Source organism: Peromyscus maniculatus, chromosome 9 (assembly GCF_049852395.1).
Source record: "Peromyscus maniculatus bairdii isolate BWxNUB_F1_BW_parent chromosome 9, HU_Pman_BW_mat_3.1, whole genome shotgun sequence".
Classification (NCBI taxonomy): Eukaryota; Metazoa; Chordata; class Mammalia; order Rodentia; family Cricetidae; genus Peromyscus; species Peromyscus maniculatus.
Window position 1 is genome coordinate 73,004,433 of NC_134860.1, and position 223,532 is coordinate 73,227,964.

Sequence of the window (223,532 nt, forward strand, 5' to 3'; positions counted from 1 at the left end):
TACCAGGCACTGGGGATGTTTCAGAGATGCTAGACAAAGAATCCAGAATTGCATTGCATTTGCTCCATGACCTGGAAATGATAACGGACAAAAAGCCAAAGAACCATCTGGAGTGATGGAGGTCGGTTTTGCAAAGAAACCAAGAAGCAAGCCTTGGGATGCTGGGTCAGTCTTCAGGATTAATGGTCCCAATCCTTTCCCCCAGAGAGCACCCAGCGCCACCTAGAGGGGCTGAGGGTGGTTGCACGTGAAGCTGAGCCAAGAGGACTTAAGTTTCTATTGGTGAAAACTTTCTGTATGCGTTGGCAGCTTCTCTCTGCACCATCAGAACCTCGGAGCTGTTGGCCGCACACCGACGAGGTGATCCGGACCTACCGCGGCCACATGGCAAGGTGGCTATTAGGTGGATATGACGGCCAGGAGGCGCGGGTAAGCCACGGCCCCCACGGGAGGCTCGCTGACTTCAGCGCTGACACATCAGAGTGGGGAAGCTGCTGCTTGGGAGTTGGGGGCTGGGAGCTCATTTGTGCCAGTTTGGTTTCGCGCTTATTTCAGACGGGTGTGGCGGGTCGGTGGCGTCCGAGGGCAGAATGAAGCTCGAGGCACGGGTCCAGGGCGCCCACTCGGTGGCACGTCCCAGTGTCCCCGCGTTCACGCGTGCAGCCGTAGGCTTCGCTTCCCCGGGGCTTTTCACATCGTGGGCGTCACAGGCAGCGGGAAGCGAAGATGACCCGCGTCCCAGCAGCGTCCCGGCTCCATCTCAGACTTCTTTGCGTGTCCCCAAGGTTCCGCAACGCAGTGACCCCTTGAAGGCGGCCAGGAGCCTTGGGGGCCAGCCACGGGAGGCGGGGCACTATGAGGATGAGAGAGGAGTGCAGGAGGCCGACGATGTAGATAACCCGTGGTCCTGGAGGTGGTCAGGACAGTGTCATGGCTACTTGGGGGCTGTGGTAATGTGTTTCTCGGGGGAGAAGGGGACTTTTGCGGTGTGATTTTTGCAAAACGAGTGCTCTTTTGAGAAAGGGAAGGGCCAGGAGAGGAGGTACTGTTGGCCAGGCGTAGTCCCTGGAGGCCATAGAGAGCCTGAACCCAGGTGGCCCCCTGGGTCTTCTCAGTTCTCTATAGGCCCTTACATGAACTGTGAGAACCCCATCCTCACACTCAACAGCCCTGGACTTCTCGAGGTGGCAGAAAAACATTTTTTTTTGCCACATAAGCAAGCACACTCCACCTGAAGTCCATCCACCTGCTGACCTGGAACTAGGGCGATTCTGACCCGGCCCACCTGGTGACACCAGTGCAGAATTGCAGAGGATTCCCTGTGGGACTGAGAATGCATGAGAAAGGGTTATTACCCTAAACGAGAGCTTAGGATCAAAAGAAACACGTACTCTGGAGCTGCCCCTACCGAGAGTCCCAGTGGCAAGGGCGAGATCCTTCAGCTGAAGTTGGGGTGTGAGAGAGCAAAGGACTGGGAACCAGTTAGCAAACTTGGGGTTCCTTAGACCATCTCAAGGCCAAATATTTGTCAAGGCACTTCCTTGGTGAGGTGAGAGAGCCTGGGTTTCACTTCCCGGAGAGTTTGAAAGGTAAATGAGCCGCAGGGAGTGAGGTATCCTAGCAAAGCGCAAAGCGTTCAGGGTGGCCTTTGCAGTGAGTGACTACAGCTCCTGCCCACAGCGGCCAGCGAAGTTTTATGCAAACTTGATGTTTTTGTAACTCCCTGTGGCAAGGGTCAAAGCATGCCTGTTTCTGCATCTCCGCAGCACTCAGTTCCTCTTTGGCTGCCTTACCACCTGACATTGCTCCTCACAGCCCTTGGTTATCAGATAATAGGAACTATGTCTTCTCATTCAGTTCCTTAGGGTCTACATAGAGTCGGGAGGGGGGGTGTGTGAGGAAATTTGAGGGTCATGGAACCTGAGTCCTAGAGGTGGGCAGTTTTTATTCCACACTCTTTTTTTTTAAATTAGTTTATGTTTTAGTGTTTTGTCTGCATGTTTATCTGTGAGTCATGTGTGTCCCTGGTGCCTAAGGAGATCACTAGAAGGCCTCAGACCCCACAGCTATGGATGGCTGTGAGCCACCATGTGGGTGGCTGGGACTTGAACCTGGGTCCTCTGCAAGAGCAATAAGTGCTCTTAACTACTGAGCCATTTCTCCAGCCCCCTTGTTTGTTTGTTTTTACATAGGAAAGAGTCTGTGGGAGCCATGGGCCAATATTCAAGTAGACACAACTTTATTTGATAGTGAGAAGTAAGTCACGTGCTGAAAAGAGTGACCGCCTCCTGGTCCATGACCCGGCTCATCTCAATGCACACACAGAATACAAATGACAGATTTGAATAGTTTCCCTCGTCACTAACAATAGATTCATATTGCTGATGCAGAGAGATTGGTGTAGTATCCTGTGTGACTGTTAACATCTGAGCAGTTCTTCTTAAATAAGCATGCCCGGGCTTCCAGAGGGAATAATCCCAGTGACGCTGGTGCCTGTCGATCCTATTACATCTTTCCATTGTGCCCCCGAAAGATCTCTGGTTGCTTTGTACATTTAGTACTAACCCAAGGAGGGACCTGAAGGAAGAATCGGAGGATGGGGAATAGAAGAAGGGCTCCCTAGCCATCCGTCTTCTGGGGAACTTGGAATTGCTCTTGCAATTGCTCTGCAATTGGTCTCCAAGGGAGACCAGTGATAGCAAAGTTAACTTAGAGAACACAATGTGCCAGACTGAGGCTCACACGCTACAACTCAGTTAGTTCTCACAGTAAACTGGAAATGGAAATGGAGCGCAGAGAGATTCTGTGCCTTGGTCAAGGTCATGGAGCTCATAAGTGTCTTAAAATCACCTTACTGCCTGGGAGGTGTGTGAGTGCGCGTGTGAGTGTGCATGTGAGTGCGTGTATGCTCTCTGCCCTGGGTTTTATTCCATACTAGAGGGGAGCTGTGGCTTGAGAATGGAGGCCCTGGAGCAGGATTCCAGGCTGCAGTTCTCCCAAGAGCCATTGGATGGCTTTGTGGTTATCACTTTCAGTTTTCTGATCCATTAAATAATAATACTAGTATTCTCATATTGAGTAGATGCTCTATGTCTATCAGAACATGAAGTACAAATTGAGAAGGAAAAAATACGTCTTAGGGGGAAAAGGAGGTTTTAGATTTGGGTGTTTTTGTCAATCTGGCAGCTGGGTAATGGTAAATGAATAGAACATGAAACCACACACCCAGCATGATTTACCCTTAGGGTAAAAATCTTCTTCTCTTTAAAAAAAAAAATGATTGCATCTTTGGCTTTATATTATTAAAAGAGGGAAGCGTACATTAGCCCTCCAAGGTGGTGTAGTGTGATGTGTGTATGAGTGTGTGTGTGTGTGTGTGTGTGTGTGTGTGTGTGTGTGTGGTGTGGGGAACTGGAAGAACACAGAGGGCTGAGGTGTGAGCGGGTGCTTTTCTCTGATTGATGTCAAGTTATGAAAACTGTAGTCAGGCTATTTTTCCTTATGTTCTTTGGCTTTTTTTATTGCAACACATTCTAGTGGATCTGAGAACATCTGAGCTCTGAAAATTGATGTGGTATCCTTCTCTTCTCTTTCTTCATTTGGAAATTAGTTTTTAAAAAATAGCTTTTGGGATGGCTAAGGAGACATGGACTGTTATTTAAAAACATATAAATATGGCTGAATTGCCAAATGATCTGAATTGTCACGTGACCTGTATAAAACCAGGAGCCTTTGGTTGCTCACCCTCACTTTAAAGTCTTGTAGAGATTTAGTGCCAGAGAAGTAAATGCATACACTATCACGTGGCTGAGGTAGCACATGATAAGTACTATTCTTCTGGAGGGAGTTTGGGTTATGAGGTTTAAACTTCTTCCCTTCACCTGTGGGTCTGAGATATTAAGGGCTACATTAGTTTGGCCTGGGTCTCCGGGGTCTACCCATCTGAAAACAGCTTTTTGGGCTGTGTGTGCCTCTCCAAGAGATAGCCCTGTTAACATCTTCTAGTGGACAGTGAGGCTAAAAAGGTGGGTTTCTGTTTGTTTGGAGGTCTGGGCTGGTTCCCCACTCTCCTTCCCCCTTTCTTCCCCCTCCTTTCCCTCTTCTTCTTTTCTTTGGAATTCGAGTTAATTTTATGTCAAGTGTCCACATTTCTGGAGCATCTCCCCATTAAAGGACTTCCAGGTTTGTTCCCACACCAAATGTTTCTTAGTCATCTTGACTTTTTAATAGTCTTCATCTTGCTCTCAGCCTCTGGCCCCTTGGCTGCTATTTGGAAAGCAAGAGAGTTTCTTTTTATTGTGGATTGGCTGGGTTGGTAATAATCTGAAATATCTTGACAGATTATGCCCTAATCAAAGTGTGTGTGTGTGTGTGTGTGTGTGTGTGTGTGTGTGTGTGTGTGTGTGTGTGTATAGAAAATTTAGAACAGTTCAAGGCACAAACTGAATGCTGTACTATGAACTCATGAGGGAGAAGATGTCAGAAGAAAACTGCTGTAGAGAAAAAGTGGGTGGGAAAAGGGGACAGCACACACCTAGGTGATTAAAAGGTCCATGGGTAGCATTTGCATAAAGACCCAGATGCTGAGGTGATAGAGGAGTGGAGCATTCCAGATAGGATAGGGGTGTCACAGAGGTCATAGGACATAGATGTAGCAAGTGTTGAGATTCTTTTTCAAATTTCTTTACTTGTAAGATTTTCTTACAGAAAATTTCCACTTGAAAGTAGAGTAGTGTAATGAATAATGTTCTCTTCTGCCAATTCCAGCAGTTATCAGTGTGCCTAATAATATCTTTCTTCCACATCCATCTTTTCTGGTAGTATTTTAAAGCAATACAAGAAATCCTGTTACTTCTGAGTCTTTCTGTATGTACTTCTAAATTATAAGCACCTAACCAAATACATCACAGTGCTTAACACTGGGGCCTTGTTGCCTCTTTGTTAACCAGGTCACAGACTCAGCCTCTGGGGTGCTGTTTGAAAGACAGGGTACATGTCTAAGCATGTAGGGTACTCAAGAGATAGGGTCTGTGACAACTGTCCAGAAGCCATCTATGGATGATGTTTTCCTCACCATCCTTTTTTTTTTTTAATTTCTTTCTTTTCTAGACAGTGCTGCTGTGGTGAGTTCACTTTTACTTCCCCCCCTCTGCACACTATTTTAGGCTCACTTGTTCATCCTTCCCTTTAGATGTTCTGCTTCTCTTTCCTGCTGTCTTCTACCACATCAGTACCTCTGCAGCCTTGCAGTTGGTGTTCCTCAGACGCCACTTTGATCCACCAGCTCCCTAGTATCCCCAGGTCTTCTTGAAGGGAGAAGGACACTTATAAATATATAAAAATAGCATTGCTGAGACCAATATAAAATTCAGCTGCCACATGACTCTTGTTTCCCGTATAAGTCAACGAACTTTAGTGGATGTCATTACTGTGGCTGCTTTTGGAACACGTTCCTTACCTCACAAGTAAGCCTGTTACTCTTCAGACAGCCTCTTTCCCCTTTCCTCCACTGTAAGAGCTGCTGATCCACTCTGTCTGTGTAGATTCACCTGTCCGGGACATTGTCTATAAACACTTAGAAATGGGAAATGCCTATTGTGTCTGGCTTCCTTTACTTGGCTTACTCACGACAGTTTTAATTTTTATGACTAAGAACTATTTCACAATATGGTTATAAGACCCTTTGCCTATGTATTCATTGGTTGGCAGGCATTTGGGGTGTTTCCTCTTTTTGTCTTCGATGAGTAAGTGTTGCTCTTACGTTCAAGTGTGAATCTTGTTGACCACCCTTTTCTATTCTCCATAGGTATGTGCCTGTCATGGAGTTCCTCCATCAAATGGTAGGTTTGTGTTGACTTTGATGATGTGCCAAATATTTTCCAACATGGCTCCTCTTTTATTTTGCTCATGTGTGACAATCCAGACATCTTTCAAGTACAAATATCAACTCAAATGTTTCTGGGCTAATACATATTTTTCAATGTCTTACTTAGTTTTTAATTTATGTTCATGTGTATTTCTGGTTTCATGTTGGTTGGTTTGTATGTTTGTTTGTTTAGTTGGTTTTTTTTTTGTTTTTTTTTTTTTTTTTGAGATGGGCTCTTGCTACATAGCACATATCTCAGGCTGGCCTAAGACTCAGGGTTCCCCTTCTGCCTCTGCCACTTGGAAGGTGGCATTACAGGTAGGTTCTATTGAATATAGAATATACATTGAATATATATTGAATATAGAATAGTACTTGAACAGTAGTATCCTAAATGAAGGATATTTTCAGGGCACAAGAAGATTCATTGAAAAACAAAAATAATGTGTTATTTTTACATATCCTTTATAATTATGTAGAAAATTAGAGAATGTATGAGCATATAAATGAAAGCATGTGGAGAATGAAGTGTGCCCTGTGTGTTTGCTGGGCAAGTGCTATACCACTGAGCTACACGCACAGTCCTTTGAAATTTTATTTTGAGGCAGAATCTTGACACGTCGCCCAGGCTGTCAGTCAGCTTAGAATCATCAGCCTCTTGAGTAGCTGGGATTACAAGCATCCACCAAGCCCAGGGAGTGCTTCAGTTCTTAATCGTCCTTTTTTTGGTTGCTGTTTGAGACAGCATTTCACTGTGTAGCCCTCACTGGCCTTGAGCCTGTTAGTAGCTCAACTGATGCCGTAATCCTCCTGCAGTAGCCTCCCAAATACTGAAATCCTAGGCACGAGCCACCGCGCCCAGTTTCCTAATCCTGCACTTTAAAATAAATTGATGGGAAAGTCTTTAAGGTCACATTGCCAAGGGAACTGAGAGTTTCCTGTTGACGTCAGCCAGTGTGCCATGTGAATCCTCACGGAAGGACCTTCGGCTCAGGTGTCTTCAGACTTTCATTTTGTCCAACTTCTGCTGATTACCAAAGTAAAACTTGGGGCAAGTCCCCTCACCATCCCGTTTCATTTCTCCAATTGATACATTGGCACCTGAGCTCACGTGAGTTTTCACTTGAGGAAACCAAGAGTGGGAAGTGAGAACCATGTAACGGCCGTAGGAAGTGGGTCACTTGTGACTCTGAGGTAACTCTGTGGTCCTTCAGGTGCACATCCAGTGTCCTCTGATCCTTGCCTCAGGGCTGTCCCCTCATAGTGCCACCACACCTATTACTGTTAAGGGCTGTCTGTCCTTCTTCCCTCGTGCTTCTGACAGCAAGACTACAGAACTATTGGCAAATCTCTTTTCAGTAAAGAGAGGACCGGAGGGGAGCCCCTGTGACGTCACCCAGCAGCCACTGCAATAAGACGCTGTGCCCTTCCTGCTGACCTTGCTATAAGAGAAGGTTCACTGTTACAGTAAAGCTTTGACCTTTGAAAACCTCCCTTTACTCTGATCCTAGATGCTGTCTAGAAGCTTGGGGCCATATTGCTGAGCATCTTAATGTTTTCCGTTTGATATGATGGATCCAGAGTCTGTTAGCATACTTGGGGCTGTGAATCTTTGTTTGCAGTCAGTGTCTGAAGGGAAGTAGACACGGAGAGAGCCTGGAGGGAAATGTTCATGAATTTGGTCACATGGCATGGTTGAAGATTTTCTTATTTTCAACCACATTTGCTTACTACTGCATGTGTTTAGTAACACAGAAGGAAATGTGTCATAATGAATTTTATTTGTGAGGATGTGGAGAAAGAGGAACTTGTATACTGTTGGTGGTAATGGAACTGTGTAGTCGGTGCTATTATGGGAACACAATGGAGTGTCAGCCAATGGTGTAAACAGATCTGCCAAATGGTATAGGAGTCTCACTTCTGGATAAATATCCAAAAGAAGTGAAATTATCACACCAGAGACATATGTAGTCCTATCTTTATCGTGGCTATTCACTATAGCCAACATACATAATCAATTTAAATGTCCATCAATAGATAACTACATTTAAAAATGCAATACACACACACACACACACACACACACACACACACACACACAAAAAAAAAAACAGAATACTAGTCAACCTTAAAGAGAATGAAAATCTTGTCATTTGTGACAACATGCATACAAAATACATGGAGGGTACTGTACTAAGTGAAATAAACCAGCCAACAAGATAAATACCACATAGCTCACTTGCTCACTTGTATGTGGAATAGTCAAACACATAAAAGCAGAGAGGAGAATGGTGGTTAGCAGGGGCTCAAAGATGGAGAGGAAGGAATTGGGGAGATGTCCAGTTTTGCTTAGACAGGAAGAATAAGTTCAAGAGATTTGCTCTACAACTTTGTGACTATCATTAATGGCTATATGTTTCAAGTGTCCTTATTTACTTTATATTGCTGTGATAAATACCATGACCATGGCAACTTATGGAAAGTTAGCATTTAATTTGTCTTGTGGTTTCGGAGGGTGAGAACATGATGGCAAAATAAAGGAACAGCTGGGAGCTCACATACTGATCTACAATCACAGGCAGAGAGTGAACAGTGGAAAGCATAGGAAATCTAACAGCCTCACTGACGGACTTCTCCAACAAGACCCCACCTCCCAATCCTTCCCAAAGAGTTCTGTCCACTGGGAACTGAGTGTTAAAATATATAAACCCAGAGGGGTCATTCTCATTCAAACCACCATACTATGCACACACAAAATAGGTGAGAACATGCGCTGGTTGGTTTTTCTTCAATTTGACATGAGAGCCATCTAAGAAGAAATGTCACTTGAGAAGATTCTCTCCATCAGATTAGCCCATAAGCAGATCTGTGAGGACATTTTCTCAATTAAGGACTGATGTGGGAGGGCCTGACTCACTGTGGATGGTGCAACCCGTGCAAAGGTGGTTCTGGGTTGTGTAAGAAAGAAAAGCAAGCCATGGAGAGCAAGCCAGTAAGTCGCATATCTCCATGGCCTCTTGTTTCAGTTTCTGCCTCCAAGTTCCTGCCTTGAGTTCCTGCTCTGACATTTTTTCATGATGTGCTGTAAGTTGTAAGCTGAAACAAACTCTTTCCTTCCTGTGTTATTCAGGGTTCTCTAGAGGAACAGAACCGATGTGTGTGTGTGTGTGTGTGTGTGTGTGTGTGTGTGTGTGTGTATGTGTGTGTTTAAGCCTACATAAGTAGATCACAGGGTATGCAGCTGGGTTGGTGCTTACCTTTCTAGTGCAGAGTGCCTTCCAGTACCTCCAACGCTGGACAGTAGGGCTGAAGGCTATAGGTAGGCACCAGCTCGACTTCTCTGTGTTCAATGAGTTATATGGATGTTGTCTACAGCAGTATGCCTTACTCTCAGTTTGTGGAGAACAACCAACAGCCTTGGCAACAGCCTGGGTTATTTGAGGGTTTCCATGGGGCTCCTTTGGCCAACAACTCATTTAGATGTCACCCACACCAGGCCCTGGAGGTTTCACCTGGTGGTGGGAGATGATTAGGTGGGGGCTTTGTCCCCCCAGTTATTTGGTGATTCCATTTAGGTTTCTTCCATGTTTGTATGTGCATCACTTCCTGTCTGTCCCAGTCTTCCATTTCACAGAGGCTGCTCCCCTCTTGTGAGTGTCTGGTCGGCTTTTTGCTTTTCTGCTGCTTGCCTGTGACTTTAGGTATAGTGAGGTTCTGTGGGTCTTCTCAGTTCTGTTATGATCTAACCCAGGAAAGGCAGCACTCACGGGCCATTTGTGTGAAGTGAAACATGTAAAGCAAGCACTGGTTCCGAACATCTCTGGAGAGGAAGTCTAGTTTTGCTCAGTGAATCAGGGTCATTTCTCTGTACAGACTCCTTGCAAGTAAGGCTTAACTTCCAACTTGTATCTGCTTATAGAACACACTATGAGTTGGTGATGGTGCACACACCTGTAAACCCAGTTCTGGGAAGGCCGAGGAAGGAGTATCAAAAGTTCAAGGTCAATGTTGGGCTTACTTAGTGAGACCCTGGTTAAAATTAAACAAACAACAAACGATTGGGTAGCTTTACCATTGGAAACTGTTCATTTCCACGTATTTTTCACTTCCATAATTATCTCTTCCCTAATTACATAAACAAATATAATGTATAGAGAATTAAGGGAGGGGGCTGGAGAGATGGCTCAGCCGTTAAAGGCTAGGCTCACAACCAAAAATATAAGGGAATTAAGGGAGGAAATCATGACCTACTTACATAGTTCTATCCTCTAGGGAATAATGGGGCCATTTTGAATGTGACTCAAAGTAAGATTGGAGCTAGTAAGAGACACGGAGAAGTAAAGGGGAGCCGGCAAAAATCTTATGCACAAAGTTGCTCACTGATGTATATTGCATAGTAATAAAAAACTGGAAATAAATATTTATCTGTCATGTCTAGCAATGTAAACTGAGCACATGTACACTGTAAGAAGTGATAAGAAGTTAAGACAGGGGGCTGGAGAGATGGCTCAGCAGGTCAGAGCACTGGCTGCTCTTACAGAGGGCAGAGGTTCAGTTCCCAGCTCCCATACAGTGGAACACAGCCGCCTGTAACTCCTGTTCCAGGGGACCTGATGCCCTCTTCTGACCTCCACAGGGACCAGACGTACACATGGTAAACAGACACACGTGCAGACAAAACATTCATACACACACACAAAAAAAAGATATAAAATTAAAAAAGAAGTTAAGAAGTATGTGAAATAACCTTTAAGTTACACTGTTGAAAGAGAATAAGATAAATTATGGAGCATGCCCACTAAGAAACTGTGGTGGTTTGAATGAGAACGGCCCCCAGAGGCTCCTGTCTTTGAATGCTTGGTCCTCAGTTGGTGAACTGTTTGAGAAGGATTAGGAGGTGTGGCCTTATTGGAGGAGGTGTGTCACTGGGAGTGGGCTTTGAGTTTTAAAACCCCACACCAGGCCCAATCTCAGCCCCCACCCCCTGCATACTGTCTTTTGGATCACGATAGAAAGCTCTCAGCTGCTGCTTTAGCACCATGCCTGTCTGCTTCCCGCCATGATGATCATGGACTCACCCTCTAGAACTATAAACAGGACCCCAGTTAAATGATTTCTTTGATAAGAGTTGCCTTGATCATGGTGTCTCTTCACAGCAATGGAGCAATAATTAAGACAGATCCAATGTATGTGCTTGAGAAAGGACACAAAACAAATCTTTGGATCTGACCTGGGTGGGATCATCCATTGCAAAGGGCATGGGAGGAACGGAATAGCCAGCAGTCATCTGTGGGATGGAAGAAGGGTTCATGGAGCATTGAGTGACGGGAACTCTTCACTCTTTATTTTGGGGTTCTATGTTTAGGGCCTTTATAGAAACCTAGTTATTGTTTCCTTTTGTAAAATCCAAAGTTACTGAGCAAGAAAGGTGTGTGACAAAGAGACACTGGAACACAGGGTGGGGTTCGAGGTAAGAAAAAGGAAGATGGGACGACACTTTGGAGGGGGTAAGCTCTGGCAGTTATCATGTGTGCTTTTATCCTGTGACAGTCTCTCAATGGTGGTTTGGGACTCCTGCAAATTTTTCAGGAGATCTACACAGGCAGATATAGGCACGTGAGCGTGCATGCGTGCACACATATACATACATAAACACAATGTATCCTTCATCCGCATTACTCCAAAATACGTGACCTAGAATACAGGGCTTTCAAATCAAGGAAATCTAAAGACTTTTTAGAAAAACTTTCGTATGTAGTTTCTTTTGGTGCACTTGAATTTGTGTCTTTTCAATGTCCATGATGAGCAAGAAAAGTTTCATATCTTTAGGAGGCATGTGTTCATTTCTATTCTTGTTAAAGTAATTATGTCCCAGTAATTGATCAACCATATCTACCAAAGAAGGCGTTTATCTGGACTTTATTTCCAATTTGCTGGTTATATTCATCTATTCCATAAGCATTTATTAAGCTCTTACATGCAACTGAAGACACAGGGGATTTGATGTGGCCGAGAACAGACAAAGCCCTTGCTGTCATGAAGCTTATAGTTGGGGGCAGAGGAAGATTCATTGGAAGGAGCTGGAAAAGAATCAGGAAGTGATGTTTCTGTGACAAAAACTGAACAGAGTGACAGAGTAGGGGGAGACCAGGGAACTGCCTTTAGTTAGGAAAGACTTCCTTGAGGAAGTAATTCAAAACGAAGGCATTCATGACATGAGAGAGCCAGGCTGTATTCACTTGGAGGAAGAGACTTTCAAGCAGAAGGTGAACTGCACCCTTAGGGAGGTGAAAATTCAGGGTCCAAGAGCTTCTTGTGTTGTTGGGGCTAACAGAGGCTGAGAAAAAGATAAATGAGAGGTCTTCAGGGACAGAGCCTATGTCAAGCCTTAAGGACAAGGTAAGGAGTGTGGATTTTACTCTTGATTTGATGGGAAGCTGTTAGGGTTTGATTGGGGGAATGAGATGCAGTTTAGGTCTATAAAGGGTCTCTCTGCATGCCTGGAGTTGTGGATAAGGGCAGAAGGAGGGGAGCCACTCTCCACTCTGAAGTCATAGGTGGGTGTCCATGTGGGAGAAGACAGTGGCTTAGACGAACACGCTGGCTCTAAATTTGCTGAGTGATTAAAAATGGAGAGTTAGGACAGCATAGAGTCACACATGGCTCCTAAATCTTAGGCTCAGGTGACTGGGAAATGTACTTCCCGGGACAGGGAAAGTAGGAGAGGAACAGATTCGGGACAGGGGGGCTTTAGAGTCTGATTTGGGCATATTAAGTGGAGGTCACTGGGAAAATGTCAAGTAGGTAACATGATAAACTTGCCTGGAGTTGAGGGAATGTGAAATAGCAATGTGCATGTGAGAGTGAGCTCCACACAGCATGGTGATGTCTAACACTCTGGAATCAACTCTAAACCTCACATTCAGTCACACTCTTATGTGATAGTCTTGCCTGTCGACTGGATTGAGCAGGACAAACCTCCAGTGTGTCTGTGACAGAGTCTTCAGAGAGGATTCAGTTCTGACCTAATCCATGGGTTAATCCCCTGATGGATTAAGAATTTGAGTAGACTATGGGAAGGTGGGGGCGGTTGGAAGAAGCAAGACATTGAAGGTATGCTGTGAAGGGCATGTCTTAGTCAGGCCCCTTCTTGTTTCTGACTTTACCACACACTCCCACAGCCGTGATATACTGGGTCACCACACCCAGTAACATGAGTTCTGTGACCAAGGACTGGACCTTCTGAAGACCTGAACCGAGTAAATCCTTAAGCTGCTTTTCTCTCCGGTATTTGGGCACAAAAACATAAAGCTAATCCCAAGCACTGTGGCACTCTTCATTTGAGCTGAACTTGCCCAGATGGACCGCGTCTGTGTGAAGGCTGACCTGGATGGACTTTCTCCTACCTTGCTCTTAAAGGTGGACAGGAAAAAGAAATGTTTGCTGAGCCTGGGGAGATCTTCTCGCTGTGCAGATCAACATTTAACCATCATCACATTCACTACAGCCAAACTCAGAACCATTTTAAAGATGGATTCTAGAATCACACATCATTTAAAAATATTAGAAACTAATACTGAATTTCTACAGATGTCATGAATATTCAAGTTGACGCAAGCCGCACGGCATCAGGGTCTTAGTGGTTGTCTTCTTTCGTTTGAATGCTTCCTTACTTTGCTGTAAGGCTAGAATGAACTCCAAATAAAGTGGTATAAAAGTGTCTTTACTTTTATGTGGCATTCCCATTTTTGATTTGATGGTAATTTTATCGTAATACCTTTGGTATATTGCTATTTTGCATTATTAGTTGGTCTTTGTATCTTCTTCAATTAAGTTCACACTTGAAAAAAGGTTTCTTATCCCCACATCAAACTCTCTAGGCTTACCGCTGTTTTTTTGTTATTTGTTTGTTTTTGTTTGTCTGGTTTAGTCATTTATTTTTGGCTTAAAAATACAAGGAGAAGTTAATGTGAGCTATAAAGGAAAATGATATTTTTTTTTGCTTATTGACAATAATATATAACCAAAAATACAACTGGACTCTCATTTATCTGGAATGATTCTTGTTCATTGCAGATAAACTCTTCAGACCTCCAGCTGACCATGTGATGAATTTAAGGACCATGCCAGATGGCACAGCAGCCACTGGAGAGCTATGTTTTGAGCCCGTTCACTCCACACCTGGAAGGATGGTGTCCCTGTCCACAGGCCAGCAAGATTCTCCTGTGGATCCCTGTGAAGGAACCAGCTGTGCCTTTGAGGACACTGACGGTCTGCCTAGGCTCCTGGACACTGACCACCCTCCTTGCCAATTAGACATGAGGCTCAGGAGGCACAAAGCCTCCTGGATCAACCCAGCGTGTGTGGAGCAGCCGCTACAAGACTTACGCCCCCAGAGACCAACAGTGCAGAACAGTGGGAAACACTTGGTGGTGGACACTCTCTCTCCCGTGGGCCTTTCACGGCTGTCCCACGGGGACTCCCTCACTGAAACGCCGTTGTCTGAGAATACCGCTGGTGCCCTCTGCAGCACCACTGCTCGTGGCTCCGGGGGCAAGAATGATGCCCTCTCCCTGGTTACAGAAGAGCGAAAGGTTCATCCTCAGCATAAATCTCTGCTCAAAAACCCCCAGACTGTGGCCACTTCCCCATCCCCTAAGGAGGACAGTGCCCGTTTTGAGTCTCCCCGTTTGACAGCTTCTGCAGATGACGGTAACTCTATCTGGTGACTTCCTTCATTCTCCTCCATCCTGTGTCTGTCTGGGCTGGCTCAAAAGTCTGCCTGTTGTCTTGGCCGTGAGAAATGAAGTTCATGGCCTTCTACTTTGATTAGGAGTCAATGCATGAGCTCATTTGAATGTTACCACAGCCCATGCTCTGGGATGGTCCCCACAGGTGGATCAGATATCATCTCCTCCTTCCACGGAGGGCCAGGTCATCATTTTAGCTCAGCATAGTTAGAGTGCTGGGCCCAGACCTTGGCACGGAGAGCCAGTGGTGAAGCAGGGGTCACTCCTAGCTGACAGACAAGCCTTTGTTTGCAGGTGTGCAGTTCCAGAAGCAGTCTTTGGGCTTATTAGTTTGTCTGCAGGAAAGACAGTAGGAACACTCAACCCACTGCGGGTGGGGAAGGCATTTGCACACTTGAAAGGAATTCTCTGTCATAGTGCTCCTGCAGGTGACGGCCATGCCTCCCCTGTTATAGTTCCGGCAGAGGCAACTGAGAAAATAGCAAATCTGAAGACAGTAGCCACAAGCCCTCCCCCAAAGGCTGTGTAAAGCCTATTGGTGCAAAAACAAGGGCTACCCTTGCTTGTACATGTTCTTAAATAGAAAACTCCTGAGTGAAATAGTCCGCATAAAGTAACAGTCGAGACTCAGCTAGTTGACTTTACTTGATTTTGAAGGATTCATTATGTTCTATCCATGCTGTCAGTTTAGAGCCCTGCTTCAAATAGCCTGGGAAGCATTCTGTTGTTGTTGTTTGCTGCAAAATAATTTTAAAAGCTGTCACTTGCCTGTTCTCAGCCTGTGTGTATTTATTTCTTCCTGTCTTTCAAAGGCAAATTTTGAGACAACCAAATTTGAGCAAAATGCCTCTCAGAACAGGCCGCCTCTTTCTTTCTCTTGTCCACCCAGGTGGTTAGTTCTCAGAATAAAGAGCGGCTTGCAGATTTCAAGGTTGCTAAGTGAGAGATGAGTTTGCTGTTAGATTGCCTCCTGGAAGAAGTCTTTCTCCACATAAACCATCATGGTAACACGTCATAAGCAGCCCCTGACTGGTGATGACCTTTGAGGCTCAAACCCATCTGTCATAGCCTTGTACAAGAAGTAGTTCTGCAACTAAGCATTACTTTTGTATCTTTGTCTTTCTCCTAGAAAAACAATGGGACAAAATAAACCCCAAAGCAAAGACAAGTGCTGCGGCCCCTTTTGTCCAAAGGCAGGATTTCCCAGCAATCCTTATCAGTACCTTTAAAAGCCACTCAGTGTTTTCAGGTGTTCTGTTTTATTTTTGACAAAGGCTCTCTATGGCCCAGGTTGGTCTTAGACTCATGGCAGTCCTCTCATTTCTATTTCCTGAGTGCTGAGATCACAGATGTGAGCCATCATACCTGACAAGACTCTCTTGAGCTTGGTGAAGAGATTTATTCTACGTAATTAAGAAACAGAAGCTCGGGCCGGGTGGTGGTGGCGGATCTCTGTGAGTTCGAGGCCAGTCTGGTTTAAATAGCAAGTTCCAGTATAGGCTCCAAAGCTACACAGAGAAACCCTGTCTTGAAAAGAGAGAGAGAGAGAGAGAGAGAGAGAGAGAGAGAGAGAGAGAGAGAGAGAGAGAGAGAGAGAGAAGCTCAGAAGTGACTGGGTTCTCTCCTCCTTTAGTGTGGAGCAGCAGAAAGGACATTGGCCACTAAGACATGGGCTTTTCTAAGACCCCCACATCTCTAATGGCAGCTGAGGGAAGCATTTCCTGAGGCTGGAGAAACAATCCTCTGGGCCCAATTGTTTGAATGGGACCTACATGTTTACAAAATATCTTATAGTCTCTATCTCCTTATGTCGTAACAAGTAATAATCCCAACTCAAGGCATGGGAGAATTTGTGACCAAGGCATAACGGGCTGGGCACCGCTCTGCTGGATGTTGCTTTTTCCTGTATACTCAGGTCTGCACCTATGACCTAGGGACAAAGCCTGCCAGCTTCCTGTTTTTGTTTAAAAAAGACAATGCAGCAATTTAGTCTCTTTCATCAAAAGTGACCTTTTAGTTACATGGCAGAGATGGTAAATGGCCCTCATAGCCTACCCCTCAAATGTTTACCAACCCCAGCCAGGACGTCCTCGGTTTTCCGTGTCCGACTTACTTTGTTCAGCATGAGGCATCAGGATAACACTGCCTGCATGTGTCTGGCATCTGAGGACCCACAGCTGCCAGGACGCTTGCAGAATCTTGTTTTAATTCAGCAGGGCAGGAAACCTCAGCTCCTCTGGCAGTCACGAAGTTTCACTTCCTTCCAAGGCTGCAGTTAGCAGTTACGTGATCGGAAGTACTCTCTTAGGTGCTCCTTGCCAGTAAGGAGTGGGTGAGGATGCAAGAACGGTTGATCCAGTGCCGTCGACGCTGGCTTGACTGGAGGACTGTCTGTTGTCAGATGACTTTGTGTGTGTAACAGGAAGTTTGGGGCCACTTGCCGTGAGCTGGGGAAGCGATCCTATAATTCAGGCCACCTTCCCATCTCTCTGGGTACTTCCCATGACCATTTGTCTTCCCGCCGTCTCTGTTCCACTGCTCCCTCTTTTCTGGTGGTTTTCAGCAGATACCTCTCAGTGACTACGTTAGTTTCCTGTAGAAACGATTGACAGTAGGGCCTTGGCATCAGAAGGCTTTTTCCTCTTCTGTCACCCACATCTTTCTAGAACTGTACTCCCACCCCCCCCCCTTAACGGTGTTGAAGACTTGTACTCTACAGTTGGCTTTGTTTGCTTAGATAATCTTTGAATTTGTTTTCCCCATTTTTCCCCTGTATATGCACTCATGCAAATGTGTGTGTGTGTGTATGTGTGTGTTGTGTGTGTGTATGTGTGTGTGTGTGTGTGTGTGTGTGTGTGTGTGTGTGTGTGTGTGTGTGTGTTCACCTGTGTATGTGGAGACCAGAGGTTAATGTCAGGTGGCCTCGATCACTCTCCACACCCCCTTCTTTTGGAGACAGAGTGTCTCACTGAACCTGGAGCTCACTGAGTTGTCTAAACTGGCTGGCTGCCAAGCCTAGGGATACTCCTGCCTCCACTTCTCCAGGCCTGAGATTACAAGTGCCTGATGCAAAAGGAGACTGAACACGGGTCCTCAAGCCTGCATAGCAAGCACTTTATTGACTGAGCCATGTCCCCAGGCCCCCACTCTCCATTTTTAATGACTCACTGTGTTGACAGGTGCTGCTCAGGGCAGCAGAAGAAGCCATTCTTGGAATTTCTTCCCACTAGAGACATTCATGATGCCCATTGATGTGGAAAAGGTGAGTGGATCTTCTCAACCACTGAGAGTCTGAGTCTTTTGGTTGCATCTCTTGGATATGAGTATGGAAACCTGTAATCCAAAGTTTCTCTGTCCTGCTGTATCCTGCAGCCATTTCCAAATATCACTCAGAGGCTTATAATAATTATAAATGTTTAGCTGATGGCCCAGGCTTATTACTAACTGGCGCTTACAACTTAAATTAACCTATTTCTATTATTTATTTATTTATTTATTTATTTATTTATTTATTTATTTATTTATTTGGTTTTTTGAGACAGAGTTTCTCTGTGTAGCTTTGTGCCTTTCCTGGAACTCTCTTTGGAGACCAGGCTGGCCTTGAACTCACAGAGATCCGCCTGCCTCTGCCACCCGAGTGCTGGGATCAAAGGCGTGCACCACCATCCATACCCGGCCTCTATTAATCTTATTGTTGCGTGGCCATGTCATTATGGTGAGGTACAGTCAGGATTTTCAGGATTTGATGGAGAATTTTTTGCAGGTACTGTGTACTCAGTTGTCCATGACTAACAAACTATGTCAGATGTTGGGCCCTACCTACTGAAGGTATTCTAGCATAAGACATTCAACTTGATGGCTGGAATGGGTTCAGTAGTAGAGTGCTTACCTAGCATATGCCATGTTAAGTTCAATCTCCAGTCCTGAAAATGAATTCCATTTGGTGTATCTGTGTCTCTGGATGTGTGTTATGTCATAGTTATGTTAAATCAACAGTTATGTTTATCTGCATTCGTGGCATCTAAGTGGCACTTCTCCACTTTTGAAACCTGATCCATACTCCAAAGGAAAGTTGATTGTGATCCTATTTGAACTGACTTTTTTTTTCCTTGCAGGAAAATGTCCACTTTTATGCTGCAGACATGATAATCTCCACAATGGAGAACATGAAATGCAACCTCCTGAGTCAACAGCAACCAGAAATCTGGGGCACAGAGGAAGCCAGTGGGTCTCGTGGGAATGGTCAGACCAAAGCTGAAGTGACCTTGTATACCCCCACCAAGCAGGAGCCAGGGTCCTCCACTTCTTCAGACAGTGGCTATGAAGGCAAGTTGGGCAAGTGCTTGAATGCTGAGTGTTGTGATCTCCATATATGCTGTCTGTCCTCTGTCCAGTCCTGAAGGAGGGACATTGTTTAGTCCTTTGAAGATGTGTTCAGTCCATGGCCCATTGGCCACATGCACTCCAGGTTAGCCATGAATGTGACAATTCAAAATCTGAAACTAACTTAGAACATTTTGAGAGGTGTGTGTGTGTGTGTGTGTGTGTGTGTGTGTGTGTGTGTGTTTGTGTGTGTGTTATTTTCAGTGACTTGGTTTTGAGGGTCTTTAGTGTGTATGTTGTTGGTGATGTCACTTTTCACATGTGGATGATCTCCCCCAAGGCTGCTGTTTTGCCTTGTGATTGATGCTCATGCTCCACCTTTTGGCCAATGATGCATTTCTTGGGTTTTTTTTTTTTTCCTCCTTGGATTTCATTCTGCCTTTTCCTGGTCGCTGCTGTCATCTGTCTCCCTTCATTTTCTAGCACATAGCATTCTCCTAGCTTTCCTTCCACATTTTTTCCCTTGCTTAGTGGTCCTCTTTCATTTAGCAAACAATGAACCTGCCATGTACTCGGTGATGGGGCTCAGTGGTGGCAGGATACTCTTTTAGTTAGGGTTTCTATTGCTGTGAAGAGACACCGTGACCATAGCAACTTTTATAAGGAGAACATTTAATTGAGATGGTGGCTTACAGTTTCAGAGGTTCAGTCCATTATCATCATGGCAGGGAACATGGCAGCATGCAGGCAGACATGGTGCTGGCTACATCTTGATCAGAGGGCAACAGAAAATGGACTGTGACACTGCGTGGTGTCTTGAGCCTAGGAGACCTCAAAGCCCACCCCCACAGTGACACACTTCCTCCAATAAGGCCACACCTACTTCAACAAGGCCACACCTCCTAATAGTGCCACTCTCTGTGAGAATATGGGGGCCAATTACATTCAAACTACCATACACTCTTGCCCCAGAGGAGAAATGCAGAGCTGTGGCCAAGGAAGCAAGAGGGCTAGCACCTTGCAGAGGTGAGAGTCCAGCCCAGTCACTAGTCAAGGGCAGCTGGGAACCCAGAAAGTTCCTTCTAGAGGAAAGGGCACCAAAGTTTATCACTAACTGGGACTGGAGGGCCAGCCTCCAGGTGGCACCAGGTTATGCAAAACAAAACAAAAAAACCCAAAACAAAACAAAAACAACAACAACAAAAAAAAAACAAATGCAGTGAGGGCTATCTTTTTCTATCTCAGGGGTAAATAAGGAAACACACACTTTCTAATGGCAACTTTCTCTTTTACTTCATCTTGATGAAGTAAAATCCTCTCTGAAAATCTCTCTTGATCTCTCTCCTGCCTAGCTACTCATCCTCTCTCCCCATCTCTCTCTGCACACCCACACCCACACTCACATACTCGTTCACTTTTCAACAGCTATCAGAGACTATGGGGGTCCAGCCCCTCTATAGTCCCCTCCCAGGGTCCAGGAAGAATCTGCAACCAGCTGATAATTAATCTTTGATAAAAAGAAATGAATCTATGTACACAAAACTCCTTAGTCCTTACACTTTATTATTCTGTGTCAGTTTTTTCTCTACATAGTTTCTATTCTGCTCTCATGCCTAGCTCCTTTCTTGATTGATTTCTCCCTACATTAATCTGCTGTCCTCTAAGTTCTATCTTAATTCTCTCATCTTAGTTCTGTCCCATCTAGGTTCTCATCTATCTAGTTCTTTCCCATCTCAGCTCCTCTCCCATCTCCTCCTTTCTCATCTTGTTCTTCTTCATCTTGTTCTTCTCCATCTGGCTCTTCCTCATCTTCCATCTCGTTCCTCTAGTACTCTCTTCTCGTCCTTCAATCTAGTTCTTCCCCATCTCAGTTTGTTCCTCTCCAGTTCTTACTCATCTATTCTTCTATTCTCTTTTCTCTTCTCCGTATCCTTATTCTCTCAGCTCTCCCTGAGTTTCTCAGGAATCCAGTTATAAACCCAAGCAATAGAAAATCTCTGGCCTAGCAAGGTCACCAGGCTTGAATTCTATGGGGTCATAAAGGCAGGTAAGAATTTTCCTCAGGTAGTGATTGTCAGGATTTCTTTTACAACCCAAAATGGGAGAGGTGAAAGAGGAGGTCAGCTGAGTGCTAATGACCTGGTAGTATATCAAAAAGGGATCTGTGTGCTCAGTCTACATTCCTAGCAGTAGTTAGGTAAGAAGTTAGGGGTCTATTAGTAAGGTTGTATAAGAAAGGAGGGTCTCACCCTAAATTGCACAAGAAATAAAGCTATCCGCCTGACCTAGGAGACAGGTGTTGTTTCGTATGGCCTTGGATGCTTGATAGGCATTTTAGATAAATACACTGTTAGGAGTTCTTGGAAGCATGCAAGAAAATTATTTCAGGAACCAGCTAATATATATAAATATATATATATATAAAAGCTAAAATATCACCAAGACTTCTTAAGCCAAGGCTTGACCTTTGGAGAAGTCCTTGACTTTTCCAAGTAGTAGCTTTTGTGATAGTAGCTGAATTCCATTATGTTTTCCTGCGGCTTGCAGCAAACAGCCAAACTCTGGACAATTATGTGCTACATTTTCAGGGTCTGACCCATTCTCATAACACATGATAAGTCACACAGTTTTTCTTAGACTAGGGAGGTCACATTGACTGGCCAGTGAGTAATACTTGACTGTGCACATAGCTCTTTCCCAGACAGAAAGTGACATTAATAACATTCAGGACTTAACAATAATAGTTAGTTGGCTGAACCCTGAGTCTCATAACATAAACTGAGGCTGGGATTACATGCAGAAAGTCAATTACTGCAGAGAGTTATTTCTACCAAAGTTGCTTCAAGTCTGACCTTGATTCAGCAACAAACACCTGGGAATTTGTCCTTGTGTATTCTCTGCAGGGGCAGCTAGTCTGTTTTGAATTTGTTCTGAAGTCTAACATTAGCTGTCTTTGTGACTGAGAATACTGTTACTTTCCTATGTCAGTTATGAAAAATATTCTAGTAGTATTTCTAGTCATCAGAATTATACAGCTTAAGCAGAAAATCATCTTCCTGACCATCCACAGCTATTTGTATACCCTATAGATGGAATACATACATGAGATAAACATACAAGCAGTGGGAAAACACCCATAGCAGTTCTTAGGGAAGAAATGTAGTAGCACATGAGATAAATTACAGACAGGAGCAACTGGTCATTTACAGTCAGTGACCCCACAGTCCTTGCCAGTGGGGCTTCCCATCAGAAAGTTATTCGTCTGGTGTGTTGATCTGTTGAACACTAGTTGTCACCTGCTGTATACTCCAACAGCCTCTGGTAAAGCCATTGCTGCCAGCAGCTCTCAGCAAAAGCTGGTCATGAATGTTAGCATTCACACTTTGCATCCATTTCTTAAAGAAAACCTTGTCTTCAGCCCCATCCCCCATATTTACTTTCTGGCAGATTTTGTCTCCATCAGTCACTTCCTCTAGGTGGCTGCCTCTGAGAGACCTGTGTTTTCAGTCCTGAGCTCTCTTTCAAGTGTCTTTCTGTACCTGTCAAACTTGCCCCAGATCCTCTGATTTAACACTCTTCCTGGATGGCTCAAAGGCACTCCATTTTTCTCTGTTTCCTGTGCATCGTATCTCCAGCTTTGAGGTGGGCATAGTAAACCTCTAACTTAACACGTCTACACATCTAATAATTCATCACAACCCCTTCTGCTGTGGGGGAGGCTGTGGCTTGACTCTGCTTTCTGTCTGTAAAGATTCTATTGCCAAATGAGGCCACATTCACACGCTCTAGGTGGACACGAACCTAGAGTGGAGGGGCTTGACTCAACCCAGCATGATTCTATGGCCTGTACTATGTATTTCATGGCCAGGTTGGCTTTTAATTTTTATTATTTTTATTTTTCCTTCACTAGTTTTATTTTAAACTTTGTATTATAATGGGAAATTTTCAAACCTATCTAAAAATGGACAGATTGCATCAGCCTGTTTCACCTAATTACAGTGAATTAGGTCCTAAATTAACTTCCTACAGCTTTTAGTCCTTGAAGCTGCGGCTTTAGCCCTGCTCACCCCCAAACTTCTGTTAGTTAGGTGCTACTCTGTTCTTTCCCCTTTCCTCTTCTTCTTCTTCTTCATCCTCTTCCTTTTTCTTTCCTCCCTCCTCTTCCTCACAGTCCTCCTCTTCTTCTTTTCAAAAGTGTCTTAACTATATACCAGACTGGTTTAAATGGAATGCGCAATTCTCCAGCCTTTACCTCCCAAGTGCTGATATACTGTAGGTGGGTATCCTCACACCCGATGTCATTTTTTCCCTTGCAATACTGTGATTGAGCCCAGGGCTTTGTGCATGCCTGGAGGTGGGGTGGGGTTCTACTCTTAGTTTTATTTGTTTGTTTTGTTTTTGTTTTTCAAGATAAGATTTCTCTGCATATCCCTGGGTGTCATGGAACTCTCTCTGTAGACCAGGCTGGCCTTGAACTCAGATAGTCACCTGCCTCTGCCTCCCAAGCACTGGGATTTAAGGCGTGTGCCACCACCACCACCACCACCACCACCACCACCACCACCAGTACCCTGCGGGTGTCCTGCTCTTCAGCTATTTGTTTGTTATGGTATTCATGCATATGTGTTTAAACGTGTGTGTGTGTGTGTGTGTGTGTGTGTGTGTGTGTGTGTGTGTGTGTAACTGTCCTCTTGGTTTTGGTTTTGGTTTTTTTTTTTTTTTTCAGAACAGCTCTCTCACTTGGCCTGGAACTCTCTGATTAGCTCACTGACTCCAATGAGCTCCCAAGATCCACCTGCTCCCCACTTCCCCTCAGTGTTAGGATGACAGGCTCAAGCTATCACGATCAGCTTTTTCTGTCAGTTCTGGGAGCTGAACTTGGGTCCTTGTGCTTTGCCAACTGACCCATCTCTCCAGCCTCCACTCTCACTTCCCGATGACCAAGTGCTTCTTGCTTTTTTTTTTTTTTTTTTTTTTTTTTTGGTCAGGCTGTGCTGTGCTCCAGGTCAGCCCAGTGGCTGAGACACTTTCTCCCTCTCCTGTGCCGAGAGAGGCCTGCAAACGAGACTTGGATGAATTGGTTATGTTAGGTGAGATTTAGAACTTCCTTGCTTCCAGCTCCCTCACATCACACACCTACCAGCAAACAGCACATACAAGGCCATGTCTGGGATGTTTGGGAAGACCTCTGCCAGGATGCAGAGAAGGAGAAGCTGTTTCCCAGTCCCTAGCATCTTGATAATTGTTCATCTCGCTGGTACGCACTGAACAAAAAGGCGGATGTTCATTACATCTGCTGTGTGGTGTTGATGAAGTTCATATAAAAATCCCATCCCTGGTGCTTAACTGGAGCCTCACACTGTTGTCTGTGGGTAATCAGCCACTGCAGGGTCCCTAAATGCAGGGACCTATGTTTTGTAGACTGATAAAATTAACTGAGTGAGACAGGCTGAATGACCCTGTTGCCCTTTCTTTTCATTTTCCCACAGAACTTGGGGAATGTAATGACGTCACAGAAGGCAGCAGACGCCCCAGCAGCTCTTTAAAGAGGTACATGTCTTCTTGTGCTTACACACATGGACCCCTGGGGGGTTCTTTGGAGCCACCATGTATGTACACTCTGCCACTGATACCTGATATTGTGGCCACGTTAGCCACAGGCGGGGTTCATGATGTTTAGAGTTAATTGTCAGCTTGGAAGAATCCAGAATCACCCGAGAGTAGGGCCCCTTAGCCAGCCTATGGGGATTATCTTGACTATGATAATTGATGTGGGAAGGCCCATGTTAATTATGGGTGGGAGCATCCTCTGGGCAGGTAACCTGGACCACATAAATGGAAAAAGAGCTGAGCTAGCATGCATGTATTCATTGCTCTCTTCTAATTGCTTGTGTGGTGTGACGAGCCACTTCAAAGTCTCAGTGTCTTGACTTCGCTGCCATGGTGGACTGCCCCTTGAAGAGTGAGCTAAATAAGTCCTTTCTGACATTCCTAGGAGATAGAGTCTCACAGCAAACTCCCCAGTCCTGTGGCTCTAATGATTTTCCCACCCCCTCTTCTGCAAAGTTCCTGGAGCCTTGGGTGTGGGAAGTTTGTAGGTGTGTCCATTGAGATTGGGCTCCACAACTCTGCATTCTGATTGGTTGTGGTTTTCTGTAGCCTCCGTCTGCTGCAAAGAGAAGTTCCCCTGATGAGAGGCAAAGACTACATGCCTAAGGACAAATGTTAATAGATTGTTGTTGGGGTTTAGTAAGTTAGTGGTGGGGGGGTGGAAAGGGAAGGAGGAAGTGTTATAATATCAAGAATTTTAGCCAGGCGATGGTGCTGCACATCTTCAATTCCAGCACTCGGGAGGCAGAGGCAGGTGGATCTTTGTGAGTTCAAGGCCAGCATACTCTACAAAGTGAGATCCAGGACAGCCAGGGCCACACAGAGAAATCCTGTCTCAAAAAAAACAAAACAAAACAAACAAAACAAAAACAAAAACAAAAGCAAAACAAAACAAAAAACAAAAAAAAAACCAAAAAGATTTAAAATTAGAAAAAGTAAAATAAATCCTTTGTCCCCTAAGTTAATTTTTCTGCAGCTTACTTATTTGTATTTTTTTATGTGCATGGGTGTTGGGACCCTTCAGTTACTTTTGTCAATTTTGTCACAGTAACAGGAGAAGAACTAGGATTAGACAGGACAGTCACCTAGAGTTCAGCCAGTCATCTCCATAGCAGCAGCTTTGGTTACTATGAGAAGATACCGGAGATGACGAACTTACAGAGAGAAAAGGTTTACTTGCCTTTGGAAACTCAAAGACGTGATAGTGTCATTGACAGTGAGGGCAGTGTGTCTTGGGAATACCATGGCAGGATCATGGGGAAGAGGGAATGGTCCCACCATCCTTTGTAGTTACTGCCCCCAAGGACCTAAAGACCCCTGCTACGTTCCACCTCCCCAAGCTTCAATCATCTCCCTGGGAGCCAATCTGTTAACATCCGGACCTTTGGAGGACACTGCCCATATTCGAGGCACAGCACCCCCAAATCACTGTGTGTTATAGTGTGTGAAAGACTATTGTCTATGGGTAGTAAGCTTTCTTGTTGGGACTGCCAGCCCACAGAGACTTATTAATTATGAAAGCTTGGCCTTAGCTTAAGCTTTTTTCTAACTAGCTCTTAGAACTTAAATTAACCTGCTTTTATTAATCTATGTTCTGCCACATGGCTTGGTTATCTCTACTCTGTACTATTTGTCCAACCTCTCCAGTGTCTTCCTTGCGTCTCCTGCAAGCATAGATTCATTCCTCTGACTTCCTCTCTCTGCCTCGGAAGTCCTGCCTATCCTCTCCTGCCTAGCTATTGGTCATTCAGCTTTTTATTACATCAATCACAGCAACACATCTTCATACAATGTATAGGTATTCTGCTACGTATATATCTTCATTTTACCTCACAGTGAGGCCAGACAAGTTTTACATATTATATATATTTGTGCATTTATTTAAAACAAACTTAGGTTTATTTTATTTTGTGAGTGTTTTGCCTGCATGTATGTATGTGTACCATGTGCATGCTGCATGCCCATGGAGGTCAGAAGAGGGGATTTGACCCCCTAGAACTGGAGTTATGGATGGTTGTGAGCTACCATGTAGGTGATGGAACCAAATCCTGGTTCTCTTCAAGAGCAACAAGTGCCCTTAACTGCTGAGCCATCTCTCCAGACCGGGGTATTTATTTGTAACCCTGTTGTAGAGACATGGAAGCTGAGGCTTATAAAGGATGCCACAGTGTCCCCAACCCCGTTGACAGGGTCTCACTATGTAGCTCTAGCTGTCTTGGATAGACATATAGTTGCTAGGTAGATTAGACTGGCCTTAAACTCACAGAGATCCCCCTGCCTCTGTCACCCCAGTGCTGAGATTAAAGGATGGGTCAGCCTCACGATGCTGCTGAACATCAGAAGAAGGGTTTGAACTCCGGTTTTCTGACTTTAAATCCAGCGCTCTTTTCACCCTACCCCAGGTCTCAGTCCCCTGACTAAATGAGAGACTCTGTCTGCTGATCACGGGTGAACTGTGATTGCTTTGGATGCCCAGCTAATACCTGACTGTCTCATACAGTTTCCTCAACACACAGTCGAAACCCCAAAGACCCTGACTCTACTCCCCATGCACAGCTGTCCAGCGCTTTGTTTCTTTCTCTCATGTTTCAGTGCAACGTGTGAGTCAGACGTCAGTCCTGCTGGGCTGCTAGCCAGAGAGTTGCTTCGAGGGTTCTGGAAGTGGCAGATGCTGTCGGAAGTCAACTCTCCGATGCCCGGCTCCCTGACAGCAGCCAGCTCAGGAGTAAGTATGGAAGCCAGCTGATGTAGAATGAAACAGTCTTCATTTCTCACTCGGCCTGCTCGATTCAAATATTTATGTTTCCTTGTATGGTTCTCAGGTGTCTTGGAGGTCTCAAAATGAACGTGAGCACCCATTAAACATCAGGGAATACACCCAACAATTCACACAATGTTGTTATTGTTTTGAGAAAAGGTCTTGCTATGTAGCCCAGGGGAGTCTCTAACTTACAGAATCCTCTTACTCCAACCTCCCTAGTGCTGGGATTACAGGCTTGCTAACATGTTGGGATCCTCCCAAGTATCCTGGGGTGGTGTTCTCATTTTCCCCTCCTTCTTACTTTTATTTTAACATGTTAGGCTGAGACCCTAGCAAGGCAGTGGGCAGGGCAGGGCAGTGGGCAGGGCAGGTCAGTGGTGAAGCAGGTGCCACTCCTGACTGACAGATGTGAAAACACACAAGACTCTGCTTGCCGGATATCCTGTCCTCAGAGAACATGGAACCCCCTGGTGGTAGTAAATGCTAAAGGAAGGGCTGGGAAAACCCCACTCTGGAAGGGCCAGGGTGGCCAGGCGTCTAATTCTACCAGAGGAACTTAGGAAAGCTGGCTGGAGAGCTTAGATCCTGAGCCAGGTGTTAGCCAGACAGTGCTGGGGCAGCCAGACCCTGTGGGGAAGTGTTCTTAGCAAGGGCCACTGGAACACAAATGGAGGGGGTCTGGAGCCCAGATGAGCAGAGACTCAGGTGGGGTGGACAGTGCGAGTGGGGGTGGGGTGGGGGTCCTGGGGGCCCTGGGGACCCTGGGAACAGGCTTGAATGATAATGGCCAAACTGTGGAGGTTTCAGAAGGCTGATTGGAGGAGTCTGGATTTTTAATGACGACGGGAAAATGTAAGATTTTACAGTAAGCTGTTCAGCTTTGTAAGCTAGGGTTCTGCAGCAAGACCATGGCGAAGCTCTGATTGGCTGCTGCTTTAGTCCCTGGGGGCTGCTTCTGTCATGAAGAATCCCAGGTTGAGGAACTCTTCTCACCACATGGGAAGTCAGGAGACAAAGGAGCTAAAATCCTAAAACAGGCCGGCTCAGGCTCAGTGGGAAGAGCGCTGCTGTCTTGAAGTGTGAGTTCTCAGCACCTACACCGGGTTGCTCACAACTGCAGGGAACTCCAGCTCCAGGGCATCTGGCATGCTCTTCTGGCCTGCACAGGCGCCACACACACAATCATTAAAAAAAATAGAGGGGGGCAGGGGCTCAGTTGGAAAGTAGAGGACATGGGCCAAGTCCTTTAGATCAGCTGTAACCAGTTCCAATTTCTGGTGGTAAATTTTAATGGGAAACACACTTGAGAGTTCTTTTCAATTAAACTCCCGAAATGTGCTTTCTGCGGTCATCCCCGAACCCTCTCCTGTGTCATGTAGGCTGGGAATGAAGAGAAGGCTGGGGAAGACTTTGACTCCAGTGTGGACGCAACACAGGAAATCACGCTGAAGTCTAAGGTCCCAGGAGCTGAAGACTGGGTACCCTCTCGATTTCAAATCATACTTACTGTTCACACACCAATCAAGTAAGTGTGAGGTGCTGCCGGAAATCTTAGGTTCTACTTGGAACATGTGATGGGTCCCACCTGATACGTATGGAAGCAGAAGAAGAAAAAAACAGTGCCCTGAGGGACAAAGGAGAATGTGTGTCTGGCTTAGTTTTGGCACTCTATCGTGAAATTTGGGGGGAGGATACATAAGTATTCACATACATTAAAAGTGTAACTCTTCCTCCCCAATTATGAACATTATATAGCCCTTATAGATTAAATAGGCCTAAAGAAGACTTTTTAAGGGGCTATTTCTGAAACAAAACCCGAATACAATGATTTAAAATAATGAGATCATTCTATTTTCCAGACCAGCTAGTATGCAATTAAAAGAACAATGAATGCATAGTAGTTTTAAAAGAAGAATTTAATCTCAAGGAGATTGGCCGTAACTGAGAAATGTAACAGAACATAAGTAGAATCTTTATTCTGTAAAATCACAGAAGCTCCGAGACAGCTAAGATTATACAAGAAGGGACTAAACCTATGTAGCATGTGTCTTTGTGACCATACATATGGTGTGTACATAGTAGTTTAATTGTGATTTGTTCTGAGAGTATGGAATGGATTACAGATAAAGGTTACAGGCAACATATTTTAGCCACCTGCAGTTTTTCTGTTTTCTCGGTCTCTCATGCAAGCTTCAGGGCTATGGAGCAATGTTCGCTGCTCCATGGAGGTCTCTCATGAACCTTATCCCTGCTCACCGTCTTTGCTCTCAGACTTAGTGGATCCCAGAAAGGGTGCTTCGACTGCTGGGGCAGAACTTGCCCTCAAGGCACTGGGACAGGTCACTTTCATTGCACAGGCTATCTTTTCTCTCAAATTTCCCAGAATCCTCCGTAAGACATATGGATGGAGATTTAACACATTTTTTTTTAACCTTGGCAATTTTTGTTGACCTTAGACTACAATAAATATTTAAATTTACCACTTTGCCCATAATTCTAGGTCACTGTTGAAACTGGGGCACAGCTGCTCCCAGAACCCTCTCTGCAGGAGCATTTGATAAATGTGTCTTGCCTCATCTCTTATTCCAGTGTGTATTGTATTTATTTACCCATGACCTTTCCAAGCATGTCAGACTGTGTTGTGTTTCCTTGGCTGTCTTTAGTGTACCTCTGGCTTCTGTTCATGGGCAGTGGGAAGCCCCAAGGACTCTATAATAGAGGAGTTCTTTGTGATACTGACTTCTAATTTGGGGACAACTGAGATTTTTAGGGTCCTAGCTTCATAAAGCCCAGGGGTTTCAATTAGAAGACCATATTAGATAAGTATAAAATTTTCACAAAAAGGAAAAAAAATGACAAAATTAAGGACCCCAACCCAAGGAACACACCATGATGTCAACTGCTTTTCTATCAATGAGAAATGCTGCCCTGACCAGCTTTGAAATGTGTAACCGCTGCCATTTTCTGTCCTCAGGAGGGACATAGCGGTAGTGGCCCAGAATTTCTTCTGTGCTGGATGTGGGACTCCAATACAGCCCAGTAAGTATGGGTCCTGCAACTGTTTGCTTATTACCTGATGACAGAGTGAAGATCAGCAGAGCCAGACTGTGTATTGTTTTGGTGTGAGACAGATGTTTTGGTGTGGGCATATTGTGAAGGACTCATGGAGGCCATCATGACCTACAAAGCTGCATGACTAGCCAGGAGCTAGGAGGACCAGCATCCTGGCTGCTTCTCCAGTGGGCACTTGGAGAACCCAACCATTCCCGACAGGCATTTGAATCTGTTGTTTCCTCTCCCTAGAATGCTCTCCCTGTAAACGTCCCTATGAGTCTTGGCTCCTTCACATCTTTACCTTCTCCCCATTCCTTTTCTTCCTCTCCGTGTGTGTGTGTGTGCTTCATGCAATCATCCTCCACACTGTTTACTCTCAGCATGGCATCCATCCCTAGACCACTCTGTTTTATTTACAGATTATTATTTGCCTCCATCACCAGAAGTAAGTTCCATGAAGGCAGAGGCATTGTTGGTTTTGTTCATTCTTCATCTTCACCCCCTAGGGCTGTGCTTTCATAGACAGTCCTCCAGACACACCCACAGAGTCAACAAATGGCTCCTGGCCAGACTGCTCGGACAGAGGACATGGTGACTCATTTCTGAGCTGGCCAAGATCCTGCAAACTAGTCTTCCCCATGCAGGATTTTTAGCTGGGCATTGCTTGCTCTCCAGCAAGGATGTCTATTTCAAGAGATTGCAACTGAAAGCAGAAGCAGGCAGGGCTTCTTCTATCTCACTTCATGTTACTGTACCATAGTCACAGCGATCTTCCTTAAATGACTTAGTGTCCCAGCTAGTCTAGCAAGAAGCAGGTCTGTTAGTTAATCTGTACAGCCTAACGTCATACACAACGTCAAATGCATGAGTCAGAAACTACATAGACACGACGGACTCCCCCAATCCTTGAGTACCTTCCTTAGTTCATTGACATGCTGTCAGTCCAGCAGGGAATTTTGCAGAACCTGCCCTCACAAAATCTGCTTCCCAGCTTGGAGGACAAGATAGGGAATGGGGAAGGCGAGACCGCTGTGGAATTTACAGTGGAGAGACTTCATCTGAGATGGAGGTGGAGGGGGAATGAGAGGTTTCCTAAAGAAGAGATTGTCTCAGGATGTGGGGTGCTCGGCACAGGCAAAGGGACAGTGGCAACCGGAAAGAAGACAGAGGAGAGGAGAACACTGCAGTGTAGGTACAGCACAGGTTTGGCTGATGTCAGCTGTGGAAGCGATTTAGCGCTTTTCCTGAAAGCTTCGTCTAATTCTGACTATTTTCACTTGGAATTCTGAGCTCATTTAGACTCACAGAAAAGTTTGAGAAATAGTGTGAAGGGCTCCCAAGCGTCTTCCCCAGCTTCTGTCAATGTCAATCACAGGGCAATCATTACATCGGAGATGTTAATGTTGGCTCAATCCTGTCAGCTTAACTTCAGACTTTACCAGATTTTAGAAGATTGTTGCTGCCCATAGCCTTTATCTGTTTCAGAGTTCAGTCCAAAAGCCCACATTATGTTTACATTCTTCCTCAGCCCCCTCCAGTCTCACATACGGGCCATTTTACCCTCTATCCCTGTCCTGGCTAGTCTTATGTCAACTTGGCACTCAAACTAGAGTCATCTGAAAGGAGGGAACCTTAACTGAGAAAATATCTCCGTAAGTTCTGGCTGTATGGCATTTTCTTAATTAGTTATTGATGGGGGAAGACCCAACCCATTGTGGGTGGTGCCACCCCTGGGCTAATGGTCCTGGCTTCTATAAGAGATCAAGCTGAGCAAGCCACGAGGAGCAAGCCAGTAAGCAGCTCCCTTCCATGACCTCTGCATGAGCTCCTGCCTCCAAGTTCTAGCCCTGCTTGAATTCCTGTCCTGGCTTCCTTCAATGATGGACTGCAATGTGGAAGTGTAAGCCAAATGAACTCTTCCCACCACCCCCCGCCCCCAACTTTCTTTTTGGCCATGGTGTTTCATCACAGCAAAGGAAACCCCAACTGAGAGAACCCCTTACTCATATTCTAAAAGTAAGGATTATAAGCAGTTATCACAACAAAATGGCAACAGCAATTCTCACTATTCTCTCCCCGGGTCCACTCTCCTCCCTACTGCCTGCAAGGCATCACCATGTATGGCTCACTTTCCAATTTGATTTTGCACAGCGCATCTAGTCTCTATTTCTCTCTAGTCAGCCTTATTCAAGAACTGCACTGCGTGCCCACGTGGCATCATGAAATCACAGTTAATTACAATTTAAACTCAGTTTCTTAGTCACACTTGGCCCATGTCATGGCAGCTGTGTTGGACGGCAATCCATTTCCACGTCTTCAGAAGGTTTGGTTGGACAACCCAATTCTAGAATTATTTTCCATGTCATTGACTCCAGGAGACAGAAAACAGCTGTTGGAGGGGGGTTTCTGAACTCCAGTTCTAATGACTTGCGGGGGGGGGGCATGGATTTGAGAGTTTGGGGCAGAATTATATGATCCCCTGCAACCCCTCAAACAGGACAAGTAAAATGGCTCCAGATACTTGCAAATGTCCCCAGAGGGTAAAAGTCACCCTGGCTGAGTGCCACTGGTTTAGGAACCTTCCATTTTTTTCTGTCTGAATGGTCTTAGGAAGAGCGATGACATCATTCATGCTGTACTGATGGTAGCACAGTGGGCATTCAATGAAGCTTGGTGAATGAGTGAATGGATACTGAGCTGCTGGGGGCTTAGATGTTAGGGAAAGGCAGGTTACATTAGGAGGAAATTATGGGCCCCTTGTGTCCTGTCTCTTCCCATCATGGCAAGTCTGATCAGGCATGCAGGTTCCCAGGTCAGGTGCTGCGCTGAGTACTCTGCTTTTTATATAGTATAGTATACTACACCTGTCCTTCAGGTGGCATGCTAAGTACTACAATTTTTATACAGTATAGTATAGTATAGTATAGTATAGTATAGTATAGTATAGTATAGTACACCTGTCCTTCAGGTGGCATGCTGAGTACTATAGTTTTTGTATAGTATAGTATAGTATAGTATAGTATATTACACCTGTCTTTCAGGTGGCATGCCGAGTACTATAGTTTTTGCATAGTATAGTATAGTATATTACACCTGTCCCTCAGGTGGCGTGCCGAGTACTATGGTTTTTGTTCTTTTGGTTTGTTGGAGATTTAGCATACCTCTCCCCTCAGGATAACCCAGCAAGTGCAGAGACATTTGTCCTTCCCCGTCAGCACCTGAACCCAAGGAGAAGCAGGATATGCTGGCTACACTGGATTTCAACTGAGCTTGCCTGCTCACTGCCAGGGTGTCCCGACTGTAACGCTTGTCTTCACGATCCTGTGTTCTCCTTAATGAAAGAGGGATCATAAATTCCTAAGTCACGGAATTACAAGCATAGAATGACATATATTAACCCATAGCCAGCTTGGGGAACAGGCTAAGTGCCCAGTGAAGACTGATCCCTGCCTATTCTTCGAGGCATTGTTTGGAAAACGGTCACCATTATCTACAGTGTGCTAGGGAGTGCAGTCACTCCCTTCCCATCCATTACGTTGTTCTTTCTCACCACGAGTCTGACAGACATAGGAACTGGAATTACACCTTGTGTTATCTCATTGACAAAGAGACACAAGTCAAAACAGGATTGATAAATGCCAGACTTGGTTCATGTCGGACGCTAACGCTGAGGGATGGCCGCACGGGAGACTTCCGCTGTGTTATTTTCCTTCTTAGCCCAGGTAGTGAGGGTGCAGTATTGTTACCTTCATCCCTACATTTTTTGTGCCTCAAAATATTTTATCAGAGAGATTTCAGAAGCACCATGTGTTTGTTTTAGCAGATTCAAAAGTGCAAGAAACAAATAGTTTTCTCCACACTGCAGAGATGTGCATTGTTAGCATTCTGGGGGTCTAGGTACTCTCTATCTCTCTCTGTCCCCTTCCCGATTTATACGGAAATTCTTTTGAAGGCTACATCCTCACACTGTGCACACGCTGCTTTAGAATGTGCTTTTTGTCTGTGGGCTATCCCTGAACCCTCTGTGCCACATTTGTTAGCCAAAGAGACTCTGAGCTGCCGCTGGAGTTCTGTCAGTAGCAGGTGGCATCTGTGCACTCCGCCAGATTCCCAGACCCTACACAGAATGCTCTCACTGCACTGCAGTTTGCTGCACCCATTTTCCAAGTCCGAGAGTGTTTGAGATGTTTCTCCAGCATCTATCTTACCACAGCAAACTCACGAATGGCCATAAGTGAAATCCCCACATCAATGTCACAGCTAGGCTCCCTGACAGCTGAATCTGGCTCTGCCCCTGCGAACAGTGATCTGAGACTGCATAGGAATAGGGAGCTGGCCTAGGGCGGACCCCCAGCATCACGAACGTGGTCTCACCCTCCTGCCTTCTACAGAGTTTGTGAAACGGCTCCGGTATTGTGAGTATACGGGGAAGTACTTCTGTGACAGCTGCCACTCATCTGCAGAGTCCTGCATCCCTGCGAGGATCCTGATGATGTGGGACTTCAGGAGGTACCAAGTCAGCAATTTCTCTAAATGGCTACTGGACAGCATATGGCACCAACCTGTCTTCAACCTGCTAGGTGGGCACCACGAGCTCTATGCGAAAGCCAAGGAACTGGACAGAGTGAAGGTGAGCTGATGTCTCCACAGAGGAGGAAGCAAGTGTAGGAAGAGAGATGTCCCATGGTAGGAAATGCATGTCACTATCGTTGTTTCTTTCTGCTCTTTTGGGGGGCCCTGCCACCCAACTCCCAAATAAATCACACACACGGAGGCTTATTCTTAATTATGAATGCTCGGCCTTAGCTTGGCTTGTTTCTAGCCAGCTTTTCTTAACTTTAAATTATCCCGTGAACCTTTTGCCACCAAGCTTTTCCTTTTCTATTCTTGTATATCTTTCTTTGTTTCCTACTCCGTGGCTTGCTGTGTAGCTGGGTAGCTGAGTGGCTAGCCCCTGGAGTCTTCCTCCTTCTCTGGCGCCTAGATCTCTCCCTTCTCCCAAATTTCTCCTTCTATATATTCTCTCTACCTGTCAGTCCCGCCTATCCTTTCTCTTGCCTCACTATTGGCTGTTCAGCTCTTTATTAGACCATCAGGTGTTTTAGACAGGCACAGTAACACAGCTTCACAGAGTTAAACAAATTCGACATAAAAGAACACACCTTAAAATAATATTCTACATGTCTCTCTAGTTTCAGAGTGTCTCCAGACCCTTCAGAAAGCAAATAGACTGTGGAGTGAATGGTCTCTCACTTATGTGGGCTCTTCCAAGGCTCCACAAAACCTGTGTCCATTCAGGACTTGTGGATCCAAGGATTCAGTTTAAGCCCTTGCTGAAGGGGCCATTTGCTTGAAAGCTGATTCTGCTTGCCAGCATATTATTTCAAATAACTGTAAGATTTGCCATGCACATCGCCAGTGGCCACGCATCTCATTCCCTCTGGTTGGCTTCTTGCCTTAGGACATCCAGGAGCAACTGTTTCATATCAAGAAGCTGCTGAAGACTTGCAGGTTTGCTGACAGGTATGATTCCCAGTGGGAACACTCTATGCTCCTGCCTCACGCGTGCTTCCTGGTCCTCGCTCCCCCAGTAACGCCACCTTCTTAGGACCTTTTATTCTTGACCCCCAGCACTGAAGGAAATAAACTAAAGTGAATTAAAAAAATAACAACAACAACAAAAAAAAAAACAAGGATAAAGGTAAATACCTCAGCCAGTGGCTAGGGTATAAATACAATGTGAATATAGTAAACACAATAGATTGTGATGAATGCATGTAACGGAATGTAAAATCCCACCCATTTTAAATGCATAGTTCATGGACATTGAGGGCATTTCCACTGTGTTGCCACCACCACTGTCCATCTGCAGAACTCTGCCTCTTGCAAAATCCAATCTCCATAACCAGTCTTCTGTCCCCTTCCTTCCTCTTGTATCCCAGCCCCTAGCAATCCACTGAATCTGACCACCCTGGGTATCTCATGTATGTGGATCATAGAACATGTGTCTTTTTATCACTGGATTATTTCACTTAAAATGTTCTCCAGGTCCATCCACAAAGCAGCATGTGTCAGGATTCCCTTCCTTTTGAAGACTGAATAACATTTGGTTCTGTGTATATATTGACTTTTGAATCTGCCCACCTAGGGATGGGGCTGCTCCCGTCTCTTGTGAGTAGTGCTGCTGTGAGGATTCCCATGGCCTACTAAATCCCCCTCCTGTAGATACAGGATGCTTGTCACTCTGAGTGAGATCATGGCTTCCAGAAACTACTTCTCAAAGCTTACCCTAGGGATGTTCTTAAAGAGAAGGGAAGAAATTTAGTTAAGATATAAATTTAAAATAAGGAATAACATAGAAACCTACTAGGTGTTCGGTAATAGGATAGTAGTTAAATTTACATCACAGACACATTATCTAAAGGAAATGGCCAGGAAAGGTTGAGACAGGAATTCACGGATGGAGATTTTTGTGTGTGTTCGTGTGCATGCGTGTGCACATGTGTTTGCGCTCATGTGGAGCCCAGAGGCTGATGGTGGGTGTCTTGTCAATACCTCTCCCCCTTATTTTGTGAGACATAGTCTTTCCCTTGGCCTGGAGCTCACTCACCAATTGGCAAGCGCCAGTGAGCTCTGGGGATCCCCTCACCTCTGCCTCCCCATCACTGGGATTACAGGCATGCACTACAGTGCCCAGTTTTCTGTGTAGGTGCTGGAGATCTGGACTCTGGTCCTCTCCTTGCAAAGCAAGCATTTTAGTGGCTGAGCGATCGCTCCCAGCCCCAAGAGAGCTGTTTAGTAGGAAAAAGGTGTAGGTGACTCAGGGAACTGTTTGCTCTCCTGCAGTGTCCTGAAGGAGTTCGAGCAAGTTCCCAGCCATGTGACGGACGAATGCCATCTGTTCTCCATGGAAGACCTCCTCAGGACCAAGAAAGGACTGTTGGCACCCTTGCTTAAGGACATCCTGAAGTCTTCTCTTGCCCATGTAGCCAGCTGTGAGGTGAGGGATCACCTGGGACAGGTTCCCTTCCCAGTGCCAGGATCTGGGGAGGGAGATGTTTCTCACTTGACTCTTAATCACTTTTCACTTTCACAGCCCTGACCAGGGAGAGCATTGAATCACAGCCCTGCATGAGCTAACCAAAGTCACCCTGCTGGGACGCAAGATGGGACCCTGTAGCTTCTTCCTTTGAATGTCCATCCTCTGTCAGAGCCCATTCTGCCCGGAAACAGCCATTATGGAATGTGTTTTTTGTTGTTGTTGTTATTATGATTCTGTTCTTCTAGGGGCTAAAATCCTAGACATTGAAAAGACGATGATGCCTCTGTGGTTCTGTGTAAATGGTACCCAGTTTCCCCAGCGTACATGGCACCCAGTTTCCCCCGCACCAGAAGCGGTGTCACCTGTGACCTTAGGTACCTTCTTTTGCAGCTCTGCCAGGGGAAGGGCTTCATCTGTGAGTTTTGCCAGAGCGCGACCGTCATCTTCCCGTTTCAGACCACGACTTGCACAAGATGTTCAGGTACGTTAATTGCATTCGTAACGTCAGCTTCATAATCGCTTAATTGCCAAGTAGCTAAATCACAATGCCAACTTCCACTGGAAGACACCTCAGTCACTTAAGCACAGTTTTCTCTGTAAAGTGCAGTGATGCCGTGTGTCCTTGGGGGTAGCCTGGAGGCAGTAGAGTTTGGGGCCCACAGCGAGGCATATTTTGCAGGACAGGGATAAAGAATGCTATTTCTTGGGGTGTTGGATGGAGAGGATGGTCCCAGTTTGACCTGTTGTCGCCACCGGTTTTAACTAGGTTACAGTTCCACCCAGCACTGACCGGTTATCTCTGGGTTTAAGCTACAGTGGTGGAGTGGACCTGCTGTTACCGAGACTGTCTTAGTTTGGGTTCCTACTGCTGTGAAGAGACACCATGACCACAGCAACTCTTACAAAGGAAGACATTTCACTGGGGCTGGCTTACGGGTTAAGAGGTTTAGTCCATTGTCATCATGGAGGGAAGCATGGCAGCGTGTGGGCAGACCTGGTGCTGGAGAAGGAGCTGAGAGTTCTATATCTTGATCCACAGGCAGGAGAAGGAGTCTGTGTGCCATACTAGGCATAGCTTGAGTACAGGAGACCTCAAAGCCCACCCCCACAGTGACACACTTCCTCCAGCAAGCCTACTATTCTGATAAGCCTACGCCTCCTATGGGCCAAGCATTCAGACTCATGAGTCTATGGGAGCCATACCTATTCAAACCAGCACAGAGACCAAATGGCTCTCAAGGCCTAAAACATTTACTACTGGCTTTTGTGTGACTGTGTGTGTGTGTGTGTGTGTGTGTGTGTGTGCATGCATGTGTGTATATGTGCATTCATGTATGTGGACCAGTGTATGTGCATGTGTGTGGAGGCCAGAAGTCAGCCTTGGGTGTCATTTTTCAGGCACAATCCATCTTTATTTTTGAGACAGGGCCTACCACTAGCCTAGAACTCCCCAATTATGCTAGGCTGGCCCATAGTCCCTGCAATCCTCCTGTCTCTGTTCTCTCAACACTGAGTTTCAGGCATGTGACACCACATGCAACTTTGTAGGTGGGCTCTGGGGGATTGAACTCAGGTCCTCACGTTTATGTAGCAAATACTTGACCTGAGCTACAAACTAGGTCCAATCATTTGTCTCTTTACAGATGGGCTGTTCAGGTAACCCATGCTCTCTAAATTCTGTTGCATGGGAGGGGTTTTGGTGGGGAACCCTGCCTTCATCTTTTATGTAAACATGGTCTCTTTTTGGGGTTCTCTAGTCTTGTAAGACAGGGTCCCCAGAAAAGAGAACCGAACCTGGGATTTCCAGGCCCATGGGGCTGTGAAAGCAGCAGACCTGGACATGGGCAATATTGAATAGTGTTGGGCTACAAGAAGCCCTGGGCCATCTCACGGAACTCTGGGTAGCAGAGGAGGTAGCATCTCAGCATTGTTCCAACTCACAGAGGTGACCGGGTCTTCAAACTCCACAGCAACTCGTCACTCAATACAGGCCGCTGCTAAGAAAAGAGCTTGACTTTGAATGAGGCAGCTCTGTCCCTTTAGAGACATTTCAAGAGAATCAATGTCACCTCGCAAGAGCCATCAGCCACCAAGTTAAGACTTGGGGAGCTGCCCCTAGTGCCCGGGCTGATCTGGAGGTGTGTGGCATCAACCACATCCACCAGGCTTCTGAGCCTCATGGTCAAGAGCAGTTGAGTAACTGGTAGTTCTGAGAGTTTGGGCGTGGTTGTTTTTTGTTTTGTTTTGTTTTGTTTTGTTTTGTTTTCTATAAGATCCTGTGTTTGGGACCCCCCTTCTTCCCCCCACCCCCACCCCATGGGAATAAGCATCCATATGTATGTATGTGAGAAATTAAGAAGCCCATTTGCTGATGACTGGTCCTCTTGCTTGCAGGGTGCAGGGCTTGCTTTCACAAAGAGTGTTTCCAGTCTTCGAGATGCCCCCGCTGTGCCAGGATCACAGCCCGGAGACAACATTTGGAGAGGTTGCCCTCTGCAGGGACGTGATGGCCCCGGAACTTTTGTTGGTTCAAAGCACTTTACGATGATACCAAATTGTGTCAATTATGTCTGCTCCTGGTAACATTGTTTCAGATACTAAGTATTTTTATAGTAAGAAAAAGATGACTCAAATTTCCCTCTCTTGTATATATTTAATGTTCTCAAGGAGTATGGAAGTTTTGTTAATAGGCGTTAAGTTTGTGGCTAAGATTTTGTTTACAAATGTTTGACTTTTTTTTTTTTCTTTTTGCTGCTACTGGTTGTCTTTAAAGAATTCTTTTTACATTTAAGTTGTAGTGGGACAGCTGTTTTTAGCTAAACCCAGTACCTATTTTTTTAGGAACTGTAACTGACAAGGCAAAGCACTGGTTCCTCTTCCTTCAAAGTTGCTTGTGGAATGGATTGGCGCAGTTAAGGGAACAGAGTGTAATGAGAATTCTGTTTGGCCAAGCTTTTGTTCCTTCAAGAAAAAGACTCCTCCGGAATGTTAGTTCATGACTGTGTCAGTCTCCTGTTTTATTTATTCCACGGTTTGTGTGGAATGCACGCCCACTCTGCCCTCCTGTTCATTTCTAGATGACTGTTTCAGCCACCCACCTAGGTCCCGGTGTGCGGTCATTTGGAGAAGTTGCCTCTAGGTGGCCCTGTTTCAGGCGTGTACATTCAGCCCCTTTGCAGGCTCTGTTCCTGCTTGAAAGTCCATGCTACATCAAGGGAGCCAAAGGGGATAACTCCATTCTAGCCCTTCATGGTCAAACTTCATGGGTATAAAAAGAACAGAACACGCCGGGCGGTGGTGGCGCACGCCTTTAATCCCAGCACTCGGGAGGCAGAGGCAGGCGGATCTTTGTGAGTTCGAGGCCAGCCTGGGCTACCAAGTGAGTTCCAGGAAAGGCGCAAAGCTACACAGAGAAACCCTGTCTCAAAAAAACCAAAAAAAAAAAAAAAAAAAAAAAAAAAAAAAAAAAAAAAAAGAACAGAACACAGAGAATCTGAAAGCTGAACATGGTGGCATGCACCTGTAATCCCAGCATTTAGGGAACAGAGGCAAAGAGTAGGACTTTCTATGCTAACAAAAAATCAGAGGCCAGCCTAGGTCACATGCACCTGTACTTTTTTTTTTTTTTTTTAATCTGAAAGAGAATGAATTTTTTTTTTTTTGAGACAGGGTTTCTCTGTGTAGTTTTGAAGCCTGTCCTGGATCTCTCTGTAGACTAGGCTGGCCTCGAACTCACAAAGATCCACCTGGCTCTGCCTCCCAAGTGCTGGGATTAAAGGCGTGCACCACCACCACCACCCAGCGAGAATGAAATTTTATTTTATTTTATTTTATTTTTTTTTTCTGGTTTTTCGAGACAGGGTTTCTCTGTGTAGTTTTGCGCCTTTCCTGGAGCTCACTCGGTAGCCCAGGCTGGCCTCGAACTCACAGAGATCCGCCTGGCTCTGCCTCCCGAGTGCTGGGATTAAAGGCGTGCGCCACCAACGCCTGGCGCGAGAATGAAATTTTAAAAGCAAGTAAATTTGGATAAAATATTCTTTTTCATTTGTTTGGTTTTTGTTTTGTGAGACAGGGTCTTCCTATGAAGTCCTGGCAGCCTTTGAACTTGCCTCCCATCTCTATGTTCTGAGTGCTGGGACTAGAGGTATATGCCACTACACCTAGCAAAAAAAGCATTCTTAGCGCACAGACTGCTCTCAGTCACAACCTTAAAATCGTGACATCACTAAGATGCAGGGGAGTGACTTTTCTCCACCTGTGAAAAAATACCTGCAGAGCCAATGGAAGGGAGGAAACCATCGTACCTAGTGGTTTCAGTCTCTTAGGGCAGGCAAGGGACAGCAGACGTCACAGAGGAGCGCATGGCACAGACTCCATCACATGAAGCAGGCAGGCAGCAGAGAGCTAGCCTAGAGCCACGACAAGAGTAGACCCCCAGAGGCTCACCCCAGTGACACACTGTCTCCAAAGGTCCCAACCCTCCAAGGTAAGGACCAAGTGTTCCAACACATGAGCCTGGGGTGAGGGTGGGGGCACTTTGCACGCACACACTAATGACCAAGTTCCGTGGGTCAAGAAACCGGTGAGATTCCTTTCCTAATACTTCTCAGAGTCACACACTTTCCTGGAATGGGCAAGCCTGGTTTTCCCTCTCTCTCCCGCATACCTTCTCCTACTTGAGGAGACTGAGTGCCAGGTCCCTTCCTAGAGTATCTATCTTCAGGCTGGTTCTCAATAGTCCTTGGGTATCATATTGCCTAGCACTCATGTGCTGGACACTGAGCTTCTCAAACAGCCAAGGCGGGCAGCAAAGTGCCACAGGTGTCCCCAGCCCCACCCACCAGTGCCCCCCACCGTCTATGTCAGGCGTAGGGAAAGGAGATTGACTTTCAGTGAGATGATACTGAGCAGACTGAAACACAGTGTCCCCCCATGTCTGGACATTCTGCCAGCTGTTTTCTCTTTTATGGTTCTGGGAGGGCTCTGCTCACACTTGTATTTAAGCAAGGTCCCCTTTAAGTAGAAATATGGGTGCACAGGAGACATAAGATTAAACTCCAAGCTTGTCCGTAGCTTACATTCTCTCCTTGTAATCAAGGGTGAGAGAGGCATGTGTGGTTTCCTCACTCAACAGTGTTTTAAGGTGAATGCTGAGACCCCCCATTTTACAGGTAAGGAGACTGAGGCTCAGAGGAGAGAAATAACTTGCCTGGACTCTCAAAGGCAATGGGTGGTAGAGATGGGGTTGGTATTTGTGGCATGGGGTAAAGTGTTCCTTCATTATTCCCCTGTGTTGAGCTGAGGAACCTACTGGGTCTCAGCCATTACATGTAGGTTCTGGGCTCAGAGTCACTGTGTTTGTAAGACTGGCATGTATGGGTATTTACACAGCTTTAAATTTTTAAATTACATTTATTTACACTTGGGTGCATGTGTGTGTGTGTGTGTGTGTGTGTGTGTGTGTGTGTGTATTCATGTGTGTTCATGGGTATGTGAGCACAAGTGTGTGTCAGTGGATAGTTTGCAAGAGTGAGCTCCCTCCCTCTGTCAAATGGATCCGAGAGATCAAACTCAGGTCCTCAGGCTTGTCAGCAAGAGCCTTAACTTGTTGAGACACCTTACTGTCCCACACATTTTCTTAGTGTGTCTGTGTGTGAGTATGTGTGTGCGCACATGCATGCAGATGTATGTGCCTTTATGTGAAGGTGCTTGTGGAGGCCAGAGAACAGCATGGGTGTAATCTCACAAGCACCATCCACCTCCTTTGAGACAGAGTCTCTCATTGGCTTGGAAGCAAGTTCCGAGGACCCTCTTGTCTCTGCCTTCCCAGAGCTGGAATTACAACCGCTCACCACCAACCTGGCATTTCCATGTGGGGATGGACTCTGGGCCCCTGTGCTGGCCAGGGGAGTGCCTTACTGTCTGAGCCGTCTCCCCATGTGATGTCATGGTTGATATTGAGGAGGAACATTATTCCCAGGAAATGTTCCCTTTCATTTCTCACTTTGAAGAAGAATGAGATCATTTCAATCACTCATCTGTAGCAATTCCAAGCTCTTGGTTCCTCCTCAGCATGCTAGCGTAGGGTCTCGCCCAGTGAGGCAGCAATCAGAATGGAGAAGTGATCCTAGTCTCCTGGCACCCCCTGCAGGGATGTCATGAACTGTGGCTTGGATGTTTAATGGGGTTTACTCACTGGGTGCTTCTTCCTCAGCTTGGCTTGCTGGAAAGAAGAGAAACACTTACGTTTCCCATCAGACCATCACCCACCGAGAGGCATCCAGTTTGTACTGACTTCTGGCACTTGGACAATTCCAGTAACAATTCTAGGCACTTACAGTCATGATTCTCACATGCAGGCAGAGAACGGTGCCACCTTGAGGCAACAGATGTGGAGTGAGGAGGGTGGGCCTTCCCCGAGACATTCTGCTGTGTGACCTGGCCAGGACTTTACATGGAGTCCCACACCTGCTGCTTCTAGCTGAGTGACCTGGGTAGGCATGAAGATTACATGAACATTAGGCTTGAGAAGGAAGCACCCAGCAGGGGTCCTATCACAGGCAAGGCACAGTAAGTAATAATTAGATGTAAGCCGATAATTAGGTACCTTGTATGTTATTAATCTCTGGGTAAGTTACCTTGAATCTCAGTTTACGATTTACAGTAGAAGGATTGGAACAATATCTACCACTGTGGGTTGCTTTGGGTCCCCCAAATATGAAGGAGTCTAAACTCTAGACACTGATGATGTATTTGGAACTAAGGTCTTTGCAGATGTAATCAGTCAGGTAAGAGCAGGGTGAAGATGAACTTTGACCCTATGCCTGATATCCTTAGAAGAGGGAGGAAATGTCGACAGAGCTGTGTAGACACAAAAGGGCAAAGACAGCGGTTGAAAGGATGCACCTGCAAGCCGAGGGTCGTGAGCAGTCACCAGAAGCTGGAAGAGACATGGGATGAAGCCCCCAAGCCATTGGAAGGACCAGCAGTGGGCAGCACAGCTCACTACTACTTTCTGGAATCCAGAATTATGAGAGAATAACATCCTATTGTTTTAAACTACCAAGTTTGTGGCTGTCACGGCAGCATTGGCAAGTGGATACATCTGCTATTTGAGGTGGTCCTGAGGGTTCAGTGATGGGCAAGTGGCATCTGTGGAAAAATAGCCACACTTCCAGGCATGGGAGAGGCCCTGTCTGGTGGTGTACACCCGACACTCAGCTGTCAAGTCCCAGCAAAAAAACTCTGAAAGGAAAAGATGGCCAAAGACTCACACTAGCCACAGACAAGACCCAAAGCACAGAGCAGTGGAACACTGCTTCTCTCATTTTCTCTCCTCTTAAGCACTGGGGCCAGGTGCTTGCCCTCCAGCTATCAGGGCTAGCCTTGAATTTGGAAAAGAGTGGTTTGAAGCATGGTGAAACTATATTACCTTACGTTGAAGATCTATGGGTCCATATTAATTTTCAGATGGAAGAAATCACATCTAACATTCAAACAAGTCTTCCCTTCTCTGTGGTCCACACAGGGCTGAGGTCAGACTGGTATGGGACCATGAGGCCACCTCCTCCTGAATGTGTTAGCTCGCTTTCTGTCGCTGTGAGAGAATACCAGTGGCTGCATACTTTGTACATACAATACGTTTAGTTGGTTCATGATTCTTGAGCCCGGAAGTCCACGAGCATGGTGCCAGCATCTGATGAGACACTTCTCCAGCATCAAGCACATTGGAAGGACGAGTGGACACATGCGTGAGAGAGGAAGCGAGGCCAGATTCACACTTTTACCAGGAATGCACTCCTGGGATGACCAATCCACTCCTGGGAGAATTGTCATCCAGTCTAGAAATGATGCAGTCAAGGGTTCCTGGTTGGGTTCATTGTCTCTGCCAGTTAAAGAGTTAAAAGGTAGGAGAATTCTGAAATGCAACAGCAGAGAAATCCGGAGCACTTGCCAACAGAATCAACAGTTACAGGAAGGCGTTTCTTGGGGTTAGAAAACATGCACTCAGCAGACACACAGAGAAAGACCCTCTGCACTGGACTCGGAAGCAGAAAACCCAGTCTCCTCTCAAGGTCTGGGGGTTTTGAAGTATCTGAAGAGTCTCCCTCCCTACTTTAGGGTTGTTCAGTTTGAAAATAGGATGGTTGATCTGTCCACGCTGTTGTTGACATGTCCTGACTAGGCCTTGAACTTGTTGGGCCAGTCCATCAGCTGGGGCCTGCTGGTGGGAAGCAGAAGCTTCCAGGCTTTTGTCTCAAGTCAGGAGGGTGAGGAAGAAGCTGGTCATCTTGGAAATGTGCCACCTTTATCACCGAACCATGGCCCCTCTCCCTATCTGTTTACCTACCAATGAGTCTGTCTGCCTCCTGGTCTCTCAGTAACATATGTCCCTTCATGAAGCAGAGCCCTCAGGACCTAAGTAACCTCTCGGAGCTCCCTCCTCTCAGCTCCGTCCACAATGGTAGCTAAAGTTCCACATGAGTTCTGGAGAGGACATTAAAAGCCCAGGACTTCCCCAGGCTGCCCCAGAGTGAACTCTGGAGTGCAGTCTGAGAGGCTGGCCGGAATTCTAACCACACTTCCCCTCCTAGCCTCACAAGGAAGGTGGGGGATGGGATAGAAGAGAAGAAGGCAGAATGCCATGCTTGGGCATCATCATCTACCTACAGCACTGAGCGAGGTCACTCTGTAGATGCAGGTTAGAGAGATTGACGAGGAGTTTGTTCTGTGTGGCCCTGGGAAATAAGCCAGTCTAGAAGAGAACGCTGTTTCCAGTCAAGTCTGAGGCATCCCTGGGATAGCCAACAAATGGAGAGAGAGAGAGAGAGAGAGAGAGAGAGAGAGAGAGAGAGAGAGAGAGAGAGAGAGAGAATTCCCTGTGAGGACAGATCTGAGGCCGAGGCTGCGGAGTGAACCAGATGTCTATGGGGGACTAGGGGATGGCTGGAGAGGCCGGCGCTGGCGTTAAGCTGCTGTCCAATCCTGGTGACAGTAGAGTTGCAGGCTCTGCCATAGAGCACTTGGGGTTTTCTGGTGAGCTGACGGGGGGAGGACAGGGCTGAGAGATCTGCAGACAGGTCTAACACTGAGGCGCTGTCAAAAATGATGCTGGAGCGACGGCTCCCACTTGTAAGTGGAGGGTGATCCCCGGAGGCTAATCAGACTCCATATTGGAGAGGTGTGAAGAGAGGAGGCCCCATGAGAGGGCCGACAGCCCAGATGCCTTGAGGTGGGAACAGCAGCCTGCTTTGCCAAAAGACACGGGGGCGGGGGATGGGGTGGGGTGGGGGGAGTGGAAGGAATTAGTGGGGCTGCCAAGGGGAGCCCACGCAGGCAGGGCGGTGGCAGAGAGGTGTTCGCATGCCACACAGAACGATGACGTGATGGGCGTGTTTGCACTCCACACGGCACAATGAGATGACGGCCTCTGAGGGACACAGCTTGGCCTTTGCTCCGGGAAGACAGAGAAGGGACTGCGTGCCGGGCGGACTGAGGACACCAGCTGACATGAGGAAGGCCTACATACAGTAGAGCTAAGAAAGGGAGAGGAGGGGACCCTTGGAGAGGCAGGAAGAACCAGGGCCGGGTAAATGAGACATTTCATTTTAGTGTAAAGCTGAAGGGACTCTCTAAAACTCAGCAAAAAGACAAATCACAGGTCAACAGTGTTTTTAAAAGTGATGTTAGGGGCTGGGGAGACGGCGCAGTCGCAGTTGCTAAACTGCTTACAATCTCATCACTGGGAAGGTGGAGGCAGGCCACCTTGCTTGCATGTATGTATGTACCGTGTGTATGTCTGGTGCATCAAATCCTCTGGAATTGAAGTTAAAGGATGGTTGTGAGTCACTATATGGGTGCTGGGAACTGAACCCAGGCTCTTTAAGATCAGCAAGCGTTCCTAAGTGCTGAGCCATCTCTCCAGCCCCCATAAATATATTTCTTTAAATAAATAAATAAATAAAAAGAACAAACATGGCCGACAGACTGTAGGTCTAAATTTGAAGTATTCTCCTCCTACTTTATGAACATACCTTCATTGGCACCCGGGAGAGCGGCTTTGGGTCTCAAACTCCCCTGCTCTGCTCCGGAATGATGGCCCAGGCACAGCTTGCCCTGGGCCGACACTAGCTCCCTCTCCTTGCACACTGGCTCTATCTCACAGTCCCCCTTGGGACTCAGGGAGGCAGCACAGCTTGCCTTGAGGAGACTAGACCAGGGGGGATGTCTTGAACAGCTTTAGAGGGAGGCTTGGAACCATATTCCAGGGAATTCTGGGTTCCCAGGTACCCATAGCATCTTTCTAAAGAGGAGTGGAGCTGTGGGTGAACGTGGCCCCATACCCTTTGTCTCTCACCTGTGAGGAGGGGGTTAGCAGGAGAAAGGCCATAGCAAAGGCCTCAGCTTTCTGGATCCCAGGAAAAGCCTGATCGCTGGCTCACAAGGCCAGACCTGCAGGCCACAGCAGAAGGAAACGCGTGGGATGAGGTAGGATGGGGAGACCTAGGGATGAGAGGAGACGGGAGGCACACAGGGAGGCATGACGAAGTGCAGGAGCCAGGGCATCCTGCACCCCTCCCCAGCTAGGAGAGCTGCCCACACTTGAGGACGCAGGACCACTGTCTCCTCTGCATGCCGAGTTCCCATTTCTGTTTGTGTCTGCCTGCCACAGCACCATTCAGAAAAGAACTCTGTTGGTTGCTAGTGGAATAAGAAAAGGGAACTATGATTTCCCCTTTCAAACCAGTTGAGAAATTACTTGTTAACACAGGTCCTCAATTTTCTTTTCTTTTCTTTTCTTTTTTTTCTTTTTCTTTTTCTTTTTTTTTTTTTTTTTGACAATAAAACAGCGATTCTCTGCCTTCTCCCACTCTGGCGATGACCTCAATAAGGCTGGTGAATGAGCAGCAGTCCGTGGGCAGTGTCCGGCTGACTGATGTTAAGCAGGCACACAGTCGTAGACCTAAGGGCAGGGACTAACATCCTAAACGCCTGTGGATGTGTCTACAATGTTCCCTCCAGCCGGAACAGGAAGCTGGGGCCCAGAGATGCTAAAACAATGGGGGAGCGGGGGGGAAGGTGCGGCGATCACCAACCTTACCAAACAGTCTTCCACCCTGTAATTTCCCTGCCCTCTTCCGGGACCTCGGAGAGCTTCCAGCCGTTCACTGAGGACAGTGTCCCTTTTGTCACCCTGTCCCTATTTATCACTTTCTGGTCCCCAGTCCCACTCACCTGAAGTACATTTTAACACGAAGAAGGAATTAATGAAGTTTATTGAGCAAGTACTATTGCCAGGCACCTAAAGAGGCCTTTGGGGGGAAGGTTGACAGCAGCCGCCAGTTACTGGATCTGAGCCCTTTTCCTGTTCTCTTTGCCCGTTACGGACTCCAGGACTGTGACACTAGGGTGCATCTCCTGACCTCTGAAGGCCCTGGGCAAATCACCTCTGTTACGGTTTGGAAGTGAAGCGCTCCTGTAGGCACAGAGCTTGACCACTTGGTAGCCAGCCAGCTGGTGGTGCCGATAGACAGCCACTGCACCTGCAAGAGGCGAGCTCTAGATGGAAGAAGCGGGTCACTGGGGACAGGCGCTTAGCATGTCAGCATCCCCGGCTTCTTCTGCCGTGGTCCCTGGTCCCCACTTCTGACACTGGTCATACGAGGATACATGGGTACACACAGTGGGACCACACTCACTCTCCCATGTCTCCTCTTACTGGTCACAATTAATTTGTGTGTGTCTCTACATGTAGTCTACGCCTGTGTGTCTCTGTGTGTGTAATGTATGCCTGTGTATGCAGTTGTGTTTCGACACACATGTGTGTGCATGTAGAGGCCAGAGGTTGACATCGGGTATCTTCCTATATTCTTTCTATCTTGTTTTTGGAGACGGGTTCTGCCATAGAGCCTGGAGATTGATAATTAACTAGACTGGCTGGCCAGCAAGACCAAGGGATCCTTTCCAGTGCTGGGATTAGAGGTACACACTTTTGTGCACACCTCATACGTGTGTGTGCTGGGGATCTGTAGTTGGATCCTCACGCTAATGCAGCAGGCATTGTACCGCGGTGTCTAAATTGATAACTGGTGACTCAGGAGAAAATACCATTCCTGTAATTGGGGCTGGGGGTCCTCTAATAGTAATTTTGGGGTCTTTTTCTAGTATGATGCTGAGAAGGAGTATGAAGCCTTTGAACTCGCTGAGTGCCTGACTTCTGATGGCCACTGCTTCTTTGCACAGCTGCCCAGGAGCCTATGAAGTGTACAAGAGAGAAGCAAGCAGACTCAGAGAGGAAGCTTGGGATGGTTGTGGGGGGCTCAGGTACCCACCTTTTCCCCAGTGGCAAGTTCCTTTCGTGGCTGCCTCTGTGCACGGGACAGGTGTGCTGGTGGTTACCATTCTGAGGTACGTCCACACAGCCTGTGAAAATCATTCCCGTCAGCCCCTCTTCCTGGAACCCTCCGACACTCCAACGACAGTGGCCGGTGCCATCTTTTCTTCTTTGTTTGGGGCCGTTCTGTACAGGTTATATATTTGACCATTACTTTTCAGTGTGGAGAATGGGGCCAGAAACATTCAGCCCCCACTTTCCTACCAGAGAGCCACGAGTCCCTGCATGTTATAAAGATCTGAGGCACAGAGAAAAGCACCCCAAATATGACCTTTAAACCTCCTCTTTCCAAAATTTGAAGGCCTGCTATTAAAGGCTAGTTAGTATCAGCAGAAAGTTAACATTCTACAAATATCGTTGTATGTGGTTTTTCTGTAATCAACTGCTCGCTCTGAAAGCAATTCGAAACCCTTGGGAGAGTGTCATGATTTGGATCTTAAATGTCTTCCAAAGCCTATGTGCTAAAGGCTTGATTGCCAGCCTGTGGTACTGCTGAGGGGCGGTAGAGAGTCGCCAGGCAGCAGGCACTTATAAAAGGGAATTGTATCATTAGGAGCTCTCCCTTGAAGGCAGTCAACTCTCTCTCTCTCTCTCTCTCTCTCTCTCTCTCTCTCTCTCTCTCTCTCTCTCTCTCCCTCTCCCTCTCCCTCTCCCTCTCCCTCTCCCTCTCCCTCTCCTTCCCCCTCCTCCTCCCCCTCTCTCTCTCCTATCTGTCTCTCCCTCCCTCTTTGCTTCCTGACTACTGGGACCATATGCCTCTGTCACCATGATGTATTGCTTCTCTCCAAGTCCCCAAATGACTGATGAATTGTGGGGTGAAGTCACAAGCTATGACCCAAAGCCACCTTCTCTCTCTCTCTCTTCTGGTTTTCCAAGACAGGGTATCTCTGTGTAGTTTTGGTGCCTTTCCTGGATCTCGTTCTGTAGACCAGGCTGGCCTTGAACTCACTAAATGCCTGGCTGTGCCTCCTGAGTGCTGGGATTAAAGACGTGTGCCACCACTGCCCGGTTGCAACCTCTCTCTTTTACAGTGACTTAACCCAGGTGTTTTTGTTTGTTTTAAACAGTGATAGAAAGTTAACTAACAGAGAGACCAAGAGAAATGGGATGTCTTAAAAGTTGCCCATTGTGTCTTCGAAGTGCGAGCATTTGGGAAAGAGTCTCTATAGTAGTTGCTTTTTCTCCTGCCTTGATGGCCCCATCCTCCTCACCTCAGTCTCAATCTCCCCTGACAGCCAAAGAGAGAGCGCCAATCCCAATGACTTCAGTATGACCTCTAAGGCCCCCCATGCTAGGAGAGATTGAACTCCCACGGGCTGTCCTCTGAGCTCCCCGCATGTGCCAGTGTCTTTAATGGGTGCCAAGGAGTCTTCAGTGGGAGTGGCGGAGAGACAGAGAAAGAAAGGATGCGTCTATCTGTGAAGAACGTCGATGACTAAGGACAGGCTTTGTGGAGCTGACTGTCTGCAGAGCTATTCCCACCTCCAGCCTCCATGTTGCAAAAGCAGCTAGGGCAGGGCCAAAGGTCGAAGGCCAGAGGTGATTTGGAAAGCATGGCTTGCGTCACTCAGGGCTGTTGTGTCATGGGACTATTTCCTCACCTAGAGGAGGAAGGCACAATCAGTCTGTGCAGATGTGAGTCCCCTGTGACATACATCTGCCTGTCAGTTGGCCCACGAAGAGCTGAGCTCCATGGTGTAAGGCAGGGTTTTCAACCACGGAGGCTGCTGCTGGTATCTAGCAAGTGGAGAACAGGGGTGCTGTCCAATGCTCCCACAGCAGATGCTCTGATTCGAAATACTAGTGTGCTAAACAGCAGGTGCAGGGAGAAGCCCTCGGCTTTGGGCAATACAGGTCCATTAAACCTTCTAGGAGAATAAACGTGTCCAGCAGTTCATGCCTCAGGCAGCCCTCGGAGCCTGAACTGGTTCAGCGTGCCACTGGGCAGCATGAGCAGCCAGCCTCAAAGGCGACAAATGGCCTGGTTGGATGTGACTCCATGCTTGCCTGATTTAAGCATGGTTTCATCTGGGGACTTTCTGTGATTGGCTGAAGCTTGCAGTTTCTGATCGGCTGACCTACTAATTATATATAATACATAATTTACATTTAGGATGTTTACATATTGAGGCTGCAGATTGTTATGTAGAACTCAAAATATGAAGACAGCCTCAGGTCAATGGCTTCCTGCTTATTTCCATACTCTTCTTTTCTTTTTTTTTTTTTCTTTTTTCTTTCTTTCTTTTCTTTTCTTTTTTTTTTTTTTTTTTTTTTTTTTTTTTTTTTGGTGTTTTGAGATAGGGTTTCTCTGTGTAGTTTTGATGCCTGTCCTGGATCTCACTCTGTAGCCCAGGCTGGCCTCGAACTCACAGAGATCCACCTGCCTCTGCCTCCTGAGTGCTGGGATTAAAGGTGTGAGTCATCACAGCCCAGCTTAGTAAATTATTTTTAGTCGAGCATCTCTCAAACTTCTTGCATCCCAGAACCCCTCCCTGGCACATACTTATAATCTTGACATCATGTGGAGCTACACTGAGTGTGTGTGTGTGTGTGTGTGTGTGTGTTAGCACATGTGTGTGCATGGAGGCCAGAGGATGACATGACTTCAGGAGTCATTCTGTATCACTTTTCACTTTATATTTTGTGACAGGGTCTCTCACTGAATCTGGTCCTCACTGGTTTGGTTAGGCTGACTGGTGAGCAAGCTTCAGGGATCCTCCTCCTGGTGCCTCCCGAGGGCTGGGATCACAGACATGTGGCTTTGTAAGTGGGTGTCTGGGGACCTGAACTCAGGTCCTCTTTATCAAGTGAGCCAGCTCCCAGTCTCTGAAGCTGTCTCTTGATGGTGAACCATTATCGGGACATGCTAGTCAGATAATTTCACTTTTAACATCTTTTAAAAAGTATTACCCTTAATAAAAACAGCAGAGTGATTCTATGCTCCAAATCTCCAAGGCTGAGTTCAGGCTCACTCAGTGGCCTCAGACCTATGACTGTGGGCAAGTCCCTTAGGCCTCTGGTTCCTCAGTAGCCTTATTTTGGCTGGTGGTAGCAACCATCTACACATATGGATCTTTTGAGGGTCAAATGTCTGAAGCCTGGAGAGCAGCAGCTACCCCTATCCTCAATTGAACAGCTTCCAAGTGTGGTTTCTGTCATTTATTTCGCCATTGTGACTCCTGTAAACATTGGATATGTCCAGCAGAGGGCACTAGTGACACAGCCTTGTCTTGGATGTTCCTAAACGTTCATTGCAAGGCTTAGCGGGTAGCCTTTTGCTGATCTTTTGTAAACTGCTGCAACCCTGGAATTTTACAGCTGGAAGAAGAGTAGTCCATTCGGGAGGTCAGATATGGACCTGAGCTAAGTGGCTCTCAGAACAACAGAGCTACAGGAAAAACAACCCTAACAACAGTGTCTGGAGTGGGGGTGGGAGCAGCGTGGGGGTAGGGCTTGGGGGGGGGGCCTGGGGGGAAGGGCAGCTCCATCTTTACAAAGACAAAGCCACCAAATGTACTAATATTAGTCTATGGCTGAAATGAAGGGGAGGCGCTGGTAACACTTGTTGCCACATAAAAACAGGCCCAGCGGGCCACAGAGGAATCAGCCCACTCAAGGAGCAGGGAGAGAGTCAAAGGTCACCTACCTCAGTAAAGAGCTGGGGAGGCAGCCCCCTCCCAAATCCACCCCTCACCACCATGTCGAAGCAACTGGCTGAGATGTCAAATATCTAGCAATTAAACTTCAGAGGGAGAAAGTTCGGTGTGATCTTTTGCTTGCTTGTTTGTTTTGATGTTGTTGTTGTTGTTGTTTTCTGAGACAGGATCTCACTATGTAGCTCTGGCTGCCCAGGGTCTGACCTCCAACAGTGTTCATGGAAACTTCTCCTACAGGCAAACCCTGACTAGAACTATTCTGGAAAACTTGATGCAGGTTAGCCATGTTGACACATAAAATCACCTCAGGGATGCTAGTCCCTGTCCTGCTTCCCCGTTTTCCTATGGTGTGTGACAAACTGAATTTAATTGGAGTACCTTGTACCTCATGGCATTTCTGAGGCACTAAAGACCAGGAATTATAGTTTAAGTCTTTGGCTCTAATCAAACTTTAGAACAGTGAAGGAGGTGCCTGGAGGATGGAGATGAAGCTCATGGAATAACAGCATTTTACACCTCAGATCTTTATCTGAATTTTACATTAAGATAGGAAATCTGGGGTGGGGGGCTGACACATATTTTAAAAATATGTCCACTTTCGAGCCGGGTGGTGGTGGCACACACCTTTAATCCCAGCACTTGGGAGGCAGAGGCAGGTGGATCTCTGTGAGTTCGAGGCCAGCCTGGTCTACAGAGTGAGATCCAGGAACAGGCACCAAAACTACACAGAGAAACACTGTCTCAAAAAACCAAAAAAAAAAAAAAAAAAAAAAAAAAAAAAAAAAAAAGAGAGAGAGAGAGAGAGAGAGAGAGAGAGAAGGAAAGAAAGAAAGAGAAAAAAAAGAAATGTCCATTTGCTTGAGGAAGTTGGGAGAGACATTATCATATTTATGAACACATGGGAAAAATCACCCATGCAAATACAAACCTCGTACATGGTGTCTGAATGTATCTTATTTACAAAGACTAGGAAACTCAAGCCAAGGAATAAAGCAGAGGCTTTACCCAGAGCCACTGAAGACACTACCGTTTTCACCAGAGCAAATGGAAAGTTTTTCAGAACCCAGGGCTCCTGGGGTTATCCTGGGAAAAAGCATTGTCTATCCAAAATAACTACACCTAAAATGAATAGTACAAAGAGGAAGCCATCCCCAAGAAAGAGTCAACAGAGAAGATTAGCTTGAGGAGAATGTGAAAACCAAGACAACCGAAGCTCCGGAATGAGCACATTTATGGCGGTTAGCTTAATAGGATTATAAATAATAACAAGAGAACAGATGATGTGAAAAACAAAGTCAACAAGAATCAAACAGAATCCAAAGGGCCACTCTAAAAATTGACTGTGTGGGGTAATTGCCATCTTAGACACAGCTGGGAAACAGGGAGGCAAATGTGAGGAAATCCTCGAGTGTGGTCCACCAACACAAATGGATGGAAAGGGGAGAAAACAGAAGCTCAAAGAGGCTTCACATCACAACAGGAGTTCTAGAACATACAGAAAAGCAAGGAGAGCCAATGGCTGAGAAGTTTCTAGAAAAGAATAGTGCACAGCTTCAGTTTGAGGATTTGTACTGAATTCCCAAGCTTAGTAACTCCAACTTCACGCCAGACATGCTCCGCTGTAACATCAAAGACAAAGAGACAGGAGCTGCCGTGGGAAGACGCACGGGCTGCCAACAGAGGGACATTTGCTGGACGGAGGGCCAGTTCCAGGACCTCCATGTCAAAGTGATGAAACGGAAAAGCCACCAACCTAGAATTCAGTGCTCAGCTAGATTCCTATTTTAGAGTGAAGTGAGATAAAGGCATTTTGGACAGAAATATCTATCACATACCAGAACTTTCAACTCTGTTTAAAATATGTCTCCTAAAGATTCACCTTTTCCTTATATAAAGCCTCCATACATGTTACTACTGTTTGATTCAGTTTTCTGAAATAAAGAGAGAAAGAGAGGGAGGGAGGAGGAGGGAGAGAGAGAGATTAACAAAAAATGCTGGCAGTGGTGGTTCATACCTGGAGTTCTATCACTAGGGAGGCTGAGGCAGGAGGATTGCTACAAGTTAGGGGACAGCCTGAGTTACATACTGAGTTCCAGGCCAGCTTGAGCTACATGGTAAGAGTGTATCTTAAACAACAACACAAAAGCAATCCACCCTATACTTTCCCACTTTTACCCCAAACCCTAGGTTATTACTTTTTAACCCTCAGGCTGCCACGAGACCAGAAGGGCTTTTATTTCTCATCTAATCCACTGTTCTTAGATTTTGGTTTGTCCAGGCTGCAGCAGCAATGGGTGACTCAGGGCCTTACAACAAGAAAAGCTGATTCCTTACCATCCAGGACTTGTATTTCTACAAGAGGAACAAAGCAGGCCATGGCTGAACCCAGCAACGATAGCTTTGGGGGCATTTGGTAAGACAGCAGACACCATCTGCTTTCATTCCATTGACAAAAAAGCAAGTTCTGGGCCAACCCCTAGGCTAATGACCAGAAAAAGCAGCTTCGGCAGGAGGGCGTGGTAAGTCCGTGGCAACAGGTATGGACATAATAAACCTTGTACAGGGAGAAATGAGCAGTCTGGAAGAACGATCGCAAGCTACCACGTAGCCCCAAAGCTATTAGAGTCTTGCAAATCGTTGAGTGTAATTTCTTGCATAAATATGTAATATGCATATAATTGTATATAAATTATGCAAATAAAAATATATAATTATATATTTTTGCAAAAGCTAACATTGTCTAAAATTGTTCTTCTATTAAAGCCTCTAACCTAGGGAGCTTTTTTTTTTAATCATCAGCACGACTCAGAATCTGCCACAGGAGCTCTTTGGTGAGTTTGCTTTGTGATAAGAAGATTGTGTCTGGGAGGAAGTCTGCACACTGCTTCCTTTGTCCCGAAAGTCTTGCTACAATAAATACTGACGCCGGCTGGGCACTGTGCTTGCTCCCTGGTGCCGTTTGGTGGCCATTTGTCTGCTCTCCTTCCTCCAGGGCAGGCTTCAGTGAGAACTGTTGGTGGCAAACCCAGTCTACTCCGAGTGGCACCCCTGTGCCGGGGGGCTTCACTCACCAGCCCATTCCATTCTAGAATTGTGTCACTAACTGCAGGTATCATGTGGGCCCAATTCTATCTTTCACAGATGAAAATCTTAGAAACTTGAAACATTTAGCAAACTTCCCAGAGAGTTATTAAAAATAAATATTCAAGTATGGGGACACAGAAGTTTGGGGCACTGATATCTCCTTGTGCTGAGGAAGCCAAAAACAAAAACAAACAAACAACAACAACAACAAAACCAATTCCAAACCATTAGTAGTGGTTGTGATACTTCATGAAGCAGAGGTCAGCTGACCTCAGTCATCCTCATCCCCGTCCCTGAAATGCCCCAAAGAAGATGCTTTTCAGCAGAGGGTTCCATTGGGCAGCCTTCATGTACAGTGAGGTTGTAGTCAAAAGAGCCAGGTTTCCTTGGAAGGGAAGCGTGGTATGGAGGAAGAGTGTGGGGTAGAGGATGTGAATGTGGAGGACAGAGGTGGAGGGGAGACTTGGGAGTGGGGTGGAGAGTGGGGTGAGTGAGGGTGGTGTAGACGGTGAAGGGGTGTGAAGGGTGTGAATGGTGAGCGGGTGTGAAGGTGAGGCTAAGGGTGGGTTGGAGGGTGGGGTGGAGAATGAGGGTGAAGGCTGAAGTGTCTAGGAGTCCTTCTCTGGCAGGCAGGCAGGGCCCCCATCCCGATTCACCCCACACCGACATCCAAGTCCCTGGAGCTTGTGCTGAGGTCACTGAGTTACCTGCAGTGAGGGAACTGGGGTTCCTGGTTGAATTTGCATTGCTGGTCAGCTGACCATGCACTGAGTAAGTTACCATCAGCTTTAACCCAAAGGCCCTCTTTACAAGCTTCGGACGTCCAGAACTGTGAGCTGCTGAGGTGGTGCGGCTTTAAACCACTGCTTTGTGGTGGTGGTTAGCAGGAGCAGTGGGGAGCAGATAGATAGACCTACCCTTTGAACGTGTGACTTCCTTCACAGAGCAGCTGCTTCACCATCCTTTCAAGACACAGCCCCCGGAGAGCACACCTTGCCGTGGTATGCACCGGCAGAATGTTCTGGAAAAGAAGCTAACCCACGCAGGCAGGCTGCTTCTACTGCACCTGTCTCGCCTGCCGCTCCTCCCTTCTAGCTGCTTTGTTTACGGATGGATCAAAAGATGGTAGTTTGCATCTGAGGATCCTTACACTTATCATTCGAATGTAGCCTAAAATAGCTGCCCATTTGATTTTTCTTTTCTTGCCCGGTCACCAGTTTTAGAGACACAGTCTTTCCAGAAAGCATTGCTCTTTTGTGCTGCACAAGATATTAGATACTATTTGCCAGGAGAGGCTTGAGTGAAGGCAACAGGGAGGGGCTAGGGTGGCTGGCAGACTGTGGTCTCCTGCGCGGCTTGCAACAACACCCACCCGGTCATCCGGCTTTACGCAGCGCTCTGAAACAGGGTGAAAGGGCGGTGGGAGCATTTGGCTCTCGGCGGATGTTTCTGGAGTCAAATGCTCTGCCCCTGAGCATGGACCTACTTTCTGTGGAATAAGCTTGGGCTTTGGACTTGGGTAACTCCTTATTCACGGAGGTGCGTGCAGTTCTCATCATGGCAGGGACAGGATACTGTGGCTGGCACAAGGAACAGCCTGCAAGGCTCAAGCTAGTTCTGACACATGCCAAACCACATGCTTCCTGTCACCTGTGTGTGCTGGTCAGCTTCTTGATAAGGGCACATCCACTCTGTTGAGGGAAGCCAACTTCTGTCCAGTTTCTCAGAGCCTGGAAACTGTTCCTTTTTCTGCAACAAGCCACAGGAGGGGGAAGGGTTGGTGTGTCAGAGAAGGCTTCCCTTTCTCTAACCTTCCTTTCTTTTCTCTCTTCCTTCCTCTCTCTCTTTCTTTCTCTCTCTTTCTCTCCTTTTTGAAAAACAAAACACTTAGACTCGCCCCAAGTAGAGGATTTAATGTATTAGCAGAGTGTATGCCCCATAAAATTTAAAAAGTTTATAAAGGTAAACTACCAGAAAATGGAATTGAAAGTAAGAAAAATCAAAATGGCCACCGGGAGACACTATTTCCTATGTAATAAGTCAGTCAATGTTTTCAAAGAGAATTCTCAGTTTGGAGACTAGAATAGGGTGGGTGGGGGTGGCGTCACCTTCTGGGGTATGGCTTAGAGGGGTCAACAAGTTTGCAGAAAGCAAACTAGCTTTCTGTAAGAGGATCAAGTGTGCTCACATTCATTGCCCTGCTATCCGACTGCTCAGAATCTGTCATTTCTTTTCTCATTTCAATTACCTGTAAAACAGTTAACTCAAAGCATTTCATCGGGTGCCGTGAGAAACCGATGAGGGACAGCTAGCATTCAGCCTATGCCCACCAGTTGTTAGGCATAATTTTTGATGAAGACAAAAATTATCAAAGGTCTTTCTAGTTGACATTTTTACAATTCGTTGGCGCAGAAGCCCAGGGCCCTGTCTGGCAGTGAACCTGAAAACCATTCTAGCCAGGGAGCTTGGGCTGTGCCTTAGAGTCTCCCGCCCACTCACTTCCCATTCAATTTTTGAATAGATCTCTTGAGATGTCTGAACATTATTTAAATTAGAGGTCAAGGTTTAATCTAGAGATACCGTCATAAAAAGTTAAGAACCTCTCGAGTAAGAGAATGGTAATACCTTTTTGGGGAATAAATTTGGAGTGTGTTTCAGGACCATGCTAGGGAATGTTCAGTTACCTAGAACTATGGGTCAAGTGTGTGCTCATCAACCCCCCAGTGAGCACGGTGGTGAGCCTAGGATCCGGGTCCATTAGCTTTTCAAAGGGCTTTGGAGAGGGGGTATCAGTAGTTCTTGATGAAAGGGCATCTGATTGCTTGGGGTGGTCAGGAAAAGGCTGTGGTTTAGACAGTGTGCCAGTCTGCGTTTGTGTTGCTGTGACCCAAATACCTCAGACAGCCACCACAACGGAGGAGGTCTTCATTTGATTCACACTTCCCGAGGTTTTAGCCCTCGAAGGTGGGAGGGTGTGGTGGAGCAGAACTGTTCAACTCAAGGTAACCGAGCAAGCACCACAGAAGAGCAGAAAGGTGCCAGGGCAAGCCTCCGTCCCCCACGGCCAGGCTCCTGTGATCCACTTGCTTCAGCTCTGGCTCAGCTCCCACTGTTCACCAGCCCCCAATGGCACCATCATGTTTGATATGTTCCTTGTCGGGACACTCATGATCTAACCATGTCTGGAAATACCCTCTCCCCGCATAGCTGGAGCTGCGCTTTACCCATCTCCTAGGCGTTTCTCAGTTCACTCTCAAGTTGAGAGTCAAGATCAGTCATCACGGATGGATCGTCAGAGTTCTGCTGTGAGTGAAGAGAACAGAAGGAAGCCACAGCTGTTGGAAAGGCTTGTAAACACCTCGTGCCAGGAACCCACGGAGAACAGAGAGGAAGACAGAGAACAACCGTGGTTTGGAGATGAGATTGGAAGGAATCGTCCACAGGCAGGGTGGCAGCCAATGTAGAGTCAAGGTGGAGCCTAGCAGGGGTGCATGGAAAGGAACCTAGTTTAGGCTTCTGCACTCTGAGGCCTCCTTGAGTGGTGTGTTCAACTCCAGCCACCGACATTTCAGAGAGTGGAAATCGGAATCCCTCTTCCCAGTGGACTCCACCAGCCCCTGTGCCTCAGCCGGGGAATGCCTGGCACAGGGGTGTCTCAGAAGGGCCATGGCGCAAGCCTCTCTAGACCCAACGTTGACAGCTTCTTACAAGTCCCCCAAAAGAATTCCTGGGGGAACTTTAGTTTCTCAGAGGATCTCAGGGTCTGATGTTGAGGCAGGATCTTGACAGACTGAACAAAAGGTAGATACTCAAGCCTAGACAGGGCTTAATTAGCATCCCATTGCCTTTGCAAGTAATATTCTTTCTCCACTTCTTTTAAACTCATTTATCTTGGTTTCCAGCTGGGGCTGGAGATGTGGCTCTGTATTTAAGGGCATTGGCTGCTCTTCCAGAGGACCTGGATTAGATTAACAGCAACCACGTGGTTGCTTACACTTGTCTGTGATGCCAATCGCAGGAGATCTGACCATCTCTTCTGGCCTCTGAAGGCAGCAGACATGCATGTGGTGCACAGATGTATGTTTTTTAATACAAAAAAAGAATAAGTAAATTTTAAAAAGAAATACTAATACAGATTACTGTAACTCCATTTGCCCCATGGAAAGTAGGGAAGAAATACAGAGACCTAACGGTATGACAGCAGACGCCTCTGTCACAAGACCAGAGTGAATTCAGGTGGGATGTAATATAAGGATGCTTAAGGGTTCTCTAGTTCAGACACATAATGGCCAGGCATCATATTGGGTCTCTCCCTTGGTGGATTGCCAAACAGAAAGAGAAATTGAAATTGGAAAATCCCAATTAGGCAATTATTTCTATGAAAGAAATACCCTTGTCTGAAGCTCTTTCAGGGGCTATTACCATGATTTCTGAGATAAGAAATGTTCAGTTAAGGTCACTGGAAATCTGGCATCTTGGCATATCTTCCCAATTAGATAATGACTTTTTCTAAGTGTCTCTGTCTGATGGAGACGATTGATCCGTGTGTGGAGCCAAATTTTGCATTACTATAAATGACTTGGGCAGTGCTGCCATTCCCATACCTCACTTCTCAAATTAAAAGAGTCCAGCAAAATCAGGAGGGATGCAGGGTTGAGGAGGCCAGTAAGCTTGCAATCTTTCCTTAGGAGACAGAATGGATGCAATCCACGAGGTATATGAAATTGAAACGAGAGAAAAAGAAAGAAAATGGGAGGATTGTGTTTACAATTCCGCACAGCTTAGGTTTCTCACTAAACCTTTAAAAATATAGTCCACATCTTCTCCGAGCTCCAGGGGGAAATGCTAGTTGGCTCCTTAATGTACCAGCTGGAGGGGAATGCGGCCGCACCCATATTTGTTCTGGAGACACCTCTGGTTTTGGAAGAATATCTTAGCATAGGCTTTCTTTATTGAAACAGAGCAAATATTGAGCAGGTTCCCATTCTCCCAAGAGCAAACAGATGCGTGACTTGCTTCTGAAATGTTAAGGCAGATCAGACCCTGAGATCCAGGTAGCATAGTGAGTAGTAGGCTGATCCTGAGTCTCCTCGTATTCCAGGCCTCTCGAAACCCGGTCTCCAACAGAAGAATAGGCCATTCGACCCTCTCAGCCTCATACATTGTCCACGTTCATCAGCAGCTCTAGACTGAAGAAGGCATGGCTGTTTTTTGAACAAGGATGGGCCCAATTAGGGAGGATGACCATGGGGGAGGGGCAGCATAGAGTAACTTGGTTCTTTCTCTCATAATCTTTGATGCCTTTCCCAAGAATGTTTACATTGGTCTCTTTTCTCCCCCTCTTTTAATGAAATCTCTTGTAGTCAGACTTCTTGCTGTTCCACCAGCCAGCTCCCAAATAAACGACATGGAGACTTACTAATTATGGAAGCTTGGCCCATAGCTTCGGCTTGTTTTTATCTAGCTCTTATAACTTAAATTAACCCACTGTAATAATTTATGTGCTGCCACGTGACTCGGGGCTTTTATCTGTCCTCTTGCATGTCTTTCCCTCTGTGTCTGCTGGCGACTCCCCCTTCTTCCCAGTATCTTCTGTGCCTGGAAATCCTGCTTAGCTATTGTCCATTCAGCTCTTTATTAAACCAACCAGAGTGACACATCTTCACAGTGTACAAAAAGATTATTCTACAACACTGGTAGATTCAACTGGGGCTCAGATAACTAAGACCCCCAAATATAGTGTTTTATGGCACACATAGAAATTAGGTATAAAGAGAAAGGCTCTCTTCTATTGCTTAATGAATCAAGACCAGATAATCAAAGGACACAACAGCTTTCATACCCTCAGGCCGGCCCTCAAGGATTGAGGAATGCAGCTATCCCTTGACTGAAGTCCATCATGGATGATGTTTGTCTGTTGGGCTCATTAACATTCCAAAGAGACCATCCCCAGAGCCATTACCCACCAATAATTCAGGTAGAGTCTAAATATAGGCATGTTTAAAGTTTCTCTGAGCCCTGCCAAAAGCTGGTTCTGATCCTGGGGTCATACTGGGTTTCTCTCTTGGTATATTGCCAAATAGAGAAACTGAAATCGGAAAGTCCCAATTAGGCAATTCTTTCTATGATACTGATGTTGAAACGAAACACCCTTGTGCTCACACACCCACAGGCAGATCTGCATTTCCAATTCTGTTCGCTATAGAAAAAGGAAAGCATGTGCCTCTAAGTGCTTCTTGGCTGGTAAATAGTCACACTCCTCTGATTCCCTCCGTTCTATCACTTTTGTCCTTTTGCACATTAATGACATTGTTTTCTTTTCTTTCTATTGTATTAGTCAGCTTATTCCAGAAAACCTTGAGAAGTTAGAGGTGATGGTTCCCCTTGGCCCATAACAAAACCCTTTCTGCCTCTTTGTGTTATAAGAACCATGTGACTTGGGACTGGAAAGATGGCTCAGAAATTAAAAGTATTTATTGTGTCTGCAGAGGACCTGGGTTTTGTTTCTAGCACCTACAGAGGAAAACATATACATCTTTGTCCCATCTAAGGCCCGCAGCTTCTACCCAGGCTGCTGCCTCCTTTTTCTTTGCTTGACATCCTAATAGCCAGTCTCTTTCCTTCTCCTTCCTCTGGGTGTCTTATATCAGTGCCCCTTGTTACTGATGCTCCAGAAAACACATCTAGGGCTGGAGAGATGGCTCAGAGGTTAAGAGCACTGGCTGTTCTTCCAGAGGTCCTGAGTTCAATTCCCAGCAACCACATGGTGGCTCACAACCATCTGTAATGAGATCTGGTGCCCTCTTCTGGCCTGAAGGGATATATGCAAGCAGAAGCAGAATACTGTATACATAATAAATAAATAAATCTTTAAAAAAAAAACACACATCTAAACACTATCAAGTGTGCCCGGAGGCTTCTTCATTTGGCATAGGGCAAGGGGGAAAAAGCGCCGTGGCTTCTGAACTCTTAGCTTAGCTGTGCCTACTCTCCAAAGGAATTCTTCACATGATGCTCAACTTAATGAAAATCCCTCCTTTTCTATGTTTGTAGTATATGCATGTGTTTATGTGTATGAATTTGGGTGCAGGAGCAGATATGTGCATTCCATAGTGTGCCCATGAAGGTCAGAGGACAATCTTAGGTGACCTCTCACCTTGAGACTGTTTTTGCTATTCACTAATGCATACACCATTTTAAATGTCCTGTGAGTTTCTGAGGATTCTCTTGTCTCCACCTCCCACCTGGGTGTGCTGGGATTATAGATGTGTACCGTGTACCATGGCTGACTTGATGTAGATTCTGGGAATCTGCACTCAGATCTTCACCCTTGTGTGGCAAACACATTACCTATTGAGCCATCTTGCCATCCCATTGTTTATCTTTTGATTCACTCTCTCAGTCCCAACAAGCATGCCTCTTAGTTATCCAGGCAGATAGACTGGTTATTCTCACTCCAGTTTTGACCACCTTCCTTCCAAGTTGTTTAGTACCTCATTTTGGAAACATCATTTTATTTTAAGCCACAGGGCTAAAATAAAGACAATGAAAATCCCATTTTTGGTACCTTGTTGCAGTTTCTACCCAGCACCAATCATAGTTCAGTGAGCAAAAGAGAGGTGATATCAAATGCACTTGCAAAGTCCTGGTGTATAAACACATAAAAGTTTGAAATGAACTGGTTGACATGGTTTGGAGGCAGGTCAGGCTTAGAAAACAAGGTGTTAGAATTATTGGGCAATATCTCTGCAGTGAGCTGCAGAAATATGATGTCACAAGGGTAGAAATGTGTGAGCCCAGTAAGCTGCAGTGAGTGTTCTTCACCAATGAACAATCTCACTGCTTCAAGTCTTGTTTGCTATAACTTACATCTCTTTAAACCATAGGCTTTTCCTCCCAAAAATCCACAAGTGATCATTATTGTGAATGTATTTTACAAGATGGGAATACACAGAGAAAATGTATCTCATCTAAATCAAAGAGGCGATTCAAAATGATTGAATGTGTGAAATCCTTCACGCAGGATGTTTTTGGGGGTCATTATTGTTTTGAGAATGTATTCAGTTGAATAAATTTATGAGTTATTTGCTATGTGCAAAATGTAGCGCTACATGATATGTTAAGAACCACCAGGATGAAAAAAAATCTCATACCCTCCATTTAAAAAGCAAAGAAAGAAACAATTTATTGAAATGTAAATCCTTCACTAAACTCTACAAATGTCCCCAACCAACCATATCCTTTCTTTTTAAGCAATTTTATTTACTTCATATTGTTATTTAATGTGTATGAGTGTTTTGCCTGCATGCATGCTTGTGCACCACATGTGTATCTGATGCCCACAGAAACTAGAAGCCAGAAGAGGGGACTGGAATTACAGACACTTACGACCTGCCATATGTGCGTACTGAGAATTGAACCTGGGTCCTCTGGAAATGCAGCTGGTGTTCTTATCTGCTAACCCACCTCTCCATCCCTTCAACATCTACATGCAGCATACTTATTGTGTGACACAGAGCCCCCTAAACTGCCAGGAAAGAGTGAGGTAATCAGAATGAGTTGGCATCTTGCTCTGCGGCTGCATAGATTTCTGAGATTAATTGCATCCAGAGCATTAGCATTTTTCAGCAGTCAAAGGAATCCTATTTAAATATTAGATGTGCTCAACTAAGCACAACTTGGAGAAATCAGAAAGAAGGATCAATTTGCTATTACTCTCTGCATCCTCTCCCAACCCCCAAATGTAATGGAAACAACAAATGAAAAACTCAAGAGAAACACCACTGACATTCGATCACTTGGAAGGTCATTGTGTTTTATAAGTAGCAGAAACTGGAGAAATATAGACTTAAAAAATCTATTTTAAACAAGCAAGCAAACAACCAACTAACCAAACAGTGGCTCTCATAAAGGCAGTGTAAAAGGGAGGCTTGGGCTGGGCTGGAGGAGATATGAGTTCTATTATTAGAATTAAGAGTTACCCTTCCTGAGTCCTGGAAGATGTTTGGGATGAATTAACATTAGTAGAAGAGGTGGGGATAGCTTGCAGAGGCTGTGTTCACCACTGCAGAATGGACCATTTTTCTTGCTTCCTAAGCAAGCAAACTCCAGGCCTCTGTACTGGCAGGAAGCAGAAGCTTTAGGCAGTACCACACAGAACCCTCATAACTCTGGGTCCCATGGTGGAGCACTGGTCTCTCCCCATCAACACTCCCTGTCCTTGCTGGTAATATCTTCAAATAGTCACTCATTGCCCTGATAGTCAGGCTATCAGTGCAAAGGCCAAGAATGCACGAGTTCAAACATCTCAAAGCAAAGCCCTGCCTCCTTGAGGAGTTTGTGTTAAAGCACAGATACCCAAGGACTGTTTGGAGTTCCTGTTGCCTAGAGGATGTTGAATCTGTTGTGATGTGCAGAGGATGCTGCACAGTTCTCTTAGATTCCAAGTATAAATAGCAAAGATTTAGAAAGCCCTGCCCCTCCATCCCACCCCTGGCTTTTTGCACAATTGGCTGAGAATACTGATTTCCCAAAAGACTGTTGGTACTGAAAGGAAAAACAAACAAACAAACAAACAAACAAACCAGAGCATACTCCCTAGGAAGGGGCAATAGAATAGATAGTTATGAATGGATGGGGGTGGTGGTAGAATGGAGGATTGAATGCGGAGGGAGAGGGAAGGAGAAGGTAAAGGAGGGAATGTAGGGAGGGAAAGCTAAGACTAAGGACCATTTGAGGATCATATGGAAACCTACTACAATAGAAACTTATTAAAATACATACATAAATGAAAGAAATGCAAATGGAATCACCATATAACAGGGGAGACAAAGCCCCAAATGGACATCTCTCGCTCGACACCAACTGAAACCTCCAGTGCTAGGAATGGGTTACAGCTAATGGAGTTGTGGACAAAGGGTCCCCATAGAAACCCCCAAATAACTCACGCTGTTGCCAAGGCTATTGGTTGCTCTCCACAAACTGATGTAAAGTCCTATTATTGCTGACGATAATACCTATATAACTCACTGACCACGGAAAGGCTGAGCTCGTGCCTACCTAGAGCCTTCATGATACTGGCAGGTGCTCTGCATGCTCCAGAAGAGGAAAGTCAATATCAACTCAACTGTAAAACCTTCTGTCTACAGTGGTGACTTGACTGCATGATATACTAAGCAATCGTGGTACAAAAGTTGTGAGAGCAACCAACCACTCTCTGATTGGATTTAAGGAGGACCTACTCTGTGAAGGAACCCATACCCATCACTGCTCAGGTGGCCAAGAACCGGAGACTACATAAGCCATGGACCTAGGGGAAAACCAAATACTGCTGTCCTGCTAAAAGATTGCAGCAATAAAAAGGACTCATAACAACATTCTGCTATCCTCAAAAACCAGTGTCTTGCTCACTCATCATTAAAGAAGGTTCTTCCTTCGGTAGATGGGAACAGAAACAAGAAACCCATAACTGGACAGTATACAGAGAGTGAGAGATTTTGGAATACTCAGTCCTGAAAGGGATGTTTCCATCAATTCTCTCCCCTCATGGCTCAGAGAACTGTAGAAGCAGAGGCAGAAAGATTGTAGAAGCCAGTGGGGATGGAGGACACCAAGGGAACAAGGCCTTCTAGACACAACAGGATGAACAGAGAAACTGTGGCAGCATGCACAGGACCCGCACAGGTCCAAGCCAGATGGTGTCCCAGTGCTGAGAGGGGAAGTAGATACAAGCCTCCATCCTTAACCTTGAAGATATCGCAAATTGATTAACTACTCGCAAAAGAAAAATTATCTTTCTCTAATGGAGTTTCACTGGGTATACAAACCACACTTACAGGTAGGCCCCACACCCAGCAAGAGATGGCCAACACAAAATTTACTCAATTGTATTTTCGGAGGATTTTTTTGTTGTTGTTTGGTTTGGTTTGATTTGTTTGTTTGTTTGTTTTTTGCCTTATAGGCCTGTTGCTTATATATTATGGTTTCCAGTTTTGTGTTTTTATGGGATTTCTATGGTGTGAATGTGTATCTTTTTCCCTCTGTTCATTTGTTTTGCCCTATTCAGGACTGTTTGGTTTTATCTCATATTATTATTATTATTATTATTATTATTATTATTATTATTATTATTACTACTACTACTATTATTATCCTTCCCCCTGTTTGTTTTGTCCTATTCAGGATTGTTTGGTTTTATCTCTTATCATCGTCAACATCATCATCATCATTATTATTAATAATATTATTATATGCATGTTTATTTTCTAATGAGAGAGAGGAAGAAAGAGTATAGATTTGGGTGATTGAGGAGGTAGGGAGGATCTGGGAGGAGTTGGAGGAGGGGAAGTTGTAATCAGAATATATTGTATGAAAAAAATTGATTTTCAATTAAAAAAAAAAACAGAGCACAAACAGAATTAGTTTTCAGATTTACAGAGCAAGACCTTAAAAATACGCCATAGAGCTATATGCAGCAAAACTCTGAGCTTGGAAATTATACTTTTATTTATTTATTTATTTTTTTGAGACAGGGTTTCTTTGTGTAGCTTTGAGCCTTTCCTGGAACTCACTTTATAGACCAGGCTGGCCTCAAACTCACAGAGATCCGCCTGCCTCTGCCTCCCGAGTGCTGGGATTAAAGGCGTGCGCCACCACTGCCCAGCGGAAATTATACTTTTTAAGTTAGTACATATGTAATGATACTCATAGTTACAATGTCCAGAGAAGATTCAGACCTCAAACTACAGATACATTATTTTTACTGTAGCTAAAACAAATCAAACACATGTGAACCCCTAATAAGTAAATGCATGCCATCATCATCACATAAATGCACCCACACAGTGTTCCTGGATGAAGAGATACTATATTGTACAGTGTGCATATTGGTTCTTTTCAAAATAGAGTACTTCTAACCAAAATGGTGTACTTACAGGAGAAAACTAGACAAAGCAAATCCAAAGATTGCAGCAATCAGAAAAACAAAACAAAACAGCAACAACAACAACAACAAAAACATGAGCAGTGTTTGGGTGTAGCTCAGTGGTAGAGCTGTGAACTAGCATGTGAGAGGCCCCAGGTTTGATCTCCAGCGGTGCAGGGGGTGGGGCCTGGAAAGTTTTGTGTCAAAACAGCATAAATTAGAACTTAACTTGTAATGTAGAAGTATTGAGATATGGTTTCTGTTGAAATAATGAAAACTGTGCATTAAATGGACAAGTCAGTGGATCAGAACAGGAAATGAAACCAAAGGGCTGGTCACACAAGACTTCGGTGGATCCTGGAGGTGGATTTCAACCTGGGGTGAAGGTCAAGTAGACAATGGCTGGAGGCACAACTTCTTAGCTTTCTAGAAAGATAAAATTCCGAGAGAGACTCATTGGTTCAAGTGGAAAGTAAATAAATGGAAGGTCAATAATTTAAGGAATGAGGAAGAGCTTGCCAGACTAGTCAATAAAGGCCATAAAGACCAGTGTGGTGGATTTCAAAGTCTAATAATTACAATCTTTACATCAGATCAAACAAAAGAGTAGGCTGTCAGCTAAGGACAAGTTCTTACTGTGTATGGCGGAAGGCTACTCTCTCTGCTGCCGTGTGTATGTGTGTGTGTGTGTGTGTGTGTGTGTGTGTATTGTATGCATACCGTGTTAAGATCAATAAATATTCCAATAGGAAAATCAGAAAAAAATACCAAGAGAAAGATTTTCAAATGCTAGAATAATTATTAGTTATTTTGGAAACAAAACAAATTTCTTAGTAATACAAATCAAGCACATGACTTTCATCTATCAATTTGCACTGAATACTCTATACCGTTAACTCGAATCAGCAATGTTTGGGGTTGGGAAAAGGAGCACTTTGTACAGTGCTGCTCAAAGGGTCACAACGGAGGAGAGATTTTTATCACAGAGACAAAGTCTTAAGTTTTTGCACAATGTCTGAAGATCTTAATGCCAGAAATGTCTCCTGAAATCAAAGGAAGATGGGTGTGGATTTGGGTAAAGATTTAAACTTGCCAGTATGTATAAACTTAAAAAAAAAATTCTTCCATATGACTGAGCTTGTCCATTCCTTGGCACATGCCTGAAGACATCCTACTCCATAGATACTGGCTCCTCCATGTTTATTGCTGCTCTAGTCTCAATAGTTAGGGAATAGAAACAACCTAACTGTTCTTCAGCAGATGAATGGAAAATGACAATGTGGTACCTGTACACTAGGGAATACTATTCAACTGTAATGAAATCATGAAATTTAAAGGTAAATGGATGGACCTAGGAAAGATCATATTGAATGAGGTGAGCCAGACCCAGAGGGACAAACTCTGAATGCTCTCTCTCACCTGAAGTTCCCAGCTCCAAATATTCAGGGTGAGTAGACAACATGGGTTATCCACAGAAACCAGGAAAATATAAAGATACCATGGGGGCAGATCTAGGAGGGGAATAGCATGAAAATTATACTCTGTCTCTCTCCCTTTGTATCTTAAAGGATGTGAAGTCTCTTGGGCTGACAATGCCCCATCAAGAGCCACAGACTAACACAAACCCCAGTACCAGGCACGAGAAACCTCACATGACTCCGTCAACAATATAGATGATCATTGTAGTCCTTGGTTGCCTCTCAGGTGTTGAGGCCCATATGGCGAAAGACACTGTACACTTAGGACCCAGGACTTGGATGATCTGAGACGTGTCTGACCTGAAAGCCACTTTCCTGTGGTCTAGCTTCTATGGTTCCAGAAAATACTATGTAAGTTGCCAAGGGAGGGAAGCAATCACACCATCCTGACCAGCAGCTGCAACATCTATGAACCGCAGCAATGACCATCATGACACAATATGCATCAGAGTGCAATAGTGGCACTCGCCTGCTGGTTTGGTGGCAACCACCAGCTGTCTAGTCGGCCCGAAGGCCTGCTCAAGAGGAGGGCAGTTATGCGGGGTGCTGGAACCCTAGCCAGCTTCCTAGGGCTACTGATGTCATGGACCTTAGAAAAGAATCTGCTATTATCCATTCTCTAATCCCTAACTATGTCCTAAATCTTATCCTTATACCCACAGATAAGTGTAGCTACCACCCCTCAAAACAAAACAAAAATATTTCTGTACAGCAAATGGAGACTCTGCCTCCCAAGTGCCACCATATTTGGCTGAGTAATTATCTCAGGAACATCACAGGGTTGGGCCTGAAATAAATTTTACAGATGATTTTTTTATAAGATTTCCTTTGGTTATAAAAAGGTGTTTTATTTATTTTAATTTTATTTTGTGTGTATGGGTATTTTACTAGCTTGTATCTTTGCTCACCACATGCGTGCAGTGTCTATAAAGTCCAGAAGAGGGCAATCCGATCTTCTGGAACTGGAATTATAAACCCTTGTGGGGCTGACAAGCGGTTATAGGGAATTGAATCTGGGTGTTCTGGAAGAGCAGCCAGTGCTCTTGACCTCAGAGCCATCTTAATGGTAAAGTGTCTCAATGGTAACAGCAACTGGCTGAGCCTAATTAGAAGATAATAAAGTCTGTTACACCAAGCCTGCATCTTTAATCTAACCAACATACTCTAACCAGTGATTCTCAACTGTAGAATCTACTGAAGTGTTAAGGGGATTCCTGGGGGTAACCCCCAAAGGGTTGTGATTTAGTGTGGGTTTGAGAATCTGTATTTTCAACAAGATTACAAATGATACTAATGAAATTCCTAAATGATGATGATGATGATAATAATAATAATAATAACCAAAAACACCAAACCCTCAAATCCTCTAAAAGTCCAGGGACTTACTGGAATAAGTGAGGTTTTTATATATATGGATGGCTACATGGTTATGTGCACTTGGCACATAGGAAAATAAGTAAAAGATGCTGGTTAACAATGTTCACTACTGACAACTGAAGAAAAATAATAAAAGGCAAACATTCTTGTCACTTAAATATTTTCTGAGCCAGGAATTACATGCTAGGACTACTTACTCAAAACATGACTAAAACAACAGAGCTATTCCCCCAGCTCCCAATCAAATATAAACATGCATCTATTTTGCTTCAGGTGAGGGTAGTCAGTGCAAACTTTTTTTTTCCATTGGAGTTTACAGAAAGCAACAAGTTCATGAGTCACTGTCTCAGTTACTTTTCTATTGCTGTGAAGAGACATCATGACCAAAGCAACTTATAAAGAAAGAGTTTACTGGAGGCCGACTTACCATTTCAGAGGACTAGAGTCCACGACCATGTGACAACTGTGTTGCTTGTTCTGTTTATCCGGCTTCCAGCAGTGGGGTCAGGACCTGTCCCTGGTGCTTGAATTGGCTTTTGGGAACCTCTTCCTCATGCTGGGTTCCCTTACCCAGCCTTGATGCAGGGGAGGAGGAGCTTGGTCCTGCCTCTACTTGTTTCGCCAAGCTTTGTTGATGCCCATGGGAGGCCTGCCCCTTTCTGAACAGAGACAGAGAAGTGGGGAAGTGGATGGGGGAGGGTAGATGGGAGGCGGGAGGGGGGGAGCGGGGGGAGGGAGTTGGATGGGGGAGAGGAGGGAAGGGAAACTGGTTGGTATATAAAATAAATGAAAAAAATGTAATTAATAATAAAAGGAGCCCATGACCAATTATGGCGGGAGCATGGCAACAGGCAGGCAGGCAGGCGCCGGAGCAGTAGCCTAACATCTGATCCGTAAGCAAGGGACAGACGGAAAGAGACACTAACTAGGATGGCCTGGGCTTTTGAATCCTCAAAGCTGACCCCTCCTCCCCAAGTGACATACCTCCTCCAACAAAGGCCTCCTTAACCTTCTCAAACAGTTCCACTAACTGCAGACCAAGTATTTAAACATACGTGCCTCAGGGACCATTGTCATTCAAACCACCACAGTTAGGGTCTGGTGAAAAAAAAACATATGTGTTACTCATTGAAATGGTAAGTCACTATAAGAGGAATACGAGCTCATGTACTGGTGTGGAGCTAACTCAAAAACAGTGCTGAATGGAAAGGTGCAGAAAGGGATACATACCATGCTAATATTATATAATAATAAAGCAATGTATCTGTATAGTAACTTAATATGCATACACTATGCTGGAAGAGTACAAGTGGCTTGAGATAGCTCTGGTTACAAGGGAAATAAATACATTGCTTCCAGATTAAACAAAGAATTTTTATGGTATATACTTATATCAGTAGCTTTTCTAATTGCTGTAGCAAAATACCTAACTAAAGCAACTGTATTAGTTAGGGTTTCTATTGCTGTGATGAAACACCATGAACAAAAAGCAACTTGGGGTGGAAAGGGTTTATTTTACTCATAGTTCTATAAAATTATTTATTATCAAAAGCATGAAGGGCAGGAACTCACTCAGGGCACAAACCTGGAGGCAGGAGCCTCCCCTCCATGGCGTCTGCTTACTGGCTGGCTCCACATGGCTCGCTCAGCCTGCTTTCTACAGAACCGAGGACCACCAGCCCAGGGGTGGCACCGCCTACAGTGGGCTGCCAGCCACCCCTGATCACTAATCAAGAAAACGCCATACACCTGGATCTTACGGAAGCATCTTTTTAATTGAGACTCCTTCCTCTCTGATGACTGGCTCTAGCTTGTGTCAAGTTGACATCCAGGACAGCAACTTAGAGAAGGGAGCTTGGCTCAGAGTTTAAGGATATAGTCCACGATGGCAGAGCGGGCAGAGCTGCAGGAGTGTGAGGCAGACGGTGGCATCTGCAGTCAGGCGGCAGGGAGTGACGGGGGATGGGGCTCAGCTCGCTTGCTGTTCAGTGTGTGACCACAGCCTGCCACCATCAGGGTGTTTCTTACCTCCGTCAGCCCAGTCTAGAAACTTCACCGACATGCCTAGATCTGTCAAGATGACAATTGATACTAATTATCGCAATCCTGTGGGCTTTGTCTTTATTTTGAGTTATGTGATTATATTACCTAGTGGTAGGTATTATAAAAATCCCCCTGTAGTGGGTAACTCTGCTGGTGCAATAAGCCAAATTAATAGTCCAGATTTGCCGGGGGGTGGGGGTGGGGTGGGGTGGGGTGGGGTGGGGTGGGGTGGGGTGGGGTGGTGGTGGCGGTGGTGGTGGCGGCGGCGGCGGCGGCAGGGCGGCGCACGCCTTTAATCCCAGCACTCGGGAGGCAGAGGGAGGCGGATCTCTGGGAGTTCGAGGCCAGTCTGGGCTACAGAGTGAGTTCCAGGACAGGTGCCAAAGCTACACAGAGAAACCCTGTCTCGAAAACAAACAAACAAACAAACAAACAAACAAACAAACAAACAAAAATGTCCAGATTTGATGAGCCAAGCATCCCTGGGTGATCTCAGGGGAAGAGAAGAAACCATGAGGCAAGTCTATGGGCCGGACCTTCAGTATCCTGTAGGGGTGGTCTTGAGGCGCTCTGGGGGTCCTCCTTGCTTGGCAGGCTTTCTTTGGGTGGGGTTTGGAATGGGAGGAGTGGGGCTGAGTTCCCAGCCGAACATCTGGGTGGGGTTTGGAATGGGACCCAAGCTGGTGATTGCCAACACCTAGTAAACATTTTTTTAAATGCTTGATATGTATCTCTCCTTATCAGGAAAAAGTTCAAGTTTTAGACTGCCAAGCATTATTGCCTTGTATGGATTTAACACATTTCACTGAAGGCACCATTGGTGAAAACTTAACAATGGTTTTGACTTTTCATGCTTGTATTCTTACAGTGAAAAACTTCAAATATGTTTGCACATGTGTACAAATATTTCAAGCAGGAAATTCTTAGAATTATGATAAAAATAAATGTAACTTTGATTGTAGTAGCTATTTATGAAGTTAGTTCCTCTTTAGTTTTATTGTCAGGTAACAACTTATTGGCTATTAGAAAGTTCAAAGGCCTTCCACAGGTCTAGATTTCAGCTCCCCCAGATCATTTTCCTCCTCCAGTTTTCAATTCTGGAACAATTGTCTTGTGGAGAATCTAGTCCCTGTGTTTTAGAAGAGGCTTATCCAGCCTTTCTCAGTTCTAGAAATGAGCTCATGACTCAGGTGTAGCCAATCATAGCACTATCCAGAAAGTGATAATTATTTGTATGTTGTACTGGATGGTTTTATGTCAACTTGACGCAAGCTAGAGTCATCAGAGAAGAGGTCAGTGTTAGGAACATAAATGAGACTATTTTGTGTTACTTGAAAATTGTTTTTTTTTTGGGGGGGGGGTGCTGGAGAGATGGCTCAGAAGTTAAGAGCACTGGCTGCTCTTCCAGAGATCCTGAGTTCAGTTCCCAGCACCCACATGGTGGCTCACAACCATCTGTAATGAGACCTGGTGCCCTCTTCTGATGTGTAGGCATACATGCAGACAGAACACTGTATATATAATAAGTAAATAAATGTGTTTTTTTTCAAAATGCTTTTTGTAATTTGGAATAATACAGGGCTTGTAAGATAAAAGCCTGCTACAAGGTGGTTCTGATAGAGGCAAACACAAGACCAGCCTTGATATGCTAATGAACTAACCCCAAGATAGCACTGATAAGTCAATAAACCAGGCCTAATAGTGAGCCCTGATAGTGCAATGAAAACTAGAAACTTTGGAGGTGGCCCCTGGGATTGCAAAGTTGTTCTTCTATCAACTTTGCTGATACCCATTGGCAAGAGGACTTTGAGACTGGCCTCTGTATGTGGCTCTGGTTTTGGAGACCTTTGAGCCTACGGCACCATTACTGAGCTCATGCATGCCCACCTGCTAATGATAACCACCGGCCAAGGTGCTCAAGGGCCTTCTGAACCTCCATCGGCTCCATCCTCCTGACAAGGGTTGAGCCTGCAAAGCTCCTGAAGTGTTCTAATCAGAGAAGATGTCCCGGTGGAACCCCACATCAGCAGATTTCTGCCCAACAAACTGCCCCCCACTTGGTGAGATGTGTTTAACCTTTATGTTAGCATGGTAGAATAAGGAATGTTTGTGTGAGTAAACCACGACTATCTGAAAGACAGAACTCATGTGGACATTCTAATTGCTGCGCCCCTCCCAGGCGGCTGCAGTCAGAGCTTTATCACAGAAACAGGAGTGGAAGTAGACCACTTGGGTAGAAGGCCAATTTAAAAGTGTTGCTAGGAGACAGATGACAGGCAGACAGGAAAATAGATGACACCTTACTGACACAGTTTGAGCTTCTGACCCATCCTGCCTGTGGACACTTGAACAAAACAATATATTTCCCTCTGTTGCTTCAAATGTGTTTCAGTCCTGTTCAATCAAGATTCTTTGGTTATTGGCCTAAACAGTTCTATTCTTAGTGTGTTGCTTGCCCTGTAACTTTATGCAGGATGGTTAGTTTCACCTGCATAGATTTTTTTTTTTCTTGGTGTACTGGGTATTGAACATAGTACCTCCTATGATCGGCAAATACTGTTATTGAACTAAGTTCTGAAAGGTCCCAAGTATTTCTTTTTATTTCTAAAGTTTTAGAACTTTAGGTCCAAAATTGGAGTGTAGTTTTTGGTGTGGTGTGAAGCATCTGAAAATGGAAATAATTCCATTTTCAAGCACAGTAATGAATTGTATCAATGTGTATGAGCATATACACACACGCTGATTTCTCTTTGGCATTCAGAGGGTGTCGGCATTACAGGATAGATTTACTTCTTCAGCTTAACTGTATGTTTTAGATTTGATGTAGCCACAATGCCTGGCACGTTATGGTTGCTTTGCAGATCTAGACAAGGTCTTTGCAACGAGCTTGTACTGATCAAAATGACACAACTCCAAGAACATTTCACATTGTCCCTATGTCTGTGTGCACCTGTTTCTATAAAATGCCTCTGGAATACTTCCGTTTCCCTCAAGACATTATTGTCTCAGTTTCTACCCAGGTACTCAAGCTAAGTCTCAATAGTCACTTAGTACAGGCCTGTAATCCCAGCTATTCCAAAGGCTGAAGCAGGAAGGTAACAGGTTCAAGGCTGCCTGGGCAATAGAGTGAGTTCAAGGCCAGTATGGGCAAATTAGTAAGACCTAGTCTCAAATTCAAATAAACAGAGGGCTAGCGACATACGGGGAATGGGGGTGTAGAGAGCTTGCTTAGCATGGGCAATTTTTAGTTTTAAAAACAAATAATTTGTATTTCTTCCCTCAGGACATATTTCAGGGCAACCATGATCAAGAATAGATTAAACACCAGTAAGACTTGATTTATGTTATTTTTACCTTATTTTCTGACTACAGGCATATCATATACTGACTGAATTAATTTGTTACCATGTTGTCAATATCCCTTTCTGGATTCTATGTGTGATATGGAAATTATTTCTCTTATCATCAATAGTTTGTTTTCCTAGAGAATATAGTATATACTGCTCAGCAAACTCGGACATCTGTTTATTGGATTCCATAACCAGAAAAATTATATGCAAGGACTGGAAAGATGTCTCAGCTGTTCAAAGCATGAACTGCTCTTGGAGAGGACACACATTGCCTCCTAGTACCCATGCTAGACAGCTCACAACTACCTGCAACTCCAGCTCCAAGGAGACCCCAAGTGTCTAATCTCTGTGACCATCAACACCAATAAACAAAGATCCCCTACAACACACATACATATAATTAAAAATAAACCTCTTACAAATTATTTTGCTTTGTTATTTTACCTTTAATTTAGATATTCTTAAAATGATACACACAAATCTGACATAGTTTGTGCTTTATGACAATCTCTAATTATATGATAGCAAAGATTGCAAGCTAAAATGTAAATTAGTTCATTTTATTAAATTTAATTATCACCACTGTAGACTGAATGAACAGCGCACACATACACAAAAATCCATGTCATACATGAAATAGTTATGTGCCATTTGAAACTGTTATATCAAAGTGTGTGTTCACCTTTTGCTTAGGGAAAACCCTGGACAACAAAACAAAACAAAACAAAACAAACAAAAAACCAAACAAACAAACAAAAAAAACCCCAGCTCTGCTGGGCTATGGAGAGACCAAAGAATGGAGGAATGGTTCTCAGAAGCTTAATGAAGAGAATGAGGAAGATGGCTGCTTCAGTTACTTTTCTATTGCTGTGATAAAACAGCATGGCCAAGGCAATTTATTTTAAAAAAGTGTTTAATTTGGCTTATGGTTCCATAGTTGGAATGAAGGCATGATACAGAAGCACCTGAGAGCTCACATCTCAAACAGTAGATGAGGCAGAAGTAGGAGGTAGAGAGCTTATAGGCATGGTATGTAGCTTTTGAAACTTCAAAGCCAGCCCTCAGTGACACACCTCCTCCAACAAGACCACACCTCCTAATCCTTCCCAAGCAGTTCACCAAATGGGGGAGGGGGAATAGGGGGAAGGGACCAAGTATCCAAACATATGAGTCTATGGGGCCATTCTTATTCAAACCACCACACCTCTCTTAAACAAAATAACTCTTAAACATTTTTTAAAAAATTAATTTCATGTGTCTGAGTATTTTGCCTGCATGTATCTATGTACACCACATGCATGTCTGGTGCTCTCAGAGGTCAGAAGAAGGCATCAGATCCCCTGGGATCAGAGTTATGTGGGTACTGGGAACTGAACCTGGGTCCTCTACATGAGCAAGAAGTGCTCTTAGTTGCTGAGCCATCTCTCCAGCTTTCAAAATGAACTCAAGTTCCACTTCAGGTGGATACTGTTTGACAGTGTCATTGTGTGAGTTCTGCTTTCTTGTTTGGCTATCATTGAAGGATATGGTAAACTCAGGACTGGCCCATGGAGTTAGTGTCAGCTTTGTGGGCTAAAGGCCAAGGTAACCACTGTAGATTGTACGAGCTTTCTAAGAGGCAGGGAAACCAATTTAAAAAAAAAATCGATTTGGAAATAATCTTTTATTCTCAGAAGAAAACCAATTGAGATGGTTGGCAATGGACAGGTTTTCACAGAAATGCACAAACTAACATTGGATACCTGGACACATAACTTTGCAGCCTCATGTGACAGAGTTCTCTGGGATGACTTCGAGCTGCTAGCCTGTTCACTGAATATGGGTTCGTGAAAAGACAAGATGGAAGATACAGCCCTTTTCGCAAATGTTTTGAACATTTTTTTTTTCTTACTGTAAACATGTTCTCCAGGAAATTCTCAAGATCCTCACTGAACTCCAAGGGCCTTTTCTAGTCCTTGAGTCACAATTCTGCAATGATTCCTAACAATCAGACTTTCATGAGGAGAAGGATCACAGAGAGAACTCAGTAGAGAAAGACCTGTAGGTCTCCACACGGAACCTGTGCTCTAAGAGATGAGTTACTTATATATAAATGTTTGTGGACTTTACAAATAAAATGATACATCGCTAACTCTCCCTTCTTTTATCCAGTCCATATTTAGAACTATTCTTCTACAAGGAAAACCTTCTAAAATAAAACTGCTTTCCCTGATCTCCACATAGCAGGAAGAACAGCAGACATAGAACATAATAGGAATCTGCGTTGCTCCAAACATATCACAGGACCGGATGATGCGAAGCCCTTCACCAAATTTGGGACCATGACACCAATCACACCTGGATGTGCTGAAAAGAAGAAACATCAAATGGATATTTTGAGCTTCTACTAAGGTAAAAATTAATGCTTGGTTTTTATTGAGCTTACATCTAGATAAGGTGCCTACTATTATGGTGATATTTTATTTGTACTTAAGTGTGATTTTATTTGTATGTTAATAAATAAAGTTGCCTGGGGGTCAGAGCTTCTGCAAGCCATAGCAGAAGCTTGGCGGTGGCGGCGCACGCCTTTAATCCCAGCACTTGGGAGGCAGAGCTAGGCAGATCTCTATGTGTTCAAGGATACAGCCAGCATGGAGACATATGCCTTTAATCTCAATACCAACCTTAGAAGACCTGGAGGTCTGTATAGACGGACAGTGACAAGAAGGTCATGTGGTTGGGTTTACAACCAATGAGAAGGCAGAACAGAAAGTCAACAAAAGGACAGACATACAGTAAGTAGGTCTCTTGCTGAGGGCAAGGACAGCAGTGGCAGTGAGGGTAACAAAGGGTTTTTAGCTCTTGGCTATTGCTCTGACCTCTGGGCAATTGGCTCTGTGTTTCTTATTTAATAAGACTGTTCATCTACACACTATTAAATCAAAATTTAAATCCTAGTACAGTGGAGCAACAGGTTAAATGTGTGCAAGGAACCTGTTTTCTAAAGCAAAAATATATGTGCACAGTGCATTATAATTGAAAAGTGAGCTGGGTGGTGGTGGCACATGCCTTTAATCCTAGCACTCGTGAGGCAGAGGCAGGCGGATCTCTGTGAGTTCGAGGCTAGCCTGGTCTACAAAGTGAGTTCCAGGAAAGGCGCAAAGCTACACAAAGAAACCCTGTCTCGAAAAAACAAAAAACAACAACAGAAAAAAAAAAACCCAAAAAACAAAAAGTGAAGCTGGGGGCCTCCTCTTCTGAGGTGCTTTGATTAAATCCAAGCCTTTCTGAATACTATGCAAGCACCCTATTACTGAGCCATATTCTCATATCATGGTGGGAGTCAGTAGCATTTATGGCCAAAAAGCAAAAGGAACTGGAACCCCACAGTTCCATTAAAGGGCATGCTCTCCTAGGACCTGTGACTCTTTCACTAGGCCCCACCTCTTAAGGGCTGTTAATCTCCCAGTAGCAGCACTTTGGGGATAAGGACTTTGGTACATGGTTCTCTGAGGAACAACCAAGATCAAAGCTATGCTATATTTGTCTTTATTGAGTCAACACTGGTCTTTTATACATACCTGGGAAACCGTTTTACTTGGACAAACTATAAATATTTGTACAATCCATAGTCCCAGCAGTGATGATAGTGATTTCTTTACTTACATAGTCAAATTAATTATATAACATCTGAGTGGACCCTAATGACCCTAGTCTTGGGATTAGGTAGCAAAGTGCTAATTGTTCATTGATTCTCAATGCAAGAGAGAGAGAGAGAGAGAGAGAGAGAGAGAGAGAGAGAGAGAGAGAGAGAGAGAGAAAGCCTTATCTACTCCTGGTATTTCTCATATCCTTTGTGACTAAACAATTTTGGAAATGAATCTCTTCTGTGTATCTAGTAATTCACAGAAGAGGTTTAAATAATGGATGCATTAGGTACTGTCCACCATCATTGAACTTCAGAAATAACTGGAGAACGTTATAAAATGGGACTGATTTAGAGTACTTTAGTATACTTTCAAAGCAAGAATGGGTAAAGGAAGAAGTGTGTGTGTGTGTGTGTGTGTGTGTGTGTGTGTGTGTGTGTGTGTGTGTGTGTGTGTTAGTAAAATACTTAGCAGTGTACTTTGATAAAAAGCATGTTTGAAATTACTCACCTTCTTAGACACTTTTGAACTTTCTTTGGGATGAAACCAGGAATTCTATGTAGATTATTTTTGACAATGAACCAAGAACAAATGTGACTTAGTGGTTGGGGGTCATTCCAGCAATAATCTATCCAAAAATTACTATTAGTGAATGTATTATCAAACTGGAGTTTGGTCAACTTAAGCTTTAAAATCCCAGGTGGAAAAGAAGTCATGTAATTCCCATCAACATTCAGCTTCTCAAGTGATCTGTACATAAGAGAAATTGTATTTTACAGAATAATCATGCAATTTTTTAATATTCATGCAAATTTCTGCATTGGCATTTTTGAAACCTAGCACCAAAACTGGTGGTAAAAAAAAGCATCTATTTTAATATTTTCTTAGAATCAAGAGAATTTCCTTATAAAACAACTGAACCAATCCATTATTATACAAAGAAGTGCATTTGTGTGAACAGGATAGTTGATGCATACATTGCGGGGGGTGGGGGGCGGTCGTCTTTGCAAACTGTCATTACTCTGGAAAAAGAAAAAGCCATAAATGCAGGAAGACTAAACAGTGTTACACCACAAAAACAGTGTAGTGACATACAGAAAAATGTTATTTTCAATGACAAACTGAACACCAATGTATGTTTTTCATTAATGCCCAATAAAAACAGTGAAATATGTAACCTCACCACATACTGTTACGTTATGCTTTCACTTCTTGGCAATTTGGTCCCCTTACTTTTCACTGTGTCAATTATTTCTAACAATCCTTTCCCTTTACTCAAAGAATGAACATGACTGATTTGTCTCATTGCCTCAGTGGTGTTTCCTGCAGTCATTTATCTCTTTTCTAATGATTGGTGAAAGCAGACATATGATAGATGATATTTTATTTGTATGTTAATAAATAAAGTTGCCTGGGGGTCAGAGCTAATAGCAAGCCATAGCAGAAGCTGAGCAGTGGTGGCACACAACTTTAATCCGATCACATGACAGGCAGATCTCTGTGTGTTTAAGGATGCAGCCAGCATGGAGACACACACCTTTAATCTCAATACCAACCACAGAAGACCTGGAGGTCTATATAGACAGACAGTGACGAAGAGGTCATGTGGTTAGGTTTACAACCAATAAGAAGGCAGAACAGAAAGTCAATAAAAAGACAGATACATAGGAAGTAGGTCTCTTTCTCAGGGGAAGGACGAGAGTGGCAGCAAAGGGTAAGAAAGGTGGTTTTAAGTCTCAGCTCTCAGCTACTGCTCTGACCTCCTGGGCTTTTAACTCTGCATTTGACTCTGTGTTTCTTGTTTAAAAAGACTGTCACATCTACACAGACAGGAAAGTTTCTGTAAACCAGAGACATACAAACAGCAACTCATTGTCAGAACACTCTACAGGCAAACAGGCCTCTGGGTGGTTGAGCAGGTGGGAGCTTCTGAACTCTCTTTGACAATCTAGTCTCACATACCCTTTCCCCCACATGAGGCTCTCTAATGGAACTCTTTCTGACAAAAGTAAAATATGATCAAAGTTTCAAACAAAGAGACTGGGCAACTCTTCAAATACAACTTGACTACTGTTCTTCTTGTGGTCAACTATATGTGAGGCAAACCCCAAGCTCCTATTTTGTCCTGAAAGACAGAATGGACACAATCATGTTCCCTCTACAGGCTACACAAACCTAGGGGTCAGTAACAGAGTACTGCTATGACCTGAACATTTACATACTTCCTATATTCTTTATTAACATTATTTCATACAATATAGTTTGATCATGTTTCTTCCCCTACCCTAACTCTTCCCAGATCCCTCTACCTCCCTACCCACCCATCTTTATCTCTCTTTCTCTTTAAACACACACACACGCGCACACGCACACGCACACGCACACACACACAAATTAAAAAAACACTACAAAGACAAAAGACAAAAATGCCAAAACAAAACAAAAAAAAGTCCACACACACACAAAACAAAAAACTACACAAATAACAACAACAAACATGGAGTTCATTTGTTGATGGCTAACTAATCATAGGCATGGAGCCTGCCCTGGGGTGTGGTTACTATATCCAATGAGATTCCATGGGTAAAACTTTTTTTCCCCCTTTACCATCATGTATCAGTTGCAAATATTATTGGTTAGGAATGAAATACTACCATCCACATCGCCCTCTTGGTGCTGGGACCATGTCTGGCTAGAACCTGTGCAGGCCTTCTGCATGCAGCCAGTTTCTGTGGGTTCATATGTGCATCAGTCCTGCCATTTCTGGAAGATACTGTGTCCTTGGAGTCATCCAGCATCTCTGGGTCTTACAATCTTTCTACCTCCTCTTCTGCATAGATCCCTAAACTTTGAGGGGTAGAGTCTTATGAAGACATCCCATTTGAGACTTAGTGGCTCCAAAGTCTCTCACTCTCTGCACATTGTATAGTTTTGGATCTCTGTGTTAGTTCCCATCTACTGCAAGAAGTTTCTCTGTTAATGGCTGAGCAAGGCACTGATCTTTCTCTATCCAGAATGTCATCATGAGTCATTTTATTGCTATGTTCCTTTAGCAAAATAGTGGTATTTGGTTTTACCTAGGTCCATAGCCTATGGACTATCTAGTCTCAGGCTCTTGGTCAGTTTAACATCAGGTATGGGTTTCATTTCATGGAGTAGACCTTAAAATCAACTGGAAAGTGGTTGGTTACTCCCATAACCATCATTATGCCAGTACATCTTGCAGACAGGTCACTGTTGTAGGTTCACAGTGTTTGTAGTAGGTGGATGGTTACTTTTCTCCTCTGGTAGCATGTGAACCTTCCAGCACCATGAATCCTAGTCAGTAGGGATGAAGCTTCTAGTTAGGAACTAGCTTGACTTCTCCATGATCCATGAAATAAATAAGCATGGTCTTCAACAATAGGCCCTTACCATAAGGTTGTGGAAAGCAACCAATAACCATGGCAATAACCTATGATGTTTGGGGAGGTTTCAACCCTTTGGCTGATGACTCAACAAGATGTAACCTATTCCTGGCATCGGTTATTTCAATTGGTGAAAAAGATGTCTAGGGGCCATTGTCTCCCCCATTATTTGATGACTCCATTTAGATTCCTTCTATATATGTCTATATTTTAGGAAGCTTCTACAGTAGTAAATTTCTATATGTTTTTTCAAATGAAAAAGTGTTGGTTGTCCCTCCATGTATTTCCTTCATTACCCTTTTCATCCATCCACCTTCCTATTTAATCCTCCTAGTTTCCCATTTACCTCTCCAGAACATTATATTCTATTTTCCCTCTCATGGGAGATCCTCTGCTTCCAACTAGTTCCTTACTAGGCGCCTAGCCTCTGTGATTATTTAGATTTTAGCACACATATTGAAAGCTTAAGAGCTAACATCCACATATGAGAAAACAACTTAAATACAATGTTTGTCTTTTGGGCTCTGGGCTACCCCATTCGGGATGATTTTTTTTTCTAACTCTATCCATTTACCTGAAAATTTCATCATTTCATTTTTCTTAACAGCCAAATAATACCCCATTGTTGTAAATGTGTCACATTTTCATTATGCATTCATCAGTTGATGGATATTTAGGCTTTTTCCCAGTTCATGGGTACTATGAATACAACAGCAATGGATGTAGATAAGCAGGGATCAGCGGTAGGATGGAGAGTCCTCTGGGTACACGCTCAAGAGTGTTTTTGTTTGTTTGTTTGTTTGTTTGTTTGGCTCTTGAGCTTTAGGTATTGATTCCTGGCTTCCTGAGGAAACCCCACATTGATTTCCACAGTGGGTGTATCAGACGTGCACGGCCACCAGCGATGAGTAACAGTTTCACGTTCCCCACCAGCAGGTGCTCTCCTTTGTTTGATTGATCTTGGCCTTTCTGACTAGTGCAAAATGAAATCTCAAAGTAGTTTTAATTTGCACTTCCCTGATGACTAAGGATGGTGAACGTTATTTCAGAGTTTCTCAATCATTTGTGTTTCATCTTTTGCAAAGTCCCTGTTCAGTTCTGTCCCACATTTTGTAATTGGTTTGTTTTCTTGATGTTCAGGTTTGCTTGTTTTAATATTTCAAGTATTCTAGACATTAGCCCTCTATAAGAGGTATAATTGGTAAAGATGTTTTCCTATCCTATAGGCTTCAACTCAAGCCCATGACCAAAAACCAAGGTGGGGAGGAAAGAGTTTGCTTGCCTTACACTTCCACATCGCAGTTCACCATCGAAGAAAGTCAAGACAAGAAGCTCTCAAGCAGGACAGGAATCTGGAGGCAGGAGCTGATACAGAGGCCATGGAGGGGTGCTGCTTCCTGGCTTGCTCCCCACCACTTGCTCAGCCTGCTTTCTTTCTTTCTTTTTTATTTAATTTTTTTTTCATTTTACATACCAACTACAGTTCCTCCTCCCTCCCCTCCTTCCATTCACTCCCCACTTCCCCCTTCCCCTGCCCCCAACATCCACTTCTCAGAGAGGGTAAGGCCTCCCACGGGGAGTCAACAAAGGCTGGCATATCAAGTTGAGAAAGGACCAAGCCCCTTCCCCCTGTATCAAGCATCCCTCCATTGAGAATGGGCTCCAAAATGCCAGTTCACACACTAGGGATAAAACCTAGTCCCACTGCCAGGGGCCCCACAAACTGCCCAAGCTACACGACTGTCACCCACATTCAGAGGGCCTAGTTTGGTCCCATGCAGGTTCCCCAGCTATCAGCCCAGAGTCAATGAGCTCCAACTAGCTCAGGTCATCAACCTGCTTTCTTATAGAAGCCAGGACCACCAGCCCAGGGATGGTACCACCCACGATGACCTGGACCTGCCTCCAACAATAAGTAATTGAGAAAATGCCTTAGAGCTAGATCTTATGTAGGCATTTTATCGGTTGTGGTTCCCTTCTTTCAGGTAATGCTAGCATATGTCAAGTTGACACAAAACCATCCAATCCAGGTTATGTGTGTCTATGTTGCAGTCTTTGATTTGGAATGGAGTTTGGAGCAAGAAGATAAATACAGATCTATTTTCAGTCTTTTATACACAGCCATCCAGTTTCACAGGCAACATTCGTTGAAGATGCTCTCTTTTCCCCATTGTATATTGTTGTTTCTTTGTTCCTTTTGGTGGATTTTTCTCATAATGACTATGTAGTGTCCTTCCTTACGTTTTCTGATTAGTTTGTCTCATATCTATTCTGTCATGTATTAAAATATCTACACTAGCTTGCTTCTTCGGTCCATTTGTTTGAAATACCTTTTTCCATCCTTTTACCCAGAGTTGCTGTCTATTCTTCAAGGTGAGGTGTACTTTTTGGATGCAGAAAGATGGATCCTGTTTTCTAATCCAATCTGTTGGTGTCTTTTTATTGGGGGATTGAGAGCACTAACACTGAGAATTATTAATGAGCAGTATTCATTGATTCTTGTTATTTTGTTGTTGTGGTATGGGTATAGTTCCAACTTTTCTGATTTACTGTTCTTGGATTACTCATTCCTTGTGTCCTAGGTATAGTTAACCTCTTCAGACGAAAGTTTTCCTTCTAGAGTTTTCTGTGGAACTGGATTCATGGATAGAAATTGCTTCAATTTGGTTTTATCATGGATGTTTCTCTTTCTGTTGTTGTGATTGATGGCTCTGACAGCTCTAACAGTCTGGGCTGCCATCTATGGGCTCTCCAAGTTTTGTAGAACATGCACCCTGGTCCTTAGGGCTTTCAGAATCTCCACTGAAAAGTTGGGTGTTATTCTAATGGGCCTGCCTTTATATGTGACTTCTTGGGTTTTTCCCTTGAAGCTTTTGATATCCTTTTTTGGGGTTTTCTATTCTGTACATTTAGTGTTTTGATTATTGCATGTTATGGGGAATTTCTTTTCTGATCCTGTCTATCTGGTGTTCTGTAGGCTTCTTGTACTTTGATAGGCACGTCGTCGTCTTCTTTTTAGATTGGCGGGGATTTTCTTCTATGATTTGTTTAAAAATATTTTCTGTGCCTCTGACTTAGGTTTCTTCTTCTTTCTCTATACCAATTACTCATAGATTTGGTCTTTTCATAGTTTCCCAGATTTCCAGGATATTTTATGCCTGAATGTGGCTGCTTTTTGCCCTTGTCCAAAGAGTCTCCCTGAGGCTAAAGTGAAGAGTTTTGGATTAATTCTATTGGCAGAGGAAATCTCAAAACATCCTAGTATAGACTCTGTTTGTGTGGTTATTAGAGTTAACTCTAATGAAGACTTGAAAAACTAAGCAGATAAAATTACAAAATGTGCAGATTGAGTAAAGGGGCACCAGGAAGTGGAATAGAGCTAAATCTTTTGTTCAAGGAAATGAACAGATTAAGAAATGGAATGAAGGTAGTAGTGACCTCAGGACAAGATCCCACCCAGATAAGTTTCCAATAAGTAAAAAAGAATTAAAGAAAACACTGGAGCTGAGTATGGTGGTGCACACCTTTAATCCCAGCACCCAGAAGGCAGAGGTGGGCAGGTCTCTGAGTTTGAGGCCAGCTTGGTCTACAGAGCGAGTTCCAGGACAGCCAAGCGTAGGCAGTGAAAGAAACCATGAAAAACAGAAAACTTGGGAAGGTGACATTAAACAAGGGGGTCATGTTCCAGCCCTAGCAAGCAGCAGAACTTGGCAGCTTCAGCCATATGGTTCTGGCTTTAAGGATAGAAGAAAAGGGTTATAGAATTTGCTTTAGCCAGTAAGGAAAGCTGCTGAGGCCAGGCATTTGTCAGGGGTATCCCTGAATGGATGCCTAGAAAGGCCATTGTGTGAAGCTGTGAAGTTGAAGCCTGAATTGCCTTGGGGACCCCAAGATGTTAGAGATGCCAGAATCATGGGATATCTGCTAGGAGAACTGCTAACATGGAGTAGAACCACCTAAAGAGAAAGAAGTGTGTTTCAGTCAATAAAGCTGAAAGGAGGTTGGAGCTATAAAGAGCATTTTGACATCAGACATGGAGATGCAGAGTCTGGAGTTTGCCCAGCTGGTTTTCAGTCTTGCTTTGGTCTAGTATTTCCTCACTATGCTCCCTTCCCTGTGTTTTGGAATGGTAATGTATATCTGTGCCATTATATGTTGAAAGTATGTGATCTGTTTTTTGATTTTGATCTTTTGGGGGATTATAGTTAAGAGATTTCATGAATCTCAGAAGAGACTTTGAACTTTGGGCTTTTAAACATTGTTGAGACTGTGATAGACTATGGGGACTTTTGAAGTTGGAATGAATGCATTTTCACATTATGATGTGGCTACAAGCCTTAGAGGGCCAGGAGTGGAATGTGGTGGTTTGAAAGAAAATGGCCCCCAAAGGGAGTGGCACTATTAGGAGTTGTGGCTTTGTTGGAGTGGGTGTGGCCATGTTGGAGGAAGTGTGTCACTGTGGAGGTGGGTTTTGAGACTCATTATGTTCAAGCCACGCCCAGTGAAGAATGACCACTTTGTGTTGCCTGTGAGTCAAGATGTAGAACTCTCAGCTCCTTCTCCAGCCTTGTCTGCCTGCATCTGCCTTGCTTCCTGCCATGACAATAATGGACTAAACCTCTGAACTGTAAGTCAATCCCAATTAAATATTTTCCTTTATAAGAGTTGCTGTGGTCATGGTGTCTCTTCACAGCAATAGAGACCATGACTAAGACAAGTAAATACACAGAAAAATGAACTCTATCTATCATAACAACAACAAATAGGCCAGATTCTCCTAGTAAAATATAAAGATTACTACATAAGACTTAAAAATTTTGGTAGAAACAGTAGATAACCTGAGGAAGCCATTTTCTTGTTTTGCTGAAGATATGATTGTGTCCTAAGGAAACCAATTAGGCAGGGAGAACTCATAATGGAATTTGGTTATACAGCTTGATTTTTTTAATTTAGTTTAAAACAGTACATCTTTTCTATTTTGTATCTACCTTAACCAGTGAATAATGGAAAGAATAGAAATATTATGTATGGAAACACAGTTTGAAATACTTGGAGACAGTTATTATGAAAATTCTGAAGTGAGTCATAATTTCTTATGAGGGACATAAAGATTGGAGAGGCTAAAGAGACAGTTCAGTGGCTAAGAGCACCTACCTTAGCTCTGGCTAAGGACTGAGTTTCAATCCCAGCACCCACATCAGCTGGCTTACAACTGCCTGTAACTCCAACTTTAGGGAATTCAGTGCCTCTGGCCTCTCCAGGCACCTGCCCTCACATGCACACAATCTCATACATACAGATATGTAATTTAAAATAAAATCTTTTAAAATATTTGAAAGATAAAGAACATATGTTTTAGATTTTATTTTTATCATTTATATTTGTGTGTGTGTGTGTGTGTGTGTGTGTGTGTGTGCATGTTTGTATGTGTGTGTACATGTGTGCAGTGCCCTTGGAGGCCAGAAGAGGGCATCTGATCCTGGAGCTGGAGTTTCAGGGGGTTGTGAGCCGCCCAGTATTTGTGTTTGGAACTGAACTTGAGAAAACAGTAAATGCTCTTAACCACTGTGCCATGTCTCTAGCACTGATAATACGTTTTAAAATAGAAAGTAAACACTGTCAACAAAAATTTTACATAACTCCAAACAACTGCAATTAAATTGTCAAGTTTGTGCTTGTGTGTGCTGAAAGAGGGAAAGGCAATTATATAAATCAATCTTAAAGGTAAATAATTTTGACACTGAAAAATATTTTCCCTATTAGTCATTATTGTCATAATAAAAATAAGCACAGAGCCAGGCATGGTGGCACATTGCTTTAATCCCAGAAGTTTGGAAGCAGAGACAGGCGGATCTCTGTGAGCTGGAGGCCAGCCTGGTCTACAGTGAGTTCCAGATCAGCAAGGGCTGCATAGTCAGTTCTTGTCTCAAAAACAAAAAATAGGACATGGATGAATTCAGGACTTTTATTTATTTGTAAAAGAATTTGACCATATATATATTATATAAACACATGTATATATTGAATACATATTATATATATGTATAAATTGAAATGTATAAGAGCTATATATACCCACAACAAAAAGTTGACAAAAATAGTTTGTTATTCTATTAAAAGATCACCATATTTTACTTTAAAAAAATCATTGGGAATGTATTTTGCAGACACTATACACTAGATTATTCTGTGACTAAAACAAAAAGACTAAGTTCTTCATCACTATCATTACCAAAACATTCTTAGTGGGGCAGATAATTTTCTGTGTATCTACTACTTTGCAAATACCTGAGTTTCCGGATTTCATTTGGAATATTATGAATTTCATTGTAGGAAACATCAAGTTCCTCAAGATAATACAGGCAAAATAACCTTAAATAGAAAGAATAGTTAGTTGTAGTAATGACTATGCCTTGTCACCGGGAATTAAAACATCTAGAAATTAAACATTTTCCTAAGATGCTGAGAGTTACTTTGACTTCTTTTCATTATGGGTAGTATACACTCCATGAACACCTCTAAACATGATTCCTCTGTCCATGAAGATTGCTTGGAGACATTGGAGTGGGAAAAGCCTCACTTAACAAAAGACAGCTAAGAGTTTTTTGTCATCTGATGGTTTTTCTTGGTTTCCATGTTAGTTTCCTGCCTGACATCTGGCTAGCCAGAAGTAGCAGAACTCCAGCTGCGGGAGGAATGAGGTCCTTCTGGAGGCTTCCCTCTCCTAGCTCCCCAGGGTTACCTTCCCTGGCTTATGGCAGCATTTGTCTCTGACTTCACAGGGTCTTCTTCCAATGACACAGGCTATATAGGGCCCACCCTTATTCAGAATGACCCCATTTAATTTGAAAGAAAAATTCATTTACATATTATAATTTAAAATAAGGTCACATTCTGAGATTTTATGTGGATCTGGGCTTTGGAGGGACTTGGCTCAACCCAACTGTATGAAGACTTTCCTAGTGAAACACCCTTGACTTTTTTGTCCCATCAAGTTAAGTGCCCAAAGTAAGAACTGAAGGATGGAATGGCTCTATAGCACACAACTATAGCACCATGAGTCTGTCTCCTGGGGGACACAAACAGAAATCATTTCTTAAAGACGGGAATTGAACAGCTAAGTATGATACTGATCACTGTCCCTGGTAACCCCCTCCCCATTTTATATGTACTGTTCTCAAAAGCTGCCTCTTCGTACATAAATGACCTGAAATATTACTTGCATGGTCTTTTAGCTAAAGCATTATGAACACAGGATTTTACTAACTTCCCACTATTCCAGCATGGGAGATGGAGATCTTCATGATCCTGCCCTAGATTACTTTCGTAGCTTACCTGTCACTTCCCATCCCATACTTCCCTGCAATGCACCATTTATTTGCTACAAGTATCTAAATCCCACGCAGCATCTGCCCAAACTTGACTCTGGTCTTTGTCTTCTCATGTTTGAAATCTTAACCCAGATGTTGTCCCTGCACAGTGCGCTTTCCAAATCTTTTCAACTGGAGGAACTGACACTTCTGTGTGTCCATTCACCTCACTTGGCCCCTGTCCCATTGCACAACTATGAGGATCTGGAGACCAGGAATTCCACCTTCTACTTCTATCTATCCAATGTCTCACTGAGTAAATCAGAAATGAATGAACCCCAGTTAATCTAAATTCTTTCTCTGAGAAACTGGTGACATTGATTAGGGAATGTAAGGTAACCCTTGTCAATTCAGTGGTCAGCCCCAATTTCTTTTTCATCTCTGTAAATAAAATGTTGATGCTATCTGCTCTGTTTTTTCAACTCAAGATCATATTTTGCTTCTTTGCCTCAGGGATTTCCTCTCTGCCTCGCTTCCAGTGGATCACAGTTCATCCCCTTCAAACTTCCTTCCCCTCAATTATCCCAACATCCCAGCCACCAACTCTAGGTTGCACTCCCTGGAAACCCACAAGCTAGTCTGGTCAGGAAGCAGGGAGGCTGACTACAGATCTTCACTCTCCCTCTGATCCTCCAAATCCAACCTCCCAGTCTCATTCCCAGCTCTGTAGAAGACCATCTGTTGTGACCTTTCCTCACTCTCTGACTCCATTCCCAGGGAACTAAGCAAATCCTGGTAGAGTACCCTGCTTTTTTTCCCCTGCTGTGGACCTCCCCAGCCCATCCCCATTTATAAGTGTCAGCTCCCAATTCCTAGAAACAGATTTTACCTGGAACCCCCAGTGGCCACATCCATCAGGATCCCAGCAGAATTTCCTACCAGGCAACACATAGCCACCACACTCTCCTAAGAGCCAGAGAGGGCAACAGAAACCAAGGGTGGTGGGAAAGACAAGACCAGGTACCAGCACCTAGAGTTACAATCTTCACAAGCCCCAAAGTCTAGATGTCAGTATAAAAAACACAATTAGTAACAGCCAGAACAATCTGTCTCCATCAGGCTCAGCAACCCTACCATAGCAGGCCCCGATTGTTGCAACACACATATTTTAAGGAAAAGTATTTAAAATAGCCTTTGAGAAGGAGAATGAATAAATATCTTTAAAAAAATCTATTAAAACACAAAGGATAGAAGGAAATGAATAAAACAGGTCAAGATCTGAACGTGAAAACAGAATCAATAAAGAAAACCTAAACTGAGGGAAATGTGGGGATGAAAATTTAGGGAACTCGAACAGGAACCTCAGAGGCAAGCATCACCAACAGAATACAAAAGATGGAAGAGATACTCTCAGGTGTTGAAGACACAATAGAAGAAATGAATACACTTGTTAAAGAAAATATTAAATCTAAAAAACATCCAGGAAACCTGGAATACTATGAAAAGATCAAATCTAAGAATAATAAGAATAGAGGAAGGAGAAGAAACGCCGATTAAAGACCTAGAAAATATTTTCAACAAAATCACAGAAGAAAAATTTCCTAACCTAAATGAGGAGGTGCCTATCAAAGTACATGAAGCATAAAGGATACTAAATACACTGAACCAGAAAATAAAGTCCCCTTGACACATAATAATCAAAACACTTGAACATACAGAACAAAGAGAATATTAAAAGCTGCAAGGGAAAAAGACCAAGTAATATGTAAGGGCAGACCTATTAGAAAAACACCTGACTTCTCAATGGAGACTCTAAAAGCCAGAAGGGCTTGAATAGATGTGCTGCAGACTCTAAGAGACCAAAGATGCTAGACCCAGACTACTATATCCAACAAAACTGTCAATCACAATAGATGGAGAAAGTAGGACATTCCATGATAAAACCAAATTTAAGTAATATCTGTCTACAAATCCTGTCCTACAGAAGGCTAGAAGGTAAACTCCAACCTAAAGAGTTAACCACAGTCGACAATCAGCAAACACTGCTCATCAATAGCTCTCAACATCAATGGTCTCAATTCCCCAATGATGTCTGCCTGCAAGATATGTTGGTGAAACAAAGACACAAAGCTTGTGGGAGTAACCAACCAATAACTGATTTGACTTAAGGCCTGCTCCAGGAGATGGAACCCATACCCAACACTACTTGGGTGACCAAGAACCTGAGACCAGATGGCCCAGGGACCTAGGGTAAAGACAAATACTACTGTTCTACTAAAAGAACATAGCAATAAAATGACTCCTAATGATATTCCTCTACTCATAGATCAGTATCTTGCTCAGCCACCATCAGAGAAGCTTCCTCCAGCTGCAGATGAGAACAAATACAGAGATCTACAGCCAGACAATATGCAGAGCATGAGAAACCCCAGAACACTCAGCCCTAAACAGGATGTCTCTATTACGTTGCTCCCCTCGGGGCTCAGGGAACCCAGCAGAAAAGGAGGGGGAAGGTAAGAGCCACAGGGAATGGAGGATATCGGTGAAACAAGACCTTGTAAATCAACATGAGTGAAGCTCACAGAGACTGAGCTGCTCGGGGCTGTACCATGTCTTTTGCATATATTACGGCTTCCAACGTAATGTTTTTATGAGATTCCTGAGTGAGTGAATGAGTGGGTCTCGCAGTTTCTTGTACATTATCTTGGGCTCTTTCCTTCTCTTTGTTTTGTCCAATTCCAATGTGTTCATTTTGTTTTATCTTATTATATTTTATTATTACCCTTTAGAAGCCTGTTTATAATGAGAGACGGAGAGGGAGTGTGTCCAAATGGGAGGGGAGGCGAGGAGGGCAAGGGAGGGGTACAGGGATGGGAAACCCTAATTAGGATACATAACACGAGAAAAAATTCTATTTTCAATAAAAGGGGTGGGGGGAGGACCTCCAAGATCTGGATGTTTTCTTTCATTGTAGAAATGTAGATCCAAAGAACAGGCTTTAGAAATAACTGGACGAACTTACAAGACAATTTATAAGATATTTTCCCTTGATTTTTGTAGTGTTCTTGAAATCAAGGGCACTTTGCCTGGCCTGAGTGACTTGCCAAAAATGCTCAGCATCTATGGTACAGAGCTGGCCTTGGGGAGTACTATGCCTTTTCAACGGTGGCACATGGGTCTCATGTAACTTGAAAGATCTAGCTAGGAATGGGAAAATACAGTGAAGGAGCCCCACCATGTTTTTAGAAAAACTTAGTCACCCAAGTAACATTAGTATATAAAAACCATAAGTAAAAATGTAAACAAGTCATAACAGAAAAGGACAATCTACTTCATTTTCTGAGACAGGGTCTCATGTAGCCCACGCTGGCCACAAACTCCCTTAGTGGCTCTTGCTCTGACCATTCAGCTTCCTTCTGACTGTTCTTCTCTGTTGTCCTCGACATCCTCCTCCTAGGAAAGGATCTCCTCACTGTCTTCCTGGATGCATCTGGCTGCCTTTGTATAGACCCAGTGTTCCCTTCACCCTGGTCTCTGTAAGTTCCTCTTAGCTACCTATCAGTGCATGATATGACGTTTCGGGATATTTTATTTCTGTGTATGTGCATGTGCATGTGGATGCCATGGGAGGCCAGAAGCGGGCCTATGGTTCCCTGGAGCTGGAGCTGCTGGAGCTGTGAACCACCCTATATGGGACATGGCACTGGAAGAGCACTATGTGCTCTTGAGCCTTTTCCCTGCCCCTATTCCGACTTTTCAACCCAGACACTTCTTTTCCTTATGTTTGCTGTGTCTTTACCGGTACGAGATACGGCGGCGTTCACGCCATTGCCCTAGCTCAGCTTCTCTTCCTCTCTTACCCTAACTACTCTGACGGTCCCCAGTTGGTCACCTAGAACTCTGTTCTCCCCCTCACATACCCATTCTTCACACTGGCCCACATGTGACCTAAAAGAGAGTTTGGCTCCACCACTGTCCCGTAGAAAAGCCCCACGATGGCCAGTCACTGTATGAAGTATTCATTCCTCACCTCACCCCACAAGGACCCATTTATCACTCCAGGATCGTTTCTCAACAGTTGGCTCTACCCTGTAGGTTGTAAAATTTAGCAAACAGTTTGTATTTCCTAACCTACATTATATACATGATGCTTTGGAACTCTGTTCATTCAAGAAACATCTATCCCATTCATGGAACGACCATCCTTTGCTTGACCCCTGAGATGGAGAGCCAACTCAAAAGCTGCAATGGTTATGTCTCCTCTCTTCCAGGGAGTGACTGAACCTGCAGCATGGGTTACACGTTATCCTTTCCTGTCCACAAAGCTTACAGTGGACATCTCCACAATTTTATGTTGCTAATTATATTTACTTGTCTGTCTTCCCGACAGGCCTGGAGCCCCAGCAGTGCATAGTGGGTGTCTATTAACATCTGCCAAAGCACAAGAATTGAAGTGTAATGTCCACCGGCCGCACATCTGTGTGACCGCTGCAGACAATAACAACCAAAGCAGGGAATGTATCTGGAGGCAGAGCCAACTCAAGCATGTTCTAGGCTTATTTGGGTCACTGCATTTTACTTGGTTGCAGGTAATGCTTCCTCAGCCTGCCACAAGGCATCACATCTCTTTGGTTAGGCAAGCGAGAGGTCTGACAATTCTTTCCTAAGGGGTTTCACTTAACAAACATTTCCATTTATGTAGGAGACTGCTCTGTATTTTCTTTGCTATCAACAAGATTGTCCTTCTACGTTTTTCATTTTGAGTGCAATATGCTGTTGATCTGTCTTTGATAAACACGAACATTCAATTATATTGAATAAAAATATAGCACTTTGTTTTGGAAATCTTAGTATGTTTAAAGCACCTGGAGCATTTTATTGTAACAGTTTATATAATTTGGCCAATGTATAACAATGAAAAAAGCTGACTCTTTAATTACAATTAAATTTTAGTTCCTTTAGGGACTGTCACATTTTCAGTGACAGGACTATTTAAAGTATATAATTATGATTACAGATTATCTGTTATGAATTCTTATTCAGGTTCTGTACATGTGTATATACCTAGCTATGTGTATTCACGTTTACATACACACACACAGGAACACATGCACACACCCTTAACTTACTACATTTAGTTTGCTAAACTCTTAATTGGAAAAAGTATCTTATTTTGGTTGAAGTTTTAGTTTAAAAATTTTCTTAGGAGGCCGGGCGGTGGTGGCGCACGCCTTTAATCCCAGCACTCGGGAGGCAGAGGCGGGCGGATCTCTGTGAGTTTGAGGCCAGCCTGGTCTCCAAAGCGAGTTCCAGGAAAATTTCTTAGGAGTTAAACTGTAGCTCATATGTGAGAGGTCCAGCTTTCTATACTCAAATGTCAGCATTTTTTCTTTTCTTTCTTTTTTCTTTTTCTTTTTTGTTTTTTTGAGACAGGGTTTCTCAGTGTAGCTTTTGGAGCCTGTCCTGGAACTTGCTCTGTAGCCCAGGCTGGACTCAAACCCACAGAGATCTGACTGGCTCTGCCTCCCGAGTGCTGGGATTAAAGGCGTGTGCCACCACTGCCTGGCAAATGTCAGCATTCTTATTAGAATGGAAAGGCTCTTAGCCATCATATAGCCCAATCTCCATAGGGTACAGACTAGAACACTGAGGTCCATAATAGTCACACTACTTTCTACAGATCCCCAGGTCATCATCCTCAGCTTTAAACCAAAATCTTAAGCTCCTAATTCTGAGTGCAGTGCTTTCCATATCCAAAGCACTGTCAGCAGGTAGGCAGAGGGATCTCACCTGAACTGCTGGTCTTTAGATGTGTATTTATTAGTGCTATACTAAGTGCCCTGTGGAACCGGGAGAATTATTTTTAATACCATACTAAAAAGTGAATCTGCTATTTGTAACAGAATGAGAATGTTTAATCAAAAGGCTTCTAGCTACTTTCAAAAGGGAAACTGAGACCTTACTAAACAATTTATAACTAAATAAAATAAATACAAATAATTTCCTTCTGTGTGCACCTCAGACGATCAACCTTACCCCAAAGGAAGTTCTCTAATAAGATTAAAGGCAATGGAGAAAATCCTAAGTAATTTCAACTGTTGGATTTCAGAAGGAATTTCTCTGATAGGATTATTTCTCAGTTTCAGTACTTGTAGATTTTTAAGACAAAATATCTAGGGGATAGAAAAGAAAAACAAATGTTAATTGAATGAAAAGTCTACAAACTCTCAGGTGTGTAATTCCGTAAATGCTTTAAACCAATACAGTAAGATCAGTATAGAAGAACATGTTGGCTCATGGCGTGTGTCTCAGTAAACACTTCTAGAACAAAGAGCAAAGCAGGGTTAACACTGGGTGCTGAGTAAGGGGGAGTCAGGACACCTGAGTCATGAAGGAGGCTTTGATAAAGCTCTGGTTTTCTAATTTCAACTGCCATCATTGTTCCTTTTAAAGAATGGTTTTTATTAATTCTTTGAGGATTTCGTACAATGAGTTTTTATCACGTTCACCTTCCTTCTCCAGCTCCTCTCAGATCCGGCCCGCTCCCACCTCCCTACCCACGCACATGCCCCACCCCCACCCCCCAGACCCCAACCACTGAGTCCAGTTTATGTCGGACAACTATTCTGGGGTATGAAGACTCTGTGGAGTGTGATTGACCTACCTGGGGCCACACCATTAATGAGAATTACCTTTCCCTCAATTATCAAATACCGATTGCCTCAGCTAGGGGTGGGACTTTGTGCCCACCTCCCTTCTCCATGCTGGACTTTTGTTTGGCTTGGGTTTGCACAGGTCTTATGCATGCTTTCGGGATTTCCGTGAGGTCCCCTGTGCATCTGCGCTGCTCTTGCTGGAAAACACTTCTCCCGAGAAGCCATCCACCACCTCCAGCTCTTACAAGCTTCCTGACCCCGTCTTCTACATAGACTTCTGAGCCTTAGGGTGAGAGGTGCAATAAGCATCCCTCATTTAGGGCTGAGCACTTCTGAGTCTCTTACCCTCTCTGCACATGACCAGTTGAGAGTCTCTGCATCAATTGCCATGTATTTTGCAAGAAGAATCTCCTCTGATGAGAGCTGAATGATGTAGTGACCTGAGTTCCAGCTCAGACTCCCTGTGGTCCTGGTAGGTAGGATGGCTGATAGGGCCTGGTTTTTCTTTCGGGAGTGTGTGAATGTGTGGTAGAGAAGCCAATAAAAGTGCAATTGGTAGGCTGGGTGGTGGTAGCACACGCCTTTAATCCCAGCACTTGGGAGGCAGGGCCAGGCGGATCTCTGTGAGTTCGAGGCTAGCCTGGTCTACAGAGTGAGATCCAGGAAAGGCACCAAAACTACACAGAGAAACCCTGTCTTGAAAAACAAAACAAAACAAACAAAAAACAAACAAACAAAAATTGCAATTGGTAGCGAAAGTGAAGTTCCTTGGCTTCAGAATGGCCCTTCTAACTGTACAGGCTTTCACTGCAATGCATAGAGTTTCAGAGGCTTCCTTAAATTAGCTATGTGGTGTTTTAATTTATGAATTAATTGGAATAACATGAACTAAAAGAACAAAGCCCTCAAAACAAAAGGTTGGAGTTAACATGATGGTGTGCTGAGACAGTAAAACTACTGTGCTCATATGTCCCTGACTCAAGAATTATCCTTGGAGTGCTGTGGTGGTATTCTAATTGTACTGAAATGTGATTTTGATTGTATGTTAATAAATAAAGTTGCCCGGGGGGTCAGAGCTATTAGAGCCATAGACAGAGCGTGGCGGTGGTGGCACACACCTTTAATCCCATAGATCTCTGTGTGTTCAGGGATACAGCCAGCATTGGAGACATATGCCTTTAAGACCTGGGGGGGCTGTACATAGAGACAGTGACGAGGCAGTCACGTGTTTGGGTTTACAACCAATGAGAAGGCAGAATGACTATGAAACGACTTACACACTGGGAAATAGCTCTCTTTCGGGAAGCTGGGACACCGCAGGAGGAAGGGTGAGATTTTAGCTCTGAGCTCTGACCTCTCGGCTTTCTCTTTTACATTGGTTCTGTGTTTCTTATTTAATAAGACGGTTGGTTACATCTACAGAGTGCTGTCAAGAAGGCTCAGAGGTTAAGAGCACTTATTGCTGTTGAAGGGGACTGGAGTTCTGATCCTTGCCTCCAAGTTGGGTGGCTCACAACTGCCTGTAACTACACGGGATCCAGTGTCCTCTCCTGGCCTCCATGGGTACCCACATGCATGTTCACATGCACACACAGACACAGACACATGAACACACACTGTTGTGTGACAAGACTTCTCCTGGAGAGACAACACACACATCCCAGACAGGGAGCCTACAACAGACCCAAGTCTGGATACCACGGAAGTCCAGTGAGTTATATCGGGGGTCACTTACAGAAGTGGAAATGACTCAGAGACAGCTGTATCACCAACACCCACCCTAGCACAGGTGACAGCTCACAACGCTGGGAACCTGACACACACTGTACAACCTGTAAGCAGCTCAACAGGTTGGAGAGTGTCCTTTCCAAGTGATTCAGTTGGTCCAAACCTCTTCTGGCAGCTCAGTCAGCCTCTGCTTCTTCTAGGCAGCTGGGCTAGCTCAGAGCCTTCTTTTCAGCCTTGTTCCTCTGATGGTGACTCTCAGCATTCTTTGCTGTTTATTCTTGGGGAGGCGGGTAGTGAGGTATTGAATCTAGTTAGTTTCAGGGACTTCCTGAAGCTATTTTGAGTTTGCTTTGCTTTGTTTGTTTGTTTCTGGTTTAAGAGCTTCCCTGCAGGATGGAGTGTTTCAATCTGAGAAAAGTCCTACATTTTTATTAACTCATATTTTCATATAAGACCACCAGGCAAAGATGAGGGAGAAAGGAAGTATCTCCAGGATTCACCTTAGTCGGCTGTCACACTCAGGTTACTTCACTACAATCTCTTAAAAATTTCATGCCCATCAATTTTTTATATGAAAATGTAAAACTGAACTAATCTGTAGATTAATTTGAAACTATTATCATTTAAAAAATATCAAACCTTCAGACCAGTGAGCCTGGGATGTTTGTCCATCTATACACGTCTTATTTAATTTTTTTCTACTGAAATTTCAGTGTAGGTATGGTGCTTTGGTTGAAACTATTCCTAAATATTTCATTCTTATTCACGTGATTTTTAAATGAAACTGCTTTCTCAATTTTCTTATCAAGATTGTATATTGATGGCATATTAAAATGCAATTGACTTTTTTCTTTATTAACTTTAGACACTGCAACCTTTCAGAAAATACTTATACACTATAATTGTATTTTATTGTGTGTCTTATTATACTTATATCACCGGCAATTGGAGATGGTTTGAAATGAGAAATGCTTTCTCCTCTTCTATTTGTTGGTTTTGTGAAAGACTGGTTTAATTATTCATCATTAATTTGATATAATTCACCCATTAAATCATCTAGACTGAAATATTTCTTTGTGGGAAGTTTAAAATTATTGTTAAATCTCATTATAAATCATTCATATTTTCCAGTTTTAGTCTGCTTATATGTGTTTATAGAAATATATTCATTTCATCTAAGTTACTAAATTGGTTGAAATAGTTATTTAAAAATCTAAACTATTGCTGGGTGGTGGTAGTGCACATCTGTAATCCCAGCAATCAGGAAGCAGAGGCAGGTGGATATCTGTGAGTTCAAGGTCAGCCTGGTCTATAGAGCTAGTCCAGGACAGGCTCCAAAGCTACAGAGAAACCCTGTCTTGAAAATAAATAAATAAATAAATAAATAAATAAATAAATAAATAAATAAAATCTAAACTATTTCTTGGTGTTTCTGTAAAATCAATAGTGACCTTTCATTCTTGATTTTGGGAGCTTGAAACTTCTGTATTTGGGGGGGGGGGTCTTTCTATAGAATCCTTGTCATTTTGTTGATCTTTTCAAAGTAGTAACTCTTGCAATTTTTTGCTTTATATCTATTGATTTCCTGCTCTATAATTCCTATACTAATTTTTATTATTACCTTCCTTATTCTCTTTAAGGTTTAGTTCTTTTTTTAATGCCTTAAGTTGGAAGGTTATTTTGTTGCTATGAGATACTTCTTTCTTTTCTTTTCTTTATTTGTTTTCTTGTTTGTTTGTTTTTTGCTCTGTGCACCCCTGGCTGTCCTAGAAATCACTCTGTAGACCAGGCTGGCCTCGAACTCACAGAAATCCACCTGATTCTGCCTTCCAAGTGCTGGGATCAAAGGTGTACACCACCACCACCAGGTGAGATACTTGTTTCTTAAAACAGGTACTTACAGCTGTGTGTTTTCTCCTGAGCACTGTTCTAGATACATCAAATAAAGGTTGACCCCCTATTTTCACTATCATTCACCTTCAAAATTCTCTAATTTCCCCTTTGATTCTTCCTTGACTTCTTGTTTAAGAATTAGTTGCTTTGATTCTCTGGGGACTCGTGGCAGGGACCCAACTTAACTCTTTCCCACCGACCCTCTCAGCCTTCCTTTCTAACACATCTCCATCCCTTTTGTCAAATGCCAATCCCCAGAAACTCTTTCTACCAGGGATCCCCAATGGCCAAACTAGACTGGGAATCATGAAGACAATTTTCATTACCCTTCCTGTACTCCAATAAGATCCCTCTGGTCTTTCTCTAAGTCCTGTAATAGCCTGCTGGCAGGATCCCTCCTCCCCCATCTTCATTCCCTGGGGACTCTGCCTCTTGGTGAAAACCTAAGGTCTCCCTAGCTCTTCCCCAAGCTCCTCTCAGCATTACTTCTTAGTCTGTCTCCATTCTCTTCTGACACACACTGACCCACAAAGGCACTCCCTACCAGGGAACCCACAACCACCACACTTGCCTAGGATCCACAGATGGGAACAGCAACCCAAGAACAGAACACTCACCCAACAAAGACAAGACCAGATGGCAACACCAAAAAATACCTCAAGTACAACTCCAGATGCCTAGTCCCTGATATATAAACACAAACTTTAACAGCCAAGAAAATATGCCTTCACCAGAAGCCACAGCCAATATCAACCCAAATTGAGACAAACACAATGCATTTCCACTAAATCAGAAATAAGGCAGGGTTAGCCACTCTCTCCATATCTATTCAATATAGTACTTGAAGTCTCTTAGCTTGAAAAATAAGACAATTGAAGGACATCAAGGAATACAAATAGGAAAGTAAGAGGTCAAATGTCTTTATTTGCAGATGATATGGTTTTATGCATAAAAGACCCTAAGAACTCTACCAAGAAACTTCTACAACTGATAAACATTTTCAGTAAAGCAACAAGATACAAAATTAACACACAAAAATCAGTAGCTTTTCTACATACACATGACAAACAGACAGAAATCAGGAAATTAGTACCTTTCAAAATAGCCTCAAAAAATATCCTGGGATAACTCTAACCAAGCAAGTAAAAGATTTGTATGATAAAAACTTTAAGATGTTGAAGAAAGAAATTAAACATGACTACAGAAGATGGAAAGATCCAATGCTCACGGATTGGTAGATTAATTAATTAATATCATGAAGACTGCCATCCTACTGAAGGCAATCTACAGATTCAATTCAATCCCCATCAAAATTCCAACACCATTCTTCAGAGAAATTGAAAACAAATCCTCAACTTCATAGGGAAACACAAAAAAACCCAGGACAGTAAAACAATTCTGAATAATAAAAGAACTGTTGGAGGAATCACTGTCCCAGATTTCAAGTTGTACTACAGAGCTATACTAATGAAAATATCATGGTGATGGCGTAAAAACAGACACATTGACCAATGGAATTGAGTTGAATATCCTGACATGAGCCTACACACCTGTGGCCACCTGATTTTTGACAAAGAAACCATAAGAACACACTGGAGAAAAAGCAGCATCTTTAACAAATAAAGCTGGTCAAACTGAATGGCTGCAAACAGATCCGTGTCCATCACTCTGCACAGAACCCAACTCCAAATGGACATGGCAGGACTGATGCACATATGAACTCACAGAAACTGGCTGCATGCAGAAGGCCTGCACAGATTCTAGCCAGACAGGGTCTCAGTACCAAGATGTGAAAGTGAACACAGGCTTCCACCCTTAACCAAGAAGCTATCTGCAACTGATACCTGCTGGCAAAGGAAAAAATAGTTTTCTTCAAGGGAATTTCACTGGGTATATTAACCACACTTCGGGGTATGCCTCATTCCTAGGAGTACTTGGCCAACATAAAACAAACTCAGTGGTATTTTTGTTTTTGTTTTTGTTTTTCGAGACAGGGTTTCTCTTGTGTAGCTTTGCGCCTTTCCTGGAACTCACTTGGTAGCCCAGGCTGGCCTTGAACTCACAGAGATCCACCTGCCGCCACCACCGCCCGGCTTCAATGGTATTTTTGTAGACTTTTTTGTCTCATTTTTCTTTGGGCATTTTTTGTCTTATTGGTCCTTTGCTTGTATGTTTGGGTTTCCATTTTGTGGGGATTTTGTGCGTGTGTGTGTGTGTGTGTGTGTGTGTGTGTGTGTGTGTGTGTGTGTGTTTCACTTTTTAAAGACAGAGAGAAATAAGAACACAATTGAGTGTAACTTGCACTGCCCATATGGTCATGGTTATGAGGCCATGCACTGGAATGGGTTGACCTACCATTTGGCTTTTGGTATTTGGTTTTCTCTAGGTCCATAGAGGCCATACACTTAGAAGAGCACACTTGCCCCTCCCCCAGCAGTCATCAACTCTCAGACTGGAGTGGGGACTCCTGAGCCCCTCCCCAGTCCACACTAGAATGCTGACTGGCTTGATCTTGTACATTCTTGTGCAGGCAACTACAGCTGCTGAGAGTTCATGAGATGATCCTGTCATGTGCAGACAAAACTGGTTCACCCCAGTCTACCCAGACTAACTTGGCTTTTTAATTTTTCATTAGCACACATACAAGTTCATTTTAAATGTTACTAAAAGAAGAATAAATTATTTTTTATGCAACTTACAACCATGAGAACATATTTGAGACATAAAGCATTTGGGGCTTATGTCACTGAATTTCCAAAGAAAAATGTGCTACACTTTCTTCACTTCTAATAAGTAAGGCCTTTTTAGATGCAGTCCAACATGAATTTGTTTCATAATATCTTTAGGATATCATAAGATGTCTACTTTTATTTACAATAGCAAATTATAGCAATATAGATAAGGAAAAAAATGGACTCACTTCCATAGGAAATTTGTTGAGGTCATTAAATGATAAATTAAGGTATATCAATTGAAAAGTCAGAGGTGTTAAGTCTGGACAGTACAGAAGAAAGAATCCCTAAAGGAGAGTAACAAAAAACAAAATATTATTAACAGTAAATTCTCTCTATGTGGAACAGTTTAATTTTCTAATAGTAATGCTATAAGATGCACTGTCAAAACTTTTCTGATCTCTTATGAGGAAAATTACAACTCTATTTAGTTTTAAATCATACTGTTCTTTGTGTGTATGCGTGATGGATATGTGTGTGCATGTGTGAGTATAGGCACGAGTTCTACAGGGCACATGTGGCAGTCAAAGGACAACCTTGAGTATGAATCTTTGCTTTCCACCTTGAGACAGGGTCTATTTGTCCTACACTCCACACACAAGGCTATCTGGCCACGAGCTTCTGAAGATTCTCTTACTTCTTCCCAGGATCATATGGCCCATACTCATGCTAACATGCTCAGCTTTAGGAGGGTGGTAGGGATTCGAACTCAGGTCTCTAGGCTTGAACGCAGGTGCTTTATCCACGAAGCCATCGCCTCAGCCTGCATTATTTTTATTTTATGAGATGATGAGCATGTTTTCATTTTTCTATGGGTAATCTGTTTCCATGAACTACTTCCCTAGTTTCTTTTTCTTATGCATAGAAACAGTCTATGATTTTGTATGTTGATCTTATTATCTGTAATTTTGCTGAACTTATTTATTAGCTCTAGGACCTTTGTCAGTGATGATTATAATTCAAAAAGCCATAATCCCAAACAATGAGGTCCAAAAGGTCACATGACAATCCTAAAACATTAACATCCTGTTGAAATCCTGAGACTTGAAATCCTCAAAACTTAATCCTCATTGGAGGAAAAAGCAAAAGCTGCTAACAGAGACGGAAATCCAAACTCTTGGAAGGGTGGGCGATTGATGTATGTATGTATGTGAATGCTCTAGACTGGATTGTTGCTAAGTTACTCAATTATGTACCACTTCTGCCTTTTTATACACAGCACCATGCTTGTTCAAGACATGCTCTTCAGCTGAGAATAAAAAGAACTTGATAAGCTCATGGAATTCCAAAACCAGGATGCTTTGCTGATGAAATGTCCTTCCAGGGCTATATAATGCATTACATGGCCAACTAGAGCAATTTCTGAGTAGGAAGGTGACTGTTGAGGTGATAAAAATTAACTCATTTACTAACATGAAAAACATGCATACTTCACTCTGGCTAACACTTTTGCAACTCATTAACATTCTCTCTCCCTCTCCTCCCCTCTCCCTTTTCCCTTCTTTAAAAAAATATAGATTTTCGAGGCCAAAGAGTTCTGGGCAACTGGGTATGTAGTTTGTTTTGGTCGAATGCTCGCTCAGCATGCATGGGGCCCTGGATTCCATTCCCAGCACCCTGTAAGTGGAGCATGGTGGAACATACTTATAATCCCAGCACTCAGGAGGTGGAGGCATAAGGATCAGAAGTCGTCCTCAGTTCCACGGTCAGTGCCAGAGACCCCGTCTCAGACAAGCAAACAGCTCTGGGTGCAAACACGACTCTGCTTACTCACTGTGAGATCCTGTGCAAGCTACTTTCCCGCAGCCTCCACGTTGGCATCTATGAAATGAAGATTCCAATGCCTACTTTGCGGAATGTTAGTGGTAGGAGGAGCACAGGCTTGGAACACAGTGTGTACTTAATAAATGATGATCAATGCTACTGTGATTCATTTGCTGGGCAGTGCAAGTGTTCAGTTCAAACCAGCCTCACGTGAGACTTGACACAAGGTCTATAGCTTCTGGCAACTTAAAAACATGAACAATCTCAATCCTACTTATTAGGCTAAATGATGAAGAAATAAAAAGAGTATAATTTCTTTGGCTCTCAGCATCCTTTTCAACTTTATTGGTGAACTGAAGATAAACTCGGACAGGTAAATTTAAAGGTATAATTTGCATGTGTTCCTGAGAAATCTCAGCTGTAACTGAGAAGACTCCTTCAGTCAAATAGAAGCTAACCTATATTGGGAAACTGAAGATACAAACAACTGATAACACCAGAGGACATTACTATTAAAGAGATCTAGCATACCTTAAGACTAAGTGCGTTTCTTCCATATATCTGGCAATTTATTATGGCCAGGGTGGTCATCGCCATTATGGTGTCATAGCGTGTTGCTGCGATAGTCTTAAAGCCTTCCCCTCGTAAAACATAGGCATCTGTGTCTAGTTTTCTCATGGTTCCAATGAAAGCTAATTAAAACAAATCAAAACATAAAACTTCAGTGTATTAGGACTTCGATGGTTAAGCAATATGAGTGCTCTCACAAGAATGAGTTAGCAAAAGAATTAGCTATCCAGATCTTCCGGAATCAATTCCTCAGATCCTTCATCTACCCAGACTGTACTTGCTCTGAATCCATCAAAGTAAAAGCTAATCAAAAATTTGAGAAACGTGTACAAGGCAATGCAGTGAAATCTGGCCATTGGAGGAGGGCCAGAGTGAGGTGTGGCAGGAGGGTGAATTAAGACACAGAGCTGCAGCTTCATCTCTGCTCACCCACCCTGCTCACCCATAAGCTTCTTTAGGTTGGGGGATTAGGGCCATGTGAGTCATGTCTGCACATGTTACTTTCCAATGCCTTTGGTAGCTGTTTTATGTACCTTTTGGTAGATTTAACTGTAGAGGTTACTGAACCAAGAACCAAACCCAACTCGGCCCTTCCTCTTCCCAGAATTCTCCTAGTCTGCTCACCCTGCCTATACTTCCTGCCTGACTACTATCCAATCAGCATTTTATCAAACCAGTTCAAGTAACAAATCTTTACCGTGTACAAGAGCATCATCCCACAGCAGGTTACTTGATAACGGACAGGACCAGAACTCTTTATTTAAAATCTGTTGGGTAACTCTAATACTGTTTCTGCTACTTTTCATTCATTTTGCTTTTGCATGCTTGATAATGATAAATTATTTGCCACATACTATGTCCATCAGATTGTGGGTGGACATATATGTGAGGTCCAAAATAAGGTAATATTTTAGATAGTGTCTTATAGCCCAGCCTGGCATGGAGCTCACTATATAGCCCAGGCTGGCACTGAACTTTGAATCTTCCTGCCTCCACCTAACTAAGTGATGAGATGAAGGATGTCTGCCACCACCTCTGGCAGTAGAATAAGGTAATCTTTCCTTAAATGGGTTCATTTGTTTCTGCTAGATGACTAAAGTCCAGGCACTCAGAAGGGGGTCTGGTATGCGGTGAGAGTTGACTCTTATAACTGTATGTTAACAACCCTGTCTCGATTAGGAACACATCAGGTTCCATATTCTCAACATCCGTACAATATCTGGTCCATCGTCAAAGAAGCAAGTGCTGAATAAGTGGCCGAAGGAACTGGAAATGAGGTAGGACAGACGCGTGCTTTACACACCTACACAAACACTTGTATCGAGAGAAAATAATCTTATAATTTCTAAAAGGATGGTATAAACCCAGCATTTACCATTTTCAGGTGGTTTGGGAGCTTCTAACTTTGCACTCTCTGCAGCATTTTCTAGATAAAAAAGGGGGTGGGGGGAGAAGGACAACATTTAGGTATCTTTGAGGGTGGTTTCATTATAATTATTCACCACTTAATGGACTAGGATGCACCTACCAGCACTTCCTGTCCTCCTGAAGGAGTTCAGGAATCATCTAGGCCACCCCCTAAATTACTGTATATTCTCACATGATGACTTCTAGCCCCACCTAAGGCACTACAAGCACCTTTTCTCACTGATCCCTTTTTACGGTTTCTGAACTTCCTGATGAGCTCTCATTAATACTATCTGGATCCAGAAGCCAGGTCGGCACCAGTATGTTTATAAGGTTTAGGACGTCTGTTGTTGCTTCTAAGCCGAGGATTTAATGTCAATTTAAAAGGCGGTTCCTTCCTTCTACCCTGAAAACCCAGAGGGGAGGGAGCCATCCATCTCCTTGAATTTCTCTTCCCTTCGTCCTGATGGCACCACTACGGGCAGGCCATGTTTCAGTTTTATTTACCTATTGCAATCTGCCTTGGAGGTCTTCTTGGTAAAACAGGTGATGGCAGAGTATGGAACGCCGGGAGAGCAGTAATTTTCAGTACCACCTTTTTTAATGTTGCCGTGCGGGGTGGCGGCCGTTCAGACCACTGTGGTTCAGGTACTGTGGATGAGACGCTGGGTATAGGGCTGAGCAGTGTTTCGGTTACATCCCCCAGAAGAGGAAGCTCTTGAGTATAGTCTGGAGTCTTTGGTACAGGGCGAGAATCAATACTTGCTCTCTTAACTTTAGTAGTTATAAGCCTAGAGTAGGAATCGGGTACAGGCTTGGTAAACTGGTTGGAAAGAACTAAAAGGTTGTTAAATGATTTATCCACAAAAAGTGATTCTCTTTTGTCCTTTTTCTTGGACTTCCTTTTGGCTCTTTTCATTTTGCGTATTTTTTTCCTAAAAACTCGAGAAGATGCCGACAGGCAACTTGGGATGAACATGGAACCAACAGCACTACGTGGAATCTTCCAGCTGCGTGGATGTGGTAAAATGTTAACCGCTCTTTGCAGTGCCTTAAATTCATGATCGAGACAGAGGCTTTGGATACTGATAGGTCTTTGTGCTTGAGAAACACATTCGTCGTTTTTGACTAAAGCGCTTTCATCCTGAGGGAGTTTTATATGGGGCTGCTCAGTTTCACTAGTGGTGGTAGCTAAACAAGAGAAGCAGGGAGGGAGAGTAAAATTAGCCCACAGGTATCAAGCTGCCCAAACAAAGCTGCTGAAGGCTGAGCGTCTGTCTTTCACTTCGTACCTCACTCACCTTCAAAACCCAGACCTGTTTAGCTACCGAGACTTCCGTCAAGCTGACGGGGAGACATTTTTGAGCAAACAACTGTGAAGTAAAACAGCGAAAGGACTTACAAAGGATGGAGAGCAGCTCTTGGAAGAACACAAGCCGTGAGGAAAGGTACAAGACATAGAGAGAGATTGGGGCAGCTGTCACTCAAACTCTGGTAATATAAATGGAGAAACTGATAAGTGATTTTTGATGAAATGGTTCTTTCATCATTAGCTTTCCCCGTCTGGATTTTTTTTTAAGTAAGGATCAATGGTTCTTTTTAATGCCAAGTAAAAATATAAAAGCAATCTTTCAGACATAGGGACAAGCTGATATTGACTAGAAGATGTTGCATGTTTATCTCTCTACTAAGAACTCTTCTCTCTTAGGCTCAGAAACACATGGATCTCGACTTCTTGGGCATCTCACTCCATCAGATATACCTCTACTTTCCTATGGGACAGAATGTCAAGTGTCATTTCTCTGTTGTCTCAACTGATGCAATAAATGGTGATTAACATTACATTCTAGTGAGGAGGGGATAGATTCATTATGGCAGAACTTCAGTAGGAAAGTACGTAAGTTCTCTCTGGCATCTCAACTGTCTGTTCTCTGTATGTAAGAACATAATCTGATTCAGAGAGAGGGACTGTGGATAACGCTACTGCATCTTGTTCCCTTAATCTCCCTCTCCTTTTGGTGGCTGGAGAAGGGCATGAAATTTCCCATTTCAAACCAACTGGGTGTGTGGGGGGGACAGGACTTGTGGAGAAGTCCTAGAAGTGTCTGTTGAAGGGGAAACTGATATCCCCCTAACACCTAAGGACCTCCTCTGCTGATAGAGAACAGCAAAAATGTACCAGCGTCCTTCATTGTATCACTTCACTATGATCTTAGCTTTTCTAAAGGACTATATCCCTACTTTTCCAGTGCTTATAGAGCAGGCTGTAAATATAGGAACACAAGGCATTACAGAAACACAGGAAGGATGGTGTGGAAACGACACAACAATGGTTGTGTGTGATTTGGAGGTAATGGATATGTGGCTTTTCACATCTTCAATAGGCACCAATCAAAAATATAATAAATTTAACACTATAAAGCTCACAATATAAATGTTGGCATCAAAATAATACAGTCAATAAAGTCAAATGGTAGAGGAGATTCAGGAGGGAAAGACAAAGAAATATTGCTTACGATAAATACAATAGTTAATAGAGAAATATACAGAAATATAGGAGTAATAGGATTATAAAGTTACATTATAAAAACAGCTTATCATTAACTTTTAAAAAATGTATGTGAGGGTTTTGCCTACATGATGTGCATGCCTTGTACCTGCAGGGACCAGAAGGGAGCATGGGAACTGTGAGCCACCATGTGGGTGCTGGGAATAGAACCCTAATCCTCTGGGAAGAGCAGCCAGTGCTCTTCACCATCTCTCCACTGTTGTGGAATATTATTTTAACATGTGTTACATTTGTTTATGCTGTAGAACATTTGTTTTAATGATACAAGGATGTGTTGCATTCCTTTATGATTTGCTTAACTCTTGTGAAGCTGTGTTACTTTGCCTGTCTAAAACACCCGATTGGTTTAATAAAGAGCTGAACAGCCAATAGCATGGCTGGAGAAAGGATACATGGGGCTGGCAGACAGAGAGAATTATTGGGAGGAGAAATCTGCAAAGAGAAGATAGAGGAGTGAGAGAAGAAGGGACCAGCCACCCAGCTATACAACAAACCATGGAGTAAGAAGCAAAGAAAGGTATACAGAAATAGAGAAAGATAAAAGCCCAGAGGCAAAAGATAGACAGGGAAATTTAAGAAAAGCTGGCTGGAAACAAGCCAAGCTAAGGCTGGGTGTTCATAATAAAGAATAAGTCTCTGTGTGTGATTATTTGGGAGCTAGGTGGCAGGCCCCTCAAAAGAGTAACGAGCCAAAGAGCCAAAACACCAATTACATTCCAGCGCCCAAACTGGCTCATCTTTATGGTACTTATGACAAGGTGGATTTACATTTGCTCACGATTTTTATCTCTATCATACCTGACAGAAACTAACAGAAGGAGATAAGCAGAGTCTGGCTTTGTTAACTATTTTATCACTAGTTCCTAGTACTGTGCTTAAGAAATACAGCCAATCGTCATTATTTGTGAACTCTTAACAAATTGCTCAATTACCCTACACCGAGCTCCTAGGTTCCTTCAAGTCTCTGCTGTCAGCATTTTCATCCACCACTCAACATACAATCCTGTGGCTCTATCTATGCTCTGCTTTGAGGGGCATGGTATTTAAATACACATTAAATCTTTAAACACATAGAATGTATTCTTGATTTGTTAACATGGACCTCACAGCCAAGAACACTCACACATCAGGGAAGTTCATTTGCCACGTGCTCCCTGCTAAGCACATCACAACTCTCTTGTGCTTAGACTGCGCTTCAGCACTCCACTTACAGAAATCATGGGAGGCAGTGGCGGAGGCACAAAAATTCAAGAAACATGCAATTAAGTAGACTGGGAAAGAAGCAGTTGTTTATATTACAGGAGCTCAAACAGAAAGGCAGAGGAAGACCTCTTCCATCCAGCTGGGTGCATGTGTGTTAGATAACTTGTATTTTCGTTTACCTAAATACACATTCCAAAGAATATTCATAAAAGAGCTATTGATTTGAAGATTTCAAATACATTTTAGCAATAAGTAAATTCACACTTAAGACATCTGCCAATGAGGACCCAATCAATGAGCATACCTATAGAATTAATCACTGGTTGTTGTCACCTCACTACAAACATTTTAAGTTATGGTTATTAATAACTGTCTTTATTGGGAATTATATAAAGCAAGGAATTTCTATGAAAAAACACACCAAGGTTAATATACATATCTGTACATACCTGTATGAAATTTCTTCTTACATGAAGGCAACTTAGGGAGCTTTGGAGGCAACGGTCTTCGAAGAAGTAGGGTGTGCTGCTGCTGTGTCTTTAGGGAATAACAATCTCCCCTTCTCATAGCTGTTGGCTAAGTGGGAACTGAAGTTTCTGAGAAGGAGCTGTTGCTGAAAGGCAGTGGTTATCACTTAGAAAATGTCCTGACAGAAACCATCCTGTGCTGGTACCATACTGAGTTCGAGTAAGAGAAAGAGAGGGAGAAAATAATCATCCAAAACTTATTTGTGAAGCATTGATGGTTTTTAAAAATTACATATATTATAATACAGGCTTAGGCATGAGGCTCGAGAGAGGTAGAGGAGTACTCAGGAGGTTCAATGTTTTCTCTCTGTACTGGATATTGAAGCTACGGTCTCCCTCATGCCAGGCAAGGTCTCTCCCCTGGGGCCAAAAACTCCCAGCTCTCACACTTATTTAAAATTTCAGATTAATGAGCAAGAAGTTGGGGAATGCACTTGTAAGCTCAACACTTACTTGAAAGACTGAGCTGAAGGAACAGTCTGGGCTACATGGGGAGGAGAGGCTCTTTTGAAAGTTTAGATTAATAATTAATATAAATAAAAAATATGCTATTATTAATCAGGACCATGCTAACATTTCCCGTGTGCATATGAAATTCAATTGGCCAACGCAATTTTCGGTCAGTAAATGGTGACCCCCCCCTTCCCAAATGTAAACAAGACATTTCATTCGCCACCTCCCAAATATTATCAGTATAGACTTAGAAGGTCAAAAGATGTGAAGGATCCTTCTGTTGTAAAAGCCTCCGAAGTCCCAGACTATCTAACCACTCACAAACTGTTTTCTTGTATGACAACGACTTGCTTTAACTTTCAGCCGACATAATTTGTCCATAATTATGCAATCCAAAAATAAGATAGGCTTTAATACAATGAGATGTCCCTTAAAAGGTGGGAAATCCCAGTTAATACTGAAATAACGACACAAGATGCACACACACACCCCGACTCCACCCCACCCCCAAATGCGCCTTTGTTTGCAGGGCAACCTCAAAAAGTGCCTGGCACCGGCTGCCCCGCGGCCCGCCTGGCAGGGGAACCCTAGAGCGGTGCAGAGGAGCGGTTTACCCGCGAAAAGGTAACTGCAGGCCGGCGCTCGCTCCGGGGCTGTGGGCTGGCAGCGCGCGCTCGCCCCAAGTTTCCTTCGCTAGTTCCTGAGGAGACAACCCCTCCCCCGCCCTGCAGAGGCGGGCTCCTACGGGACCCTGCTTCCAATCAAACAGACCAGCTTTCCCACATTCATCTCCTTTGCCCCGAGGAGTCCTGGCTGTCAGTGACCGGCTAGTGAGGTCTCCAGTTAGGTCTTGAGGTTTCTGCAGGATGCTGCTCCATTAGCAGCATCCCAGGCGCTACCACAGCCGGGTTCGACCAACCAGGAGCCTGCCACAGGCGGGTGGGAAGCGCAGGCGCACGAGGGCTGGGCGCGCCAGGGACGAGGGGCGGTGCCCGCGAGGTCACGCCCACCGACCCCGCCCACTGGCTCCACCCACTGACTCCGCAGGCCCCGGGCCAGGGTCCCCTATTTCTGCAGCGGGCAGCGCAGGATGCCGGGAGGCTGAGGCGGTGGAGCTGAAGGAGCGGCTGCACGTGCAAGCTGCTGTCCGGAAGGCTGTGGTGACAATTGTAATTACTCTTCTTACTCTTTAAAAACAGTGGCCACTATAATTTACTTACTTTTCTCCATGACATGACCCGGGTGTCTGGAGTCTGGACTGGCATTTTCTAATAACGCTACATTTTTTAGGCAACTGGCCACCGTTGCTCATTTTGCAGTCAAGCCCTCGTCTCCAAAGCGCACGTTCTGTTTTCTTTCTTGTCTCTTGGGTGCAACCTGTTTTGTCTTCCTGCGCCTTTAAAGTTCCTGGTGGAAGTGGGGCTGTGGGGGAATGGGCGCTTTAGGCAGCGGTTGCGGAGTTTTTTAAAGGATACCCAGGTCTCACTGTCACAGTGGTTGGCTGTAATTACCGTGTTGATGCTGTTTCTGTGGTGGTGTCAGTGAATCTGCGTGTTCGGGGCTAGATATATTGTGCGTGTTTGCCTGTATGTGCATGCTTCTCTGGAGATTGGAGATCGCAAACTGGAAAGAACCTACTTCAGAGATGGGAAAATCCAGCTGAGAATTGAAGTGAGGGGTACTTGCTTCCAGGCGTCTCCCTTATACATTTCTCCTCTTAAGTAAGGGCGTGGGAAGTTTAGTAGCACGTTGGGAAATCAGAGACTTCCAGATTCATTTACTAACCGAGTCTTGCTTTTTCTCCTTAGGAGCGAGCGTGTATTTTGAAATAATGGAAAAAAAATTGTAATCAAAAAAAGAGCCTGGGTAATACTGAACAAATCGTTGTCCTGTGTTAGCATGGGGTTTTGTCATGTAGATTACTTTGTTCTAAACCAGGAGCCCTCCCCAAACCATGGATTTAGTCCACTTTTGCCTGTGTCTGCATCAGATTGACAAGAAGGACAAGAAGCAGACAGAAAGGCAAAGCTGGTGGCCAGGTTTGTCTCAAGTAATGTACATTGTGCGCATTTTGTAAACGTCAGAGATGTTTCTGTTCTTAAGGACAGAGATGTGTGGGCCAATCTCTGAAGCTGGTTCTGTACTCTTAAAAGCTGAGACCTGCTGGGATTCAGTTTCGCTGACTGATGCTCCGCTTCTCAAATGTAGGCTTGGTTTTGCATAGTCAAAAATCAAGGCAAGTGCATTTGTTCATTTGAAAAAAAAAATGCTTTGTCATTCCTTTGCAGGTTTCTTCTGGCAACTACCAGGACAGAACCTAGGACAGTTGCATATGTAACCTCCGAAGCTGTAACTATTTTGTCTTCTGTAACTATTACTACCACCTAGCTCCAACTACTTAGGGAAATGAGATAGAAATGAAAGTTAAATCCCTGGGTTGATTGTCACCTACGCCCATGTCCGCTCCTCTCCCACATCTGGCCTGTTTTTCCACGGGAATGGTATATATACAGGAGCGGTTTTTTGAAAGCCCACATTTCCTTCAGTTCGGATTACTTTGGCACTTCTTGTATTTAATTTGTTATTTGTTATTTTGAAAGTACAGCCATCTCACTCTTCCTACTCACTTTTTTTTTTGGGGGGGGGGTGTTTTAAATACTGTTTTGTCTCCTGGAAATGAGGCTGCACCCTCTTTGGTTTTAAGGCTCCACTTCACCCGATGGCCAGCTGACTTGTCCCCTCAGCTTTGCCATTTGGCAGAACCTCAGCTTGTCGGCTTGTGCTCTGTTGGTGGATTGTGTGAAGGCAGCTAAGTTCATGGAGAGCACCAAGGTTATAGGAACCCTGCATCATTTTTTTTAATGCTGCTAAAATGAGCTAAGAGCCTTACGCAGAAGCAGAGACTCGAGCACCCCACAGATAATGCTATTGATTGTCCCAAGGATAGAGCATGCCCAGAGAACCTCGGATTTGCCGTTGGTGAAAGGATGCCACTCTTGGATGGTGGGAAATGTGTCCTAGCGATCTTCATTATTTCACATAGACCTTTCTTTGATGGATTGATTGATTTTCCTTTAAAACAGGACAGAAGTTTGCTAAACAGTTTGGCCAGTATAGATCTAAGCTAACATCTTAGAAATAACTGGAGATACTTGTGTTCCTTTGCTTGGGTTATTTTTAAAGGTTCCTTTAGAGAAAGAATAGTTATTTTCGAGAACATATCGATTCAGTAATGAGCCCTAAGGGCACTGCAATGCTTTTGAGAAAAAGATGTTTTTCTTGGCCTGAGTTTACAGCTGTTGGTATTATATTAGCTGTGCATACTGAGAGTGTGTTTCATCTCTACCAGTCACTACTGTGTGGCTTTAAGGACATATTTACGTCAGAAGTCCTGCTCTACTGGAGGGTGGGCTTGTATTTTCTCAAATGCAGATACAGCCTTTTGGAAGAAGCAGCCACTGTCTTTATCGCCTGTGTCGGTTCAAAGACCAGAACCTCCCTCTGCTTTTCGTTATTGGGGCCACCTGTTTCCTTTTCTCTCTCAAGATGGATGCTACTTCCTTTCCTTTGTTTGAGTCAGAGATCCTGGGATTCAAAGCAAAAGAAAAACATTGCCAACAAGGAAATGTCATGGGATCCACATTGTGGAGTTAAGAAACAGTTCAAGTGTATGAAAGAACAATGCCTGTCTGTCCTTAACACTGTGTTTATGAATTCAGCCATTTGTTCAGGATCCATGAGATGCCCACCCTGCACCTGTTGCCTTGCTAGTCACTAAGCCTTAACTTCATTGATAAAATATTATTTGAGGCTTTGTAATTTCAACTACATAAATGAAATTTTAGATTATTCCCAAAGCATTACTTATCTATAATTACTTGAACCAGTCTTTCTCTTTTGCTCTGGTGTTGTGTTATGTTGCTTGGATAGAGTAGTATTACTCAAACTTTCCCAAAACTTAGGAAGAATTTGTGTTACCTGGCTGCACTGGTCATTTTTCATTGTAGACTAATAAATGGTCTGCAACTATACAATATCAGAAATGTTTTTGCACCAAAAAAGTTAAGTCTTTCCTCTGTTATGTTGACCGAGGTCACTGTTCTGCATACTCTGAGTTATGACATGTCCTGTCCTTCACTACATGGAAGGCCCTGCTGTGCTGGTTTTATTTGGTGTTTTATCTTTCTCTGCCACGCCTCCTGGTTGAGGATTCTAGTTTGCGCATCACAGTCAATGAAAGGCAGTGTAGTGTAGCTTTTCTCTGTTGGCTTTGAATCTTCCCGCTGCCATTTGTTAGGTTGGTTTTCAGGCTCAGTGCAGGGTCTCTAAGTCCCTGCAGTTTCTACACCTGCAAAACTGGGGGACTTCTGAGAATTGAGACATCCGTATGCCTGTATGCATGAACTTCATCACTTCTGCTGAGCAAGTACCTGTGGCATTTGGAAATGCTTTATAATGATTTCACTATAGTATCAGGAGCAGCTTGTCCTCTTTGCTTCTCAAATCGATCATTCTGCTTTATTCTCGCCGTCTGCATTGGACATATGCTTTATTTGTAAGTGTATTAAACTACAGGTTGTACAAAGGGTATGATAATGGTGGAGTTGGCAGAGGTTGAGTGGACATCCAGGGATATGTGGTATTCTGTGTTGAGGACCTTCAGGTCTTCTGCTTCAGCTGGACAACTGCAGCTGTAGCCTTTCTCTCTCTCTCTCTCTCTCTCTCTCTCTCTCTCTCTCTCTCTCTCTCTCTCTCTCTCTCTCTCTCTCTCTCATGACCACTCAGTTGGCAGTGATGTCACAGTTCTCCTGGATTTCCACTTCTATAATGCACTCACGTCAGAATTTTTTTTCCCTCAGAACTGACACTAATGAATGTTCTAGGATACTGCTTCTCCACATACCTCGTGACAACCTTCCTTGCTGATACAAGAAGGCTCCTTCCTTTCCCCTGCCAGTCATTCCAGGTGAGGTAATTCCCAGCAGAGGAAGAGGCATGGTATCCAGGAGCCTGGGGGAGAGAGCTGGGCTTGTCTTCTTCCCTTCCCTGCTGTAGCTAGAGTTTTCCTGCCTTGCCCACAGTCAGGACAAATCTTTGTCATCCGCCAGTCCCACAGCCGCTCAGACCCAACCAAGTAAACACAGAGACTTATATTGCTTACAAACTGTATGGCCGTGGCAGGCTTCTTGCTAACTGTTCTTATATCTTAAATTAATCCATTTCCATAAATCTATACCTTGCCATGTGGCTGGTGGCTTACTGGCGTCTTCACATGCTGCTGGTCATGGCGGCAGCTGGCAGTGTCTCTCTGCCTCCCCTTCCGCTTCCCAGAATTCTCCTCTCTCCTTGTCCCACCTACTTCCTGCCTGGCCACTGTTTTATTTATTGACCAATCAGAACAATTTGACATACAGACCATCCCACAGCACTTCCCCTTTTCTTTTTTTAAAAAGGAAGGTTTTAACTTTTACACATCTCCAAAGCCAGCTTGGTATATTTGGGAATTTGGGCGTAGCTTCTCTTACTACTTCCTGCTGGAGGGGGGCACTGTATCTTATGGGGACACAAAGAAAATTTAAGGATCATGGAGTAGTCCGTGAGGCTGTATCGTCTGAGCCAGTTGCCTTGAAACGATTCTGGATGTTGGATCATCTGGACCATGGTGTCATCGGAGACCTTTCAGGGGGTCTTGGCTGATCAAACCTGATGTATCTTAATCTGGAACAAATCCATAGCCTCTGGCTTTCTGTAGAAACAAAAGCAGAGCCTCTTTTCCAAAGCAACATATCCTTACATCCAAATTTTGAAGTCAAGGTACCTTTAAAATATACATTTTGGCATAACTCAACAGCTTTTGCAATCAAATGTTTTTCTTCAGTTACAAATATCAAAGAGAACATAATCCAGATTCTCTGTGTGGTAGCCATCTTTATGTGGCTTATGTTTTATATTACCTTGAGCCTATTGCTTAAACTGCAGCCTTTTAAGCCTGAAATGGCGCTGCGGCTGCTGGCTTCGCCCACTTCAGCTTCCCAACATGGCGGTGATACATTTTCCGCCAGCTCTGGGAGCCATCCTGGGTCTGTGCTTTTATCCAAGCAGTGTGTAGCCCAGAAACCTCTTTTTGTTTTGTACTAGCAAAGGCTAAATCCACCATGCAGCTTAATGTGCCACTTGCAGAGACCTCATTCCCGCCATACTGCAGGTCAAGCGCACACGCCAGGAACCCGCCAGTAACTCAAACCTGCAGCTACTGCTCATTTGAGAGAGACAATTAGGAAGCTGTTTTTAGTTCCGTTTTAGAACCTTTTCTCAGGTTTTAGGTGGAAACTCTTGCCAACTCGTTGGGCGCCATTTGGGCAGTGTCTCTCTGCCTCCCCTTCCGCTTCCCAGAATTCTCCTCTCTCCTTGTCCCACCTACTTCCTGCCTGGCCACTGTTTTATTTATTGACCAATCAGAACAATTTGACATACAGACCATCCCACAGCACCCTGCACTTCCCTCCGCTGTCCGGAGTTGACCGCAGTGGGCTCTGCCCTCAAGAGTAGATTCTATGGCTGTGGAGCTTTTGCTTACCAACCCATCAAACTGCATCATCTGTGCCTTGAGACTTAGTCTGCGCCACCAGTTTACACTGGCGTCATGGAAACCTTGTCTGGCCATTGCTGAAAGGGTACCTCCCTCTGGTACGTTCCAGAACTCTACACACACCATTTCTTCTCAACCCACTCGGAACCAGATCCTGATGGGAGAGCTGTGGGGCACTGCTGCTCTCAATAGACTCAGAAACACGGAATGGTCTCTTCTTACTCAGCCCCGACTCCATGCCTGGACTTAACGCATTACAGAGATCCCCTCCAGGGGATTGGTCCTGGGGCGTATTGCTTTGCACAGGTCTTACCGGGAAGGAGAAAAGCCCCTCCTCTACACTTGCTCAGTACAGGTGTTTGCATTGCGTGCTAGGGAGGCGCTTGATGTGTTCAGGGAAGACTTAAAATGTATAAAGAAGAAAAAAATAGCAGTATCAGGGCCACTGGTGACCCTGGCATTTGGAAAGGACCAAGAGAATGTCCTGCAGCAATGGGAAGTAGAACCACGGAGTTAATATCCAGCTTGGCTCCATTAATAGAAATTATTTAGTTAGGGACAGGAAGGACCGGTTTTACTAATCTTGTGCTGTGAGCTGTTGTGATCTTAAAGCCATTCCTAAGGACAAGATTTGGCCCAGAGTGCTTCTCCGAAAGTGTGTTTCCCTTGTTTGTATCTATTTCCCTAGGGAAAAGAGTTTTCCAGGAGAGGGGTCTTGGGTAATGCAGAGAGACATTAGCCTGATGGGGCTTTGAAAGCTTCAAGAGCTTACTCTGGTGGAGGCTGGGATTTGTAAATGAGCTGCGGCGAGGCTGTGGCTAAAGGAATAAGGACACTTAAAGGAAAGGGCTCCAGAGGAAGTGGACTGGAGGCCCCGTCTCCGGTGTGAACCGAACGATAGACTTCTCTCAAGTGACCTCCGCCCCGCAGAGACAAATGCACTTTGATTCCAGGTATCTTCTCTATGTCTCTGACGTAGGAGGGGTTTGTGGAAGACAGGATGAAGCAAGGGAAGCGGGGTTCTCTCTCTCTCGGGAGCCACATGGACTTAGTAGTCAGGTGCAGGCTCGAGATCTTGCCTCCTGAAGGGGGGGAATGGAGTGGATTTGCGGTTCAGTCTGAACAGAGGGTGTGTTTCTCACATCTACACAGCTGAAGTTCACATGAGGAATGTTACTGAGCACAGTGCTCCCTTCTGCCTCCACAAAAAGGTGTGGGAGAGTAAGTGGGAACTGTCTGTCATCTGCGTTGTCTAGAAAGCTCCAAGCAGCTGCAGTTGCTTAACCTCTGTGACCCTGTTTTCTTGCCTCTGAGAGATCTTCCCTATTCACATCCTATGATTCTGTCAGTAATTTCTACCCAAATAATCCTTAATCAGTTACAGTGTAGGTGAATAATGGTTGAATTTGTTGGAATTTTTTATTTTAAAGACATTTGTATTCCAACATCATGGAATTCCTAATGTTGGAATACAAATGTCCTTATCTCTATTCAATTTTCAAGGGCTATGCTGGGTGATTTTGTGTATTAAATAATATCTGTCAAATTTTGGTGTATGGAAGCCTTCACACTGGGCATTGACGTGATTTAGTGGCAAAGCCAGGTTTATATTTTGTAGATTTTGATCAGCCCCCTTCTCCAACTTTCTTGATTTTTAATTGCTAATTGATTTTGCTTGTTGGGGAAACCAGAACTTGAACATGCAGAAAATAAAAGTTTTCTTCATCTTCTTCCCAATCCCCAATGTTTGGTACGAAACATTCCAGCAGATACATAGGTATATGTAGGTATACATACACATGTGTGTATATAAATATCATGTAAATAATGTGATAAGATCACCACTTTGTCAGTTCAAGGTTTTATCTTGAAGTTTTCTCAGGCATCATAAAGTACAAATCATCTCATGCCTTCAATACCAGCTTTCATTTTATAGGCTAAGCACCTTGATCAGTGGTTCTCAACCTGCTGGTCTCGACCCCCACGGGGGAGGGTTTCTTGTCAGACATCCTGCATATAGATATTTACATTACTCTAACCAATGCTGGGAATTAACCAAAATCTTAATTTTCATTGCTGTGATATGAGTAAGAGAGGATGTCAGAGGCCTGAAAATGAGCCGCCATCTTCCCCTCCAAGAGAGGACTTACAGTGTGAAGCATCTCCACCCAGCAGCAATATGTTCTGTTTTATGAGCACATATCTGTTGTTGTTATTGTTGTTGTTTGTTTTTTAACTCTTCTGGGGGCCGACATCCAGCTCCCAGATGAATACACAGAGACTTATTCTTACTTATGAATACTTGGCCTTAGCTTGGCTTATTTCTAGCCAGCTTTTCTTAACTTAAATTATCCCATCTACTTTTCACTTCTGGGCTTTAACCTTTCTCTATTCTATATACCTTTCTTTCTTTCTTACTCCGTAGCTGGCTGTGTGGCTGGGATGGCTGGGATGGCTGGGATGGCTGGGATGGCTGGCCCCTGGCATCATCTTCTCCTCCTTCTTTTCTCGCTTCTCCCTTCTCTTACTCCTCCTATTTATTCTCTCTGCCTGTCAGCCCCACCTATCTCTCCTGCCTAGCTATTGGCCATTCAGTTCTTTATTAGACCAATCAGGTGTTTTAGGCAGGCAAAGTAACACAGCCTTACAGAGTTAAACAAATGCAACATAAAAGGATGCAACACATCTTTGCATCATTAAACAAATGCCATGAGAAAACCAGTGTATGATATACTGTCCAAGCACACATTCCTGAGTGTATAGTAACAGTGTTCACCATTGATAAGAAGCTTACTGAAGCCTTGAATAGGGAGAATGTGAGAAGCCTGAGAATGTGTTCTCTTCTTCAACTCCAAAGAGATCTTAGTGTGAGACCCATGTTACACCCAGCATCAACACATTGTGTTTCATAAGCACACTTTTCTTAGTGCTTATTAATGCTGTGTTTACAGTGTGACAAGAAGCTTGTATGAGCCTTGGCTTAGGGCAGACTGTCAGCAGAACCTTATTTTAGTTAACATGGTACTTGATTGATAACAGATTTAAACACCCTTTACTGAATGTGTTTTGTTGTAAATGGCTTGTCCTGGTGACTTGCCCACTTTTACATTGTAGTATGTATTATATCCTGTAGAGATCTTCAGAGATATTATGCATTATGGATACCTAAAATGCCTAGTTTTCCTACTTAGCAAAATTTCTGTGTGATTTAAGATGAGATATATGGGTCCTGAAGTTTGAATAGCTGACAATACTGTTTACTAATTATATAACTTTAAGTTATTCAGCACTGTAAGCCTTATCTTTCACATCTATAGAACTGTGACACAATGGAATTATTCTACACAAAGCTGTGAAAAATAGATGAGATTTTACCAGAATGGATTGCTACAGCGGCTGGTGCATTAGAAATGCTCATTGGGGCCTGAAGAGATGGCTCAGGGCATAAAGGCTGGCTGTGCTGGAAGTGAGGAGCACCCAGCTTGTGGAAGTGTTTGGGTGTGCATCTACTACTTCAGTGCTTGGAGGGAAGAGACAAGCAGATCTTGGGGACTTGCTGGTCTACTAACCTAACTAAACCAGTAAGCTCCCAGTTCAGTGAAACATCCTGTCTCATAACACTAAGATCAAGATTGATAGAAGAAGACAGCAGAAGTCAACCTCTTGCCTCTGTATACTCATGCATGGGCAGCAGCATGTGCAACTAACCACATATGCATAACACACACACACACACACACACACACACACACACACACACACACACACCGTGCTTGTGTGCATGCACACTAAAAAAAAATCTAAGAAAAGAATGAAAATAGTAAATATCAATCTTTTTTCTCAACAATTCAAAAGGAAGTGCCACATTCATCATGGTTAGTATTACATACGGAGATCTTGTTGCTAAATCACATGAAAATAGCACATTAACTGGAGGTGAAGTTATGGCCGTCCACAGGGATGTCTGACTTGGATGTGGACTCTCAGGAGGTGGTACTAGTGTTGTCCTGTTCCCATACAAAAGAGAGATGAGCTCTGTGGTCTGCCACAGTCAGAGAACTGAGAAAGAAACACCCACATAAAGTGGACTGTCTTCAAGTAGAAGTCCTTATCCTAAAACAGAGACAAGACGATGCTCAGCATTGATAGGATGGCTGCAAAGGAAGCTGCCCGCAAAGCTGGGCAAACAGTAATAACACTGGACAAAGTTGACTCCCAGGGATGAGATGCCCATATGAGACTATCAGCAGCTAACAGAATGACTTCCAAATATAGCAAAACTTGACAACATTACAAGGAAATACTGCTAAGTCCATCTCTAAAAGAGGACTTTTGTTGTTGTTGTTGTTGTTGTTGTTGCTGCTGCTGCTACTGCTGCTCCTGCTGTTAAGCATGTCTCAGAAAATAAAAGGTCAAAGGAAGGGGGAATTACTGGGTCAATAGAATTTCTAATAACTCAGCTAATGATTTGATTTGAGAGGCATATGTTTATACTCGTGTCCACTAAATAGTGGTCACACATCCTCTTCAGTAAATATGAAATATTTACCAAGCTGGGTAAGTACTTAGGCATGGAGTTAATCTATATGAATTGCAAAGGAAAATCAACCAAGTACCCAGATTTGCCTGGGGAAGAGTCTCTGTAGGGGAAGCTGGGAATGAAACTGTGGAAGGAACTTGAACGTTTGTGTACTGGCTAGCAGGGGGAATCTGTGATCTGTGTCCATGCAAAAAACTCAGCTCTCACTTAAGAGGGATAAGAAAGAGTTTACTTTGTAGCCGAAATGAGTGACTACAGCCCACCCGGAGCATGGATTTAAGTTTCCCCAAATTACATGTTCCAATGTGAAAACAATGTCTTGAAGTTTTATAGCAACAGAACAAAGAAAGCCACGAATCAAGACACTTTTCAAATACATTGGTGGAGACATCAGAGGTGGGTTCCAGCCACGCAGAGAAGTCTCAGCTATGGGCTCCAGATGTTATCTGATAATATTCTTAGCCCTTTGATGTTTGGGACCTAGAATTTGGTAAGTTAAATCATTCCAAAAGGGTTTTTTATCTACTACCCACAGAATGTTAGGTATGATTTTATCTGTCAGTCACAGGATGTTAGGTCCACCACAGAAGTGGGCAAAGAATGGCTACTTAGTCAGAGATAACCTGCCACTAAGCTCTGGACCTACAACATACCAACCTCTCCATGTCACCAACGTTCTAATCAGCCCACCAGCCTTTGCAGACACAGCTGCTTTCTTCCAGAATTCTCATTCAAAGTTGACCCTGTTAGACAAGTCTCACATTGTGTGCAGGTGGGGACTGGCACATGTGTTACTTTTTACATAGCGTGGTGTGTCTGACATAACGAGAAAGGCTCAGTCCGAGGAGCTGATGTAGATGAGGCTGAATAGCAGGCAGGACAGAAGTCTTCAGGAGAGAGGAATAGCTAGCAAAGCCATTAAGAGAGAAACTTCTAGATTGTATCAAAACTCTTAGCCATCATGATCCAGATCTGATTTTTTTTTTCCATTTCTTTTGTCCTCTGTATCTGGCATAACTTTCACACGTGGTATATAGCGTGACAGCTAGTTTTATGTCAACTTGACACAAGCTAGAATCACTTTGGAAGAAGGAACCTCAGTTGAGAAAATGTCCCACCAGATTGGCCTGCGGGAAAGTCTATATGACATTTTCCCTTCTATTAAAAATAGATTCTTTTCTCCTATAATATGTCCTGATTGTAGTTTCCCTTCCCTCTACTCCTCCCAGTTGCTCCCTATCTCCCCTCCCATCTGGATCCACTTCCTTTCTGTCTCTCATTAGAAAGAACAGGCTTCTAAGAAATAACAAAACATAACAAAATAAAATATAAGAAGTTAAAATAAAGCCTCTCACATTAAAGTTGGACAAGGCAAATAAGGAAGGAAGGAAGGGAGGAAGGAAGGAAGGAAGGAAGGAAGGAAGGAAGGAAGGAAGGAAGGAAGGAAGGAAGGAAAGAAGGAAGGAAAACAAAAAGAACCCAAGAGAAGGCACTAGAATCAGAGACCAATTTGTTCCCCCCATTCAGGATTCCTGTAAAAATACTAAACTGAAAGCAGTGATTTATATACAAAGGACCTGGTATAGACTCATGCTGGCCCTGTGCATTCAGAGCTGTGTGTTCCAAGGTGTCTCTGCATAATGTCTGGTTGTGGGTCTCTGTATTTGTTCCCATCTACTGCAAGAAGAAGCTTCTCTGATGATGGCTGAATAAGGCACTGATCTATGAGTATAGTAGACTATCATTAGGGGTCATTCTATTGCCCCCCCGTTTTTTAGACCAGTAGTATTTGGTTTTATCCTAGGTCTCCGAGCTATCTAGTCTCTGGTTCTTAGTCACCCAAGCAGTGTTGGGTATGGGTTCCTGAACATCTTGTGGAGTGGACCTTAAGTCACATCAGACTTTGATTAATTATTCTAAGCTTTGGCCACCATCGCCCTAGCGTATTTTGCAGGCAGGACAGATTGTAAATCTAAAGTTTTGTGACTGGGTTGGTGTTTACCTTTCTCTTCTCTCAGCCTGTACTGAAGACACTAGAACACAGGGGTAAAGGTTGTAGGTAGGCACCAGCTGGACTTCTCTGTGTTGAATGATTTGTGTGGGTGTTGTCTCCAGCAATGGGGCCTTGCTGTCAACCTGTTCTCTTGGCAACACCTGGATTATTTGGGGATTTTCATGGGATCTCTTTGGCCAAGAACTTGATTGGATGTAACCCAGTCCTGGGACTAGAAGCGTTGTTTGGTGACAGGATGGCCAGTTGTGACTCCATCTCCTCCATTGTTTGGAGACCCCATTAAGATCACCTTCGTATATTTTAGCAAGTTTCCACTGCACCATACCTGCTTTCCAGCTTTCCATACCACCTTTCAAATGCTCCTCAGTCTTAGTTGTTTATCCCTGCATTCTCTACTTTAACCTTAAATCCTCTGCCCCTCCTCACCTGATCCTCACATTCTCCCACCCCTAATCCACCCATAAAATCTATTGTATTTCTCCCTCCTAGGGAGATCTATGTGTCCCACACCACAACCTCTTCCCCATGTCTGACCTCTCTGGGTCTTTGGATTGTAGCTTGATTATCATTTATTTAATGGCTGATATCCACATATAAGAAAATATATACCATATTTATCTTTCTGAGTCTGTGTTACCTCACTCAGGGTCATTTTTTTTCAAGTTCCATCCATTTGCCTGTAAATTTCATGGTGTCATTTTTTAAACAGTTGAGAAATACTCCATTGTGTCAATGTACCACACTTTCTTTATCCGTTCTTTAGTTGAGGGCCATCTAGGTTGTTTCCAGTCTCTGGCTATTATGAATGGAGCAGCAATGAACACAGTTGAGCAAGTGTCCTTGTGACAGGGTAATGCATCCTTTGGGATATGCCCAAGAATGTTACAGCTAGATCTTGAGGTAGATCAATTCCCATCTTTCCGAGGAACCACCACATTGAATTCCACAGTGGCTGTACAAGTTTTCACTCCCACCAGCAATGGGGGAGTGTTCCTCTTACTCCACATCCTCACCAGCTTGAGCTGTCACTGTCTTATTGATCTTAGCCATTCTGAAAAGTATAAGACAGAATCTCAAAGTAGCTTTAATTTGTGTTTCTTTGATGGCTAAGGATGTTGAGCTTTTCTTTAAGTGTTTAGGATATGTTCTTGGTTGATGACTGATGTGGGAGGGCCCAGACCCCTGTGGGCAGTGCCACCCCTGGGCTGGTGGTCCTGGGTGGTATAAGAAGTCTGGTTGAGGAAGCCATGGGGAACAACCATTATGCAGCACTCCTTCATGGCTTCTGCGTTAGTTCTTGTCTCTAGGTTACTGCCCTGCGTGGGATCCTGCCTTCTTCTCTCTGAGAGTTGTAAGCTGGAATAAACTCCTTCCTCCCCAAACTGATTTTGGTATCAGTGTTTTATCATAGAAATCAATTTTTTTTTTTTTTTAAGATTTACTTATTTATTATGTATACAATTTCTGCCTGCATGTGTGCCTGCAGGCCAGAAGAGGGCACCAGATCTCATTTATAGATGGTTGTGAGCCACCATGTGGTTGCTGGAAATTGAACTCAGAACCTTTGGAAGAGTAGCCAGTGCTCTTAACCTCTGAGCCATCTCTCCAGCCTCCCCCCAGAAATCAAAATTCTAAGACATATAGTATTATCCATTTCCTTTTTACTAGCAAAATACAACTATTATTTAATTAATTTTAAAATCCTGGCAAACTGTACTGTATGACACCTTAAATATTAATCAAAAACATTAGTATTTAAGGTATAAACACCATAAATGTTGTTTTATTAGAGATTGATACTTCCTGTATAATTTGGATAAGAACATTTAACCTAAATTTTTCACTATGTCTAGCAAAGCAAATGGAATTAAAGATACTTTGTTAAGGATGGGCATGTTATAGAATGCTTGACAGGACTGAAGTTGTTTTATTGTAACATTTTAAACATTAATAAAAAATATGTATGTTTCCATACACATGTATATATGGAAAAATTTATTTGTTTTAGTTGTAAGAATTTAGATTTAAAATGCAGATAACCCAAAGTGGAGTTTCCTTTGAAAGACTTAAGATAAGTTTTTGTCAATTTAAAAACTTGATTTATTAATCCAAATTAAATAATGAGAAAAAAATCTTTTTATAAAAACAGTGAAAATACTTGAATCTTTCAAACATGAAAAATAGTTTTGAGTAAGGTGAGGGTTCTGGGTAACAAACAATCATAATAAAAAAATTAATAAACGAGAATAATATTCTCATTTATAACTTCATTAAAACCAAGATTATCATTATTTTATCATTTAGGGATGCACCAAGGAAAATATCTAATGCCATAAGCAAATTTTCAAACATCTAGTTATCTCTAAAAGGATTTAAGAAACACACACACACAAAGGATGGGCACCTGTGGCACTCGCTTATCCATGGGGTCTCAGAGGGGTAGCACCCGGCATTTCTGAAACCCACCTGAATGTGCTCCAGATGAAGCTGGTGTGCTCAATGTGAGGCTCATGGTCAGCAGTCCAGGAGTGGGTTAGAAGGACCCGGGCACGGTCTTTTTCCTCCAATCATCAGAGAATCTTCCATGTAATGTGTTTTTTTCTTTCACTTGTATTTATATACATATGCGCATGCACACAAAGCATATCTAAAAGCAGAGGTACGTCATCCTTTTAATCCTTAAAACACAGAGGTTGGCACTTCAGCGGTTATCTGATGGGGAAAACTGCACCTGGTGCTGGAATAATTGTCTCTTAAAATTGATTTCTGTCCTCAAGCAGTAGGGGACATGCTGTAGAACCAGAACTAAGATAAAGATCAAGGAGATCTTGGCCAGAACTGTATAATTACGTGTATCTTGCTGTTTAAAAACAAAACTTTTTAAAAAAAAAAATTTAAAAGCTCATGTAAATTGTCTTAAAGAAAGAAAAGCTCTAAGACCGTTACCCATCACTCCTTGTTTTATTTAAGTGGCCATGTTGATTAAATCCTCTGTTTGTCTTTTGCTATTATTTTGACCCTTTAATTTGTGGCTTGGAGATGTGGTCAACCCTAGCTTGCTGGGATGCTTCCCCTTAAAAATCTTAGTTTTACTGTGAGCCAAAGAAAGCTGAGCTAGCTTAACAATTTTAGTTTACACGATCACTTCTGAGTCAATTTGGTAAGGAGTAAGTGATATAAAAAACATGTAGACAGTGCATACATATGTAACAACACAGAAGATAGATTTCTAAAAAACAAAGATTTTGAATATTATTGTTTATTGGAATTATATCTCCTGTGATCCTTACTGTAAAAAGAAACCTTGACACAAAGATCCTTAGTAAACATATGTGTCCATTATTTCACATGTAATCCGGCTTTAATAAAAACATTTCATATATTTTTATATTGATGTTTTGAAAAAGAAGTCACTCAATTTTTGTTACTCATGACCATTATACAAATGAAATAAATCTGTAATTAAATTTTACAGCTGAATGAACACTTTATGATCTAATGAATGTTTTATATAAATGATTAGTGCTTTAATGTTTTGTGAAACAGTAGACTCAAAGACATCATTTTAATCAGTTTTAAGATATTCAGAGTACCCAGGTTGTAACACAGTCTGTATTCATCAGGCCTTTTTGTTTTTTTTTTGTTTTTTCAAGACAGGGTTTCTCTGTGTAACAGAGCCTTGGTTGTCCTGGAACTCACTCTGTAGGCCAGGCTGGCCCTTCAAACTCACAGATCCACCTGCCTCTGCCTCCAGAGTGCTGGGATTAAAGGCGTGCGCCACCACCACTACTACCACTACTACCACCACTTGGCTTCATCAGGCCTTTTAATAACTCACCAAAATACTCACATTTTTGAATCTGCACATATACATTATAATGGAGCATGCCAAAAAATTTTTTAATTAATAACTCCAGCACACAGTAAAAATGAGTAAAAAAACTGATATGGCCACAGTTTGTTAATTTTCTTGACACAAACAACATATGAAATTATTATTATAGATATGCACGACACAATCACGTGAAATTTAGGTGCATCCAGGTTTTTTGTTGTTGTTATTGTTTTGTTTTAAGTAGAAAGTTTGTCTCCCTGTCTCTCTGAGATGTGAGAAAGCCTTAATAGCATAAAAGATCAAAAGGTGAAGTCTGTCATGGAGATTAAGGTAATGTCTTTCCTTCTTTTTAAGAGCTAAGTGGCTGAGAGGGAGATGCCTTTACCTATGAAAATGTTTTTCTCGACATTATTTTAGGCTAAAGGTTTTCTTTTTCTTTTTTTTTTCTTTCTCCACTCTTTTGATTTATAGTGAAGCTAAATCATGTTTCCCATGCTTACGCTTGTGTTTGGAAAGGAAAAAGGGGAAGATAAAGGAAGGGTACTTTGCTTTCTTTTGTTTTACTGTTGTTGCGTGGTGTTTTGATCAGGCCTTAGCTTCTGGCTCAGTGTCAGTCTGGAGTGTAGTGCCCTTCCGAGATCTGACAGTGCTGGTCTGTGGGCCTCTTGGACCGGGCAGCCCAGGCCTGCTCCACATGGCCCTGCCCCCAACATTTTGGTCATGGCAGATGCTCAGGTGGCCACCTTTTTAGAACCTCTCATAAAGTGAGAACATACAGAGTTAAATTTATCTATTTTGACCTTGAAAGGGTTAGAGGTCAGCCCAATCTTCAGCATACCATAGAGAAAGGAAGCGGGGAAAATGATTTTTATGGTTTTGGGGTCACCACAGCATATGGAACTGTATCAAAGGGTCGCAGCATTAGGAAGGTTGAGAACCCCTGGCTTAGAGGATGGCATCATAGCTTCCCATCATCCTTAGCAGCCCCGAGGAATTCTTTCAAGCTTTAGGGACCTCAGGTCAGGTCAAACTGTGATTTATTTGTGGCTTCAATGTTGCAAAGAATTTTAGGCCAATATAATAAAGATATTGTAATGTAAAAGAATAAAGGCACTTAAGGGAAAAATATGACAGCTCCAAGTGTGAGTGCGGTACCCAAGGGAGAGCAACCAGGCCATAATCTTTCCCTTTGATACAGAGTTTTATCCTGCTACGAGGTAAAGAATTAGAGGCAAGGTCAGAAAGAGTCCCGAGTAGGGGGTTATCCTCAGAACTTACCCCTAGTTCTGATATAACCTCTAAATTTTTAAAAATTAAGTTGTTTATTTTCAATATTTCATTTTAACTCACACATGTTTTTAGAACTCTTATTAACTTTTGTAATTTACCAATTTTATAATCTGCCCCCTCGTTAAAGATGAATTTTGCATTCCATTAAGCAGGCTGCCCATTCGTTGTCTTTTGTTTTATTGCCTAAGGCTTTTAGTTTTTGAGCACAAAATACCAGTTTTGGAATAATCCAATGTTCTTCCCTGTTGAGGGAAAGATAAAGCAGCGTTATCTTTGGTTCAACTTCCCCATTTTCCCAATACTTGCAAGTTGGAAGTCTATAATTATCACAAAGCCATCTGGAGCACTGGATGAGGGTTTATCTCCAAAAACTTCCTACTTTTTGGAACTTCGTTTCTCATTGTTTTTCTTTTTCCTGAAAAATTCTAAGCCTCTACTTGCCTGCTGGGGATATGGGTTTGGATCAGGTTCTTGTGCTGTTCAGCAGTGGGCTTTCTCAGCAGCCATTCAGATACTGGCTTCTCCCACTGGGTCTCAGCGTGATCCTCCATGTTTACAGAAGTGCGAAGGTGCTGGAGATATTGGGAGATCAAACCCTTGTGTGTGTGTGTGTCCCCCCAGATGAACCAATGAAGTTGTTTCTGACCCAGGAATGGAGTCTGTCTGTTGGGTGGTGGCACACTATCGGGAACTGCTCCTGGCCACTCCACAGTGTTGAGTTGTAAGGGCCACTTACCGTCAGGACTTTGTGATCAGGCACTCATAAAACTCCTAAGCCAAAGGTAGCAAGCAAGAGAAGCCAGAGAAAAAAAATGTAGAATTTGGTATCTGAGGAGTGTCGGGAGACAGCCAAATGATAATAAGGGAAAATGCTCCAAAAGCAAAGAAGACCAGGACAAGGGAAACCAGAAAGCGGGATGCCTTCAAAGGTGACCAGAAGCTGAAAACGCGCCCAACAGTCAGACTCCACAACGCCTCTATCTGAAAGCCAAAACAGATGTCTAGGCCAAAATGCTTCCGAAGCAAACAAAACAGAGAAGTATCTACTAAATAGGGTCCTTAAATAACTAGCTCAGAATAAACAAAGGGTCCATTGACCAAACCAAAGGAGAGCTGATAGGGCCCTGGAGGAAGTCATCGCAGTCCACCGGACGACATATGGCGGGATGGCTTGGATTCTGCGGGTCTATGATATGACAGTACCTCGCTTCCATCCAGGTAACTCCTTCTGTGGAAAATGGGTTATTCTTGGAGCCCCACATTGGACGCTATAGCTGTTGATGAAAAATACAACTCTCACCTCAAAGGGCATAGGGATAGTTTATTCTGAAGCCGACTATGAGTAATTATGGCCCAGGAACACAGTTCTTCCAATGTGGAAGTCGGTTTGTGAAGCTTTTATAGTAATAGAACAAAGTCATAAATCAAGATATTTTACAGATACAGTGGTGGAAACATCAGAGGTGTATTCCAGCCAACCAGAGAAATCTCAGCTGTCGGCCTCAGATGCTCCCTTAGAGCCCATATTTTACCCTTTAGGTAAGATAGTAATAATAATAATAAAATAATAGTAATAGGGCATGGTTAATGCATTACTAAAGCTTTTCATCTGTTGGTCACAGGAGGGTAAGTCTGATTCATAGATGAACAAGGAATGGCTATTGAGGGGGGCTGAACCTAGCTCAAGATGACTTCTAACTAGGCTCTGGACCTGCAACATTCCAACCTCTCCACACCACTGAAGTTCTGCTGGATCAGCCACTGCTGAGGCTTCTGTTCAGGATTCTCATTCTCATAGGTACTCTGGTTTCCCTGGTAAATGGGCCTGAGATGTAAGTGCAGGAGGCATGCCGGGCTCTAGCAGGCAGGGTTTGGCCATGAACAATATTCTGAACTGAGGCGGCCCTGTGATTGACGTACTTTTTTTTTTTTTTTGATAATTCACAAATCTTCCTGTGGCTATAATTAATTTATTAATGATAACTCACAACAGCATCAGGTTCCGGGCAAAATCTGACCCGATCCTACTGCCGTTAAAATGCCTAGTTTGGTTTTTGTGTATGTTTTGAATTTCAGTTTAAAGTTTAAATTGCATTTACAGTTCTTATCTCTCTGCGTTAGCAGCCAGATCATGTCAGATTTCATACTTGCTTGTGGAGCAGAAATTGGTGAGGAGGTGAGGACAGTTCTGGAGATCTGAGGTGCCCCCATGTATTTATCCATTAGAGAAATTCCAGCGTCGCTGATTGTCCCAGCCTGAGGCTTAAGGAAGATGAAGCACAGGACCGTGAGAACAATGTTAGGATCCAGCTGCTCAGGCCACAGGACCTGCAGCAGCCCCTCCCCTCTCAGACCTACCCACAGGCCACCTACTGAGACAGTGTGACTCTCTAGCTAAGGGACTACCAGGTGTCAGGGGGTTTCACCCAAGGAAGTAAGTTTCCTGTTCCCTACTCTCTGCCTCCTGCCCAGGAATCAGAGTCTAGGTGCAGGCTCTGTGCAGACTGTGAAACCACACCATGCTCAGAAAGGTATGAGAGGAGACCCTCTTACTTCTGCCAATTGGGCCCTGATCTCCTTCCTCTCTTTAGAGCACCCACCATGCTGTCTGTCTCTGTCTGTGTGTCTGTGATGTTAATAACTCTTCAAATAAACTCCTTACCCTTAACGGTCCACCTCAGTGTCCTCTTGAACCTCCCATCCAAGATCTTTCAAGCACAACGCTGAAGAAGGTATTGTAATAAAAGTAGTCAGGACGATCACTAGCGCTTTTGGACTTCATGTTGTAGAGAAGTCATCGCTCCGAGGACCCTCCCACGGTTCCGCATTTACCTCTTGCAGCTGCTCTGTGACGTAAGCTCTGCTCATATTTCCTCTTTTGTTCATGAGGAAACTGGGTCTTAGAAGCACTAAAAAGCCCATCCAGCCCCATGGCAGATGATGCCTATAACCCCAGCACTCGGGAAACTGAAGCAGGAGAAAAATTGAGAGCAGCCTCAGAAATACCGAAAACAAAGGAGGTTGGGCAGACTTTTCTCTAAGTCACTAAAATGATAAATAAATTCGGGATGGGGTTTGACCACAGGTCATTGTCACTCCAGAGCATCCGTTTCCTAGACCAGCTTGCCTTGGCTGAACACATTGCAATTTACCAATTTAGACTGAGGCTGTCTTGACTTGTCATGCCCAAGTCTCTGTTCTCTTTCATTTCCTTGGAAGTATGCAGCTGAAGAGCATGTTAAAATCCCACTGGAAAAACTTAACCAGGTACATCTTATATGAGGAAGTTCAGAATGTTTCATCATTTCTCCTTTGACTGGTGAAAACTGGACTTCTCAGACTCTCTGGGATATCTTCATTAGATATTTGGTGCTGTCTACGTCCTGTGTCATGTATCACACACCAGATGCTTAGGTCTGGGACCAGATAGTGGTCTAGTAAGTACTTTTTGATGAATGAAAATCTAGAACCTTTATTTTGCTTATGAACAGGTCCGACTCCAGAAGTCTATTTTCGAGGCCATCTGTCCATGGATCCTTAGTGACTAAAGTGGGTACCCAGAATATGTCCACTAAAGAGGGGTATGAGTCATATGCAATCTATCTGACACCCTTTCTAGAATTTTCTGATTCTGGCAATCTAAGAGATTAATGTTTGGGGAAGCCAAGCGAAGCATGTATAGGAATCCTTTTAACTACTTTTAAACCCTTTCAATACTTTCAAAATTAAGATTTCAAAAGAAAAAAAAATGAACTTGTAATAGCTACCCTCCGATACCATACAGCCAGTGGTTAGTCAGCTCTGTGTTTTCTTTGCGTGACCAGTCAACAGCTCATTGAGACTGATTCCTTCCTCTCTCTGAGATCTGTGTGGAGTGGACATCGGCGATTGGACCTTTCCGACCTCACCCTATCAACTCCACCCTTCATGGCTGTCATACCACATACCTCAGAAGATGTACAGCACACTTTTTTTCAGGGCATTTATTGTCCTTCTGTTTGCCTGGAATTCACATACCCCAGGTATCAGCAACCTGCTCTGCAGCTCCTTCCTGTCAGCCCTTCCTCCCTCAAGTTTCTGCTCAAATGTTGCTTTCTCAGAAAGGCCTTTCCTGGTAATCCTGTTTAGAACTATAGTTTCACACCACTCTGTTCCACCCATGCCCGACACTTCATATGCACATAGCATGCATATAAACACTTCTGTTTCTCCTCTCTGCTTAATTAATTTCTCCATAGGGCTTGTCACTAATGTACACTCAGTTAAAGTGCTATGTCTGTCTCCAAGCTAGAACATGGGAATCCTTACACTCAGGAACTGATCTCTCATTCATACCCCGTTGTATCTCCAATGCCTCTGATAGTGTCTGAACATGCTGAGTGTTCACTAAATATCTGGTGAGCAAATGAGTGGGTGTGTGGCTCTGCAACAGAACCTCAAGAAAACATGGGAGAAACAGACTTGGAATCAATGGACTTGTCTACACCTTGTACACTTCCAGCAATAGTTCAACGTGACATCTTGATTACACAAAGCCCCACCGTGCTGAACTAACAGTCAGCACCCAGTCTTTGCTGTGTGGAAGGTTTCCCCTAGTTCCTACATGATGATGGCGATGCTTCTCACATAGGGCACCCCACTTCTACGTTTTCCCTGAACTGGTCCTGGCCTCTCCCTGTCACTGCAACTGCACCCACTCTTCTCAGAAGTACTACTGATGTCATTATCACCCTTCTTAAGTGTTTTCTCCTTCTTTTGTTTCCTTTTCAAGATTAAGTTTTTAGTTAGGCATGCAAAGTAATGGGTTTCTCTATGACATTTTCCTGCTTGTATATGATTGTACTTTGCTCATATGCACCCTATCATCTGGTATTTTCCCCATCCTTCTTCCTGATGGTCCTTTTCCTCCCCAAAATAGGTCTCCTGATTTCATAACAAATAATGCATCTGTATATATATAACTAGTGTCCATGTGTGAGAGAGAACATATTCTATTTGCCTTTCTCTTCCTTGTTCTTCTCTTCCTTGTTCTCCCCTTCTCTTAACTCCCTTTATAGCCCTTCCTTCTCCTATATATTTTCCTGTTTACTTTCACATCATATGTAATGTATTATATATATATATGTATTAGAGTTCTCTAGAATAATAAAACTTATAAAATGAATCTCTTTATATATCTGTATATCTATAGCTTTATCTACATAGTCTTAGGGTTTCTGTTGCTGTGAAGAGACACCATGACCACAGCAACTCTAATAAAAGAAAGCATTTAATGAGGTTGCTGGCTTACAGTTTCAGAGGTTCAGTCCATTATCATCATCGCAGGGAGCATGGTGGCTTGCAGGCAGACATGGTGCTGGCTACATCTGGATCCAAAGACAACAGGAAGTAGACTGAGGATCATACTGAGCAAAGCTTGAGCATACATGAGACCTCAAAGCCCACCTCCACAGTGACAGACTTTCTCCAACAAGGCCACACCTCCCAATAGTTCCACTCCCTTTGGGAACCATTTTTTTCAAACAACGTGTGTGTGTGTGTGTGTGTGTGTGTGTGTGTGTGTGTGTGTGTGTATGTATATCTCCAGTAGTTGTTTGGTCCACAAGGCTGGCTGTCTCAGCTGGTCTTCAGAATACACTGGAATCTTGAAGAAGTAGGCTAGTGAAGGAATGGACTTTCTGGGGAGGAGAGAACAGTCAAAGAGCAAAAGTGTCTCTCTTCCACATTCTTGTGTGTGTGTGTGTGTGTGTGTGTGTGTGTGTGTGTGTGTGTGTAGGCTTCTAGTAGAAGGCATGGTCAGATTATATCTGGACTAAAGATCTGAATTAAAGGCTTGTTTTCCTTCTTCAAAGATCCAGATTAGATATAATCATGTTGACAACCAAGAATAGCCATCACTATATATATAATATCTATATATGTATGTGTGTGCATATATATATATATATATATATATATTCCACATAGAAGAGAAAGCATTGCTATTTGTCTTTTTAATCTAGCTTATTGTATACTTAATATGCTAATTTCTATTTTTATCCATTTTCCTAAAAATGATGCAGTTTACCATTGAATCAAATTCCATCATGTATGTATTTCTTTACCTAGTCATCCACTGATGGACCTTTAAGCTCATTCGTATCTTGGCTGCTGTGAATAGTGCTGTACTAAGCATGGGAGTGCAAATATCTCTGTCGCATGGTGACATATATTCCTCTGAGTATATACTCAGAAGTGGCATAGCTCACTCATAAGTTAGGGCTGTGATTGGTTGTTTTTGAGAACCCTCCATGATATTTCCATAGTGGTTGCATTGTTTGCATTCCTGGCAATAGTGAATACAGGCTTCTCTTTTATTATGTCCTCACCAGGATTGCTGTGATCTGTTTTCTTGATGGTAGCCACTGAAATCTCAGTGTAGCTTTCATTGGCATTTCTGCCATGGCTGAGAAAGCTGAACCTGTTTTCACATCTTTATTGGCCATTTGGACTTCTTTTGAGAACCATCTCTTCAGTTCATCTGCCCATTTATTGGCTGGATGGTTTGTTTTTCTGGCATTTAATTCTTGGAGTCTTATTAAATATTAATCCCCTGTCAAAGGTAGAGTTGACAGAGACTTTTCATTTGTTCTGTTCACTTTGCTGGTGGTTTCCTTTGCTCTGCTGAAGTGTTTTGTTTTGTTTTGTTTTTTAGCCTTATGCAATCCCATTTGCCAACGGTTGCAATTACTGCCTGAGCCAATGGAGCCCTCTTCAGAAAGTTCTCACCTGTGCCCATGTCATGAAGTGCTTTCCTTCGGCTGTGCGGGGGTTTCAGGGCTTACATTATAGCCTCCGATTCATTTCAAACCGACGTTTTGTTTGTACACAGTGGGAGAAGGGGACCTCGTTTCGTTCTTTTGAAAGTGGAGACCCGGTTTTCCCGGCACCATTTATTAAAGAGGCTGTCTGTTCTCCAGCGTGTGTTGCTGGCAGCTTTGTCAACAGTGAGATGGATGTAGCTGTGGCTGTTTGTTTCCTTCGTTCCCTTCTGTGTGCTGTGTTTTGTTTTACCGCTCCCTTGCTATTTCTGTTGTCACTGTGCCCTGTGGTATGATTTGAAATCAAGTCTTGTGACAGCGCCAGTCTTGTTCTTCCTGCTTAGGGTTGATTTGGTTAGTAAGGGTCTTTTGTGCCTCCGTGTGAGTTTCAGTACTATTCTTCCAGTTCTGAAAAGAATGTCTTTGGAGTTTTGATGGAGATTGCATTCAATCTGGAGATTGCCGTTGGTAACTGTATTAGTCAGGGCTCTCTAGAGGAACAGAACTGATATACGTATATAAAATCCGTGTGTGTGCGTGTGTGTGTGTGTGTGTGTGTGTGTGTGTGCGCGCGCGTGGAGAGAGAGAGAGACAGAGAGAGAGAGAGAGAGAGAGAGAGAGAGAGAGAGAGAGAGAGAGAGAGAGAGAGAGAGAGAATAAAAGAGCCATTGAGCCTAGTTAGGGCTACTTGAATGAACTTGGGTCTGGACTTATTCCCTTTATCCCCTGGAGCACAGACAACTTACCAGTAACTTTACCACTGAAGAAAATGGATCCCTCTCCCCAGTTTTTCATCTCAGTTTGACTTATGAGACTTCATTTTTAGCCACAGTTTTCTTCCCCTGAACATAGTGCTTCTCGAAATGAACAAAGTCTACATCTTTCTTGATTCTTATCTTCACTGAGCACAGAGAAGCAAGAATAAAACACCATCCTTTGTAACTACAGTGCATCCTCGTGTCTCAGCGCATCTCTGCCTTGACCACGTGGGTGCCTCAGCTCTCTCCTGGTTCATCTTGGTTTTAGAGGCTGATCTGTAAGCTTCTGCTCGTTTGCTCCTAAGTACATACTCCTAGAGCGTTCATACCATCTCAGAGTTTTAATCCTTTGTCTGTAGATGAGCCTCAGACACGTATGTTCAGCTCTGACCTGGCTCTATGATCTGGTCAGACACTTGGCATGGCCCATGGGCCAGATTTCCTAACCTGTCCTCGGTTTACCTTTAACCTCTTGTGGTCTAGTAGACTTCATCTTTATCTTGCTTCAATGCTTCAGTCCAACCCAGAGGATTAACATTTCCTGAATTCTTTAGATGATGAGCCTCAGTCAGCCTCACCCTCCTCCTTTATCTGCAGTAGACAGTCTTCATGCGTCCCTTTGTCTGCCTCTTGTTCCTGTGCCCATTGCTACAAGCCCAGCCAGGCCCTGCTGTTGATACCATACATCTTTCCTTAGTCATAATTTCCCAACCCTTTTGTTTCTGGCTATTTCTGCTTCATCTCCTGGTTTGCCATTAGGCAAATTTAAAGTGGCCAGTTTCGTTTCCTCTTCTACTTAAATTCCCCGTGCTTCTTCCCCCTTTCAGATTTTATTTCAGATTTCTTGAAATATGGTTTTCATGTGTATGGATGTTTTGCCTCCAGGGATGTATGTACATTATGTGTACTTGGTGTCCATGGAGGTCAGAATAGGGTATGGGATCCCCTGGATCTGAATGACAGGCAGTTGTGAGGCACAGTGTTGGGGGCCAAACACAGGTTCTCTGCAAGAGCCTCAAGAGTTCTTCACCAGCAAGCCATCTGCCCGGCACCCCATGGCCTGGTCCTTCTGACATGCCTGCTTTGTATGTGTTTAAAGTACTTCATTATACACCATAACCACTTGCTTACTGAATAAGCAGGAGGCTGACTGAAATAAGGAAATAGTGTCATATGAACCAGCTTGAAGCTGCACTGATATCCTTTGACCTAGTATGTTGGGGGAGTCATGGCTGATTCACCTCTCTATTTAAAGAATGGAGGACATGACCAGAGATGTTCCCAAAGTACAGCTGCAGGGAACCAGGGAAGACAAAGATAAGTTGTTTTTTTTTTTTCCCCCATCTGAGACTCAGTTTCCTTACCTTGAAAGAGAAGATATGGAGACTATTAAATGTTATCTGTTAAGGTATCCATTGTGGGCATCTAACACTCAGATTCGAGAGTGCATGGTGTATGTGCACGTGCACACATGCTAACATGCCTATGGAGGCCGAGGACAGCCTCAGGTGTCATCCCTCAGGTTACCATCTGCCCCCTTTTTTGGAGACACGTTCGCTCCCTTGCAGGAAGCTCACTCAGTAGTCTGACTGGCCAGGCTGAGGTAAGACTGAGGCTCATCATCTAAGGAATTCAGGAAATGTGGATCCTCTGGGTTGGACTGAGGCGTCCACCTGCCTCCCTGCCCAGTGCTGGATTGCAAGCACATACCAGTATGCCTTTTGTTTTTATGGGGCTTGGGGGTCAAACTCAGGTCCTTGGGATTGCAGGGCGAGCACTTGCCTGACTCAGCTGCCCCCCTGCCCTCCCCCCTTCCTTATGTCATAAGAAGAAAAGACTGGACGAGCTTGGTGATGGCACCAAACAGTGAAGTTTTAATGTAAATCACAGTCTACAAAACCCGTACGTAGCCAAAACTGAACAGAAATGAGGACGGTGTATAAAACGTGTTAACCGATTTTTATTCTAACAACTAACTCTGTAATCAGAGGTGGGTTTCTTTTTCTCTCTCTCTCCAAAATGCTTATAAGTTGCATTACAAAAGAACACTGCCTTGCCCAGGTCTAGTGTACTCTAGAATCAGTGTTGGTCTCTTATGATCTTCTGACTCCAGATCTTGGCCTATGTTTCTAAATACTTTTACTAGTTTATTTAATTTCTATTTACTTACTTTCTAGGTTTATATTGCTAAAAAAAAAAAAAGGAGCATGACTTCACATGTTTACTCTTCCACTAAAATATTGGAGTCACACTTTGATTTTCAGTGGGTTTATTTTCGAACCTTTAAATGCTTGGTCCGTGGTTGGGAGAGTCTCAAACACCTCACCAGTATGAGATCTACTTACAAAAGAGGAGGAGGTCTTGCATTCTCAGGGTGGGACCTGCAGGAGGTTAGCATGCATTCAGTTCAGCTGCATCTGTTCCCATGCCTCTGTCAGTGACAACGGGTCCGAAAATGTCAGTGAGTGTCTTGGGACTTCTTATAAGTCACAGGTATGTGAACTGTCAGCTTTTGAAACAGCTGCAATCTGCATCGTGTGCTGAATTTCATTTTTGAATACTTAGGAATACTGTAGAGATAACACTTTTATGGATTTGACATTTTATGAAAATCCAATTTGCAGCTGCCTCTAGCCCTTTCCCTTCCAGATCTACCTGACAATAACAACTATAATTAGCTTTTATTACCCTCCCTTATCAGTTAAGGATGGTAAAACGGGCATCAGAAGGATGTAAAGTTAACCTTTATGTGCTAACTGCCTATATAAATTCTCTGAAAGGCCTATCACACTTCAAGAGAGAATTTTAGATTGATATTTAAAACATCTAATTATGTTAGCTCTTTGGTTTAGCTTGTGAATGTCATGTTGTTTATAGAATCAATTTGCCTTCTCAGCTAATCAAAAGAGGGGTTGAATTTGTCTATATGAAATGTGCATTAGGTGCTGGGGGGGAGGATGCAGCTCCTGCGCTCCAAGAGCCGAGTTTCAGTTGGGAGATGTCTGCAGTCATGTTGGTGTCTGCTGGCCTTCTGTCTGATATGATGTCCACTCTCTGTCCCCTCATCTTCTGGTCAGCACCTACACATGTCTCAGGCACGGCCACACACCATCCTACTCGTCTGTTCTCCCTTTATTTTTTAATTTATTATTTCATTTTATGTTGAGGCAGAATCTCTCTATATGTAGCTCTGGCTGTCCTGGAACCTGGTTCTATAGACCAAGCTGGCCTTGAACTCACAGAAATCCACCTGCCTCTGCCTCCCAGGTGCTGGGATCAAAGGGGTGTGCCACCATGCCTAGCTTCTGTTCCCTTTTTAAAATGTGTTGTGTTTGTGTGGGGGTGTGTATGCGCATGTCCGGGGTGCGTGTGGAGACCAGAGGCTGACATAGAGTATCTTCCTTAATCTCTCTCTACTGTGCATACCAAGGCAGGGTCTCTCACCAGTTCGGCTAGTCTGGCTAGCCAGCTTGCTCCGTGTTCCCTTGTCTCTGTGTAAAGACCTCTGGGATTCTAGGCAGTCTGCAGAGGCAATATTTAGGAGGAGGAAGATATGGTTGCTGTTTGTGCACATACTGGCTTTAGGCAAAGGTCAGTCATTCATCAACATCCATACTTGGACCAGGGGAAGGCCTTGTCATTCCCATAGCCTGACCTGGGATAGCTCTTGTCATTCCCATGAGTCTGAAGCATTGGGGTCGTTGACATGTCCACATTTATGCCAACAATACACATTCACTCAGGACTCTATGCACTCCCCACAGATAAAGGCGTTTAAACACACATAGTCATGCAATCATAAAGATTAGTTAACAAAGAAAGGCAGAGTGCTAGAAACATCAACAATGGCTCGTAGACAAGTGTTCTAGGACCTGAGAGGAAAGGAAAGACAAAGTTGGTGATGAATGAGGGCGTTTCAGTCAGGGTCAGAATGAAGGGTTTGAAGGCACGTAAGAACTTAATGTTCTAGGACACAATTGGAAAGGAAGTAGTGTGGGCGGGGGGTGGGGGGGTGGGGTGGGGGCGGGGGTGGGGGGGTGGGGGGGGTGGAGTCTCAATTGGCAAATGAAAAATATGTTAGGTTTATCAGAAGATTAATGACAGATCAGAGGGATCATGTTGTTTGTATGAGATTAGGAAAGTGAATGGAGGCAGAATTCAGAAATTATCCTGGTGGTGATGAGCAATTTCAGGCACTTAGTGAGCAAGAGTAATGGGCGCAGAGTGTAGCTTTCTGGAGGGTAATATGGTAGTGATATGTAAGTGGGATTGAGCGTAGAAGAAATGGGAGGTAGAAAAATCAAGAAGTTCATCCTAATATGGTATTGAGCCGGGAAAGACTGTATGGGAAATGTAAAGCTATGTTAACCACATGTGGGCAATGGAGGGCAATGGAGGACTTGAAGAGTGCCGTGGGACGCACAGAGAAGTGATGAATTCACTGTTAGACACTTGGGATGTTTGGAGGCTTCAACATCCAACCACACATTCTTAATTTCCACATCAGTACTTGTTCATAGAGAAGAGCATGGGAGACGACCCTACGTAGTTAGGAGTGTGGAACCTTGGAGAAAGGCGAGGCTGTCATGTTCCCCTCTGGTTTCAGAATGAAAGGGGCCAGTGAAGACTGGAAACTGATGACAGTAAAAGGGCAGCCTTTTACCAAGCTTACAGTCACCTCCACTGCTGCCCCTGGGTTCCTGGCCTCATTGAGTGGTGCAGCTGCCCACCACCCAGCTCCCCATCCACAAAGGGGGTCACCCAGACCCCTTCTTTTATTTCATCCAATCTCCTCCTTCCATTATAGGTGTTCAGTCATTTTCTCTCCCTAAGGGCTACATACTTCTCTCTCCCATGGCTTCTAGCATCACCAGAGCCCCGCTGAGGGCCGCCTCCCCGCTCCAGGTGGTTTCATCTTTATTCTCCCCTGCTCCAGCCCTTGTGGTTTTTCTAGAACACAGACATGACTTTGTCACTTCTCATTGATGCCTCCTTAGTGAATTGTATCCCCGTGAAGATGTTGAGGTCCTGTACCCAAGTGCCTACCAGTGCAACCTTATTTGGAAATGGGGTGTTTGGGGGTGATCAAGATGAGATCATTAGGATGGAACGTAATCCAATATTGCTGTCTTCCTTTAAAAAGGGGAAATGTGGGCACAGAAATGTAAGTTCAGGCAAAAAAAAATTAGAGTGATGTCGTTATAAACAAGGATGACAAAGGATGTCTGGAAGCCAGCAGGAACTAAGACAGACGTGGAGCAAGATGACACACAACTTTCAGAAGGAGCCAACGTGCCAGCACCTTTCATTTTAAACTTCTAGCTTCTAGAACTTAGAGATAATACGTTTCTGTTACTTTAGATCATTTAGTGTGTGGTCATTGTTGTCACAGCCTTGGGAAACGAATACAAATCTTAAAACAGCTCTCCGTTGCTTGGAGAGGGTGATAATTAATATTATGGTTAAGGTGGCTAGCCTGTAGCATGCCAAGGTACTCAGCCAAACACTATCCAAGGGTTTGGTGACAGTGCCTTAGGGTGAATTTTGATTGGAAGTTTTGACCGTACAGCAGGTGGCCCTCCCTAATATTGATGGCCTTCATCTAAGTCACCAAAGTTCCTGATGCAGGGAAAGGCAGGCTCCCCCCACTGCCCCCACAAGACGATGTGAAGTGCTCACGTGAGATACTGTCTGTGGAAGAGATACTGCCCCTGGCTGGTTGCCTTGAACTGGGACACTGACTTCTTTTTCCCTTTGCACCAAAACTAAAAGCCTGGTTTTTCCTGGATCCCAAGCCTACTAGAGTTCACACTAGATCTGTATCAGGGACTTTCCTGAAGGTCTTGATATATGTCAGCACTTGTAATCACACAAGTCAAGTCTTAAAAATCTCTTTGGAAATGTATATAATCCACATAATACACCACACACACACACACACACACACACACACACACACACACACACCCCACACACAGACCCCATTATATATATCCTAGTCTGCCTCTCTGGAAAACCCTAAGATTCAGGGTAAATTCAAGATCTGTAACCCATATTGAAGACCTTCCATGAGCTGAACTCTGTTCAGCCTCCACCTGTCTCGTTCACGCGCGTACGTACACACACACACACACACACACACACACACACACACACTCCCCTCCCCCACCACGATCTGCATTCTTACTGGTCACAGGACTCAGCTTCGGTCAGGTTCTCTATGTACCTTGCTTTCTCCCAGCAGTAGTCTTTCTCATGTATGTTTCCTGTGATTTCAGTCCTATCCTTGAAGCCCAGCTTAGTCTCCTGTATTAATTTTTAAACAGATATCTATGAAACGCCTGGTGCCCTGTTTCAGAAGCTAATCAAGGCAACTCAACCATCAGCTCCTAGAACTCTGTATCTTGTTGAAGGCTGTCAGCAAAAGAAAACAAAACACTAGAGTCCAGCGGAAGGTTAGAAGCCATGAGACACACACACACACACACACACACACACACACACACACACACACACACACTGTGGGAAGTGCTTTAGCTGAACTCCAAGTCTGTGATGTGAGAAAATACATATCATGCCCTCACACCGTGGGCACTCAGCAGAATTCAGGACTCTGGGCTACAGGATCCTTCTGAAGGCAGGGAAGCAAAATGGAGCCTAAACACAGGAAGCTTTGTAGTTTACATATGGGGCAGAGACACGTTCCCCACCCATCCTGTGTTCCACTTTGCTATAACACAAGAATCCTGGGGGCGGGGAGAGAAAAAAAGCTCTTAGCTCTTGCTGTGGGTTGAATATTTGTCCCCTCAGAGGTTCCTGGGACAGTTGGCCTGCCATTGAGACAGCGCAAGGAGGTGAGGCTTTAAAGAAGTTATAGTCATGAGGGCTTTGCCCCTCTGGGTGGGTGTTGTGGAATATTATTTTAACTAGGCAAAGATGTGTTACATTTGTTTATGCTGTGGAATATTACCTTAACTACATAAAGGTGTGTTGTTTATGCTGCATTTGTTTAATGATGTAAAGATGTGTTGCATTTGTTTCACCTTGCCTGCCTAAGGCACCTGATTGGTCTAATAAAGAGCTGAAGAGCCAATAGCTAGGCAGGAGAAAGGATAGCCTGGCAAGCAGAGAAGAGAAATAGGAGGAGAACTCTAGGCTCAAAGAAAAGAAGGGAAGACTGAGAGAAGGAGGAGAGAATGAGAGACATGCCCAGGGCCAGGAGCCAGGCAGACAGGAGAAGCAGTAAAATAAGATATACAGAAGTAAGAAAGGTAATGAGCCCCGGGGCAAAAGGTAGATGAAGAGAAATAGGTTAATTTAAATTAAAAGAGCTACCCAGAAGCGTGCCTAAGCTAGGCCTAGCATTCAAAACTAATAAGTCTCTGTGTCATCATCTGGGAGCTGGTTGGTGACCCCAAAGAGAAAGCCTGGTCCAGGTGGGGCTAGTGCCATTATAAAAGGGGAGTTCAGCTCCTTTTGCTTTTACCCTTCACCTTCCTCCATGTGAGGGCGTAGTGAGAAGACCCTGCCAAACCACACCTTCGACTGGACTCCAGTTCTCTAAACTGGGAGCAAATGTGTTTCTGTTCTTCTAAATGATTCAGTCTGTGGAACTGTGTGGTAACCTCACAGAATGGACCGGGACAGAAATGTAAGCAACACCAGCAGGAATAGCACTCTTAGTAGGAACTGGGGGTGGGGGAAGAGTCTGACAGTTGGACCTGAGGACCAAGAGGCAGAGAGTAGGAGCAGGGAGTGGGGTGTGAGAAAACCAACCCAAGATGCACAGCATGCAATTAGTGCAACGCCAGGGAAGGGACCCTGGAAAGATGGCCAGGGGAGGGAAGAGAGGAAGAGAGTACAGTGAGAGGAAGAATATCTCAGAGTACAAAGACCTGGATTTCCAGATGGAAGGGGATTGGAAGAACCTCACACAGTGGGTGCACACAGACCCACACTAACTATCATGATAACCTCACACAGTGGGTGCACACAGACCCACACCGAGAACTTTCATACAAACACTTCAGGACACTGGGTGTAAAGGAGAAATCCTGATATTTCAGAAAAAGAAAATCAGAAATGATATAGGAGGGACTATTAGAAAGACATCAGCTTTCTCAGCAGCAATGCTATAATCTGGAACACACTGAAGAGTCCTTCACAGTTCTGAGGGGGAAAAAAGTGTTTTCCAGGGTGAATTTCTGAGAATGCAAGTAGGTCCTATGTGTTTTCAGTTGTTGAATGTCTCAAAAAATTTTTTGCCCCATGTGTTCTGAGGAATCTGGTAGAGGATACGCCCCTTTTAAACAAGGAAGTGGACTCAGAGACTGGAAGATGTGTGATTTCCAGCTGAGAGCAGAAGAAAGAGCTTCCTGGACGAGGCTAAGACAGATGACCTTCTCATACCGAGGGGCACAGACCGTACATACGGAGGATGGGGACTTCAGAGGGTCCTCTCCAAGATCACAGGAGAGGGATGGATGCATGCTTTGTTTTTGTTGGGCTTGGCTTTGTTTTGTCTTACTTTAGCTCTGTTAGAGAATTCTATGTGGTGTTCATAAGTATGTGGGAACCGAACAAATTAAGAAGATACAGAAGCATAGTGCATGCCATTGCCCAGGAACGTGTTTTGTTTTATGGTTTGCTTGTTTGTCTGTTGTTCGTTTTGTGTGAGTGTGTCTGTGTGTGTATACAGCTATGTGTGCCTGTGTGTGTGTGAGTGTGGGCACGTGTGTGCCTCTGGGTGCCTGTAGGTGGTCAGAGGACAACCTCAGATGTCACTCATTGCTTTCCATCTTGTTTGACACAGGCTTTTCGTTGTTCTTCATTTCACAAGGCAGGCCCTCAAGATTCCCGGAATACTCCTGTCGCCGCCACCTTTGGTCTCCCTGTGGGAGTGCTGGGATGAGAGACATAGACGACCCTGCCTGGATATACAGGGGTGTGGGGACTTGAACTCAGGTCACTACACTGTATGGCAGCACTTTACCCACTGGACCGTCTCCCCAGTCCAGTTATGACTATTTTGATAGTCATTATAAAAGCTGAATATTGATTTAATGAAAATATTGTTGTAACTTGTTTTAGATAATGGTAGGTGAGACTCAAATTCATTTCCAAATAGGAAGTAGAGAGAAGTAGAGATAAGTGTATATGTTCATGTCTATGTACATGAATCTAAGTAATCAAGATATGGTGTAAGTACAGCACCTGAAAGTTTGGAGCTAACAGTGGAGGAAAAGGCTGTGTCTGTTGAGAATGGTTCTCTCTAGGGAAGAGAAATCAGAAGGATAATTGTCAAGAGTGTTGCTTTACAGCCTTGGTGCAGGGAGGAGGGGCTTGGACCTGCCTCAACTGAATGTACCAGGCTCTGCTGACTGCCCATGACCTTGCCTTGGAGGAGGTGGGTTGGGGGGTGAAGGCTGGGGGGGGGCGGGAGGAGAGAGGAGAGGGGAATCTGTGGTTGGTATGTAAAATGAATAGAAAATCTCTTAATAATAAAAACAAAATTTTAAAAAGGATGCAAAAAAAAGTGGTGCTTTGTAACCAGCCTTGGGGTAATATGCAACTTCTAAAATGATGTGCACACATTCATTTGTTAAAAAGCATAGCCATACAAAATACATAGTCAAATACTCATAGCAGTGCCTGCTATTCATAGTGCCAAAGCAGCAGACCCATCCGAAGGGCCACCAACTGACCCATGGGCCATAGCATGTGCTATAGCCTTAAACCTGGGACATCGTTCTTTTATGAAGAAGAACGAAGGGCCAGTGAGAGAGCTCAAGAGGGAAAGGCATTTGGTGCCAATCCTGAAGACTTGATTTTCATTCCCGGTGCCCAGATGGTGAAGGAGGAGAGCTGGCCCCTCAAAGTTGCCTTCTGACCCCCACTTAAGTGTCATGGGAGGGGCAGCCTCCAAAGTAAATAAAATAGAATGTAATTAAAAATAAAAAGGAATGAAGGTAGTGATGCATGGTACAACATGGATGCACCTTAAAGACATGCTGAATGAGGAAACCAAGCAACTACACACACAAAGACATGAAATTGTTTGGTCATCAAGGAACACACCTGTAATCTCAGCTGTGCTCAGGAGGCTGAGACAAGAGGACTGAGAGTTCAAGGCCCACCTAACAAAACTCTGGCTTAACCCAATCAGAAGGCTAGAAGAAGCCATGGTTTCATTTATGTGATATGTTGAGAACAGGCAAATCCATAAAGATGGAAATAGTCATTGTGGAAGGCTGAGGATGTAGGAGCTTCGGGTAAGTGGGAAATAGCTGATCATTGGTACTGGGTTTCTTTTGGGGGTGATAAAAATATTCTTGAATTGTATAACATAATGTATATACAGGTCTGGTCTTATGATAAAACTACTTTGAAAGAGTAAATGTTGTACCATGTGACTCATATGCCAATAAAGATACTACTAAGCTGAAGAAAGTAATATCTAATTCATGTGTTATGGGTACGGAATAAATCAAATAATATATGGGAAAGGTCTAGTCCACAGCCTGGTATAAATATTTAAAAAGCAGTCAGCACCCTCACCCCACTTTCTTTGTGACAGGCAGTTTTCCCAGGTCACTGTTCCCTTAATCCTATCGACAGATGCACAAAACAGACACGGGTCTCATCCCATCTCCTAGATGAAGATCTGGAGGCCGAAGAAATTAAGTCATCTGTCTAAAGTCATCCAACCAGTTCATCAGTAAGGTTGACCTTTGACCCCAGTTACCTGATCCAGAACTCTTACTGGGCCACTCTCCTGTGTCAGTGATCTGGCCTTGGAGATTGAGGTCATGACCCTAGAGCAGGCCTGGGTGTCAGGTGAATTCAGGGAGAGCAGGAGGCATTGAGGCAAGGCAAAGCAGAGGTGGACTCATTGGAAGAGGGGGCAGCAGAGACACACAGCAGATGGGGGTGGGGATATATCTGGGCACAGAGCTGAAGGGAATACTGTCTGCAGAGAAACTAAAAGCAACGAAACTCAAAGTTACCTTCCTGTGTAACTATCACAAGCAATTTGAAATACATGCTTGCCTGGGAAAGTCTGTTCTGAGACGGCCTCCTCAACTGCTTCCCCTGGGTAGATTTTCATCAGGAGCGATGCAGGTGGGGAGATGACAAGGGAGGGACTTGAATGGTGAAATCCAGGATGTGGCTGGGGGCAGTGACAGGTGGCTGAGGAGGATCAGAGCTGAGCTGATGCCTAGGGAGAAGGGGCTGTGTCAGCCAGGTGGCGATAAGCAGTGTCCTGCTCGGTGGCTTTCATCTCCCTTGGTGTAAGCACAGTCGGGATCCAAGTCACTGCAAGCAGAACCAGAGTCTAGCTGAAACTCCGCACGTTTTCCCGTCAGCTCTCCTCAAATCTGTGCCTGCTTCACATCACGCTGCTTTTCCCCCCGCCCTCCCTTGAGCATTGACTTACATGTTTTCTCTGCACCAGGCTTTGTCCTCCCCGGGAGAGAGCAATGGTTGTGTTTTCATCTGTCTCAGTCACCAGTTCTGGCAGACACTCACACACTAGAGGAACGGAGGCATGAGTGTGTTTTTCCTCTTTTTCGTTTATAGATTTCCTCCTGTCTCCTGCGATCAGGCAAAAGCACGTACAGAATGTTCCTGCTTTCTGTCACCCAGGTAAGCAACATGTGGATTGGTTCCTTTTCATGAGGCATGTGGCCTTTACTCCGTTCTGGAACCACAAGTATGTAGTCACAGACAGGCACAGGCACTGTCTGCACACACTCCCCTTAGTAAGACCATCTGGGGAGCCCTGCTGCAGGACCCTGAGTGAGGACTGTTCCCAGGAGTGGAGGCCACCAGCATTTTACTGCTGTGTCCATGTGGTCAGTCCTTTATGGACAGTGTCTGGGTGTTTCTTTAGATGAAGTCGGGTGCCCTGGAACTCTCTCTGCCACTTATTAATTGGGGTCCTACTCACCACCTCACTCTTGGCTGGGCCACCAAAAGAGAGTCGTCGGTTCATACTAGAACCATTTCTAGAGTGTTCTTAAGGATCACATCTAGAGAAAATTGAACCTTCCCTATGTCTTCCCATTCTTTAGCAGACCCTCTTGCCCAATAGGAGCCCTGCAGGGTTTCTGAGTAGGTCCCTCATCGGGCTGATGCCAGAGATAAACTGCAAGACTTTATCTCAGCATTGGAAGTTAAAGCCAAGAGCTTTTTAAGGAATTCAGAAAAGCCAAGGAAGTCTAAAGAGCAGCCCAGTGTGTGGAATCGTGCTGTGCCTTGACAGCAGTCATGGCTCCTGGAAAACAGAGATACCTGTAGAATGAGCAGGGCATCTTCACCATCTGACCCGGGAGCCTAGCTGCGGCTGATGTCCCCAAGGCTAAATGACAGCATCTATCTCTGTTACTGATGGAAACACACTGACTCCAGGAAATGCATAGATGATTGTACTCAATATTCAGTCAGCACAACTCAGATCTGGTCTGTATGAAGGAGTGAAGCTAGCCTGTTAGCGATAGCTGCCTGTGTGATGCACTTGTGTCCTTTACAGGAAACGTCTAAATAATTGAACTCTCTAATTGGGTTAAAGAGATCATTAGCACATGAGTGTTCTATAAATAAAAGAATGAGTAAATAAGATAGTAAGTAACCTTTCCTCTACGGGGGCCCTGTGCTTAAAGAGATCATTTTGTTTTCTTTGTACCAATAAGATCATCATTATGAGAGTGGGAAGGGTTGGTTCTAAATGGGCTGGGGGAGTGTGGGAGGTTGGTTTTGGATGGGCAGGCTCTCCCATGGGAATCCCTTTCAGTTTGTCTCAGGTACATACCACCTTTTCCCTCCGATCTTTCATTAGAAATGAATAATTGGTTTACCCCTGCTGGAAGTAGGTAGGCTCCTGGGTTTTGCTTTTAGCAACTAGAGTCAGACAGAAGAGTTCAGCCAGCGAGCTGACCTTCGCTCCCTATCTGTGATCAGAAGGGTTTAAGTAGCCCAGGGCCTGCTGAGAGACCCAGGGAACCAGCAAAATGCTCCTAGAGAAGAGGAAGTGGAAGGTGGCTTCTGGATTTCACTGTGACCTGTGGTCAGGTGATTTGGGGGAGGAGACACGGGGGAAAAAAAAGTTGAGTAAAATGTCCTTATAAAGACAAAATCTATTTCTTTCCTGGCTGGTGATTTGTCACTGTGGTTACTTCCTGCCTCGTGACCACACACCCAGGCTTAACAAGGCTGCTCTGCAGAGCTGAAGGACTAGTGCTTCTGATCCCACAGCAGTGCCACCACGAACAGTTTCTCCACAAGGTAAAGTCGCTTCTTGTTCCTTTGCTGGTTGGGCGTGTCTGGGACACAGCTGTGGTTCTGCTGCTGGGGACTGTGGATTTTGCCTTGCAGGGACTGAGCACCTGTCCTCTGAGCCTCTCTCTGTGCCCTGTCTCCCTCTAAGGACCCGGGACCTGCAGCCACCTAGGGTGGCCGGGGTGGGGAGGGTGTCCTCTGGCTTGATTCTTGCCAAGTTCTCTGTGGTTATCAGTCCCCACTCCTACCCCCTCACCCCCAAAAAACTGAGTGATTTTTCCCCATCTTTAAAGCCAAACCGTGTTTTGATGCCCACTTATTGCTCTATTTCAGGAAGGCTATTTACTCTGATTTGGTCAACTTTGTTTTCGGGAAAGTGCATATTGATCATTTAGACTTTGCTGCTCATTATACTAATGGGGGTGGTTTGATTTTTTTTAGTTCCTGTGGTTGTTTTTCTAAAAAAAAAAAAAAAGCTTCCTTATGGTCACTCAATGGATATGTTAACATCTTAGGTCCTACGTTTCTCAAATGTGGGGCTGGTTCTGTGAGTGGTTTCTGAGATGGGGTTTTTAATGCCTGTATTTTCTAACTACATAAAATTAGAGGTCTCCTCCCCTTCATCCAGTCTCTAAAAATAAAAGCAGTTTGTGTTGGTGGCTTGTGCCACTTTTGTAGAGAGGTCTGGATTGTAGAGAAGGCTGAAGGCCATGCTTCTGAACGCTCTGGTAAATCCTGGAGAAAGAGGCCTCCTGTCTGCAAAGGAAATTCTCTTAAACTGGCGGAGCGCAGAGCCTTGAAGTGTTGAGGCATCTGTCTATCAGCGTTGATTTGATTCTGACTACTAGTCAAGGACACGTGGCACATATAAGCTGTCCAGCACGCATGCTGAAGGCCAGGCTTTCTTACTGTGGAAAACGGCTCCAGCAGGGCAACTTCAAAATGAGAGCAGAGACAAAACTTTTCATTAGCAAAACACGTGTGATGGCTTGTCAACCCACACCTTGATGTCAAATGTACAAAGAATTTCTCACAATTGGTTTCTACTAGATGAACTTTAAAAAAAAAAAGAACGTCTGTGTAGGCAAATTTAAATGGCATTCACCATTTTTTTGTAAATGTGAATTTCTGGAAGTTGTGCTGACCATGAGTCTTCACTTGCAATGCTTACCTGGCTAGATTTAAGGTAGGAAAAAACAAACAAACAAACAAACCATGGACTCTGAAGGAAGGCTTAAGGCCCAGAAAATACTGGAAAAAAAATATACTTCAAATATTTTAATCAGAGATAGTAATGAGAATTAAATAAATGAAGATATGAAGGAATGTCAACATTTTCCCTTACATTGGGGAAAGGGCAAAAATGAACAAGGCAGAGTTAATGCCAACTAAGTGTGTATTGCTGAAGCATCCACCTGCCAGGCCACCAATGCACAGTTTCTCACTCGAGCCAGAAGCCTGGAGGAGGAGGGCTCTTCCGGGCCTCAGCCCTGACAGAGATACCGTTGGGGCGGTTTGCGGTAGCTGCTTCTGGAGCCTTCGGTAGCCATCTCTGTCTGGTAGAGCTGCTTCCAATTTCATATCCTTTGTATGTTATACCTTGCAACAGTCAGTAACGTTGGAAAGAGTTCCAGTGTTTTAACTTGATTGCTGCTTCTCTACCTCGGAACCTCTTGGAGAAGGGTGGCCAGTGAGTAACGTTTCATTCCTGTGTGTGCGTTGAAATTCAGAACAGAAAGGACCTCTGCAGCCTCTCAAAGCTGCAGGCGCTCAGTCCGGTATACTTTAGAACTGCCGAAGTACCTCCGGAAGGTGTTGTATTGTATGGACTAGGGGATGATAACGAGGAAGATGTCAGTATGTATTCTGTACAACCCCGAGTTTTTAGAAGGTATCTCATCTGAGCTTGGTTGAGTTGAATGGAATGTGTAGATCTGGGGAGCTGCGTGCCGCAAACCTGGTTCCTTTTAAGTGCTCACTGTAGCCACATGATTTCTTGGAATCCTCTCAAGTGCCTTGAGCTATCAGGAGTGGGCTTAGGTGGAGAAGTTGCTGGCCCAAGGTCATAAGAGTCAGGGTGGGGCAGGAGGTGGCCTGGGTTTCAGGAGCTAGGCTGACTGTGGTGATGGGCGGGGGGGGGGGGGGGGGGGGGGGGGGGGGGGGGGGGGGGGGGGGGGGGGCCTAACACAGTTGTGTGTGTGTGTGTGTGTGTGTGTGAGAGAGAGAAAGAGGGGGGGGTGAGGGGGGGGGGAAATTCAAAATAGAAAAATAAAAAATATGTAGGACACCCCTTGGCAGACAGATTTCATGTAACGGCAGGAATGATTCATTAACAGTTTTACTAAAAATTTTTGTACCCTCACGAACTTGCCTCAGCCCACTTCCTCAGCCTTATTTCATGCCACTTCCTCCTACGTGAGCCCCCCCCTCCCCCTCGTCTTGCCTACCCACCTTCTGGGTGCACCAGACCGCAAGCCACCAGGAAGTTCATGCTGTTTCACTCTTTTCGCTCTATTTCTTTAATGCTCATCTCTGTAAGTCTTCCGGCTTTTTTTCAAGGGTCACTTGAAAGAAACAGGTCTTCCCAGGCTTCCCTGTCGGCTGCTTCCTCCACGGCTGGGCCTGCAGATTGCCTAATGCTTTGCCTCAGGGTCAGGATAGCATTGATTGTATCTTGTTTTTCTTTTTTCTTTTCTGTCCTGCCCCAGTCACAGACCCCAGTTCCTTTGGTACCTCTCCTGGCAGTAGAGCTGATGATGATATTGATTGAAATGAATAATTTGTCACATAGATTTTTTTTTTAAAGAATTTGTTACATAACATGAAAATACCTAATTTCACTTCCCCGTTTAGTGCTTGGTGAGATCTTGTGGAGACTGCTGTGAAGGAAGATGGAGCAGGCATTATTGCATCACAGCCCTGGTCTGCATCTTTCCAAAGCTCCATTCTTCATTTTAAGCCTCACAGTACCAAATGGACATTGACTTCAAGAAACGTGAGAAAAATTACGCAGTGACTTTACTTAGCCTTCCGACAGAAATGACAACAGTCCATGGCTTTATTTTAAGTACGGTCACAGAAGTGCCACCCGCTGTCCCTACACAATATATTCCCTAGATAGGCCTTCATTTATGTCAGTGAACACAAGGACACATACCGGGAACTTAACTCAATCACTCTGTACTGTTCTTAGAAAATTCTCAAGTTACCTTTTCTTTTTTACGTAAAGAGTACAGGCCCCCTCTGCACACACAGAAGAGACAGCAATCAAATCTCAAAATAAGGCCATAGAAGACAAAATGAAGAAATTTCCTGGTGTAGCTCGAGTTTGAGAAGAGCTAAACCTTTTAAGGTCAGATTATAAAGTCATCAGATTTTATAACTGATGACAGGTCTTACAGCAGAATGATTTAGATGAATAAGTTTCTCCCCAGGATTCTTTTGGGGGGCAGGGCCAGGGTTGGTTGCTTCCCAGTTCACAGATATTCAGTGAAGTGACATTATTCAGTTAGTGTACTGAACAATGCAAACATAAAAGCGGAAGTTGGAGCCCATCAAAACAAAATCGCTAACTAGTCTGTCAGCTGACTAGGTGAGCTTCAAGTGTCCCTGACTTGCTAGGATGACAAGGCACTCTGACGTCAAAACTGGTGAGGTGGTAAGAAGTTGCCTCCTGACTAGATATCCGTCTCCTAGGGGAATCTTGCTCCAGCTGCTCAAGCGTGGTGTTCCCAGGTGGTGTCTCCCTGTTTTCCTCTGCTTCCTTCTGACTCAACTTCCTGTCTTCACCGCTGACTTCCTATTTTGGTTTGTCAATTTCCATCATTGCATCTGTCTTCCCATCAGTTGCATAACAGCTCCATCTTGTAAGAGATTGCAAGCACCGGAGGGAGGGGCAGCGAGGAGGGATCTCAGTTACCACCCTAATTAATAACAGCTAATGTACCCTCCTCGCTTAGAACTGGGCGTTTCTCTAAGGGCTTTGATTGTAAGAAAGCATCGGTCATCACTGCAGTCCTGTGAGGGGAGTACTGCCATCATCTCCATATTTGACAACAGATTTGTTCGTGCATGTATTTTGTTGAATTCTCTTTAATTGGAGGAGTGTTGTATCAACTGTTGGGTTTCAGAGACAGTCGCAGGAACAAACAACAAACTGTAGTGCGAGCATGTGCCGAAGCGCTAAAGTTGAGCTCAGATGGTTGTAAGTTCCCCCGAAGAAGAGCAGCTGTGGCGCGGCGGCTGCTTTTTTAAAGACTCTGCTGTTGCCCTCATCATCACCACGTGCTCAGTCCCGTGCACGTGACTAATTGGCGAATACCATGCACAGGCCATACAACGAGATCTCTTCCTTTAAAATCCCGGGAAAGTTCTTAGTCTTAGAAGTTAAGAATAACTTCAGTCAAGTGGCATTCACGTTTTTCTAGTGTGCTGACTGACAGTCACAAATAAATTAATTATTTGTATACCCGAGTGCATATATCTAGAATTACACAGTAATTGCCAAATGTAGGTGTTCTAAAGACTGGTTACACATGAAAGATCGTTGTAACTGTGCGTGGAAGAGCAGAAGTTGAAAGTGACCCACTTGGCGAGTTAAAATACGTGGTCCGCAGCTTCAGAGCCAGGTCTGTGACCAGTCTCACCAGTGCTACAAAGGCGGTGTCTCAAATATGGCCAGTGCCCCACCCCCCAGGAAGGAAAAGCTGTTGAATTGAGGAACCAGCAAAGCCATGGTCTGTGGTTGCAGCGTTGATTCTTAGTTTAGTTGAGCACAAGTTACAGGGACCCACCTTCCCCCCCACTCTCTCTCAATGAACTTGTATGGAAATCAGAGGTTGGGGCCTCCACAGTGAGGAAACTGAGGCATCACTTTCAGTCACCAGGTTGGTTATGCACGTGAATTGCAGTCACCAGGTTGGTTATTGTACAGGAATTGCAGTCACCAAGTTAGTTATTGTACAGGAATTGCAATCACCAGGTTAGTTATGTACATGAATTGCAGTCACCAAGTTAGTTATGCACAGGAATTGCAGTCACCAGGTTAGTTATTGTACAGGAATTGCAGTCACCAGGTTAGTTATTGTACAGGAATTGCAGTCACCAGGTTAGTTATTGTACAGGAATTGCAGTTACCAGGTTAGTTATTGTACAGGAATTGCAGTCACCAGGTTAGTTATGCACATAAATTGCAATCACCAGGTTAGTTATGCACATAAATTTCAGTCACCAGGTTAGTTATGCACATAAATTGCCGCCACCCAGGTGACTTGTTTTCAGTTTTTTCAGTCACCAGGTTAGTTATGCACATAAATTGCCGCCATCCAGGTGACTTGTTTTCAGTTTTTTCTCTGCTTACACTTTTCAGAGGGAAGTGGCCTAATGAAATAACTACCTGGTATTTAATAACCTGCATTTTGCTTCTTTATCCTAGCAGTCACCATTAGAATCTATCCAGGGTATGTCTCCAAATCAGTGAGGTGAGGAGCCACCTGAAAGTATTTGCCAATAAGCTGTGTATTGCCCTAGGTACCACTGCTCAGGCAGAATTCCCAGTAGCATGAGTCACTGTCCTGTTCACTGTAAGCGAACTCTCTAAAGTTGGGTCCTTTAGCTCCTTGGCAGCCTGGGCTCACAGTAGCTGAGCTGCCTGAAGGGAACATCTGAAATCCAAATGCTCTGAAAGTCAAAACTTTTTGGCTGCTGATATAACTAGGAAGTTTCAGATCCTGGAATATTTCAGATTTCAGGTGTTTGGATAGGTGCTGTGAAAATATCCCTAGGTCTGCAAAACTCTGGAGTCTGCAACACTCCTGGTCTTGGGTGTTTTGGATAAGGGATGTGTCATCTGTATTTCTATTCTATGAGAAGGGCAACTTAAGGGTGGAGAGGTCTGTTTTGACTCATCCTTCAGGGGTCACCATCCATCTGTGCGACAAAGGTTTGGAGACTGGAACCATTGTACCAGTGGAGCTGGGAATGTGCAGGTAGATTTATTCACTTTAAGATCTGGTAGGATCAGAGCCAAAGGTAAATACCACCTTCAAGCTCTACCCTAGTAGACTCACTTCATCTAGCCAGACCAGAGACCCAAAGTTTACACAGCCTCCCGAAACAGCATCACTATCTGGAAACGAATTGCTGAAACACACGGAGCCTGTGGGAAACATTTCAGACTCAAATCCTAACAGTTACCTTTGTCCCAGGGAGCACAAGAGTGATATAAATTCCTTATGGAGAAATTGAGGTAACAGGTACCAAGAGAACATAAGGGAGAAAATGTCTGTAGTCTTTCATTGATGAGTACCCTTCTTTATCCTCAAACTGAATTGAGCCATGCCATTTCCAATGGCTTGTAAACATTTTTTTTTTTTAATTTCCTCTTTGGGATGATGGAGGGTGGTGAGCACCATGGAAACTTTTTGGATGTCCTCCTGCCTCACTGTCTTTCGTGTAGAGAGTTTTCATCAAAACGTCACCAGTTCAGTTTCTTTCCTCTGACCACTGAGAATGACAGTTGGGACACTGCGGCTCTCTGTTGATGATCAAGGGCTTTTGACTGTGCTTTCAGGGCCTTGATTCTCTCTCCAAGTCTGTACAGATGTCTGTGTTTTAGAAACTTGTAAACATTTTACACATTTCCCAGGCAGAACTTGTAGTCTCTGTTCATGAAAAAGACAGGTACAGTGTGTACAATGTGTAGAAAGAGAGCACGTGGACACAGATTTGGATTCATATTCTGGCTTTGACCACATCGGACACTGAGAAATCTCTTGACTCTCTGAGGCCAGTTTCTTATCTGTAGATGGAAGCAGCTACTGTCTGTTTTCTGAGATGTCCTTGGATCCATTGTGTGCCGCCATTTTTCTGTATTGCATCTGTGGGTATAGCTACGTTGATCACCGCTACATTTGATAGGCATTTCAAATTTCTAAGCATTTGAAATACAGTTGCTATTTTATTTCCCCAAATAGCTATGTATAGTTGGTATTATTGTCTTTTTATTTCATAAGGCTTAGGGGGTGTTTCATAAGTGATTTATCCACAGGTCATAACAGTAGCTGAGAGAGTCAGATTCACAGTTACCTCTTCTATTTTAAGTGCATAATTTCTTAAAAGTGCAAACTATGGCCGGGCGGTGGTGGCACACGCCTTTAATCCCTTTAATCCCAGCACTTGGGAGGCAGAGGCAGGCAGATCTCTGTGAGTTCGAGGCCAGCCTGGGCTACCAAGTGAGTTCCAGGAAAGGCGCAAAGCTACACAGAGAAACCCTGTCTCGAAAAACCAAAAAAAAAAAAAAAAAAAAAAAAAAAAAAAAAAAAATGCAAACTATGTTTATTTAAACTATATTGTTGAGGACTGGAAAGATGGATCAGAGGTTAAAAGTACCTGCTGCTCTTGCAAGGGACCTAGATTCAGTTCCCAGCACCCACAAGACACTTTGTAACTCCAGTTCCAGGAAATCTGATGGCCTTCTCTGGCTTCCTCCTATACCAAGCATCACACGGTGTATACACATACATGCAGACATAAATACTCATACGCATTAGATAAAAATAAATCAGTCTTAAATAAGCCACATTGTAGTCAGGCATAGTGGTGCATGCCTATCATCCCAGCACTCAGAGCCTAAGGTTGGAGAATCAAGAGTCCACCCTAGTCTACATATTGAAACTCTGTATCCTCTACCATGACCAATAATAATAATAATAATAAGTCTTCAGTGTTCCTATTTGGAATTGAGCTTGAATGATTGTTCCTCATGCCACATCTTCTATCAGTTAGATATCCCAGCTGTGTGTTAGGTCTTCTGGTTTAGCAAGCAAATATGTGCTGGAGGGTTTATGACATAAAGTCAAAACTGTTTTGAAAGTATTAGACTACATTGTATAGCCACCAAAATTTCCCTCTTGTGGAACTTAAAATTTTGATGAAAGTAATGTCCCATCATTAACTGGTATTAGTAAATATTTGCCAACCACCTGTGACTTCTCCCTCTCTCCCTCCCTCTCTCTCTCTCTCTCTCTCTCTCTCTCTCTCTCTCTCTCTCTCTCTCTCTCTCTCTCTGTGTGTGTGTGTGTGTGTAATGGACCTTGTCATCAGAAAGTCTACAGGAACAGCTCCATTGAGCCCACTGAGAATGAGCTCACATTATTAAGAATATATTGAAGTTTCTGTTGCCATTGCTAATCTACAAATTCCGTCCCTGGTTTTCGGCTCAAACTAGAATATAGAAAGCACCCGGAGAGTTGGGGCGTGACCAAGCAGGGGGACCTGGAGTGCAGACCAACAGAACTTGTCCTAACACTTGGTGTCCCCAAGGGGAGGACCGTCAGGGGCCTTTAGCTCAGGTGCTCAAAGCGCTCTCACTTCTCATGGGTCATGGTGGGATGTGGTTGGGCTTTTCTTAACATTACTGTGTATTTTCCAGGTCTGGCCACACTTCCTCAACTGGTAGAAGGTACTTTCCACTGTCAGTATCTCAGGCAAGTCAGAGCTCAGACACCCTTAAAATACTGTTAGTTAATATCAGTGAGGGCAGCTTCTGGTACCACTGGCCAGGTCTGCACCATCCGTGGGACTCCTAAGACTGTGAGCTGGGAACTGGCGTAGAGCTAAAACAAGGCACGTACAGCTCTTTTAGAGACAGACCATGGTGTGAAACCTAGATTTACACCCACACAGCGCACTTGGCGTATACACAATCAAGTGTGACTTCCGGGTGTTAACTGTAATACTTTTTACACGTAGACTAGAAAGGAACTCCGCTCCCTAAGATGAGCTTGTAAAAGTTCTGATCTTTTAACGTCTACCCTTTCCTCCCACTCCCCGCTTGTTTCATTTACTGTGTATCTCAAGACTTGGGGATTTCTTCCCCCCGGCAAATCTTTAGGTTGTCAAATTTTCATCGATGGTTTTCCCCACAACTTGGTGGGACCAAACTAAGGTTTGGGCCAGTCTACTTCTCTCTTTCGGACTAGCAACTGACTCACTTCTCTGCCCTCGAGGGCCCCATTTTCCCACTTCTGGTTCCTTCTTCTCCCTGCAGGGTTTTCTCAGAGACCAGATTCTGAGGAGGAAGCAAGCACACACATCAACCAAGGAAATCGGTCTAGGTGGAAGCATTCTGTTACCTGCACTGAGCGGGTGGAGTTAGTGAGCATTGCCGTATAGCCTGGACCACTGACATTTCCCTCCTAGACAGAAGGGCCTCACACTCCCACACCTCCTTTTGGCGGGGTTCAGCATCCACCGTCCCTGACTTCAGCCATGCTGAGCCAGCAGCAGTCTATGTTCATTTTTTTTTTTTTGCTTGCATTTCGTTTTGCAGAGCAGTTTCCATCTTATTTACAGGAAACACCCCGTACGTAGTGAGTCCCTAAGACTTAGTTCCATATCGCCTTCCCCAGAAAGCCTTCCCTTTCTTTTCCTTACCCCATCTCTCTTTCCCATCCCTGCCCCTCCTGTCTCCCCCCTCTCATTTCCCTCTTACCATCTTGTCTCCTCCCATCCCCTTCCTCTACCTGGTCCCCTCTTCCCCCATTCCCAAGCAGAATCCCGGGCTTCCTTCTCTGGGGTCTCACAGCACCGCGATGACATCATTTTTAAACTACTCAGGACAGTGTAGCCTTTCACGTACACGGTGGTGACTCTCCTTCACTTGACTGTGTGTCCTCCCTGATGGCAGCTTGTATTTTTAGTACCCAAGACAAGACTCTGCTTCATAAAACAATAGTGAGGATAACCAAAGTTTGCAGGTCTCCCAAACACAGGACGCTTTCTCCACGGGAGCCATGGGGACACAGGCAGGAGGGACCGACCCTGGTGGTGGCCTTGCTCACTCATCCTAACACTTCCTTTAAGATGTAGAGGAACTTGAGAGAAGAGACATTTCGAGAGGTCTAGCCCTGAGTTTGTATGAGTTCAATCTAACACGACACTAGGACTTTGACCTTTTGGAGTTTCCTTTTGGGTCACCCTGAGGAAGAGCAGAGAACAGAAACAGGAATCCAGTAGCCAGGGCCCTTGGAAAAAGCAAGGAGCTTTCCCCAGTTCACAGCTACATGACCTGAAGCTGGTCACTTAACTTCAGTAATGCTCAGTGGCGAGACCTGAGCATCAGGATGCAGATAAAGCATCCGGCAAACATGAGCTGCTGTGTTATCATCCAGGTCCTTCCACGACGTTCAGCTGCAGTTTTCTCTGACTCTAAGTGACTAGGCCTCTCTAGAGGCTCTGGGCTAAAGAGCGCAGAAGAGAGGGGGAAGGCTGACTGGCCCTGGAGAACTCTCCTACTCATCGGTGGAGTCGAAACGTCTTAGTTCATTTCACGCCGCTGTGGCCACACGCCTGAGGCTGGGCAGCGTCTAAAAGCAGAGAGGTCTATTTCTTTGTTTTAGAGGCTGGGGAGTCCAAGGCTGAAGGGCTGCATCTAGTTAGTTCCTCTTGGTCATCCCATGGTAGCAGGCAGAAGGCGAGAAGGCACAGGCGAGGAAGGGTGAGTGCGGGTCAGCTCTCCTCTACGGGAAAGGAGCCCCCGCCATATTGTCAGTAACTGGCCAATGAGGACTCTGTGCCGAACTCCGTCATTAGCCCTCCCTCCAACGCCGCTACATTCCGGTTCGGTTTTAACACATGACGTTGGAGGATACATTTGAATCGTAGCACTAGGTGTCTTCCTCTCAGACTGTCTTTATTTCTCTCCAGGGGTGGAACAAAGTCTTCCTGTGACTCTAAGGAGTCCTCCTGGATGCTATCTATATTGGGTGGTGTGTGTCTTCCTTACTAAACAAGCTACGTCCTATTTTTGTATTCTCAGCATCTAACCCAGGCCCTGGGTGAGGCAGATATTTGGTGGATGTCAGCTGAAGGGATAACTGATTGATGAGTTTGCTTAGTGGGACACAATTTAGAATTGCCAGAGAATATAAAACCAGAGTTTTATAGCCCAGTTGATGATATGCAAATTACATTCAAGTAAACACTCCACTACATTCTGACTCTGTGATTTTTCTTTACATAAACTGTTGGCTACTTTTAGAGTTAAAGAAACATTGCAGAGATGTTATGAAGACTCCCCGTGTGCCCATCACTTAGTTTCCATGACTCTAAATAGATGGGCTTTTAAAAAATATTTTGTTTATATATATATATATATATATATATATATATATATATATATTGTTTTCTGGATGCTTTTTTGTTTGTTTGTCTTCTAAATGCTTTCTTCCAAATTGATTTTTAGTTGACACATGAAATAGTATGTATTTCTCATGTGCAACATAGGTTTTGAAATCCATATAGAAATTGTTAAATGAGTGTGTTACCTCATAGTTACTTTTTAATGCAGCCAACTCTTTCTGTCCACTTCTTCGCATTTTCAAGAACGAGGCATACTGCCATCCGCTATGGTCACCATGCTGCGCACCAGCTCCCCTGGGCTTATTCGTCCCTGCAATTGTGACGGTGTACTTGTTGGACCCACCACCAACCAGCCACTTCAGCCTCTGGTGGCTACTGCTTTACTCTCAACCTTTTAAAAATACTCTACATATTAGTGAGATGAGGAAGTACTTGTCTTGCTCTGCCTGTCTTCAGGGTCATCTATGTTCTTGCACTGACAGATTTCTTTCTTCCTATTTTTTTAAAAAGAGACCAAATTTCATTGTGCTTATACTACTTATCACATTTGTACAGCATTGTCTTTATCCAGTCATCAGTTAATGGGCATTTAAATTGTTTCCATTTCTTGGCTATTTTTTCCTTTGAGACAACACCTCACTATGTTGCCCAGGCTGGCCTTCGATTTACCATCCTCCTGCCTCAGCCTCCCAGGTACTAAACTTAGTGTATGCCACCATGCCTGGCATTTCTTGGCCATCAAGAACAGTGCTGCCGTAACATGGGGGATGCATATCTCTTAACCTAATGGGTCTTTTTGTCCTTTTGGTAAATACCCAGTAGTGGGGTATCTAGACCACATGATAGTTCCATTTTTAACCCCTTCAGCAATCTCCCTGCTCTTTATAACGGCTGTCCTACAACTTTGGTATTCTCACGTTCACTGGTTAAGGATGTTGGTACAAACTCAGAAGAAAAATCGCAAAGCCAATTAATTTAAAGGTTGGAACATAAACTCCTAAACCAGCATCTAAAAACAATAAGACATCTCCAGGGTGGGAGATTTATGAATTGAACCGCTCCTGTAGTTCCCTCTGAGATTAGCCCAAGAAAGGAGCAACTGTAATGGTATCAGAAAAGATTTAGGTTACAAGGCACGGATATGAGACACCAGAGAGGTGATAGAGTTTCCTTATTTGGGTCATTTTAAAGAAAATACTAGATGGCTCTCTTTCTGGGACAGTCTGTGCACTGTCTTGCCTAGAAGCTAGGAAGGAACTGGATCAGCTTGTCTTGAACTGTGTGTGTGTGATGCCATCCGGGAAAATAGGTCCCACAGGCCGCTTTGACAGCTCTCCTGCTCTCTCTGGGCAGCTGAGCAGGGGCCTCTGCCTGTGGTCCATGAGGAGATACATCTGGGACGATTCTGTGTGCTGATGAGGTAAGAGCAGGGACAGTGAGTGACTGGCCCCTGAGATCCAGGTCCCCTCCCCGACTCGCTCACATCTTAAGAGACACCTCTGGGGCACAGCCTGCTCCGGAGGGCACCCACACTGGTTGCCTCCACACCGGCTTCGTTTTTCTCTGCAAGCTTGCCTCTAATCTGCATGGCCCCCGGTCAGTCACTGAGTGGGATCTTGAAACTTTTCACGTAGAAGGGACTTCCTTTCTCAGTTTATGGATGAAGAAACCGAGGCCCAGAGAACGAGCTGGAGGTTGATGCTACACAGGAAGAAGGCAGGTCTACTCATGAGATCCTGGACAGAACGTTCCCTCACTTTCTGGCCGCTACTTGGATGAACTTACTCATTTAGTGAATTGTACGGGCTGGTTTGGGTATTTGATATTTTTATTTGTATTTCTGTATTTTGAGAAAGGGTGGTCCAGGCTGGCCTGGAACTCACCCTGTAACAAAGGCTGGCTTCAAACTCATGGAGATCTTCTTGCCTCAGTGTCCTGAGTGCTGGGCTTATCGGTCCATGTCCTGGCATGCTATTTTAGTTTTAGATAGGCCTCTGTGTTTATTACTCCTAGCTAGTCTTTCTTTTTCTCATTCTCAGTGATACGTGTTTAACCTTTTCACTCATTTGCTCATGAGCTCCAGAAAAACCTCATTGTGTTAACCATGTTGCATTACATTTACCATCATCTATGTGTTACATTCAAAACTTGACATTTAACTGTAGGCTTCATCAAACCCTAGTCTTTGGGTCCTCCCTTCCTCTACTTCTTCCTGCATCTGCCAGCAACCAGAGCAGAGCTTTGTACAGGAGCATCTCGGTGGGGTGAATGGTGTTTGGTATTCAGTGTATTGATAGCAGTGTATTGATAGATATCAATTCTTTCAACAAATGTATTTGGAATATCCTCAGCTTTCAGTGGGGAGAATCGTGGTCCTGAAAAGTCCTTGTGCTGGACTGCAAGATGAAAAGTAGGGTGGCTTTCCAAGAGGCTAGTGTCTTCCCTAGACTCTGATGCCTGTCTAGGTAAGGAGAGGTGGAGACACTAGGGTGTCCTCAAACTCCAGCCTGGCGTATCCCCCTTACCTCCAAAGCTTGGTTTGGGGACCTTGGTAGAGAACAGAGGTTTTGGTGATGTGCTGGGAAGGCTGGGTGAGGCAATGTGGTCTCTTGAGTTAGGGCTGGGATCTGTGTGCCTGGTTCTGTCCAGATGGCATCAGAAGCCCCTATGGCCAGCCTACGGAGGCTTTCAGAGCCCAGCAGGGGGAGCTGGTGAGAGTGCTGTGATCTGATTCCCAGTAGTGTTTACACAGGCCTCCTTTGTGTTCTTCCCTGAGGCCTTTAGGTTATAGGCTGCAGGGAAAGGATTCTGTGCCCTGGAGTAGCCTGCAGGGAACTGGTGCATTTGCAGAAAGAAAGAACAATTAAAAAAAAAAAAGTCAAATTCGAGGCTTAACTTGATAGAAGGATTTGTTAAAAGTCCCTCTAAGTGCCCATTTATATTTGGGGCCATTTGTAATTGAATTCTTTTTTTGTGGGGGAAACTGTGGTTGGGTATTTTGCCTGCATGGATGTCTGTGCACAAATTGTGTGCATGGTGCCTGTGGAAGTCAGAAGAGGGAGTTGCAGCCCCCAGAACTGGAGTCACAGACAGTTGTGGGTGCTGGAAATCAAAGCCGGGTGCTCTGCAAGACCAGCCAGTGCTCTTAACCACGGAGACATTTCTCCAACACTTATAATTGAGTTGTTTAAGAAAAGAAAAAAAAACCAGTCATTTTAAAACTGTATTTGCAGAGGCATCCTTTAGATGAAAGGTAGGCATACAGAATTGGTATCCAAGGACATAGTTGCTGTATCTTCTTCGTTAGCTGTCCTGAAAGTGTCCCTGTCAAACAGAAAGAGCAGGACCAAGCAAAAGCAAACTTTTTTTTTTCCAGTTTGAAACTACAGAGTGTTTTCTTTTGCCACTGAATCTTGTGACATTTTGCTTCATTCCTTAGTCATCTTAAGCTGACACCGAATCCGGTGCTGTCCGTGTGGCTCCGACGGCGTGTTTCTGATTATTCACAGTTCACGGAGGTGTCTGGGTGTTTTGTAGTTTTCCCTGTGGATGTCCTGAGGTTGCTGAGATGCAGCTGGAACTAAGCATCAGATGTCTACAGTTTTCCTGTAACTTCAGAGTCAAGTTGCAGGAAAAGTGGGACACGGTCAGAAGAGTTCCTTGGTCATGTGATACTGGGGGACAGATGCCCTCGGACTCTTGCAGGCTGATAACTGGTCGCCACTGTCCCTAACCTCAACACCGATGAACCCAGAGTAGCCTGTGAGTATCAGGACAGGCCACTCGCCCCTCTTCCTGCTGTTTTCATGATCAGTTCTGAAACTGAGAGATTTCTGCTCCCAAGTGTATGCTCACTTAGAGGAACTGTTTTCTTCCGTAAATCCCTCAGCACTGTGTTCTGTGGTAAACCCCCACAAATGGCTTCTACATGCAGACGTCAGGAAACTTGAGTCAAATCCTTTGGTAACAACTCATTCTCAGAATCACTGGCCATGACCCACCTGGGGAGCACAGTGTATCTGCAAGCAGAGACACAAACCAGGCCATCTTTAAAGAAGGAGCAGACCCTGCCGCTTTTGCGGCTTGAGAGTTACTTGAGCTAAAGGATAGTCTTAAACATTAAAAAAAAAAAAAGAAAGAAAGGAAGAAAATGAAAAACCAGTGATCTCTTTAGCCAAATGTCTTGGGATTCTGCAGCGATTGATCTAAAGAGCTGAAACGCTCACAGGAAGACTAGCAGCCGGACGTGACCCAGATAAATGATTTGAGATTTGTCTTCTTAGATCTGATCTGGGTAGTGATTCATAAATGAAGTTCCTGAACTGACTGCTGATTAAAATGGTTCCTGGCAGGACACCATTAGATGACGCAGTCATTAGAAAGGGACATGTGGGCCGCTGAGATGCCTCAGCAGGTAAAGGTGCTTTAGGCTCAGTCTCCCTACCTGGGTTAGACCCCTGGGTCCCACGTAGCAGAAGGACAGCAATGACTCCTTCAGGATGTCCTCTGGCCCCTACATGTTCGACGTGGCACACCTACACCCACACACATACACCTCCGCCACCACACTAAATAAAATGCAGTTAAATGTTTTACCGAAAGGGAGGGCGGTGGTGGTGGAGGTGGGGGGGGGGCGGTTGGGGATACAGCTCAGTGGTAGAATGCATGATTAACATATATAAACCCTAGCACCAAAAAGAAATTAATCATTTGGGCCGTACTCAGTGCAGGGTCTGTAAAAGCTGAGTTGAAAAGCTTTTTCATTCATGGCCTGGAAGACACATGCATGATTTCTTCAGTCGCCCTTTTGGGCTCCAGATGCCAGAGCATGACCCATTACTGCTGCCTCTACGGTGCTAGTTTGCAAAGTGACAACTCCCCTAGGGACCTGCCTAATAGGTGATAAGACGTCCCACCCCTTCAAGTGTGCACGAATAAAAATGGGCACAGTCCCCTCAGGCAAACACACCAACTATGTAAAACATCTAAACTTAGAGGCTACCGCAGCGATGGCCTTCTTAGATGTGGCTGGTCTGCAGGTTCTTACATTAATCACGCCCTGCCCACTGTGGGGAAGCACTGTCTTTTGTACTCTCCACTCAGCTCACTTCGTTGAAGGGCCTCCTCTCAGTCAAGGACTTCGCTTATCCTTTTAGAGGTAGCTTCCCCCTCTCTCCTCTTCTCTGCATTGGGAACACCAGGCAGGCATGGCCTTTGAGCATCTGCACAGAGAAAGCATTTCCCGTGGTTATATGTCAGTTTTCTCAGGTATACATCAGGACACTGTAATCACCCTCTGATGCTCCCCTGTCTCTAATAGTGGGGTTGTGCTCCTAGGTCCTGCTGCTCAGTGTGAAGGGAAAAGAGACAAGGGAATCTGCTCAAGTCTGGGCCCTACAACAGCCTGCAGTGGTCACGGCGACTTCAGCTGTCAACACTAACCTCCCTCTCAATCCACTTTGTACCCTGCATAAACCCACTTTTCTTTTTTTGAAGCCATGGGGCCACTGAGATGAGCATTTTTAACATGAAGTTGTTCTCACTGTTTACATCTCCAAGTTTATCCTCTCACTTATAAGCCTCCCATGAGAACATTATTAGGTGTTATAGTAGGTGTTTGTTCGTGACCAACATGCTGTGTTTTAAGATAACCAATATTTCCTTTTAAGGTCTGAGTTTGGATGAGCCATGCAATCTGGGGAGACATGCGTTATTTATGCTAAAATATTTTTACTTTGCTATACCATGATTTTTAGAGATTTTTTTTTTAGATTTTCTTTTTTAATCCAATGCTATAATTCTTCTGTTGCTTCTATGGCTCTGTTCTTTAAAAATTATTTATATTTTTATTTATGCATATGTGTGTTCCTGCATGAGTTGGTGTGCACCACATTTGTACAGGTGAGGCCAGAGGACATTGGGTGTCCTGGAGTTGGAGTTATAGGTGTTGGTGAACTACCTGATGTGGGTGCTGGAGACTGAATCCAGGTCCTCTGCGAGAGTAACACATACTCTTAACTGTTAAGCTAGCTCTCCATTTCCCTTGGTTCTGTTTTAGCACAATGCAATCTCATTCCTATTTTTACTTAAACGTCTCAGGAGTCTCTTACAGTGTTCAATAAATTGACACTCTTCTGCACAAACATAGGGCCAGGCTTGGATTCCACGATCTGTTTACTTGCCACATGCTTAGTATCTGTGCCATGCTTTTCGGTAACTAACTGGGTCATGCTTCACTTGCAATAAAGAGCAGGACCTGGCTCATAGTAGGCGTTGTAAAATATGTGCCGAATGTAAGAACCTATCTCATCCCATGAACACGATGAACACCCATGAACCAAGTATAAGGTGTCTAACAAGTGTGGCCTGCCAGCTGCATAGAGCCAGGCCAGCTGTGACATCCAGGAATTGCTCCAGTGTGATGGGGAGACCCTGCTATGAACGTGTGTGTATGTGTGTGTGCGCGCACACACACACACACACACACACACACACACACACACACACGCACGCACGCACGCGCGCACACCCACAGTGTTGGTAAAAAGGAGAGCCAAGCCACCTCAGTCACAATCATTTAGTAAAGTCACAGCAACTGTCCTGTAACACAACTGTCCTGTAACAACAGCCTCGATTGCGTAACACAAAGAAGTGCCAGCTTCCTCTTCTGCAATTCCCAGACAGGCCCACAAGGTTGAAGTTCAAATCTCCTGCGAGCTGGCTAGTTGAGATACTTAATGAGTGATTGATTGCTGAGCAATGAGCAAGTGGAGAGAATGAGTGTCTACCAGGAGTGTGAAGGTGCGGAGCCTAGGTAGAAAGCAGGAGGAACTGAGAGCTGGGATGTTGCTGAGCTTAGCTTGTGCACTCTACAAAATGGAAAACCTCATGCTAATGTACGCCGTATGGTAGTTACTGCACCCCACAAATGCCCTCTTCTTAATGCCTGGTAAGGATTTTGCTACGAGCCCGCAGCTGTTTTAGCGTTAGCTTGTAGAGAACTGGTTTGATTTTTCAGCCACTTGTAGCAAAGGAGACAGGTTTTAGGCATCCGTTAACCGCTGAAGTTCCTCACTGCGTCCTCTTGCCACATGCATCTCGGTTTACTCTCCCTGGACTTGGAGATACTTGGTTCAAATGAGTTTTGGAAAAAGTGATTGTAAGAGGAGGGATGGAGATGGAGGGGGGATGGAGGGAAGGTGGCCTCAGGTCACTGGTATAGTCCCCTAGATGCATAAGGTGACAAGGAGATAAGAACACTGGGGTAGGGGACACTCTGATCTTCTCAGAAGACACTCTCGGGGTCTTAGTTTTATTTGTTTACTTTTGTGGTCTTTGGGTGCTTGTTTATTTTCTTTTACATGTAAGAATTTTGTTAACAAAAGATTGCCTAGGGTACAAAAGCTTGAAGCCACTGTCACTGCATGCCACTGCACGTCACCGCATGTCACTGCATGTCATTACATGTCACTGCATGTCATTGCGTGGCTGGGAAGTTCCACTCATATTGGTGGATAATGGCTGCAGATCTTTCAAAGCTGAGCGTGGTGTAGTTTGACCTGTAGGCTTTGGTGTTAAAACGTTTGCTTTTTTGTGTGTGAGTTATCATCGAGAACAAATACAGCTCCACAGAACGACGTGAAAAATAAAAAAATAAAAAGTCGGTTTAAAATATCCTTCCCACAAATTTAAGACACTTTAAGATAGGTGATTTTGTTACAATGGTCAAAATGAAACTGTAGTTAGGAACATCTCATCTGCCGACTTCTCACACCATTTACAACCTCCCCGGCAGGAAACCCAGCTGGCTTCCAAGGGCTCCCGTTGATGTACATTGACATGTGTGGGTTACCAAGGGGCTCGGGAAAGACATCTGTTTTTTGTTTCATTCTCTTTCTTCCCACTAGAGGGCAGCAATGATGCGCAGGGATAGCCAGTTGCTCAGCAAGCTTTTCTGAGAAAACACGTAAAATGTGCTTCAGATTTTCATATATGAATTCTTAGAAGGTCACCTCCTTCCTTAATCCTTGACTATGTATGGTCAAAGTTACGCATAGAACTCTTTGAATTTGTGAAGCATCTCTGTTGGCTTGGCCAATAGGTCATGATGATGTTTACAAAGATACGTAAAAGTTAAATGTTTTCATTGTTTATCTCTATGTGACAAATTACTCCAAAATATAGTAACCTTACCACCTCTTTCTCTTTTCTTTCTTTTTTTTCTTGTTTTTTTTCGAGACAGGGTTTCTCTGTGTAGCTTTGCGCCTTTCCTGAAACTCACTTGGTAGCTCAGGCTGGCTTCAAACTCACAGAGATCCGCCTGACTCTGCCTCCTGAGTGCTGGGATTAAAGGCGTGAGCCACCACTGCCCGGCTCTTTCTCTGTTCTTTGTAGTGTTGGCTCAGAGTTCAAATGGGCCAGAAGGTCCACAGCTGGCCAGCTGCTGGGTGAACCCTGTAGCTAGGAGTTCATGAGGGGCTGGTATGTAGCTCTCCTTCACTGGCTTCCTTATGAGAACAGGAGGAAGGATGGGTAGCCCAAGAATGAACATTTCAAAGTAAAAGAGGTGGAAATTCCCAGTCCTGGGCATCCCTTCCACCATCCTCTGCTGGTCACAGAAATCCTGAAGTCAGCCCCAATGCAAGGGCTAAAAATAAGCACTTCCTCATCCTGTGAGAAGCAGTCTCCATGCAGGGAGGGAAGAAATTGTAGACAGCTGTCTTTGAGGACCCCACACGGGAGGCTGGGACATTTTGAAGGATGGCTACAGGTCACGGAGGGTGAGGAAGAGCGTGTCTCCCTCAAATGAACAGGATCCGTTCTGAAGACGTCGTAAGAACTGAGATGCACGGTGCTCACTCCTAGGTCCTCTCTCTCCTAGGTCTGTCACTTGAGCAGTGAAAATGGCCAGAGGATCGGTGTCCGATGAAGAAATGATGGAGCTCAGAGAGGCCTTTGCCAAAGTTGGTGAGTGGACCTGGAACCCCCTGGTACCAGTCTCTGCCGAGCTGCTCCATGAACTGGTTAAAGCAGAGGGTCCCCAACCCTCTCACAGCAGTCACCCAAGGCCGCCGGAAAACACAGATATTAATATTGCGATTATAGCATAATAATAGCAAAATTACAGTTAAGAAGCAGCAACGGAAGTGATTTTATGGCTGGGGGTCACCACAGCATGAGGAACTCTATTAAAGGGTCGCAGCATTAGGAAGGCTGATGACCCAGGAGAGCTGATTTCTGAAAGATGTGCTTGAGAAAAACACTTCCTTCCTAGTTAGAGTGGGGGACCTGGACTCTGGCCTTTCCTGCGGATGTTCCCTTCCCTTCATTGTTTACATTTTGCCTGCTCTCATTTGGGGTCCTTTATTTTAATATTCTTTTACTCCTTATCGTCAGTTTGTGGTTCACTTCTTAGTTTCTGTAAGAACTCCTAACGATTGCAGAAGGGGCTAGAGAGATGGCTCAGCCAGGAAAGTGTTGGCCACTCACACGCGAGGACCCAAGTTCGATCCCCAGCTCCCACACACAATGCTTGGCATGGCGGCAGTGGCGTGTATTCCTAGCCCTGGGAAGGCAGAGACAGGTGAATCCCTGGGCCTCGCTGGCCATCTACTCTAGCCAGCTGGTGAGCTCCAGCTTCCGTAGAACTCTGTCTTGAAAAACAAGATGGCTCCTGAGGAACAACACCCAATGCTGCCCTCTGACCTCCACATGCATGTGTGCACTCACACACACACACACATGAACTTGCATACACACCCTTTTATGTGTGCATTCATGTGTGAGTTTCTAAATATCATGTTTCTGAAACCTCTGCTTTGAAGTTATGAGTCTTCTACCGTGGTTGTTGGAAGCGATGTGATTGTCTAGATCCGATAGCAATCCACTGGGGCTCCTGGCAGATTTTTGCCTCTATCTGGGTCAGGCTGAAACCCAGGACTGGTCCTCTCCCTCCAGCCCTACCTGTCATTTGGTATTCTCCCCAAAGCCTCACTGTATCTTTGTGTTACAGATACCGATGGCAACGGATACATCAGCTGCAATGAGCTGAATGACTTGTTCAAGGCTGCCTGCCTGCCTCTGCCTGGGTACCGAGTGAGAGAAATCACCGAAAACCTGATGGCCACGGGTGATCTGGACCAAGATGGAAAGATCAGCTTTGATGAGTTTATCAAGGTGAGCATGATACTGAATCCAAGGTGATACATTCGAAACTTGAACTCAGTGTCAACAAATATCCAGAGTGACGACCCTTTCCTTCCTGGTTCGTTGTAGTCTTACCCTTGTGCTTTTCTTGACTATAGCTTGCATTTTTAAAAATGCCTTAATCTAGCAGGGTGTGGTAGCCCACTTCTGTAATCCCTACACTTGGAACATAAGACAGGAGGATTTGCTTTGATTTCAAGGGTAGCCAGGGCCACATAGTGAGTACCAGGCCAGCCTAAACTGCATACCAAGACCCTGTCCAAAAAAAAAAAAATTAGCTGGGCAGTGGTGGTGCATGCCTTTAAATCCCAGCACTTGAGAGGCAGAGGCAGGTGGATCTCTGTGAGTTCGAGGCCAGCCTGATCTACAGAGTGAGTTCAGGACAGCCAAGGCTGTTACAAAGAAAAACCCTATCTCAAAAACAAACAGCAAACAAATAAACAAATAAAACCAAATGAACCAAAAATATTACATTTTTGCAGGTCTTCCATGGTCTGAAAAGCACCGAGGTTGCCAAGACCTTCCGGAAAGCTATCAACAAAAAGGAAGGGATCTGTGCCATTGGCGGCACCTCGGAGCAATCCAGCGTTGGCACCCAGCATTCCTATTCAGGTAAGCTGTGCTGATGGGTGAGGAGCAGAGGCAGAGCCGGGGAGAGTTGAGATTGGAGGAGGATAAAATGAGGAGAGAGGACCCAGGGTTTCTGGGGTTCCAGAGTCAATTTTGGTATGCAAACCAGAGAGATAAAAGCCAAGAAGCACCACACCTAGGTGGATAAAAACTATCTTCCCACGTGGATAAAAACTATCTTCCCACGTGGGAGTGGGCCAGAGCCAGGCACAGGACACAGGAGTCCCAAGCCCCGGGGAACTTCCTGTACTGAGTGATCTCATTTACATTTCAAGTATGCTTTGAAAGCTGCCAAAATTCCTTTAAACATCTCGTGGGCAAAATGAGCCCTTTGAGTCACGGTCTTCAGTATAATGATTATTCTTAACGCCTGCTGAGTGGTCAAGAACTATTGATTGGAAAGAGAAGCTTTCTATTTTTTCTAAAGGCTGACACGAAGCAGCCTTAATGAAGCTTCTGATATCCCAAATGGTGCAGTTACTCAACATTTTCCAAACTTTAGTTTTCCAAAAGATGGTTCAATATTAAAGATAAGTTTATAGATAAGCATTGCTTGCAGTTGAGGAGACAAAGTTGAGCTTTTTTTTTTTAGTTAAAAATATATTTTATTATTTCTTTGGGAATTTTATGTGATGTATTTTGAACATACACACCTCTCCCCCTACTCCTTCCATCCTTTCCCACTCTAGTTTAAGATTTCTTCCTTTTCCCTTTGTCCATTGAGTCCCATCTGTGTTGCCCGGTTAGTCTTGGGCGTAGGCCCTGCCCTGGTATGTGGTTGTCCCATCATTATAGAAAATGGACTCTCCCTCCCCTTGGACAGCGGTGGGATTTCATGGCCACATTCCCCCCTCTATGCTGGGATTTTGTCTGGCTGCTGCTTGCTCAGGTCTTGTGCCTGCCGTCATAATCACCGTGTGTTCATGTGTGCAGCTGCCCTGTTCTGTCTGGTATACACTGACTGTTTCCTCGATGTTAGCAACCAACCACCTGGGGCTCTTGCGATCTTTCCAGCCCTCTTCTGAGAGGATCCTGCGCCTTGAGGGTAGGGGGTGATCTGTATGTCCTGTTTAGGGCGGAATATTCCACAGTGTCCGATTCTCTGCAAGCTGACTGGTTAGGAGTCTCCACGTTGTCATCCACTGCCAGCTTCTCTTAGGACTGACAGATGCTCTAATCTGTGGGTGTGGTGATATGTCCTAAGACTCAGTTTCATACCATGTCCATTTAGCAGAATAAGAATGTGTTCTCTCCTAGAGCCTGGGGCCTAACCAGCCGCGGGTTCCTGGCCCCTGGAACAGTGCCAGGTGTGGGTCCTCATGAAGTGGGTCTTAGATCCAAGTTTTCAGAAGTGGTTGGTGACTCCCCTCACATTCATGCCGCTCTCACGCCAGTGGGTCTGCCTTATCAGGCCAGCTGCCGTGGTAGCTTGCAGGATTCTGAACGTGCTCAGTCTTATCTAGCCCTGTATTCTCAAATCTAGGAACTTTTCAAGCCTTTACCGTGTAAACTGCATCACGAATCTTCAGGATAACAACTCACTATACAGTCTTTACCAAGTTCCAGCAATTCAAAATTCCTCTGAGAGACACTTGTGTTTTCATTGGCAAACAGTTGTGAAACGTGGGACTAGGGAAGAAGGCAGAGCATCAGGTTTTACTAAGACTTTTAAGATGAGCTTTGCTTGTAGGAAGGAAGAATTCTATCACAGGGGATTTCATTTCCTCGTCATTTTATTATAACTGTAAAAAAGCCCAATGATACTGCAGTGACATACAACATTTAAATTAGTGGGCTACCCAGGCAGGATCTTGAGTTTTCTCCTGTAAATATCAAACCACATTTATATTTAAGTTACGTCCACACAAAATATTTTATTATTTATAATTATACAAATATAATGTGCATTTTTTTATTCTGTTCTAAATCTTTAATTGTATCTTTATTACTAGATTCAGTGCCCGCTTCTTAAGGGATCCCTGATTTTTTAAAACTAGTAAATCCAAGGTGATGAGATGGTAGCTTGGGTAGCCTTGCAGTATTACTCTTGGGCATGAGAATGTGAGGTCCATGTGGGTAATGTCTTTATCTGGTTTTCATATTGCATGTAAGTCACTTCAATCTTTATTTGTAGAGGAAGAAAAGTATGCCTTCGTCAACTGGATAAACAAAGCCCTGGAGAATGACCCCGACTGCCGACATGTCATCCCCATGAACCCGAACACTGATGACCTCTTCAATGCTGTGGGGGATGGCATAGTGCTTTGGTAAATGAAGGTTCCTTCTTGATTTCCATAGACCTCCCACCCACCGCCCTTTTTTTTTTTTTGAAGTATCAGTAGCTGAGTGTGTTTACTGTAGGTCATTCTTTTGATGCTTACATGTGTGGGGTACTTTTACGGACTCTACTTGACAGGGTAGGAGAGCTAACTAACTTCAGAAGCTAACTGTAGTGCAATCCGTAAAGCTGCTGTTGTTTCCATGGAGAGAAGAGACACAAAGTATAAAGATGAGCTTGAACATAAACCAAGACCCAGTGATTCCAGGCCAGAGCAGTTACTTTTGGGGGGACTGTGTCATTCTGCTTCATCTGAGCATGGCCTGCCCTGGATAGACTGGAGAAGGGAGACCGAGCAGTGGAAGTTTGTTTAAAATATATGTGAATGTGCACATATAGACACTTAAACATGTGCACACACATGACAAAGTTATGAAAATATATGTTGAAAAGTGTGTACAAAAGATAGTTGATTAAAAAAAGATTTCTCACTAAAAGGAAATAGTCACTCACATTTTCCAATTTTTTTTTTTATTTACTTTGTTGGGGGACTGTGAGATTGGTCAGTGGGTCAAGGCACCTTCCACCAAGCCTGATGACCCGAGTTCAACCCCCAGGAGGAAAGAACTGATTCCTGCAAGTTGTCCTCTGACTTCCACAAATGCACAGTGACACGTGCAGGCTCACACACATGCACGTAAATAAGTAAAAGTGTTTACACTTTCCTGGTTTTTTTTTTTTCCCTTCTGGATATATTTCCCTAGGGGGTCAAACTCAGGGCTTCCCACATGCTGGGCAAGAAGCCGGCACTGAATCTAGTAATAAAGATACAATTAAAGATTTAGAACAAAGTAAAAAAATGCACATTATATTTAGACCCACTGAGCCACACTTCCTTTTGCTCTTTTTGCCAACTTCAAGACAGGGTCTCAGGAAGGTGGCCAGGCTGGCCTCGAACCCGTTCCCTAGAGCAGACAGGCCTTGGACTCGGGATCCTCTTGCCTCAGCCTCCTGAGTAGCTGAGATTATGGGCCTGCACCATGAAGTCTGGCTTCCTTTTGGAGGTTGGATTTTCATTTCCTTTCTTTACATAAAATAGAGGTCACGCCGGGCGGTGGTGGCGCACGCCTTTAATCCCAGCACTCGGGAGGCAGAGCCAGGCGGATCTCTGTGAGTTCGAGGCCAGCCTGGACTACCAAGTGAGTCCCAGGAGAGGCACAAAGCTACACAGAGAAACCCTGTCTTGAAAAACAAAAAAAAAAAAAAAAAAAATAGAGGTCACTAAGATCTTTATTTTTTTTTTCCCTATTGAAGACTAAACAAACAGTAACCTGGACAAAATCAGTTTTTCATTAAACAACAATCATTTGCTTTAGATGTCTGATCATAGATACTTAAGTGAGAAAAACTTATTGCACATTGACCAAATGACTACAGAATGATAGGACAAGCCATTATATGTTTAGTTAAAGGTATTGATCAGATACCAAATGGGAATGTAGATTTAATATAAACCCAGAAATATATCAAGAGTCTCTTGCATAGTCGAGACAATTTACAAGGCTAAGAAAGTCATGGGGGATTTGCTTTAGCAACCCATCTAGAATTCAATGATGGTCTGAGGCATCAGTTCTCAACATGTGGGTCATGACCCCTGTGGGGTTGCATATCGGATAGTTACATTATGATTCATAACAGTAGCAAAATTACGAAGTTACAATGAAAATAATTGTATGGTTGGGGTCAGCACAACATGAGGAACTGTATCAAAGAGTCGCAGCATTAGGAAGGCTGAGAACCATTGCTCTATGGGAACCAGGGCACTTGAACAGCTTAGCTGAATGAATGAGGCCTTCACTTGTTAACTCACTGCCTCGTGATAGCTTCATGAACGTTGCCGGTTCCCACCGAGTCCAGATCTAACCACCGTGGCACAACTCATTCCCATTGTGGGTAAATAAGTGTTGCCGACATGTCCAGTGAAGGTCCTGCTAGAATTTAAATCCAATCCCACCGGACTCTGTTACTCAGAGGGCTGCTTTCTTTAACTTTATTGTTTCTCTTCCAGTAAAATGATCAACCTGTCAGTGCCAGACACAATCGATGAGAGGACAATCAACAAGAAGAAGCTCACACCCTTCACCATTCAGGTTTGTCTCTCCATTGCTAAGCAAGCCTGGTGCCGGCTGGGTGTGAATGGGCGCCCTCACTGCTGAGTCAGCTTTCCACACACACACGCAGCCTTCCTTCCCCACACAGAGGCCTTGGCTGATGGTTCGCACCACCCCTGGGTAGAAGGACACATTTCTGGCTTGTGTTTATTGGTGGAGCAGTCAAGAAAGGAGGCTGGGGTGTGTTGGTAGCTGGGTTTGTTTAGGCCACTTAAGAATAAACTTGGAGCTAGGCAGTGGTGGCGCACGCCTTTAATCCCAGCACTCAGGAGGCAGAGGCAGGTGGATCCTTGTGAGTTCAAGGCCAGCCTGGTCTACGGAGTGAGTCCAGGACTCTGTCTCAGGAAAAAAAAAAAAAAAAAAGAATAATAAACTTCACATTGGCTGTAATTGTAGCTCAATCTTTCCTTACCAAGTCACCTTTGAATTGATGCCGAATGTACAGCTTTAGCTGAAAAGACAAAACCTTCTAAGCAGGGAAAGGTTGAAAAACAGAAAATGCTCTGGAGGCCTCCATGGCGCTGCTGACACAACCAAGAGTGGAATAAATTCAGCCTGCTTCTACCCCTCCCCTTGTTGATTTGCTGATTAGCCGAATAGTCACCAGCAGGAAATATGCTATGTTTCTCTCTTAATGTTCCAATATTTTAACATCATTGTAATTCTCTAGCTCAGGAACCATGTCTAATGCCTTATATCATGAATAATCAGGTTATCTCCTGTTTGGACTTAAGCAACCCTAGCTCAGGAACCATGTTTAATGTCTTACATCATGAATAATCAGTTATCTCCTGTTTGGACTTAAGCAACGCTGTGTGCTTTTGAAATGGAAGTCTAACCAAGTTGGGAACAAGAATTGAACATACGAGAATGCACTTAACATTAGATTTCTTTATAATCTTGACTGTAATAGAAGCAGTATTTTTTATTCACTGTTTGGAATGGTTGGGAAGGACTTTCTGGTAGAGCTGGTTCTTAATGTATCTACATACAAAAAAGCTTCTCTACTCTGACATTGACCACCTTCCTTCATGGGTCCCAAAATGGGCCGTAAGATATCAACACCCCAACCATATGAGCTACAATAGATGCATGCATGGTTAGTGTAGCAACCTGGAACCTGCATACATGTGTGCAGATGCAAGTTTTCTAGTTGTCATGGATACTCAGTAACTTGTTCTGTTAAAAACTCATCCAAAGTCTTTTCCAGGAATTTGATTTATATAATTTTCTTTCCATGACGATAAATTTGCAAGTCAAAAGGCTGTTCTGTTGTTCTTTTTTATGACCCTAATTTACATAAACAATTGTCTTCTTAGCCATAGGCAGTGACAGGCCAATGACTTCCTCCAGCTAATGGAGGCTCTGAATAAATGGACTCCTTCAGAGCGCAAAACAGACAAACATAAGGCTCATTAATCTCATGCCAAAATGGGTCTTCCACACTGGGTACGGGTTTGATTGAGTAGGCCACTGCATAAGCTCGGTGTGTAGGTTATTAGGTCTTTCCTCATTATTATTTGACTGCTTTTTCTCAGTGTTAAAACTAGTGAAGACCTTCCCTGGGGTCTGTGAACATTCCAGAAGGACAACACCACTGTTGTTGCTAATCAATAATCATTTGGCATTGGCAAAGTGAAGGAATCAAGCTTGCATACTTTTTCTCCTTTAGGAAAACTTGAACTTGGCTCTGAACTCTGCCTCAGCCATTGGGTGCCATGTGGTTAACATAGGGGCTGAGGACCTGAAGGAGGGGAAGCCTTATTTGGTCCTGGGCCTTTTGTGGCAAGTTATCAAGATTGGGCTGTTTGCCGACATTGAGCTCAGCAGAAATGAAGGTAAGAGAAAGTCTGAAGCGCTGTCAATGGCAGGGCTTCCTAACATTGTCTGTGTTGGTGACTGGGGAGAGACATCAGGCATTCTCTGGCTGAGAAAACCACTCACTTATCTTGAGTCCATGGAATTAAAGGAACAGATGCTGTCCATGCAAACCAGGCATTTCAAATGACAGTGCAAAGGCTTGTGGAGAGCACAGACTAACAGTAGTGCTTAGTGTGGAATATGTAGCTTGGCCTGACTGGAGCCTCAACCTTAGTGGCTGCTTCACAGCCCAAATGGTCTACAGGAGCTCCACAGTAGACAGAATGAGTTTTAATGCATATTTATTTTAAGAGTAATCACATTCAAATACTTAGCAAATGCACCAGGTTGGGAGAAATTGGTCTATTTCTTATTGACTGTCAAGGAAGCTGTAGGTTGCATTTATACAGGGTGGATGAGTCTCGAGACCGAATGTAAACAAGAATGCTAAGTCAATCATACTGTAGCATGTGTTGGTAATTTGCCAAAAGTGAATTTTAGATATTGTTACCACCCAAAGAAAAGGGAACAAAGTAACTGTGTAAATTGATGGGGCATTAATTTGCTTGATTAGAGTAATCATATCACTGTGTCTAATGATCAGTACATGAAAACGCCATATTATATACCTTAAATATATACAATAAATTTAGAAAATATCAGAAAATCACTTGTAGAGTTTTGAAATTCTGAACTAAAGCCAGGCCTGATGGCACTGACCTACAGTCCCAGCTACTTGGGAGGCTGTGGCAGGAAGATTACAAGCTCAACTCCTGTCTAGATTTTAGAGTGAATTCAAGACCAACTTGGGAAATTAAATGAGACCATGATTATTTGCACAAGGGCATAGGTTCAACCCCCACCACACCCCTTGCCCCAGTGCTGGGGAATAAAAAAGAAAGGGAGAAATTTTCAACAATGTATATAAGCAATGATAGCCCAGTTGAATTGACTGGCATGTACCTTGACAAATGCCACACAAATCACATTACCTTTCAAAAATTTCAGATACTGTTCCCACCACTCTGAAATCTATAGCTAAATTATAATCTTCAGTTATACATATTTAATTTTTAAAAGTTTATTTATTTTATGCATGTCAGTGTTTTGTATGTATATATACTACATGCATGCCTGGTGTCTCCGGAGACCAGAAGAGGGTGTTGGGTCCCCTGGGACTGAAGTTACAGATGGTTGTGAGTCATCATGTGGGTGCTGGGTCCTGGATCCTGTGGAAGAGCAGCCAGGTTCTTAACTGCTGATCCATCTCTTCAGCTCCAACTATACCTATGTTTTAAGTCTATGTGTTCAAATTATAACAGACAGTGAAAATGTTGAGATATCACTTTAAAACCCAAATACTAAGCATTACATTTAAAAAACAAAAACAAAAATAGCAAATAGGAATCTTAAAACCCAAGAGAAAGAATATTGATTTGCAAAAATCGAATCAACTAAATTTAAACCCAGCCAAGCAAAAAATGTTTATCCATCTGGGGAAATGTAGAGGAAAGTTGGTTGCATTGTTGAATTGCTATAATTATACAGGTAAGCATTTGGACTATAAAACAGCAATGGGAATAGAAAAGAGAACATTGTCATGACTGCAAAATTGATCTCTTAAAAGCACAAAGTGTCACTGTGATATGAAGTGTGGTCCAAAAGACCCAACAGAGTACTTGCAGCAATCGCCATGGGCAACTTTGTGCTCTAACTAGTGTTCTTGGGCAAAGGCTTGAGATTCCTTGGTTCTTGTCTTTTCTAACTGAAAAATGGGGATAATAAGCTCACAATAATGCGTATCTTTTAGGAAGTATAAGTGAGTTACTTATTTCATGGGAAGGGCTATAAGACATTACTTCCAAAGGGATAATGCTGCTCTTTGCTCTTCCAACATGGCTCCATGCCAGGCATAACAAATGCCCCCGATATCCTTGTATTTATTTGGGTCATTTTATTGTTAATTCTTTTTTGTGCCTCTCCAGCTCTGATTGCTCTTCTGAGAGAAGGAGAGAGCCTAGAGGATTTGATGAAGTTGTCTCCTGAAGAACTACTGCTGAGGTGGGCTAACTACCACCTGGAAAACGCAGGGTGCACCAAAATCACCAACTTCAGCACCGACATCAAGGTAGGGAGCGCCTTTGAACAGCCTGCTACAATGGAGGGCATTTGCGGAGTCCTCAGAGAAAGGACAGATGCTGGGCCTTGCATCAGAGCAGCCTAGGCTTAATGTGGTTCTGTCTGGAGCCTCTCACCATCCCCCTAGGGTCAATCTGCAGCTCTAGTTCTGGGCCACACACACATCTGCCCAGAGCCCCCGTGAAGCTTCAAAAGGAGATGAGTCTCGCTTTGAATTTCAGTAGCAGGAAGTAGATCATCCAGAGCACATGGTGGTGCAAGGGCAAGGCTACTTTCAAGGTGAAGAGAGTATGTGTAGGGGCTGGAGAGATGGCTGTCAATCATGAGGACCAGAGTTTAGATCCCAGCACTCATGACAATTCTGACATCCCATAAACCTTTGTAATTCCAGCTACAAGAGAGCCAATGCCCCTCTTTTGACCTCTGTGCATGAACAGACAAGTGCACCTGCACACCTGCACATACATGAACATTCACTCATGCAGATCTACACACACACACACACACACACACACACACACACACAGCTGCACATATGCAAATAAATAAATCGTAAGAAAAGAAAGGGTGTGTAAGACTTTAATGTCTCTTGCTTTATAAATGGTGCTGTCTTAGAAGGTTCCCTTTCACAATGTTAGTGAAGATGTCTTTCTGATTACCAATAACAGCAAGTAAGCACAGTGTTTGCTACATGCCAGGCATTATTAGGTGCCTTTATGATTGACTCACTGAATCCTTACACAAACCCTAAGGTAAGAGTTTCCCAAATAAGGAAACAAAAAAAATAAGAGATCCATAAAAGAATGGCCAGGAAGGCAGACATGTAGTCTTCAAATTAGTGAAAAATTTTGTATTAAGGTGAGAGGAAAAAGCTGTAACTGGCAACAGATGGACCAGGGCGAAAAGCACATAAGGAGCAGCTAAGAAGGATTGGAGACGGTCCCCAGAGCAACAGGGTGACATACAGGGATACCACTGTTAGGGAAGATTTCAGTGCCCATGCTCTCAAACATGAAGGAAACTTTCTCCAAAAAGAGCCAAAGGAAAGGTCACATGACCTGCCAAGAGTCCACCAGGCTTATAACCCAGTAACAACAGCTTCTGGCTGCTGCACGGTGTGGGCTGACCTGGTGTGTTCAGAACTGGCATTTGTCAGGCACAGGGCCAATCAGAATAAAGCATGTAGGGCAGCAGACCCTCCCCCACTCCCAAGGAGTTCGGTGAGGCACATTTTCAGTGGTTATCAACATTCTTCTAGCAGCACCAACCAGAATGGGGCTTAGAGGAGCCAGACCACTCTTCCCTTTGTGTTCAGTAGTTCTTCCCTACCACTATAGAAAGACTGTGTACTCAAAATTATGATCTCAGCCGTAAATGGGCCCGATTCACTCTCACTGAGGCTGTATTCTTAATTAGCCATTTTGGACTTTGGGAAGGTCAATAGGGCATTTACACAGTGCTTGTGCCTGTGTGTATGTAAGGGGAGCTGCTCTAATTTGTGTGTCTGGGGTGTGTACCCAAGATAAAAGCAGTGCAACTCCTGAGTTTTCAGTATTTAAACTAAATTAAAAGACCTTTGAACTATCTTAAGAGTTGAAGTGAAATTCTGTATGCTTTCATTGACTGAGAATAAATTTGTGCTTTGAAGATCATGACCATGAAAATTCTATTTGTCAGTAAGCATATTAAAGAACTCAAGAAAACTTAAGAATTCAGGCCCAGTCCAATTCATTATAACCCAGGTTAGCTGTATTTTCTAGTTTCCAGAGAAATAGGAAATGCACGTACCCTGGTGCTATTTCTCCTTTTACCAGAAGACTACTTATTGCCTGTAATCCCAACACTTGGGAGGCTGCAGGAGGAGAACCATAAGTTCAAGGCCAGCCAGCCCAGGATGCATGAGGAAACTCTGCCTCAAAAACAAAATAAAAAAGCCATCAAGATAGCTCAATAGTCAAACATTTTCTGTTAAGCCCGAGGACTGGAGTCCAATCCCTGGGACCCACAGGGTAGAAGGAGGGAAGAGACTGAGAGTTCTCCTCTGGCCTCCACATCCATGTGCCCCTTCCACACACATAAGTAAATTGTAATTTGAAACAACGCCAGCACAAGACTACTTGCTAATGTCTCAGTTGTCTGTCTCTGAACTTTTTCCTTTTGCTGATTGTCCATTTGAATGTGTTTTAAACTCTGCTTTAAACTTCTGCTTCCTTTTTCCTCTGTCACTTTTTTTTTAATTAAACCTTAGCTGACTGACTTCTACAGCAGTATAAAGGTATATACATATTTTCCTGTGTACAATTTAATCCGTGTAAATAAGTTGTTTCTCTACCCCTGAGCACAATGAAACCTTTGTGTTGCCGTGTATGTTGGTCCTGTATTTTTTTTAATTGTTAAACCCCTTTAAAGAGAAAACAATTACAATATGCAGCTCAACAAAGTGAACTTTCTAGTGAGTGAATGTTTCTAGCTTAGCTAATTGCTGTATTCCTGAATGACAGGAATAGGAAATACATTGTTTGTTTGTAGGAGATGGCTGTCATGTGGAATGTGTAACTAGCCCCTCTGTTTTGAAATTGCAATCTCTTCACTCTTTCTCAGGACTCCAAAGCTTATTACCACCTGCTTGAGCAGGTGGCTCCAAAGGGAGATGAAGAAGGAATCCCCGCCGTTGTGATTGACATGTCAGGACTGAGGGTAAGGCCACGCCCACTGTCTTCAAAGAACACCCTGCTCTTGGTGTTGACTGTCCCTTTGTGCCACTCTGCCCCCTGCTCTGCTTAAGCGCCTGTTCAGCTATTGAACACTGTCAGTAATTTTTGATAATAATTATGGCAACTGAATCTGGACATAAAACACCAGGATAATGAAGTGCCATGTACCACACAGAGCACTTCTTTATATGCCCATCATTTCAAAGGCACAATAACACCAACCTGGGTCTAAATATTAAAATACCAGTTCTTTTGATTTAGTGGGGTTTTTTTTATTCTCAATTGATACATAACAACCATTAATTTGTGGGCTATGACAATGAATGCTGTCTTAGTTAGATTTCTATTGCTGTGATAAAACACCGTGACAAAAAGCAACTTGGGGAGGAAAGGGGTTACTTGGCTGACACTTCCCAGTCACAATTGCCATAGAGGGAAGTCGGGGCAGGAACTGCAGCAGAAGACATGGAGGAATGCTGCTAGTTCTGGGCCACACACACATCTGCCCAGAGCCCTGGCTTGCTCAGCCTGTTTTCTTACGTTGTGGGGACACACCCCCACCTTTTCCCCCAGGGTACTCTTGAGGAGTGAGGAATGAAAGATTTAGATGGAAGTATAGAGGGGAGAGAGACAGATAGAAACACAGGACAGCCTCGGGAGGGCCTGGATCCTAATCCACCAGCCCTTCTATCTCTTCTAAAGGCTTTTTAAAGCAATGCCAAGGGGTGGAGCAAAAGACCTCCCCCCAGCACAGCCAAGTGCAGACCCTTCCAAACACTGGTAACCATGAACACACGTAGTCAATGCATCCCCTTATGCAGCCCTGCTGGGTAAAGCAAGCCCAGGTCTCACTAGGAAACCTCTGTGGGCTCCCATATTATAAGGCTAAAGAACCACCTACCCAGGGGTGGCACTTTACCTAGCGAGCTGGGCAAGTGCCACATCAATCAAATCTAGAAAATGCTCTACAGATTTGCCTATAGGCTAATCTGGTGGAGGCATTTTCTTAGTTGAGATTCCTCTTCTCAGGTGACTTAAGCTTGGGTCAAGCTAACAGAAAGCTGACTGGGACATATGCCTTGGGTGATGATCCAATCAAAAGAAAATTCTTCAGGGGATTTTGTTGCTGGGGGTGGTGGTGGTTTTTGTTGTTTTGTTTTCATTTGCTTGTATTTCACAGTGCTCAGGAGAGACCCCTGGGCTCCACACACATAGACATGCAAGCTCTCCACTACTGACTTGCAGCTCACCACCCTTCGGTTTTCCCACCACTTCTGACTCCATCCTCACACATTGCCTTGTCTGTTAACATGACTCATCTGCCATTGGGACTAAAGGCAATGAGTTAATATTGAAGTAAACTCACCTCTGAAGGAGAGAGGAAGTGAAAGCCAGCAAGAAGTAGTGGTCATGAAATGAACATGTTGCCTACTGAAGCAGCGGCCTAAGGAATAATTCTAATGTGAGGCTTTGCTTTGGAAAAGTCGGTGATGCCATAGACTTTACAAAGAGTGGATCGTCATCTGAGACACTTTAGTCTTGTTTTAAGAGTCTGATGACAAATGACTGGGAATTGTCCTCACTTAACCTGAGCATGTACTGCAGTCCTCAATTGGAAACTTTCCAACGTCAAGTTATTATGGTATATTTACTGATGATGGTATGGAGGCTGCCCCTTACTTTGGTTTTTTTTTTTAACCAACCCAGTATGGGAAAAGTAATTGTATGAATCAGATGTTCTTAATTTATGACGGTAAATGTCTTCTATGAATTAGAAATAGGAATATAAATTATTACTTAATAAATTTTTAATAGAGCAAATTCTCGTATAGTCTGTGCAAAAAAAATATAACAAAAGGATGCTTAACAACTGAAAATCATATAAGTCAATGTAAATGATGTCAGATTTTCCTGACATTCCTTTTAAAATGGCAACCAACTGTTCATCTGAACTTGTTAAATGATGAAAGGATCTTGGTCTCTGTGACTTTGTGACTTTCACGAATGTGGTCTCTGTAATGATGAGCTGTAGTTAGCTATCTACCTGTGTTAGGTACTTGGCACATTAATGAGAGCCGCCTTCTTCTTCTCCTCCTCCTCCTTCTTCTTCACATCACACACGCCTGACTGTGTATGGATCCTTGACGTAGCCTCTCGACCTCCTTTTCATTGCAGGAGAAGGATGACATCCAGAGGGCTGAATGCATGCTGCAGCAGGCAGAGAGGCTGGGTTGCCGCCAGTTTGTCACTGCCACGGATGTTGTCCGAGGGAACCCCAAGTTGAACCTGGCTTTCATCGCCAATCTCTTTAACAAATACCCTGCCTTGCACAAACCAGAAAACCAGGACATTGACTGGGGGGCTCTTGAAGGTAACCATAATGTTAGCTGCTTAAGGTATTCAAGAAAAAAAAAAAATGCTCACAACTCTGCTTCAATGGCAATTCAAACTCAACCCTGCAGCAAATGTAAACCTGTCACATACACAAGCAGGCCATCAACTCTCCAATATACAGTGAGTGGAATGAATTAATCAAGCCAATTATAGCCAAGCTACAATAATCAAATACAATTATATCACATCCATTATACACAGGCATCATCCATTATCAGAATTAACTGTTTTAGGAAAGACAATATATTTAATTATTGAATGAGATAAATTGTAAGCTCCAAAATCCTAATGTATGTACTTAATGGACTGTGTTAATTCCTAGCGGCAAGCAATGGCCACCATTCACCATCTGAAGTGACATTTAACTTACACTAGGACACAGCTGCTCAAGTTTTCACTTCTGTTTTGTCCTCTAAGAGGTCATTAGGACACAGGAAAGTACTTGGAAGCAGAATCCTGACGGTCATATTTTACAGATTAAAGCCCTAATGTTAGACACATGGCATGTAACTTGAGTCAGCTCAGCTTCCACCAGCTAATGATTCCAGAGATATTTATTGATTTTTTTAAAAAACATGAGCTAATCTCTACATTGCTATAAAAATAAAGTAAAAAATTAATATGAAATGAATGTTATTAACTCGAGGAAGTCCAGGTTATTTTTGTCTAAGTCCTTTTCAATGGCACTTTACGGGGTCCATATCCACCCTGCTACTTTGGATAAGCCGTAGTTGGGAGTTTTTGTCTCCTGATCTCAAATCTGTGCATCAAGCTAACTAGTCAGCCATCCCTAGCTGCCGCTTCGGCGCCTCAGTTTGGGTCTTTCCCGATAAAGCGCATGCATACGAGGCAGACTCAAATGCTTCTCCTCATCCCCATCGCCTCCCCTCCCTGCCCCCCTTTAGTAATTTTCATTTCAATCCATCACCCCATTTTGTTTTGTTTTCATTTTGGTCACCAAAACTAATGGTCTTGAGCTTTACTAAGACATCTTCCTGCCTTTCGCTCTTAATCTGACATGTAAGTAACTACTAATAATTCTTCATTTGAAATGTCCTCTAGATTGTTTATTTTCCCTTTCTGTTCTTCTGGACTCATATTGTCTCATACACCAATTATCTTAATAGATCTCAGGGGCCCTGCTCCTCCATTCATCAAACAGTTAAATGTGCCCCCCCCCCCACACACCAATACCAAACATGATTCCCCTCTGCGTGTTTAATCTAAATGCATATCACCCTCCCGTAATTCTGCACACCGCTGCCAGGCACATCTGGCATAGCTTTCACTGTATCTCTGCCTTGCTCAAGAATTTATGATAGCAATCAGACAGAAGAACCCACAATGACTGGCGCTGTAGGATATGTCAGTATAAATCTGCAGCTCTGCCGGCAGAGACTCCCAGGCCTGGCTACAACCTCTAGACCGTGTAGTTCTGTAGCTAAGCTGCACAGACCCCTGCCGCATCGCTTTCCAGTGTTCTGAGCAGAGAGTTTGTCTACTGCTCCCTCCGCTCATGTTTACACACTTAACTACGCTGACCTCTTACAGTCTTCCAAAATGCTCCACTGTCTCCCCATTCCTATTCAGCTTTTACTGACCCCAGAAAGTGAAGCTTCAACTCCACACTTACAAATCTGGGCTATGTTGTTCTTTCCTAGAATGGCAAATGTATCTGCCTCCTCCCTCTGTAGATACAGCTGGCTCTATGGACCCTACTTGCTGATGCCAAATCTTGTTAATGCTGTAGAAATGCTTGTAGACATTATATGGGAAAAATTTGAATGTCTGCCCTCCGAATAGTGTCTGTTTTATTCTGTACCTTTCGTTTGTATTTCATCCACTGTAGATAAACTTGGATCATAAGCCAGACTTGTTCTAGGTCATGTATTAACCAGTCTTCACTAACCTAGGTGAGACGAGGGAAGAGCGGACGTTCAGGAACTGGATGAACTCCTTGGGAATTAACCCTCGAGTCAATCATTTGTACAGGTAGGAAGAGTTTGGGACTCATCCTCGATATGTAGCACAGAGACCCGGAAAGAGCATGGGATCCCGCACACCGCACCACTATGGTGTGCGTTTTCTTCCCAAATGGGTACCTTGATGGGACACAGGAGTGCCACAGTGACCTGCTCTGCTGAGACACTCATCCCCACGCATCCGTTATCACTGTGTTTAATACAAAAATTATACCTCAGCAAAGTGACAAGCTCGCTGCGTGTCATAGGCCCGCCATCTCCTCCGGAGCAGGCAAAGCGGAGTGTGAAGTTTTCAGTTGAATGTCACCTCTGCTGTCGCTAAAGCCGTGTTTATTTTCCTGCCTAAAGGCAGTTCATGTCCGTGGAAGGGACACAGTCACCGGAGAGTAAACCTATCTCCCTAAATCACAATTTCTGCTTCTTTAAAGATGGAGCTCCTCCTACCAAGCTTCCAGGGTTTGGGGGATTGTTGCGGGAACCAGGCGCCTCACGTTCTCTGAGAATTCTTTGTGTTTGTCTTGTTCAGTGACTTATCGGATGCCCTGGTCATCTTCCAGCTCTATGAAAAGATCAAAGTCCCTGTTGACTGGAACAGAGTAAACAAATCTCCATACCCCAAGCTGGGCGGCAATATGAAAAAGGTAAACAATGATTTTTCTGATGGGCCACGAGACAGGCAGTGCCATTAGCCTGCAAAAGCTCTTTGTGAATACCCTACCAGGTAGCCAAGCATTGTTGAGTGTTTAGCAGGGATTAAATAATAGTGCAGCAATCAGAGACCCCATGACTGCCTCCATTACAATGAACCTGTCAAATGCAGTTGATTACTTGTTTATAATTCATGTTGAATGTCTCTACACATTATCATGAAAATTTCCCAATTAAGGTAATTAGAGAAAGCAAAGCCACGGGGTCTCTCATTCCCCCCTACCCCCAGCAAGATCTCCATTCTAATTTTCTAAAGAATTGGAGCTTTCTACTCACAGCTTGGCTGGTACAGTTTATCCACTGTCAACATGATGGGAACATTGTTCTGTAACAACAGGGTTGACACCGTCACTTCTCACCACTCCTCATCTCTGTGATTCTTTTTACATTTATTTATTTATTTATTTATTTATTTATTTATTTATTTATCTATTTATTTAGTGTGTGTGTGTGTGTGTGTGTGTGTGTGTGTGTGTGTGCATGCACGTGCATGCTACAGCACGCATGCAGAGATGAGAGGAAGCTTGCAGGAATCAGTTCTCTCGTTCTACTATGTGGGTTCCAAGGATTGAACTTGGGTTATCAGACTTAGTGGCAAGTTCTTTTCCCCACTGACCCAACTCACTTGCCTTCCGTGATCCTTAACAATCTACGAGTAGCCACTGGAATGTCTGCCCTCCATGTCTATCTACTATGTGTATGTAAGATGGAGAATATGAATTTTCCCTGTCCATCTGTCCCCCAAAAATCCAACCATTTTAGCAATATCACAGACAGATAACTGAGGATGGCTCACTATGTGGTGTGAATACTCATGAAAATGCTCATGATAATAAATTAGTTTTCTACTGGCACACCAGATACTTTTGGTGGAGTTGAGGAGTTATATTTATGGATGAAAATCTCTGTAGTTAATGTAGATCATAGTAGTGCAGAACCAAGTTGGTATTTGAACTTGTGCAGGTCTGATGTTACTTGTTTTATTTTGTGTCTTTATTTTTTTAATCGTTTCTCTGATAGTTATCATAACCAAGATGATGCACGCCATAAGTTGTTTTCTCTCTGCCTCACTAACAGCTTGAGAACTGTAACTATGCGGTGGATCTGGGGAAGAATCAAGCTAAATTTTCCCTTGTTGGCATCGCAGGACAGGATCTCAATGAAGGAAACAGCACTCTCACGTTGGCACTGATGTGGCAGCTCATGAGAAGGTATGGGGGATGCGTGAGATTTTAGTGAATGGGTCATTTATCTAGAAACACAATAGGAAAGGGATGTAATTCAGTAAAACCATAACTTAAGTTCAATGCAGTAACTAAGGAAGGGCCTTTTGCTTTTCTGCTACTTTTTTCTTTCTTTCTTTCTTTTTTTTTGGTGTTTGTTGAGTTCTTATGAAAACCTACTGTTAGGTTCATTAGTATTTTAGATTATTGTTTCATCTGAATGACTCATACTTTTATCTTATTACAGAGCGACCTTCCGTGTGCCTGGTCATGGTCTTTGTTCTCAGTATGTTCTTCCTGACATTAGTAGAGTCGCCACCCTTTCCCGTGGCAGACATACTTTTTCCCGTCCTTTTACCTTCAACTAATTTGTGTCAGAAACAGTGAATTACATTCCTATAGGTTTAAATCTCCACCTTAGATCTTTTTCTTATATCTGGAATCTTTCTAATCATACAGGAATGTTGATAACGAAGTGTTTCAGTTTCTATATGCCAGAAACTGCCTTAGTCTCCTTGTTATTCGTAAAACATGCTTTCTCTGAGTGTACACTTCTATGTTAGTGTACTTTTCTTTCAGTACTTGAAAATGATGCTCGCTGTTTTCTTGCCTGTGTTATTAGCAGCAGAAAACCTGTCGTGAGCCTCACCTTTGCTCCCTGGTATGGAATAGGCTAGTTTTTGCACAGGGCTCTTTTAAAATTTCTCTTTATCACCAGTTTGAAATAATTTGATTATGTATGTTGTGCAAAGTTGTTACTTATATTTGAGGGTCTTTGAATTATTGGATGGTATTGCTTTAAACTTCCCATCCAACTTTTAGTTTTTAATTTCCTTAATTATTTGTTGTGAATTCACTCCCACCCCTGTTTGGAAACCCTGAGTGCATGTGTAATCATTGAAGAGTCTCTGTTGACTTATTTCCTTTATTTGTTGTTTCATTTTGGAAGCTATAGGCCAATATATCTTTACATTAGTCTGTCTTTTTCTTTCTGTGTGTACTGTCATGTTTCATTAACTCCATTTAGTATATATATATATATATATATATATATATATATATATATATATATATATTTATTTATTTATTTATCTTTATATTATAGTGTCTACATCCGGAAGTGTTAAATCTTTTTCTATTTCCAACCTCTCATCTTCTGCTTGCCTTCTTGAGCATGTGGATGCAGTTGTAATGGCTTCTCGTCTGGTCTGCTCATACTAATTCACTTTTATCCTCAATACAAGCCATATTTTCTTATTTCTTTGCATGTTGCTTATTTTTCTGATCACGTTCCAAACACTATAAGGTTTACCTTGCTCACTAGTGGGTATTTCTCCATCCCTCACTAATTTGTCACTTTTGTTCTGGGGTGGAGTGAGGTTAAACCCAGTTTCAACCTCTTGAAGCATGCTTTATGCTTCCTCCTCCAGAGCCCGTTTGCTGCTTAGTAACAAGGCACTAAATGAGCATCTTAGCTGATGACCCGTGCATTAGGATTTCTTTCCTCTTCAGCTGGTGGGGACCAAATCATTTCATGCCCCATGTGAGCTTCAAAAGCTGTTCAAGCTGTTCTTTCTCCAACCTCACATGCATGCCCTGGGCAAAATTCAGCTGGAATTTGAAGGCGCCCTCTGAGCACCTGTAGGGCTTTCTTTCTCAACCATACTTTCCTCTCCATGCAAATACTCTCAGGTTTAGAACTCTGCACTGAAAATTCTGGGCTCCTTAGTTTCCTTGAGTTCTAACCCCCTACCTCAGTGTATGGAGATGTTTGGATTTTCTCTCAGTGTGCAGCTTGGAGACCTCTCTGTGACAGGCAGTCTTAGGGCTTCCTCCCTCCCTTGTTTTCCTTTCAGAGGCCACTATCCTGTCCTTCATTTTGTCCAAGTCTGAACAGCATTGTGTGCTAGGTACTTACGACTGGTCCCTTCTACCTCATCATGTCCCACTAATAAAGAACTTTAAAGTTTATCTCTGCGAAAGCTCTTTAGTGGAGAACTTCAGATATGTCTGGGAGCCAGATGTAAACTTCATTAATGAATAGCTACCTAGTGATGTTAGTTAGGAAACAATAATACAAATAGGAAATTGATTAAATAAAAATAAGCTTGTTTCTCTTAAAATATTGCATTCTTCCCCTCTCTACTGATAGCTCTTACCAGGCTGAATCTTATGTCCCTAATGGAGATCCTGTATCAGTGTGACATAATTTATTTTGTATCTTCAGGGAAGCCCTAGAAATCACGTGTCTGATGATATTCTGTCTAACAGGGTCATGATGAAGACAGGGTGATTGTGTCCCTCCGCCTCCAGCTTTAGTCTCGCATCTGCAGAGACCTGGTTTTCATGATTGGTTCTTGATGAAATTGTGCCAATGTTCCCACTTGCTGAGGAATAATCAGCAGTGATCATGGTGTACTTCAGTCCCTGACCCGAATTGCCTTTCCCCATTCCCAAAATCGGGGTTTTCTAACTGACAGAGGCAGGTGTTGTAATGGGTTATCTCATAATGTGTGGGGAGCTCCGGCGCTGAAGAAATTTGAACTCTGCTTTACTGTATGTCACGTGCAGGCATTCTCTTAGTTCCTTATTCATTGCTGTGATGAAAACAGCCTGACCTAAGCAACTCGAGCGGAATGGGGTTTATTTTGGTTTGGAGTTCCAGAGGGATATAGCCCCTCATGGTGGAGAAGACAGGTGGGGGAGATATGATGGTAGTGCCAGCAAGCTGGTTGGTCATAATGTGTCCAAATTCAGGAAGCAGAGTTGAACAGGAACTGCAGCCAGTCTGTAAAGCCCCAAGGCCTGTCCCCAGTCACTTCCTCCACCTCCCAAAAGTTCTACAACCTCCCCAAACAGCACCACCAGCTGGGACCAAGTGTTCAAACTTGGCATGAGCCCATGGGGGACATTTGACATTGAAATCACAATAGATGTGTCTAACCCTTGGCATCATGACACAACACTGCCATCCTTAAAGTTTATGCTCAAGAATCACCATGCAGTTGTGTTACCAACAAAACTTCAAAAACATCTCTAATGGTTTAAGTGGGTTTGTGGATTTTTGTCTCGGGCCAATTCGTGGCTCTCATCAGTCACATGGGGCCCACAGGCCATGGGTTGGACACACTTGACTGAAAGTTCCCAAGTGCCAGTCTCACCAAAGTATAGTTCCATGAACTATTTCTCAATGAGCCTCATTGTCATATTTGGCGGGGGGCAGGGCTCTGATGGCTTTAAAGCAAGTCCTTTTCATTGTTATAACTGTAGTTTCTCAAGAGTTACAATATAGGATAATATTGATATGCCAGACTATGATAAGAAAACTTAAGCAAACCCCATTCTGTTACAAATTTTATACTATCAAAAATCCACTCTGTATTGTGATATTTGTTCTGAAAGTATTATTCGTGGTCAGGACTGGTCGGGATGTTTCCAAGCTCTTGGCTTCTTACAGAATCGACAGAAAGGCTCACACAGATTGCTAATGTAGCAAGGAAGCTTATTAAAAAATGGACAATACTCCAGATCAGAAAGAGCTATGCTGCCAGGAGTGACAGCAGGCTGAGAGAGAGAGAGAGAGAGAGAGAGAGAGAGAGAGAGAGAGAGAGACAGAGACAGAGACAGAGACAGAGACAGAGACAGACAGAGAGACAGAGACAGACAGAGACAGAGACAGAGACAGAGAGAGCTCAAAGGGCCTGATTACTATTTGGGGCTTCCTTTTGGAGGCACAGGAGGAAGAGTTTGGTTACTAGGGACATATTTGAGTAGTTCTCTATTTTGATTGACAGATTTAATTTATATAAGGTTTGTGTTTGTTTTTTACTGCACATACTTTGCCCCTTCGGATATGCGTCTTATTTTAATCATATGCATACCCAGCCATGCATAGGCATAAGAAGGCAAATAGGAGATCCTCCCTAGAAGTTCACTTAAGGACACAGTTTTCCTTATTGCACGCATCCAATACCCAGATCCAATCGAGGCCACATTGTCTACATAATGAGTATGAGTGAAAGGATTTATCTATGCTTAACCATCAAAGGAAGGGGAAATTTATCCACTGTTCAGAGAGGGATGTGCACTCAGCTCAGTACAGGTGGGGTCCTGGATCACTAACAGATTGCTGGCCTCATTGTTTGGGGAGGAGTGTGTGTGTGTGTGTGTGTGTGTGTGTGTGTGTGTGTGTGTGTGTGTAGTACGCACAGGTAAGGGTCTCAGACTGCCAAGTGCATTCTTAGGAGAGGGCTATGTTCATAGCCCAGACCAAGCGGTGCTTCAGGTTGCTAAATTACTCTCTGTGCTCACCTGCTTCGGAAGTTCCGCTCACATGTGGCCGTTCTGTGGGGCTGGTATACATATGAGGTAAGGCCTTTCTGCTGCAGCTGACCTCACCCAGATGATCAGCTCTCACCAATGTTTGTTACACAAGATTTCTGCATGCAAGACGTGGACAGAGCAATGCATTACTGATGAAGGAGGGAAGACGACAGGCGGTTCTGTAAATAGGACCAACAGGAATTTGTTTTTGCTTTATTTTCCTTCCCTTTCCCCTCAGCCTGCCCACCTAGAAACAGATCTATTCGATTTGCATCCACTTCTAGGTAGAATTTATTTCACTTGGATTGCACAGATATGCTAATTTGGCCATTTATCAGGACTATAAATGGCATGTCATTTCCCCTCCAAGAACAAATGAGGGTTGTATGCTTAAGCCTCTCTTTCCCCCTTCAGGAGCATGGAAATCATTCTAAGATTGGACAGCTGGCAAATAATGTGTAAATTAGGAGACAAAAGCTAAAATCAAGTAAGCTGCCAGCAGGTGGCAATGATAGAGTGAGGCAAGAGAACAGGCCGTCAGGCAGGCGAGAGAGGCCGTTCCCTACCGCCACACAGGCTGTGGATGGTGACGTTGGACTAGGTCCTCAACAACCAAAACGCCAAGCTTTGTCCCTGTTATCAAATGCTAAATAAATGAGAGCTGAGCATGGGAAGGCAGGAGATTAAGAAGAGATATCATGTCTTCCCTGGCCTCTCATATCCACGCCACATCTATCCTCTTTGGTTGAGTGAGGACCTGGTTGGACCTGGGGCTCACACTGCTATTTCATTTGGACACGTTTTTTTTTTTTTTTTTTAGCCCAGTGTGTTTTGCAAGCACCAGTCACATTGATCTCTTGTCAGCAAGGTTCCAGCTAGAAGCACAGTCACCCCAAACTTGGGTGATATTAAGGGGTAATGACCTCTGAGGGGAAAAAAAAATCTAGGTAGGCACAGACTATTCACTGGTTTTATTAAAGAAAAACGTGTGTGTGTGTGTGTGTGTGTGTGTGTGTGTGTGTGTGTGTGTGTATCTATCTGTGTATCTGTGTATCTGTGTGTTTGTGTAGAGTTATGTAGACCTGAGTGCAGGTACCTTGGGGAGGCCAGTAGAGGGCGTTGGATCCCATGTACCCAAAAGTGCAGCGATTGTAAGCCTCCTCATGTGGCTGCTAGGAACCAAACCCAGGTCCTCTGCAAAAGCTGTGTGTGTTCTTATCCACGGTGCTGTCTCTCTGCCCCCTTGCTTCACTTTTGAAGCTTGTCTCTGGAGAAGCAATTGTTCATTGCGCTGTCTGTTTGAGATTACAGCCCAAGTCTAGGCTTTCTTCCCATTGCCTTTCTCTCTACACTTAGGAATCTGTGTCTGAGTCCATTCAGCCTCCGCACCTCACCAGAGGTGCAGTGAGACTGTTTTGTACTCATCAGAACTCTACGCCACCATGAAGGGCTGTTCTTAAAACCATGCCAGAGGACACCTCAAAAATGCCCCACAGCCCTGTGAGGAGGGTCTCTGTTCACTGGTGGGTTTTTGTTTTAACAGACAGACCTTTGTGTAGGGGTTGGCTTCTCCTCTGTAGTTCCCAAGGTCAAGAGAATGGAGGAACACTCAGCTTCTGCAGAGCTGGACTTTTGGCGAGGGGAAATGCACATCTGGAATGAAGGGAGCAGCTGGGAAGGTTGTGTTTAGCTTGTTCCCTCAGCTTATTTATAGAAAAGACTTAATGAGGTAATTACTGACCCACCATTCCTTACTGAAATGTTCACTGGACAGAAATTCGTAAACATTGTCTTAATGTAAACAAATCAATGCATATACTAGCTGCCAGAAAATAAGAGGCCTATTTCACTGTAACACACAATCTTTATGAACCTACAAAAGGCAGGATTGTTTTTGAGGAGTAATTTTTACTAGGAGTAATTTTTAAATCCACCTTAGACTCAAATCCTGAGTGCTCATTATTTCCTAGCACTTTGGTGCTGTTTTTTAGTCCAAACTAAATATCTCATTCATCTCCTTGCTTTCCTTTCAGATATTTTACCCACCAGTCTATACTTTCATTTACTGGAGGCCCACTGTGCACTAGGGACCCTGCTTATTCCTTGAAAAAAATCATTGTCTTAGTTAGGGTTTCTATTGCTGTGAAGAGACATCATGACCACGGCAACTCTTATAAGAAAACATTTAATTGGGGCTGGTTTATAGTTCAGAGGTTTAGTTCATTGTCATCATGGTGTGAAGCATGATGGTGTCTAGGCAGACATGGTGCCAGAGAGGAGCAGGAATTCTACAGCTGGATTGGCAGGCAGCAGGAAGAGAGTGACATTGGGCCTGGCTTGGGCTTTTGAAACCCCAAAACCCACCCCCAATGACACACTTCCTCCAGCAAGGCCACACAGTCATGATGAACAGACATGGACCTGTCTCCATGGGACATGGTGGGTGTTGTCTCCATCAAAAACTCTGAGAAAAAAGCTTCTATTGGGTGTAATAATTAATGTACAGCATGGCTTGGAGAAGGGATGCTTGAGCTGGGAGGTGTTCAAAGGACTGGAAATATGTGGGAGGCAAAGGACACCTGAGCCAGCAAGCATAATGACTCCTTAAGCAAGAGGATGCAAAGTGTGAGTTGGAGAGGTCCCAATGATTCTGTTTAGTTGAAGTGTCTGTGTCTGTGTGTGTCTGTGTGTGTCAGGGGTTGTGGGTGAGGGTGAGAGTGGGGTGAGTGTGGGTATAGGTTGGGGTGGAGAGCTGATCTGGGAGAGGAATGGAAGGCACCACTGTGACGGGGGATCTAACTGCCAGTTCAATGAACGTGATATATATTTTTTTAAACAAAGAAAAGCTTCAGAATGGCTGGAGTGTGTTGGCTCATTGGGTAAAGCACTCTCCATGAAGTCACAAGGACCTGAGTTTGGATCCCTATCGCCTGTATAAAAGCTGAGCAGAGATACATGTGTCTGTAGAATCAGTACTGTTGGGGTTGAGACAGGGGGATCCTTGGATCTCAATAACTAGTCAGTCTAGTTAGGTAGGTAAATTCCCAGTTCAGTAGATGACTGAGGCAGATACTTCATGTCAACCTTTGGTCTTCATGTGCATGCAACTGAACATGTTTACACACACACACACACACACACACACACACACACACACACACACGTAACTGGAATCCAATTAAAATAAAATAGGGGCTGGAGAGATGGCTCAGTACTTAAAGAGTACTTGCTTTTCTTGCAGAGGACCCAGATTTGGTTTTCTGTACCCACATGGTTCATGACCATCCGTAACTCCAGTTCTAGGGCCCTCAACTCCCTTTTCTGATCTCCACAGGCATCAGGTATGCATGTAGTGCACATACGTACATACGTACGTACGTACGTACATACATACATACAGTCAAACATTCATACACATAAAATAAATAAATCTAAATTTGTTTCCATCTAAAAAGATTTTAAGTGATAAACACTTCAAAGTTCAGTTCTTCCTTTTTCAACGATGGGAGCTGTTTTAGCCCAGAGCAATCCAGGCATCACTCGAATTCCAGGGTTTAAACTTGAAATCCCTGTGGACATTTGTGTGAGTGTCGTGCTTTGTGTAGACTGGGTAACCAGAGCAAGATGGAGGATGGATTACATAAGCAGAGTCCAAGGCACCTGAGTGGATGGTGCCCTCATTCAGGCAGGCCCTCTGGGTGAGAGTCAATCACCAGCTTCCTGAGTTTCAACTTGAGAAGATGTCTTTCACGGGTAACACGACCCACTCCTGCTCGCTTGAACCATGACGCGAGCCTTCCTGTGACTCACCTGCTTGGTTTTCCTCCAGTCCAGCAGGAAGCAGGTTACTTATTCCTTGCCAAGAGAATTTTAAGGACCTGCTGGATCTTATAACAAATGTTCTCCCCGTAAAAACACCAATGCTGAAACCACCGTGGACTGAAGGATTCTGACCCTCAGGCTGAGGTCATCTTTGTTACTGTAGTCCCAACGGCTTACCAATATTTCCCCTTTAGTCTGGCCGCTGCTGGAACTTCCCCAACACTTCAAATTTAAAGATGTTAACTTTTAACTTCAAAAATGTTATTTATTACATTTGGGGAGGCAGTGTGGGTGTGAGCAGTGTGTTTGTGGGTGTTGGTGTATGTGTGCGTGCTACAGCTCCAGTGTAGAGGACAGAGGACAACTCCGTGGGTCTGTTCTCTCCTTCCTCCTCTAAGTGAATTCTGGAGACCTAACTCTCATTCTCTGGCCTGTGTGGCAATCACTTTTACCTGCTGAGCGGTCTCACTGGCCCTTACTCCTTCATGTGTGTGGTCCCTTTAAGAACGGCATTGCAGGTTAGAGGAGCCCTGTGCTCTGTTCTCCTTCTCACACATCTCTGCTCTCCTGCTTACTCTTCTTTCCCAGAGCAATGGCAGCAGGTACAAGGAAGCATTTGCCCTGTAGTTCACTATAAAAACTGTATGCTTATGTGTTGTTAGTCTAGGTAACACCATTTAAACTCTTCTTGCATGTGTGTGTGTGTTTTACGAAGCTTCTGCAGTCATAGGTTTCCATGGGACTTTTTTTTCCAAAGGTCTTTAATTATTCTTCCCCATATTCCCTCTATTCTGATCTCTCATCATCCTTCCCATTAAACCTTTCCTGTACCATCATTCCCTCCTTAACCCTTTATAGCACTGTGTCCTATCTCCCTTCACATGAAACCACCCCTGGCAACCCATTACTAATTCCCTGACCTCTGTGTGTATTCCAAATGGAACACACATTATCTGAAGATTCAAGGCTGGTATCCATAAATGAGAGAAAATAGATATTTGTCTTTCTTGTTCCTGGGTTACCTCACTCAGAATGATTGTTTCCATTTACCTTGGAATTTCATGATTCGTTTTTCTTAACAGCCAAATAGCATTCCGTTGTATAAATGCAGCACATTTTCATTAGCCATTCATCAGCTGAAGGACTTCTGGGCTGTTTCCATATTTCCTTGCTGTTGTGAACACAGCGGCAGTGAACACGGGATGAGCAGCAGGGACTAGTGTTATTAAAAACTCTCTTCCCTCTCTGGTATAATAGTGTTCATACTCCCTTCCAGGATGTGCCTAGAAAGAGAAGAATGTCTTAGCTACTTTTCTGCAAAAGTCACTCTTGGTTTCATCCAGGTACACACTGAATATACTGGAAGATATTGGTGGTGGACAGAAGGTCAATGATGACATTATTGTCAACTGGGTGAATGACACGTTGAAGGAGGCACAGAAAAGCTCATCCATCTCCAGCTTCAAGGTAAAGTTTTCAGCTTCTGTCCTCCCACGTGTTCCCATTACCTGCGAAGTGACCTTCAGTGCTAGAGACTCGATGATCCCTTTGGTTTCTCTTAAACGGCCCATTTTTGTTTTAATGTTCATGGCCATTTCACTGGCAAATTTCTCATCACTTTTCCTTTGATGGTTGACTTTAAAAAACCTGTTTTTTAATGCACCTCATTTTAAGCTCTGTTCTTTTGAAGTGGTATAAAACACAGTAATACATTTTTTTAAAATGTGCACACTTCCCCAGTTCAGAGTTTTTTACATTGTAATGGTGAAGTGCAAAATGTCAAAAGGTATCTTGTGTGCTATTTGGGGGGAAAATATGTACTTCGTCCCAATCCTATTTTTATTAATAACCCCATTCTATATTATGAGATTTATTAACTTGGCGGTCTGTTAGCAAGAGTCTTTCTCAAGGACCCAGTGACTTACTTGATCCATTTTGCAATTATGTCCATACCTCGTAACTTTGGTGTTCTAATTTAAAGGCCAGGATTTGTGGGGGAGGGATGCCCTCACACCCTGCAGGAAGGGGAAGGGAAATCAGAGCCTCTTCTGGCCCAGCAGGGCAAAGGCAGAGTCAGGTAGGGCAAGAGCTCCATCTGCTGTGACCTCATCCTGGAGGAGCTCCAACCCCCACCCCCTCGACCCCCCCCCACCCCCGCTTCCAGCCTCCCACTCTGCCTGGGTTGCCCAGCACAGATAGACATGGAGGCTAGTGACTGAAGTGAGTAGATCTTCCCTGAGAGAGATTCGGAAGGGCAGTGGGGGAAAGTCAAAGGCATCTCAGCTACTGCTGCATTCTAGTCCCAGGGGCTCCTGTCTCTGAGTTTATCCTTGCCGCTTTCCTTATTTTATAGGTAAGGAAACTAACGCCTGGGGAAGTTTTGGGGTCACAGCAGGTGCTGTTCTCTAAGTGAGGGGAAAGCCTTTCCCTGGGGCAGCACAGCCATGGGTCACTTAACCACAGTGACGAACTGGAACTGGCCAGTCACAGGTGCTTCTCCTGGGACAGCAGCTGCTTCCCCAGGCACTAATTAATGCCATAGTGATGTCCTGGGTATCCTTGTGGGGACAAGGATTGATAAGCCACGCTGACACTCACTCTTTGGAGTGCTTGACGATTCTCTTATTCCACAAGCCATTCTGGTCTAATTTTCTCTGTCTTTCTCCTCCCTGAGTCAATACAGCACTGATTAAAAAGGGCCAAGTGATGATACGAAAGGCAATGTCAGATTAGCCCCGTCCCTTTTCAATGAGACGCTAAAACACCGAATACAGCTCATTCTTGATTAAACACTTTGGAAATAAACCCATTCCCTTGTCGTCTACACGATGCCTACCTGCGGTCAACTCCACACCCAGGGCAGAATGCAGGGAGGGAGGTGGGGCTTGCATCTCTCCATTTTGCTTGAGTGGTGCTTTGTCACCAAAACATCCTGCGGAGGTAGTGATGGATGCTAATGGACGCTAATGGACGCTAATGGACGCTAGTGCAAAAAATGAGAGTGTGACTCCATCTTTGTTTTCAACTGCAGCGGTTCTTTTGTCAACCACGAGGAAATATTAAAATAGGCTCATTCTCTTATGACAAATGATTACTTTACCTGTACAAGAAAATTGGGCAAGAGAACTGGTATCTATCTCTTACGAGCGTTAGAATTTATTCTGACTCACACCTCCCAAGCATGCGCTGCTCAGACTCTGCATGCTTGGACGGTAACACGGGCACACTCCTCCTGCCCAGGACATGACTCACGGATGCAGCACACAGGCAGAGCTCTGTGCATCCACATCTGAGGAGCATTCTCAGCACTAGAGGCGAATATCCAAATGTTTACAAATGTCCAGGATACTAAGTCAGAAGTTTAGATTCAGACCCGAGCTCTGCCAGTTCCTAGCAGCTCACTTAACCCCAGAATTTCCCTCTCTGTAAATGAAGGGTAGCTGTGGAAACTGAAGGCCTAGGTCAGTGGTACTAACATGGGTGAGGTTCTCAGTTCAGATACCATCACTGAACAAATTAATGAGATTAAACATGACTATTAAACACCCAACACAAAAATGACCACTCTATAAGACTATACATGTGTTAGCTAGGTGTAGCCACCCCACAATGTCTGTTTACTTCAGAGCATGATGAATACATACACTGCTGTGTCAATTACAAAATGAGCTTCCAAAGTTTCAGCTTTAAAAAAAAAATAAAGGAAGACAAAAGAATAGATGCCTATGCCTGAGCCTTGCGGTGACAAGACAAGGCTGGGCAAAGTGTGTTAATTACTGTCCCTGTGGTTAATCACACTGTTGCTGTCTCCATGGAAACCTTGAGCTTTCCGTGGTCCTCAGAGAAAGAACATCTGCTGTCACCAAGTCTACCTGTATCCTCACCTACCCTCTGCCACCCACTCTAGGATGCCCCTTATATAAAGCAGGGTTTTCCCGCCCAACATCTTTAGTCTCTTCTTCCTATGTCTATTCTATATTAAAGAAAAAAGGCCTACCCACTTCCCTTGAAGCAGACAGAAGTAACTCTAGGACATGTTAACAAGCCCTCCCTTTCTCTCCACTTAGGATCCAAAGATTAGTACCAGCCTCCCAGTTCTGGATCTCATTGACGCCATTCAACCAGGTTCCATAAACTATGACCTTCTAAAGACAGAAAACCTGGATGATGAAGAGAAACTCAACAATGCAAAGTATGTACATAAACTTGGGGATGGGAGATGGGGACACAGCTACCAATGGTGGCCGTGGAAGCTGATGCTGATGCTTTCTGAAAATACTTTGTCTCTGCTCTTCCGGATTTTTCCTCTCATGATTTATTGAGGTCTCATCATCAATTTAGGCGTGGTATGGTAGCAATTTAAGATTGCCTGTGTTAGAACGGAGCAAAACAAAACCTAGACGATTCTCATAAGTAATAAGCAAGTCAACAGTTAGAAATCTGGTTTCTTAATCCTAATCTGTAGATTTTAAAACTAAAGTTTGGCTGGGCAGCAGTGGTGCATGCCTTTAATCCCAACATTCAGGAGGCAGAGCCAGGCAGATTTCTCTGAGTTCGAGGCCAGCCTGGTCTATAGAGCGAGATCCAGGACAGACACCAAACTACACAGAGAAACCCTGTCTTCAAAAACCAAAACCAACAACAACAAAACCCTAAAGGTTGGTGTGGAAAGTAGGCAGGATTGAGTTCAGGAATGTCAGGAATGTCCCCAGCAGAATCACTGTCCTGCCAAATGAACCTTCTATGATAGGGGCCAGAGGGCTGCAGTCTCCGAATCTGGCCCATTGTATACATCTTTAAATAAGGATTTGTTGAATCACAAGTCCATTCATTTCCATAGGAGCGTCTCTGCTCCAACAACAGAGTTCAGAAGTTGCAGCAGAGCCTGCAGACCCTGAGGTAGTTACTGTCTGGGCATCACTCGATCTTAGATAAAAGGCTGACAAAATGGCACTGGATGGCCTCTTACAGAAAGTGTACCAACTGTTGCTCTACAGAGGTACCTTTCTTAGATGAATTTGTGTTCACTCTCCAGGGATGCCATGATAAAGTACCACCCTAACTGGGTGGTTTAAAACAACAGAAATGCATTCCTTCATAATCACAGAAACTAGAAATCAAGCTGACATCAGAGCTGGCTGATCCCAAGAGCTCTGGAGCAGACTCTCCCCAGGCTCTCTCCTGGCTTCTGCAATAGCCAGCAAACCCTTGAATTCATTGGCTTGTAAAGCATCATCCTAATCTCTGTGTCCACTCTGTGTGTGTGTGTGTGTGTGTGTGTGTGTGTGAGACTTCATGTGGCTACCTTCCCGTGTGTGTCTTCTCCCTTATGAGGACACAGGCCACATTAGACTCATTGCAGCATAACCTTATCTTGTGACATCTACAGCAACTGTATTTCCAAATAAAGTCACAGCCGGAGATTATGGGAGTCAGGACTTCCCCATATCTTTCTTGGAAAAGGGACATAAACGAGTCCCTTACAAATCTAGAATTCACAATATTCCTGCTTTAGAATCCCAGCAGTGCCCTTTTCTCTGTGGTCAGCTTAGAAATGGGGACCTGCACCTCCCGTACGATGATGCTCCGTACAGTCTGCTGGAGAGAAGTTAGAGCTAAGCTGTGGTTACATAGATTGTGATGGGGTATGTAATGGGAAGTGCAAGGTCAGGAAGTGGGCAGGAAGGAGCTCTAGCTCTTTAAAGCAAATGACATCTAAGCTGAGCTCCTCGGCAAGGACAGGTAAGCCGGCAGGAAACAGATGGAGGAAATTCTAGACAGAAGAACACCATGAAAACAGAATCAAAACAAAAATACAACAACAAAAACCCCACAAGGGCTTGAAACCAGGCCTAGGCACTGTGGCTCGGTTTAAGGGACTTGCTGAGGTCACACAATTTTCAAGCTGCACAGATGAAAGCCAGAGTCTGACTTCAGAGACCAGGTTCCTGTGCATTGCCCTTCAAACACAAGACCCAGAGCTCTTTAAAAGTTGCTCAGGGCTGGGGACAGAGTCAGCAGTAGAACATGCCGGAATATGCAGGAAGTCCTGGGTTGACTGCTAGCATTGAAAACAAACTAACCTCTTTTTATAGAGAAGAGTTTAAAGAGTTGGGGAGTGTGTCTGCCTTACAGGCAGATATGGACATGGTGGCCTGGGCTCTAACTTCCCTGCCAGGTAGGCAAAGACAGACAGATCCATGGAGCTCACTGGCTGGTCACTCTAGTCAACATGGTGAGTTCCAGGATGGTGAGAGACACTATACAGAAAACGAAAATTAATAATAAAATAATCTAAAATAACATGGATTGAGTCTGCCAAACAACAGCTAAAGTTGTCCTCTGGTTTACACACACACACACACACACACACACACACACACACACACACACACCGTGAAATGAAAGAAAAAGTCCACAAAAGGCTAAGAACGGTTATGTTTTTGAGACAAGATTGTGTCAGTGGTTTTGGTTTGGGGTTGGGATTTTTGTTGGTTTTTTTTTTACACTCACAGATTTTCATGCAACGGTTCCCTGTGTGTTTTATGTTGGAAACATTAATTTTACTTGGTTAATAATTAACGTGGAGGAAGTTATTGACAGGTGGACAGGGAGGAGGAGTGGGCAGTGCTCTTAAGTTAATTTGGTCACTCAAATAAGAAGTCGTTCTTTTGGAGAGCAGGAGGGAGATGGGGGGTGGGGCTGGGGGGGTGGGGAGACTCTGAGGAGCTACAGTAGGGGGGTACAGCAAGGGGGGGGACACAAAGAGCCGCCAGCTAAGAGTGTGGGCTCACTGGAGAAGAGAGCGCAGCTGGCAGAGGTTACGTAATCTACCAGACCTCCGGAGCGCTAGTGCGGCTGTGATGACTTCATTTGAAAAGCAGAGCACAGAACTCTGACTCTTCTAATAGCCACACGCTATAAATAAAAACATCTGTACACAGAACAAGAAATTGCACACCCCGGGTATTTTGCACGACAAGATATTATACATGTAGTTTTCTTCTTACGTTTCTGCGGTTGCAATACAGTCCGCGGAGTGCTCGCCCCTCGCAATTCTTGCTTCGTTCTTGGGCGTTTTCTGCTGCGCTCTGTACTCCCAGAGAATATTCTTCACATGGGTCTTAAAAGTGGCGGGAGGGGGCCTGGAGGGACAGCTCAGTTGGAAACGTGCCTGCCACCCAAGCACAGGATCTGCGCGGGCATGCCCAGCACCCATGCTAAAATCCATGTGTGGTCCCGCACACCTACAGTTCCGGTGCTAGGGTGAAGGCGGGTGACTCCCTGGGACTTGCTGACCAGCCAGCCCAGCCACATCAGTGAGCTCACTGAGGTTCAGTGAAAGACCCTGTCTCAAAAAAATAAAGACACTCGGTGTTGACCTCTGACCTCTAGACACATGAACACATAGACATATGCATACGTACGTTAAAAAGGTAAAAGTTGGGAAAGCCTTCAAGGGCAGAACACATGTTTCACAGTCATCATGTGACTGGAGAGCGGGCTGAGACTTTTGTGGGAGCCAACTGAGCCAAGCTTTGTCTGCCCCTGGGGGCAGATGGGGCAACCGGCCTCTGCCCTGAATGCAGATCCTGTGCCCATGCTGCCACAGGGTCCTCCTCACCCACAGCTGCTCAGGAGCTGCATCTGTTCTCTCTTACAGGTATGCCATCTCTATGGCCCGGAAAATCGGAGCCAGAGTGTATGCCCTCCCGGAAGACCTGGTGGAAGTGAACCCCAAAATGGTCATGACGGTGTTTGCCTGCCTCATGGGGAATGGGATGAAGAGGGTGTAAGGCCCAGAAGAACAAGCCAGAAGGGTGACGGAGCCAGCCCTGAGGGTCAGCACAGGGTGCTCCCGGGATACAGAGGACCATTCAGGCCTCTCCACAGTCCTGAACCTTAGAGACATTATACGAGATTCCAGAAAGTGCATATTTGTTCGGCCAAGTAGCTTCTACTGTCCTTAGCAATAGGTGCTTCTCTCTTTTATTTTTTTTTTCTTCAGAAGATCCATTCTCCTACAGATTTTTTTATTGTTTGAAATTCTACCAGAAAAAAAAAAGTTAAAAAGGAGCTGTTTGCAGACGTCCTCCCTGCCCTCCCTGCTTTCACTGGTAGTCAAGGATGAAACTACAGGGTTCCTAACTCTTACTTGATCTTTCAAATCAGTTTTATCTAGCTGCTTTTCCCCCTGTTCAGAGTGAGGACCTGGAGGGGATCATCAAACCTGCCTTAATTAAAGCCCCTTTTTGGTCACAGCCTCCCCTTGCATCCCCTTCTCTCAGCCCGTGAGCTTGCTCCAGTCCCCCCAGAACCACACCTGCTCTGTGGTCCCCTTTTTTGCCATCTTGGTCTCTAAACCACTGGAGCACCTGACCAGCCAGTCAAGCTCCGGCATCCCAAGAGTCCCTGGGAGCCCACAAACCTGGGGGTTCAAGGAAAGTGTGATAAAGGTGAAAACTACTAAGGGCAGGTATGGAGGGGTCATGAAGCATCCACCCTTTTGGGTGCTGCATCTCCACACTTTTATCCCTCCTTGTTAGATATCTGCTTATTGTGGTGTTGGCAAAATGTCTGGTGACAATCGGAAGCAGTCCTGCTCAGCTTCATTTGCTTTTAGACGTTAGCCTATTTGGTTGCCGCCAGGCCATATTACCAATTCTCACTTAGTTGGGACTACAAAAGCTTTTTGCCACCCTAAAGTTCCCGAGGGGGTCAATATGTGCCAATAATACACGTCCCTGCCTCACCCACATGCTTGCGCAAGCACATACACACACGTAGCTGGATGTCAAGAGTAGAATGCTTCCTAGGAACTGCCTGGATTCCAAAACAAACAAAGGACAGTATGGACTTGGATAGATCCACTAGATAAGCAATTTCCAAGAAAACTTACCAAAAGCTAAAAAGCCACAGAGCATTGTGAACCAAGGTTAAACTCCCTCTGCATTAGTGACAGACTTACTCCCAAGATATCTTCTTAGGGATGGCAGGATGTAACGGGACTTCATCATCTTCCAAAGCAATGAAAATGCAGGGCTGTGGCTTCAATCCTTGGCAGTGGACTCAGGAAGCCAATAAACGACTCTTTCCAGCTCCCACCCCATATCCCTGCTGCATCTGAACGCAAGTGTTTGGCTGTGACCTTAGTCTGAACTTCATGTCGCCTCAGATGATGTTTCCCCATCTGCCTCCATGAAGGAAGGGTGTTATTGCCTTAATGGAAAAATGAAGATAAATCATGTTAACAATCATTCCAAATAAAATGTTCCCAATTCTGGCTGTTTCTGCATATGTTAAAGGTTGCTTGCCCCTCACAAGCCCAGAGGGCTTGATGTCTGTGAGAAATGTTTAGAGCTGAGGAAGGTATCCATACAAGAGATAGTCATTGCACTCAACTTACTGCCAAATACAGACACAAAACTCTGGGTGTGTGCTAAGTGATATAAGGAGGAGAAAGTTCCAGCTGAAAACTGAGGTATACATTGCCATTAGGAAGGAAGCTGAAACAAGAATTATTCAAAACCCTTTGAACCCAATGAAGAAGATCAGGCCTGGTGATTGGTGAAATGACTTCTAAGGTGAACTGAGAAAAGATGGTTTGAGTCAATAACATCTGGGGCCTCCTCCCCCTCTGGACTAGATCTCACTTTGGCAGGGAGTGTGTGCTTATGGGGGAATGTGAAGAGTGCAGAAGCCAGCTCCTTCTAGGCTGGACTGCTGAGACAACAGAAATTTGCCATCAAAGTGGCATGGCTCTACCTTGAGCCACAAATAAAAGCCACACTGCTAGTGTGGCTAGGAAATTGATCTTTTGCATCTGTGTATACCTAGCCTTATCAGTGGCTTATGTAAAAGTGGCTCTTTCCTAGACTGCATGTGTTTTCAGCTCCTGTGTGAGCACAGTATCTGTGTTCTACATACACAAAGAAGCTACTGATCCTATTGGTTGGGACCAGACTGCAGCTCTAGGTCTTCTACCTAAGCACACAAACAAGGACAGGATAGCAAGCAAGCTCTACCACGAAACGAGAAACATCACAAGAGAGAGACAAGGTACAGTAGCCTAGGGGACTTGAGAATTCTACATTTAGCTTTTGATGGTTACATTTCACTTGGGCAAACCAAGTGTAGCATGAGGAATCTAAGTGCACCCAAGAATGTGCAGTAGACAGCGGCCACTCTCTTCCCTACCTAAACTCACCCGAAGATCTGTAGTAGACAGCGGCCACTCCCTCCCCTCCCCACACTAGAGTTGTGCTCTGAAGCTGTCTTGTATCAGTTCACTGGAGACAACTGAATTTTGTCCACCTATTATGAAAACAGTGTAGGCTTGAAATTGGCACAGGGAGATATTTACAATACAGGAGTTGTCAAGTTCTACCCTTAGAGTTTGTGACCCTCAAAGAGCCATTGCGTCCACCATCCACTGCTCCTGTCTCAAGCCCTCAATTTTCTGCCCAGTTATCAACTACTCTTACTACTTACTTTCATCTTAGGAATATCTGGGCACGTGTCACACATACATCCCAAAATGCTTTATTCTTTCTCTCTCTCTTTTCCACTTAACACTATCTTGGAGATGGAGCCATATCTTTACATAGAGATCCAGCTCAATCTTTTCAATAGGTACCCTGCATTATGTCAGTGTTGAAGCTGGATTTGATTTGTAGCTTATGGATGTTTACATTGTCTCAGTCTTTTTACCCTAGCAAATAAGACCAAAGTGAATAATAGTATACCCACTTCTTGAGCATAGACTCACTTCCAGCTGCTGGTCAGCATGACATTTTAAGCCTGAGAGAAACCGTGTGATTTCTCATGTGTTATCAGAATGGCTCTGACCCTCAAAATATAACTCATGTATTTGTCTAGAGCTTTTCTGTTGGTGTGTGTGTGTGTGTGTGTGTGTGTGTGTGTGTGTGTGTGTGTGTAGCTGTGTAGTAGAGAGATGTAGCTGTATAGAGATGAGTAGCTGTGTAGAGATGTGTGGCTGTATAGAAGAGAGTGGAGAGATGTAGCAGTGTAGAGAGATATGTAGCTGTGTGGAGACGAGAGATTTTCAGAGAAGATTTTTCCAAGATGAAGTAAAAGAGAATGTTACCATCAGAATGCATGTGTTTCTTTCCTATTTCCCCCAGACAGAAAAGGTTAGCCCTTGCTGCATTTTTGGATTTTTCTTTTTTTTCTTTTTTTTTTTTTTTTTTTTTGCATACCCTGGGCTGCTGGAGGCTGGCCCTCCAGGCAGCAATAGTTGAGCCAATCCAAACTTCTCCATTTTACATCTAAAGAAAGATATTAATACAGTAAAGAGATAATACACACACATGCATGTACACAAGGCTACAATAAAGAGCAGACTTCAGTAAAGGTGTAGCAAAGCTATGAATGAAGTACTGTGGGAACTCAAAACTCGATTCTGAATGAAGAATCCACAAACCTTTATGTGGGAACTCAGGTCTGATGAATGAGAAGTAGGCAGGATCTGTGACTTACATGTGTTGGTGCTCCCTAAAAAGCCATGCACATTCCCCAATTTTTAGTAAGAGCGAGGAACCTGTTTCAAATGTGATTTATACTAGTTACAAGTGATGTTTACTGACTGTGGGAAACACTGACCAGACAGACGTGATTACAAGGAAAGTTACGAAATGGACCTACCTGGAAAGGGCTCAGCATAGAGTGGACTGCTGTCTGCCTGGAAATTAGGACTCTGGAGCCGACATGACGCAAAGGCTGGATTAGGTGACTTGCAAAGTCCCAGCCAACCTATCGACTGTATCCACTTAGACATGCATATCACACACACACACACACACACACACACACACACACACACACACACACACACACACACACGCTCATCAAGGCTGTCCCAGGGCTCACCATCAACCTCTTTCATAGACTGTGTGAACTCTTCGGTCACCTAGACCAGCCTATGCCACACCAATGCTTAGTGAATGATACTCATACCCCTGCGCCTTCAGTGTCCCTGGGACAGTCCTTGGGGCCACCTCCCTCCAGTCACTGTGTCTGCTGCCTCCAACTTTATCCTTCATCCATATCAGTAGAAGGCACACAGCCTTGGAGTAAAGGCCAGCAGTGTTCTCTTGTAAACCTGACACTGTTTTACCCAGTGAGGCTCTGCAGTCCCCAAATCCAGAAAGACAGCGGGATGATCAGAATGGGCAATGCTGACTGGTCCTCTTGTGAAATCTTGAGAGTTTCCTGTTAAAATTCTGGTAATGGAAATCGCTGCCCTACCCTTTCTGGTAACAATGGCTCCCTTACTCAACATCCTTTCTCCCTATTTCTGAAAGACAGAGCTTGTGTTTTCTTATGCTTTAAGTCTACGTAAATACATGTTTAGATTTTTTTCATTGATTTATTTGGTGTGTGTGTGTGTGTGTGTGTGTGTGTGTGTGTGTGTGTGTGTGTGTGTGTTTGTGCATTCCGTGCCGTGCTTGTGGAGATCAGAGGGCAACTTGTGGTGTCTGATTCTTTCCTTCCACTATGTGGACTGTGGCGATTGAATTCAGGTTGTCAAGCTTGGCAGCAAACATCCTTACCCCAGAGCCATCTTGCTGACCCTTATGTCTACATATATTTAAAAACTTATGGCAATGGGAAACCCCTAACAACACAGCCTGTTGCCAGGACTAGAGGTTGCTTTTCACAAACTGATGACGAGGTCCTATTGCTGAAGGCAACATCCACACAATTCATTGAACACGAAGAGGTTGAACTGATGCCTACACAGAGCCTTCACCCCTATGTGCTAGTGTCTTTGGTGCAGAAAGGTACTCTGTATGCTGCCAAAGAAGAAGTGTAAACACCAACCCCGCTACACACCCTTGCATCTACAATGGTGTCCTGCCTGCAAGATGTGCTGGTGCAGTGGTGACATGAAGCTTGTCACCGACCAATATATGACCTGACTGAAGGCCTGCTCCACTCCAGGAGATGGAACCCATATCTGACGATGCTTGAGTGACTAAAGAACCTGACACTAGATAGCCCAGGGACCTATCTTAAAACCAAGTACTACGATTCTACTAAAAGAACATAGCCATAGTAAAATGGCCCCTAATGACCTTCTACTACACTCGTAGATCAGTGCCTTGTGCAGCCGTGATCAGAGAGCCTTCTTCCTGCAGTAGATGGGAACAAATACAGAAGCCCCCAGACAGACAGCATGCAGAGGGTGAAAGTGGGAAGTCTCCATCAAATGCCTCCCTTTGGGGATCAGGGAACCCTACAGAAGAGGGGGCTGAAAGCGTGTAAGAGCCAGAGGGGATGGAGGACACCAAGGAAGCAAGGTCCTCTAAATCAACACGATCAATGTACGTGTGAGTTCACAGAGACTCCGGCAACGTGCATGGGGCCTGCACAGGTCCTTTGGGTATATAGTATGGTTTCCAGTTTAGTGTTTTTTGTTTTTTTTTTTTTTTTTTTTGGTTTTTCGAGACAGGGTTTCTCTGTGTAGCTTTGCGCCTTTCCTGGAACTCGCTTTGGAGACCAGGCTGGCCTCGAACTCACAGAGATCCGCCTGCCTCTGCCTCCCGAGTGCTGGGATTAAAGGTGTGTGCCACCACCGCCCGGCCCCAGTTTAGTGTTTTTATGGGATTCTCTCATGTCTATATTTGTTTCTTGTGTCTTTTCTTGGGCTCTTTTCTTTCTGATTGTTTTGTCTTATTCTGGTGTATCAGTCTTTGTTTTATCTTATGATGTTATATTTTATTTTGTTATTATCCCTTAGAGGCCTATGTGCTTTCTAATGAGAGACAGAAAGGGGTGGCTCCAGGTGGGAGGTGGATGGGGAGGAACTGAAAGGAATAAAGGGAGGGGGAATCATAGTCAGGATATATTATGTGAGAAAATCCATTTTTAATAAAAGGGATAAAAGAATTTAGTGAACTAAAAAACAAGTCATGACAGGCACAAATCCTAGGCAATTTTGCTAATGCATACTCACTGTCAACAATTCAGAGACAAGAAGGCAAGATGATGGTAATTTTTACATTATCTGACATTTGAAAACTGAAGAATTCCATCTAAATAAGTAGCTTGGTTAATAGAGAGCTACCACACATTGTTTTGGAACAGAAATATCTAGAAAATTACAATGTGGGCAAATATCTCATTCTAAGGCTCTATGGAATCTGACATAAAACTGAATGACTCCATAGATAGCTACAACAAAGACTCACTGTTATAAGTCCTAACTATCCAGTCCTTTCTGTTCCAGTTATGGTACCTGGACAAGGTTCACTTGGAACCTGTCTAGAAATTTGGGTCTCGGCCATCCACAGGCACACTGAATCAGAATCTGTATTTTCAAAGATCCTCACTTGATTCATGCTTTGGTTTGAATGTTTCTCTAAAAGATTTACATGCTGCAAATGTAATCCCCATGGTCATATGTCAAAGCCATCTGGAGGTGAGATCTTTGGGAAGTGTGGTGGTTTGAATAAAAATGGCCACCATGGATTCATAGGGAGTGGCACTCTTAGAAGGTGTAGTCTTGTTGGAGTAGGTGTGTTTTTGTCAGAGGAACTAGGTCACTAGTGGGTGGGCTTTGAGGTCTCAAATGCTCAAGCCAGGTCTAGTGTGACATTCACTTCCTGATGCCTGATGATCCAGATGTAGAATTCTCAGCTCCTTCTCCAGCACCATGCCTGCCAGTATACCACCATGCTTCCTGCCATGACCTCTGAACTGTAAGCAATCCCCAATTAAATGTTTTCCTTTATAAGAGTTACCTTGGTCATGGTGTCTCTTATTATGTGGTAAGGGGACTTTTTTTGGTTGGGGGGGGTGTCCAGTCTATTTGGTGTTCTGTAAGCTTTTTGTATCTTCATAGGCATCTCCTCCTTTAGGTTGGGAAAGTTTTCTTCTATGATTTTGTTGAGTATATTTTTTGTGCCTTTGAAATGGTATTCTTCTATCCCTGTTATTCTTAGGTTTGGTCTTTTCATGGTGTCCCAGATTTCCTGGACATTTTGTATTATGACTTTGTTGGCTTTAATGTTTTCTTTGACTTGTGAATCTATTTCCTCTATTGCATCTTCAATGCCAGAGATTTTCTCTTCCATCTCTTGCATTCTGTTGGTTATGCTTGCATCTGTAGTTCCTGTTCATTTACTCATTTTCATTTCCAGCATTCCCTTGGTTTGTATCTTCTTTATTGCCTCTATTTCAATTTTCAAGTTTTGAACTGTTTCTTTCACCTGTTTGATTGCTTTTTCTTGGCTTTCTTTAAGGGATTTATTGATTTCTTCCAATTTTTTGTTTGTCTTTTCCTCAATTTCTTTTAGAGAATTTTTCATTTCCTCTTTAAAGGCCTCTATCATCTCCATAAAGTTATTTTTAAGGTTGTTTCCTTCTGCTTCTTCTACATTGGGATGTTCAGGTCTTGCTTTTGTAGAACAGATAGGTTCTGGTGTTGCCATATTGTTCTTTATGTTGTTGAATGTATTCTTACACTGGTGTCTACCCATCTCTTCCTCCAATTGGTGCAAGTGGTGTCTGTGTCTCAGGGAGCTGCTCGTGGTCCAGTCAGCACTCTTGGTCTAGTTGGAGGTGGCAGAGTCTGTGTCTCAGGGAGCCATTGAGGTCTAGGGGTGGGTGGGTTTGGGAGATGGAGTGGGGCTTTTAGATTGCAGGGTCTGATGGGGGTGGTGCTGGAAAGGCCTGCCCACAGGATTCTTGCCTGCTAGCCTGCAACTGGATCTGCAATGGGGGGGGGACGGACAGGGCACGGGTTATGCCTCAGGGCCTAGGGCCTAGAGACTGGGATGACCAGCTGAGAGAACAGTCACTCACCTCCTGGTCCAATCAAATCTGGCAGAGTCTGTCAGTCATGGTGTCTCTTTACAGCAATAAAACTCTAAAACAGGCCGGGCGGTGGTGGTGCACGCCTTTAATCCCAGCACTCGGGAGGCAGAGCCAGGAGGATCACTGTGAGTTCGAGGCCAGCCTGGACTACCAAGTGGGTTCCAGGAAAGGCGCAAAGCTACACAGAGAAACCCTGTCTCGAAAAACCAAAAAACAAACAAACAAACAAACAAACAAAACAAAAAAACACAAACAAACAAACAAAAAAAACCTCTAAGACAGGAGATGATTTGTAAACTAAGGGGTCTACTCACATATATAGATCAATCAACTCATAGATTACTGGGGTATCATGGGAATAGCTTTACTATTAAAAACAACAACAAAAAACAAGCTCTCTTGGTCATGCTTGCTCATTCTCACCAAGGTGTCTTGTGTTACCTTGGGACTCTACGGAGAAGACCCTCAGCAGAGGTAGTCCCTTGCCCTTGGACTTCCCAGGGTCCATAATTATAGGAAATAAAAGTATATTCTTTATGAATGGCCAAGGCTGTGGTGTTCACGTGCAACCGTGGAGAATGGACGGAGACGCTTCACATTCACATCAAAGCTTGAGGAACACTAAGAGGAACAGAGGTCTTCATAAAGATGTACAGCTGATAGGAAATGAAATCAGACAGGATTAAATCACCCTTTCCCACAGATGCTGGCCTTGAAAGATGAAAGCATCCTTCCAGGGCCCTCCCACCGTCAGAGCTTGTTTGAGACAGCCAGAGTGCCTTTCCCTCCATTGCTGCATCCTCCACAACCCAGTTTGGCCTTTCAGTGTTCTCCTTCCCCATGCTCCCTCTCGTACAGCATCCTCTCTTCGGCACAGGTCCAAAGCTGTGTCTTCTGGTCCTCTTGGGTTCACTAAGAGTGTCTTTTGGCACTTCCTTCTCCTGGTGGCTGGGCACTACCTTCTCCCGGCGGCTGGGCACTCACTACCTCCTCCTGGCGGCTGGGCACTTCCTCCTCCTGGTGGCTGGGCACTACCTTCTCCCAGTGGCTGAGCACTACCTCCTCCTGGCGGCTGGGCACTTCCTTCTCCTGGTGGCTGGGCACTACCTTCTCCCAGTGGCTGAGCACTACCTCCTCCTGGCGGCTGGGCACTTCCTTCTCCTGGTGGCTGGGCACTACTTTCTTGAGGTGGCTGGGCACTTACTACCTTCTCCTGGTGGCTGGGCACTACCTTCTCCTGGTGGCTGGGCACTACCTTCTCCTGGTGGCTGGGCACTACCTTCTCCTGGTGGCTGGGCACTACCTTCTCCTGGTGGCTGGGCACTACCTTCTCCTGGTGGCTGGGCACTACCTTCTCCTGGTGGCTGGGCACTACCTTCTCCTGGTGGCTGGGCACTACCTTCTCCTGGTGGTTGCCTCATTAATGGATCTAACCCAGTCTATGCCTAATCCCACAAATCTTCCCTCTGTCTCTCTGCAGCTCACCTCTCAACCTCAGATGTTTTTCTTCAAGCGTCTCTAGGATGATTTGTCTATAATGCCCAGTGACAGTCAGGTAACTTGAAAAACAAACTGCCCCCAAACCTCCATCCTTACTCTTCTTCTCCCCAGATGTGCGGTTTACAATGACTTCCTAGGGTTGCAACTTCATTGTTTTAACCTCTGCCAGATTGCCGCCCACAGCAGGGGAGGGAGGAGGTGTGTCTACCAAGTAGTGTGATACAAAAAAAGGGAAAGGGTCCAGCATCTCCGAGGAACTAAAAGCCCAGTATGGTGCTGGGAGGATCATTTGTAAAGTGTGGGACATAAGTTTGATCTCAGAACCTATGTAAAAAGCCAAAAGCCAGTGTAGTGGTGTGTAATTGTCATCCCAAGCGGAGGGAAGGTTGAGACTGGTAGATCTCTGGGGCTCACTGGCCAGCCGACCCAGCCTGCTTGGAAAAATCCCAAGCTAACAAGAGACCCTGTTTCCAATAAAGGGGAAGGTGCCTGAGGAATGCCATCTGAGAGATGACACTGGAGGAGGTTGACTTCTGACCTGCTTGTGCATTTACACACACACACACACACACACACACACACACACACACACACACACACACACACACACCAGTACGGCTGGGACTGGGAACTGCCTTATCTTGGGAGACAGGTAGACAAGGGAAAAGCTTAGGAGAGATTTTCACACTTTAAAGGACGTAGGAACCACCTGGAGCTCGACGCCACAAACACCTCTTATCCTACTTTTGAGACTCAGTTCCTCCAGGGCTGATGAGGCCTGCAATTTGCCCCCAAAAGATTCTACAGCTCATGGTTCATGCATCATACTTGGAGAGGGCTTGGCTGACTCGGATCAACTGCCCAGCAGCCTGGCGGCTCATTGGAATCACCATAGGAACTTTAAAAAAGTTTGTGCCTATCATCATTGCCCCAACATTCAGATACAGTTGGTTTAAACATAAATATTGAAAAGATCCCTACGTGACTGAGTGTACAGGGACATTTGAGATCTGCTGTTTTATATCTGGAGTATTGCTCCAAAGGGCGGGCCTGGCTGGAACATCTGGCTGGAGCATCCCAGCAGGCAAGCAGAACATCAAAGTGAATATGAATTCATGGAAATGTCCCGACATTAGCCTTGCTCTCTCCATGGCTTTAACCAGCCAGCCAATGAGCACTCTCCTGTGTGGGTGCCAGGCAACTCTCTTGGTGCTCCAGATCTCAGTCTCCGTTTTTTTGCTCACCACAGCAAGGAATTGGAACCCAGGATTGAGCTGTCTGCTTTCAGCTTTTTAAATGTCTTTTAAAGTGTGTCTTCTTTCCTCCCCTTTAGAAATAGAGGAGGCCAAATACCCTAAGACTTGGTGTAAATTATAACACAGATTCATTTTCTATGAATAAACATGAGAGAAAATGTGTGAAGCATAAAAAGATCTATCAATTATGTTCTTCAAAGCCTCCCAAGATTATGCAGCTTTAATGGCTGAGTAATTTTGAAAGGAAACCTTGGAAATTGAGCTGCACCTGAATTCATTTTTGTTTTTAAAAAAGGCATCAAATTAATTGGCTCTCGACGCTTCCCTAACAATGAGTCTGAAGTGCATGTTTGAAATGAGCTACCGAGGCCACCACCGTGGCCCTGGCCCTGGTTCTCACTCTGCTTGAAGTCGGGAGGAACTCCAAGGCAGTAATCGGTGCAGAAGCATCTGCCTTAATAAAGACAGAGGGTTAGAAGGCTTCGAGACATCCTTGTTAGGTGTTTTTTTGCCACCTAATATTCCAAATAAGCTGGAGAACCAATCTATGAATGAGACTGATCCCACAGAGGGGCCATGATCTGATTTGCTGTATTGACCAGGCTCTTTCTTTGCTGGTCATTTACGGCCTGAAATAGCACAGAAAGAGAGTTGGCTGTCCTGGGGTCATGATGAGCCAGATGAGGTTCTGAGTGGAGCACACACTGGCCTATGCTCACGCTTTTTCCCTTACCTCTTTACTATGAATGAGCTGTGCTGAGCGCCTGCTTTGTGGTTGCTTTCAAATGTCACCACATTCAGCCCTCACCACAGCTCTCTGATATAAACTGTTACTAACCTTATGTTTTCAGAAATGCACTTCTATAAGATCAAGAGATTGTGTGTGTGTGTGTGTGTGTGTGTGTGTATGTGTGTGTGTGTGTGTGTGTGTAGGCATAATCTATATATCAAAGTACTGAGTTCCAGAAGTAATAATTCCTACTCATTAGTAATAAGACAAACATCTGATTAAAAATAAGACAGAGGGGCCAGCAAGATGGCTCAGCAGGCCAAGCAAAGTACTTACTGCTAAGCCTGATGACCTGAATCTGATCCCTGAGGCCAACATGGTGGAAACAGAGAACCAACTCCTACAAGTTGTCCTTGCACACTGACCTCCACATTTGAACAGTGGTGTCTGTACTACCCATACAACATCCCAAACAAAATCAGACACATGATTGGAACCAACACTTCTCCCTGCCTATGCCTACATAATGACTATATATACACTAAATATATAATACATATACACACTAAATACATATACACACTAAGTATGTAATATATCAGATATATGCTATCATTTTTCATTCTCACCACATATATCATTCTCCATATACGTATATGTGTATACACACACATAGTTGATAGGAATGGAAAAATGTTTCCCAACATTACACCATGGAAATACAAATTAAAACCAAACTGAGAAATACCACACACTTACTAGAATAGCTTTCCGGTGACAAGACTGACTGCAGCAAATAATGAGAAGAATATGGAGTGGTTAGGACTTTAACAACTACACATGCTTGTTCCCTACCAATGGCACTCATGCAAAAAGGCTTGTAGACAAATATCCATAGCAGCTATGTGCATAATAGCCCCAAACTGAGAGCATCCCCGATGTCTTTTCATGGAAAAATTGAATAAAGACTGTTACAGTTACAACTGAATGCCACCTAGCAGTAAGAATCAGTTACTAATTCACAGAATGATGCAGAAGATTCTTTAACATAAACTAACAAATGAAGCCTGAAACAAAAGACAGCTCACGGTATGATCACTTACGTCCCAGAGCAGGTAAAGCTACACTGCAGAGGTGGAGTCATAGCAGCGGCTGCTGCAGTAGGGGAAACTGACTGGGCCAGATAGGGTGACACCGCTGTACCTTGATGGGGGGTGTGGTACTCCAGTGCAGACATTTTGTAAGGCAAATCCAACTTCAGAGATCTCCGTGTTTTTCTGTATGTGCCACAATCAAAAGAATCTCAGAGGGCTGCTCACTGATATCGGGAGTGGTTTACAAACAGCTGCTGGTTTGCAGGCAATAAAAGAGCAAATAAATCAGTAAAGGTGTCACTTTGCCCTTGCCTGGTGCCTGCATTTCAAATGCCATTAGCATTATTTTGACATAGGAAATCCAAAATCTGCTATAAGCCAAGACTTGGAGCAGACGTTCAAGAGTTACTTGCAGAGGACGGGTGGATGTCTGAGTTCCGGGCCAGCCTGGTCTACAGAATGAGTTCTAGAGCAGCCAGGGGTACACAGAAAAACCCTGTGTGTGTGGTGTGGGGGAGCTACTTGGGGCTGGTAGTGGGGAGTGCAGAACATCAAAAAGTGAGCATAGAGAGAGAGAAACAGAAACTTCCTACGCAAAAGTCACACTGCTCAAAATGAGCCTGCAAATCAGGACTCTATCCCTGAAAACCCAGATGCTAATGAGGCCAGCAACAAAATCAGCAGTAGGCACAGATTCACTCTGCATGTAACTGACCTGGCAGAGCAGTGTGACCCTGACTTTAAAGAAATATTCCGAGTACTCTCATGATCTGAGAGAGACTGGCTGAGAGCACAGGGCGGTGAGGCACTTGGCAAACATAGGCAAGGCTCCGGGAGTTTATTCCCAGCACAGCAGAAAGAGGATGGAGAGGAGAGAGGAAGGCAGGGGAGAGGGATGGAAGAAGGGAGGGAGGACGGGAGGGAGACCTTAAGCAATCTTACTGTAAAAGATTGAGCAATAAAGTAGTTTGACACAATGTTTTAAAATACCGATATAAAAACAAAATTGGTAAGCATATAAACTCTCGATGAAAGGCTTATAATTGCTGAGATCATTTTCCAGTGACTACGTGGCCACTGTTGGAACAGTGAATCTGAAGAGAGTGCAGAGAATGCACCCAGTCTGGAACACACAGGGACAAAGGTCATGATTTTCTCAAACGCGAGGGGACAGATACAGGACATGAAGGAGTGACTGACAGACTGCAGTAGAAGTTCCAACATAGGACCAGCAAGGAAGAGTGGTTTTTCTAAAATTGAAGAGACACCTAAATCCTCAAATCAAAAGATAATAACAAATAAAACCACGTCTAGACCGGAGGGACAGAGCTCAGAAGCACCAAGAAGAAAGGACAGCTAGCCTGCCCGGGATCACTGTGGCAGCTAGACTAGTGTTCGGGACTAAGGGAAGAAGGAAGTTAAGGTCAGCGTTCTGGGTGGTTTCATGTCAACTTGACACAAGCTAGAGTCATCTGAGAGAAGGGAACCTCAGCTGAGAAAATGCCTCTGTGAGATCAGGCTGCAGGCAAGCCTGTAGCATTTTCTTCAGTAGTGATAATGGGGCAGTGTCCGGGGCATTGTGGGTGATCCTGCCCCTGGGCTGCTGGTCCTGGGTTCTGTAAGAAAGCAGACTGAGCAACTCACCAGGAACAAACCAGTAAGCAGCAGTCCTCCATGGCCTCTGCATCAGCTCCTGCCTCCAGGATCCTGCTCAGTTTGAGTTCCTGTCTTGACTTCCCTGGGTGTACTGTGATTCAGTATATAGAAGCTGAATAAACCTTTTCCTCTGCAGGTAACTTTTGGTCCTGATGCTTCATTACAGCAATAGGAACCCTAACTAGTACAGTCAGACACAAAGAACATAAACGATCATGCCACTCTGTAGAGTTTTGCTAAAGAAATGTCCAGATTACTTCAAGAGAAAGAGATGCAATTCAAAATATATTGATTTTCATACTTTCTCTAGGAAACACAGAATACAAAATACATAGTGTAAAATTTGTTACCTCTTGGCTACTTCTTGTGCTAACAAAAGGAAAAACTTATGCACACATGCATATGTGCCCCAGGACCCCCCCCCCCCCACACACACACACAAGCATTAAAAACCAGCACAGAGAGTATACAGCATGCACAGGCTCTGCATTGCTTGGGCTTAGATGGGGTCCCAGTGCTGGGAGAGCAAAGTGGACACGAACTCCCACACCCAGCCAAGAAGCCATCTCCAACTGATAACTGCTCAAAAGTGAAAAAATAGTTTTCTCCAGTGGAGTCTCACTGAATAATCAAACCACACTTAAGGGTAGGCCCTCCATCCAGCAGTAGATGGCTAACTACTATTTTTTTGTTGTTGTTTATTTTTGAAGACAGGGTTTCTCTGTGTAGCCCTGGCTGTCCTGGAACTCACTCTGTAGACCAGGCTGGCCTCGAACTCACAGAGATCAGCCTGCCTCTGCCTCCTGAGTGCTGGGGTTAAAGGTATGAGCTACCATCACCTGGCTGTTTGGGCATTTTTACTGTTACTGGTTTTTTTGCTTGTAAATTATGGTTTCTGGTTCTATGTTGTTATGGGTTTTGTATGTTTTGTATTTCTTGTGCTTTTTCTTTGTTTTGCTTTATTTTATTCTTTTTTTTTTTTGCCTGTTTTCTAAAGAGTGAGAGAGAAAGAAGACATGGGGTTGGAAAGGTGGGGAGGAGGGGAAGATCTGGGAAGAGACAGGGGAGGGGAAACCATGATCAGAATATGTTGTACGACAAAAGTTTACTTTCAGTGAAAGAGAGTTATGGGCTACTTCCCCTCCTCCCCACTGTGTCCACTATTTATCTCCTCTTGTTTGCACTCATCATTTAAATTTATGCTCCTTTATTTTGGTGATGTGAAAACATAGTGTGACCCTATTCAAAAGGTTTATTCAAATAAATGGCTCTTCTTCGCCATGGCTACTCTGGTATCTTTCCACACTTGCCTGTAGGAGAGCAAACCCATCAATTTATGACCTATCCTTCCTGTATTTCTTCCCTACAAATGGGCAGATGTGTATATATTTTCTTATTTCTCTTTTGCTTTACAAAAAAAGAAAAAAAAACAAATAAAAAACCATTTTCAGTAGAGGTCACCTTAACCCACTGACTTTCAGTTTGGGGGTTTTATCTCAGAAGCCTGAAACATCACATCATTTCTTTTTTCACTCTCAAATGTTTGTTGTGGACTCTTTTGCACATTTTCCTGCCCTCCCCTCAGGAACATTGACAGGCATTTACCAGGTGGAACGTGGGGAGGGCTGTCAGGACTCTGTCCACTTACAGAGGTCAGACGTGGCCCAACGCTAGACAGAATGTTAGATGATGCCACCTGCAGAATGATGGGCGGTGGCCGTGCTGGAGATGGTGGCTACTGTGAGGACTTTCTCTGAACAAACTGTAATTCAGAGCCGCCTAAACTTTTTACTGCTTGTACCAGTACTCATGACAGCCCCAGCCCCGATGGGCAGGCCTGTCATTCAGTATGGTTAAGGAAAGATATATTTTTTTTTTTTTTGGTTTTTCGAGACAGGGTTTCTCTGTGTAGCTTTGCACCTTTCCTGGAACTCACTTGGTAGTCCAGGCTGGCCTCGAACTCACAGAGATTCGCCTGCCTCTGCCTCCCAAGTGCTGGGATTAAAGGCATGTGCCACCACAGCCCGGCTAAGGAAAGATATTTTTAATGGAGACCCTAGAAGCCCCTACACAGACTCTGCTGCTGGGTTTTTTAAAGCCACAACTTTGAAGATCCCCCCCCCCGCCCCACACACACTATAGCTTCACCTAAGTTGAAAACATTGAAAAGGACAAGTTCAGGGAAGATAGCTCTGTGCGTCACT

General features: G+C 44.1%; 3 protein-coding genes and 1 long non-coding RNA gene across 29 annotated transcripts; 2 read left to right on the forward strand and 2 right to left on the reverse strand.

Moving 5' to 3' along the window:
- Positions 1 to 261: 261 nt before the first annotated feature.
- Rubcnl (rubicon like autophagy enhancer) lies at positions 262 to 40,401 on the forward strand. 8 transcript variants are annotated; one of them, XM_076545375.1, is made up of 15 exons: positions 273 to 429; positions 5,807 to 5,840; positions 13,943 to 14,578; positions 17,796 to 17,878; positions 18,732 to 18,942; positions 23,928 to 24,029; positions 24,429 to 24,489; positions 27,142 to 27,274; positions 28,690 to 28,835; positions 30,285 to 30,349; positions 34,756 to 34,994; positions 35,826 to 35,887; positions 37,211 to 37,364; positions 37,797 to 37,887; positions 39,801 to 40,039. In XM_076545375.1, exons 1-15 carry the CDS (start codon positions 298 to 300, stop codon positions 39,911 to 39,913), a joined length of 2,262 nt encoding a protein of 753 aa, XP_076401490.1. In that variant the 5' UTR covers positions 273 to 297; the 3' UTR covers positions 39,914 to 40,039. The 8 variants fall into 8 exon arrangements, 6 of the variants coding, with proteins under 6 accessions (XP_076401485.1, XP_076401490.1, XP_076401486.1 ...); XM_076545370.1 differs by lacking the exon at positions 23,928 to 24,029 and having other exon boundaries at positions 262 to 429; positions 39,801 to 40,401; XR_013042526.1 differs by lacking the exon at positions 23,928 to 24,029 and having other exon boundaries at positions 274 to 429; positions 37,461 to 37,887; positions 39,801 to 40,401.
- Positions 40,402 to 41,404: 1,003 nt separating this feature from the next.
- LOC143267429 (uncharacterized) lies at positions 41,405 to 58,032 on the reverse strand. The gene is made up of 5 exons (XR_013042528.1): positions 57,458 to 58,032; positions 49,739 to 49,926; positions 47,764 to 47,909; positions 44,839 to 45,291; positions 41,405 to 43,896 (listed from the first exon to the last, which is right to left on the reverse strand). It is a non-coding gene; the product is annotated as an uncharacterized LOC143267429 (long non-coding RNA).
- Positions 58,033 to 78,355: 20,323 nt separating this feature from the next.
- On the reverse strand, positions 78,356 to 113,514 carry Lrrc63 (leucine rich repeat containing 63). Of its 13 annotated transcripts, XM_042285167.2 has the most exons (11): positions 112,878 to 113,005; positions 112,557 to 112,587; positions 112,026 to 112,253; positions 108,312 to 108,995; positions 107,773 to 107,823; positions 106,359 to 106,519; positions 104,252 to 104,350; positions 97,091 to 97,227; positions 90,033 to 90,116; positions 80,848 to 81,087; positions 78,356 to 79,057 (listed from the first exon to the last, which is right to left on the reverse strand). In XM_042285167.2, the coding sequence occupies exons 3-11, from the start codon at positions 112,141 to 112,143 to the stop codon at positions 78,817 to 78,819; spliced, it is 1,815 nt and encodes a 604-aa protein (XP_042141101.2). In that variant the 5' UTR covers positions 112,144 to 112,253; positions 112,557 to 112,587; positions 112,878 to 113,005; the 3' UTR covers positions 78,356 to 78,816. The 13 variants fall into 13 exon arrangements, with proteins under 13 accessions (XP_042141101.2, XP_042141099.2, XP_042141096.2 ...); XM_042285165.2 differs by lacking the exons at positions 112,557 to 112,587; positions 112,878 to 113,005 and adding an exon at positions 113,171 to 113,514; XM_042285162.2 differs by lacking the exons at positions 112,557 to 112,587; positions 112,878 to 113,005 and adding an exon at positions 113,328 to 113,498.
- A 16-nt stretch (positions 113,515 to 113,530) lies between these two features.
- Positions 113,531 to 208,535, forward strand: Lcp1 (lymphocyte cytosolic protein 1). Of its 7 annotated transcripts, none has more exons than XM_042285171.2 (18): positions 113,531 to 113,725; positions 149,963 to 150,028; positions 151,584 to 151,666; positions 171,684 to 171,769; positions 172,815 to 172,978; positions 173,491 to 173,620; positions 175,773 to 175,905; positions 177,985 to 178,066; positions 179,760 to 179,925; positions 181,933 to 182,075; positions 184,688 to 184,783; positions 186,976 to 187,171; positions 189,108 to 189,186; positions 189,703 to 189,817; positions 190,962 to 191,095; positions 200,596 to 200,719; positions 203,320 to 203,444; positions 206,916 to 208,535. In XM_042285171.2, the coding sequence occupies exons 4-18, from the start codon at positions 171,706 to 171,708 to the stop codon at positions 207,046 to 207,048; spliced, it is 1,884 nt and encodes a 627-aa protein (XP_042141105.1). In that variant the 5' UTR covers positions 113,531 to 113,725; positions 149,963 to 150,028; positions 151,584 to 151,666; positions 171,684 to 171,705; the 3' UTR covers positions 207,049 to 208,535. The 7 variants fall into 7 exon arrangements, with proteins under 7 accessions (XP_042141105.1, XP_076401494.1, XP_076401491.1 ...); XM_076545376.1 differs by lacking the exon at positions 113,531 to 113,725 and adding an exon at positions 119,780 to 120,098; XM_042285172.2 differs by lacking the exon at positions 113,531 to 113,725 and adding an exon at positions 148,487 to 148,653.
- The last annotated feature ends 14,997 nt before the right edge of the window (positions 208,536 to 223,532 follow it).

Bases quoted from the DNA above. Each gene is read 5' to 3' on its own strand.
- Lrrc63 (XM_042285165.2), bottom strand. From the start codon at position 112,143: ATGAGAAGGGGAGATTGTTATTCCCTAAAGACACAGCAGCAGCACACC. The intron at 108,996-112,025 runs GTATGTACAGAT...TCTCTTGTTTAG, and splicing joins TAAGAAGAAATTTCATACAG to CTACCACCACTAGTGAAACT. The intron at 104,351-106,358 runs GTATGCTAGATC...ACTCTCCTTTAG, and splicing joins GAAACGCACTTAGTCTTAAG to GGATTCTTTCTTCTGTACTG.
- Rubcnl (XM_076545375.1), top strand. From the start codon at position 298: ATGCGTTGGCAGCTTCTCTCTGCACCATCAGAACCTCGGAGCTGTTGG. The intron at 14,579-17,795 runs GTAACTCTATCT...CTGTGTTGACAG, and splicing joins GACAGCTTCTGCAGATGACG to GTGCTGCTCAGGGCAGCAGA. The intron at 17,879-18,731 runs GTGAGTGGATCT...TTTTCCTTGCAG, and splicing joins TGCCCATTGATGTGGAAAAG to GAAAATGTCCACTTTTATGC.
- Lcp1 (XM_042285171.2), top strand. From the start codon at position 171,706: ATGGCCAGAGGATCGGTGTCCGATGAAGAAATGATGGAGCTCAGAGAG. The intron at 178,067-179,759 runs GTTTGTCTCTCC...TTTCTCCTTTAG, and splicing joins TCACACCCTTCACCATTCAG to GAAAACTTGAACTTGGCTCT. The intron at 182,076-184,687 runs GTAGGGAGCGCC...ACTCTTTCTCAG, and splicing joins ACTTCAGCACCGACATCAAG to GACTCCAAAGCTTATTACCA.